The sequence below is a fragment of the Conger conger genome, chromosome 5, assembly GCF_963514075.1.
Source record: "Conger conger chromosome 5, fConCon1.1, whole genome shotgun sequence".
Classification (NCBI taxonomy): Eukaryota; Metazoa; Chordata; class Actinopteri; order Anguilliformes; family Congridae; genus Conger; species Conger conger.
In genome coordinates this window covers 13,276,726-13,518,532 of record NC_083764.1, presented here as the reverse complement: position 1 = coordinate 13,518,532, position 241,807 = coordinate 13,276,726, and the positions used below count along the sequence as shown (strand labels likewise).

The window sequence follows — 241,807 nt, the reverse complement described above, 5'->3', positions numbered from 1 at the left end:
TCTTCAGCAGACTGACATGAGAAGGGTCCAGGGTGGCATGGCTGCTGGTATACTTATCGACTAGAAAAGTCCATTACTAATGCCTGCTGTGTGTGTTTGAACAGTACCCTACCTCCTGCTGTCTTACATGCACTGATTACTGAAACATGACACTTTTTAAAAATTATTCTATTCAAATTTTTTAGTTTATATGTCGTTTCATTTTGTCTTATATTACCATGGGCATCATAAGCAGTGATGAAATGTAGGCTACTTGCTGTAGCATGTTAAAACCAGGCTTACATCTCCAACGTTGTAAGTTTGATCTCCATGTGGAGTATTGCTGTACCCATGGACAGGGTTTTGCGACAGTAAGTATCCAGCTCTGTAAGTGGATGTTATGAACAATAATGTAAGTCTGTGTAAGTCACTCTGGATAATGCCAAAAATGTAAATTATTAACTGTCCGATAGCTCACTATCAATGGAACACATTATAATCAGCTTATTATAAACAAACAAAGTAAGGCCACTTTGAAAATGAGTTTTCACTAAGTTCAATGGATGACATACAAACAGGGCATACAGTAGAGGGCAGTAGAGGACCACATCACTATCTCAATGACAAGTTGAATCAAGCTGTAATGGGGAACTGTGTTGAAGTCGCAATAAAACCCATATTCTGTTCAAACACTGGAGAAATCTATCTTTTGACCCCATGGAGGTGACCAGTATTACTTGGAATAAATCCTGTGTAATGTCTGGAGCACGGCGAAAATATTGCAGTGATAGACTGTTGTTGCTTCTGTGCAGTCACAGAATTGAGGTTATTGACCTTGTGTGGCTTAGGATTACACACTTTATATAAAAGCTGTGTCTTTTGCAGACGTTGCAGACGTTGACTAATACATATATTCATATGAATATGTATTAGTCAACGTCTGCATGTTTGTTGTATAAGTGCCAAAACTGTGTAATGTTGATTCATTTAAACATTTACAAACTGTAAAAAAGGCTTTAAGCATAAAAGCTATAGGCCTATGTACAGATAAATGTATGTGCTTAGTTTTTATATGTATATCACACATCTGTTGACCCTTGCTGCTGGCTGAACCAAATCAAGCTTCCCTTCCCTGGTAACTAAATGAGGAGGTAAACATTCTGCTGAAGTACAGCCACTCTTCATCTGGGTGCTACACATCGGTAGGAGTGCTTGGGGTGAGTCACCTCTTTTCTCCCTATTATTGTATTGTAGTGTTTTGCGACCCATTAAACTAAAATTGTGTTATTTAAATGCAATCATTTATCCTTACAATTATGTATAATTGTGCATTATATTTCTACTGGAAAATGTGTACGCCGTTTAGTTCTGTGAATTACATTATTATGATTTAACACTTGTAGGTCACCCTGAATTTGGTCCAGTCATAGGTAAGTTATTTCTGGCCTGGCCAGCAGCCAATGGATAGAGATGATTTGCATATAGGTCCAGCTATTCTGACAGCTAGACTCCCCTGTTGTATTTGTGGCATTGTTCTGATCAATTAGCATGTAAACATAATATTGTGGAAAATAATAGAAAAGATAGTATTACTATGGGTTTTATGTGTTATCTCTGATTTTGCATGTCTAGTTAAGCTTTTTCTGTTTCATTTTTATGGTCCCTTACAAAGTCAATTGTCTCCAACATAATACACCATTCTTTTGAGATTAGACGTCAGCATTACCTCACTTTAATATTAAAGCTGGCACTTATCTGCCCAGTCAGACTTGTCCTTTAAATTGGCAGCATTTTTGAGGGTGGAAGGGACAATTCCAAAGATTAGCCTTATTTAAATATTTTATTAATTGTAATCTGTGAGGTACCTGGTTTTCTTTTCATAAATGGCTTAAATTAATTTTCTGGTGTACTTTAGGCTACCATATTATCAAATGCAATTCTGTGAGCATGATCTGTTCAGCAAAAAAAATTCAATTTCCCATTATCTTTGGTGTCACTGATGACGGCTAATTTTCCATGCCGATGTGAAGTCTCGATCGGACAGCTCTAATCGGTTATTACATCATGGCGAATTGGATCGTAGCTGCCGAAAGCACTTATGGAACATGATGAAATAAAGAAGCTGCTGAATCAGGGCAATGGTTTGTTTAGGGCAGCGCTGGGTAAATTAGCTTCGTAACAGGCCGCAGAGGGCTAATAGAAGCCTGCTGACTCCGCAATCAACGTATATTTGTTGATTTCTCATCGACTAAGTGGACTCCTGGGGTTCTGGCTATTCAAGTCTTTTGGACAGAAGGAAGGATGCACAGTTCTGCCCAGTGAAATTTCCTCAGGTAACACCGGTAAAAAGATCAAACTGATAACTCGAGCTAACTTATGTTTTGCCCTGGGGAGGTGAGCAGTGTTTCTTTTACCAGTTAACATCTAGTACAGTTTAAAATAAAATATATAGTACTTAAAAAAAACATAAATCATGACATGCCTTGCTAGTGTAAATGTAATATGTTCTTTCGCTTTCTTTATTCCTTATCTATAAAATAACTGCCACAGTTATGAAACATGTAGTTTCACGTATTTAGTTATATGTTTAATAATGTCTTGGAAGACATTATTGGAGAGGCACACTGTAAGTAAATCAAAATGCAGTTCTATCGCAATTTGACTAGGGTTATTTCATTTCTAAAGCAGTGTAAATTTCCAAGTCTGGATACAGTACATGAATTTATATTAGGTGATTCAAGGAGTTGAAGCAAACCATCTTAATATAGCTTTCAGATCTTCTTATAATGGAAAAACAGCACTAACTCATTTGAGGGGTAAATTCATGCTACTGTAAATGATTTTGGCTTTCACATGGTAATTGGCCTGCAGAGATTTTAGCATTAGCATAGAAGTATGTATTCCTTCTTCAGACTTATTTTATACAACCTGGTGTTTTCAATGCAAAGATTCTGATCTTATTTCCCCAAGCAGTAGACCAATAAGATGTGTCACTAGCTGCAGATATGAAATCAAATAAAAATGTATTCTAGGGTAAAAAACTGTTATGACTTGACTTAAAGTACCAGAGAACAACTCATAACAGATTGTAAGTAGTATGGTCCCTTGGTCACAACCTGTCAACATTTCAGGCCTCTATACTCTAGGACAGAGGTCCTCACTCCTTGAGAGCTGCAGGGTGTGCTGGTTTTTACACAGTTCACTCACCTCACCTGTTTTCTTGGGTCTGATTTAGTTTATATTAAGGCAAAAACAAAATGGAACACCCTGCCACTCTCCAGGACTAGGAGTGAGGACCACTGCTGTAGGATGAACAGAAAATGACTGGGCTCAATCCAAACCCTTATTTTTCTCCTCTTTTTCTATTTCTGTTCTCCTTTTCTTGCCCCTAGCTCCACCCATTTGGAGAGGCTCGGAAGAGATTAAAGAAAAAAAGTAAAGACGGGGAAACTGAGAAAATGTGAATTAGGCAAATGGAATGCCCTCGCTCCTTCAAACAACAGTTCGAAGATCAGGTGCGTGGCAGATGGGGAGAGGTGGATCCATAGGTGATGTTTTTTTGCCGAAAGAAAAAATTGGGAGTTCCTAACTTCTACTTTTAGCTCCTAAAAGGAACATTTAAGGGGTTGGAATGTCCTTAAACTCAAACTGTGTCAATTTCCGGATCAGGAAAAAGTGGAGAAAAATAAGCGATTGGAATAAACCTATAGGATAAACGGACAAAAGGAGAGGGGAAGCCATGCATTATACAGAGTGGCTTTCTTGTCCTTCCCATAGCCCTGTACAGACTAGACCAGGCCTCTGAATTTGTAAACAGAGGAGTGCTGGTTATTGTCCCCATTTCTTTGAAACTGGAGCCATTTTATGTTCGAAAGGTCAAGAGAAGGCACGTACAGGCAAGTCAGCACTGTTGCAAACTCAAACTGGCAATTGTTTTGCATGAGTAACTTTGCAAAAAAACAAAAAAAAGGGGGGGGGGGAACTCACAACTGATCATACAGAATATTAGTTTAAAGCTAAATATACCAGCGATGGTGTTCAGCTTGGGCGCAGCGTTCGACTGAAGCTGAAAAGAGACACACACAATGGGTGAGTGCCTTTGTCAGCAAAACGTAGGCTGGAAATGTCCCAGATGTCCGCCGCTCAATTCAGCAATGTTCCCAGCTTTTATTCCGATCAGTCGGTCTGCAGCTCCGGGCCAGAAGCAGGCCTCTCTTGTACCTCAGGTCCCATTGTAAAATATAGCCCACCTAAGCCCTGTGCTCCGGGACCCAAAAAGCTTGGCTGTTACAGTTTCATCCCACCGGGCTTGTTTAAATTAAATTGGGTTCACTTTGAACTGTTTCTGAGGCTGGTTTTCTTTTTGTTTTATAAGGAGGGGGGAGCTGCGAGAATTCAGCCTATTAAGGCACAGCGTATGAGCCTGTTAATCCCTGGATGACGCAAGCCCCTCTCTGGCTGCCGAATTCCTCTTCTCCTTGAGGGGCAAATCGGGGACAGCATTGTAGCTCAGCGGCTGGGGCGCCGGGCCTGTTCCCGAAACATTTGGAGGCGTGATTCACAAAAGTTTCACCCCAAGCAAGCCATACATCTTAAATGACTTCCGTGAATACAAATATGTGCAAAGATAATATGAATAAATGTCTGTTATGTAAGTCCTCTTAAATAAAGTTTATTTTTATTAATGACATTTATTTAGAGTGATTTTTAAATGGCACCGCAAGTTAATTATTATGATATTAAGCTCGGACTCCACTGCCTTCTGGTCATGTTTCTGACACATACATGTGCATTATACAACAACATTTGTTCCCTATGTCTATATCCTGTTTCCATTATGATACTGTACTAAGTTTCTTTTTGTCAAAGGACAGGCTTTGTTTGAGTACAATAGTTGGAAAGGTCTCCTGGTCTACGGTGATGCTGGACATCTTGCTGAGTTGTGGTGGATGTGACAGGCAGACTGGCGTGGTGAATGGCTTACCTGTGAGAAAATAAAATAAAGAAAAGGAAAGAAAATAACGCCTGAACGTACACAGGATTCAGTATGCGTATGCCCACACGACTGTAATCAATACCTTCCCACAAAAGCATTGTGCTCAGCACAGTGGGGTCTGAGTACTTCTGAAGAGTAAATACCACCTAATCCATTTATAAAAAGCAAGGCAAACAAAAATAGATGCACGAGAAGAACTGCAATGGTAGCTTGAAGTTGCGCATAAGCAAAGTGCAGTTAGAGTTTCAATATTATCTTTTGGAAGATGGGATGACTGACTTCATTTCGGAAGGGTGTTGGTTGGTGCCACAAAATGGTTGCTACACTTGTGTCTGTATACAGGTGAATACTGTAGACATTATAGGAGGCACAGCCATAAAAGATTACACAGTAAGAAAAAAGATGTTGGTTTGTTTTTTCCACAGTCTTGAGTTTATTATATTTACAGTTGTTTTAAAAACAGAAATAGAAAACAGCTAAAACTAGTTGAAAGTAGAAGTCAGCACTGAACCCAGGTTAAACAACTGCTGTATTTCTTAACGGATGCTTCTAGAAAGAATGGTGCCTGCAATAGCATATAACAAAGCTGTCAATAATGTTGAAATGATTAATAGTGCACTGTATTCCATTAAAAAAAGCCTAATTGGAAATTTGGATCCAAACAACATCTTGTATATATCACAAAATATCAGAACCTGTTAAGAGTTCATATCGACTTATTTACAACCTGGCATCAGCTTTGAGATTGAAGGTGTCGGAAACACAGTAACAGTGACTTCAAATGTTAATCCAGGAGACCTACCTCTGCAGAAGCCTCATGCAATACTGCCTGGGATTCTACTGAATGATTTTGCTTCAGAACCATTGCCTACGTTATATGACTACTACAATGAAGGGCAGTGATTCAGCCTACAGGCCAAACTGCAGGAACATTATGTTGGCGCTAGCGTACGTGTGACTCAGTGCTTTTTATTGCCTTTGACACGGGGTCGCGTGGCGCGGTATCCATTTTGTGAGTAGCGCAGCATATCTGTGGGTATTTCTCCCTTCTCAGCTGCTAACAAGGACCTTTGAAATTATAGCGTGTGTCTGAGACCCCCAAGGTGCGTTCTAGGACGGAGCGAGAGCGCATTATCGGAGGCAAGGAGCACACATCAGAGAGAAATAGCTTAATAGCAGGCCGAGGACGGGTCAATTACAGCAACAGCATTGTTAAGTTCAGTCACAAATTAAGTCCGTGTAGCTAACTACCAATACAGATATCCCTCGTTTCATTCTTTAATTGCGATCATATAGCTTCTAGTACAACCAAAACATTAATAATTTGAGTGTAGAATCTGAAATTGAGAAAGACATTAGACACTGTTAATTCCAATATAGTAGGTACACTGTTTCAAGCCTGGAATTAGGTGGAATTCACACAGTAGGCCTATGAACCGTGTCTGATATTCTTATCCCAGTTTGAGCTGGCTAAATAGCTATTTTGTCTTAGCCACGTTCAGCGCAGTTATTATGCGGTATGCCCTGGGTTCAATACTGCTTTAAAAGTCCCAGAATGCACTGGTCACTGTTGTCTTTAGGGGTAGAAGCTTTACCCCCTGGTTCACTGTACACAGATTATATCGATTACACAGGTTGACCCCTCTATTACACTTTCTGATTGAGAGTTCAGTCCCACAGCCAGGATAAGCACCTATTTCTCTCAGTTTGGAATGTTAACAACTGTGTGTAAAAGCATTCGGTGTCTTTCAAAAATAGACCTCATTCCTCAAGCCATTAACAATCACACTGTAGAGAATCTCTACTTATCCAGACAAATTTTGCAAGCACACACTTACTGGGCCCACAATTACAAGGCTTAGCAGTCTAGTACATCAAATGAGAGATTTATGCACGGCGAATGTATGCATTTTTAATGAACCATTTAAATTATAGATGGAGAAATTCAGTGGAGGGAGTGATTTTCTGTATTATGCCTTAGACCCTACTCACCATTGTTAATAGCACAAATCGGCTGGAGACACATCTAATCACACGGCAAACTTTCTGTGGGTCGAGAAGATCCTTTTAAGCTTCGATGTATCATTTAAGACTGACTAGAGGAGAGTGGAGAGGTGACGTCAGGAATAAGAACAAAGCTGCAGTTTTACATTATAAAGAGGAGGTTGGCTTGTCCACCCCACTCATTTCCAGAATAGCTAATGTACACCTAATGCTTTATTTCTTTCACACGATGCCAGGAATTAAAGACATTAATGGGAAATCTTCGATTTTTAAAGTCAAAGATGGAATGATGTCGACTTTGAGACCCACTTCTATCGTGAGTATAAGAAACACCCAGTGTCGCTACGTAAGCACAGAATCTGTTTGGGCGGGATTCAGGGTTCTGTGCTGCCCACTACATGAAGCACAATATTCTCAGTCACAGCACAAACTCTACCACATACCCCTGCCCCCTCGCAACGTCACGCTATCCGCGCGTCACCGTTACCCACGTCTTCCTTCCCTTTGTACAGTTAGAAGAACGAAAGGCCCACTTACACAACATAATAAATTATGAACTATAAAAAGAGTAAACACTGTTACACATTAAAAACGGCTTAAATGTAAATAAGTTACATTTCTTTTTGTCGTTTGACGAAACTCTCAGTGCTGTCTTACAAAAGCAGGGAGCGATGGCGGTCTTTTTCCGGGACCGCGGTTGCATCTGCCTTTTTGGAGATCTCTGGTAAACTAATGCTTTCAGTAGTTAAACAGGCCATAGATTTTACACCGCGTGCAAACAGAGTTCATCATCATATCCCATACTGACTCTGAAAGGATGTTAGAGCCCAATCAGTGAAAGAGTAGCCAACTTAAAAATACACAAAGGCTTTCTGTGAAAAACCACTGCTGTACTTCAGAGAAAATAAATAAATAAATATAATCTCTATGGGAAACATCCACTGTTTTCAAAAGACCGTTTTCTGTCATTGTTCTTGGCACTTTCAGGACAAATACAACCTCAGGAAAGGAAAAGCAATTCTCCTCCCTTTTTCAAGTGATCAACCTTTTTTTTCTTTTTACTTCCTGACGGCCCAAGGTTAGACGGCTGCTCTGTTGCAAATGCGAAGGATGGCAGCACATTAGCACGTGGGACACCGTGCTAACAATTTCTCATGGACACTAGACAGTTTTTTTTAAGGGAGCTAGAGCTACTACTGCATTATTATGACTAAAGTTGTATTGAGGAGTTAATGAACATTCCTTTAGCGGAGAGAATTTCTAATCGTGTTAATCGGCGAGAGCTGACAGCCGGCGGCCACCGAGAGCCGTCAGTACATGGCACTATTCCAACGGTTCCTTTTTGTCCAGAATCTCGATCTCTTTGGGAAAAGTCGATCGGGATCGATGTCGCTCGCAGCCTTGATGTCCCGGTCGCTCTGCCTCGGCGAGAGAGAAAGCCAGAGCGGAGGTCTGAGGAGCATCAGGAGTACGTGGCCACAGGGTGGCGGTCTCGCGTCTGCTCACAACCCTCCCCCCGGAAAAGGCCTCTCCCGAGCCTGTGTGGTGTTGCCGGGCAGAGACAAAGGAAAAGGCCGGTGTGATTGTTTCAATCTTTGAGGTTCAACTGTCAAACATTGTTTTCTTCTTTTCAGTCAGTTTGTAAGACACTGTATAATTTTAAGACATTTAAGAAAGAAGAAAAAAAACAAAAGTTGTCTATTGGATGTGTTCTTAAGGCAGGTGTCCTTGTCACTTTGACCTAGAACGTGAAAAGGAAGAGGGAAATGTGTTAACGTATGCATCGATGTTTGGCAAAGTGTCAGGCATGCAGTACGAATAAGAATGTGTTAATGTAGAAATCTTTCAAACAGAAAATTCAGCAAATTAACACATTTTAGAACATATGGATTAAAATAACAGGATAGAAGAAAATAGAGCAATCCAATCCAGAAATATGATAATACTATAAGAAAATGTAATATGAAAATTACAAAGGCTTTATAACATATTAAAAACGAATCAACAAAATTACGAGATAGTATATCATCATTGAGCTTAAAGACTATCTCAATTATTAAAAATCTGTCTATTAGCTGTAGAAATTGACTTGAAGAAACAATGAAATGTTCTCGATATACCAAAAGATAGAGGACAGGTTACAAGTGTATCGACTTCAAAAGACCACAGTTATCAGGCATCTGCCGGCCTGGACTGGACTTCTGTTCATCTTTGTCCCTCAGACTCAATTAATGCTGCATAACCAGATTCACTCTCAGGGCAGGAGACTATGAGCATTTTATAGGCAAAGCACACGAGTCTCGGTCTTTACATTATTCATTCTACTTGAGTAGATTAACTAAGAAACTAAGAAAAACAAGTCAGCCCCCGCCTGAATCACCATAGGAAGTGTTTTATTCTAAAGCCCAGATTTAATCTAAATGCATACTAAGATCAAGGATTCTGAGGGCTTTGTGTTTGAAACTCGGCCAAAAGTTGAGGACTGATGGGAGGGCAGAATGCGAGGGGCTGGGTCCTGTCCAAGGCCTGTCCTTAAGCCCTGCTGTACACAGAGAACAAATGGGCCCCGATCCGCCGGGCCGGATGGAGCATGAATCTCAGCCCCGATCAGATAGACCGCCCGCATCCCGCTGTCACGTTCGCAAATTGATCGCGGCTCTTCGGTCTGCGGACACGCTCGTCGCCAGCTCGACGCTCCCGCCCGAGATCGAGAGGCTGGAGGAGGCAGGTCAGAATGCAGGACGCGACCTCAATCTGCCTTATCCCCCCTTTTTCCAGGACAGGAAACAGCAACTCAGGAGCAGATAGTGGCCTCATTCCAGTCGGTTATTTTTCTCATCTTTTTTTTTTTTTTTTTTTTTGCTATTTTCTTTTTTTTTTATACTCCTAGCACCACCCATCGGGAGAGGTGGATTCACAGGTCGATTGTTTATACATCATGCTTTCTGAAACGATACTTCCGCAAAGGATGCTTTCTTGCTCAAAGGAAATATTGGGAAGTTCTGTTTCTAGCTCCTAGAAGGAACATTTAACGGGTTGGAATTACCTTAAAGATGGCAGACTTCGATCAATTTCCGGGTCAGGAATAAGTAAAAGAAAAAAGAGGGGAAAAATAAGTGATTGGAATGAACCCAGTATGTCATTGAAAGCCTCCCCTCACCCCTACTTTTAGAGGCTGGGGTGGTCCCATCTTATCTGGGAGGGGGTATTTTAGAAGCAGGCATTTTAGTACTAACCCAATCACTTAAACACAATCTTCAGTGAATAGTTCAGTCAAGCATTTTTGTCCACATAAAAAAAAACACAGAGAACCTTCCAGAAGGAACAATTTGTGGCTGAACAGCCCAATCCTGTGCCACTTTGGGAATCCCTGGGAAACCATCAAGAAGTGGGAGGAGGAGGGGGGGGAGGGTGACAGGCAGGGAATATATCCTACCCTGTACCCCACAAAGGGGTGTCAAAGACGGCCAATGAGAGAGCAGGTTTTTTGTTCTATCCCAGCACTAAAACATCCGATTGGACTAATCGCCTAAACGTGTTTTTCAAGCGTGACCTTGATTAGTTGCATCAGTTGTTTCAGGGCTGGGCTGCGAGCCACGGCTTGCTTGTTCTCTGCGGAGGATGGCAGCATGTGTCCGCACAGAGGCTCCTAAGGCTCTGCCAAGGGTCCTCCGAGGACAGGGCCCACCCTCTGCCAAGACCGGTGACTGGCACAGTTTGACCCCGTGCCAGCCTTCGCCCGAACAATGCCGCCTTGTGCGTCGACTAGAGGGCCGCAACCGCGAGGGGACCGCGGAGAACCATGTCCTCCCCCCAGGGCCAATCAATGTTCATGTTTTATGCGCTTTGAGATTACCTTTGGCGGTCCGTTCATAGCCGAAATACACGGATCGCGCTGCTTTTTTGTAATCTTCATCACACAGATTTCATAAACAGGTCTAATCAGAGGCTTGGCGCTGGTCTAAGACCACTGATATTTTTGGCGAAGAAGTAGGCAGCGACCTACCAATCTAGTTCCTAAACACATACTTTGCGCGTGACTTACGATTATGTAATCTCTTTCCACGCTTTTATCATTTAACCCTCAGGCTCACACTCCGTGGCATTGTTCCCGCAACAGTGGATAATCTCCTTTATATTCCCCGGACTGGGATGCTAGTCAAACAATATTTAGAATCCATTTTGCCCATCAATCAGCGTCAACATGACAAATCCTTACAAGTCTTTTTATGGCGGAAAACAGTCGCAGCCCCATAAAAGCACAGTCACTTCTCATATCCTCAATCGCAGGTCATAAACTTTTAAGCTGTCAACATACTTCGAACAAAATTCCTCTCCGCCCGATTCCAACCCACACTGAAAATTATATCCCTTTTTTTCCCCGAGATTTCTCAGAGAATTCCTCTGGGCTCCATTTCACGTTGCCTGCTCTGCCGAGCTCCCAGAACCCCCTGTAAGCCCAATTTAAGCTACTGCAGAAGTATGAGAGCATTACGGGCCTTCCTCGCAGATAGTGAGCTCTGATATCAAACACTGTAGCGGGTGGGAGAGATGATGTCAGGAACACGGGGGCCAAGACGCTTCACTCACATGTACATCGGCTGCAGCTGGAGGTGCGACGTCTTCTGTGGCCCTTGATAACCGTAGGAGTCAAACCCTCCTATAAAATCGACTGAGAGAGGGAGAGAAACAGAAGCGGTTCAGTGGGATGAAAGACAGAGGGGAAGGTTTTCTGCATACATGGCAGTGTGTGTCAGTGTGTGTGGGTGCGTGTGTTTGTACCTGTGTGAGAGTGGGTGAGTGTGCCTGCCTGTGTGTGTGTTTGTACCTGTGTGAGAGTGGGTGAGCGTGCCTGCCTGTGTGTGTGTGTGTGTGCAGGCACAAGGGTGGTTAGGCTTGTATGCGTATTACTGCACCCAGGTAGTTGTGTTTGTCTGATGCATGTTATGGATGCAATGCATAATGCATGTGTGGATACATAGGTATACCCTCGTTCCATTTTTTTAATCACCTTGCACTTTTTCTGATTTTATATTTTATTTTGTCTGTTTGTAATCAAACAATTCACATGTTGTCAAAGCGCAGAGCCAATTGCAGCATCATCAGAGTCTGGATATCTTATTTTCAGGTTAATAATCCATATGAATGGATCTCTATGGGAATTTGGGGGTTGGACTACATTCAGCTGTAAATTATGCTGATACAGTATGGAACACATTTGCTGGCTAAATGGCTTTAAGTCATCAAGGGTCCAAGGTGTCAAATGAGCCTCAAACCACTGTGCTTTTGCTCATTTGCAGCAACGTCCTGTTAATGCCCCACAAGTACCCCCCAAACCTGCATGTCTTTGTATTGCGCGAGTAAACCGGAGTGCCTGGAGGAAACCCACGCAGGCATGTGTGTTTGCGTGTGTGTGTGTGATAACGCTGAACAGACAATCAGCTGCCATGCTGTAGAGAGGTCTGGAGAGGACCGTATATCTACGGAGCCATACAATGGCAGAGTGGCCTGGCAGAGCAGCGGCTCATGTAAAAAACACCTTTAACAGGATTACAGCTGTGCAATCTACAGCTCCAGCCCAGACACCTCCTCTGCCCCGGGTATCTGGATTTTACACACATACACACACACATACACACATACACACGCACACACGTACACACGTACACACGTACACACGTACACACTCACACGTACACAAGTACACACGTACACACACGCACACACGCACACACACACAGGCACAGACACACGCACATAGGCACACGCATACACACAGGCACACCCACGTGCGCAAACACGTGCGCATGCGCACAAACACACGCACACACACAGACGCACACACGCACGCACACACACGCACGCGCGTGCACACAAACACACAAAGCTGAGGTAACAACGCTTCTGACATAGATCCAGCGTTTCTGTATTTCACAGTCTCTTTTTTTCACACCAATTGACAAGTAGATTAGAGACAGAATAAGCTGATGAGTTTTCTGAGGCGTAAACGAAGGGACGCTCTTCAACGATTATTGCGGTGATGACAGAATTCTTTGCAGGTGCCGGGGAGAGAGAGCCCCCCTCCCTCTCCCCTGGCGCTCTCAGTCCCCAAGTCACACACTTGTCATTCTTTCCCTGTTCTCAGATGTCTCTTATCAGGAGACTAGCAGGGTCAGAGGCAACTCTTCCATCAGACGATCGAGGCGGCTGCCGACTAGAGAGTGGGTCGTTAGGCCCGGTTCTCGTGCCTCTAAAACCCTTGTGAAGTTAAGGTGAAAAATAAAGAGTTCACCCAAAATAAAGTATCAAGGGCAATTCCACGATGACTGACGTTACAAATGCTGGATATTTGTGTGGTAAAGCCCAATAGAGCTACATAACAGAGACTGATAAGTGTTATTGACACCTGAGGGTTATAAACGCGTATGTCAGTCTCTTATGTATCTTATGGGCTTTACCACCAAAATATCCAGCAGTTGTAATGTCAGTCACCTTGGAGTGGCCCTCAACATTCTGGGACCTTGCACCCCTCCTGCAAAGGTCCTTATACTCTCATTTTGATGCACTGGTACATTGGAACCTACTGCTACCTATGATGATGTTTGATACAAATGCAGCAATGGATAGTACACTAAGCAGTACACTACGGTTAGTACACTACACTCATCTGTTCTCCACATACTTCAGTTACATTTATCAGGTTAGTTATGAAATGAAGAAAGCAATGCAAGTTCAGGTTCAGCCTTTCATGAATAGAAAAATAAATATGAATATGTGCAATATGTGGAAACATGTAGAGCACTTATGATGCAATAATGTGGTGTGCAATCATGCGTTTTATATTTCCCTTAGTTAATGTTTATTTCATTTAGTATGCATATACTGTACGTATATGATATCCCAGAGACGGAATAATGGGCACAATAAAATGGTACAAAATTGTTTCATTTTCTTGAAATAGCTTCAAAACGGCTTGATATCTAAAGCCCTTGTGGCTACTCGTATGTTCTTATAAACAATTAAATTCATAGCAGAACATCAGTTATAAGAAGTTAGGAGCGAATGAAAGCGCATGTATCCACTCCAGTTGCCCTGAAGGGCACAGCAGAACAATATAAGATGTTTATCGCAGACGCTCAATATCCACCAAGCCCTGTCCACCCACACTGGGCACAATATATGCTCCTTTTGTTAGAGTTTTCAATGTCTGCTTTGTTGCTGTTCAATCACTGCAACCCGTGTGGCTGTGGATTCCTCAATAGAGCGGGCAGATAAAACTTTGATGTAAAAACTCACATCTTGACAGGGCAAGGATTGGAGCTGTAAAGGTGGCAATCACGTCGTCGTGAGAACGGGCTGCCCTCCTCCTCCTCCTGGTAGGCCAAATCTGACCGCGTTTCCCACCAATTAGGAACCTCAATTACTCACGCAAACTTCCTTGTTGTGATGCCGAAAACACCCCAGCGTAGTAACAACCTCGGGCTTTCTCTAATGGAGGCTTTCCTTTTAAATAAGACCTTTCTCTGAGTGGACCTTGGGACATTATCCTAGATATTAAGAGTAATTACAGAGCAAGCTATTTCATTGGCCTGAGCTGTTCGTTTACCTTCGTGTACTGTAATAATTACAGCAGTAATGGGTAATACAACTCTAAGATTAGCGTTAGCTATTGCCTCAGGGCTCATTCCATTAATATTACTTTAATTCACCTGATGGAATAGCAGCTGGAAGGAACGTATTATCCTGCCATGTTTGGGTAGAGTGACTGACATCCAATGAATCCCTAATGCAGATCAAAACAGCTACCACACCAACGTGAATAAGATTTTTTTAAATGTTAATGTTTGAAAAACAGGACCTTTTTGGGTGGGACTAGTAGAAGGGAAATGCATTCTGTCCTTCATATAGACTTGGAAATAAATGTTTTTGTTATTTTAATGGCTGCGGGGATAATTAGCCGGGTTACGCTTTGTGAATTCCAACACTGCGGTTTTCCCTCAGACGTCAGATCTGTTTGTGAAATGGGACCCTCCGGATTTTATGGACAGGAATAAGGGGGACGGCTCAGTCTCCGATTCCGCCTTCTTTACCATCGGGAGCCATTTTGTTTTACCCCCGAGAAATGGGATTTCATGGATGAGTTAAAGGAACTGGAGTGGACAGCAGGTTCTTGTTACATTTCACAAATGTAATAAACAAGCTATTTTCAGTCCAGTTTCAGTTCCAGACACAGAAATGAAAGATTTACACATCACAATAACTAAAAGCCCTCTTAATCTGTAAAAAATATAGCATTTATAAAGGATTCATATTTTGTTCAGGAGAGGCCCTGACATTGAATGAGGGGATGTTCAACTCAACACAAACCTAGTACTAATGGTTGTTATGAGGAAACAGAATACTTTCAGAATTGAAAGTAGATGTGTTTGAAATTTTTGCAAAAATACTTGTAGATATGCAGTGGCTGATCAAATGAATTGCCCCCCCTCTCTCACTCCCTCTCTGTCTCTCTTTCTCACTCTCTTTCTGTCTCTCTCTGTCTCTCAGTCTCTCACTCAGTCTCTCACTCTCTTTCTGTCTCTGTCTCTCTCACTCTCACAGTCTCTCACTCTCTCTGTCTCACACACCTACATGCACATTTGTATACACAATCATATGCACTGTATACACACATACACACACCCTTAGCCCCTGCTTTGAGCTGGAGGAGTAGGAACAATTGGACTATAGGACTATTTACTCGCCATTCTGGTGTTGTTATAAAATGCATCCGCTCCGCTCCCAGGTGCGTTTCAGAGAAATTGTCGGTTAGGAACGAAATAAATTATCTTCAGGCAGTTAGCATGAATTATGAATGAAGATAAGACAAAGCAAAGTTCTGTCACAATTATTTTGCTTACTAATCTTGTGAAAGTAAAACTAGGGCGCAGACCAGAACTTTCCATCCGCCTTAAAGGGATAACATCCCTCACAATTTCAAATTGGCAGTTGAGCTGAAGTGAGCTGATATGGAGCGCTGCTGTCCAGACCTAGCAAATGGGCCAATTCAGCTCTCTTTTTCCCACTGAGGATCCCCAAAGTCCCTACTTACTGATCAATGAAAGCAATCTCTTCAGTCCAACAACATCTAAATGTAAATGTTTGCTGGCTTGGATGAAGCCAAAATCCGCCACTGAAGAAATGCGCGTGCCAATACTTTCATTACATGGACTGTGTACCAATTTTTGAATATGTCAGAGTAGTTTGTGATAGCATAAAAGAATGTAATTATGGTTCACAAATCCTCTGTACAAAGAACAACTGAGCCACATGGCCTAAGACTATACTTGTGGAGGTAGCTATTTTTATTGTTAATGTCGATTAAACTGTTTTTTTTTACATAATGATCAATACTATTGTGAAATATGATGTTCTAATGATGTTATACTGTATATATCTGCAGGAATAACCAAATAATGCTACCGCTGTGATAATTAAAAATCATTAAATTTTAGTCATTAAATTATCGATGATCATTTTAAATTGGGATTTTTGAGGATAATTAGCACAGACGGAGCATCCAGGAGAGTGTGACAGACATGTTCGCGTTTATTCAGCGCTGAAGTGTTTTCGAGTGGATTAATCGTCCAGAAGGAGGCCAAGAAAAGCACGGTGAAAGACAGGAGACAATACTCACAGCTGTCCTCTTCCTCTGAAATGAGCTTCACCACATAACAGGCATAGATGAACCCAGCAAGCTGAAAACAAACACACACAGACACACACAGGGTTTAATGAGAACCACTACCGGCTGCACACAAACAAGTACGAACGTGTCCGTGTACACAGCGATGGAGGGTGTTAGTTTATTCTTCAACCGCTCGCGTACCCCCCAAACAATATTTCAAGTGCAGAGAAGAACCTGAAGTGTGGTCTGCTCTGCACTGTCAAACATGTAGCTAATGGACCATCACAAAACAGAAACACTTCTCTGATGATAAATTGTATGTTTTCTTCATTGTGTGTTTAGGAAATAACTGCTTGTAAAACGCATCTATGAATTCGGAAAAGAAAGCCCACACAAGCCCTCAATTTTTAATGATAAAAATGCGTTATGGTGAACATTTTTAAAAGACGCAGCGGGATAATGGGGGATAAAATGAGAGCCTCCTGCAGAGAGTGGGAAAATCCGGGATCAAAGAGCGTCTCGGTGAGGTATGCACATTCCAGCGCGGGGAGCGGTCTCAAACTGGGATGCTGCTCCAAGAACTGGGTCACACACAGCGCTCCTGGCGGGAAAACCGCGAGGCACACAACTGTTCATTCACCGAGGAAACGCTCCTGACTGGATTTTTTAAGCCACAACACTGTCCCTGCAAAGCTTATGCCGCCAGAAGATGGGAAAAACATAAAAAAGAAGAGTGTGCAAGAGAGAAAGAGAGACAGACATTACATGACATTTTATTTGGTTGACGCTTTTACCCAAAGTGACTTATAGTTGATTAGATTAAGCAGGAGCAATCCTTCCAGGAGCTATGTGGGGTTAAGGGCCTTGCTCACAGCTTGTGCGAATCTTATCGCTACACCGGGCATCGCACCACGGACCTTGGCAGTGCCAGGCTGCCCCTTAAGTGCTTCACTACAGGCTACAGACAGACAGACAATGGGCAAAGCCACAGCAAAGGTGCTCCAGTCAGTATTGCCAGACATGCTTCCTGTTTTGTATCTCTGTGAGACAGCGCTATCAATAGGAGGTGTTAGGAGCGAGAGGCAGAAACCAATAAACAGAGATGTACAGAGCAGATAAACACCAGGCCTGCGTGCTCCGAGCTTGTTGATGAGGAGGCACTGCTCCCGCCTGTCTCAAAGCTGAAATTCCACACTCAGGGATGTGTTTAGAGCTGAGAAATTAAAACCAGCAGTTGTTCTGTCAAGGCCCTCTTGATCAAGCGGACGGGACTGGGCCTCGGTGTATTAGGCTCGCAATTTGTGGCTGGCTGGCGACTGGAGCTCTCTGATTAAATCCGGCGGTGGCAAAGTCAGGGGAGGGCAGACAGAGGTCAGCGCTTCAGCTCGTGAGGAAGCGACACAACAGTCTTCCATGTCATGGAGCAGGATGAAGCCATCGATGTCAATTACGCACGTAGGCCCCACGCTGCGCCACAACGTTTCTGTGCCACAACGTAACTACCTCACCTTGTTTATTCGGCTAAATAAAATGGCAAACAGCTCCTGGCGAAGGGGTCCTGTTTAGAATTATCCCATGCATAAGTCTTTAAAGCGGTCGGTTTAACGAAATGCGTAAACGGCAAAACAGATTAGACTCCAATTGCCACAAAGCCCTGTTGAATAAATAGACAGAGTTGTAAATCCAAGCGGTAGCGGATTTAAGATTCCAAGAATACCTCAAGGTCTCACCCTCATTTACAATGAATAATGTTGTCCCCCAACAACACCCCCCCCCCCTCCCCGTTAGCAACCGAGAGCACGGGCCAGCGCACGCAGATGGGATACTTCTCTGCTCCAGACATTTCCATAATGGCGCACTCCCCCACGTGAAGGACACCGGTTCGAAACGGCCCTCTGCAGATTTGCGGAATGAAAACGACGCTCGGTTAATGCGTTTACCGGGAACGCTGAAACAAAGGAGCCGCTTGAACAACGTTGCGTAAAAAAAGAAACAGTGACAGAAAAGCAGACACGGTTGCCTGCCATGCCTCAGATTACACCACGCCATCGAGCTTCTATAAGGCAACTTCTCAGCCAAATTCGTCTGCGAAAACTGCGATTTTTATTTTGCATGATAAAGGGTCTTTTGGACGATTTGGAGGCTCAGTGTAAAATTCCATTGTGCGGAGGTGATACGAGGCGTGATGGAATGTTAAAATTAGATTCTATACATCTAAATAATAAATGCACAATTTCAAAGGGGATGAGATGAATAATTTACAAGACTCTGGGAACACACTGATCTTAATGCAAGTATTTTAAAGGCTCAGTTCTATAAACACGAGCACTTTCATTTTGTATTGTCTGCTGCGGGAATGACATCTCTTTTAATGCCGATGCACTTCAGTATCTACAGTTCATTGGGAGGAATCGTCAAGTTAAAACTAAGAGTAAATGACATGCATTAAACAGACTTCAGACAAAACAAGCGGTTTGAATTAGGGAACATTTTGACTTCAGTTGACTTCTCTTTGACATCAATACAATATTCTACACTCAGTATGTTTAATAGCTACAGGCAGCTTTGTAATTTCATCATTTCTGTAACCGACATGATCCTCCATATAACAGATCTAACGGAGAGCTCAACAGAGCTCGTTTCCTGTGATCTCCGAACATGGAGGTCTGCTTTGTGCTTTTGTTGACATCAAACCCTTGAATATAAAGTAATAAAGAAAACATGCCAAATGCCTGCAGACATAAAATCACATTTAAATGCGAGGCTATGCCCTCACCACCATGTAAAACACAAAAGTCATGTGACCCATCCTGAGTGTATCTAGACCAGAGCAATCAACCAGTTTACTGCACTATCAAATCTGTTACTTCACAGTAGGGTTATAGATGTGTAGGTGGGCATATCAAAAGCTACCATGCTAACAATGAGTTACTGTACCACATGCTCTACCATTCCAGAGTTGTTTTTCACTGTGTTAGTATTGATCATGACTATGAGCTGCTGGTCATGGTAAAGACGGCTGTTAGTGAGGCCCAAAATGACCATCTCAATGAGGGTCAGGGAAGCCTCTGTGAACGAGGGTCTGGTTCTTCATCTTCTTTTCAATGAACAAAGACCCAGGAGAAATGTACTTATGAAAGAAAAGTCACAATCGATATTGCCAAGCTGCACATACAGTGTAATTCATGTAACAGCATTTTGTTCTATAAAATGCAACTGTTGAAACTGAGAAGACTGACATTTGGGAACTGAGTACAATGACAAAATTCAATAAAAAAAGGTTTTTATTATTTGTGGGTATGGAAGCATCCTGGCCTTTCTTTGAAGTCACTTTATAGATCATTCATAGAGTTTACCTGAATACCACTGTTCCATTTAAACGCAGGATGGCACAAACTGCAGGAAGCAATGAAGAGGGTGGTCTTCTCATTGGCTAACCTCACGCCGAATGACAGACAACCACAGGTTCAGTAACTCAGAAGACTGTAGTCTGGAAGCAATCAACATTTGTCTTTAACTTTAAATAAATGCAAGCATTGTTGTTTCTCTTGACAAATACAGGGGCAAATTGCTTGTTCTCATTTGTAATTCAAAGTTAAGGACAAACGTTTGAATCCGGGCCAGTCTCTCAAAAAGTCACACTGGTCTTTTAAAAAAACTACTTTTCCTTTAGGGGATTAAACAAATGTTCATGGGCAAACTTCCAACATTGCATCAGTCACTACACTCTAAACTGAGATTGATTGTGGGTTTTCTGGTTTAAAAAGTGAAGAAAAAGGACTTGCATCTGAATCCAATTGATGTAACAAGAACCTGTCTACTTTAACAAGGTGCAAATTGGTGTTTCGCAAAAGAAAAGAGAAAAGAAATAAAGAAATGTAAACATATAGTTCATACAATTGTATTAAAGTAAGAGGAGGTGGAATGAGAGCAGAAGCAGTTAGTAATGCAACCCTGATTTTCTGAGCCAGCAAGAAGTTAGTTTCATGAGTTCAACAAGGTAACGCTTTGCTTCACACATGAATTTAGCAGAAGTGGTTATCCGATGCGACTAACAGTGCAAACACAAGTGCAAAGATCAGGGACTGAAGTGCCGTAATTCCCTTGAAGAGGAAAGTACATCCATTAGCATTAAAGTAGCTAATAGAGACAAGAACAGAACTACCCCAATGAGCATTAAACTACATTTTGCCTTCAATGGCAAAACCTTAGGCTTTTTTAGGAAGTTACACACCTAATGAGGTGTTAGGGCTTGGAAAAAGTACTGGAGTAGGTCGAGGGTGATGTTATAAATACAACTATAAAGCTTTACCTGCCTGTAGCTGTCTTAAGCTTGTGTATAGCGCAACATGACTGTACCTAGAACAGCTTTGATTTTACTGTATGCTGTTCATTTACCTCCCCAGGTGAGGTAAATTAACCACATCGGTATGTTGTCCGATGAGATTATGGTCCCGTCTTCATCATTAAGTGCTTTCAGATCCAAAAAGTAAAAATGTTTATTAGTATTATTATTAGTAGTATGGTGTGGAAACAATACCTTTGCAATTATATTATTATGATATCCCCCTCTCTCTCATCACATGTCCAGTAGCGTGTGTCCATTTCATGCAACCGGCATCATTTGGATGTCCTTGACTGGCTCTTCATATGTTCGTCTCGCCTCTCTCCAGATGGTCCGCACCTTGGTGTTTATTGACTGCACTCGAGGTGTTTAACATGCCAACAACCGGTCATTTGCTGCAGCATCGAAGTCCTTCAACTGCGAATAATCTTATGGAGCTTTCTCTTTTTAAACTCCAGCCAGCCTCTTAAGGAAATTCAGCACTTCTTCAGTTAGCTGCTCTTGTCCTTCAAGGGTAAAGGCTTTAATACAGTCACTCAATAAAACCTTTTATAAGAGTAACCATACCAGCTCTTGTAGAATTCCAGACTTCTCAAAGGAGAATTATATATATTTACAGCGTTGACTGGGTTTATGAAGAGGGGTTGTCTGTAGTTTATCACTTACTCATGAAGTCAAAAGACACAAAGGTGTCACAGAGGTGAACATACTTCTGGGCAGGGAGTATAAATGGCAGCTATGCAATACAAGAAATGATTTACCCTGTGGTAGTGGCAAAAGTTTACACAGCAAGTACATAGGGAGAGATTCTGCCACTAATATCCTTGGATTTTACAGATAGCTCCTACTGTATGTTCCTGGCTTTGGGTTGGTAATAGTTTTCTCCTAATTAAGCAATACAATTTTGTGGATGAATACATTTAAACTTTGACTCATGTTTAGTTTAATCGCAATGCCCTTCGCCATTTATTGTGATTAAAGAAATTAACTAAATGTTTAATTATTTATGCACTGTTGCTCAACAATGTCGACAAATGCCAATCTCATAATTGAATATACAGTAAGCCCTCGTAATGAACACAATGCAACAACTGCTTAATTCTGTTTTGGCTAAGTGGAGTGCACTGCCGTTGACCAATGTAGTCTGTACTGACCTTGTACCTTTGATAAAAAATGGCCCACAAAAATTACCAACAAAACCAAGCACCAAGAGTAAAACGATAAATAAACCATAAGCACTATATTTCTTCTATGAGCCTCAATAACAATATACAAACTGGAAAAAATACATTCCTGGATATTCCTCTTCAGGGTAGAGCATGCAGCATTAATTGTTCAGTTGCAATCTTATTTGTGGTCGTGAAAGGCCTATTTTTCATGATAATCTAACTAAACCTTTTTTTTTGTTGGTCGTCTGCCAATGTTAAAGTGGGTAGCTTCGCTGGTCCCTGCCCGCATTGGCTACCTGTGCCGACCTCTTCATCTGAATTAACGTCAGTGCACACTGCAGTAAGAGCACTGTGCTTGTGCATTAGTGCTGGCCGGCTTAAGTCGCATATTGGTGTTGTTCTTAATAAGATGCTAAAGGAACCTACCACATTTCTAACTGTGGCCCAGAGCCAATATCATTGCCTCATTCATTGGATTCCAGCATCTGTTGAGCCAGGATTTACATGAGTGATGTGGCCCTGCACAAATAAATAAAAAAAGCATACACGAGTGAAACAGAAAGCTGTTATCTGCCATTGTCCTTTTCTGAGAATTGCTGGTAATTAAAAAAAAGAGAATTTGGCCAGCACAATTAACATGGACACTGTCTCTATCTTTCTCTATTGTATCCCTCTGGTCAATGAAATAATAGGAATGCGTTTACAGTGGAACAAAGTAGTCTGACCCACACTAAAGTCATGCATGTTCATTTATCGTCACTCCCATACACATTATATACTTTCCTCCCAAACTGTGCCTGTGACTTATTACTGACTTTGGAAAATATTCCAAAAATACTCTTTGGAAACCATTTGGGTCAAAACAGGTATAGCTTTGTCTCAACTTGCTTTTAGGATCAGCAAAAAACCCCTGTGGCAGGATCATACCCTAGAAACATTAAACAGTTTGTTCTGTACAAAACAGACTCATTTGTCACAAATAATTTGCAAAGAATCAATCTTGCATTATATTTTAATGGATGAGTTATTCCGTCAAGTTATGAGCTGTTCACATACCGTAACTGCTGGAGAATTCTGGGACAGGAGTGCCAATGCTTAATTTATTAATGCTTCTCCTTTTAAAAAAGTAATTAGCTAAACTCAAGGGATACATTTCAATTCAAGAGATTTGACACACTGAGCCTTTCGGCGTCTGGGAAAACAGCTGAAAATATACATTTAATAGCGGTATCTACAAAACAGTAAATCTAAATTAAGCCTCCAGGTTACAGCCAGGTGAATAAATATTAAGAAACATATGGTGTTAAGCATTACCTTTTTAAAAGAAATATGAAAAGATGGTTATGAAGCAGGGATATTTGACAGCAGCTTCAATATTAATAGTTTTGCATAATGGATTATGACAAGCTTATTCAAGCATTCGGGAGTGTGTTCGGATGTGTTCAAATTGCTTGATGGAAGAATAAATCTGAATGATCCTAAGTGAACTAAAGCAAAGCCTTTGCACGCCATCGCTTCTCTCCCATATCATTAGGAGAATGCGGAGAGGTAACAAGCGATAAACGATTGCATTATGTCGAGCGCACTTCCCTGGCCAGTGGCCGAATTCACCCACCGGCCCGACGAGCCAGAAAGAGCTTGTGATGCTCTTTATCGTTGCGATTACTTTGATTTCCCAGCAACACGTATCAGACCCAATTTTCCGCTTCCACAAGAGCACAGGCACTTAGCCACCAGGAAAACCCAGCCCCTCCGTGGCAGCGATTGCATCAGTGCACACCAGAGTGCCTCATCCCACCTCTGTTTTAACAACCAATTGCCACGGTCGTGCTCTTAACTTACTTATTTTACATTACTTACTTCATTGGTTTTCCTCAAAAAAAGCTGTCCTTCACACGGTTTTAATGCTCTGCTGCGCTAAATTTGCTCACGTTAGCCTGGGTTCCATCAATCAACGTTTGTCCTGAACTTACGCTTGCAATCAATGCAAGTGGCTTTCTTTTTCTATCAGAACAGAGGTTGGGTGAGTCCAGCAATCAGTAGAATTAACTAGCCAAGCTGTGATTGTGAAGATTAATGCTGCACTTATGGGAAAGTCAAAGTTAAGGGCACATGTTGTTGCAATCAAGGCTATTCTGTTGATCTCACAGTTGGACGTGTCGTATTTATAAGCACAGACAAGAGAAAAGCTCTACAGCAATGGTATACATACATAGTCTAAAGTAACAACTTATCTGTAGGTGTCTTTATAACATGTTAGTCTGTTTTGTATACATGAGATCTGCTTACAGTTAACTTATAGCTAACTCTGAATTTCAAGATCAATATTACACGCTGTCCCTTCGAACTAAACCAAATACAGTGAATCTTGCAAGCCAATTAGAACTAAAAGTTACCATACACATCCGCCTACAATATGTTCCAATCAAAGTCCTTATTGAACATGTAGGAATACTTTCCCCTCGCTTGATAATAATTCATTACACAGCCCTTAACTCCTGAATCCATTGTAGCGGGATTGATCGCTTGCTGTAAAAGCTCTCTCTTGGAGCTAAGAGCATAATTGCACGGTGTTTACTATAATGCTTTCAGACATCTTACCATTGATCCAACCAAAATACAGCTTGAATGCCAAGCCCATATACTCACTTGCTATTGTATTAAAGGCATGCAGAAGGAAGCCAATGTCAGTGTATCGCAATGTTTCAAGGTTTAAGCCGTTTCTAGCCGTGACCTCTATACAGGGCAAATGCACCAAAAACAACTTCAACGTAGTGTGATGCGTTTACTAAGATATACATTACAGTATACACTGAAAGCCTAAAATTCCCTGAGACCTGATGTTCACAGTCTATAAATAATTTACAAAAAACCAAAACCAAAAAAGCTTTCATATTTACCTTTACTAATATATTTTTGGAAGTGACTTCACAAAAATCTCTCAGTGAAATACATTTTGTAAACATGTAGCCTAAAGATTCTATAAAGATATAAATATTGTCTAAAAACAAAGACCCAAGAGATTAACCCATTCTGCCTCGGGCAAGAATATGTGTTTGTCCATGTTTGTGTGACAGAGAAAAGTGGCAGGAAAAAGTCCAGAGTACAGCACAGCATGAACATTTATGAATTCAAAACAATAAGCCCTGGGTTCAATAAACATTCAGCCTTTGGCAAGGTAAGCCACCATGTTTTGTAAAATATGGGCCTAAGTGTGTACCAAGATAAAGATATGTTCATACTGTAAAATGCAGTATTATTCTGACAATCATCAACAGATCATCTTCAATTATACACTTACAAAATCATATGCATAAAGCATCACTTGTTCTCATTTGCGACACACATCCACAAGAGAGTAGTTCCGAACCATCAAGACTTACAAAGCAAATGTCTACTTGCATTATGTTACTGTAATGTCACTGTAAGTGTGGACACCAGCGTAGGTAATTGGAGCACAGGAATAGCAAATTTGACGTAAATATTAGCAGGCACCTCTCTAGTATTACTCCTGGAGGCACTCTTCACCAACATAACTACCCAAACATCTACCCAAAAATGGTTGTGTTCACACACTACCAATGGAAACTTGAAAGCATCTATGATAACAGTAAACTTACTATAATTCTGTGATGTCTCTGTTGTGCCTCTTTCCTTGGTACAGCGTCTTATTGTGAAAGTTTCAGAATAAGATTAATGTAATACATAATACTCTCTGTCACCCCCCACCTCTCTCTCTCTCTCTCTCTCTCTCTCTCTCTCTCACACACAAACCATTACTAAATCCTAGCTCTCCAGATATCACACTGACACTAATGAAATTGCATCTCTACCTGCAGAACTAAACCTCTATCATATATTTCATATAAACAACAGTTGTACAACTGTTGTAGCCCAGCTACAATAAATTGTTCCAACAGCACTGAGCTGTACAAAACAGAAGGCATGGGAAAACATCTACTGCTACATTTTCAATTTTAGAAAAGGTTTTTTTAGGCTGCTTACTTCATGCTATATGCATGAACAGCTTGTCCTTGTCGGTATATTGCGTTCACCTACTGTGTTGGCACACATCCATGCCATATCGTTCTGAGCAGACAATGTTATGTGCAGGACGCAGCCCTGATACAGTAAATGTGATCCATCTTTTATTGCTAAAGGTTTAAAACTAGTATTAATTAGGTTGAGGGCGGCAATTAGGATTTTAATATTTATTCACAGCAGGTAACTGTGGCATTAGAAGAATAAACCACTTAAACCTACGTGTGTGTTCTCTCAGTGGATTTCACTGGGTAATGGTGCTTGACAGCAGCTCAAGCCACAAGTATACTGCAGAAAGAATACAGATTGGTGCGGTTTATTGGTCTTTATCTGTCTCATACCCTCTTTTGCACTCTCTCACACACTCATGCATTCACACACAAATCGACATATACTCAGTCAGTTTATCAATAATAGCTGGCACAGTAAACAGGAAAACAAATAACGTGAGCTAGATCATCTTAATTTACTGTAGCAATCTTCTGTAGACAGCATAGGTAACTATGCTGAGAATGATTAAGCTTTGGGAAGAAATTCTCATAATTTTGCTGAAAAAGCTTGCGAGATGCCAAGTGATTTTCATTTAATGTATTCTTTCCAAAAAAATAAGCACTGTTTATTTTAGTAGCAAATCCTTATTATGTATGAATTCAAATTTTATTGCCAGTTTCCACGGAGTACACAACTTACATCTGTTGTGTATTTAGTTGACAGAAGAAATCTTCCAAACAATCCGCCCTTGGTTACAGCATTTTATGGTTCATCACCACATTTGTCACTATAAAATCTGGCAATATTTTTTACAACGGCAGTTTGTGTACATACTTTCATTTACCAATACCATAATTGGCTGTTTATAACACAGCATTGTTACAAGGACCCATCCGCATGCTTATGAGTCATGATTTTTCAGCTCAAGATCTTTAAAACAGTGTACTGCTGAAGCCAAGACCCCTGCGGCTCATAAAATGGCCGCCTTTTTGTTTTCTTCTTTAGCGGGCTGAACCGGTGATTCATTACAAAGATTGGCCAGTGACTCTGTGTCGTGAGAAATTTCCCCTTGTGCCCCTGTGATAACCGGCAACTGGAGTCGCGCGGCTCCAGATTCATCACCCAAAGCCCCGAGATATCGGGGAGGCACAACGGCGAACTTCTCTTCATTAAAGAAGGGAGGATGTAGCTCTACGCTCTCCGACTCCCGCAGTTTTCGTCGAGCGCCTTTCCCCGTGTTGTTTCTGACATTTTGAAAAACGGGGGACGGCGGGGTGTTGCTTTCTCCGCTCGACGACGGGCTTATCGCGATGAGATTTCCAGACACGTCAAGGATCCCGACAGTATCAGTTTCCCTGTCACTCAGTGGTGGCCCACCTCATTATTCGCCTGCGTCGGAGCAGCGTGGTGGGAAAACGAGCCGAAATGGAGCCGCGCCGCCAAAAGAACTCGCTCACTCTTTGAACTAGACCGTGAGTTTTTCACATTTTTGATAAAAAAATACGACCAAAACACACGGCCAGTCTCTGCAAATGAAGAGGCGTGTTTAAGCGGGACTTCCATGAAAACAAATAATGTTGAATTACTTTACAACTGGTGATTTATTTTTGTTTGACTGACATATAATGAGGCCAACTGATTCCCTTCCCTCTGGGTGTTGGGCACTGTCATAACTGATGCGGGCTGTTTCCGGGCTAAAGCGTGAACTACTCATGGGATGACAGTTTTCAAAAGCAAACTTCACTGACTCACACTTCAGTCTGAATGACAAAGTTAAAAAAGTTCCCAGAATCCACATGTCTATCTTTCCTCCCTCTCTCTCTCTTTCCCCACCTCTTGATATTCCTCTCATTTCCCCCTTCTCTTCCCCTAGTCATTTTTTTGTTGCATTAGCTGAAACTGAAGATGACATCAAAAGTCGTCAAGAAAAAAAAAAACAGCATCAGATTTTACCATGAATACCATTTCCCATTCTTTTGCCAATGAGGCCATGATTTGCCAAGCTAACCTCGGATGATCTTGATGCATGCTGCTTGCGTGTTTGCCTATTCCTTGGAGAATGGCTCCCTTGTCAGCTGAGATCTCGCGGAGAGCATACATATTTCATCAGAATTTATTCATGAACGAATCTGAACTCAACATTCTTACAAAAGCACACAGCTAAAAGATTAAAAGAGTTCAGCATATAACCTTCTCCATGTTTAGGACAGGTACATACAGACTGCCAACAGAAGCATGTACCCATTGTATGCCACATATTGGCCTTACCTTTACAAAGAACAAAATCAATATTCGTCCTTAACAAAAAAAAAATGAATACAAAGGTTGCTGCTTTTATTTCATACAACACAGTGGCAAGATCAGAACTAAAAGCTCTCACGTTTATTTGAAAATATATACGGTTATTAAAAGTTAAGAACAAATGGTAATAGGATGTGAATCTTTTCATGCATATAGCCTCTAAAATTCCTTCAATCAACACACTTCTGTTTAGAACTACAACTAGGATCACATGCAGGCAGAACAAATACGCAGGTGTTTATGGTAACGAAGGCTCCGGAATGAAAATGGGCTTGTCGCCATTCATTTAAATTAATTTAACAATTATGGTCCACTGTATGATTAGCCTATGAAAGTATTGCTCAGATGACTACTGGGTGGATGTACTGAATACTGACTACTTCAAAAACAAATTACCCTCAACCAGAATGGAACGTGACTATGTTTTTAAAAGGTCAAAGTCATGTTACTTTTCAGTAACAAATATTATAATATCTATAATTTATAATCTATATTATTTGCAGCCATCGGCGAAGTGAAATGAATGCAATGTAGTAACAGCCAGCATGACAGCGAATAACAACACAATAAAGGAAATAAAATGACATGCTCGGTCTGCAGTTTCCTTTCTTAATTGAAATTATTCTTAAGTGTGCCCTTCAATTATGCACAGTGAGCGCAGTGATCTGGAAGTCTCCAAGCACCTGGACAACCGCTTTCCCGTGACTGCGGGAGGGGGGTCGAGCCCCATTAGCTCCAGTGATCAAGGGCTACAATTGCCCCTCTCAATCTACCAGCCTTAATGCTGACAACTGTAAATTAAACCCCCACAGACCGATTATTAACCAGGCTAATACTCATCAAAACAAGTTTCGGCAGAAAGCGAGATGACGGGCGTAAAATGTAGACAAAGTAGACCATTGTTTTAATCTCGCGGCTAATGACCGTGTACTAAGCTCTTTTTTTAAACAATTACAGACAGACACTGAGAAGCAGACTAAATACATAACATAAAAAAAATCCATTACCATACAGACACCCATGTGTAATTAAACAAGGTCTGATTGATTGTGAGCGCAATGTAAAATATACCCATAAGCATATCGCTATAGCTGTGCTTAATAGTCTCATTTATTAAAGTTCCTCGCCAGGTCTTCAGTTGCGGATGCCTGTTGTGCTCTGTGCCGGCGTGATAGAGGAGAGAGAGGCTGTGGACGGTAACAGCTGTCTCCCCCCCCAATAAAAGCGCACTCTTCCTCCCATAGCTCAGGACACATCCTGCAGTCTTGAGTGCACCCGGTGTCATCCTACGCAGGGAGACGACGGTTCAAATGTAACAGTAAACGGGGTGTTGGCGGTGCCCGTTCTCCGCGCGGAGCTGAGTGACGCCGTGACGTCCGTCACCGCGAGCGAGACCGGATTCTCCAGCGGCAATCGAGCGCCTCGTCGGCGCCTTCAGCGGGTTGACTGCAAATGCCATCCTATATATAGCATTACAATTCATTTCCCAAAAAGTACTCGATTCAACCCCAGGTGCGCTCAGAACTCGGAGCTCGGAACGACCGGCAGACCTTAAAGACGAGCCGGAAAAACATCGGCAAAACAAGAAAGACCCCGCCATTGTTTCCAGCGCTACAGCCAGCGGAGTATTATTATAATTTCATTTACAAAAGAGCACACCGGCACACCGCGTGCTAAAAATACATTGCATGTGATACAGCATTGGAAGTTGGGGAATGGAATTTGTGGGTTGTGGCTCGCAGGGCTGTTCTGTGCTGCTTGTAAGTGTAATATCAGAAAATGGCTGTGGGCTTGGGGGCGGCGAGTGCTAGGTCCTGCTCGTTTGCCGGTTCGCCCTGGTCATGTGGCGCCAGGCACGCCCTGGCAGGGGTAGCGGGATGTGACCCTTATGGGTTTCGCCGTGCCGACCTCTCTCTTCGAGGGCGAGGGCCGCGTTCGAGCCGCCAGAGCCTCCCAGGAGTCAGCGGAGGTGTTACAGCCGGCCGACAGGAGAGAATACCAATCAGCTAGCCCGGAATCGATGCTAACGATACCGCCAGGGTTTCTGCATCACCCGGCCGTCCTCGCTTTTCTGTCTCGGCTCCAACGTTCCGTTTCCGAGCCGGAGAGCCTTTTTCCGGGAGGGCGGACTGCAGAGGAGGGACCATATGGAGACCGGAGGGAGAGACGTAACGCATCGTGCCCGAACCTTCGAAGCTAACGGGGGCCTTCTGGGCTGCATATAGATGCTCATTGCAGAGCCACCATGTAGAGTAGGAGGGGGAGGATTACTCAGAGTTGAGTAGGGTCACAGCGTGACACAACTTCGTGATTCCTCGGCAGTGCGATGTGAGCGTACGCCAATCCCACAGCGGCGCCCTCCACCTCCAAGCATCTTGATACAGCCACAGCTCCTTCTTTATACTCGCTGAACTTAAGTAAGTTCAGTCTTACTGAAAGACTTTGTACCTGTCTTAACAAGCAATTTAGTCTTATAATAAGACTTTTTATAAATTGAAAATATTAGCTTGTTTTAAGTTACTGTTTGCTTGACAAGTGATATTTTCTAACCCCACTGGCAAATCTTGAAATGAGTCAAACTGCCTTACCTCATTGGCACTATTTTATTTTATTTTTTTAAGTAATTTGAAATATATGAGACTAACTTGTTGAGATTGACTGATTTGGTTTGTTTCTGCAGAGTCCTAATTGCGGATGGGATTAAAAGATTGCCATCGTGATGTCACATGGAATGAAAGCTTTACAACCCACCACAGCCTGTCAGCACAGATTCTACAGAGTACCCAGATGGTCCTATGCTGTCTTCCTTCTGCCGTTGTTACTTCCTAACGACAGGCGGTTCTGACTGGTAGCAGACGTTTTGAGTGCCACTAGCCACTGTCACAGTAATGCACACAGTCATTCTTATGGCTTATTAAATAGGAACATTTGTGCTTCAACTGAAGGGAGACAGAATGTTCAATATTAAGAATATGGAACTGAGTATCTGGTAGGACTAGTGTATTATCGGTGCTAACACCACATAACGCTCCACTGGTACTGTTTTAGCACCACTGTTGCATTCTCTGGTGTTTCTCAATATCTGTTCTTGTGTTCTCGTTGTAAAGCATATTTACAAAGATATTAGATACACATGATGGCGAGTAACAACTTCCAGGAAAGGCTGCTACTGCCTCTTTTGTAGTGGGTAGCGTATGCGTTCCTCAAAAGCACGCATTGCATCTCAAATGCATACAACAGTTCTCTGTTCTTGCAAGACCATTCTCATCAAGAACAACTGACAAGAGCGTTCTTCCCAAGGATGCAAGAACGTTCCAGAGAAAACACCCCTCCTCTGCAATGAGAAGTGCGGACCGAGGTCATGATACAGGCTTTACCTGTTCGCCATCCGAAATCCCCCCAGGGCCCCTCGGAGTCACACTCCGACAACAGAACCAAAACAGAGAGAGTACTGGAATATCACAAAAAGTTCATCCGGATTTATGTCGGATCACAAGTCTGTGGGGGGGGTGGAGAGATTCTCATTATTCCACATCTATATTTAATTACTTTCAAACCAAGCTTTTCCTTCGCAGTGTAATGATGCATACAGCCATAGTAATGCCTGGGCTGGTTGTAAATGAACAAAGCCAGCGTTTTTCGATTTTGAGGGGAACCTCATTAACGACTCGCAGTTGCTCGCTGTGCATTGAAAACAATGGGACGGCATCCATCGACGCCTCGACGCCGTTTAAAAACTCACAGGCTGACAATGCAAGTGACAAGGCTTGTTCAGTTGTACCCTGTGTAATCCCCGTAATTATCTCACCGCCAGAACAAGGAGGGAGGAACAGAACGGGCTGTCATCATTGTAGTTCACATGGTGGGCCTGCATGGAAAGGCACATTTTCAGAGATATTACTGCATCAAATTAACCCCAAGGTTATTTTCATTAATAAATATGAGATAAGAAATTACTACTAGGGTACTTTGCTCCCTGTCTGAGGGCTGAATTCTTTTGGGGCAAGGGGGGGGTGACTAGAGAGCTAAAATTTGCGGATCGATTGTTTGCTTGTCTCATTGGTTTTGGGCGGGTTTGAGAGGGCTTGCTGCCATACTTAAGTCTTCCAAGATGCACTTGCTCGTTTCGTGAAAGACAATGAAGGGGATTTTTTCCGTTCCTAGCGATTCCCTTGTGTGGAAACAAGTGCTTTCATTATCTATCAGCGAGGTGCTGCAGGCACTTTATATTTGCATGTATTCAGAGAGAGGCTGATAGACATAAACAAGACAAAAGTGCCCCAGTCACAGCGACCTGCACTTCACAGCCCAAACGTGAAGGCCCCGCTTCAGCCTGAGGGAGACAGGGCTGCTAACACCGAAGATTTTGTTGCGAATAATCCGAATAATCTTCTCCAGTCGTTTTTGCCGATTGACCACGTTTCCCATGACTAAAGAGTGGCGGAGATTGAAAGAGCAACAGCGACTCCGGGGGGAGTGATGACAGCAGAGCTGGGGCCGCTATGTCAAAGCTCGACACGTCTCCCTTAGCGTGGGGTATCTGGCGGATGTATCGCCGACGCGCTGAAGGCTCGTAAAACAGGCTGCTGTAGACAGAGCCATCAGTCACACTGTCAAAGCCCCTTTCCCTGCCACGGCGGTCTCAATCCCCGGCCGACTCTGCGTCTCCGACAGGCCCTGGTCACCCACGGCGACGGGGCTCCGCCCACCGCGGGAAGAGCGGTCGGTCGCGCTCCTGCCCGGACCCTCGGTACCAATCCCAGCAGCCAGCTGTTTTACCACAGAAGAAGATGCGACAGCAGGCGCATTTAGTTCCTGCTAAGATTACTGTTAAACAGGCACGGTGAGCCCATTTGTCAGATGACTGCACTGATACTTCTTCCCCTTGAAGTTGTAAAATACCGTAGCTCCTGTTGTATGCTGAGAATATTGTGCTTCATAGATATCAGATGTTTAGGTTTAAGAACAGAAATGTCAAAGATGTAAAAATGGTAAAATGTAGGCTTTCCACTGAGAATTAAAAAGTAAGCTCTTACTGTGTCTTCAAATCCATCCGTTCATAAGTCCAACTTCGTATACAATTTATATAACAACTCGACCACAATCAATACAACATACACTTTATTAGGTAGACCTGCACACCAGCTTGTTAATGTAACTATTTAATCAGCCAATCATGTGGCAGCAACTAAAGCCATAAAAGCATGCAGACGTGATCAATAGGTTCAGCTGTTTTTCAGACCAAATGTCAGAATGGGGAAGAAATGTGATCTAAGTTACTATGACCGTGGAATAATTGTTGGTGCCAGACAGGGTGGTTTGAATATCTTAGAAACTGCTGATCTCAGTTCTGATCTCCTGCTGATCTCCATTTCCAATGTTAAAAAAGTTAGGGGGTGCTCGGAAAAGATTTAGAGCTGGAGAGCTTTCATAAAAATTTCAAAAGTGGTAGAGTGCTGCATTTTGGCAGTCTATTTACAAAGTTGTATTTAAAGGACACAGCACAAAAGAGAATTCACTCTCTTGCACAAGCGTGGTGGTGAGCTCTCTAAACCAGACCCAATTCATGCCTGCCTGACAAGTCATAACAACTATCTTCTGATTAGTTGCCATCCGTCATCGAAATAAACCAGTAAATGCCTCTAAACACAATGAATGTGTTATTTTCAGTGTCCATTGGCCCATTTGATTGGCCAAAAAGAAAATACTCTCTCTTTCTCTCTCACACATGCACATACACACTATTGGAACTAGCAGTGCTCTTATTTTGCCAAATAAGTAGGCTAAGTAAAAAAACTCAACTTCAGTTAGTAATCCCTTAGTGTCCTGCACATTAGTTGCATAAACATAATTGCTATTACTTGTCCCCTTGAATTCATCGCTGTCATAAAGGAACACTGAGTATCCAAAGCAATATTTTCAAGACAAGCTCAGCTCAAAGTTTTGCTGACACAAACACATCTTGTCTGTTTGGAGAGGGGCGTAATTCAATCATTGTTCCATTGACCTGGGAGCAGGCTTTTTCCTGATCCCCGTGCTACAGTAACAGCCTCTGTGTTTAGTAAAATTAGCGTTATTGAACTGCCAATAAATGCAGCACTCGGTTACAGAGGACCTGACAGCTTGTGATCATATTTCCTCCTTGTTTTAAAAATTCATTCTGTATTTATTGAAACAAGAACGGTAACTATAGTAGATATAGCAGATACTTCACATAAAAAACCTTGAATATTCAGACTGTATAAACTATGTATAATACTTTTATGCACATCTAACTGACAGCCTTCTTATCATGAAGGTTTCTTCTTCATTTGCATGACTTCATTTAATTTAATTTAAATATTTTACAAACCATCTGATGTGGAACCCATTGTTCTTACGATAAGAGGTGAAACACTGAGGTGAGACACAGAGAAAATAAAACATTAATAGGAAAAAGGTACTGCATTTGATTTTTAGCAATTTAAAGGTACAATAGGCAAGATTTTTGTGTTAAAACATTGTTACAAAACCATTGTAAATCCCTTCCTATTATTGAAAAAGGCTCACTGACATGTGGTCACCCTCGACCCGTGTTTATAGTCCTTAAATTCAGGTTTTAAAATATGCAGTTGACGGGCTGGCACTCTGTACCAAAACATAGTATAGCTGTACAATAATTCAAGCTCATTGGTTCTAATTATCATAGCCAATGGCATTTCAGCGTGTTTGTTGCTGCAATTCCTCTCTTGACCGTTAGAAGTCCGAAATTACCTATTGTACCTTTAATATTAGAAAATCCAGTTGCCTCACAGACCATGAAGTAGCTGCAAAGGCTTGCCATGAATGAGCTCATTCTCAGCCTAGCTTCTTTCTCTGATTTTCATTATGAAAATGGAATATAACAACTGGGACTTTTGATATGCAAAATACAATTGTGTGATTACAAAAATTGGCTCGCCTTTTCATTTTGACATTGAAAAGATGTGTAGGACATTAGACACTGCAAATTTGAATATACATTTTTACAGGAAGATAAGGTCTACAAAGGACCAGTCTCATTCTTTCAAAAAGCTTTGAAATCATCTTAATGCATGCATTCAAACTTACAAAAACCAATAAAATGAATTCTTAACAGTTACAAGTCAATGTACTTGAAATTACTGAAATTTGCATACAGACCATCCTAGTTGCATGTAATCAGCCAGTACATTTAATTTACTGTGAATAAGAAATATCCACAACCGTAAAAAAAACAGTTTGCGTGTAAGAGGACAAGATACCATTACTGCTTTGAGAACAATTCCAATGTTAAAGGATGAACTAAAGGGCCGAACCACAAATGCAACCATAAAAGCCATTTGCGCTAGAATGGCTAATATGATCTCCCCTACTCACCAAAGTTTATCTAACCAATTAAAATCTAGATGAGCCTTGTCACCGTGCACAACCTTTGCTTGGCAGGAGCGCAAACAGGTCAGAGCCGGAGGATGAGTCAGTCATTGAGGAGTTCATCCCAGTTTATACTAAGCGGATGAATGGTGAAAGGCTGGCATGTAACAAAATGGCTTCTGGAGCGGTATATCAAACACAGCAGGAAAGGTAATCTCTAAGGGGATCTGCAAGAGCTCCTACGTTATAATTTACACAGCGAGACGTCGAGATCTGTTTCATAAACACATTCCCGTAATTACACAGCATACATTAAGCCTATATGAAACATTACTGCGCACTCTTAATCAACCCATTTCAGCATGAACCCTTGGTATATAATTACCATGATGGGCTGAAAGTAAAGACAGACAGAGAATGTATTTCTTCTGATGCTCTATAGGTAGAGATATATAAGAAAGGAGAGCAGACTTGGGTGCAACAGTCTCATCACTCTATTGCAAATAGGCAAACACATGTATTATTACTAAGTCGTCACAGGCTTTCCTGAGTAGCAGCCTACAGCGTACTGGCACTGAATTCATCATTGTAAATTTAATATACTGTGGCTGTTTGGACACCTGCACGTGTAATACCATTATATTAGGCAGTTTAGGATATAGAGCAATTTATTTTAACCATTATGATATGAATTATGAAATGATGTACAACTGTATAGTTAGTCACATGGAAATCTTTGAGAGTAAGCGAACTACTTTACCATATAAAAGCATTTGACGTCCAGACATTACAGTTGACGTAAACCTCCAATGACATTGTTTAAATGACAAGCATTACATATAGGGTAGCACAATATATCGTATATTTCTAATTTGATGTTCTGTTAAATTGATTGATTGTGCAATTTGTTCAATAAAAGCATGTTGGAAACAGTTTACTGTTACATTAAAATCATTAGACTATGGTATCTGTACAAAATATTTATGTTTACACCGTTTCCGTCCGATTTCCTGCCAAAAATAGACCAGATTCATTGTGTCGCCACCATGGCATGGTGTTTTTGTGTTACTCTATATCATATTGGACATAATATTGGACACTAATGTGACATTAGAACTGTGCACACTTCAATATTTGTCTATTTATCGCAAGTCATATCGTCATCGCAATATTTAACAACATTATAGCATATGGCATATTTTCCTCATATCGAACAGCCATAATTGCAAGGCACATCGGAAATGTAAGAGCATACCAGGAAGGCTTCAGATAGGCTTCACAGAACCTTAACAAGCGCTTTTTGTCTTGTAATAAGACTTAAGACTCTCAAGCAGAAAATATGAGCCTGTTTTAAGTTACTGCTCACCCCATTTGCAAATAATGAAATGAGTTTCCCACCTCATTTTTTGGTCTCATTTAGCAAAAATGGAATAGAAATAAGACTAAGTGTAAATATAAGACTAAGAAACGTGTTAAGACTGACTTATGTTTTGGGTTTGTTTTGCAGCGTGCAGTTTCTGTCGCAGGGCTTCAGTTTAAGGTGAGCTTACCGCCAGAAGGATCTGCAGGGAGCTGTGAGCGACCTCCACGTACTGGTACTCCAGCAGGCAGCCGGAGATGCTAATGTAGCGGTGGTCCTCAGGGGCCCAGGACGGAGGGGGAGTCACCGGGGTCACCCTGCACCCGGGGCCGTTCTCCATCCACCAGGACCGGTGCATGGAGATGTTGAAGGTCATGATCAGGTCCTGGTCCTGTAGGCCAGGAAGTGGAGACAGAACCACGACGGTCATTCAGGACATCATACAGAAAAACACACAGTGCCCTGTGGCCAAACCCGTTTGCCTTTCCCGGGAGTTAAGAGTTAAGTGTCTGAGCACTTAGACCGAGAACGTGGGGGTACTGCAATTATGCTTTTCAACTTATTACAGCTCTGTTTGGACTGATTTAATGATGTAGGTCAAGCAACAAGCACTTTGGAATATTCTCATCAACCTAAAACAGTTGGCACAGAACAATGGCCGAAAGAGTAAAGATGATCTCATCTCCTATGTCTCTTTTCAAAGATGGCCGCATCAAAGATAGTTTGGGAGGTGTCGAATGTTGAATCTCAGTTATTGTTGTAAACACATTTATGATGTTTGTTTTTATAAATCAGCCATCAGCCTTTGCGAAAATCCATCGCGCCACTTGTGCTGCAGTCACACTTGCTCATTAATCACTTTAAAAGCTTTACTTAACATATTGCCACAATTATTTTTGCCTCATTTTTCCCGTTGTCTGAAACAGCCATTAATTCCAAACAGTACAGAAGCACACGGAACGCGAAACCGTAAACACGCATCTAGCTTTCGCATGCCATTAATTCTGCATTCTCGTGCCATGAGAAATCCCATTTTTCAAATCCCAGAACTGCGTTTTTCATGTTCCGCGTCCAGCTCTAGCACAGCGAAAGCTGGTACACAGAAGCGTTTGTGAAACCCTGGGTCATTTGAGTGAAAGCCAGTCAAACAAGCGGGGGATTATCTGGCCCTGTTTGCAGAGAGCAGAGCGAACGCACTTACACACACTCCAGCAGATTCTAAATAACGCCAGAGAAAGAAGATGGCCGCTTCCAGTAATGAGGGGAGAGCTGGACCTGTAATCAGTACGCTGCAGGTTCACTTCCCTGGTGGGGCTTAATTGCGGTAGTCCTTCATAAGGTACTTGACCCAAATTGCTTCATTGAAATATTCCTCTTTATAAATAACTAATATGGAAATCCAAGTGCTCCTGAGTAATTGCAACACATTTTCTTCTTGAAAACAACGGAAGGCACAATATACTGTGTCTATTATATATACACTGTATATTTGTTTATTTTTAGAATGTCTTGTTTCTTTACTTTACAGTGAATTCGTACAATGTACAGAGAAAGCTATACTTTTCCCAGGGGCATGCAGTACCACTAAACTTTTGTCACTTTTGCATCTGTTAAGCCAGAAATAGCTCTCACATAACCACTGTTGTTGCAAAGGTGAGTCATCTTAAAGTTGCAAGCTGCCAGTGCACTCCCTGTAATTTCTGTGTCACAGATCAATAACATCCCTTCCTACACAACAACTGATACTCAGTACTTAAAATATTATATGAATCAGACATATTATTTTCATGGGGAGCCCACGCAGACCCTATAGCATTTCAGATGAGATAAAATAGTTTGCTACTTGAAGAACAGGTTTTTTAAATGCAAAAAGCAAAGCTTTTTTATATTTTGTAAGTGATATTCAGCAGGAGGCTTCAATGATGTCTGATGGTTGATGTCACACAGAAACACAGTTGTCTCCTTGACTTCACACTTCATAAGGCTATGAGACATCTGGTGCATCAGTCATGTTGCCAGCTTCCAAAATACATGAAATGAAAAAAGAAACTGACAACAAACCAAACATGCATTACCAATTAAATAATATTTAATAATCCACTCATTGGTGTGAAGTCCCACTTTCAGTGAGTCAGGTTTGGTAACAATTATAACCTGCAGACAGTTAGTATTCCTTCCTCTGTTAGAACAATGTGATCTGTGAACAAACTGATGGTCTAATTTGAAGAAATTGCTGTGAAATCACATGTAATTTTAATAGACAAAAACAGATTGAAATGGTTCAACATAGGCATATGAGCCAGAAATGGAAATTTCTCTGACAAAGGGTACGTAACCCAGAGACCCTGGGGGGAAAAAAACACTCATGATCCTCCGATTGGCCAAAATATTTGAATGGCCACTTTCATGACCATAAAAAATATCAAGCCATTTCTGATGCACGCATGTAATTTTGGTTAAATGCATATTCGCAGCATGTCGCCTTTTTCCATTAACAGATCAGATTCAGTTGGCCAAAGTGCAGAGCAGCGTGGCGGTTGGTACAGAAAGACACTTATCGTCCACTCCTGAGGGTGCCGCGATGGCATTGTCTTCCGCGCAGTCTCCGGCTGCTTTTGAAACAGGTGTTTAATGGAAATCGGCCGCGTGGATAAATGCGATCCATCACTCGTTAAATCGCGGGACCGGCCGCTCGCCCCAATGCCGCTCAATCAGAAACGCGGTGGGGAAGCCTGATTGACGGACACCTTTCTAATATCCTTTATCGCAGTGACTCGCCACTCCTCTTAACCAATAAGAGAAGTGTATTAGGTTGTGCATTACATGAATGTTCCTCCTACAATTACAGTGATAACATACAATGTAGTGGTATGACGACTACTTATCCTTTACCATTGAAGTAATGGATGGACAGAATAAAAGCAACAGTTCCAATTACCCAGCACCAACTGACACAAATGAATGCAGACTCTAACTCCAAGTGTGGCCTTGCTCTCGCTATCACAACAAACCCAAGGCAATTGACTCAGCAGGAAGTGAGTAGAGTAATATTCAAAGATACCCCCATTTCAATGTTATTCTTATTTTATTTTATTTTTCGGATGGTTCTTTTGTTTATGCCTTCAGACTTCCTGGATATGAATACAGGGATCAGCCCCATTTGAACAGTGCAGAGAAGACTAAATTAACTTTTAATGCGCCACTTGTGCTGATAAAGTTACGCTGTATTCTGTCATTGCAGCAGCCCAGAAGAGTACCAGCAGAGCGCCAGAAGAGATCCAGAGCCGATTTTGTGGCTTTTAACACTTCAATAGAAACTCGCAGGGGATCTTAGGAAGACAGCTTAAGTGACACTGTGTGATTATGTCCTTTTCTTTCTCTATATTGTTGGATGTGATACTTCTATAATTACAACTGTTACATTGTTCTTTTTTCTTATGATCATCTTCATCATCGTCGTCATCACCATCATTCGGATGGTTGATGAGAACATTAACTGAAGCGCCTGACCCATATCTGCTTGATTTCATGCATTGCACTGCTGCCAGACGATTGGCTGATTATATAATCGCATGAATAAGTAGGTGTTCCTAATAAAGAGCTCAGCGAGTGTAGATCACACATGTTGCCTTCACCCACTTGAATGTAAAATGAAGCCAGCCTTCAGAAAAAGGCAATCAAATGTCCCTTTTGTGCAGAGCCCCCTCTTTAGTTATAAGAAGCATGGCCGCTGGCTCCACCTCATTTACATTACACAGTAGCATTTAGCCACACTCTTCTCCAGAGCAACTCACACAGATTACCGTCTTACATACAAGCCATTTATAGAGCAGAATATATTCACTGAAGCGATTCCGGTCAAGTACCTCGCTCAAGGTTACAGTGGCAGCATTCCAACTGGGAAGTAAACCCAGCACCTTTGAGCTACAGGCCCAGTGCCTTCGCAAATGTGCCACACTTCCACCCTATCCGCAGCAATCTACGTCCGCAGACCCAGCCCAGGCAAGTGGTCACTTCAGAACAACTCTCTGAAGAGTTTGCAACTGCTGTCCTGTCCACCATACACCAGCACATGGGTGCAGCTTGTATAAGCCCACCAATTAAAATGACAAAATGCAGATAGACTGCTCAAGGAAATTCTGTGGAGTCTCAACTTTTAACTGAAGTGGGGAAAAAAAGGATGAGAATGTGCAAATTAAAAGTGATGAAATAGGCCCCAATCTTGTGTGAGTGACAATAGGCATGACACACACTGCACATATTAATTTTCTCTCATTGTGGGATAATGAAATACTCTAATGCTGATGTTGTTCGTTATATTTCTGTAGCAAATCTTGCTCTATAATTAACAGGAGGAAGTATGAGTAGATACAGTACATGCACATAGAGTTATTAGCTATGGCTATGAGTTCACAGTGCTGGGACACAATTGGCTTTGTCTCTTCAGGATTATGATGGTTTTAAGGTCTCCAAGGTTCCTTGAGATATCACTAGCTCCTTCCCACACCATGACAAGTGCCCACAGGCTACCAATTACCATCAGTTGGTGATACAACTGTCTTCTGATTGGCTCCAGCCCTCTAGGAGGACTCTATACTGTGGAGAATAGTCAAAGAATATGTATTTTTTCAATACCTTACTGTTTCAGTAGCCTTCTACTGTATTTACATGTTAATATTTTTGTTAGTACTGCTTGTGACAGTTTTATAAGATATTACAGAAAAGGTGCCTGGATATTATTAACATTTCATGGGATTTTTTTTAGTCTTGGGATAATTGCATTTATATTTCAATTAAAAACATTGTAAAAAATTATTCCTTACCTTTGAGGGAAATTACAGTACTTGCTTTTGTGTTGCAGATGGGGGCCATTATAACTGGAATTGTGTAGTTTGTGATACAAACACAAAATTTCTCATTTTACTAGAATTCCTGTGCTGCCCATTTTTCAAGATGGCTGCCCTACAATTCCATTGAAAGAGTTGACTGGCCGAAAACTTCATTAGATGTTGGTCTAATTGAGTATGTAATGGATTAAAATGTTTCTGGGGGTGTATTTATACCATGTGACACCATGATCTGAGAAGTCAGACTGCCTCGAAATAACTTGTCTTTTCACACTTCAGCTTTAAAAGCAGTTGGTGTAAAACGTCCCTGCTGTAGCCACCAGGGTGCCATTATAGAGCAGAACACATCATTTGCAATGGAAATGCAAGGTATTCTGACTGGGGGATGGGCAGGTTTCCAGTTTGAATCACACTGAATATCTGGGCACAATAATAGGGTTAACCAACCCTGCTTTCCTGCAAGATATTTTTTACCATCTTTGGCAACCACAGGGAACCAAGACCCCGTTTGAACATCTATCAGTAGACTGACCTATAATGTACCTTCACTGCAACAGGGGAAGTGGTCTTTAAATCGTCCATAAGGACAAGAACCGGCGCAATATCCCACTGACGCATTTTTTTCTCCTAGTCCAAGTAACAGTCGCTATATTGCAAAAGCATATTGTTGATGTAAATTACATTCATGACAATGCACAGCAGGGGGGGGCTTATGGCTCGCACACTGTAGCACTCCCTCACCGCCCCCACATTAACCTCTGGTTCCCTGTTATCACAGGGCATCTGCTGCACTTTGACAGGGAGCATCAGGGATCAGGTGACAACTGGGGGACAAAGGGAAACAAAGGTGCTGCAGCGCTTTCTTTGTGAGCAGGATTTAAAACATCCCGTTTTCAAATGAGCAAATTACAATCTTGGCTGTTCGTTTGCGATGCCCCGGGGGAAAGAGGACTGCACACATTCTACCTCTGGGTGCAACAACTTACACTCCACGCCTTATTAAGTGCCCCAGGAATTAAGTGTTTTCCTTGATTTTCAGTACAAAGAGACATAAATTATTTTAAGACCTCCCTACTGTATTTCTGCATACTCGATATAGTGACCGGAATAGCCAGTGTAAAGTGCCAGCCCTCTTGTAAACAAGTCCACTTCGAAGGGTTCCATTGTGTTCATTTTGCAGCTAATGGATGTGAGACAATTCTTCCCAGTTTAAGACTTTTGTCTGCTCACAGGACCATGAAATTAGCTCATTTAGTGAAACTGAATTAATTTGGGGCGATTAAAATAATAATAGCAGACACCACCATACTGCTTCAACAAAACCATAGCTAATCAGAAGACAACTAAAGCCCACTATTTTTCTGTTGAAAGTGTCTATCAAAGAAGACATGGTTATTCAAAATATCCATTCACAAATTAGAACCGGTTTAGATTCACAAATGCTGCAAAAAACAATCACATGAATATGGATAACATATTTCCTTTCCTCAGAATTGACAGGACAAAATTATTTTCTTCTCTAAACTGTTAAAATGTACCTTTTGTTTCTGCAAACATGTCCCCAAACTGACCCTGACTCTCATACATACACATACACATACACACACACACTCAGTGACCACTTTATTAGGTAGACCTGTACACCAGCTTGTTAATGCAAATATTTAATCAGCCGATGATGTGGCAGCAACTAAATGCATGTAGTTTGGAACAAAAAAATAAATCCCTACTGCAAATAAAAACCAAGATATCAGCTCCAATATTGTAATATGCAATTAATGGCCAGTTCATCTCCTCCATGATTACGGTGATAACCTAAAAAAACTCAATTTCCTCTATCCTTCAGGTCTAAAATAACACACACTTTCACAGGGCCAATAACAACACTTAAGGTGTTGGTTTTAATATATCAGAACAAATGGCACACAATTTCTGTCTGAACATCAGTCAGATACAGCCTCTGCTCACCCTACTTTACCAACCAATTTACGGCAGTCCTTCTCAGGAGCACTGCAAAAGCAATTTGCTAAACCCTAAAATTACATTTTATATGAATGAAAGGAGAAATAAAACCCCAAAAAATCAATAATCAACTACTGCTCTCAAAATGATGGATGATGTGGAAATATGTACTCGTCAAAAATTAACAATTGTTTTGTCTTATTGGTGGGAGTGGTGCTCTTCTAGAGTCACTCAGATAGCACATACAGTGAAGAACTGATGATGATAATATGTAAGAATGAAATTGTTTTCCACATTCACCGTGTGAGTTACTGCGGTTTATCGAACATGGAACAGTTTTTCGGTCCACACTGCAGGTTCTCAATCAAGTAATCTAGGATCTGGCCGACTGTCTAGTGGTAAAAAAAAAGTACAAGAAAGATGTGTGAAATGCTCACTGTGGAATCGCATTGTAATCCTAGAAGAGATGTGGAGTGTGGCTGGAAAGAGCCGGAAACAGTGAGACCTTCTTATATTTCATGAGCCCAGCCATCAAAACAATAGAGGAGTGTCACGATCAAGAAGCTCGGAATCAAAGAAGCTCCAGCAGGCTCCTTTCCAGGGGCTCCAGAGAAAATAGCTTCCTCTAAACCCGTGTTTCTCAACCCCCGTCCTCTAGACCCACACACCACTAGGTTTTTGTCGTAGCCAGGAACACCTGATTTAACAAACCAAGGGCAATTTTGGTGGTTAGATTGGTTCATTCATTAAATCAGGTGTGTGAGTTCCCGGTTCAAACAAAAACCTCCTGGCAAGTGGGCCCCCGCAGCCTGAAATGGAGAAACGCTGCTGTAAACCCCTCCATGCCAGTCCTGAGGTGTGACTCACCCACTCCGTTTTGGGAGAGGTGTTGGCCCTCTCCCATGACGCAGTCCCCACGCCACACACGGACTCTCTGTCCAGACAGGGAGACGTGGGGACGAGGCGGGAGTGGGACGATCAAAGCAGGAGATCAGAAGGCTGACATCATTAGCCTAGCATGGGGGCGCCGAGCATTGGGAGTGCGGAGAAAGTGTGGGCTTTGCCTTCTGTGCCGCTGTACTTCACCGCGAGAGCGAGGAACCAAATTAAAATGTTAAGTGCCGTTGAGTGATGCATTATATTTTGTGAACACCCCATATGGTTGTAACAGATATCTGTATATTGTTATAGAGCCGGGACTTTAATATGCTTCTGAATTGTCACAAGCAGTTGTTCTATAGCGCTGGAGCTATATAATCAACTTTGATAGCTACAGGGACAGCTGCTGAGAACAGATGAACAACAACGACAACAAACAAGATGATTACCCTCACATAGACCGAACCTCCAAATGTAAAAAAGAAGAAAACAAAGAAATCCATTCAAATGTTTCTCCTCTTGTCTTTTCCTTACAGAATGTCCTTTTTATTAACTTTCCTGGTCTAAACTCAAATCTCGGCGGAATCGGCTAATTCGAGTGTTCGGGGGGGGAAAAAAAGCAGAGCCAATGAACCATTTAAACGAGTGGAGGAGATCCACAGAGACAAATAACTGAATGGTTTCAGACAGAAGGCAGTGCAATCAAGCAAACAGAGAAAGAAACCAGCGGAGGAGGAGAGCATTTCATTGCAGAAGCAGGTTAAATGGCGGTCCGCTGGGTATTTCTTGGGCTTAGCTTTCCCGCTGCTGTCATTACTGTTTCAGCTTGGTTAAGACTGGGCCTGCTGGCTTTTGTCGTATATAATCAGCTGCTCAGAGTGAGCACCTCAAGGTTAAAAACTCACGCTCAGGACCAATTAGACAAGAATCACTAACAAAAGCTTCACAAAAGCAGCACTAATCCGCGGCTTCGTTCGGAATTACAGTACACAGACAGATGAAACTCTCCGAAAATACACAGGTTTCCTGGTTTTCACCGGTCATATCTACAGGCTTCCCCATGACACCGCATCAACAATCCAGTCCACACAAAAACGCTAAAGGACAACTATAAAAAAAATGCTGGAAGGAACAAAGGTCATATGTGATGATCATTTTGCTTCCCAACATGAGAGAGCACTTATAACAAAGAGGCTTTCTGCTAACTGACTACATGACAATATCATTTTGGAAAAGAAGCCTTATAAGAAGGCTTATTGCTAAAAGATGTTTTTGGTGAGCATTTATAACACGGAGACTCAGGATGCATATTATCCTATATATATATATATATATATATATATATATATATATATAATTATATCCATAATTATCAAGAGCCTTATATGCACATGACAATTAATACCTGCCAGGATCATCTACAGTAAATCAAAGTAGAGTACAAATCTCTGTCAGTTTCCGTGAACTATGTACCTAAAATTCTGTGGGAAATATCAGTACAGTAAATATCCTCTATTGAATAATTTAATATATCCCATTAACAAATGGTGGAATATTGTCACTTTTAAAAAATGTAATTTTACTGTGGAGTGTTCAGTTCACCCAAAATGTGAATTGTTGAATGAAATGTCCTGTTATAATGATGTGAACTCCATTACATTTTGGTAGAATTCACGCACAGTCTATGTTGATAAGAGGCTGCAAATGAAACATTTATCAGGCCCTAGTCATTTTCAAGAGTGATTTTAAAATAGATAAAGATAAATTACTTTCAACTTCACATAATAGGATCAGGATTCATGCAGAAAATACAGTGTCCACAAAACCTTTTAGGAGTGCCTTTTCACTTGATTGCTTTAGCAACTCACAAAAAAGATTCAACTTAAAAGTGTGAAAATGGCTGCCCGCAACCCAGCAGTGAGGTAGAGATAGAAAAGCAAAGTCACATAAATGTTAATTCTCTTCCATTCTTGTTTTCACCCGAAGGTGTCCAGACTACTACTGGACTAGGTGTACTGACCTTTAAAAAGGAGAAATTATAACCGCACACCCGGTAAGATTCCATGAATCATCCCCACAAAATGAACTTGCGTGGATTGTCTGGTTGTTCCAGAACAATCATTTTGGCGACTTTGGACATGACAGGATGCCTTTGTTTACCATCCAAAGTATCCTCTGGATACCTCTCTACAAAAATACCTCTCTTTTTTGATACTGTTAACTGAACAGGCAACAATACTTGTTAACAAGAGGCCACCAGGTATTTCATGCAAAGCTACAGTTAAAAACTACCAGTACACACCAGTGAAATAAACAGCCAGACGATCTTCAATACGCAGGCTGATTACAAGCGACACCACTTATGTCAAGCAAGACTGCACAGTGTGATTATGCTTGCTCACACTAAGGAATAATCAGCATTCTGGAATATAACTGTACACTGTGCTTTGGGCTCAAGTGCAGCAGTCACACAAAGCACAAGCCGACTCCCTTTTCCTTTGTCAAGCCATGCCGTTTTGGCGACAAAGCCCTTTCCTGTTCACTCATTACAATCGCCGATTGTCTTCAGGGCCGCTCGACCACAGAGAGAAATGCGACGTTCGCAGGGTGGCGGGTCGTCTGTAGGACGCCTGATGAGGACCTCAACATCTTCTCATGTCCCACAGCAGATGGGATATGTTGGGCCAGGGTCACAATGCCAGTGTCCCTCCCCCATTCTGATAGCACAAGACCAACAACCAAGGCCCTTGAAACTATTCAGAAACAAGTGGAACTCAAGCCTGGACCGACCGCAAACAGAGCACTCATCAGAACCCACACCTAGACCGTGGGCGGTAGACAGCCGCTTTTAAAGAACGAACATACAGTAAGGAACAGGGTGGACATCGTTCAGCCTCATCAACCTTCAGAACTAAAATGGAGGCACATAAACGCTATCATCTCCCCGGGGGGCCATGGGTGTGTTTATCATCCGCCTTCAGAGGTTCTGGTGAAAGCCGGGAGCCAGTAAATAAATTTGGCCCAGTGATATATACCACATAAATGTCTTTCTATAGGAGGGAGGAAACTGGGTCAGGTGCATATTGCTGCTTTGACGCCGGGAGTTCCATTTTATCAGAAAAAGGATGAGTTTTATACTATTTTATTGATCCCAGGAGAACCTACATCCCTCTGGGCTTCAATGCATCAGCTGCGTGCTCAGGCAGACCACCTGAGGAGACCGGTTTTGCTTCGCTGATTCGAGGGCCCCAGGCCCCAGGTCAGAGAGGCCCTCCGACTCGACAGGCTCACGTTTTACTGGAGTGTGACAGGACATTTTGGCTGGGGACCCGTCTCATAGCCCGATCCACCTGGCATCCGGCGGAGGCCGAAGGCACCCCTCCTTCGGGCTGAGAGAATCCAGGACACGCGCCAGAACAAAAAGCCTCCTCTGGAAGATGAAGATGGAATAAAACCGCAATGGCTTTCGCTAACGCTTGGAGAAGACCCAGAGGACGCATGCTCATTGTTTCATGTTAAATGCATTGGGCCTGCTTCATAGCTCAGAGCTGAGCCAGTCTGTGAGCATGGGATATAAGGGGAGGGGATTGAGGGGGTGGTTACATCAAAGATGGCTCCAGCAGAGATGGAATAAAAGGACAAAAATGAAAGTAGATACACTGAATGGAGTATGTCCACGGAGTCATTCTGAATATGCATAATTACACAATGGTGAACATTGGAAGTGGGTGCTATGACATCAGAAAAAGGATACTTGTGTTGAAAATGATTATATATATATATATATATATATATATATACAGGTAAATATACTGGTTGTTCTTTGATGTTAGGCTGTTTTTCATCCATGGGTCATGGGGCTCTTGATAAGGTCAACAGAATTATTTTTAAATTTCTGCAAAAACCAGGACATTGTATTCCCCCAAAAAAGAAACAATAAATTGTTATTGGCCAGTTCACTCTCCTGACTTGGATTGAAGAGAGCTGTCCATAAGCACAGATTGAAGAATATTTGGCTTGGAAGAATGGTCAAAATTCTCCCAAAGAGTATGTTCATCAAACTCATGAAACAATATAGAAGATGACTTGATAGTTTTAGCATGGCGAAGGGAGGAGAGATGAAGCAGTCTAATTTATTTGATAGAATTATGTAAATTACATAAAGCACAACTGCTTATAGTACATTATATTCAATGTTTATTGAACTAACAGCCTGATATTTACTTTCCCCTTTCGAAAGAGAGCAGGACATACGTTTATGATAGCATGAAAGGGCGTGCTCCAAACATATAAGGGCTGTCCATAGGAAGGTGGCTGTGAATTTAAGTGAAGTCGACTCAAGTCTTAAGCCTCCACGGTGAATAGGCCAGGCGCATACAAGAGCACTCGAATTACGCCACAAACAAGTGTATATTGATTTGTGCTCGGTTGCACTGTTTTCTCTCATAAAGCCGGGTAAAAATAGCACAAAGATTAAAAGCACAAAGCACTCTACCAATGCCTGGAATTATGATAGGAGAGCTAATATAACACTGTTGGGAAAATCTACTGCTCTGTTTAAATAAATAAAGAGTACTCTCTGTGTCACTTACATAATCTACTGTATGCAGCAATACCCATTTCACTTTCTTTGTCGTTGCAGAGAAATGCAACTGCTATTGTGTAAGAGGGTTTGCCTAGCATGGGGTCTGTTTACTGTTACATAAAGCCATCACTCAACTTTAACCACACATGCCCCAGTAACAGAAACAGCCATTCTTAAAAGCTGAAAATGTTTATTGAAAAATTATACAAATGGATTTGAACTCAAAAGACAATCCAAAAATGGACATGAATCTGATGAAATCAGTCAACTCCCACAATCATGATAATACTTGATAATACATATAATCCATTATGCAGACTATATAGTTCACTCAGTCACAGATAATTATTTTAAAATTTATCTAGCTTTTATGGTACTTGGTTTCAATAATTTGGTTTCAATAATGTGTGAGTTTCAATTGGTATTCAGCCCTTAAGTTTCCAGATAAAGTAGTTGGTCTCATGGGTTTAAATGGTTTTTAAGGTAGAAGAAAGCCTGCAGAAACAGGGCTCAGAATCCCTGCTTTATATTACTCCTGCATTGTTGTTTTTTGGAGTTGAAGTTTAAACCACATTATTTGTTGAGTTGTTTGGTTTCCCCAGTGTTCAGAATCAGTGAGAATTCTAATATTTTCACGTCTTACACTATCCTACATGATGATGATCCCACGGTTTAACCGAAAATACTGCATAATAATGAGGTACAAGTAGATACTGTAGAGGAATATCAGATAACATTACACAAGTGTAATACACACCAACAGTCATCTTTCTGCCTTTTAAACACTAGTAGCATGACCACTTTTGATAGGTTGAGTCAAATTATACAGACATAGCCTTGAAGACAGATTAATTAAGATTTTGCTTGGAAGCATTTGAATGCTATTTTGATCCAAATCAAAACACAATTTTAATATTTAATATTTAGATTTAACTCACCAAAGTTTAGTTTGCTACAGTTACAGACCTAAACAACTAAACAACAACTGAAAATAACTTTCAACTGGTTTAAAATCAATACAATCAATGCAGACATAAACAAATAAGCCACGTTCTTCATCGTTGCGTTTTATTTATTATTCTTAAATAGGTTTTCCAATGCCCCACAACACCTCCTCAAACATATCCTTCATTGCATCAATCAATGATCCAAATGAGCTTGCCTCCAAACAACAAAACAGAATGTGTATTTGGACCCTGAATACAGAACTCTAGGGAGAACGAAACTGCTTTCCATGGCAAATATGTTATCCGTCAAACAGCAAAAAGTAATGCAGGACACAAGATTCAATCCTACATATACTCAGTGCCACTGTACAAGTGAAGTGAAATGGCAGTATGTTGATTTCCTATGACTTTTTGTTAAGACACACTCATGCAATGTTTTGGTCCTGAAATCAGGGGCCAGTCACAGGCAACAAAACCAAAGCTTGCAACATGCCCCCGAGCCTTGAATCCTAATAATACGCGCAACCCTAAAACTGCATGCAAGTTTAATATTGATATTGTGTGCTAAATTATTAAATGCCAATTATTTCATTTCACAGAACATGCAAAGCCACTTCCATTATCAAGGGACTTACTAAACCCTGGAGTACTTTCATAAGATTGAAAAAAAAAAATAATTAAATCAATCCGGCCATTCATGAAATGGATCCCAACCATGTATTCTTTAAAATCGAATGCGCCCGCTGTTGTAATATTAACAAAGAATTCACGGTGCTTTCAGAATGACTTCTGCACATTCCCTTTTATTTATTTCCCTTTATAAGGCATCAGAATGGTCCACCGTTTAAGTCAAGCATCCATTTATTTCAGCACATCGAAAATATGCCCACCGTTTATTGTGCTGGTTTATTTATTACTGCATTTACTTATTTATTTATTCGCTTATTGTATTCTTATATTTTAAAGCAGACACTTGTACGCATTTTAACTTGACTAATGCTAGCAAGGATTTCCAGAATATAATGGATTTGCCAGTGCCAGGAGTTAAATAAAAAAGCAGCTTGTTAATTTGTTAACAGACTTTGTGAAAGTGCATTAATAAAAACATGCCTTATTGAATTGCGGTAAAAGCTTTCATTTTTGGCATTTGGTGCTGTGCCCAGCGAGAGAATGGTTTTTCTGAGAAAAAAAGGGATCAATAGTCAGAAACGAAGCAGCTTTGAGCCCACAGACCTGACGCAAGAGGGGAAAGTAGAACTGGCTACCTTTTTAACAGGTACTACGCACAGCCATGAGCTGTGGATAATGCAAGGTATTATTCAACGGGCATTTGCATCATTAAGCCTGCCTCTTAGGTTTCCCCGCATTATCTGAGTTAATGCACACCACACATGTACTGTATACACACACACACACATGCGCGCACTGCTATAAACCGAGTGCACACACATGATTTGATTCATATGCTGTGTGTCTAATTCAAATGGACCATAGACAATAGACTGAGTCACAGATATCCATCACGGCTCCTATGTGCAGGTATGGCACATTCGCCTGCTGTAACACAGCTCATTTCCTACCCAATGAAACAAATTGAAACAGAGCCTCAGTTATCAACTCAGTCACATATGAAGGAAGTTCCACATTATGCCATTTAATGGGAGGGGGTGATTTGGCAGACTGGTGGGTAATGGATTAATCCACTAAAAACATTAAAAAAAGCAAAACTAAAATCAATGGAATTATGGCAATAAATACTTGTGTGTTTCTTTTCGTGCCCTTGCTCCGAAAAGTGTACGGTGTAACTTTGTTCCATCGAACGAAGGACAGATTTGTTAACTGCCCAACTGACCACGGTACCCCTCCACCCCACCCCCTCAAACCTCCCACTCGATATCTTACAATAACATAAGCCCGTTCGGAACATAATGGCGGAATTGGTCTATAATCACTATAATGACACCGCTGACCTAAGAATAATTGGAAAATTAGTTTTGGAGGCCGAGGTTGGTCCTCCACGGTCACGGTAGCTGGGGGCAAGCATTGTTCCTCTCCTTCCCAACAGCCTGAGGAGCAGGTGCAGGAATACTCACCCCCATCAACACCCCTACCCCCCCACCCCTCGCCGACCCCAGGCCCCCCTCTCCCCCTCTCCCCAAAGGCACAAATGAATGAACAACAGCAGATGAAAGGGCCGGATGAATCATTGATGGCTCGACGTTGCGTGGAGAGCGGGGCGGGTGGCGGGGGTATGTCCGCGTCTTCGCCACGCAGCTCTGGCGCTCTGAGAACAGGGGGAGCGGGGGAGGGGCTATTCTCCGCACAAAGTGACAGGCTTCTGCCTCAAGCAAAAGCCACCTGGCTGGAAGTAACACAATGACAAACAATTTGCCTGCTGCCGAGACCGCCATCACCGTCGGCCGGCTGTAGGCCTCACCTTAATGGAGACTGGCTCTGCGTTGGCATCGCTGCCTTTCTGTCTGTGTGCATTGTGCACAGGAAATTAGACGGAAATACACTGGGGCGCTGTGTTTGTAAACAGAAGAACACAACATAAAGAATAAACCAAGAAGGGAATGTATTGATTTACCAGATCCCGGTGTTAATTCTGATGATGATGTAAAAACATCAGAGGAGATGAAGGCCATGAATTGGTTTTATCGATCGTTCGATTCAGTAATTGCGTTTCCGCCGACTGCGCGAATAAAACGGCAAATGTTTACACGTTACATCATCATTCAGCAGACAACAATAAGAAAATATTCTACCAAATTGGGGTATAAGTTACGATAAGTTATTTACATAACCTTGCAAATTTAATTAATGCCTTCATGAATTTATAACAGGATGAACATCTGGGTTTTGAAAAAAAGTAATTTTCGGAGCTAATCGGAAATCTCGGTATCCATCTTCGCGCATTTAGCCGGAGGTCCGCCGTGCCAGGAACCTGTATCATTAGTCGTGGGGTGTCTCGCTTTGCTGTTCCCTGTTAATTTCCCAAGTGTCCTTTCGCTGAGGTTTCGTGTTGCTTAAAGGAGTCCACTTTAAAGTGACAGAGGCGTTTACACAGAGAGAAATAATGACAGTGTGCAACGGACCCCGCGTTTCTTTAAATGCCATGTGAAAGGCCACTTTTACAGAAACGCGTAAAGTTCAACATTCGAGGGGATCAGATGGACGCAGCTACGCACAGCAGGGTTATTTACATTTAATTGGAATACCAAATCCTGCCCAATCCTCCAGTGGTTTTCTAAGAGGACTGCTGAGCGCGCTTAGCAGACTGAATCATGTTCGAGATGTCATTATGCCAGGACCGGCGGTCCGTACGCTGAGTTTAGACAAAGAGCAACCGCAAAAAAAAAACTATTTCAAACACATGGACGCTTCAGTGCAAGATTTAATTGCGGAAACAGTTGGGTTCAAGGTTAACAAGGACACCAGATTCTCTTAGCAGCCTACTGCTATGAGGTGAAAAGGGTTTATGGAAATGTAAGTCTGTGTGCAGAGTACCACTGGCCTTCATTTCAGTGTCTTTCGAGGTCAGTGGTTACAGTGTGTACTCTCCTACAGAACGTGTCTCCATTACGTTTTAAACATAATAAAAATAACCACCGCGTATAGGTATCTTTTGTATTTTTTCTTGGTTCATACCTGATGCGGTAGTAAACAACCAAACAGTTCTTCTGTGAAAAACATCACTGATATCTATTGGGTGTTGATAAGACAGCCAATCAGCAGCGAGGCCTTTCAGCTTCTGTGTGATTGAAAAAAACAATCACATGATCACATACTGCTGATTGGCTCTCTTATCAACACCCAGTACATATCAGCGATGTTTTCCCCTTGAAGCATTTCACATGACCTCCTACATTTCGTTGTTTACATCCGCATCAGATGAAAGATCACCTATACGCCCCATGGCAGCGGCTATTCATATTGCGCTTAACCAATGTGATGTAACAAAACGTGTAGACAGTAGGTGACAGAAAAGACGTGAGGATATGTTCACACACATGCAAACACACACGCATACGCACAGAACGTGCGTGATTACAACCTCAACCAAAACTTGCGGTATGAGCAATTCAATTTAAATTCATTGCCGATGACAGGAGAGAGTGTGTAACCGAGGAGCGTGTTATCTACGGTGACAGAAGGCCTCTCTGTCAGTCACCAGTTCTCACAGTCTTGTAGGAGGACACGATCATCAGTTTCAACACCCACAGTTAGTTCTGTCACATTTCCAATGGGGGGAATGACATCACTGCACCAGACTGCCGCTGAGTAAGATTACATCACCGTGTGCCGCGATCGTGAGCTCATTATTCAATGTCCATATTATTCGGCCTGTTCATGGTCCGACCCCACACACCACCGTTCCAGAGACCGATACACAATCAGAGCTCTAGCCTCTAAAAATCCTGCATCCTGTCATTTCTTTATTTCTTTTCAATCTGTGGTAATGACAGCTCATGTTGAGCGATTTGTGGAGGGCCCATTTGTCGTAGCTGTATAAAAAAAAAATCACACACTATATGTGAGTGCTTTTCTGCAGCATCCTAAGCAGAAAATGACACTTTAAAATGCCCACACCCATGCAGCAGTAATGCAATTTAGGCGGCGGGCTATTGGTGCGAATGCTGTGGGGAAGTGTTAGGTAATGGACAGGTGAAAGAGACGGTTTGAAACACACTGGTGCGGCTCTGATTGGAACAGGAAGAGGAGTGGAGATAACACCTCGGGGAATCTGGGCAGGCTGCATGCCGTGTGGGCTCGGCAGGGGGGCAAGGGAGGCTTCTGATAGGCTGCTGCAGGAGCTTTGTTGCTGCTTGGAGATAACTTGTATAGAGAGAGAGAGAGAGAGAGAGAGAGAGAGAGGGAGAGAGAGAGAGAGAGAGAGAGAGAGAGAGAGCGTTTTGCTCTGCCACACTAATTGTTCTTCGGCGTAATTTTACCACAAAACAGGTGCGGTACTGACAGCAGTACTCAGACCAACAAAAACACATCTAAAATGAAGAGAAAAGTAATAAGGTGCAAGCATACACCTGCTCCATAAAGCACTAAATGGAAAAACTGCTATATTTCATAGGTTTCTACAACATTAAAGTACTTACTGTAAGAGATGTAGCTGCAATTATGGAATTGAACAATATCTATAATGTGAAATGCAAATATATGCAAATGTTCAATGAGGAAAATATTCAGTGAAGAAAATATGAATTTTTTCATATTAATAGTCATATTTTCCATGTATACCATCACCAGAGATTATGCTCACTGAATGTGCAAATGAGAAGACGTTGTTCCTTTGATTAAAAAAAGAGAATCTGGATAATATTACAAGGTTGTACATTTAACTGGCTGCAGCTTGCTAGCAACAGATGCTGGACCTTCTCCCTCGCAAACTCGACGACCATTAAATACAGTTCATTGCTATTTATTATTCAGGGCAATGGCTTATTTCTTTAAAAATGCAATATTCTTTTGACTGATGTGTGGCATGAGGAAGGCAATGAGGGAACACAGGCGTTTTAGTTCATTTTAAATGATATGGCAACTGCCCCAGAATACAGTAACTCTTCATTAGACGCCTCATTTCCAAGACTTTGCTATTAGCCGCCGCGGGAAAGATTATTTTTCCGTCTTTCTATTTTTTTTCTACCGGAGAAGCACAAATAGGACCGGCAGCCAAACTGCACGTGCGAGCACAGCGTGAACCTCGCGGCTCATTTTACGCTAACTCATTTACAGCGTCAACCTCACAACCGCTCTACGAGACTGACAGCTCTGTCAAACGTGACCTTGGCAGGGGTCTTTTTGATCAAATGTTTTTTTATTATTTATACAGGAATGCCCCCCCCCCTCCCACATCTCACCCCACCATGGTGACACCCCCCCCCCCCCCCCCCCCACCGCCCACCCTCTGGGCTATGATCTGGCCTCTGCTTGTGACATCCAGAGCTGGATGGACAACCACCAACTAAAGCTCAACCCAGGTAAGACTGAAATGATCTTCATTACTGCTCTAACCTCTCCCCTTCTCCCTCTCCATTTCCCAAGAGGATACCCCAGTGACGCCCTGTGCAAGGAACCTCGGCGCGGTGATGGACAACACACTGTCACTCTCCGAGAACATTGCGGCAGTCACATGATGTTTCCATGTCAATTGTTTGGAGAAAGCAATTCACCCAATGAGACCAGGACAGAGATTGTGGTTTTGGCATTGGTCTTAAGGGGACCCATGGAGCGGGACGTTGGTGGAGAATCGCTCCCTGCTTGCGTTGGCCACAGCGGCCATCTGTTTGTACGAGCGGAAAGCCCACTGCGGGAACATCGCCGCGGGGAGGCTGACGGGGCTCGGAGGATTCTAAATTAGCGGAGGTGACCCGCGTGGCGGGCGTGCAGGTGGGCCGCGGACAGGCGACCCCGTGTCGGCTCTCGTTCGGCGATCAGAGTGACTGATTCCCCTTATCCTTGACAGCGCGACAATTAGATGTGCAGGCGCCTGCATTCGGGTCGCCGCGGGTGTCAGGAGCTCCTCCACCGAGGTGACCTGCCGGTGCTCAGACGCTGTCATAGCGACGACCTCATCCACTTCCCTCCCCAAGGGCGGGAGGACACGGAGGAACACACGTTTCTCTAAAGTAAGCAACGCCGCCCAAAGAACTTGTGTCTCAATTGGCACAGCAGGCCCTGCGCACATCTTCTACCCTCTCCAATCAAATTCCCTAACGGACACTATAGGCCCCATACGGAGCTTTGCGTGACAAAGGGTGCTGTTAAATCCAGAGAACGCACATCTCCTTGACTTTCATTAGCACAAGCACCTTCAACTGCCACAGAAATAAATGTAGGAACCTTCCGGTTTAACGTTCTTATTATAACCTCATAAATACGCATATGTCAGAGGGAGAGGATCCAGGACATTCTCCTGGTGAGAGTTAAATGCCATTAAGTCTTTATTCTTTCATTAAATCTACAGGGGCAGAAGGCAGGCGAGATGAACAGAGTGCACAATACAACTGGAAATAAATAATAGGGATTAGTAAGAAGCCACTACAGAGGGCAGATTAATAATTCTTGGTATCTTCTTGGAGAAAAAAAGAAATATTGGAATAAGTCACCCTGCAATTTTCTTAAAATGCATGTTTTATTTTCAATTAAACTAATGTTCATTCTTCAGGTACCCCTTATATAATATATACAGCAGAAATGCAGTGAGCTCCATAATGTTTGGGACATGGACATATTGTCTTGATTTGGCTCTGGAGTCCACAATTTTGGAGTCTCAGCTTTTTTAAGGGTTTCACCATGTAGAAATTACAGCAGCTTATATTCATAGTCCCCATACAGTTTGGGACATGTATATAAATGTTTTAGTAGTTTGTTGCAAATACATTGCATGCAATAACTGATTGAAGTCAGTGACCCCACAGACATCAACAGGTGCTGAGATTCTTCTGGTGCTCTGCCAGGCCTGTACTGAAGCCAACTTCAGCTCCTGCTTGTTTTAGGTGCTAGTTGCCTTTAATTTTCTCTTCAGCATATTAAATATATTTAATTGGATTCAGATAGGATGAATGACTTGGCCAGTTTTTCCCTCATTGTTTGCTTGACAGTACTTGCAGCAGCCATTCATGCCCATACCTTAGTACCTCCACCACATTTCATAGTTGCTTTGGATCTTGGGCAGTTCCTTTTGGCCTCAAAACTTCGCATTTACCATCACTCTGAAACAAGTCAATCTTGGTCCTCACTTTTAGGTACATCTTAGCAAGCTGTATCTGGCCATCCAGTTTTTGCAGAAACTAGTAGATTTTATCTTCCTGTATAGCCTCCGTACAAAATGTATAAAAACACCCTTTACTAAACGTGGAGAATCTGAACTTTAACCACATGCAAATTGTTTGATTGCAAATCTAAAACTGTGGCGTACAGAGACAAATCAACAAATAAGTCTGTCCAAAGGCATTTTGAGCTCACTGCATAAACTGTAGAGTGTGAGAGAGTGAGGTAGAGAGAGAGAGAGAGAGAGAGAGAGAGAGAGGGAGAGAGAGAGGTTGATTTGAGTAAAATTAGGGTAAGGCTGATGTGGATACTTTCTTAATGACTATACGAAGACGGGTACCTAGAAGAGCTTTGCAACATAAGTAAAGCAACCATTTTCCCAATGAGAGCTTTTTTGCCTCCTTGTTCTCATAAATCAGATTTCCAGGAACTCGTCTTGTATGAATCGCAAGTGTCACAGTTCAGGCGCCTCAACCAGTCAGAAGACAGCAACATCTATTTATGGGTGACCTACTTTCTAGAAGAATCGATCAAATGACAAGTATAAAAAAATAAAAAAAATCACCGGACGCATTACGAACATAAATGGGAGGCAAGGCTCGTTTCCTGTATGCCTAGAGCAATGACGACCAACTATCTGTGAAGAATGCAGTAGAGGCGAAGTGGACAAACATGGGGAGAATCGCATGAAACTGAATGATCAAAGAAATGGCACAATAGCGCAGGCAGGGAATCATTAGTGAAGACAGGCTCACATGGTGGCTATGCTCCACCAGTGATTGCCACTAAATATGACCTTCCTTTCTAAAGAGGCCCAATCAACACAACACAGCACAAGCAGGATCCCTCTCGGAGGACCAGAGCATGGCTGGAACAGGCAAGTAAGGGCACTATTGAACCCTCTATGCAGGTGGACCTGAGCCAAAATTGTGTTCATTAAAGAAGTCTCCATGAATAATTGGGATACGCTGAATGTGGGGTGTTCCAGGACCAGCACTCTCAAATCAGATATGTTGGCCTATTGTATATCCACTTGTGCAGATGGAAAGCTAAGAGCATCCAGGACTCAGCTGGGAGAAAACGGTCAGTTGGGAGAGGCTATCTATCAGCCTAAAACAGAAACGTTAGTCTACCAACAGAATCAAGCAAACGGATTTAATGTCAAGTTATTACAGCAGTGTCCAGTGCTTTCGGGATACTGACCTGTCTAACAGAGGACGCACAGCACCGCAAGGGACATATAACCCTCAAAGGCAACCTGACAACACTGAAATAATTCTGCCTGACCTACACAGTAGGCTGGGAATTGTGCTTCCTCAAGCGTTCATTACTCTATTTCCTGCGACTAGGAAATTGGTGAAGACATCCGTTCTAAATTCTTACCAAAATGTAAATGTTACATCTGTTTTATTCCCTGCTTCAGGGCAACGAGAAGGATTTTCAAAAAAGGCGCTGGAGGACACCGAGATGGAGATCTTTGTCTTCAGCCTCCAGTTCTTACAGCCATAGAAAATATACCATACTGTAGATTTATCACAAGAAAACACGAAGAACAGTTTTTGTTATTTATCTGGGTGGTTGATTTGTTTGTTCATTTGGTCCAGTGCAAATGGTTTCTGAAACGGAAGCCAAAGGGGGAATCTCCAGAATTCATTGGCGACTTGAGACTGAATTTATTCTGGATAATAATACATTCGGACCAGTGTCATACCAAGCATGATTTTCATCAGCATTTTATCTCATAATGATCTGAGATGTTATATTTTCCGCTGTGCAAATGGCCGTGCTTATACATTCTCACCTCGCAATGCGGGGTAAGATTAATGACTGGAGACGGCATCCCACCCCCAGGGGCCAGTCATCAATACATGCTTCTGTTCTGCAGACAGACATGGCAGTCCAATAGCAGCCACACAACACATCATTACACAACACAGATATTTGTCCGCTTGCAATTGTTATGTGAGTAGAAAGCCAAGGCATCCAAGAATGCGCACATTTTGTGGAATCTTTAGTCGGATGAAAACAAAGAAAAATGGTATTTGATTCATGACTGGTGACATGGAAAAAAAAAAAAAAACCAAACCAAAAAAAAAAACACCTTTTTGAAACTGAAAATGTACCAGGCTTGAAATGTCATCACAGAAGCAACACAATCACTTTAATAATGGGGCGATGGAAATACGTTTTAGTTTTAATTAAGGTGATTTTAATATTTGATGGCGTCTTGAGGGAGGATATCAGCCGTTTTCCTCAAACTCATTAGCAGTAAAGATTGACCTTTAGAGTGAGCCCTGGTGTTTCACTAGAACAGGCTGTGAACTAATTACTCTGCATGTAATGGTGCTAAGCGAATGCAGCAGACTCGGTCCCCTTTAGCTCCATTCAACAACACTGAGGGATACACACTTGAAATCAGAGTTAATCGTCCTTCTGTTTCCTCAATGGATCTGCGTGTTCACCTCGGGGTCTGTCTCTTAAACATAAAGAATATGGCTCATTCTGCCCTTTCCTTGTTTAGCAGATCCCTGCTGGTAAGAAGGGATCTGAGGCAGTGAGACACGCTGGAGGTTCAATGTTGGACTATCAAAACTGCATATAAACTTTAATGGAGTTCAGATAAAGTATATGTATTGATTGAAATACAATAGAGATACCAAAATAATAATCACCACCATTATATTTGTATTAATTATTATTATTATTATTATTATTATTATTATTACAACTATACTATAACTACAGCTAACAAATAATGCATATTAGAGTTGATCACTGTTGATTGGCTGAGAGGGTTAAATAGACCATTAGTATGTGTTAAGTTTTCTCGCTTAAGATTCATGGCAGATATTGATTGAATTTGGTTCTCTGCATTCTCAGTCAATGGGAAGAATACAGCAGACGGGCTGGTTGAGACTACAGTTTGTCCTTTTTGTTCAGTCATATCTGTCAAACAGAAAATTGATGTGAGATTTGAAGATGAATGCTTTGCATTGCGTATTTGAAAAGTTATGCTATGTTGGTGAGAGGTTATTAAAGAGCAGGATCAAATTTTCTCCAAATTGTCAGAAGACATTCTATGCCAGTGGAATGCTTTTATCTGATGACATTAGAGATAGCTCCAGACACAACTGATCTTCAAATATTCCAGCAAAAAAAAAGAGAAAAATTAAAAAGTAAGAAAAACAATCTTGCTCATGTCCATGATACCATTTGTCAAGCTAATGTGAACATTTCTCTTTTACTTCTAGAGATAAAGCACTACTGAGAAATGTATCTTGGGGGGAAGAGAATTTTGCAACTTTCTACTGAAAGAGATCAAGGTTTTGGTAGAAATTTCTAGTATACTAGTATCCTGATTCCCCAAAAACTACGCAGGGATCACCTCTCTACCCACCACCTCTGGGGTCTCAACCTGATGTGCTCTTGCCTTACCAAAGAGGCCCTAGCATCAGGCGCTTCTCCATATCAGACCTGCTGGTCAATGCTTGTCAATCATGCAGCTTTGGACAAAATGGCACCTCCCTTCTTGAGGAAACTGAGCTGTAAACAATACAATTTTTCACATTCCAACATTTGAAATTTTGATTAATTTTGATTTGAATGTTAAAAAATCTTTGCTTTTGAGAGTATCTTTTTGATTTTGATGAATTCATAACAATTCGTAACCATTTTAAGAAGGGCATAGTTACCCATACCTTTATGGGTTGCTCTTATTGTTAAAACAGGAAAATTGAAGTAGGTTGCACAAAATACTGAAAAACTATTTTGAATGAATAAAACAGCTATGACTAATAGGATAATGCAAGCCAATAGCCCACATGCTACTGATACCAATACAATAATAACATTGAAGAATGTGAGCAATATGTACATACCCTATATACAGTTATATATGTTGTATGCGAGTACTGTAAGCATTATTTTTTCTTGTGTATTTTTGGACTGGAGATTGATGCACCTCATGTCAAAAGGCAGACTCCCTCAAAGGCATAGAGCGATGGGACTAAAATTGAGGACTAAGGACATGACATGATTGATTGGAAAAACCAATAAAAGCCCCGGTGAAAGCCATCTATCTGAAATGTACAGACACGGTTATCAAACTCCGGCCATCACAATGCCCCAAAATGACAGAAATGAGGATTTGAAGGCACAACCACACCTAGGAAGTTTGATATTCTCTTCATAGCATTTAGTGCACTGACACTGGCTTCCTTATTTTTGTAAATAGCTTCGGCGAGCTCCAATAAGCAAAATAATGAGAATGTGATAATAAAATCTCACTTCACAGTGAAAACAAAAAACTGAAATATATGATGGAGTGAACAGATTAGAAAATTGCAGTATCGACAGACAGTGGTAAAAAAACCACCATTTCAGCGGCCTAATTATACTGACACACTTCAGAGGAAGCCACGGCTATCCTTCCTGCCATTAAATGAAATGTGTAGCAGTTTAACAAGAATAAAAAAGTTCAGATAAAATCTAAGGGAAGAATCCTTTAAAGTGTTAGTTCACTCAAACGCATATATGTACATTTTATTTTTCTGCCTATCAATACTATGTAAGAAAGATTTTTAGCCAAAGGTTTTTAGCCAATTTTCCTGTCTACCTTCACCTGCACCCACAAACAGCTACCATCATTACCATCAATGTCTGCAAGCAATGGGAGTTGACACGTACATATACTGTTTAGAGGATACTGGGAGGTCTTTTTCTATGTAATTTTGAGCATGCTACTTATAGGTGTAGATTCACACAGCAAATTTGCTGAACACTCTCCTTTGGATGTGTAGCACATTGCATTTGAAGTGAGAAAAGTGCATTTACATTGATTTTTTGGTGAGAAACCTCTTTAAAAGTGACTGCAAACTGTGCCAGCTTTTCCCTAATGAAGTCCCATTGGATTATCAGTCCCTGCCCAGCCATGCATTTAAAGCCATGATACCCTGGCAATATTTTTAGGCAATGTAGAGGGGCGATATAGCTGAAAGAAGGATGGAAATGGGACAAAAATCCATGAGGATGCGATAGTAGGCTCAAAGAAATATAAATAAAAAAATAAATAAAAATACCATTGGCCACATTTATGGGCCAAAATTTCCCCACCTGCATTGCCTCAAAATGTGGCCTGTGTGGCATGGTCTTTTGACAAATTTTATACATTCAGTCAGCATTGGTCTGGGTTGGTCCACGTCTGGGGCATGTCGCTTGGGAACAGATTTCTGTCAATATAACTTTGGCAAAGCATGACCTGACTTCCTTATCATCTCCACTCTAATGCAACGCCAAGGACAACCTATGAAAGTTCAGAATTGTCTGTCGTTTAAGCTACAAAATAAATGACATGCAGTGCGTGCAATAATTTAAGCAGCAACAACAAGAAGAAGAAAACAACATAAACTGATAAAAAGCCCTGCTCTTCCAGTTAATTGGCTGGCTTGTTGTGTGCAGAGCCAATTAAACCCGCCTGACAGAACCATTTTCAACCGTAAATAACTGCATTTGTCTATAAGTCATACAAGCTACCCAGGTGGTTAGGTTTGCTACAAACTGTTTATAGACAGTAAATGCTAAATCCTGTTCAAGAATGATAACCAAAATCCTTCAACAACCACTGCATAAGGACAACACAGCTCAAGGCAATCTTGATGAATCAGATTTTATTCGTAAACTTTTCATTATATTCAGCCCATTTAATTTCTCATTTGGACATTATATAACGGCCTACAGGCCTTAGGTCTCTCAAGTAAGAAAAGTCGGTTGCTTGGCAAAGAGATAGACTGGAGCTGTATAATATGAAACAAACACAGTTATTGAAGATAAACAGCAAATGCTTGTTTTCTACAAGTTGCCGGAAACAAATTGTCATTTTTCATTTGTGGGAACTTTTCTAAATGTGCTGAATGTTGCCGTCGAAACTTGCATTAAAAACACAGAAACTATGCTTTAATACAATACAGTGCATTCATTTCAGTCAGTAAAGTCTAACAGTATTTTTGCTGAAAATCTTTATGCCGCATATCCCGTAGTGTACGAAGGTCTGTTTTAGGGTGAATAATCACAGCCTATATTTGGGAACCTTTACGCTATAGCGACTACAATAATTCATTGGCTTGTAGTTAAAAAGGTCTGTTTAATGGAGGCTGTCAGTATGTTATAGTTGGAAAAGTGTGTTTAAGAGTGAATCAGAAGAGAACACAAGAGTCTGCCCTCACCTTGCCCCAAACAGGCTGACATGACAACGTAAGACTAAGTCTTGTCACATCACGCAGATACACACTCACCTTAAGGTTACAAATGAACAAAACGTCCCTGATTTGCCCTTTCCCCACTCAGGGAAGGAAATTCTTGATGTCAACCAACAAATGGAAAAACATATCATGAATCACTATTAAAAAATGATTTTAGCAGAGAAAGGGTCACAGGGCCAAAACTACACCTTCAGGCTATAAACGGTTCTATAAACACAGGCTTGAGGTATTTTTGTCATAACTTATTCAACACAGGACCACATCGATTCAAATAAGAGGAAATCAGTTATATAGATCACCTCACTGGGAGTAAAACCCTGGCCATTTAGACCGAAATGGGGTCATCCACTTTACAAATCGAGAGCACCGTATAATCTGGCAATCAATGCAGATATGCATCTTTTTCAATTTGCATACCTTCTGCAAATAATATCCGACTCACTGAAAACTCACAATGTCACACAGTTTAAAAAAATAAAAAAATACCTAGGTGATGTTAGATTTCTGTTTATTTCACCAACTGCAGCAGGTTGCCAGTATCACAGATTGGGTTGAATAATATCTCGGGGTTGTTCACAGAGCTCCTCCCCTGTCATCTGCCTGTGCTAAATTGTATGCTGTCAGCAACAGGCGCTGATAGGAAATGATAGCCCTGGTGAGCAGCCCCATGAACTGTAACTCATTTCTTTTGAGCGCCTAGCATTGACAGCCCCGGCTTTCTCCCTCCTTTCCAGTGAAATTGACTATAAATCACTTTATCACTTTTAACTTTGACAGTTTATACGAATCTCAGAGTTTTATATGAAGACTCGCAGTTGGCTGAGGGGGAAAAGGCAAGCTACATTTAGCGCTACTGCTTTTTGTTTGTTGCTGTTGTGAAGAGGGCATGGGTCGATGGATGTCATGACAATTTAAGCGTTGAATGGCTGACATCTCACCTGACAGGGGCCAGGAGGGGGGCGGCCGGCTAATCGTAAGGCAGTTCTTGTTAAGAGTTGTACATGTGCAGAGCGATATTGTCTGAAACTACCTGGACATGGGTAAATTTACTCTGGCATGTAACAGGCACTGGATAGGTCACTGGATTTACTCAGACCCTAAACAGAAGACTTGCAGTCTGTTCTTGCAATAGTACATGCACTCCAGACAGTTCAGGTTTTCTTGGTTATGTTCAAAGCAATTATTGCCATTACATTACATTACATTAATGGCATTTGGCAGACGCTCTTATCCAGAGCGACGTAGAACAAAGTGCATACCCATAACCAGGGATAAGTGCGCTTAAAGACCCTAGAGGGAAGTAAAATTTCAACTGCTACCTGTACAACAAAGATAAGGACCAGGGCCTAATTGAATTTTTTTTTTTTTTTTTTTTTTTTTTTTTACGAACAAATAAACAAAGCAAAAGTGACCAAACTTAACTATCCAAACACTGCTTACCTAGCCAACTAAAAATACTGATACACAAAGTAAATCACAAAGACAACAATTAAGGTTCACAGGGAGGTAGTGAGGGACGGGGAGAGGTGCGTCTTCAGTTTGTGCCTGAAGGTGGGGAGAGATTCTACAGTTCTGACCTCAATATATACTCAGTGATCACTTTATTAGGTAGACCTGTACACCAGCTTGACAATCAGCCAATCATGTGGCAGCAACTAAATTCATAAAGAGGTTCAAGGTTTAAATGCCAGAATGGGGATGAAATGTGAACTGGTTTGAATATCTCAGAAATTGCTGACCTCCAGGAATTTTCACACACAACAGTCTCTAGAGTTTGCAGAGAATTGAGCAAAAAACTAAAAAACATCCAATGAGCAGAATTCTGTGGGTAACCACCTTGTTACTGAGAAATGGTCAGTGGAGAAGGGCCAAACTGGTCGAAGCTGATAGGAAGGTGACAGTAATGCAAATAACCACACATTACAACAGTGGTATGCAGAAGAGCATCTCAGAGCACAGAACGCGTCAAACCTCTTAGGTGGATAGGCTACAGCAGCAGAAGTCTAATAAAAAAGTCTAATAAATACCTAATAAAGTGCTTACTGAGTGTAGACCCAAATCCGGTACTTATACTTGGAAGTTTTTTTGAATTAAAATAAATGGACAAACATTGACCTCTAAAATACCTGAAGCCTGTTGTTTATTGAACTGTTTATAGTGTGAAGGTGTAGTTTTGACCCAGTGACCCTATCTAAGCTAAAATCATTGGTTTATAATAGTGGTCTGCAACATTTGTCCATTTGTTTGGCCCAGGAGGTAAGAGCAGTCGTCTGGCAGTCGGTGGGTTGCCAGTTCGATCCCGCCCTGTGTCGAAGTTTCCCTGAGCAAGACATCCAACCTCCTGATGAGCTGATTGGTGCCTTGCATGGCAGCTAATTGCTGTGGGTGTTGGTGAGTTTATGTGCAAATGTGTGAATGAGAATTGTACAATCACTTGTACAGCAGTTTGGATAAAGGTGCTATATAAATGCAGACCTTAAGCTGAGTGTAGTGTATCTGCATTACATGACAGGACTTAGCCTAACAGGCTGATGTCAGTCCATTTGCGTCAAGGTGAGAAAGAAATTAATGAGGGCACACTCTCAAACAGACACTCCCAAATACAAGCCCTTGATATTCACCTAAAAATACCATCCCAACTGCAAGCTACTGATAACCACCATAAAATAATCCTTCATACTGGATGTGTGTCCATTTTTCTTTATTCAGAAACAGTCCCAAGTATAAATACAGCAAGATACTGTCGTCCAAAGACTGTGTGATGAATAAAACATCCCATAAAACAGAGTACTAAACTGAAGCCTTCCAGATCATCTGAGACAATCCTGAAGAGCAGTTTTCTTTTCCAACAGCTCTGTTTCAAAGAGCTGTTCTTCTATGCCTGGAACTGCCAAACTGAATTGTGACATGCTGTTATTTAGCCTACCTGGACTGTAGCGACTGGTTCTTAAGGCCTAGTTTACCCCACGATTGTCTGTCACTTCGTGTCTGTGCTACCAGCTCCAGAGTACTGGCTTCCAGTTCCAAATCCAATTTCAAACATATCGCTTGGCAGAGATGGAGAGTGAGAGCAAGTGAGGGAGCCATCTGAAAATTAACCAAGTGATTTGATTGCCAGGGAGGGACTTATCATAAAATATTTCTGGATCCGAGTAGAGCAAATGCCATGGACAGATCAAAGATGTTGTTGACCATTATTTGAAATCACACTGCAAATGACTGCCAATTTCTTTACATGCACAATACTGATATGTGCACACCATGTTTATTTTTCCCCTCAATCATGTAGTATATTCACAACAAATTTGTATTAAATTTACCAACCTCCAAAATTCATTATGCAAAAACCCAATGCCTGCTAACACTCATTAATCAAGCATGCAGATGAAGTGCACTACAGTTTGATTTAATATGGAACAATGATGAGGGTTTTGTTTGCCAAAGTGTCACATTGTTTATATGTGCATCAATCAACCCGAGATACTGCCTCTTGACATCGTGTTGGTATCCGTGCAGTGGGGACCTGCAAGCCTCTGCCCCTCCACCGTGAGCTCCGGGGTTCGCGAGTTTCAAAAACAATCACGTCACGCGATGAGAAATAGGCCCGAGGATTCGTCCCATTTATTTATCTTAATTCGTTTCTGTGTGTGATCTAAATCTAATTGCGGCTGCCATCCTGGGTCTCAATGGATCCTCTCCTGGTTAAACACATTACACCTGCATAAATAAATCATGAGCAGCCCAAATGCAGGCGGAAATAAATCACGGTAAGTAATGTGCTATTACGTCTGTAACTAATTAAAGTGCACGGTGAGCATAATGAGGTGGCGGAAAGGGATGGCACTGCAGACAACAGAACTTGGAGGTGCGTCCTTTTCGTACCCGCCAGCCAGAACTGGAGTGAGTGTCTCGGGTCTTTATCCACGTGTGCTTAAAGAAATCCACTGAGCAGACCGCTCCTGGGGCTAGTTCCAATCGCTTATGAATTTCTGCGCTTTGTTCCTTTCCCTGCTCCTGACCCAGGCATCGATCGAGGTCCACCATCTTTGAGGACATTCCAACTCCTTAAGCATAAGTTAGGAACTCCCAATCGTTCCTCTGAGCAAGGAAACATCAGCGCGTCCTTTGCGGAAGTATTTTTTTCAGAAAGCCGGACATATAAATGATCGAACTGTGGATCCAACTCTCCCCATCTGCCACGACATGGCTCAGGCAGTAAGAGCAGTCGTCTGGCAGTCGGAGGGTTGCCGGTTCGACCCCCCGCCCGGGCTGTGTCGAAGTGTCCCTGAGCAAGACACCTAACCCCCAAATGCTCCTGACGAGCTGGTCGGCGCCTTGCATGGCAGCCAATCGCCGTCGGTGTGTGAGTGTGTGTATGAATGGGTGAATGAGAAGCATCAATTGTACAGCGCTTTGGATAAAGGCGCTATATAAATGCTAACCATTTACCATTTTACGTCTGTAACTGACGCAGCTTCGAACTGACGTTTGAAGGAGCAAGGACATTCCATTTGCCTAAATCATATTTTCTCCACTTCCCTGTTTTACTTCCTTTTCTTCTTTGTACCCTCTCCCGATCCCAGAAAATGAAAAAGAGGAGAAAAATAAGGGATTGGACTGAGCCCCAGGGACCTAGGGGCAGCCTGTAGCCGAGTGGCGAAGGTACATAACTGGGACCCGGAAGGTTGGTGGTTCAAGCACTGGTGTAGCAACGATAAGATCCACACAGCTGTTGGGCCCTTGATAAAGGCCCTTAATCCAGGGGGATTGCCCCCTGCTTCATCTAATGAACTAAGTCGCTTTGGATAAAAGTGTCAGCTAAAAATAAATCCAAGCGTGGTAAACTCTGCAGTTAGTGTGAAAGTGGAGTGGGTATAGAGGGCAATGGGTGAAGCGAGCAGGACTGCGGCGAGATACTCCAATCGCGAGGAAGGCTTTTCTTTTTTGGCGGTTGAAGCGGTAATGATCAGACTCTGGAGCCTGAGAGGTAGCGAACGCGGATTCCTGCTGGTCACAGCAGCCTGGCAAACACGTACGAAATCACACACCGTGTGGCTCCGCTTCCCCCGAAACCGTCGAACAGGTGGCGAAGGGAAGGTACGCTATGTTCTTTTTGCAAAATTGCTATAAAGCAAACACCCATGCTAAGTCAATTTAATGGGATCTGTGGGAGAAGATTAGGTGTTAGCGCTCCGCTTTGAGACAAAAGGAAATAGGATAAATATTAGCTGCTTGAATTTAGGAGTTTTGGTCAATTTGTTCAAAGAACTGGAGCCCAGAATATGAAAAAGGCGGTATAATATTGTACCCTGCACATTTATATTTATATAGCCTGTAAATGTAGACATATTTGCATAGGTTTTATTTTCCCTAATACAGAATAGCCAACAGTGCATCTTAAAGGCTTTTTGAGCTCTTCACATCACCCTAGATGTGATTCAATTTGTGTTCCATACTGATCCAAGTAAAACAATTGCTTTTGGTAGAAGTATGCATACTTAATGGTCTAGCTGCTATTTGTAAAACGATTTCCCATGTGGCGTGACATATGTTTTTGCATAATTATTGGATGACGTGGCTAAATGTTAACACAGAGAGCTGACCACAGGAGGAGGAGGAGGAATTGGGCTCTGGGTGGAGGATTAGTGACTTTTCAAAAAACCTACATCACTTTGTGAATGTTTTGTGGCCGTTTTAGATGCTAAAACGGTTTCTGACGCGTATGGGCCTAATTTCTGTGTTATCCACACCTGTCGAAGGATCACTACAGCAGCAGAACATAAATCCCACCAAAGTACTCAACCATAAGCCAAGGACAATTCACACACAGCAGAATTTCAAAATATCTATTATTGCATATTTAGCTGATGCTTTTATCCAAAGCGACTTACAATTGATTAGACTGAGCAGGAGACGATTCCCCCTGGAGCAATGCAGGGTTAAGGGCCCAGCTGCTGGGTGGATCATATAGTGGCTACACTGGGGATCGAACCTCCGCCCTTCCCGTGTACTTTAACCACTACGCTACAGGCTACAAGCGCCCCAGCAATTACAGACTACCCCAGGCTATCACGGTACAGCAGTTGACTGACCGATGACAACTGGTAACCTGTAGGCCCCTGGTGTGTCATGGCCAACTTACACCCAGTCACAAGCCAGATGTGTAATAGCAGCAGACTTATCGTCATAGGCCACAGATGAAAAATTCAAGATTTAAAACTGCCACGTGTGCCGTGTACAATAAGGTCCAGCACATGCTTCTGGTGAGTGCCTTCACTAACTGAGTCAATATAAAAAATGCAGTACATGGGCTGTTTATTTTTCATATTCTGAGCTATAAATGGGGTTATATATAAATGTGAATACAGTGTGGATATAGATCAAAGTAACTGCTTATTTAAGACTCTTTGACTGCACAATGCCACAGAGACGATATTCTGGCTGCGCGCATTGAACCTTCGGGTACCTTTTGCCAAAATAATGTTCCCACTTCAGAATTGGCCTAGAAATATGTGGAAATGTGCTTGTTCAAGAATTATGTTCCTGAAGATAAACACAATACCAACACGAGCACAGAAAATAGTTCATAAAGTGCATGTTGAAAGTGCATGATACATATTGTGCTATTTGACCTCCAACACAAAAGCATAGCTAATGAAAGCTAATTAATGTAAATACATGTGCATTTAACTATATGAAAATGGGCCCATTTATCCTATTCAGTTCAGGATCTTCATTCAAATCAAGTAACACATTTTAAGATGTGTGACCTACCATATTCTCTGGCCATGATGCATTCAAGTAGATACTACAGGTCATGGTAAAAACACCATAAATTAGCTGTATTTTACAAAGCTTGTCATATTGTACATATCTTTGAATAGCAATTTTAATTGCAGCTGTGATTGCAAAGGTTTAGCTTTTTAAAGTCTCGCATGAAACAGCCAGCTGTTCTAACTCGATGAGGTTAAAGTTTCTGAGAAAACATCTTCAAGCTACGTTAATGGCCATGATGTCAGGCACATGAAAGCTTCAAACTAAAAAACTGATATCAAAGTGAAGGGACCATCTGCCAGAAGTTCTTACAAAACTGTAGATAAATACCAGGAAACACTGACCTGAACAAATTACCTTACAACCCAACGCTTTATTTTAGCCTACACATGAAGAAAAAGCAAGGCAGCTCTTATAGATCATTTTAAACAGGGTTTTTTCACTGTTGCAGAACACTGTGCTTACTCTCAAAATTGAAGAATAATAAAAAGTCCTTGATTAATTTGATAATCAGGGACATGGCTGATTTAACATTTAAGTGGATACAGTATTTGACATTTTGACATTGTAATTATATATCCTCATTTTCTCTGCATATATGAGCAGATGATAGATTGTTGAGTAAATTACTGGCAAAATGAAAAATGTCATTTTTTTAAGATTCATATTGAAATGCTTCCATTTCCATCAATTTGACTCCCCATGAGAGGTCCCCAAAATGGGAAGATAATCTTTAGAAGGGACCGGGTGTACAAAAGAGAAAATACATGAAAAAATGGAACCTTAATGAAATATTAAGTTCTAGAGCCAATAACCAAAGCACTCTGAAAACCAAAGCACTCTGAAATAGATAGATATACACTCAGTGAGCACTTGATTAGGTATTTATTAGACTTATTTTTTATACTTCTGTTGCATATCTAGAGATGCTCTTCGGCATACCACTGTTGTAATGCGTGGTCATCTTCCTGTCAGCTTCGACCAGTCTGGCCCTTCTCCTCTGACCTCTCTCATTAACAATGCGATTTTGCTCACTGGTTTTTGCACCATTCTCTGCAAATTCTAGAGACTGTTTTGTGTGAAAATACAGACCTGGTGTCCAGGTCTACCGAATAACTCAAAACAAGCTTTACAGTGATGAGGGGGAAACACGCCACAACCACCACCATGAACACAAAGAAAATGTATATTTTACAGCCACAAGCATTTAAAAATACTTGCTGGAATGTTTTCAATTGGAGTTATAGTTTACAGAAATTTGTCAAATAAAATATAGGGCATTGCATACAGTAAACTGAAAAAAACCCCCCCAAAAAAGCATTGGTTGATTTATTTTTGTTCTAAAGGATTAACTTCCAGAATAAAAACAAAACTACTTACTCAGACACGAAATGTGTAAATACCACAGTACATCACGAAAAGCGCTTCACACATAAATAAATAAATAATCTGCTGTTCTCGTTTGACCTAATGTGCATTTCCCTGCTGAGGGTGGAGGAGAGAAAACCGTGACGCGACTCAAATCAGATATTCTTGGCCGCCTCGTGGGTGAATTTGCCAAAAGCAGATAGCGGCTCTGGAGCAGACGGGGCTCGCAACCCCAGTGTCAGAGTAAACAACAAGTGATTGAATTACTTCAGCTGCATTGTCTTTAAGGCATGTTAACCTCCTCGAAGCGTTCTGTGGCACATTACCTTGGAAAGGTCGCCCACCTCCAGGTAGAAGCAGATGATAAAGACGTTCCAGGTGACCCACAGGACCAACCAAACCGCATACTGTGGGCCAAAAGAAGACCAGATGACACCTCCAATACACGGAAAAAAAACATACAGAACCAGACAGAAACATTTGAACATACAGACATCAGTATTAAATTGAGCTTAAAATGTCTTTAAAGGTCTCTAAAATGAGTAATGAAGTTCAGACACCTAGCGGTCAAGTAAATCAGAAATTACGATCACAAATAGAGTTTTGAATAGACTTCAAAACTCCGGCTGAGTAATTAATTAAGAGTTGCTCTTAAAAAAAAAAAGGTCTGGCTTTGAAAATACGGATGTTGCCAAAATCCTGGGGAGATTGTCCACACTATGTTTTTGCTGAGTGTCTATGTGTGGGTTGAGAGAGTTTGCCGCTCCCCCAAAGGTACGCTGAAGCTGATCACGACCAAAAAACTAAATTCAAAAAAATGTTTAACTTTTCCTGTTGAGACAGTAAGATTGAAGATTGTAAAGCGGCAAAGCATATTTTCTCCTGTAAACACACACACACACACACACACACACACACGCAGACAATGGTCATGGGAACAGCTTCAGCTTCAATGCTGTGAATCATAGTACAGTCAAACACAAAAATAGTTTTCAGGTAAAACAGCACATTTCACAAGACAACTGAGAGCTTAAGCAAACAGGAAGTTAATAAGCATTGCCTGAAGACATGGAGAAGCATTTCTGGATGCATACTGTACATCTCACAAGAACTTGCCTGAAGGTAATGGGTTAGCTGCTACAGTGCCTCCAATGACTAATTAAGAGCAAAATGATAAGGACAGCTATTAGTGGTGATGCAAATAATTAACTGTTGTAATGATACGTTCTTCAACAAGATTCATGGGTGTGAATATTTTGGCCCAGGCAGAGAGATATGTAAAGGCAGTTAACCAGCAGCCATGTTAGAGGGAGATGAAGAAGGAGGGAGATAAAAGGTCCAAGATAATTCTCCAGTGGACAAAGGCCCAGCCTTGTATGTAAGATGTGGACATACTACAGTCTCCACCGACAGGCTTGTGGGGGAACGCAGCTAATGGTCTATCTCATGGTCACCTCAATGACCATTGTGACGAGAGACCATCTGAAGCGGTTTAATAAACCATTCTGCTCCTAATAAGCATATGCGACAAATTTAATTCAGCATATCTGCTAAATGTCTGGAGCTTGGGTCGTAGGCGAACACTTTTCACCCAACACAGGCAGGGCTCACACCTCCGCTGGTCTACACGCAAACCCAGCATAACGAGGACCTTTCAGCCCGTACGAGGGCAGGCCGGGTCATTGACTTCAATTAGACATGTAATCATGTCCGGAATATATATTATATATTATACTGACAGTCTGATACTTCTGAACCCAGGGAGAAGCCTGACAGCAAACAATCCGAGCGCCTGCTCTCTTTAGCTTTCTAAACAAAATGTGATTTCCAGCCGAAATCTACCGAACCGCAGTGAGAGCAGGCACGGTGAAGACAACCTTAGGCCCTCACCAAACCTGACACGTTGTCAGGACATTAGATTCTGGAGATGGGCGTGTGCGCCGAAGCCTCATTTGGCTCCTAGCCAGCGACCGGAAAGCTTCACATTAAGTTAGAATAAAAATTAATCTGTTCTGACAGCTTCTCCAAAACGGATATAAGCAAGAGTAATATTGGGGAAATGAGCCATTTATCTCGCCAGGCTGGTGTTCTCTCCACGTCCGTCTGTAACGAGCTGAAACCCGGCCCAGTGTGCAGACAGGGTGGGGTTATGGGAGGGCGGTGTGTGTAAAGACGATACGCTTTATCTCACAGGCAAGTGACAGGGGATATCTCGCATAATGACCAGGTCTATCATCCAACATCAATATCTTGCCTGGGCCAACAGACAGGCGAAAACGCTGGGGTTTAGATAAATCTCCATAAAATGTAATTTGAGTGAAAGGTTGTCACAACACAAGGATTTATTTCTTGAGGAAGAGTCCTAAATATGGATTCATTTGTGTTCACCTTACCCTCAAACAGAGGATGTAGCCTATTCATTTAACAGGGAATAGTGTGTAACTCCAAGAAATATTTATGTTGTAAGTATATAGTGGAGTATGGGTGGAGCAGGAAAAAGCAACAACAGACAAAAATAAAGCAATACTGCTTATATTTCACACACAAATATACATGGAAATGTACATCCTATTGGTTTTAAGTTGTTCTAAAGGAGAAAATTAATTCCCTGAATATGAAAAATAACAATAAATAAAAAAGGGTATAATTACAGTGAGGGGCCTCATTAAATGATAATGACCAACCATACATTATACAGAAGGCTGAATCGTACTAAAATGGTGAGGAAAATTTCCTTGAATTTCAGTCTCTAAGATCATTTATTTATATGTTCTTTGTGCTAGAGTGCGTGGTTGTAGTTTTCTAGGGAGAACATTTATGTTGTGGCTGTGCTGTAAAGAAAAAGCACTTTAAGTCTGATGAAATAAAAGGCTTCACACTTACCCCTGTAACGTATCTCGGTCTGAACTGCACAGTGCCAAAGAGGCCCAGGATAACCATGATGACATGAACAAAGTTGGTAAGGATTGGAGCCCACTGGTAACCCAGAAAGTCGAAGATCTGTCGCTCCAATATGCTAATCTGGAGTGGGGTAAAAATGGAAAGATTGCCATTAACATTCACCGATAGAAGAACAAAGCGAACACATCTTCTCACAAATTCACCCGAGAGGGTGATTAGAAAACATTTGACACGTGCTTGAAATGTTCTGTATTTGCCATCACTTAAAGTCGTCTCTTTAACCGGAAGTATCACTGCACAGACGAACGTGTGAATTTCACATTTTAACAGTGCCTTCATATCGGCAAGGGGAATCCTCTGAGATATCCGTGTCAGTTATCTCACAGCTTATACTTGGAAAAGGGGGGGGGGGGGGGGGGGGGGGTCTGCATGCTGTTCCAGGAGCAAACAAGGAGAACAGGCTTCAGGCTCTCACCACAGAATGCCTTAATTGGTAAGGAGGTGTGGGGCTTCCCAGAGTGTCCTCCCCACCTCCCCCCCCCCCCCAATGTGATGAGCTTGTGGGGAAATGAAAGCCGGCAAGCTGGATCCTACAGCTCCGACTGCAGAGCCTGATTGGACATGACGCTGGCGTCAATACTACAAGCAATGGCAGTTCAAAGGCCGGAGAGAGGAGGGGATGGTCGTCTCCTCCCAAAGGAGTCAGGCCTGGGTCCAGTGCATCACAACAATAGACTTTAGGAAATTACAGTTGGCTTTCAGAATCCTGGATGTTTTTGTGCCAAATCCTATAGAAAATTGATCTCTCCGAGTTCTTTTTCGTTTAAGTAGACCTCTGACATTCGTAATAAGAAATGTAAAGCAACTACTGTCGTGCCACTTCATGTGTAAAGATATTCTGAGACCTCCATGCAAGCGTTTCTTTTGACAATAAAAACAGTTGTCGCAGCAGCTGACGGCATGTCTCATATTAGCCGCTCAGTTACAGCAGACGCTTGGTAAACATATATGTGCCTCTGCTGGTCACACTCGCTTACATATGTGAAAAATCACACCAGGGAGAAGCTGCAGTCACAGCCACCCCCAATGGAAGACATCGACATTTCCTGGAAATCGAATCCTCGTTTTTACCCATCGGTTCCCAGGTCCCAGGTATCACCCGTTGCACGCACATTTTTCCCTGCCATAGTTGCTGTACGTCTGGAAAATGCTAAATTCAGGGACACAGAAGTTCATCTGATGCATATTTCCCACCCCTGTTGCTAAATTTACACATTGTACTTTATTCATTTATTCACTTATTTAAGTATTTTAAGTTTTTATTACTCATTGCAATTGTTGCACACCACACGATTATATGGTACACATTCTTTTACGGTGTTTTTATATGGTTTTTACCTGGTCTTATTTTTAATACATGTTGACTGTGGTGAATCCGAAGACAATTTTCTACATTGGAGACAATAAAGTTTCTATCATCATCATCATCATCATCATCATCATCATCATCATCATCACAAACGTACTATTCCAGAAGCCATAACAACAGTTTTAGTAGCAACACAGGCCTATCTCTGCTGTCTTTGAAATGGGCATCAAATTGATGTGTGCTTGAATGGGTTGTTATTGAGTTCTTATTATAAATGATTTAAAATCATGCTGTATATTTCAGTCCGAATACCACAGAGTTATTTCTACTTCCCCGCCTGGTTTAATTTCATTCCATGGAGTAAGCCCCTTGTATTGACTTGTTTATGAGAGCTATTACAGATATTTTCCACAGTGAATTTGATTCGTCCGAACACACCTGAGTCCTGCTCTTTGTCTGCTTACTTTGGATGGCTTCCATGTTTCCTATATAATCATTTCAAGTAACAGGAGGTTTAAAAGATGGCCAATGTTTTCCCATCTGTTTCCCTAATAGATTATTTCCATTCTACAAAAAAAAATTGTTCAAAGCACAGATGAGAGGGAGTTACTAAGCAACATGGACGTCACATCCTGTACGTAGCTTGAGTGTTATTATGACAAGGGTTTCCTGACACACGTCAGACCTTTTCTCTGAAGCATTGTTAATGTGTTTTGCTGAAATGTCATGAAAGGAAAGAAAATAAATGACTTTGAATTCGCCGAGCTCAGCACTTCCACGGCACCCGAGCTGTCTTTTAAAAAATCGACACTTCAGATATCCGCTAATAACGCTGCGCGCTAAAGGAGGAGTGTAGTGTGGTCTGCTTTCCTGTTTTAAGACAGCGGGTTCATTGAAGGTGCATACGTTCACCTAGCATTTATACGCCCAAATTAGCGTCATTTGCACAATAATTTTATAATATCGTTCCCGGAGAAACCTTTTTCTGTGGAAAGCCTTTTTTGGGACTTGTGGGTTTATTAACACAGTCCCTATCTTATTGACAAGCCTTCATGGCCCGAGGGAACGGTCTTACTGAAACTGACCTGGGGCTATTGCCGAGGCCAGAGATTGACCTGTGGCTATCGCAGGGACCAGGAGGCTCCCCGCAATTTTTTCTGAGGCCCCCCGGGGGGCTCGTTGTATCCGCTCAAATGGAAAAAAAGGCAGCTGTACGCAAAAACGAGGGGGTTTAGAAGACGACTACCTACACGTTAGTAATTATCTATTTAAAGCAGGGAAAGAACTATGGGAGAAAGAACAGTTGTCTTGCCCACAAGGGAAATAACACTGAGCGAGAAGAAAGGGACATTTCCAAAGAGCGATCGAGGACGGAGCGTGAAGGCCCCAGATTGTGAGGTGGTTCCGTCTCCATCTGTACGTAAACACAGAGCGCAGACACGTCGACAGCCCCCCGCGGTGTGTCCATTACCCACAACCCCTCTCCTAGTTACTTTCAGCATCTGTTTTGGTGATGAGTGACAGCGTGTCAGCAGGGTTACATATTCTCAGAGACTAGACCCCCCCTAGAGAAACTTGTGCCTTTTCCAACAGTGTTCTAGCCTTTCTTGAATCTTATCAATGCGTGGCTTGAGGCTCAATTTGCTCTTGAATATAGATTACTTACTATAGTGAAATGTACAGCTGATGTGTTTAATGAAATATTTGATGCTGTGTTCTCTTTCTTTTGTGCTGCAGATCTATCGTTCCCCCAAAGTGACGCATACCGTAAGCTAAGGCTTTTATGAGTTCTGGTCCCATGTTTAGCTGCCATGTAATGTTAACATTACATATCTGTTTGTATTAACAGTGGACATGTAAACAAGAAAATGAAATAAGGGTACGATTTAACAGCACCACAGACCTTTATACTTTGATTGCGACGCTCAGTATATAGTATACACAATCTTACACAAGTCATTAGTAAGGCTATGGGAGATAAACTACTATTCTCTCTAAAAATATCCAGATGTATTTCATATCTTCATACATCTCTTCCAGAACTCCGGTACAACCCATGAGGTAAATGGAATTATTTCAGCAAAAATGCTGGTTAGGTGGTGATTTTGTCTCTCGAATCAATGTCTATTCCTGTGAGCATTTTATCATTGGAGTGTAAACTCTGAAATCTGCACTGATTATCATAAAGAGGGACCCACTCCAGCCCTTAATTGCTGATTGAAATGGCAGTCGGTGACAATGCTGCGGGATTCTTCTCTATGTGGAGGACTGCACTGCCTCTAATCACTGATGGAAAAGGCAATCAATCAGGTTCGCCCCGGCTGAATGGCGAACATGTTTCCTGCTGCAGTCAAACAAACGTGCTGAAGATGCACGACACTGACCGCTCTTACCAAATCACATTATCTGTAGAATTAGCCCAAGGCAATGGAGGTTTCCCTGGCAGCAAGGGATCATACATTAGTGGAAACATTCAAGCTCAAACATCTTATGATTTCAAACATGCCATGAAGGTTTAACTGGTTATTACACAAATTTCGGCATCTTTCTAGAATAGCCTACCGGCTGATTTATACTTTACGTTGCTATGTGAAACAGAGGTGTCAGTGTGATTATCATAAATGTTTTTGATGAAACCCAGCCTTCTTTACATTCTGAAACGCACAGTATATATCTTTACAAAAATGTAGTAACTGAAACTAATCTATGGATTGAAATGAAAATTGTTGGCAGAAGCAGTTGTTAAATCATTCCTCCTACGGAGCTAGAAAGTTCAACCAGCCAACCATGAAACAAGAAACCATAGTGTTCATGGCTACTAATCCACCCCACCAGAACAAATGCACAAAACCGTCAATATGTGAACATTCTCACCGACTACCTTCTCTATCCCTGCAAATGGATCCTACTGTAATATAATTAACCTCAGCATGACTTCATTAGATGGCTATGGATTCACGCAGCAGGGTTTTTTTTAATGCCATCTTGGGTTTTTTGGCCATTTTCTCTAGATTAATTTAGCAAATACTTCCGTCCCTGGAGTTCAAAGGGGATGACTTACAGTAGGTCCAATCCTATTCAAGTTACTTCCTGGTAACTTTGCTACCCCCTGTTGCCAATCCTGTGAAGCCCTGAGGAGGCTCACCAGTGTCACCACTCTGAATTACTACTGGATTTATATGAGGGAAATAGTCTTCTATAAATCTCTGGCCTGTCCTTTGTCCTCACCTAATGTTGGAAATGTTTAACATTAAAAAAAAAAGCAACAGCAATCTCTGATTAAATACCAGTATAAAATGTTCATGTTTGTACACATAATTGTTTATGAATAAAACATTACCCTGAAAACTAAGCAATAAATTGAGTATGAGAGAGGGTACAGAGTGGGGTTTTTAAATGTATTTTGATCTGAAAGTAAAAAAGCAGCAATTTGCACAAGAAAATAAGCATAAAAATTCTAAAGATCAAAAATAAGCCACTGCTGGTGGAACGACTATGTGTCATAATAAATGAACGGAACTGGGGCTCATTCCACTTAAGAAAGGCGGTTGTAGGAAAGTTCTAGAATGAGATGAATACCATCAGCGCAAAAAATGGTAAATCAATGAAAGTGGAAATAAATAAGGTCCCCAGTTAAGGCCCGTGGGGGATGCCTGCTCTTTACATGCTACACTGACAAATCAACAAATCAAAAGCCAAATAACTAATTTGCTGTATGATAACATTCTCTGGACATCTAATGGAAAAAAAACAAGTCATAGAGGCACACAGCAATAACTTACTCTATTCTTTTTTTGGAATTTCATTTTAATATTGAAACTTCCATAAAATACCAGCATAGTTTAATGTTTTGAGTGTAGTTATTTTTATCAAAAGGATGTTTGATCATCACATAAGTCCTAGTGTAGATGCAGAAAAGGTGATGTGCTATTGCACAGAACCCAACAGTTACCAACTTTTCCATTATGTACTCAACAAAAAAAATATGAGACATATAAAATCCCTGCAGGAGAAAATAAGTGCAACCCTAACTCACGTAACTTCTAAAACCACCTTCAGCAGTTATAGCTTTAAATGTTTCCAGTAAGTATTGATCAGTCCCTCACATTGCTTGGGAGAAATTCAGGGCTATAGAATAGAATAGAATATAGAATGGTTTCAACTTTCTTGCATGTCGAGCTCATACCAAACCCTTTCTACGCACCTCAATAGGTTTCCCCCAGTTCAGAGATTCTGCTCCAGAATATTACAGAATACATGTTGTAGTCTGGTGGTACTGATACTGAGTTACTCAATATCCTGCAACCATCAAAGCCATCACCATCCCAACAATTCCAGTAAAGTACTTTGCTGAAGAGGACAATAACAGTGGCCACAGACTGCGACTCAAGCCTACTATCTTCTCCAACAAAGTTGAAGAAACAAACTCATCCAACCACTGCACCACACTACGACCACACATCATCACTTGGTGAACTCATGGCTCTTAGTTGCCATGTTCACCAACAGTAACAATGACGATATCACTCATTTGAAAATGAACAGTATTATCTGGATATTTTTAGAGAGAATAGTAGTTTATCTCCCATTGCCTTGCTAACGACTTTCCTGAAAAAAACAGCACACTTGAACCAATTCATCTGAAAAGTAGGAATGAATCCCTTCAACTTCACACACCATTAACCTTCTAACATAATCATTAAAAAGATTTACAACAGACATTCTAGGATTTTGTTATTATGGCAGTTGGAGGCAGTGCAGTAAAGCACCGTTTTTATGTTACTTAAGCAAAGGTTTTATCTAATTGGTGAAGATATGAAGTGTTAAGCCTTAATAATTGCTTATTTTATGCTTCACACTTGATTGATTCCTGCAGTATAAATCCATAAAGTATGTGAAATGTTAAAGTATAATGGGTCAACAGAAAGCCAGCACGAAATTGAAATCACCCTTTTCGTTGAAGTTGGGTTTTTCCAATTAGAATTATCAACTAAATATAAAGTAATGGTGTTTTAGTCACATGACTAAAGATGAGTGTAATGCAAAATATTCTATATTCCTATTCTACAGAACATTATCTATTCTGTACTGAATAAATGCAATTATTCCCATGATATTAACCTGTTCTGCATGGGAAATCTTGAAACTGAAATGATGAAAGCTAATTAGTTATTATAACAATGGGCAGGTTGCGCAACTATGTTCCAACTTTTTAAACTAGGCTTTTGTGCACATTCAACAAGGCTAATATGGCCTCTACGTTTTCTACATAAACCACAGTGGTTAAACTTGAAAAAGATTGTTCCAGAATTCCCCTCATAACGGTTCATATGTAAATCGGCCTCTGGGAATGAATAGATATTTACATAATTGCTAGTATAGTTATTTATTTCCTTTAACACTGTATTCAGAAATGTGATGGTTTCATTCAAAATTACAGTTAGTTTTGCTTCACAAAAAATATTCTTTATTCTTTTCCATGCAAAATTCAGTAGGCCAAACATGTAATCAAATCAGGTTTAGCGATTATTGCCTAATTAGGGGAATAATACATATATTAGGACTTACTGTCAATTATTCAAAGGCATAGTTATTAAGGCACTTATTGTGCTGTGAGGGAGCAATAATAAAATAATTTGGATGAAATATTTTCACCACACCAGGTTGAAATTTTCACGGCTGTACTTCAACTGTACTTCAATAAATGTTTTTCCTTTCAAGCTCTGTTTTTGAAGTTTGAAGTATTGGTGATTGCCGAACTTGAAAACTTTGTTGATGAATATAAAAAGGTTTTCTTGCTTTAATTCTTAAAACCAAGATATGGGCAAATGTTAATTTCATTCAGGCTTTAATTTGTAACTTTGTCAATACAGTAATGAACACTATTTCTAAACAAATGAACTGTGGCAAAGAAGTGTGACTATCCATGAGGAGTGGGCACCAGCTACTTACATAATGTTCTGGTGTCAAATGACAATGTACAGTTTTGTTTACAAAATTTTGCCATATAAGCCACTTTTTGTTCTGTAAGAAATAAATGTAATACTGCACATAACAAATTAAGAATAAAAATGTTTCTATTTCAATTCCACAATTTTTCAAATGCTGCGTAAAAAAACAAATTTAAAAGGCCTCAGAATGATGTCTGTAGCATTGACTAACTTGATGTTTTGCACAGTTCCTAACACTGTTGTGGCTTCATGCTGGTAATATAATGAAGTAAAATATCCTTCCCAGGATGCATTGCAATAACTAAGCTCACTTGCAGCTACTGTATTTATCACAGCACGAATATTTGATTGTGTGACACAGACATCAATTTGAGCTTGCTTCAGGGAATGTCTTTGATGTGAACTTTAATCTGGACAAATACATTCAGGAGGGATAATGCCTATGACACAGATCAGAATCTGACCTTTAACATTCACTTTGACATCTGTTCAGCTCTTACATTGATCATTCCCAAATATCATGGCTGTAAAGAAATTTGATTTCTGTCTGCTTACAGCATGATAGATAAAACACAAGCTGCATGGTTTTAGATACCGCTGAAAATAGACACTTCCAGAATTACAATATCTGTCAAGTCAACAAGGTACAGTTTAAGATGAATACATTCATCGCGGTGTTTAGGTCATCTCCCAGTGATTTTGGACTATTTTCAGGGAATTTTGGGAACTCTGAGACACTTAGAGTGCCCTAACTTGGCAGCCAGTCAAGCTGAGAAGTACAGTACACATTCATTTCAAGTTGAGATTGAGAGCCTCATCACTGTCCTACCCTGAGGAGAGCCCCAAGGCCCACTGGCTAGACAAGCCTGATAGCTACTGTCGGACTCAATTCCCACACCACGATTCCTTAAAAGCCGATGGAGGTCATTTATAACATGACTGGGCAGGACCTCAGGGGAATAGGATACACTTGAGTGAAACTCATCACAAAGTATTAAAGTTTTAATGAAAAAGAAACTTAAATTTTCAGATTAATTTGCATTTCAACTGTTTTACTGTCATCAGAATTATATGTTGGGGAAGAGGGGTAGGCCGGACTGGGTTTTGTGGGTGGAGGGTTGGTCAACCGGCCTAATGCATTGATGGGGAGCATGCATTCATATACTGTACAGGATATGGGAGATTTGGATGCTGGTACACGTCCTTCCATGGACCAAAGTCGGAAAGCCCAGGGGTTAGAAAGTCCTTCCTTCCCCCCATAAACTCCAGCCAGCTTATTTCACTAATTAGTTCTACCTCCTGGCTGACGATTTGTGCTAATTAGCAAATCCAGGAGATTGGAACAAAAAGACTTTTACTTTCTGAACCTGGATTTCCACCTCTGCCATGGATTTTAAATTCAGAAAATTAAAGTGATTAATAATGAATCAAAAGGATAATGCTTCACTATTAGATTGCTCAAAATTACATTTCACCACAATTATAAATCTCTATATATTACTGGAGTATTTTCCTTCATTCATTTCTAAAAGTTATCATAACTGATCTTTCCTTCAGCTTCTGACTACCCAATGTTGTTAAGTCTTTAAAAATAGATTTCAATGGAATACTAATGCACAAGGCTGACCTGAAACTGTCATCCTTATTTAAAGCAATACAAATTGCCTGATGTACTGTTAATATGAGATGTATAGTATCTCCCTTTGTCACAAAAAGTACCCTTTGTATATGTATATCTATAGCACCCAGATTTGCAGTTGATATAAGATGTCTCCTGGAAGAAAGCAAGATTGCCGCTAGCAGCGTTTTGAAGCTAAATAATGTTTGGTGTGCATTACTGTATTCTTTGATACACACATCACAAGTGAAATTTGCAATATTGTTTACCTACATATAGCTGAAATAATATAACAACGGCACAAAAATGATAGTTGTTTGTTACATTATATTTAATTTTAGCTCTCTTCAGCACTGCCTTTTTATGGCATGAAGCCAACGTAACCATGTTAACAATGTAACCAAGCACACCGAGGGATAACTTTCCATAGCTGCAATTTTTCCACACCCATAAATGTGCATAAAAATATTATGATTGGAAAAAACGAGAAAGCTAAGTTTAGAATGCACAGTCGTGGGCCAGATTGCTATGCTCTGTCAATTCCAGACTATGAACATCCTCCAAAAAAACACTTCCATTCGACTGTACAACTGCAGGTGATATTCCACTCTGGACTCCAAAAGTATTTTGAAAAGTTACATAATTGACTGTGTGCAGTCAACACTGACTATGAACAATGTTAAATCCGTGGAACACAGATTATCATTCCAGAAAATTAAGCTCTTACATCACTTTTTGAAATGGCTTACTAATACATAATTGATTTTCTCAATCTTATTGGCATGTCTATTAACTTGAAAGAGAAGTTTCGGCACAGATGCTTGAGAGAACATTTAGAACAATAGGAGGCAAAGGTAATTAAACTCGTTACATCACCATGGCAAGGAAGAGTGTGTTTACACAGCGCTTCGCTAAATACACTTAATCTGTTTCAAAGGGCTCGCTGCACAGGAGTTAAATAGCTTTGAAGAGGATTACAATTTGTAACATGAAGTATTAAGTCAGTTTAACATATCATTTGTTCTAACTTTCATGAATAGAACCACTTTGAAGAAAACGGGGCGACATCACATTGTTAGGATGTGTGACTGACAGACTGTGTGGGGAATAGTGCTGTCAATAGACTCTTATTTAGAACACCAGAGAAGAACAACACAAAATCAGCATAGCATCATATTTATCTGTATTTTAATAATTCCGCTATTTGCAATGTAGAGATTGGAAATCAAGACAAACCTTACTGCCAAATGTCAACATAGTGCCTGTCAGGCAAGCCTTTCTAACCTGTAGACGATGGTTTGTTTTCTTTTTCTCATCGCTGTTCTTTCATTCACTCTTATTTATGCGCCCTATAATGTAAGTGGTTGACATGAACAAGCCTTGTACCTTGTACAATGATCGCAACAGAAATAAAGAACTCGTGCCAGACAAAGAAGTGTATTTCCATTAACTTCGGCGCACAATACACCGCTTGTTTTAGGAGAAGAAGATGGGGGCGCAGGGAGGCAAAGGCGTGAATATTCATCGCATTCTGTCCCACTCTTTATGCAAATCTCTCGCAATGTGAGGCATGTCGGCGGGTCCCGGACCCTCCGGGGTCAAACCGCTACAATCCAGCGGGGTCCCCCGTGTCCGCCTCCTCCCGAGAGGAGCAGGCGAACCCACCAGCTCCCCCCCCCCCGCCCGGACACAAAGGGAAGACGTGAGGACAGCCTCCGCAGAGCGGGGCACCTGTTCATTCGTCGGGCCTGCGGGTGCCACGGGGCACCTGCCAGTCATGCCCGCCGGTCGCACACCTGCCGGTGGAGATTACTCCAGGTGGCGACAAACCGTCGCGGATCAAACGGGGGCCCCCGCGGCTTAACCGGGGAAGCGGGCCCTCTGGCTGAGCCAACGGGTGTCGCAGACTCAGAGTCAGTAACCTAACGCTCCGAGGCATAGGCTAATAACAGGCGCGGAATGGCTGAGGCATGCGGGGTGAGACAAACAATGCGGTTACGGATGAGGGGATAATGGAAGTCGTTCTTTCTCTGAGAGGGAGTGTTTGCATCATTCAGAATTAGGGCTGGGCAATATAGCCATCGTGGTATAAAGTTTTTTTTGTAAGCGCAGTACCAACCATCTCCTGCATGCGGTGTTAAGATTTCTTTCAGTCTTTTTTATTTAATCATACCTGATGTGGCAGCACACCTTTTCTGAGCCAAAGTGAAATGCTTCTGGGGGAAAATAACATCACTTGTACCTTTTCAATGTTGATATGACAGCAACAGGGCCGTGCTGTTTCCATGTAGTAGATAAAAACATGACTACAAGGATAAAGATCCAAAACGTAAGCAATGTTTTTAGAAACTAGTAGGTAAGTTAAACAACATGTGTCATGTTTTTTTCTCCCTGAAAACATTTAACTGAAGTTTGGAGATGTGTTACCTTATTAAGTAAGACAGAAAAAAGGAACGAAACCTACCACCACCAGAGATAGTTCTTATTGTGCGGAAAATACTTTTTGATGTACCACGATAGCTATATCGCACAGCCCTATTCAGAAAAATCCTTTGGGAATTACGTGGGAACATATAGCCAAAGAATGGGATTTGAGCCGCCATTATGAGAAATATCTAGGGAGAAGGGCACTGTAGACCAGCCACGTGTTCCTTTGATCCTAAAATGAGATAACTCACTACTGTGAATAACATTAAACCACAAGATTTGACCTTGGCATTTTCCATGTGAGACATGGAAGAACTCCATTCTTGAGTCCAATGTATTCTGATCACAGAGATCAATGCACTCCGACCACAGCAAAATGGCTGGACCCTGAAATGGGAGCATCTACAGGAAATTTGACATTTCATACAAAAATGAAATGTAGGTCTGGATTAATTAGCATCGGTCATTAATTTTGACATGCAATTACACATTCAAAAATCAGATACCAACATTAACTGCTGAATGAATCCAAACTATACTCATACAGCCATAGTGTATGAAAGGACAGTCAATACTACATCTACCACATTCATGAGGTTTCAAAAGACCCCTGCATCCAAATACACAGCTGAGTTGAATTACCTCCACCGCGAGAATGGGAATACTGTGAGGGACAAGCCCAAACAAACCGCGAGCAGTGCTAAGAGGCGATAACGCTAGGACACAAAGGTCAACGCATATCGGATATCTAACCTGAGGATGTCCTCTGTTGTAAAGGAGAAGGGATTACGCTAGCGCAGCTCTGATCTCAGGCAAGCTAAGGGACTTACAACGGTTTCTGGCAATTCTGTGACCTTTTAAGAGCCACCGATCAAATTGCTGTACAATGTCTCAAAAAATGAGAAGAAACATTCATTTTTAATTACCAAAATGCGCCAAATCCTGGCTACTCTCTCTAACACACAACGTACAACGAGCCAGTCCGTAGCTCGTGCCAGTTAATCCTCAGGGCCAGAACTCCGATAAAACAAAGCCTTCGTATCTTGACTTTAGCAAAGTTAACGGCCCATTCTCAGGTCAAATATTTATCTTCTCCCAGGACAGGCGGGGGATCCTGCGGGGAGCGTTATTGAAACTTCCTGGGCCTTAATGATATCTGTCCGATGGGAGCGGAATTGATCGACCGCCGTCCTGCAATCCAAGGAAAGAAGCCACTGATTGCTCGATCCATCAATCAATTATGTGTCCACGTCATTGATCTGATATAGCATTAAACCTGAGCAATGAGACACAGGCAAAGAGACTGAAAGTAAAAACAACATGAATATTAATGGAATTTGGCATATATTGACCCGGACTCAAATAGTATTTGTCACAGACTCAAATACTTTTCTGCATTTGTCTACGCTTGCATGTCATTATGTCATACAGTATACGTATATCGTTGCGAGATGAGCCTATGCTTAAAGACTTCATTTGTTAATTTATTCATTTGTTTGTCTAACAAATTATAGAAAAGCATCCCTCATGTGGAAAGTATTAATCATTCCATTAGTATAATGTAAGACATCTGACACTAATGGAAGCAATCCCGGAGGAACTAGATCTGGCCACCAGAATGCAAATATTTTCCGTTCAGCGACATGATCCCAAAGGCCTAAGCTCTGGTTGCATTTTAATTAAGAGCGAATCAGAATTCTAAGAGTGCAGATCATTGTTTGCGTGCTAATTATCATGTAATCCAAGATGGTCACTTTGGGTGCAAACACGTTCGCTGGGCTCATGCTTGAGGCATTTTGGGTTCTCTGTAATTACTTATCTTGAACCACTGACCTTCATACCACAGAAATATGGTATGTTTCTTAATATCTTGGAAGGTTATTAACATTCATGTATATTTTTCCATTTAACACTTTGTCTTATCTTTTTATAAGACAAAGCCTAACTAGGGATGTGAGTTGGAAACTAGCAATAGCTATAATCTCTGTATGCAGAACAGCAGCGACATGAACCTGGTGTAAACTGGCAGTATGTCTCTTGGCATATTTGGTCTATTCAAATAAACATTAAAATAAAATAAAATATCTCTCCAAGTTGAAAACACAAACCGAATTGTGCAAGACAAATGAGTCTAAACCGTGCATCTGTTCTGAAACAAACAAATGAAAAAATATAGTCATGCAATAATATGCTCCTGATGTCCTCTGGGCAGAATACCAGATATGAGATATAGCGTTCCACCTATATAAATATGAGAATAATGTTAATATGCTCCTCTGTGCGATATGTTGTCTGTCATTTGATTTGTTTTCATGTGGTTAATATCCGCAACCTTTTTATTACCCGAAAAATCTCATGTTTCATCTAATGGATTTTTTTTTTCCACCAAACCAAAATAAAGCAACACACCCGGTATACATTTTCCAATGTATTCATAGCCATAAAAATTCTGTTTTATCTCCTCCCAAAGAAAACAGATACTGTTGCAATTTAATCACAATTACAACATTTACTCAGATTTAACTGCAATTTAATTCTGAGCCTGGTTTTATACAGAGTACTCCGTGACATTACTCTAGCAGAGGTTATACGAGTTCACGAGGGATCGAATGTACGGTCAGGGAAAAATGAACTCTATACTTTGTTTTAATACTGAAGACTTAGAGTGCAGGTACTGCATTATTCCATGTTTGCATTGTAAGCTTGATACACTAGATGCTTTCATCTAAAGACTTTAAGGCACATTGACGCCCTCATAGCGAATGCACACAGAATGCATGTTGAAAATGATCTCTGTAACATACTGTACTGTTATCCCTGTATTATCCAATTCACTAAAAAATCTGGATTACTGCCCAAATACCATTATCATTATAAAATGACAAACGACCTCATACTTCCATTTAGAAAACCTGTTTGCATTTCACTTCTCATTTGAATGAAGTGATTAATATTCCAGGAAACCTTTTCCAAACTTGGCATTTAAATGTCACAAATATAATCTAATCATCTTAAGGACTGGCATTTCACTGATCTCGTCGTTGTTTACTTCGCTCAGATTTTTAGATTTTTTAAAATGTAAATCTACTGAATAATTCAGCAGCTGGTTTAGAGACCAACCGGGTCCTGGAGGAGAGCAGTGGTTGAAAAGGATTGGATGTTTTAATAAAGTCACTCCAGACAAAGGTGACAGTCATTCATCTCCATTAGTAATTATATAGTTCATATTTTTCAAAGCATCTGGAAAATGAGCGTGGAGGCAGACAGAGAATAAGGGCAAAGATAAATTCTGTTCCTGATCAGAGATATGTTGTGCAAGCACACAGTATTAAGAGCCAAAATGGGGAGCAATTCATCTCAATCCCTCCCCAGTTGCATACGTGAATGTACATAATGGCTGACCCCTTTTAAGAGATTCCAACCGAGAGGAGTTCATCATCACTTCTGTGCATTCACTGCGTGAAACTTCCTCAGCTCCAACACTGAGGCCGGGCCCTGTCATGTGCTCAGTCTTCTTATCTGCAGGTCCTCTTGCAGGCTTTGAATAAAGAAATTGGACTCTGTTGTTGCAGTGAAATGAAAAACCAAATGAGACTTGAAATGGAGAGATATGCACTGACATAAAGAGGGGTCTGTAATAAAATCCTGTTTGTTATTGCAGGGATCAAATCGCATCTTAGGGGTCACTCTAAAGGGCTTCTGGCACTGGTTTATAAGGGATGGACTTAAACGACAAGCAAGTTGGCAAGAGAAACGTCTCCATTAGTTTATTATGGTTGTACCCATTCGAGAAAGGAGAGAGCTTCCACCAAAAAGGCCCAAATTAAACCCATGACCACCACCACTCACCCCTGCCCACACTGTACCAAAATATGCGGCTCCAGGCTCGGCCTTTTCACCCACCTGAAGATCCACAAGGACCAAGAAGGAGGACAGTCATACTCGACCCGATTGACCGCCGATGATGACCCATGTATAGCTTCTCAAAATAGTACAAAAAAATTTGCAGAAACTAAGCTGTCTAATGCAAGCTCCTGTTTACAAGAGGCTAAAGCACTGGCACAGAAGCAGGTGAGGTGGAGATAGGTGGCTGATGCCCTTTGACTCAAGGGGGCAAGGGATTAACCACACAGGAATAAAGCATTACTTCAGGGCTTCAGGTACAATACATTACGCTCAGCAAATGTTTACAAAATACATATGGAAAAACAAACAATATAAGTAGGGCAAAAACATGTCTATGATTTCCATACTGAAAAAGAAAAAAGCTGAAGCAAGGTTTTGAACCAGCTGGTAGCAGACAAGTTCAGACCAGCTCCATACTCAACATGGTTTGGCCAGCTCAAGCTACACTATGCTTTGAAACCAGCTGGTAGCTGGTAATTTCAAGCTGGTCATAGCTTGATTTCACACCAGGGTTTGTAGACAATTTTTCAAACCTGTGCACTTTTATGTGGCTCTCATATAGTACAGTAATTACCTGGATGCGCCCACAGCACTGCACCCGCCAGGCATTTAAAGAAAAGCTCATACAATTAAGGCAGCAATTGGATCCTCGAGATATCTCACATTGACCCTGTCCCCAAGCCAAATCTGTCACAACGACAATGCCCTTCCAAATTACATGAAACATAACACTAGTCATCCCTGTGTTCAAGTCCCATGGGCAATCTCTTATAATGATTGTGGGAAACTGAGTACAAGCGACCTGAAAACAACGACAGTCTGTGTACTACTATATACCAAAATAGCCAACTGGGTTATATTTTGTCCTGTATTTTATGGAGAATTGAGACATGGATAAACCTGATACAGTTTTCCAGTACCATTGATTTTCTTTCAGAATTTAATTCCTGATGGGAATATTCGACAGCGTCCACTGTATGTATGTAGAACTGACTACAAAGAAACAAAATGGGGGAAAAAACAGCAACACAAGTAAGTGTGGGCTTGCTATTGTGTGCCAAAGCTTTCAAAACATCAACAGAACCTTGCATGTTAAACACCCCGTAATCAGGTTACAAAAATGACAGTTGATATTCCAGAAAATAAATTCATCTATTTTAAGTGCAGAAAATAAAATCAGATCACTCGAGCTGACATCACGGGAATTAACTTCCCATTTCTCCTCAAACTAAGTGAAAATGAAAAGTCTTTCCTGCTGCAGCTATGCATCTTGGCCAGACAACGACAAGGGACCATACCTATAATTTGATGAAGGAAAAGATGAATTTTACTTAAATGGAGCATTAATTAGAGTCAACAACATGGCTTTTGCCAACATTATAATAGAGAAAAATGCGCAAGACAAATGTGACTGCTCAATTTATTTCAGCAGGGATCTGCCCCCGCTTTTATTAACTTAGCTGGCACGCTAACAGATATGTGGCTTTGTCAATGTCAGACTCACTGTAGAAATCTATATGAACCAGAGCGGGGGGGGGGGGGGGGGGGGGTGGGTGCACGGCAAATTAAGAACAGCACGATTAATTACTGTCAGACGTGACTAAAACAGATTTCGAAGAGGTGACCTTGACCGGGGGGTCACGCCGTGCTTGCCAGCTGGAACCTCCCGAACGCACACGGGCGGGCCTCCCCGCTCTGATCTTCAGGGTGCCCCCGAGCTCGTTACGCCGTCCCCGTTGACGCCCGCACCCGCAGGACTGGCGTCGCGCGCTATTATTAGCGTCCGCGTTGGTCGGCCGTCGTCTGGGGGGGGGGGTTGCTTTTGAACCCTCGTCTGATCGGGGGGTTAGGGGCTCGTTAATCACGCATCAGTAAGTGGCGTGGCCCAGGGGTCTACCTTCTCACCACCTTTGGCTCCGAGCGCCTGGCAACGGGACCGCTCATTACGAGCGCTATCGCCCGGCAGGGCGAGGAGAAATGCACAGGCAATGACAAATACTCTTTTGTGCAGTGCTGTGGGCATATCTTTATTAATAATCAATACGCTGCATGAATGGGGCAATTCACAGTGTGGCGGCATACAAAGGAAGGAATGACATAAACAGGCCATCAATAGACGTGGGTTGTGGCATTATACCTGATATTTAATTAATGGGTAATTATTGTTCAGTCATCACAGTTTTTCAAACTTGCTATGGGTGGTTCTCGCTCCGCTTAAATGACTTGGGTGAACATATGATAATTAAAACCCACTTAAATCATAAGCCAAATAGCAGCACTTTCAAAGTGAGAAAAAAAAAAAAAAAGGAAGACACAGATTCAGCTTCCGGTGAAACATGACTGAAAGTGTGCATTTCTCCATGGCTGTAAATAGGTCTCCATTCTCTCTCCCCTCTCTCTCTTTTTAACCAGTTAATATGTTTCAGTGTTATTTTATCTCAGCCCGCCCATAGGCAAAATTTTCTTTTTTTCCTCCCCATAAATAAATAAAATGCATACAAACGATTCCCCGCTCATGAAAACGGACAACTAAATGGTTGATATATGGATTGGTAACTCTTTTATGAGGAGTACCGTGGGTCTGGAATTGAATTCCTGCATGACAAATAGCCGGTATTATGTTCTCTCTGCCCGAGGAGGCCGTTGCAGCTACTTAAACGGAGTGGTGATGACACTGGAAAAAACGCTCACAGATGGACACCCGGAAGGGGGAAAAACATTAGCTGGGTCCACTCCATCAATAAAGCACTCCCACCCAGGGAAGGAAATTGGCTCCCCTGGCTTATCGGCCCCCTAGAACCTCCATAGAGTGCCGGAATTAAGTGGGCCGTCGCCCCACGCGGACCCGGTTTCGGGGGCCGGAGCAACTCCGATCTATCGGTCATTTGCATCTCCGCCGTTAATAGAGACGAAGGTTTGCGGAAGCGGAGTAGATTGGTTAAACGCGGGCTTCCCGCCCGCAGTTCTTATCCGTGGTTGAGAGGGATAGTGTAGACCATCGCTACTGAACTCCACGTCCTGTGGGCCTCAGTGTCTGCAGGAATTTGCTTCAAACGTGCGCTACACCGCCTGATTTCACTAATTAGCTTGTTATCAGAACCAGGCAGGCAAAATAATTTGCGAAATCAGCCGGTGTAGCGCATGGTCAGAGTGAATACCTGCAGCCTGCAGACGTGGAGTTGAGTAGCGCTGGTGTAGAAATTGCTCTCAGGGAATGCCAAGACTCTGGCCTGCATTTGTGCGTGTGTGTGTGACTGTGTGACTTTGTGTGTGCTAGTATATATTTGTGTGTGGCAGGGGCCAGTGGGCTTAGATAGGTTGACAGTGGAGACATATTGGACGCTTGAGCACAGTGCTGACATTTCTCAAAAATAATTTGAAGACAGAGCAACTGTAAACTTCAAGCCGTTGCAACACAGGTAGTTTAAGTAAATCAAAGGTTGGGAAAAGAAACGTTCCTGGCACTACTAAAGAGTCTAGACAGAGGGTCGGGGGGGGGGGGGGGGGGGGTGCTGGGGGGGTGCAGTGTTTGACATTTCTAAACACAATGAACAGAGAACTATTTTATCGCTCTACAGTACATTTTTGCTTCACAGTGTAGCTTTAAAGATCTCCAAGACATTTGTACACTTCGTATGTAATTACAACTAATTGGGGCTTTTACAGCTGAACAGAGAGCACTCAGAATTGTCTCCTAAATAATGGTCTAGAGACCAGACAACACTGCCAAGAATGGTCCAGACATTAGTGGAACTAAGAAGAATAGCACTTAATGAAGTGTTGTGAAGGCTATGTTTACACAAAGGTCATCAATACCACAAGTCATTTGTCTGTTTGTGTTTTCCTGCTGCTTGTAACTGGTGACCCAAACCAAATGAACATCAAACAGCTTCATAACCCTGCTGGCTTTATGCCTTGTAATCAAGGTAAGACCCGCTTACAAAACCCATAAAACCGCACATGACAAGACCCAAATAAACCTTACATTCTGTTTTCAACATTCAGTCGCCAAGGCATTACAGTTGAATCTGTAATGAATATATTTGGAATGTGTCAATGAGAAAAGTTTGCCCTGTACTGGAATGCCATATGCCTTAACCCTGGTATTGTGTGTTGCTGTGACAGCATTCACACTTTTTGAAAACAGGGAATACAATGTTTAACTTGAAAGAAATGTAAAAAAAAAAAAAAAAAAGAATGTTCTATGAAAATGTGGGCTTTTTGACATGGTAAAAAAACACATCTAAATGAATCTAAATGTTGCTGGCCACCAGGCAAATAGGTTACATTGGATCTAATTTAATCAATGTGGCATGTCCCTGGTCACCGCCAGAGGGGTGCTACACAGTGTGAGCACGAGAACGTGTCCTGACTGCTCGGGTGTATTGCTATAGAAAGCAAAGCTATTAAACTGCTAGAAAGAGAGTGAGTCATTCTCTAGCTACTAGTCAAAATTGCTAGCCAAAGGGTACAGGCCCAATGCTTTCACATCAGGAACTAGCTATTGGAAGTAGTCGATATAGGCACACTGAATATTACACGAAGGAAACAGCATACATCTTGCACACTCTAAATGTTAAAATGTCTGCTGCCAGCCCAAATTCCCAAAATCACTTTACGGTTTCTCCTTTTGTTGTTTTTCTCCTAGAACTTAAAGACAACCATCTGCAATTTTATTGCTAATAATGGCCGTAATTTAAAAAACAGCCGATGATATATGGTGGCAATGAGATAAGCATTTACAAATAAACCCATTAACTGCACCCCAAATTTCGACAAAAATGTACAATTAAAGTTGCCGAGCAGGTCCCAAAATGGATGCTTGGGAATAGGCAGGCCTGAGCATGGGTTATGTTTTCGTACACCCACCCAAATGCTGAAATGCAGGCGGCCTGAGACTGTGACCCTATCTACTCAGATAACATCTGGCACAGTCCCTTCCATCCTTTTTAACTAATGCAATTTATGGGCCACTCTCATCCTTCTCCTGGAGGTCCGGTACATTAAGTGGCACGGTACTTAAGATATTGCCTCAGTGCAAAAGGGAAAAAAGAGAGATCTGCACAGTCTTCTAGAGTGCAACTTAAAATACATAAAATGACTCACATCCACTGGAAAAGAAAAAAGAGGGGAAAAAAACTGAAGAATACGAAAGGCCATTGTTGTAATTTCATTATTTTAATGTCTGGCTGGTTTGCAGCAACAATCCAGCGGCACACTTGCAGGGAATAGCTGAAGCGTTGCGTTAAATTATAGATTTTTTTTTCCAAACCAATTTTGCTTTCCTGCCAGCTGAACTGCAAACCTGTCTTTTACCAGCACTAAAAACCAACGGATTATCAACTATTATCTTAGATCTGCATCAGATGTGATTAACGTGTTACTTAATGCATATCCCTCTGCTGTGGACATACTTGTCATTGCTCAGTAGCTGTAGGGAAAGGACTGATAAAGCCACACCTGGACAGCAAACACAAAATGGAGACATAAATGTACACACACACACCACATACTTACATATGCCTGTATACATGCCCACATACGCATACATGTACACACACACACACACACACACACACACACACACACACACACACACACACACACACACACACACACACACACACACACACACACACACACACACACACACACACACACACACACACACACACACACACACACACACACACACACACACACACTGTAATGACCCTACACTGAAATTAATTGCTAAAAGAGGAATGGGATATATCAGTGGGTGAAGACCTTGCAACCCTTTAGCTGTCAAGCGCAGTCAACGCTTCAACACAGAAACAGCACAATCTTATTCTAAACCCGAAACAGCGATTCCTCCACCCATCTCACTCTCTCACTTTCTCTCTCCTCCCACTTTCTCTCTCTTCCTCCCTCCATCCTTCCATCTCTCTCCCTCTCTCTTTCGTCCCCTCCCTTTTCCCCTCTTTCTCTCTCTCCCCCTCCCTTCTTCCATCAATCCCTCTCCCTCTCTCCCTCCCACTCTCTCTCTTTCCTCCCCCCTCCCTTTTCCCCCTCTCTTTCCATCTCTCTCTCTCAGGCAATTTCATCTGCTGCCTGTCATTGCTCCGACTCTCATTTTCAGGCTTGCAGGGCATCTTGTTTACCTGACACCACCTCCCGGCTGCAGGCGAGCTGTCTGACCAGCGTCAGGCCACAGCCGGAACAACAGGGCGGCCATTTCCACCGCCCGCCCAACGACCACCCAGATCAAAGGCCTCCACATCCAGCCTGTTTGTTTTCACGTCCATGGAAAGATATACACTCAGGCACATTATTCTTTGTTTACTGTACCTGTGCTTTATCTGTCATGTTTGAAAATGAAACAACAGAAGCAGGGCACACACAAGTCACAGTAACACAATTCAAACAATGGGCATCTTAAAGTTAAGACTTCTTAGATTCTTCTAAATCCTTAGACTTAAGAAACCAAGTCTTCATATGATGAATTTGACCAATTGGCTAACTATCTCCACGCTACTACCTCCATCGCGACTACCTCCCACAGACGAAAAGTGACAGAATGCCAATGCTGGCCCTATGTCACTGTCGTGTGCTGATCAAAAAATGATCAAGTGAAAAAGTATCTTCAGACCAATACGGTACAACAATCTCCAACAAAACGATTAGCAGTCCCTGCCATCTCAGCACGGTTTTTGCAACCACTGTACACTAAAGCTGTCACCGTGAATTACTTTTCCATGAGGATTCACAAGTTGCCTCTTTAATCAGGGCAACAAATTAAGCTGAAAGATGTCTCACTTTGTACTCCAAAGCTAATTAATTGGTCTTGAGATAATATTGCTAATATTTTGACCAAGAGATATTCAGCCAGCTGGAATTACAGTTTCATAACTGCTGGCTTCTATCATGTGTAGTAGCAACTGAGAAGAGAACTATTGAACTGAAACAATAATATCATACAATACAGGAGGAATTGATAATTCTCTCACCTAGTCATTACAATAAGTGCATTGGCTGTGATATGTGACATAGGCTAAATGGAAGGAAACCATTAAATAGCACAGGGTCCAATATAAAGCACAACTTTATCATTTCTGTTCATTGCAAATGACAAAGCTGAGATTCCTTTTTCAGATGCCATATGGTAGTTTTCCTCAGAACTGTCACATCACGCCTATGCCGTTTCTTGACATTTAATCCTGAAAATAGTCTTTATTTCTCATCGAATGTCAACTTGCTTACACTCTAAAGATGTTAAAGCCATTTATAATAAGCTTTCCATATGTATGGACCTAAATATAAATATATGTTATCAAAGTAAAATAATAAGTGAATAATGCAATACTACATGACTACAAAGCTTGAATACTATGGGGTATAATTTGTCCTTCAGGCCTTCAAAGATTAATATCAACATTTTGTACAACCAAAAAAATGTTATACTCTCATATTTCACATTAAAAATTAAATATGTCTTGACATATTTTGAAATGATGTAGAGATCCTAGAAGTAAAATCATACAGACATACACACACGTGCACACATACATGTGCACACACACGCACGCACGCACGCACGCACACACGCACACAAGCACACACGCACACACACACACACACATACAAATACACACAGAAACCAAATACTTATTCATTATTCAAATTCAAATGTAACTTTGTTCTTAAACCGAGGTCCCTGTGTGCTGTTCGAAATGCTTAATGACTAATATTGTCCTCCCTTGTGAAGAATAATTCTTATTCAACAAGCATACAGCAGCTTTTGAGTCGTTGGTCTTTAATGCATTTTAAGAAGTGCAATCTTTTTTTCCTCATCCACCATTTTCTGACAGTACGACACTGGTCACAACCTATAAAACGCATCTATTGGTAGCATGCTAGACTTTTCAATAATGAATACATCACATTTTTACGACTTAATTACCTACCACAGAAGACTGGGGGAGCCAGACAAATTCCTATGAAGCTAGATTTTTACGGCGGTGCTGACGTGCATCGATTATTGAAAAGGATGCAGATAATTCACAAGGTGGACGGAATTTTGGTGGGGGGGTGGACTCGGAGGAGCAGTAAGAAAACCATCTCCGTCCGTCGGAAAATCAGTCATTTAAACAAGGGATATCGGTCTGCTCGGAGGCCATTCCCCAGGGAAGATCAAGGGCCCTACTTCTGACCGCTTTCTTTGAAAACACAGGATGAACCGAGGCTATAGAAAAGGAAAAAAAGAGAACAACCGGTGACCTTTGATTTCACAGATCACGCCAGGAGAATAAATTAGACAGTAGCATAATGACTTGCTCTCCTGTAACAGATCATTACAAGTCGTAGCTAGTGTAGCACTTTGGCTCACATGACTACTAAATGTCATTAAGCCAGAATAAACTCAGGGTAAAAGAAAGGTGAAAGTATAAGAATTGATGATCAACCCTTTTCGTTTTTATTACAGGCCTAGCTTGTCAAAGGCAAAGGTATCTAAGGTTGATATAAGCATTTGAAGAAAAATCATGTCATATTGCTAAATGAAAGGTAGAGAATACCACACTATTCCTCCACAAGATTCCTCAAGTAAGTGCAATCAAATTATACTGTATCTTCATGTCTTTAAACATCTTCAGTCAAAAGTATAGAGTAAAAGTATACTTAGGGAGCAGTTTATGCAAAATACAAAAACATTCCATTAATTATTCAATGCTTAATTAAGAAGGTACAGAAAATGAGTGGTTGTTATCTATTAGGATGTGCAAGATCAAAATCATCATCCTTATCAAAACTTCATCCTGATCTCATACAACTGCTTACCCTATCTGTGATCTGTGAAGCCAAGCAAAAAACAGGCCCTTAAACTCATAAGTGAAAAAGTCATATTTATTTTATTGCGTAATTACGTTTCCCCGTTTTTTAATGATGCAATGTACTATGCAGTGTGCTAAGTAAGGGGCACTGTCTGAACCACCCATACATAGCACTGTGGATATTATTATTAAAGCAATCAAAATGACTGTATTGTCACTGGGAAATTCATGCTGCTATGCAACCTAATACAACACTGCACATTGGCATACCATATGGAGAACCTCATACGTCAGCTTCTCTGTCAATAGCGCAGTGCGAACATGTACAACTGTGTGAGTACTGTCATATGATGACAGATTTGTAATTGACTCAGACAGCTGGCTCAGTATTTAAGAGAAAACTGTATGTGTAATCCCCATAGAGAATTAAGACCATTGGAGGATGGCACCTCCTGCCGAACATTGTCCCCATTACTGCACTGAGGCTTTTGATTAAGGTGAGGAGCTCTCAAACGGCACTGTCAATGTTGTCACATTTCACAAGATGGAGTAATGAGGGCTTTGGTAACTAGCCTATTCATTAATATAAGCATATACTGTATGTTTGTGTCTTTGCAATTGGATGCACCTGTATGTAAAATAAACATAACGACATATACAGTGAGGTCCGTAAGTACGTGTAGAGAGGTAAAATCTTTGTTCTTTTGGCCCAGTACTCCAGCACATCGGATTTGAAATGAAACAATGATTATGAGGTTAAAGTGCAGACTGTCGCATTTAATTAGAGGCTATTTACATCCAAACTGGGTGATTTGTGTCGCAATGACTTCACTTTTTATACATAGTTTAATTTTCAATGTGCTGGAATACAGAGCCAATAGGACAGAAATTGTACCACTGTCCAAATACTTATGGACTGCACTGTATAATATGTAAATAAAATTCTTATTTTTTATTTTTAGGATGGTAGAACACAGGAAGTTAAACTACCTGTATGCTCGAAACCAGGACATAACAGTTACAATTACAAGGTGGAGTATTGCCGTCTTAAGTACGGCACTTAAACGATAAGGCTTCTGTAAATATGCAACAGAATACATCAGTAATAGATGTAAAATGATACTTACAATGCATATGTAAAAAGGGTCTCTGTCAAGCAAATACATCATAAAATAAAAAATAAGCAGAATAAAATAATGCAATACCGGGTGTCACACTGCATAATCATAAACAATCCCCGGCGAGATGAATTATTCCGTATATTCACATATCAGAAATGAGATTAAATGATTGCCTGCACAAATATTTTCCCATGTAATGATAGAACAATAAATCTATCAATAAGTGTGAATCAACAGCGCTCTCCTACCCCGCTGCAGGAGAGCTCTGACACTGATGTATGCCCATAATTCATATGGAGCTCAGCAGCTGCCTCTGCCGTTGCGATGTTTAAGTCCTGCCCCTGGGGGCAGCCGGCGATATTGCGGAAACAAAATGAATTATGGTTACCGGCGCGGAGCACCTCCGGGGCAAGGCGACGTGGCGGCCGGGAAGCGTTACCTACAGTTAGGCACGTGTCGCGGGAGACGCCGCCTCTGGACGCGACGATCCCAGCATCCCTAAACAGGTTACCTCGAGCGATCCGAGCATTAGCAGCCATTAGCGCTTTGTTTGCGTTTCACATTAAGGGAAGGGATCCTGGAGGGCAGCAGGCAAGACGTGAGGCTGTATCTCGTTATCCGCCGATTCATTATCTACCTGTACGATGTGACTGCGGGCGGAGGCGTACGCTGTTTCGCATGCAGAGCGGAAGGCTCAGTGCGAAAAAGAGCGCTGATTTGCCCTTCAGACTCCGGGTTTCAGATGAGAAAGACCAACTCTGAAAATTAAAGCTCCCCAGAAAACACAAACACTGGCCCCTCCCTGCAGCCCATAGGAGCTCACGTTTCACTGTGTGCCTGTCTCTGGGGCAAGCCTCTGGTGCTCCCCCTGCATTCAAGCAGCACTAATTAGTCCACCGTACCACTTTTAGTGTAAATATGTCATAAAAATATAAACAAATAAAAACAAAAATACCCTTATCAGACCCAGTAGAACTATCCTACCACTACAGCAAATACTGCTACAATTACAACCACTGATAATACCACTACTACTGCCAATATCACGACTACGACTATTACAAACTACTGCTTCCACAAAAGCAAATGGTAATGCTAATAATAATAATGCATTTACTCGCAGTGACCCCAAGTAATCCCTATTGTAAAATCCAGTTATAGCCTGACCTGCTTGAAAATGTGCTACTAGCTTGTCTGAGTTGGTTAACCGGCTAAACCATGTTTCAAAACATAGCTTGAGCTGGTCAAACCATGTCAAGCTGGGAGCCGGCGTGAACTGGTCAGCCCGCTAAACCATGTTGAGCTGAGAGCTGGTCAAGCTGAATTGGTCAATCAGCTAAACCCTGTTCAGTTGTTCGAAGCTGATCTGAACTGGTCAAGCAGCTAGCAGCAGTTTTTTCAGCAGGGATGCTGTCCCTCGCTTCAGCACTGCCAATCCCACCATTATTTCAGATAACGGATGAGTTCCAGACAAGAGCAGAAGGTTTCTGTCACATTAGCGATTCCCACCCCCCACCCATAACCTGTAAAACCCATCCCAAAAGAGCGGGAGCAAAGCGGGCCCCGCTCCGTTAGCGGCGAAGCCGGAGCGCGCGGCTCGGATAATGATCGGCGCTTCATTGTTCATCATGGCAGGCACTTCAGCAATACTGACAGGAAGCAGAGGGGGAACTTTCAATTGTTCAAATGCCCCTCCTGATGCCAGGACTATTAGCATGTTGAGATCTCTATTTGTCTTGACTGGCAGCGATACTGAGGCGGCGAGGGAAACAATAATGCTAGTCGACATGGCTGACCTTTTCCATTAAAACGACGTGTCTCGCTATACCGGCAGCCCCCACATCTCATTACCCCGCTCAACACCTTGAGCGCCACCACCGCGTCGCCGCTAGCCTCCGTCTTCAGCGGAGAGGCAGTAATTAATTCCTCTCCGTTATTCAGCGCTGGCCCTGGGTTGCGCCGGCCGGGGAGAAAGGGTGGCACGGTTTACAGGTGTTTAGGGAAGTTTAGGAGACCTCCGGCGACATGCTGGAGGAAGGCGACGAACGAACACACACACCGAGTCACACATTATACAGTTACACACACTCTTTATTAGATATTTATGACTTATTGGTCTTCTGCTGCTGTAGCCTATCCACTTAAAGGTTTGACATCTTGTGCGTCACCACTGCATACCACTGTAATATGTGGTTATTTGCTTTGCTGTCGCCTTCCTGACCTTCCTGTCATTAATAAGGCGCTTTTAGCTGCCACACTGCTGCTTACTAGATGTTTTTTGTCTAGAGACTGCTGTGCATGAAAATCCCAGGAGATCAGCATTTTCTGAGATACTCAAACCACCCTGTCTGGCATCAACAATCATTTCACGGCCAAAGTCACTTGGATCACATTTCTTCCCCATTCTGACATTTGGTCTGAAAAACTGCTGAACCTCTTGACCTCTTGACCATGTCTGCATGCTTTTATTCATTTAGTTGCTGCCACCTGATTGGCTGATTAAATATTTGCATTAACAAGCTGCTGTACAGGTCTACGTAATAAAGTGCTCACTGAGTGTACGTACACATACCAACCTTTTTATACACAATTCTAGACACATTTTTATAATTAAGTTTACATAGTACCATTCTGTACAAAGAGGTAGACCTACGTGAAAGGAAACAAGTGAAATTATAACATTAGAGGCTGTTAAGCCTGATTCATGCTTGATCCGGAAGCCTCCGTATGGAGGGGCCGTATAGCACCGCCCAGAGACTCCGTACAGTAGTTGACTTCATAGTTCCAATTGTTTCAGTCCAGTCCGGACAGCAAGGTGTGCTACACAGAAAATACAATAGCTTTGTTTGACAATCCAGAACAATACGGAACACACATAGGTTGAATATTTTTTGGCAACGCACATAGTCTCGTTTTTGCGCCGTATAGACCCTACTCCAGCACTGAAACCTCTGGAACCACTGCCCAGCCCCGCCATACGGAGGCTGCTGGATGAAGCATGAATCAGGCTTAAGAGCAGACAGTAGCATGTCCCATTAAAATGGGAATGTGACATTTCCCTGTGGTCAGGACGCTGGAAAGCTATGATCAGTGATTCACAGCAGCAGAAAAAGCATGCAGTTTCAAAGCCTTCACTGAGATTTGTCTGTTTCTTACCACAGGGCCCTGAAAATGCCATTACTCTAGACCCCTTCTGTGGTTCCCTCACAAGGTCAGGAGAATGAACCAGGTGGTCAGGCGAGGCCCCGAGTGCTCTTTGAATATAATCAGCATTGCCGAACAGCAAATGATAGTCAAAAGGAGAATTTATATCAGGTTTCTGAACGTCCTGGCAAGTATTTTAATCCTAGAAAGTCAGGGAAATGTCATCCAAGTACTCAAATAGCCAACTACTTTTGGAAAGTCAGAGAAAATGAGTCAAACCTAAATCTATCTTTTATTTACAGTGATGTGCATCCTTCTTTTAGAGTTTAGAAAATGTCAGTGTGCCTGCTCTTTGCTTCCAAGTTCAAGAGTGGGGGAAGTTATCTGCCTCGTTCAATTTGTCTCCCTCACAGAACATTTTTGAAAACCTTTCGTTTCTCCAAAAAATGTAATTGAAAGGTCACGAGGAGAAAAAACAAATCTCATTTATGTGAAACAGCCTGTCAAATACATTAATTGCGGACAAGTAAGAGGTCTAGCTATTATCGCTCTCAGCTGGCTTTATTGACATCTTTAAAATTGCTGTCAAAGAGTGCGGTCGCCGCCCCCACAGGGCGGACCCTGCTTGCCGAGTGCACTCATGTGGCCAATCTCAAGCCTGGGTGAAGCTCCTGACCCGTTTACCCAGAGGTGAAAAACACAATGGGGAGGCAGCGGGAAAGGTCCTCCGGGGATTCAATCTGCGGTGAGCTCAGGGCCGCGGCCGGAGAGCCTGCTCCAGACTGCATTACGTGACGGAAATGATGAAGCTTTGCATTCCGGAGGCCGCTTTATCGAATGGCCGCGATGACGCGGCTCAGGAGGGCGCCGTCTCTCTTTCTCCGCACGGTCGGGCGAGGACGAACATAAAGCGACCGCTCAGGATGACAAAGAGCCGCCAGGGAGCAGGTCTCACTCCGATTGGTTGACCTTTCACACCCTTTTCAGTAGAAATTCCCAGCTGACAGGTATTTACTGAGGATCTCTGTAACTCAGATTCCGTTAATGTCACAAAGAATATCAATCCCTTGTAATTTCCACCTATTTCTTGGCCAAAGGCGGATGCTGAGCCGAAATGATTTTTTTTTCCCTCTTGGTTTAGCAAAAGAGTGTATCTAATGCTGCTAATATATTCTGTGAAGGATTTCCATCCCGCACTCTGAAACATAATCACACTTTGCCCCTGTGAGAAGGAGTCCTTCTGGCAATGCCCAGAAGCATATTTAACATACGATCAGTCACAGCGATCTGTGAAATAACATAATCCTTCAATCCCCAGAACTCTCCTACAGAAGCACCCACCTCATGAGAACGTGTCATTGCCGTGGGTTTCATTGGCAGGCTTCAGGCAAAAAAATTTGCTAAATCCCTCAAGTCAAAATGCTCTTTGATGGAATCCTGTTGATTCCTTTGAAAATACTGCAAAAATTATTTGTATTATATATGCACAAATATAACCACATTAGTGAGGATCAGAAACCTTCTGGTTTATGACCTTTTGAAGAAGAATAACTGCAAGGCTGATATGACTATTTCAGGGAAATGCTTGAGGACACTTATTTATAACCATGGACAACACAGAATACATAGACCATAGAATAACAATGGACCACAATAACTGTCTAACTGCAGGGCGGATCAAGGGCATTGCCAGGGGTTGCCGTGGTCACCCCTGTGGCCACCACCCACCCACCAAAATTCTCTATTAAGGGAGAAGTGTGAATAGCGATTACGTGATAGCACAACTTTCACGTCAAAACTACCGTAAAATGTCCAATAATTGTTGTGGCTTTTATTTGACCATTTTAATTTTAATTATCCAATGACCAAATGCAGCAGGCCCTTATTAGATGAGTGGTTATTGTTCAAATAGCGTGACACCGGTATCAAACCTCTGTGTCCCCAAAGTTGCGTTAAAGATGCAGTAACATATACTTAACATTTTGTTAAGTATTTCTCTCATATTCGTGCTTTCTGTAATGCTACATATTAATATTAGTCTAATCACTAGAATCTCGAGAATAATGGGTTAATGGCTCACTCCATAAATAGATACAGTATGAGCAAGCTAGTTTATTCCTAGCTATTTAGCTAGCTAGGTCAGTTGAAATTGATTTTTTGGATTGGATTTTTTGGATTTTTGACCCAGGCTTAGGCTATTTGCAAAAAAAAAACGTCCCTCCTGGTATTCGCTTCCAAACTATGTGAAGTAAGGTGAGGTGGTGTGAAGGAAAAAAAAATTGTTGGCTATTGAACGTTATCAGAGAGGACGATTACCTGTTTGGCATTTTACTCGTGTACATGCCACCCTCAAAAAATCCCTTGTCCCTCTTTGACCACCCGATTTAGAATATCCTGCTGGCACCCCTGTGTAGGCCCTCCAACTGATAATTTGATATCATGATTTTCAAATGAATAAATGCGCTTTGATCTTCAGTATGAAGATAGCAGCAGGAATGAAAAGCATGAATGTGCCATATATCTCGCTTGAAGTCACACACAGAGCATAGCCTATGTGACTAGCAGACGAACGGCAAAGGTCGAAGAATAGTGGATGACACTCAAATTCTACCTCTCACCCAAGAATGAAAACAGAGAATGCAAGCTGCTCCTTATTGATAAATCACACTTTGGAATTGCTTTCACAGATCTGGCACCCTGGAGTAACATCACACTATCAGCTGGTCTGCAGTCTCCCTTCCAATGAAGCCAGGAAAGGTAATGATAGTGTTACCTCAGCAGGTACTGAAAATCATGTTAAAGTCTGCTGGCTGTTTATATCAGGCCTAATCCCTTTGTGAATTACAATACAATTACTAACAATTACAACAACACAACAACAACACACTTAAAATAAATAATTTTGCCGGAAATTCTGAGCACTGAGGTATATTGTAATGTGCGGGATGCACGCAACCTGCATAACTAATGTATCTATTACAAGTATATGGTTATTTTTTTAGAAGCACTGAAGCAGTATTCTGGTTTTATTATTACTATAAAAGAAAATGGAAGAAACTGGAAAATATGGACAGTTGTATAACGAAGTCAGAGTGCACTCGAGTACACTCACCTGCTAAGCACTGTATCAAAAGCACAGTTGAGAGTCTAAAACACAGCTGGGGCAACGGTTCTACCACTACCCTTCAGGCGAAGTTCAAAAATGGCAGTTACAAAAAAAAAAAAAAAACACAAACTAAGCGTGCTGAGGATTTGAGGGTTGGAAATCACACAACTGACAGAGGAGACCACACACTGTACTCTGGCAGCAACCTTGCGCTTGGAGTTCTTCGGTACTGCTGGAGAAATTAGATCTCCTGCCTCACATCGCTATACAGAAATCAGGGGGCAATACCAGAGAGGTTTAAGCACGCCTCGTTCGCAGGCAGCTTTTCTCCATTTTAATCCCTGGGGAGAGAAGATTTCTGAAAAGGCCGTTCCTATTTTCTTCAGCAGCCCGAGCCTATTGTATTTGTGAAGAACATTACTTACTGTAATATCTTATTAAAATATCAAATTCCAAGTCTCTGCTAATACATGCGGGGTGGCTCAGACAGCTCCAGCGTCTGTACCACTGTGGAAGGTAGGGCCAAGGGCAGGATTATTGCTACTTCTGGTTCAGGAATTACTGAGAGATTTGGCGGCATGTAAAGGAATCACATTGACACCGGCATTAAAAAAGGCAGGTGCGGATTTTAATTCACACTCATTTCCACTACTGCGTCCCGTTTCATATAACTGCCTTCGCTTCAGTCCCAATGGAATTGAATTTTCAGCATTTTACATTGCGGTAAGAAGGGGAATCTTCTTCTGCACAGACACTTGGGATTTATCAGACATAAGTAGTCAGCGACATACATGGCTATACATATTTCCTGAGAACAGCACATGGAGATGTACTGTATATCATTAGCTGAAATACCACATAAAAAACTAATTATGCTCTTTTTTAAAAGAAATGTACAACGGAAGCCATGTTCTCAATGCAAGACTGGATAACGTTCCCTGCTGCAGGGATAGCCATGTACAGTATCTCACTGTGAAGAGAATGAATATATCACGTGATAAGGCTAAATTAACTGGGATGACTAGAATGACCCGTATTTTCCACAATATCCATTTATATAGATGGACATTTTGTTGAAGCAATTCAGGCGAAGTACCTTGAGCAAGGGTGATAAAGTAATACCGTATCTGGGTGGTAAATATGCAATCTGAAGGAGCCAAGACCATCTCCTGATCCATTATGACACACTATCATACTTTGCGACAGACATGCCACTATCAAAAAATTGCATTAACAACATTCATTTTTACACACCCGGCTGAGACGTGTTTACAGCCACTTCAAAGGCTTACAAGATGAAGCAAACTACATTAGCTTTTATTTAGATCTGAGAAGTCTGCTAATAGTAACACATTTGGCTGTAAGTACTGCCCTATACTTAATGGATGAGAATGTTAAATCCCCCTTCAATTTCCCACATATCTGACATTTGGTGAAACTAAAATTTTCATTCACTCACTCCCAGTAGAACAAATTGTCCTCACTTCAATAGGAAAAAAGGAGGTGTCACCTCCAATGATAACTGTTGTTCATATTGTCTCGGGCTGCCCTTTATCTAAAATCCACCATACATACCAGCATTGTTTACCCCTCAGGTTATCCTGCTTTTGCCCTTCAGAGTTTCTCAAACGTTCCTTCAGAAAAGTAATGATCCAAGCCGTCACTGCTAAAAACTCTCAAAGCATCAAGCTGCTCCCCGAATGCTTTTATTCAGGGTATCTGTCAAATTGTTCTGGCTTTGTGAACCCTGCAACCCCATGTCCACTCTTCACAGCCCCATCTTCAGCTCTTTCAGAACATTTAATCTGGTACAAATGCCTCAGTGTATGGGACAGCTTTTTACTCTCTCTGCGAACCTCGTCAAACCACAGCTGTAAATTCCTTTAGCATTTCTCTGTACTTAACTACAGTGCAACATTGCTTTACCGTTAGCCGCCGCTGCTAAGACATTCCAGCACCGTAAGACTTGCACCTAACCTTGGACCAAAATTGAATTCAACACACACAGATGTGAGCAAACAGATGTCACCCGCCTGTCCTTGTTTGCACTAAGAGCATCTTCCCTGTCAACAAGACAGGTGAAATATGTTTGTCTAGCGTTATGTTAAAGCGAATACAAATGCTCTTGCATGGGTGATGGTATCTCCCTGTACCTTTGCCTCTCCAGTATTTACTGCTCTTGTTAAGCACTGAGCGATTTACCGCATTTGAAGAACCATTAAATCTTTCTGCCATCTCGGAGATCAGTCGCCGCGGCGACAGGGCGGCTCATTGCATTCTCTGCGCATCAAGGTCCCCTTCTGCTTGACTGACAGGTTTCCGTGGCGCTACCTGTCATCTGCCGAGCCACAAACGCTATTTACCTTCATCTCTTTGACCGACTGTTCCTTTGAGAATTCCCCCAGTCTGTATGGGCTGACAAGAGAATGTGAGATGCAAGTTACTGTCTTATTTTTTTCCATACAGAACCATTTCTGTAATTTGGGGGAAAATCGATGGATGTGTCAAATGAATGAGCATTACGATGACACGACAACAAAAAGCATGACTCACAGACTCTTCAGAAAGGCACTGGTACGTGAACACAAGAACTGAACTGAACTCGGCTCTATTCATGATCATTTCATCTGACTTTCACGGTGAACCGTTTTTTAAATTAAACTGATGCGAAATGCTTCACACTACTCTCTGGTGGCACATGCATTGCTTTTAACATACAGACATAGAAGTAAGGTCATATTCTACAAAAGGAACTGTAGCATAGCATTTAACCATAAATGTAGCTAATGGAAAAAGGAGATAAGTTTGTTTCAATGTCAAGGACTTAATATATTAAACAAAATCTACACAATAAACTTTATGGCATATCAAGGTTAAACGTTTGACACCATCGTGCAAAAGCTGTTATGTCATATGTATGACTGTATTATGTCAGCCTTATGGTGAGTGGTTCAAGTAAAGTGTTATCATAACAACAATAGTAGTTGTAGTAGTAGCTGCAGAGTAGTAGTATACCGTACATAGACATATTGTACAGTCATGATGTGCAATACTGAATTCATGGCAGAAAACCCAAAATCAATAATAGAAAAAGATCAGGTTTGCCAGCTTAAGCCTGCAGCCAAGCCATTCATGCATCAAGACTAGATACACAGGAGCTTCACTGTCCTTTGTTTTCTTGCATGGCAGTGGCCACCAAATCTATACTGGCATTTTAGAAACAAATAAATACATTGCTTGCTTTAATTCATGAGTTCAAGACTAAACACACTCACACATTAGTCCTTGTTTTCTTGGCCTTCGTGAATAAATGGCTTAGCTGCAGGCCATTTGTGCTTCTCTAACTAGCAATTCGGCCAGACACATCTGAGTAAAGAATACTCAATGAATAATTCATTAATAGCAAAAGCAATTAGCTCAAACAGGTATCCCCCTGGTTTCTGTTTCTCACAAAGGACTGATAATAAGTTCTCACATCACCTTGATCAAGCCATGCCGAGAGAACTGATAAGATATTTGAAACAATTTTACACAGCATATTTATTTTCCTCCCAAAATAGAGAGCTCCATCAAAATGTTTCACTTCTCCCATTGCATCAATATCTTCTCTCAATTTGGGTGGGGCAGCCTGTCAGTTCTTTGTTTCCCTGCGTAATCCGCAAGCTACAGTAAACGGGACAAAATAAAAGACTATGCAACTGGCACAGGTGGCACAGGCAGATCGCATTTGCCTTATCAAGCTGGGAAGTCACTACTGCTCCATAAGACAGGGGAGGCTCAGCCAGCGCAGGCCCTGGGCAATGCTGTGGCCGGTCATGCATATCGCGCCTGCAAGACTCACAGACGCTGCTGGCTGGTATCAATACGCTGAGGACAAGCGCCTCAGCTAGATATGCAACCTAGAAACCCCCCCAGGACTGAGATATGAAACATGCCATTCACCTAAATCAACACTGACAATTGACAATTAAACTCCACTCCACCTGCCAGCCGTGTAAATCCTCACGGACGATGCACATCGCACTTGGAATGCACAGATGAGTCACATGAACAGGTTAGACCAATCGAATCATTAGTGAAAATGCACCACATGAGTAGTTCAGGCCAATGAGATAAGAGTGAACTGTGTCTGAAGAGAAACATCGCTTCCCCCATTTAAATGGTTAAATGGGCAGTAAAAATGTTTTGAGATTAGAGAGTCCTACTGATTAGAAAATGGTTGTAGGTCTGAATATATTGCCTCAGATTACAAGCCTTTGTCTTCCATTTTTCTGGAGTGTAAATTTTGGGTCATACAACCATATGACAAAAATAAATGTCATATAATAAAGATCAATAACCATTTTAGGACCATTTTCACCCTAAGACCGTGATCACTCTCCTTGTGAAAAATCAGTAATGTCAAGGGAGATCTGACAAAAGCTGAGACACATTTTAAACGTAACTGTTGCTTCCAAAAGGCAGCAATTTCTACCATGTTAAAGGCATTATGAGAGAAATGTTGAAGAAAAAAAAAAAACTCAATTCACTCAATTTCCATTGTGTGACAGTCTGTAAATGTAGAGTCATGACTTTGAATCCATATAAGAAAACAAAAAAAAAAACGAAACACATTTTCAGCAATAGAGTAAATAGTTTTGCTCTAACATTGCCAAATGTTTGGCAAAATTCCACTTGGCACCTGAAAAACAACACATTACAATTTCAACCCTAATGGAAAATAACAATGGTAACGGTTATCCATTTGTTTTGACATATTTATCGGTTAGCGACCTACATTTCTTATATCGTTCCTCTTTACCATTTATACATTTGCACAAATTAGAGTGAAGTATCTTGCTCAAGGCTTGTGCAGATTTTAACTCACAGCCCACTGGTTGACAAGCATAGGAGTTTTGCTGCTTCCCATCACTGCTACAGCTTTATAAGAAAATTATAATATTCTCAGTTGTTGAGATGCAGTCACACCATATATATGTACAAAAGATGATGGGCCATTTTTGCGAGCGGTTTAAAACCTGAAATTGTCGTTCCTCTCACCTGAACCCCACCCCAAGCAGAGGGTAATCTGAACCCATTCTCGAATTCCAGAGTGTTCCGCCTAAGAATATCAATATGTCACCCTGCATAACATCAATTCAGAGAATCACATGCCACAGGTTATATGGAATAAGAATGAACGGTTACACTATCAAGAAACATATTGAGACAGCAGTTGGAGTAGGAAAGGGGAAATTGGGGCCGTGCCAGAGAAATGTAGACATTTTTCAGTAGCTATGTACACTCACTGAGCACTTTATTAGGTATTTATTAGACATATTATTTAGACTTAGCTATTAAGTCTTCTGCTGCTGTTGCCTATCCACATAGAGGTTTGCTGCATTGTGTGTTCAGAGATGTTCTACTGCATACCATGTTTGTAATGCTTGGTTATTTTCTTTACTGTCACCTTCCTGTCAGCTTTTACCAGTCTGGCCATTCTCCTCTGATGTCTCTCATTAACAAGGCGTTTATGCCCGCAGAACAGCGGCTCACTGGATGTTTTTTGTTTTTCACACCATTCTCTGCAAATTCTCTGCAAATCTAGAGACAAATCCAAGGAGATCAGCACTTTCTGAGATATGCAAACCTGGCACCAACAATCATTCCACGGTCAAAGTCACTTAGATCACATTTCTCCCCCATTCCTACATTTGGTCTGAAAAACAGCTGAACCTCTTGACCACAGCTGCATGCTTTTATGCATTTAGTTGCTGCCAGATGATAAATACAAATATTTGCATTAACAAGCTGGTGTACAGGTCTACCTAATAAAGTGCTCAGAGACTGTATATCAGTGGTCTCAGACCACTTTGAGAATGTGATGAACATTATGGATCCCCTCCCCAGAAAAATATACATAATCATGAGTGGACCCAATTCACAGTCCCCGAAAGATACACAGGTTAAGAAGCCCTGATTTATATGGTTTATTATGAATAATCTTTTTGTAATCCAAAGACGTTTGGTGTTTTCCTTTCACTGAGATCTGAGCAGGAATATGACATTTCATTATCAATTTCAGTGTCATTTTCTGAAAGCCTATTACCTTTGATGTTGGGGAGATATAAGGATCAGAATGTTCTTTTTCGTAATTGCCTTTCCGTGTTAAGCCTAACTGCTACCTAAGTGTTTTCATAAGCATTTATTGGGACAGAACCCTTTCTTAGGGACCTTACACCTTGCTGGCCAGCGGAGGATGGGTTCCTCCTCTGCAGCTGAGATTTCTTCCCATTGGGGAGATATTTCTAAACACTTTTGGACAGTTTTTTTTGCCTAGTGTGCTTGGGGACCCAGCACTGCTTATTATTATCTTACTGTCGAGTGACAATACTATATTATTGTCACTAGACCGGGGCTTGAAACAACAACCTTCTGGGACCTAGTCCAGGTTGCCTCCTTAACATCAGATTGAATGTCTGACAGTGTTTGCCATCTTATGTGTGTCCCTTTTTAAAATGGAACTGAAAAATACTGAGGGATATAGGCTTCATCTACACAAAGTTCCATTATTTTTATTTGACATTTACAAATGAGACTGGTGAATAAATAGTCTGTGTTATCCACATAGTCAATAACAGAGCAATTATTTTCAAAAATCTCATCATCACCTTCAGCGCACAATTCATAAGCCACCAGCTCACCAAAACAGAGACAAATAATCATTGTAAGCATCTTCCTGTGTTTGTAGTTTGAAACATTTCAGTAGAGTCTGGGAATGCAGGTGAGAAATAATGGGTTCCCAAAATAACCAAGCAGCATTACACCACCAGTTGAGCAAGTATTTATGAAGCTGTCACTAATAACTCACTTTTTACAACCAATTAGCATATACTACCAATTTCAGTTGAAGAATTGGATTTGCAATATCAGTGCCATTCTAAAGGGGGGAAACTGAATATAAAATAGTTGATGAATGAGGTAATGCTGCCTATCACAGCTCTACATTATGGGCATTACCTCTGAAAATCAATAACCAGGGCAGATTCAAGCGGAAAAGGTTCAGTGTTCATATATTAAGAGGAGCCCTGCATTCATCATGAGTAATGCCAGCCAGGAAAATGCACTGAATTAACATTGTTTCAATGCTGCCTGCGCATAAAGGCCTGACAGGATTTTCACTCGTCAACCTTACACATTTAGTCGCTTTTACTTTAATGCTTTGTGACTTACTTCATGTTCAGAAATGTAATGGATTGCTTAATGCCTATAAATGAAATGTCATACCATAAATAAGCACACGTGTATGTCCTGGCTTTTGTTCAACTGCTGCAGTACACAGAAAACAGAAAGCATGCACAGTCACATAAAGTAAGTATTTTCATGCCATTTCTAATTTCTGTCTGAGCTTCCATTTAACCACCCATCAACCAATAAAGAATACCCATTTCATATTCTAGATTAAAATTTCATCTTAACTTTAGTTGGCTCTGCATGGGAAATTCCCAATGTAGTCGTTTCAATTCAAATAGATATCATCACATTAGAATCACACAGTGAACAATATATTTGAAATACTTTCTCCATGGAAAACAAGTAGATTTGCAAACCCATGTTGTTTTCACTTTTCCTACAACCTCTGCTTAACCACTGAGCAGCCCCTGTGTTTAATACCCATTAAATCCCATTTTTGATTATCATGAAATTACAGTTAGGCTGATGGGAATAACGCTCTGAGGATAGACAGGTAGAGCCCTCCCGAGATTAAGGTTGTTATGGCAACTTGTCGGTTTTCCATGAAGCAGCATACAATATGCAGAAAGTTTTTAGATGTAATGTTTGTAGAAAAAGCAAGCCAATAACTATTTTTGACTGAACCGCCTGAAATGAACACATTAACATAGTGTTAAGTTGTTTTTGTGGATTCCACAGCACCCAGGTGCAAAAACCATCGACTTAATTTGCAGGTGTGAAGCAGTTCCAATGAATGCCCCCCACAGTGATTAGGATCAATTTTTAATGTTACTGTAGTTGATGTTTGTGGTGAGAGAGCTCAATGAACACTGATAATATTCCTCAGATATTCCTGCATACAATCAGCGTTTTTGTAAATGCTTCACAAACTTGTTTTTGTAAATGCCACGTAAGCAGTAGTTTCTGCATACTGTTGCTATCACGACACCACAAATTATGTCTGGCAAACAGTCAAACAACACCACATGATAAGAAGAAAGTAAAAGATGAAATTATGTTATTTTTGGTATCAGCAAAAAAATAAATACTTCTCCAAAATCGTTCTTCAAATGGGCAACACGCTTTTGAGGTCAGAGCAACAGCAAGAAAATCCAATGATAAAGAAATTAGGGATTACTGGATGGAGGTAGCAGGAACCAATAAATAACTGTGAAAGGTCAGGATGGTCCTGTGTGCAGCACAGACCCAGTGGTCAGTGTTAGGAAGTGAGCACAACTATTCCCTCACAAGTAACTAGGGCAGTTAAAACTGATGTTCAAATATGTCACGCGTTCTATCATAATCAGTCATTAGTTGCGACGCGATGGCTCTCATAATCTGCAGGCCTTAATGCCAAATTCAGAGTAGAAAGATGGGAAAGTAACACCGGAGTTCTGCATTGTTTGGGGACTAGCCAGCTTGTAACCAGACAACAACCACATCTGCTGCGTTCATGGCTAAATGGTTGCTTCCATGGTCTGTATGTCTTGATGTCAAGAGTAACTGTTTAGAGGGGAAAATATTACAAGTTATAGCCCCAGAGTTTCGTTATCCCACTGTCGGTAGTCTCCCAGCCTCATGTAACTCTTGCGACGAAACTTTGAAGCCGCTTTTCTTAAAAACATGGTTTGGTGGCACTCAAAATGAAATGGGACACAACTCCCTTGATATCGGGAGTAGAGCGATCACTTTGGTATAGTTAGAAAGCCTACATTCTCTCCTTGTTTCTAAAACTCAAAATACATTTTGGGGTCCATACGACTGATTTTGATCTAGCAGGTCGCATATAGCCTACCGTCCTCATTTTGAATTCATGTAAAAACTTGACTTTAGAATAGAGTTCTGGCTGTATACATATCCACATCAATTTTAACAGTTCTTAAACTGGAAGAGCAAATAGCCAGTGTGATACACAGCATTTCCTTGTGGAGGATTTTAACATGGCATCCCAGGTTCCTATCAGGCTGGACTAAGCTCGTATTACCTAACTACAGGCCTTATTTCTGACTCTTCAGATTGGGCCCTATCTCATGCATACAAACACAAAATAACCATCTAGAGTTGCTATAGAGAGATCACAAAGTTGGCCTGAGTGAAATTCAAGTGACGTGTCATTCAGGAATGATTAAACATAGCATCTGCTAGGCGTGGTGAGACTGTCAATGCCTACCATCAGTTTAGTGAAATTATGATTCACCGTGATCACAGCACTGAGACATTGGAACAAACACTGGCAGTTTATGTGAAAATATTACTGATCAAAACTTAAATGGTTCAATTCTGATTCACTTACTTGCCTAACAAGATTATTCCCTTACTGCCCACCCCCTCAGACAAAAACAGAATTCCCTTTCAAACTGTGCTATGAAATGTACCACTTTTAATATGTGTAATGGTCAGGTTTTAAACCAGGCTTCATAGCGAACTGTGTTATCTTTTCCAGAGAATGGGCTTTTGAAGTCTTTTTCAAACATGATTGGATAATGTGGAAAATGCTTCAGATGGCATGTTGTATATCATGGGTATAATGCACATGCCATATTTCACTGCCCATTGTTTTTATAATTAAATGAAAAAATTAGTATGCCAAGTTGAATTTGTATCTAGATTGCTAAAGGTAAATTGAAATGTATCAACTACTCTGGAGGTTCTCTGGTGGAGGACAGACCATCTCGTGCATATAATCACTTGGGAAATTTGGCACCACGTAAGAAATTTGTCACTGATCTGTAGTCCACCCAAAATGGTTCAAACAAAGTGAAAGGATTTAATGATTTCATTCAAATCTAAACCTATCATAATCCCTTGGGTCCCCGTAAATATCGTATTTTGCACTATTTCCTGAAGGCGCAGCTTTTAAAATTAGAATTACATGCCTGTGCGACATACTTTCGCCCATTACCTGTACACAAAAGAGAGGCCATAACATCAATCTGTGTGCTCAAAGACAGTGATGGGGAGAGTGCCTCAAAATACAATAAAAAAGAAGCACATATAGATATAGACATAGATATAAGTCAAAAACGAATCAATGGGTTTAAACAAATTAGGCAGTCAAAAGGATATCCCCGTTGAAAACACATTGACAGAAGACGGTAATTCACCCTAACTTCCCTCCGGTGGAAACTAATAATATTTCGAGAGCCTTTTAAACCAATCGGCTTTGTCGAGTCTGAGGTCAAGGAAAGGAATACGATGAGCGTGTAGTAGCTACCCTACTGCGCTGGCTTCAGTCGGTTTGTGAGAACCCCGCACATGTGAAATTAGGCAACTTTCTCGAAAAGAACGCCAGGTACTGATATTTTATATATTCAATAAATATAAAGACACGTTTCCTCTGTTGGTAGATATGGTGTATAATCAAGCTTGTGTGAATAAAATGCATTTGCTTGTGGTATAGGCGAGGTCAGCGCACACCTAGATCTTGGCAGTTTCCCTGCAATCTCGTTTGGCCCCGTTTCCAAGTACATCTGGTGGGAGCTTCTCTCCAGAGTAATACGCGGTAGCAAGAGCAGCTGTACGTGCGTCCCTTTGTGTGTGTCTGTGCCCCAGTCTAGTCTACAGTACAACCGGTATCACATCAGAGCTCGGCGTTTTCGTCAAGTAAGACACATAATCAGTAAGTAACTTGAAAATGAACGAAGGACCGCTGCCCTTACATTTTGACATATTATTGAACACTGCTGGCTTGCATATTGTACCGTGCTTGTTTATGCACGCAGCATAAACATTCAGTTACAACCGTCCCCATTGCAATTGAAGGATGGAATCAATTTTGAATCGCAAGTATTTGACTTTTAATGGTAACTTACCAGCTGCATGCCGCATATAAAGGCCAGTGTACACCGGCCACTGCAACAGCCCATGATTAAGCGTCCACTTAGGATTCCCGTTCCACGTGGATCACTGTAACTCCAAAATCCCCAATCCTTTTGCTGTTGACCAAGCAGTTCCTGTGAGCGACCACACCGTGCAGGTGACGTGCTTTAGGACCGATTCGCTTCCACGCGCTATTCATACATTAGAATTGTCTTATTAGAATACCTTCACTTCATGTCTGTCACTTAAGAAGATACGAAGGAAAAATGATTGTATCCAGTTATAACGGTATAAGCACAACAATTAAAGCTTATAAAACTGTTCATCCAGCAGGTTATCTTCTCAAACAGTTCAGCTTTTCCGATGGTTAAATGTCAAGCAATCCGAGAATAAATTGTGAAAGTCCGTTTTTCCTCGTTAATTGTCAATTTATTTGTAAAAGCAGTATATAGATATCAAAACATGGTTGATGCAAATAAACACAAAACCCGTACGTAGTGACAACGCTCGAAGCTTTACCGATAATTGTTCGTAGGCTAAATTACAAAGCAAGTAAAACTAGGAACCGTAAAATCACTCCGTCCAAATTCCCATCTCATTGTCCTGTGTAGATGAACGATGCCAATCTTTTCAGTGCAGCCCGTGTAATAGACAAAGCATTAGTGTTGTTTACTGCGATGAAGCTGCTCTCTTCGCTCCTCCCTCCACCGATAGGTTGTCCAGGTCTTAAGATACAACAGATTTTACTCAGTTAACGACGGCAAAAGAAAGCAGCTGGTTATCTTTAATAAGGAGACAGGGCAATGTGGTCGACGAACCAAGAACGAAAGCTGACGGGTCTCAGTTATGTGCGTTCCTTTAGCTTTGTCACAAGAAAACAGCTCTGCACGGTAAAGATTGAACGAGAGATATTTCCAGTTCCTGTCCGAGATCGGTAGAGCTGAACATAATGTATCTTCACAGCTGAATATATTCAGTTGCTGGGTTGATTAGACCACATCCCCCGTGCTTCATGATTTTTAGTAGTAACCTAACTATCAGTAGTAATGCAATTATGATCCGTGACATAGACACTACGGCAGTCACAGACAAACGGACAATAGAGAGACGCTGGAGCACCTTGTGCTGCCGCCAGAGCAAACCATCTGACGCTCCAGATTGAATGAACCGCACGCAGTGTCATTCACGGTGGGGAAGCGGCGAGGTTCCTTTCTCACGCTGAGTTTGAGATTGATGCGATACGCCGTACAGCAGAGGATATGGCCATCCGTATACCGGATTAGATTTTTGCGCCGTTTTTTAGTGGGTGTGCGGGGTTATGATTAGATATGTAAGTAATGGTTATTAGCTACTGTGCTTTTATATGTGGAATTACGGAGGCGTGTTAAAAACAGTGTAATGCCTTCTGGACAAAAATCGCCTTCAATGCATATGCAAAGCCCATTTAAGTCTGGAACAATCACAGGTTTTGCATACTTGTATATGGGCTCCGCTTGAGCTTTACGGTATTCACCATACACGTGAATGTTCGTTCTCAAAAAGAAAACAAGAAATAAGCTACACTTATCGGGACTAGAGTTTTACCATCATTTACTCTCTCTCTCTCTCTCTCTCTCTCTCTCTCTCTCTCTTTCTCTTTCTCCTGTCTCACTCACCCTCTGTCTCTCTCTTCCCTTCTTTCTCTTCCCTCTGTCTCTCCCCTCTCTCTACCTCTGTCCCTCCCTCCCTCCCTCCCTCCCTCTCTCTCTCTCCCCCTCTCTCTCTCTCTCTCTCTCTCTCTCTCTCTCTCTCTCTCTCTCTCTCACACACACACACACACACACACACACACACACACACACACACACACAAAGAGCAGTGTGACATAGTGTAATTATCTCCGTAATCTTGAGTGACAGTATCCTGAATACACTTTCTGATTTCCTGGGGTAATGACATGCGAAATCCACCCATTTTTTATTTATTTATTAATTTATCATTCAGTCACAAAACAGAAGACTCAACCACTGTCTGTCCAGTGCAATCTCAGCCTTTTTTCTCTGTGAATAACCCCTGAAACCGATACATAAAAAGATATACAGAGGGAAAGGAATGTGTTTATTACTTATCTGTCTCCGCCAGATGCTTTCCGCTGGTACAGTTTGGCTCTGGGGCTGAATCGCTCTGACATTTTAACTTTCAAGCTGGATGGATGTTACAGCCAATTCAAAAGGAAAACCTCATACATGGTGAAAACAGTACTGTACTATATCTTAAAAATGCTCCTATAAACAGTGATATGAGACAATACCATTGCATATTCTGTCAATTTACTGCAGTGAAACTACCGTAAATATAAAATTGCCTATTTGTTGAATAGACTCCTATACCAAGGGTTAACTTACATCAGTAACATATACAGTATACACAACAACAAGTATTTGCTCAAGTAAAGTACAGCATTGTGTAATGTTACTGTTCATCTGGGATTAAACCATTAGCTTTCATGGCTAGTTCCCTACCACTAGGTAGAGATGAGTCAGGGTAGATGAGGCATTCAAGAAAAGTATAGGATTGAAGGGATGTGTTCAGGGAAACTTAAAGTGTGGTCTGTAAGTATTTGGGCAGTGACACAAATTTAAACAGCAGTAAATTCTTACACCATGCAATCGATACTGTCCATCCATTCCTAAATTAAAAAGTTCTGTTCACAAAAGGTTGTTTTTTGTTCTTATTAGATTAGATTATTCTAAAAAAATTAGATTTATTCTAAAAAGTAGAGGTTTTAGAATAAATTAAGATGCAAACAGATGCATATGAGATTAGATACATTTTAAATGGCCATGTACTCATGATAATTTAAATAGTCAAGTATGAAATAAAGGTTAATAAAATAAAATGGGATGGTTACCAAAATGAGGTTGTGTGTTGTATTGAAATGTCTAATCTTGGCTTTTGGAAACAGAGGAATACGCCATTATGAAGACAAGAAAACGAACTATGACTGAAACTAATCTCCACAACTAATCTGTAAACTGAGAGAAAAGAAGAATTCATTAAAAAGGATGGCACAGAAGTTTGGAACATCTTGAAAAAGAAAGAAACCATTGGGGGACTCTGAGATAAACTCTGACAACTGCAGTTGATGCCCATCAAATCCTAAGAGCTGTGAAGAAAAAATGATGGTCAGTGACATCACCAACAGTCTCCAGAGGGCAGGGGTGAGAATATCACAAGCCACCGTACGCAGAACACTTCCAGAGCAGAATCATAGAGGACTGCAAGATGCAAACCAAAATAAGATTTTGCTAAAGTGTGTGAAAGTGTGGAGAAAGGAAAGAACAGCCTATGATTCAAAGTGTACCACCTCATCTGTGAAATATGGAGGAGGACGTGTCATGGCTTGGGCAGCTATGGCTGCTTCTGGAATAGGCTCACTCATCTTTATTGATGATGTACTGTAACAGCATGTGCAGCAGGAAGACGTCATTTCAAAATGAACAGACCGATTTTGTGTGGCTACGTACAAAGAAATTCCTCTGACCTCATCATCCAACAGCAAAACAATGACCCCAAACACACTGCCTACGCAACTATAGCATTCATCATGGGAAAACGTCAGAAAAAAGCCTCTGAAACAAAGATCAACTGAATCTGGTTGCAGTAAAGGCCTGGAAATGTATTTCTTAAGAAGTGCCAAATGCCAAATGTCTTGTGATGTCAGTGGGCCATATATTTGATGCATTTCCTTGCATTTAAGGGCTACACAACCAAATATGAGACTTTAGTGCTTCATTGCTTTTACTTTTAAGTCTGTCCGTTAACTTAATTTTACACAGCTGAAAATGGGGCGAGGAAAACAGCTGTTTCTGTAAAATGGTAAAACATACACTCTGTTACTACTTTATTAGGTAGATCTGTACACCAGCTTGTTAATCCATCCATCCATTATTCTAACCCGCTTATCCTGAACACTCACACACTCCTATGGGCAATTTAGACTCTCCAATCAGCCTAACCTGCATGTCTTTGGACTGTGGGAGGAAACCGGAGTACCCGGAGGAAACCCACACAGACACGGGGAGAACATGCAAACTTCACACAGAGAGGCCCCGGCCGACAGGGATTTGAACCCAGGGCCTCCTTGCCTCCTTTGACCGTGGAATGATTGTCGGTGGGTGGATTGAGCATCTCAGACAGGGTGGATTGAGTATCTCAGAAACTGCTTATATCCTGGGATTTTCACACACAACAGCAGCACAGCAGCACATCTGCGGGCAAAAATGCTTTTGTTAATGAGAGAGGTCAGAGGAGAAGGGCCAGACTGGTCAAAGCTGACCAGTTTATATACCATGACATAAAAGCTGATTTTCAGTATTACTGTCTCATATTCATCTTTTGATCTCAAATACAGGTATATAGCAAAAATAACAAATGTCACTCCATCCTTGTGTCTACTGGACATACTGTACATGCACATGCATGTTTACTGTAGGGTTCATCGCGGTTAAAAAATTGATTTAACAAGGACAGTTGCCTAGCACAGATGTTACTTTGCAGATTTGCATCTCGACCGGCCGTGATTATTACTTCACATCTTACATATGGTTTATCAGCCATTTCAAGAACGGTCATTACTGCAGCAATTCAAGCGGGAGTACTTTGTGTAATAAGGTTCCTTGGCGTACAGTATAATGAGTGAATTACTGAGAGAGATGTCACATCCCTTGATTGCATGTAAAGATTTGTTACTGTGCTGATGGCTCGGGTCTTTTGGCATTGTGGGCTAAGTGCTCTCACCACTGAACGCCAAGAGGTTGCTTAAACCTACCGTTTACAGGAAACACCTATACATCATCCATGCCTGCCCAGAAAGCTTATTACAGCTTCATGGTTATATGGCCATGAATCCTGTGCCTTAAGTAACTGCAGAAATGTGAGACTGGCCCTTATGTGGCCAGTTGCTATATAAATGACTGCATTTACCAAAGACCAGTGCGGAGCTCAAAAAAGGACTGACTTCACCTTTATATATTGTTCAAGCATTCAACCTAGCCATTAATGTTTGTTTTTTCGGCCAGGCTGAAATGTCAGGCTTGTGACTTGTCTCTCACATACACTTAGCCACCTACTGTTTTTTTGAGGGCTAAATGGAGATTGAAAAGACTGCCTGTTTCAAATACAGCACAGGTCAAACTGTTAAAAAGTAAACAGCATTACATAATGTTATGGTTAATTCGCAGCTAAAACATCAGCTTGGTTTTTTAAAACTCTGTTTAAAAATTGATATACAGGATATCAAATTATGCAGTCTTTGATTGTACAGTATATTATTTATTTCAATTCAGGTTCGGTAAACTAGGGCAAGCCATTTAAGTAGAAGAAATTAACACGGAGCCAGCATCTGTATCTGCTGTAGGGGGGAAATATTGATCCTTTAAAAATTCATGGACTGCTGCAATGCTCTCGACTTCTATCACTTTAAATTGGGCACCAGACAAATGCACTTTCCTCCCCAATGCCTTAATGTGGGCCACTATGTGATCACCTGAGCATTTAATTCAAATGGGAATCTTTTCCTCTTAATATTGATGGAAGTCCCAGCTTAGTGTTCAGAACATTCAGTGTGAAATAAAGTGATCTTTGCTGCAATATTGTATCCTTTTTCATTTTATTTGATCTTATTGTTTGGGTGGGTAATAACACTCTCCAAACGTCTGTACAACAACTCATGCACACTGTGTTTTGTATGACAAAATACCCTATATCTCTCCTGTCGGTCGCTGATTTTGTCGATAACCAGTACTTTTCTGCTTTGCTCCTATATTCCAACTGACAAACCCTTATAAGCACTATGCTTCCACGTCAAGGACAATATTATATCTGACATTGGAGATTTAGTATAGATTGTGAATAATCTATAGATTTACATTCACTTGGTTCTACAGTATTTCAGTGAGGTAAATTTGATGTGACATAGCTGTCTTATTGTTCTTCCAAACCATACAAAATGTATCCATTAAAATGTCCCTATAAACCCCCAGTTTCTAATCTATGTAGACATAAAGGCATTGAAGAGAATGCATTACACTGCATTGCATTCCATACAGTGGAAACGGGAGATAATGGATTGGTAATAAATGGAATCACAATCCATATTGGATCAAGAGCATCCAATGTTTTCAGCTATCCAATATGTGATCCCCAAGTATTTTCAATGGGAAGTATAAAAAGCCATATAAAGAAACATCTTCCATCTTTTTAGGAGTATATTCTTTTACTGACCAAGAGATTACAAACATTAATATAGACAAGACATATTAATGTGAAGCAGTTTATGTATGCCATTACATATCTGCTTTACTTTTGACATGTTTCACTATATTTTTTAAATTCCACAATAAGTTAAGTGCAGCTATAGTTTAACTATATAATTTTACCACATTAAAAGTAAAGGTCGATTGACATTATGCACACTTAATCCAAATGAAGAGGCACAGGTTTGCATTTGCTTTCCAATGGAATCATATGTCTCCAATGAATAGCATTTAAATTTGACAGTAAGAGGATTTTAGATACTCAGGATATTAAGCTAAATGTAACTCTCTAAACCTGACTGAACGTAATGGCAGTCCTTGAGAAGCAGTTATCCTATAATTCTCCATGACCATGTGAGCCGAAAACCAACATAATCATTTTGTGGTGACACTGCAGATATTTTATTGTATTCTTTATTTTATCTTTTATTTTATTCACATAGTGTCATCAAAACATTTTTTATACTTGAAATACTTGAAAGACATACTTGCTGCAAATACATTGCTATAATTCATTCCATCATTTTATATAAACAGATTTAAGATTTAAGAAGCAAAACCCCTTGGGAACATGGAGATATAAAATCTATAAATAACATAATGGACAGAATCAACAAGAATTCCATGTAAATGTTAACTATATTCAAAAACCTTGCTGCACTACTAAATCAATGCAGCAAACATCTGGCTTCCTTAATGCATATTCCAAACCCCTATTTTAAAAATGCAAATGATGGCACACAGCCACTGATATAAATTTTAAATATAAAATTGTTGTGTGGAACTAATGTATGATGATTATTTACCTTTCTATGACATTTATATATAATATGTTTCCATGATTTCATGTCTCCCTAAGTGATTCAGTAAACCGGTATTATGCTCATGGTCGCCCCCTATGAAGAGGGCTGGTATTACTACTGCATGTTCTCTGGTTGTGTAAAACCATTGTTTTCACGGTGGATTATCCTGAGCATTAAAATACGACTTGAGCCACCATTAAACCCACTTGCTGCAAGAGCTCAAAAAAGATAAAATTCGTAATTTAATCTTATCTGCCTCATAAAAATACCAGCATTTTCAAACAACCAAATAGGCCTTGTATTGTCTTGCCGTCCCATTAAATAAGGCCATATTAGTGTCTGATTTGCGAAGATATTCAGTTTTGCAGATTTCAGTCAGTGGGTGCTGTTCCAAGTGAGCATGGGGGCAAATAGCCTGAGAAAAGCACTGATAAAAGCTCACATCATTTATCATATAAGCGGTTAAGAATTCCCCATTAAAGGATTAAAAGAATTCATGTTTTAATGAGTGTGTTGAGGGGGTTGTGGTGGGCACCAAGGGGTATTTTGAACACTAACAACTTTTCATATTGTCAGTGTTCAAACTACTCCACTCTCAAACGCAATAGTCATACCCAAACTGATTTGTCCATCCTATTTCATACCTATGGGCAATTTAAAGTCCAGAAACTGTGTCTGTGGAGAGCAGACATGGGGAGAGCAGTCACTCCTCACAGAAAGGCCCTCATTTCAGGATTCAAACCACCGTGCTGCCCCTGAAACAGGTCACATTATTTCATTAATGCCAGTGAGCAATAACAAAAGAGCACTTTAATTATTTGTCGACGACAGTCTTAGTGCAGTTCAAAAAGAATTAAAAAATAAACCCCCGCATCCCTGTTTCACTGTGACATTGACCAAAGCATTACAGAGCAAACAAGTAAAGATATATCAAAATGTAAATGGAATGATTTTGGGGCAGCCTGTAGCCCAGTGGCCAGGACCCAGCCGGTTGGTGGTTCACGCCCCGGTGTAGCCTTTGAGGACATCCTTTGAGGACTTCACACTTAGTCCGAACACACCCAAATCAATTGCATTAAATGTTGGCACCAATACTAGTTTACCTCAGTGGACATAAATTAATGTCAGCGAACAATAACTGCCAACCGCACTTGACTGTTTTTTTTTAAAACTTGGACTTAAAATGCTTTACTCATCGGCCAGGGGGGTGACAGAGCACTTTTAGCCGAGCGATATGAAACCCTCCTTTACCCATGCACATTAACTATAATGAGTGGCCACTGCATTAATGAAAGCCAAGTGCCTGCACATGACGCCTGTGTGATATTCCACCCTGCTGATCCCAAGGCCTTTGATAGTGTGCTGGGAATGCGATGATAGCAAGTGTTATAAAAAGCCCTGTCTGGTATGCGCCTGATGGTACAAAGTAGAATCCGCCCTCTTCAGAGCCACACAAGCCGCTAGCCAATCACAGCTGCTGCAGCACGACTGAGTTTATGGAAATTAAACATAATAGAGCTTGATTATGAGCCAGCTCTGGGTACACTGCGCATTAGGCAGGTGTGAGTTAATATCACAGGCGGTTGAATATTAAAATCAGTTATGAACATTCAAATATCCCACTACTTTAATTAAATTCTGAAACCAAAAAACAACTTGATTTGTCTTCACACTGATTTGTTGTCAATATTACGGAGTGAAAAAAACAGCAGTGAGATATACGCCAACAAGAGAGGTTTAAACCTCTAGGGAATTTACAGACGTTTTGCAATTAAAGCCCAGTGTTTGTTTCAGGTTACAGTTGTGGTGCGAAGCGTACAGTGTGTTAGCCTTTAAAAAAAACATTCATCTTGTTTAGCCTTTGAATGAATACGCCGTGCGGAAAAATGAGAATTTCGGCGGCATGTCTTTGCCTGGAGGGGAATCTGTTTTATTCCTATTGAAAGCTGCCAAGGAGATGGATGGTGAAGCAGAGTCAGCCGCATTTAAATCCCTGCATCATCTTTGGCTGCTTTGAACTGTTTGCTTTGAAAAATAAATGAAAGGTAGCTGGCTGTGGAATACGACACATTCTTCCAAACGATGCGGGGCCTTAATTAATGGCATACTCTGCAGCTCGTGAAAGAGACATTTGCTATACAAAGCCACGGGTTATCACATATAGTACAGCTTTGTTCGCGTGTCCTTTGGGACTTTGTGTACACATATTCCTCTCGTGAGGTCACCAATTTAAGCTGTTCGAAATGAAAAAATTCTGCATTCATAATTATTCATAATATGCCAATTTGTTTTGGGCTGGATGCAGAAAAGGGGCATATTGTCAAATGGTTTTGAAATGCCAAAGCACTTCATGTTTTGCAATTAACTGCACTTTGTACCCGACTGTGATGACAGGTGGAAATCTGGTAGACCAAAATACTGTTGATTCAAATCCAGAATGAGTCACCGCCGATATTCCTCTGGCTTTGATAATGCTTTAAAAAAAAAAAAAAGGATTAGAGGATTAAAGAGAAATGTAAAAATGGGTTGAAGCCTTTGAAATAGGTGAGAATACAGTACATCAGGCTTGTTACCCGGCTAGTGTTAGTGGCTCTTCTAAGGAAACGAATCAGAGTGCGGGTAATTGCCCATTGGATGTTCGAACTCCATCTCACTTTGTTCACGATTAGGTAAGTAAGCTTATAGTCAGTTATGAAGGTGTGTCTCCTGGCTTCACTGGACTCTTGCAAAAAGTGAAGAGAGAGGTGCGAACAATCGGCTGAGAAAAAAAACGGAGAAATACAGTTTATCTCGGAAAATGCCCTCATTCCACAAACCAGGTGTCCAGCACCGTAATAGAATAGCAATGAGAAAAACATTTAAAGTTCACGTTGTTCGGGCATGATATTTTCATGGGGATATCTGAAATCCGCTGTGGTTATCTTGGAATATATTGGATAATTCACTCTGAATTCATGGCTCCCCTGGTCTGATTTGTACAATACATGTTCACAAAAACTTTGCCACTGGACTTATTTCGCTCTCAGAGTTAAATTAGCCTATTTTTGTTTCCTAATATTAGTCTAGCTTTTGTCTGCTTGTTGCAGCGCACATCCAGATGGCCACTTAAAATTGTAAAGGTGAATCACGGGTTGATCTGACAGAACACAACTCAACAGCACAGTTGGAGCGCAGTTAATGTATCTGGGAGTGCCGGGCACCTGTATAATGGCTTTATGTTTTTTCCTTGTTTTTTTTTTTTTTTTGAGTCACTTATAGTTAAATATACATTTATCGTGTCTTGACCCCTTTCTCCATCATGCCAATTTAATGTGAATGGATATTGCACTGCGGACTGGCTGTCTTTAAGTATTAATGACTACATCAGCAGTTCTTTGAAATTAGAAGTGCAGACACAGTCTTCCTTATCAGTTCAGGGTTTCCACAATTCTGCTGCATCTACAGCAATCCACGTGAAAGCAATGGGTCTTGTAGCACAAACAGTGATTAGAGTCAAAACATCCAAGGAAAAAGGACTGCACGGTCCTTACCAGTATATGATATTGCACAATTTTCCCTGCTCTTGAGGAGGCATTATTGCATAATCAGTGAAGCATCAGAAAAAGCCAGGTCAGTAATTTTAACTTTTACTGTCTCCAGGAATGGTGATACTAATTTCAGTGCTCGATAATTTCAGAACTACAGATAATAGGATCTTTTCTCTTTTAATGAGTAGCCCTTGTCTACTGAGATTGGGGAATTTGAGCCTTGATAAGGGATGTTTGAGTCTACCGTTGCTCTTTGAATGTCCATCTCTAATGCTTTTCAAAGAGAAAGAGTTATTTTTCACTGAAAACTGATGCAATGTGTCATATGAATTTAAAAATAGTAAATCTTTCATTCTCAACTTAAGTTGATTTGAGATGTAAAACATATGATTGTGCACTTTGGTGTTAGTGTTTATTTCAATAATGTGGTTGTTGAAGAGACGACAGTTTGAACCGCTTGTGGGGTTGCTGGAAGGTTCCGGTGTGTGAGGTTGGCAGGGTTATGTGATAATTCAGTTTTGGTTCACTTTGCCTCCAAACAGAGAACATTTGAAAGGTCTCAGACATTTGCCTCATTTATGCTGAATAGAAGATGTAGCATCAATATTAGCTTCCATTTTGCATACCAGCAGTGTCATTGTGAAGCATCGCAGTGCTGGTGTCATAGCATCGTTGTAACAGGTGCTGCTGGCACAGATATCACATTTCTGTCATCCTGCTCCATTCACTCTGTTAGCTGATAGCTGGTTCCAATTTTTTTGCGATTGCTTACAGTTTCATCACCAACTTTTGTTTTGTTTCCACTGGTAAATTTGCCATTGACTGACACTTGCATGGGGAAAGCGACAAAATTACGAGAAGAACGGAAATAATTGCTTTTGAGTAATTTTTTCACTTATTTTTTATTTTTTTTGCAATGCGTATACCTGTCAATTGTAGGCTCAGGTTGCCAAGATGAAGTCAGCCATTTTATTTTCAAATTTACTTATTTATTTTTTCAATTTTATTTTATTTATAAATTTTTTTGGTGCTGGACTGCTCGTCTAAAAGCTTTACTCTTCAACTCTCAGCAGTTCCGCAGAGCAGTAATTTTGAAATGAGCTGTGTTAACGGTCAGGTGACCCCAGAGAGGCTCGTAGGTGACCTCTTATTCCGGTTAAGCTCTGAAGATTAAGAAACGGAGCATTCCGGAAAGGTGCTTCAATCAGCACAGGTCACGGCTCTCGAGCAGAGGTGGGCTCACCTTCCACCGAGCTGACCTTTCCACTCTCATTTAAAGACTGTGCATTTTTTAATTGATCCCTCTGTGAGCATGAAACCAGAAAAAAAAAACTGCCATACAATAGAGGCGTGATTGCTTCTCCTCGTTTTCTCGCAATGTTTACAAGCCTAACCATTAGGCGCAGGGAGGACCCAATCGAGCGGTATCACTGGAACCGTGTGACTCGACTGTACGTGAAAGAGAACCATGTAGCCAATCTCGCCTCACCCCCCCTCCCTCTTCCCCACCCCCCCTCCCTCCCTCCGATGACAGCCGAGGTCCCCCGACGGGTCACACCCCTGGCCAAAAAAGGAGAAGCAGAATGCAGCTGGTGCCGGAGAGCTCTAAGAATAAACGGGGCCGAGCCGTAATGGATAAGGTTACCTTGAAGCCCCACTTCCAAGCTTTCTGACCTATGCCCATGAGAGGCTGAGCTAATACCGGGGCGAAGAATTTCAGGCTGCATCTGCTCTTTCCGCTGCCTACACTGTGGGCTTTCCTCTGTTGCTTTTTCTCTCTCCTTGATGGAATTATAAGCCGGTTTCCCTGTAGGCCACGCCACCCGCCGGCTCCCCGCTCCCAGACCCCCTGCCGCAGGGCTAAGAAAAAGGATGCTGTGAGGTGCACTGCAGCCATTTTAATTCTGGAGGATCTGAACATCCAAGCCCTGGCAACAAGTGACTTCTTTGAGTAAAAATAGGGCCGGCGCATCGCCTTGGAGGGATTGGCAGCCATAGGGCCAAAACAACACTCTGTTCCAGCCAGGATTAGAGAGGAGAAACCGGGCTTTTTTAGATTTTTTCATTTGTAGCACAAGTCTATTTTTGCAAAGGGATTATTCTTGACTAAAGTTCTGCATTCGCTATGACCGAGACGATGACTGAAGGTACTGTATCGGGTTTGGATATTTGCGTTCTTGAATTTTGTGTTTGAAGTCTAAACTCTCCACATGGATATCAGTTAAGCTCAATGCATGGTATGAGGTATGGTTATGGCCGACACAGCACTGCCGTTGTGGCACTGTGCTGTGTATGAGTTTCAAGATTGACAGAGTCTAAAAATACTTAACGTCTTAGAGCTTAGAGCTTGGTTATGATACGAGCACCGCTTTTTAGTTATCGTAAGTACACAAAGAGTGCATTCAAAGATAATAATAAAAGTTTGAATTCATTTTTAGTATTCAAATCTCATGTGTATAAGTGTGGACAAGAAGCCTTACATTTTTGTAAATAACCAAAAGGAGCCCAAGACTAAATACCGCAATTTAAATGCAATCCAATAGTGAATGGAGCAAAATAACAAAACTATACATTTGAAAACATGTACTGTTGGGTGGATGCAACACTGCCTCATAATATAACAGTGTGAATATTTATTCTGCTTGACTAGGGCTCCTAGAATGACTTTAAGCCTTTCATATTAATAATTCATATTTACAACATTTGGGGAACATGTAAAACCAACATGTATGTGATTAAAAATGGTTAAGGGCTTAGGAAAGGATTTGAAAATATTGTGTGGATATTTGTTTTGCTTAATGAATAATTTAAAGGTCTAAATTCATGAAACAATCAATTTGTTGTCATGGATGTCTGGCGTGAATCAAAATGGTGGTTGCCTTTACCAAAATCAGCTGTCGGTGGTTGGTGCCATCATCTTTCCACTGGGCTCTTCTGATAGAAAGAGTGTGCTGGTATCACATTGTGCATTTGTGATGTTTTCCACTTCACACTCTTTCTGGAGAATTCAAGAGCACGCTGCTGCAACACGCTGCTGCTGAAATGTTAAATCAACACTGGACCACTTTTTCAACAGGTACAGGAGTAAAACACACACAGAGACACACACACAGGCATGCACACACACACACACAGACACACATACACATAGGCACACACACGCACTCGGAAACAACACACGCACACACACTCAGGCACACACACATACACACACACAGTCCTTTAAGATGCACAATTAAATAGTCATGCACACACACACATGCACACACACACACACACACACACACACCCCTTCTCACGCACGATTAAAAGGTGAAAAGGCGTACTGTTTACTCTGTACTGATTGTCTGGTGGAGCATTGCAGGAGCAGGCATATGGCGTGTGCAGACAGAGCTTCTTGAGTCAGCAGTTTGGGGGGATCCATAATCCCCAGGATGACACCGGGGGACTGGGTAAAAAGGGGGTAACAGGTGGTCTGGGCTGTCAGCGCTGCTCTCGGCTCACACTCCCCCCCACACTGCCAGAGCAGAGCTATATTTCAGTCTGAGACTAGCTGCTGCCCTGTGTGCCATATGCCAGTTGTTATGGTTGTGTTTTTATGGGGCGGCGGTAAAAACAACCATCATTCTGCACTGAAGTCTCAATGCACTGGTCAGCAGACAAAGCTATCTAGTGGCCTCATCTCAGTGGAAGTTCATCAGTCAGACCTACTGCGAGACGCTCGGTTAAAGGGCCTTTTTGTGAAAAATGTAGGCTGGAGGGTAAAGTTTTGATCAAACGTCTTTGCAAAAGACACATTTCAAACGAATGTCTCCTTTATGAATTGTATGTTCTTCCATCACTGTCTTATTCCTTTAACTGCTATGCAATGATGCAGAGACAATATTACAACGTATCTACGATAATAAACCAGGTTTAATCATCATACGTACATGTACACCATTTGAAGAAGGACTGTGTCACTGCTAATCACTATTTAATAAACAGCATCGAACATAATCACAATGAAAAATTCAAACATAAAAAAGGTACCTACAGCCTTGTGAATTTTGCATTGTTTGAAGGTGTAATTTTTTTTTATTACAAATGCATTTTAATGTGATGATGATTTAATTGCTTCACACAAAATTATTATTATAGCCAAATGCCGCTGTGCTATAACATTTCATATGTTTACAAATGGTTGTTCTAAATGTAATAAATGGTTGTTCTAAATGCAGTAACCTATCAAAAAAGTAGTAGCTACCATCCAGGTAAAAAGTTACATGGTATTTTCAGAGACACAATATCTGGAATATATAAGACCATTAGTGCACAAGCTGCTCTGTGCAGCTCTATTGAAATACGACAATTCTGGTTCAATTCAATTCAATTCTATCTGTATAGTGCGTTTCAAAGAATACTGTCACAAAGACGCTTTACCAAGTAACAGGAGGGAAGAAAAAAGGGAAATACCAGCCCCGAGCCAACAGATAGCACATAGTATTTCCAATAATGTATGCCAAGCAATTAGCATTAACACCACTCTGTATGAACAGTAGCAAAACCATGTTTGCTGCATGAGTGGTATCAACTGGTCATGGAGGATTGCAGAGAGACTTAAAACAGATTGAGCTCCTATATGATATCAGTGATTCCCTGATTTGAATCAATCATAGTGATTTGCTGTTGATTCGTTCAAACAAGTCAATGATTGGACAGCTCACTGTCACTCCCCTCAGTATGGGATTAATCGAAAAACCTTGTTAGTATCAATCTATCATAGCAATGCCGAGATCAGATACCACAACAGCAACACTGGAGATGACAGCCACTGCTCAGATGTGAATGAACAGTCTGGAACATTCCCTCAACCTGGTGGCATGTCTGACTTAATTTGCTGTTGCATCTGCCTACAGTACGATCATCAACGACGACAACCACTGTCATTGACAGCAAGAATGGAGATGTTGGTCATATGGTCAGGATGTCAAAGAAGACCATGACAGATGACCTGTACAGCACATTCAGCTCGCCCATGGCATGGCTCCTGGTCCTTGCCCTCATTATCACATGGTCAGCGGTTGCTATCATTGTGTTCGACCTGATGGACTACAAGGGGCTATCCGGTAGGTCTGGTTACGGTTTTCTTATTTTATCTGAGCTTTTTTTCTGTGCTGTGTTAGAAGTGACTAGAGTGTAAATCTCATAGAACTGAGAAATTATTATAGCTCAAAAGTAATTGATTCAATTTGGGTACTGTCATTTTGGTTCAAAAAGAAACATCTTTTTTTGACAATATTCAGAACATTTTTATTTGGTGTGGTTGTCCAACTGCTGTGGTTTCAAGTTTTACTGGCAGCAGAAGAGCTAAAGTATTTCAAAAACGTATTTATACCAAGTCTGATGACCACAGACGTAAAAAGAAGTGATTCAGGCTGCTGGAGGAATTTCAGGCCTTGTTGATTTCAAGCTGACAGTTTATCTGAAATGTCACCCTCTAACTGTGTGTGGGCCTCTCCCTTATGAGACAGCTGATTGGCTGTGTTAGTGATAGGACCTATAGTGTCAGAGACAGAGGTGCTATTCCTTTTTCTGAGAGCTATCAGCTCCTGCTGCATTCAGTTTCAGTCAGCCATAATCTGAGAATGGACAGGATCCAAAAAAAGTTGAGCGGCCAATTCAGTCTTTTTCTTCAAGGCGTCTACTCACGCCTGATTAGGGCGATGTTAGGAAATGATCTTGTGGTTTGATTGCCATTTCTTCTGCATGAGTAATTTTGGGCAAAAGATTTTAAATATGTCTTTGAGGAAGAACTTCTCCAACACTGTTTTTGTGTGGTTATGTTGATAATTCAAGCCATTTTCACAGAAAATGTGCAGCATGAGAGTATTTAAATGGACTTACAGGGCATACTACTGTATGTGGATCATTACAATTCGTGATCACAACATTTGTGTACCATGTTTCATTTACATTTCATTTCATTTAAAATGTCAATGCATTGAGGCCTATCACATACATTTTAAAAAAATGAAATTTTGATCTGATGGGAGGTTTTAGTCAAGGAATGTTTACCCCCTGTGCCTGAATTTGTGATGCTACAGGGAGAAATATCCCACAGGCCATACGACCCTGTTAGAATGTGCATACACCCACCCCACTTCAGTTAATTATCATGATCCTGAAGGCTGGTTTATACTCCGTCGGGCGACCGTCACTGCAACAAGCGACTTCGCTGGGGGCAGTGACATTTGGTTTATGCTTCGTAAATTAAATATATTCTAAACTAAACAGCGACCGTAGTCAATGCCGGGCGACGTTATAACGTTCATGAACATTCTGTGATTTCAGTCGGGCGACGGAGTATAAACCAGCCTTGATACTACTCATTCTCTCATTTCTAATAAGTTTCCCTCCTTTTTCCACCGTCCATTCCATGTGTCATCCTGTTGCCATCCTATAAAAAGACAATACATTTTACTGTGACGACCCCTGTTTACCACCTGGTAAAGACTTTCTGCCTTTGCTGTATTGCTGATGCCTGCATGTCTGCTGTAACTGAAGATGTCTGTACAGTAAAATGCATGCATACAGACTGGGAGCAATTGTCACATGATGCAGGGTGCCAAGAAGATTTAGCTTTGCACTAATCTTGTTCGTCATGAATTTGTTTTCATCAAGCTCTGCCTTGAGATAATCCTCATTTAGAACTTCAGCCAATATTTAAAACAAATGTAACGCCAAATTATGAAACATTTTAGAATGTATGTCTATCTGCAACCAATATGAGGTCACTCTGTGTATCAAGCAATGCGTTATGAAAACATTGTGCAATTCCACGAACCACGCAGTGACTTTTATGAAATTTCACATGGCTTAAATTGCCTTAGTCTGCCAAATCTTATTCCATTCCCCAGCCCCAACCCTAAACTTTGTTTTTCTTTTATTTTATAGTTACTGCCCGCGCAGTATCATGTAATATTGTGCAGTTTAAATTTTTTATAACTGAACACTTTACACAAGATCCATAGTGTATAGTAATAGATTCAATCATAGTCTCAGTAGTATTTTTAGTTATTTATTTTTTTCAATATGTAATGTAAGTGAATCGACAATGCGTTTTAACAGAAATGCCACGTGCATTGTAGCAAGAAATTCAGTGTTGCTTTATATGATAATTACTACATCTAATTATTTCATTGCATTAATGTAGAGATTCCATTTTTATCCTTTTAAAAGTACACAATTATCCTCTTGTACATTCACATTGTTTTGTAGTCTTATTTAATTAAATCAAAGTATACAATAATTAGCATGTTTATGTTTGTTCCAATTTAGTCTGCTACCTGATGTGAATACTGACTGAATGTTAGCCTTTACTGTTAATATTTGTACCATTTACATTTACATTTTAGTCATTTGGTACCCAAAGGTATACATTAGCATATTTGATTAAGCCATCACAAGCCTTGTAAAAAGTGTTTTTATCTAATGGCATTCAGTTAGGACTTGTTTATGACATAACATTCTCCGCAAAGCATGGCAACAGAAAGATCAGGTTAAAAAGGAAAGCTTAGTTGGAACAAGGTGTAAAGCTGGGTTCACACCATGGACCAATGTCCTGCTTCACTGAATGGCATGGTGGCAACATTACATTGGATATCATTGTTCCCTATGAGACAGGGAAGGCAGATTATCTAACATAGGGGCAAGGTCATCTCGGGTTGTGATAATGCACTAATAGTAAGGTGAATTTCAATTGGAGGACCAAGGGTTTATTGTGGTTATTGAGCATCACCAGGTACTGTATGATCAGAATATGAAACTTCATGGGTATGAGTACTTATGAGTACAGGGAGTTAGGGAAAACGGCTTCGATATGGAGAATCAGTGATGATCTGGGAATGATAGGTAACTGGTGCTAGTGAGTTTAGTTTGTAGTTGGGAGCTATTCTAGTTGCAAATATTGTGCCTATGATACAGCTAGCTAACTTATCTAGCACGTAATGCAGCTAGTAGTTAATGTTGTTGTAAATATTTTGCAGAATTAGTAAATATGCAGTCACAGTTGATGAGATGGATTGCTAACAGACAAAACATGTTGTTGACTCTTTGACCCTTTTCAGCCTGTAGGCTATAGCTTGAAGATATTGTTGTCAGCTGTAACTGTTTTGGTGTAGTATCATAGCTCACCAGTGTAATAATCAAACCTGTTAATATTAACAAAATTTGCATGTGCTGGTAACTTCAAAAATTATTATTACTGAATAAATGGTTGTTCAATTTCTTCATTTAGTTAATGTCAACAAGCTGGAGAGGGGGACAAAATGGATCCCCTCCTTATTGTCTACATTTGTGTTTTCCTAGTCGCAAGATATGACACACAAATTGTGGTATTTTACATCCAGAATAATTATATTTAGTCAACCATACTGTAAACATTTTCGTCACAGCATCGTTTTGTACAGTAAGATGAGCTTTCCTTATATTGTTTCCTCAAAAGTACTGTATTAGATGGACTCAGTTAATCCTGTGACAATTGCTTCCATGTTTCCATCAAACTTCCCTGTGTGGATGACACCACGCTCATGCAGTGATTTCTACACAGCACCTTTTTTGTTTATATCAATATTAACAATATATGGAGGGTGGATTCACAAAGGATGAACTTTGCACATTATGTTTTATGTTGCTAAATCATTTATGCAAGCAATTACTCATTAGTCTACAAAAATAATCTCTATTGATCACAATTAGCAAAGAGTTAATCCTAACAATGCCTGATCAGAACATGACCATGGCTCACAATCTTTGCCTTAAAAAGGACTCTCACAGACACTGTGAGGATGGGAGATGGGAGAGTTCACTGTATGTTCAAGAAAACACAAATTTAGTGTCAGTTCAGGACATATTATTGTTTGAGTCCATGTTAAATTCACCTAACATTACTCACCTTGGGAAAGCAGTCAATTTAGGAAAGCAATCACAAGGAAAATGCATTTTTATTTTTTCAGTCTATTATAAGAGCAAAGCTATTGTTGAAATATCCTTGACAAAGTTAGCTGCAATTGTGTTAATAACTCCACATTGCACACAAAGCCTGCTATTACTTAAATATATTTTTTACATGTTCAAACAACTATTTTCTTTGTTAACACCAATTAGTGCAGGCCTTTGTGAATTTGTCAGAAAACATCACCTCAGTCCGACTGACTGTGTGAACAACCCGCTGTGCATTTGGAGAATGGAGAACATGTCTGACAGACTGCATAAAAAGGAAATACGGCTTCAAAACCAATAGAGCAGGTCCTATCATGGGCGCTATTTAAGGTGTTTCTGCTCTGTCACAAAGGAAAAGTCATCCTTCAGTGAATTCACCCCAGAATGAGATCAAGTTTGCGCTGTTGCTTTATTAACTATTCGGTATGAAGCAGTAGTGTGGAGTGTCTGGTGTGTTCCGTCGAAGAGGAGAGAGTCACTTGAGCAGGTATCCGATAACGATGTCCAATTCAAAAGGTATGACTACAAAATTAAATAATGTTAGTCCTGGCTGTGATTTTCATACTTCAGTGCTAATGGCTACATGGGGAGCAATGACCTTCCAGCCAGTTGTCAAGGAATCATTGGGCTGAGTTGTCACCATGGCTCAGAGTAGCAGATTTTAATGAGCACAGACTTTATGACGGGTGGTAACACTACTGGCATGAAGAACCAACTCGGACAGAAAGCGAGACACAAAAGGGCCTTGGATACTAACGCATCCTGACATGATTTATTCTATGACAGGGGAAATTGTGGTGATGGAATGAAGATAAGTTATTTTATTAAGAAGGAGAACATTTCTCACAAAGAAAACCTGGTATCAGTTGTCCTTTCTTGAAACAAGTAGTCATGGGATACAGCTTGTATAATGATTGAAGTTACATTTGGATATTGCAAAACATTTTTTAAACGATTTAAAATGCTAAATTTTAAACCCCATAAAATAAAAAATAAAAAACTGCAATTCTATTCTGTATCCATTCTAATTGCAACATATTTAAGTTAATTTGGGGAGGCATGAATATTTTCTGGAATGCACAATTAAACCTATTCCTAAAACTTAAAGCTTCACCTAAACTTATTTATGACAGCTTTATTTAACCAGAAAGCAAAAAAAAAAAAAACATTTAAGGTAGATGCATTTAACCAGGCCTAAAGCAACATGTATTTCGTGCACGTGTGACAGATCCACAGTTAAAATGTCTTGATAAGTATGCGTGTTCATCAAGCCCTTAATACTATAAGTTATACCAGAAAATACTCTCTTTTACATCATTATACAGTCTAAACCCAGTCTAGTTTCAACATTTTTGCAATTATGGCCATTTTGCATCCAGTGGAGCTGCCCGTCTTTGAATGAAATTATTTCATTTTTCTTATGGCAGATCGGCGGGGGGGGGGGGGGGGGGGGGGGCGATCAGAAATCAATCTGCGTCCCTCAAAGACTGGAGGATGAGAGGATCCTAAGATTGGAAATAGATATGTACTGTCTATGAGGCATGTGTTATGAATGTACACGCAAGGTACTAGTCCCTCCGGAGAGTTCTTTAACCTCAGCCCATCTTTCTCTCTTTTCCTGAAAGGGATATAGTCAGCAATTATTTTGCATAGGGAGTGTAATTCGACTAGACCCGCTCATGTAAAAATTTCTGTCATTACGGATCAGAGAATCGCAAATAATCATCTTTCCAGTGGTGGCCAAATATAGTTAATCTTATTAAAATTTGCATCTCGTACTGTAATCCCTTTATAATATTTTGCCTTTGACAAATTATTCTGAAATGAACAGTGTCAAGTGTAGTAACATGGACCCTTTCAAAAGCTGATTACGCTACAAACAATAACAATAATGACAGAAGTTTGTTGGAAGCTAACAATTATTAATTAGTGACAATTATCAGAATGGCACCCTTTTCATCATGATCTGACTGGGGTACTCTCACCAATTTTATTCAACCTCAGCTACAGATGGTATGCTGTCAGTTATTTGATGCAGACAGATAGACAGACAGACGGACAGAGCCCAATTCAATGATAATGCAAGGGTAATAAGATGCGTTTTTTTCCTGTGTGGCATTTCAATAAAGGGCACATATTCTGAGCGGCGAGCAGGCTCTGCAGAACAACGGCCAGAGTGTTTTGGCTGTGAGGGATGAATTCCTCTGATGCCGATCCAAACAGTGGCTGTGGCAACCTATTGGACCGCCAGGGCTCGGCCCAGCTCCGCGAGACACACGGCTCTCTCTTTAACTCTTTGGAGTCGGAGGAAGCCGGCGCGTTAGCCACTGTTGATCTGTCAAAGACTTTATGAGGGCAGAGATGCCCTCCCCCCATGACCAAGTTGCCAGGCCACTTCAGCCTTGGGTGCCAGTTGCCCTAACCTAATTCCCAGAGTTCACACATTAGTGTTTTAATAAAACAAAATAAAAAATAAAAAATAAAACCCTGCACAGTAAAATGTTATGTTTTAATTGACTCTTACAGAGTACATATAGTCCCTGCTGGACTCAAATCTACTCTATGAGAGTTTAAGTCACACTGGACATTTTACTGTGCATCTCTATTGTTTTGGACCCCAAATTTTATGTCATTAGGCACTTGCAATTATACCTTTCAATGACTTATTTCCCACTCTTATACAGGTTTCACCTTCCTCTTTCTGTGGCCAAGTGCCAGGGGGTAGCTGGCTGCTGTGGCATTGGGCACTAGGCTGGTTCCAGACAGTGTGCAGAAGAGAAATTGTTAAGGTCTCAAGTGCAGGAAATGTGCTGACTGTATTTCAAACTGTTCAGGGAGTAGGTTAAAATGTTAATCAAACAAATGTCACTGAATTCATCAGGATTTCATTAGCATTCAAATTTTTCCACAGGCCTCTTAAAAACCGGGCTGCTGGCGTCTTGAATGTTGATGCGCTGTGGCACTGTACAAAGCAATATGCAATGTGGCGGGGAAGACGGCTCCCTGGTGGCTATTGGGGCATAGCATTAATCAAAAAATATCAATTATGTTAATATATTTAGAAAAAGGACTTACTGAGACATGTCTAAGCCAGTACATTGTATCATAGGGCACTAGAAAAGGCAAAGAAGGGAAAAAAAGTGATATAATGAGAGCAAAAATAGCATCGCATTTGATGAGGGGTTAGATAGGTGCGATACTCGATGACGCGCTCGCACAATCCGTCTAGTGCCCCCTGAATGGAGTTCTAGGCAGGGCCCTCGTGGTAATTAATTTCAATCTGAGTATCGATCGACACAAAATGGCCGCTCAACCCGTCGTTTCTACTCATAATTTTTCTATTTGCTCATGTTCCGTACAGATACACAGTACAGCGTTTAAACCCACCGTCGTCTGTGTGGATTGTGACGCGTGGCTGACCGGGGTGACTGATTGGCTGCGGTTTTTTGGGGTGTGGGCGCTGCTACTTAACTGGAGCACGCTTTTGGACACTTTTGTTCCTGCCACATTATGCATGCGGTGGAGACTTCTGTCTGTGTTTGTCACCACCCACTCTTCTGCTCATGTGTCTCTCATCCTAACAGGGCCACGCCCAGCTGCTGTCAGCAATGCAATAGAGGAGACAGAGAGTCCTAGAGGCAAGACTCCCATATGATGCATTAACGTTGCCGTGACCGTGACTCTAGCAGCACTAGGCCGTTTTTTGGGGTGTGTGATCAACTAACAAAAGAATCAACCACGTCTGTTTTTACCCTACAACCGAGACTGTCGTGACTGTGACAACCTAAACCAGCTCCTTCAAAGGTCACCTTTAGAGTGGAGTTGTGCATTAACCTATGGTTCATTACATTTCTTCGATTTGATATAATGATTTAAATAACTTTTAATGGATACCTTTTTAACCGATTAACTTAAAAAAATTTTTCAATCAGATGCGGTGTCCCTGCCTTGAATATTTTTTAACATCTTTTTGCGGTTAATATTGACACTTTCTTCAGCATAGGAGGAGAAATAATACTTATATTTATGTACATATTATATAAGTATAAAGTATCCTTGCATAACCAACGTGAAGTGTGTATTGTTATGAGTTTTTGACCTATTTTGGTGTGTGAGGTGTCTGTCAGGAATCTTGGGTCTGCTGCATGCCTTTTGGGTCACGTTTGCATATGTTTATCTTGTGAAAAAATAAACAAATTATTTTGATGTGTCTCGTTCGTGCCATTTGCCTGTCGAGCACTGCAAGCACAAAGGTGGTAAATGCTGTGTCAGAACATTCAACTTTCCCATCCAGATAATATTTTAAAATGTCTTCATCTCCACATACATTATATTTACATGTTTTGTTCAGAACTGTTAAATGTTTTTTTCCCCATCAGATCATGTCATCGCTGCCCATAGCCATCATATTGATTGTCTGCATTTCATCATTTTATTTCTTTAATGGAGTGGTATGGCTAGTAAAACATGCACATTCATTTTCTGTCACTAGGGTATATGTTCTCTTGCATTACTAGGAATGTTCCAACATGTGACAGCATTTGAAAGATGAACTTTCTTTCCTAATGTATGTGTTTGGCCATAATGTTGCTGTTGAATGAAATGTATGAAATGAATCGTTGGTACTGTACTGACATTGAAATTTTGCTGTGTATTCATGTCATAATGACTTGCAACTGATGCTGAGAATTATGTTCAGAATGTTTGGACTGCTGTGCTGAGTCTGTGAAGAGTGTTCTCTGATAAACACTGTGCATTTAAATCATTTAGAAAAGATTGAGGGTCATTATGCGAGCGTGTACAACCCAAGGAAAATGACTGGTTGGCCGTACAGTGAATAGCAGTTATGAATTTGCCTTTCAGGGCAATTTACTCACTTGAGTCCCATTTTCAAATATAAATCTGCTTGTTTCTGAAGAAATCTCAAATGAATACCTAGAAGAACCCAACATAATGGTACAGCAAACTGCGGTTTTGTTAAAATAATTGCTCTGGGTCGGAGCTTGTTAGCTTGTTGCCATAGTCCTGTGAAGCGATGTTTGGGCCAATGAAAGGCTTCCCCTGACTGCCGCGACCCTGTGCTCCCAGGAAGTATACAGGAAATTGGCTCTGATCCCATGAAAGTTGTCAATGAAGCGGTGGAGGAGTCCACGGACTGGATGAACACGGTCTTGACCTTTGTGTCGGACCTGCTCGCTCCGGAGGAGGATGATGACTACGAAGGTATTAACCAAAACCGCACCACACTTTGCACCAGCCCTTCCTGAGAATAATCGCACAAAGAAACAAACAACACCGCTGAACTTGTGTACAAACAACTACACATTTCTCAAAAGCTTTCACCTGGTAGGTTATGGGTATGCACTAACAGTGACACCTCATTAAGACTGGAGCACTTTGAATTTCTCTCCATCGTTCATGAGACCGTACTGAAGAGAAGAATTAGTAGTAGTAGTTTATTGGTACGTGTTCAGAAATAAAGGTATGAAAAGTGCTGAAAAAGGAAGAAATGCATGTTGCTGGGGCGGTACCATATAGGTACATAGAATTGTACCGCTAGCCAGCAATATAAAATTAATTTGTACCTTTTTTACTTGGCAAAAGTAACTAAAAATTACTCTACTTTTGGGAAATATAATCCTTGAAGCATAAAAATGTATCTCCACTGTCACTATTTCTGAGAATGTTACATCACAAACTATACTGTATACAGTCTAACTTACGTACTGAAAAGTAGAAACAATACATCAATACATATATGCACACATACTGTATTAATAGTAAGAACAGAATGTTATATTAGGGAAAGGGGCTGATGCATGAGGAAGCTTATGTACAGGAGACGATCTCAGCAGTCTGTACAAAAGTGTACAGTACTCAAACCACCCTCAGGTCTGTCATAAATCTGTCAGAAATTTAGGGCTCTGTATGATGGGAAACCATGATAAGAATGCATTTAGTATTCATATCATCACACCCAAGTGTTCACAGTCGCAGAGTCACCCCTGCCTACAGAGATCTACACTGCCACTGTAACCTGAATATGGCACACTTTTTTACAGCTTTTCGCAGAGAAGACATTTGAGACTGAAGAAAAAGGCTGTATATCCACAGTGTGAAACCCTAACCTTGTGTAACAGGCACGTGTGATTGTAAAGAAGAACAATAAAGTCAACAGAAAAAAAGCGCAAGCCACCTCATTTTTCATCCGTCTATCTACCCCATCCTATCCCGCATTACATACCCTCACCTCCCCTCCCCCGTCACACCCCCGTGGGTCTTCTCTGTCACCAGACGCTCTGCTCACGGACGTCACCCCACCTCACGGGAGTCACGCTTCGTTGCTTGCTCAGGGCCCGTCGTGAATGCGTGTAGCGCGCTGGCGCGGCCACGCCTCAATGCACAGAACCACATCCTGCACGATCTCCACCACGGGAGCACGTACAGCCTTTTCCCATACCATTTCCCGGGAGGAAATTACCATAGGGAATGTGGGATTTTCCGCACCCCTGTCGTATTCTGTCAAACCATAATGGGTGGCCTGTAGCTTAGTGGTTAAGGTACCTGACTGGGACCTGCTAGGTTGGAGGTTCAATCCCAGGTGTAGCCACGATGAGATCCATACTGTGAGCAAGGCCCTGAACCCCACATTGCTCCGGGGGGGGGTTTGTTCCCTGCTTAGTCAACTGCAAGTCACTTTGGATAACTAACATGTAATGTAAAACCATATCTGATTTATTTTTGGGATATCCGTCAACCCAGTCAACATGCACACTGTCAGCCATGGAGGAGGGGGAATATCCCATATAAATAACAAACGACTCCAGCATGAAACCCATATGGCTTCAACGCATTAACATAAATCCATAGGTCAAAATGGCCTTCTTCCAAGACCTATCTTACGGGAGTGATGTACAGTGCTGTCTGTACAGTAAGTCTTTTGGACAGTGGTGCAATTCTGCTCTTTTGGCTCTGTACTCCAGCACATTGGATTTGAAATGACAGTAATGAATAATGAAGCGAAGGCGGTCACCTTCAATTTGAGGGCATTTACTGTACATCCGTATTAAAGAAGAAATTACATCCTGTTTGTATACATAGTCCCCCCATTTTAGGGGACCAAAAGTAATTGGACAGTTGGCTTCGCATCTGTTTCTGGTTAGTCAGTTTGTTTGGGATCAACAGTTACGTATCAATGAAGCCAAGTGAGCCAGCACCTATATATATGATTTGCAGATGGGGTTCTTGGCTCTTGGGCAGTTCTTTTTAGCCTCCAGACTTTGCTCTTGCCATCACTCTGATACAAGTCAACTATGGTGTCATCTGTCCACAAGACCTTTTCCCAGAGCTGTGTGTGCTCTTTTCAGTACAACTTAACAAACTGTAACCTGACCATCTTTTTATTAGCCAAAGAGTGGTTTGCATCTTGCAGTGTAGCCTCTGCAGATCTGTTTGTGAAGTCTTCTGCGGAGAGAAGTCACTAACACATCCACATCTGCCTCCTGATGAGTGTTTGGAGGTTTTTCTTAATGACGAGAATGGCGAGAATTCTTCGGTCATCAACTGTAGAGGTCATCCTTGGCCTACCAGTCCCGTTGCAATTGGCTGAGCTCACCAGTGCTCTCTTTCATCTCAATGATGTCCCAAACAGTTGATTTTGAAAGGTTATAGTTTGGCCTATGACTCTGCCTGTTTTTCTTATTTCTCAGCCTCATAATTGCTTCCTTGACTTTCAACTGTAGTCCTCATGTTGCCAAAGCCAATAACAGACTTCAAAGGCAATCAAAAGCCTAAAATCAAGACTAGATACTGAAAGGTTTCTTATACCTGCACTAAGGAAGCTACTGCAGACACATGACAAATCAGAAACCCCTGAGAAGCCAATTACTTTTGGTCCCCTAAAATGGATATGTATAAAAATGGATGTAATTCCTGAACAGATCACCAAATATGGATGTAAATACCCTCACATTCAAGTTGATAGTCTGCACCTTAACCTCATTATCCTTGTTTAATTTCACATCCAATGTGCTGATATACAGAGCCAAAAGAACAGAAATACTTACAGACTGCACTGTATGTATACTGTAGAACCTAAGCAATGCATCAGACATGGATTTTAAAAGCATTTGAAACTTTGAAGCGACATCAAAATGCATACATTTTTTTGCATCTGAGATATTAAGGAGCTTGATAAGGCATAATTTTACTTGCTACATCTGTTAAGCAATGATAAATAATGCATTATAATTAAGGCTGTTTGTCCCCAAATATATTGGCTAAAGTCACAAACACAGCAGTTGTTGAAAATCACAGAAAACAGAGTTTGTAAAATTGCTATTTAATTAATAGACTTCTTGCGCAGCAGTAGTTGAAAAAGGTTGAAATAACATGTGTAACTGAAAGTGCTTGAAGTTTCAAGAAAATCAGCAGGAAGTTAAGAAGCTAGGAACAAATATGAGTAAAATGTATTTATTGCTGGTACATTTAATTGCTTCAGTCCATCACAGATAGAAATAACATTCTGTTCAACAACATTACCATAATGGAGAAAGAGTGCTTGGTTTCAACACTGTTGACAGAGGCCGTCAAAACTCTCAGTGCAACAGCTGACAAGGACCGGAATCTTGACCCCAGCACATTCCAGAATCTATATTGGTTGTTGCACTGCGTTTCTCCCTGCATTTGGTACAGTAGTATGGTTTAAATGCTTAGTGTCTATACAAATCACAATGTAGGCTATGTTAAGACGACAGTTACCTTACAAAAGGCAGAAAATCACAGAAAGCACTACAACACCCAGCCATAATTATAACTGCTTCAGTGTTGATACATAATTTATGTTGAATATCATATTCTTAAACTGGAATATAAATGCAAGCACTTCAGTCACACTTTCATTGACTAAAAACTTTAACACCTTAAATGTTTCATTAAAACATCAGCTGTTCTACAAAGGATTACTGTAGATTCAGCCCAAAGCAATTTTTTTGTGTGTGAGTTTTTGCAGGATAACCCTAATTGTGAGGAACATATCATCATTATAGGTTCACAATTATGAGGGATGAATTTGGTGACAATATAGAGCCAATGTACAGTACATTGCAGTGGAATAACACAGCCAGAAACCTTGGCCTTATAGCCTATACCTTTCACCAGCTGACATCGCTGTGACCAGAAGTCTGCAGCAGTAAAATAGTTGGCTTCATTGTACCCAGGGTAGACAGGGCTTAATTCAGCTACAGTTCCTCTTGTTACTGCTACATTAACTTCTCCCAATGACACAGCAGGCATCCACATTCCACCAGTTATCACCGATGAGAGATAATCCTCTCCTCCAATTGGCACTATATCTGCCATCTTAATGTGTGGCCTTAAGTGTAAAAAATAGTGTCTGGCACACAGGAGAGTGCATTGGAGGCATGCGCAGGCTTCTGCCTCCGTAACAGGGTCTCCAGTGGCACAAACAGTGATTCCAAAATGGAGGAAAATATGTATTTTATCACAGCTTTAACAGCATGATTTGAACATGAAATTTTCACCTGCTTGCATACACAAAAAATACATTTTTGACTTTTTGACACAAGGGATATTGTCTCACAAATACCGGGTTTCAGGATTTTAGCGAAGCTAAATGTTTTATTTCAGTTGAAACATATTTAGTTTAGAAAGGACTAAGTTTGCTGTTAATTTAAATACTATATGACTTACATACTGTATAATATATTCAGTAATATCGTATGTGATCTTACTGTAAATATTTAGTTGCTAGGGAAGTTTATAAAACTGAAGGATAGCTGGTGAACCTGGCCCCCAGAGGTAATTTTCTCAGAAGTGGAGTTCCTTGTGACTTTTAAAGTAGAACTACTATGTTCAAAATGTCAAAATTGCCAATATTTTTAAAGCTTGGAACACTTCACTTTAATTAAGTTTAAGTAAATTTGACATTTACCTCGTTTAAACAGATCCTGTCATGCTGTCAAATGTATAATTTCCCCTCTGGTGGTTAGTATGTAATGGACAGCTCGCGGAAAGTTCCAGAAGGTATCGACAAACCTCCTGACATTTCACTGGCTGTACCTGTGAAGAAGATGACTGGCTTTTCTGTCTGTGAGCACACAGTAGGAGCAGCCTGATGGTCAAGAAGGCTGTAAACTTCATCACAATCCATCTGTGTTAACAAGGACAGCGTGACAGTGAGGGAGAGAGAGAGGGAGAGAGAGAGAGATTTTAATGACACACAGGGTGATGAAGGGACATTGGCATCTTCAATCACTTTAGATTCTCAATAGTTCTCCAAAAAAACTGTAGACTGTACCCTGAGCAATCCACCATGGTAGTAGAGTGTTGTGTTATAAAGAATATAAATCCACAGTGAAGAGTGAAATATGTATGTATGAAATCCTTCCTCTGGAGGATATGCTTTTAAGAATGTATTTATACTTAGGAGAAACTATAAGTGTGATTATTTAGTGAAAAAAGAATCCACTCACCAAATACCATCCCAAACATAACACATACTAACACTATTACAGTTTTTTCTCTCACCATTTAACAGGAAAAAAATCTAATTGTTTCCTAACAGAGCGCTAATTTCATAGAAAAAAATGTTGAGAGTTTATTTTTAGAAAGGCAGAGTTGTCAGAACAAATTGTTCCATGGGTGCTTCAGGCTAAATTAGCAATTTGCAATCCATTTATAATTAAAAATCTATTCACCAAGGTTTCATAGCATGATGTATGACTGTTTCACCATGTAGACCGTTTGAGATAGTTGTATAACACCCTGTAATTTCATCTGCACAAATATTTATGCTTTGTCCTATGTTTAACTTTTTGTACAGACAGTCCACTAATAAGTGCATTTTTTAAATTAAATGAGTTATATATCTGCACAGGGCAGATGTTTGAGGTCATTGTTAGTGGTTACATTTGCACCTGACCAAGATAGCTTTTAAACTTTGCTCTCAAGATATTCAGTGGGGTCTGACATCTCTCTGTCCCTCTCTCTGTCCCTCCCTTCTCTCTCTCTCTGCTCTCTCTCTATCCCTCTGTCTCTTTCTCCCTCTCTCTAATCCGCATATATAATTTATTCAGTATTATAAATGTTTCAGCAGACCTGTTTTGCAGGTTTTTTCATCACACTGACTGGTTTTCTCCTGTGATCCAGGTGGCCGGGCGCATGCAGTGAGGAAAAAAGGTTTGTGCTTATTTATTTATTTAAAAATAATAATGATTTGAACACATTTGAAATGGAAACGCAAACTGCCGCAATCTCAGTATTACAGTGCTTTTCATCCCCCCCCCCCCCCCCCCCCGCGCTTTTACCGCTCTTAAACAACAGTAAATCAAAGTACTTTGAAGAGAAGCGGCCGTTAATAGGAAGAAAGCGTCATCGGGGGGGAAAGAACGAACGCATGCCTTCCTTCGTAGTTCAGTTCCTGGGTGTACCTCGGGTAGCATTTTCCGCGTGCTAATGAAGATATGTTGAAGCGGGGCTTCGTCGCCGCTAACAAACTGAAATTGCAGCATGGCCACTCAAACTTCCACAGGAAAGGGAAGGGCGGCTGCATATAAAACAGCTTGTGTTTGCTTCTACTCGACGCATGTCTTTGCCCTCCAGTGTCCTTTGAAGGGTAGCATTATGGGACCCGAGGAGATCTGATGAAGGCCCCTCTGCCTGTCTCGGCGCTCAGGAATATTCATGAGCACTCAAGCCCGCAGCCCGCTTTGATTATGATAGGCAGCTGCTATGATGTCGCTCGTAACCATGGCGATTACCGCTAGAGCCAAGCCGCACCAAACTTTGAAAGGCACGGGCACACATCTGGATCGCTCAGGTTTAGAAAAAAAGCCGAATGCCGAATTAAACGTTTTCTGTTAAATCGGAAGAATGATACATCTTGGATTAAACAAAACATGATAAAATAGAAGATAACAACAACTCTACAGGGGGACTTTAATGAACCTTGTAGTGGAAAGCTATCACTTCTAACATTTTTTAAAAATTATTTACTTTTTCCAGTCATCCTTTCATCTTGATAGACATGCATACTGATTACCGATTCACAATAATATTAGTCTCATATCAGTGAGATTGAAATTAATTTATTGGTATCAGCCTGATACTAAGATTATGGCTGATATGATGACACAATATGCATGTGCCAGATAGGCAGTGCATTACATGTGTTGCTAATGGTGGAAAAAAGTAGCCTGAGTATAGTTATTTGAACCCATTCATATTTTTCATTTATCATATTTACCAGTTGAACTGACAACAAAGCTGTCCAGACTCTTTCCTCTTTACAGCTATCCAGCAATTATTTAGCCACAATGCGCTCTGCTTAATAAGAGTGGGAAATATTTTATTACATAAATACAATGCAGGCGGCACGGATGGTGCAGTGGATAGCACTGCCGCCTCACAGCAAGGAGGTCCTGGGTTCGAATCCCCGTCGGCCGGGGCCTCTCTGTGCAGAGTTTGCATGTTCTCCCGGTGTCTGCGTGGGTTTCCTCTGGGTACTCCGGTTTCCTCCCACAGTCCAAAGACATGCAGGTTAGGCTGATTGGAGAGTCTAAATTGCCCATAGGTGTGAGTGTGTGAGTGTATGAGTGTATGAGTGAATGGTGTGTGTGCCCTGCGATGGACTGGCGAGCTGTCCAGGGTATATTCCTGCCTTTCGCCCAATGTATGCTGGGATAGGCTCCAGCCCCCCTGCGACCCTGTTCAGGATAAGTGGGTTAAGATAATGGATGGATGGATGGATGGATAAATACAATGCTACATTTTTTCTTCAAATTGACATCTGCGCTTAACGTAGACGTTTGGTTGCAATTAGCATTCGTGTTTTTATGTAAAATGTCATTGACATTAGCCGAGGGGTCAGACTAATGTTAAATACTGATCTTATCAAATTCCCATATCATTCGTCTTTAATATCAATCGCGCACAGAAGACAAGAAGAATTAAAATCAATAACTGACCCATTGCCCTTCAGATCATTTTAAGCCCTCCATCAAACCAGTACTGGGGAGCAGTCTGTTTAAATGTTATATTTTTAGTCTGACTTAAAATAATGTAACTCTTGTTTTGGCCTGATTGCTTCCTAAAGCCATTACTTTTAAAGTTCATTAAATTGTAATATTTCTTAAAAGAAAAATAGGTACATGCACCTGTTTCTAAATATGGTATTTTTCCCAAAGCAGAAAGAAACCATTATAAAAAATGAAACAATTTATTAGTGATTGCAGTGTGTGATGCTTCAAAGCATTAAGAGCACTCAAGAACTCAAAAGCTGAACACAACACCACAACAAAAGACTCTACCTGTTCTGAATTTAAAACACTTCCGCGCCCTTTGCACCTAATGCGTCCCCCACAAATGACATTCACTATGAAAAGGAATATTAATGCAAACATGAATCGGGTGAAATCCCATTTAAAATGCAGACTATTTCCTCACCCATAGAACTGTGTATTGTCATTGACAGATACATAAAAAATAAGTAAATGTACAATTTCAGCATTTAGCTGGTGTAGAATAAGAAGAATTTGACAACATAATGCCTTCAATTTAGTCATATTGACACGCGTGAGCTTGAAGGATCTTGATAGAAATTAAACAATGAAACTCTTCCAAAATATAGATGACGAAGATGAAGAAGAGGATGATTATGATGATTATTATTATTATGATGATGATGATGAGGAGGAGGAGGATGAGGAGGAGCAAGACTCAGAAGGTACAATGTTTTTATCCACCATCAATACATTTGCAAAAATGTCTATAAAATATCAAATTAATTATTAGTTATGTTATTATTCATTATAATAATTGATTAATAAAATATGCTAATCTGCATTTGCATAACCATAACCATAACCACAACTACATTATTTCAGTGCTAACAAAATATTTTGAAATGCTTTGCTACAGTATGCTATTGCTAGTCACATTGACCAACTCAATGTACTATTGCTAGTCACATAACCAGCTACTCAACTGAGCTATGCATTTTGAAGTACTCATGTAATAACTTGTAATAACTATCATTAACTATCATTAATAGTTCAAATGTATAAATGAATTAGCATTAATTTATATATTTCAGGAAAGCCTATTTAATAATAATGAGAAATGTCCTCATTTGCATACCATCATATGAAATTACTATTATTATTTTACTTCATAAGATGTGTTTTCCTTCGCTTCTAGGAGAATTTCTACCACCCAGGGAGACAGGTTTGTGGCCACTAATCTTTGATCCTAACTGTAAGGATGAGAGCATGTATGGAAATAAGATTGCATTTAATAACAAATGCATTTGGCCATGTGTGGCATTTTGCATTATGCTTTAATAGTGTGTGGTCATTATCACTACCAGATTGACTGATGAAGAATGGATCTCTTTCTGTCATTGATTGCCTGGTAATGTGGTATTAAGGGCATGCACATGATTAGATGTTCAATTTGTTTCATGACAGCATAATCATGCATACAGTGCTAATCAAGATATATGCATATTTGTCTCATTATCTATTGCTGCATGAAGGCACATTGCACACAATTCAAAAATGCTAATTTTGTGGTTAAAGAATTGTTGTGAATTATTTTACACAGAGTTTGTACATTTGGTATGGCAACGTGATCTAAATGCAGTCACATAGCTGAGTGGTATTGTGACTTCATTTTTTGTTTTTTTGTTTATGTATTGCTGTTATGTAGGCATGTTGTTTTTATCTTTAATTCAGTAACTATAGTGCCAACATAAGGTTAAGGCTAATTCAATGAATGACAAATACACAACTGCTTAGGATATTTAGACAAACAAAGCATAGTTGCTTTATTTATATCAGTTCATATTCAAGTACTTATTACATTTAATTAAAAATAACTAAAGTGTACTGTACAGCATGTGGATAGTGAGTCATTATTAGAATTCATCACTGTCATCTAATGAGTACTGAATGATTTCCTGTATAGCAATATTTAATGAACACTTTTCAGCAATTAAAATATTTTAGAGAGAAGTGCCGCTCAAAGAGTCCGTTTTTTTCAGATTTGATCTTATCAGTTTGTTATAAACAATGTTATCAAATAACTTACATACCAATCACAGTATTTCAGGCTATAACGGCCATACTTGTTTGCTTTATGGTCAGGAATTAACTGCATTTTGTAATATTTTGTTCATTTGGTTTGGTTTATTTGTTTTGGTTCAGTGGTTGTGGTTTGTATCTACTCCAGTGGTGTGTTCCGATGGTTTGTTGTAATTCCCTACCTCTAACCTGTGGTTTTCCAATGTATACCAAGCATGACAGGTGTCCTCACCAGGAAAGTGTCAGCTGTGAGAAATGGACGCCATGCAAAATGGGTCTACCTGCCCCCCTTGTCACTACCACTGTGTTTGGCATTGTCCCTCAGACTGATTGACTGGCCTTGACCACTTTTCCTTTGCAACCATCTAACTGGTCAGCTTGTTCACACTATCGTTGGTTTCTACTTTACCTATGCATCTGCGTGCATATGAATCTGATTTCAAATCTCTGTGGGGTATGTTTTTATATAAATGTCCTGCATGGAAACTCATGTTCGTCACAGTTTTATATTCAACATGTTGCACGCATTCCCAGGAATTACTTTTCACGAATGAGTCCAAGAAAAGTACGTCCAGAAACATGTTCTTACTGAGATACTCACAAAGCAACCCGTGAAGTGCGAGCAGCATGGGTGGGCTGACCTGTTAAAGTTGTGCTGTACCGGGTAACGTATGTGTGTGAACTCTCACACAGCATTTACTCTTGGGGTTAGAGCACCAACGCTCTTAGCTTGCGTGCTCTGCACCTCCCCGGGTGTGTACGCATGATATTAAGACAAACAAAACAACGCTTGATGATGCAGTTGCAGAAATGATGGAGGAGGAGCAGGCAGATGATCAGGCTCCGGTTGGTGAAGAGGGTGATCAGGAGGAGGAAGATGACGTTGTAGAGGAGAAGGAAGAGGAGGAGGAGGAGGAGGAGGTGGTGGGGGTGGAAGAGGAGGAGGAAGATGACCATGACACCGTTGATGAAGATGTTCTTGAGGAGGAGGGGGCGGAGGGTGTGGAAGGAGAAGAGGAGGAGGAGGGTGATTCAGCTGCAATTGAAACTGATGATGAGGAAGCTGATGAACAGGAAGAAGATGATGAAGATGACATTGTAGATGATGGTGAAGGAGAGGAGGTCAGTGTTGAAGAACCTGCTGATGAAGACACAGTGGAGGATGATGATGATATTGATGATGCTGATGCTCTTGAGGGTGGTGAAGCTGCTGATGTTGCTGCCGCTGCTGCTGCTGCTGATGATGATGATGATGATGATGATGACATTGTTATAGATCAGGGTGGTGAAACTGATGATAAAAAAGAGGAGGCAGATGACAAAACAGTTAGCGATGATGAAGTTGATGACAAAGTTGGTGCTGATGCCCCTGAGGAAGAAAAAGATGATGATGATGATGATGATGCAGTAGAGGTAACAGATGCTGCTGCTGTTGCTACTAATGCTGATGACAGCACAGTGATTGAACAAGAAGTTCAAGATGATGTAGATACGGATAAAGTTGACAGTGATGTCATCGCAGAGGAAGAAGCTGATGAGGGTGCAGAAACACCTGATGCCAAAGATGACGCTGTTGTTGAAGAAGCTAAAGATCTTTCTGATGACAAAGACAGCGATCAAGATGATTCAGGTGACGATGTCAGTACACAAGGTGATCAACCTGAAGATGCTAAAGATGAGGTTAGCATTGATGCTACCGGCGATGCTGAGGCGCCTGATGATGATGACAAAGATGGTGACAAACCTGATAGCGATGCTCAGGAGGAAGTTGAGCATGATGTCAGTAAAGATGACAAAGATGATGTCGCTGATGATGATGACAAAGACACAGCTAGCACTGCTGGCGATGACGATGACGATAAACATGATGTCAGTGATGATGACAAAGGTGATGTCACTGATGTTACTGCTGATACAGATGAAGGCAAAGTGGCTGCTCAGGATGAGGATGATGATGATGACACTACTGATGCCACAATAAAAGATGATTCTGATCAAACAGAAGATAAAGCAGATGATATTGACACAAAAGATCATGAAGAGGTTGTGAAAGAGACTGATGACACTGTCAAAGAGGGGAGTGCCATCGAAGAAGTGGATGCTGCTAAAAAAACAGAAGATGATGCTAAGCAGGATGATGGTGAGCAGTTAAAGGCTGATGACAGTAGAGGTGATGATCTTGAAGAAAAAACTGATGATGGAGTTGAGAAGGATCTCGTGGAGAAAATTGACACACAAAAAGTAGTTGATAAAGATGAGGTTGAAGTAGTAGAGGAGGCAGTCGAGGTAGAACAAGATACGACAGCTGGTGATGACATCACTGCTGACATCATAAAAGATAGCATTACTATTACTATGTCTCAGGCTGATGATGTGGAGGAAGGCGATGAGGACAAGGATCAGGAAGGAGAAAAGGAAGCTGAAGATAAAATCCCACTAGTTGAAACTCAGGAGGTAGATGGTGAGGAGAAAGAGAAAGATGAGGATGACCAAGTTGATGCACTTGGTGATGTAAAAACTGCTGACATCACTGAGGGTGAAAAGGAGGAAGCTGATGATGTGCAGAGGGCAGTTGAAGAAAAACCTGTGGACCAGCTGCAGGAACAGAGCCCAGTTCCCCAGGCAGGTGAAAAAGATGATAAAGATCTGGGCAGTAAAGAGGATAACAAGGATAAGGACACAGTAGATGATGATAGCGATGATAGTGATGAAGTCAAAAAGCAGGCTTCGGATGCAAACGCTGATTTAATCAAAGAGGAGTGGATGAAAGCTGAAACCATTCCGGTGTGCACATGCCAAGTTATGGGTCACACCTTGGAGGCAATCGTTCAAGAAAAAGATGACGGTCTACATGAACAGCATATGAAAGGTATTACTATTTTTAGTATTTAAATTCCTTCATTTTGAAATGCACAGTTGCTACTATAATTTATAATTTATTGCATAATTTAAAATAGATTATGCGATATGTCAGGCTGTTATGGTAATAGTGTATAAACATATATTGAAGGTAGTCATGTGCAAATGTCTTTAGAGGAGTGATTGTGCATAGGAGTTCTTCTATTTGAGTAGCTAGTACAAGTCCATCAGTAGAACACACCAGTAACATATTCCTGTAATATGACTATTAACATTAATGATTTAGCATGAAATTACATTAGTCTGGTAAAACAGGCTAATTTAGTGTGTGGCTGATCAACAATTAGGTTTATATTATTGAAATCTAATCGTATAAGACTAATATAAACACTAATCCAGGAACCAGGAAAACCTGGAATTAAATCTTGTATTTTAAATCAAATTAAACTACTTTAATGCACTATATTGGAAAATAATGAAAGCCATGTAACCGTATTGTTGTAATATCTCCATTGCACATCTTTTCATTTGGTAATTTTTTCTAAAATGGAAATTATTATTTTGCTTTGAAGACACTTTTCCTGTAGATTTTAAGGACTGGACTGCATTTGTACACTACACATAAACCTTTCATGTTCATCTTCTTTATAGACATTTCCTTTATACTGTGTATACATAAATCAGTGCATATGATTTTGTTCCAGAATCCAAAGAAATCTAGTGATACAATAAACAAAGTAAATGATGGTTGCCATGATAACAAGATTACATTTTGTTCAGAAGTAGTGTCTCATGAGTTTCTTCATCTAAAAACTGTATTAACAACATGTCACTCTCAAACAGACAAATCATAATCTACTGTGATTTTTGTTACTTTAGTTTTCCAATTAAATGACACCTTTTATCTCGGGTGATATGATGAGACATGGTTATTTGAGCATTAAATCTATTTAGTACTGCAGTGAAGTCTACACTAATCTGTACAATAGAAATCACATTTAGTGATGTTATGGATGACCAACCACATATCCCTGTACCCTCTTACATTTGACAGTGTGCATTAGTCAAAACAAGCAGTGTTATATGCCCACAATTACTTAATGGTTTAACCTTCTTCAATACAAATGAACTGTGAATTACAGTGAACATAGGGGTTATGGATGACAAGTATCTGGAGGTATCTAGGATTCCTGCATGTACAGGGTTTTTTATTGTCGGGGTTGAAATGCAGCAGTCCTGGGAATCGATATTGCCGGAATAAGATGAAGCCTGGTTAACTGCACATGGGTACTTCCCTCTCCAAATGCTTCATTATAGCACTGTCAGACAGCCAGGTCGAGCAAGGTAAGTTGTGGGGGTATCTGTTCTTCAAGGAGGCTGCAGAGTCAGCTGCCATGTGTGCAGTGACTGTGCAAGACTCCACATGGGTCAACCAAGGATAGATATTTGGACTGTATCATAAGAAATAATGCTAATGACTAAACCGTGTCATTTCTGTGTATGGTGTATAATACTCATATCAATCCTATCAATGTCTAATACATTATTTCTGGCTGAAGATGGTTGTAAATTCTCCGAAGAATAAGATACTACTGTGCATATTTTGGTGTATACTTTTAATGTACAGTATGTACATAGATGTTTGGGCATTGCTTAACTGGAGAAACTTGTGTATGGTCTGACAGTCATGAACATATTATACTTGTAAAAACGTGGTTTTACTGGACTACACTGGTATTATGTTGGTTGACAAAGTTATATTGTTCAAGACAGTGGCATTATTTTTATTTGTTATGTGATATTCTTTATGTGCTTTTTTTTCTTTAAGACAAATATACAGTTTGTTGTGTATTCAGTGTATATATCTGTTGTGAAAGTGATTATAGAAATGTGGCGCTGGTGGAAGGTATATTACATTTGTTTTCAAATGTTAATTCTTCTTGTTGCAGTTTCTGTCATTTTGTTAATAGATTTACACGTGTTATTTCTTGGTAGTTGCTTTTACTAATGGTTTTCATAGTACTAATGGGTGATGCTAGTAGTTTGTAGTATAGTAGTTTAATTTGTAGTTAGCGCACTAATATTGCTAAACAACATGGCGAGTGAATTTGATTCCTTGGTCAATATTTACACAAATTTTTTTCACTCAGCAGAAAATAATCAGTATTGTGAAATTATTAAGGTGGTTACTTACTGGATTTTATGGGTATTTTTTTTGTGTCTTGTAGTTTATTATAAATTATTGTTATGAGTTCAATATTTTCTCATATTGCTCATAAAATGGCAAATTAGTGTAGCAATGGATTTCTAAATATTCTAATGCTAGTTTTGATTCATACACTATCATAATTATATTGATATTTTGTATCCGATATCTCACTCTCATTGGTATTTGAAATGTTAATTTTCAGGTTAGTTTAAATGTGTTTATTGTGACCTGCAGGTTGTTTTCTTCTCTCATAGAAGATGTAAGTAAATCATATGAGCTTCAAATACTCAAAAACGATTCTAATTATCATTCTTTCTTTTTTTCCCCCACAGAGCATATAGGTAAGAATCTTAAAAGTTTAATCATGTTTCCAAAGAACAGTGTCTATGTATTGTACAGAGTTCAAAGAATAATTAAACGTTGTCAAGTTCTGAATGTCAAACCCATTTTTGTGTGCACCATGACCACACTATTCATACATAAACATACAATTTACACTGTAAAGAAAGACCAGGCCAGAGACCTACTGAAAACGCTGTGTCTTTAAGAACTGTATGTCTTGCGCTTCATGCCATTCATTTGATAGATGTGTTTAATATGTCATACATGCTGATCCTATACAATACTCCACAATAGGGTTTTCAGTGGCTTTAACTCTCCTCCTTCTATTACAGCCATTGAACCTCTTAAAGTCACTCAGCCTCCTGAAGAAAAACCAGAGGAAAAAGCCATAGAGGAAACACAAGAGCCTGAAAAAGGTCAATGTTGCCAGTTATCAATACAATATAATGTACTATTGTGTCTCACATAATACTTTTTCTGTTCCAATTTTTCCATTTCCCATTCCCATTTTCCCTGTTTACATTCATGAAAATTATCAGATTTGAAACAATATGTAGAATCTTACAGTGTGCTGTAGTAGATAACTGTAGTCCCCAAAATATTGGAAATCAACCATTGCAGTATTTTCATATTTACACTATATGCAGTATATACAGTATGTTTTTCCTGTGGTTTTGACTCTCTTCCATCTATTTCAGCTATTGAACCTCCCACAGAAAAACCAGAGAAAATAGCAAGAGTTGAAAAGAAAGAACCTGAAAAAGGTACAGTACGTGATGGCAGTTATCAATAAATATAAGGTACTATTGTGAATCACCAAATATATTTTATCTGTACAACCTTTTCCCCTTACCTTTACTTATTATATTAATGAAAACCGGCAAATTTGAAATAGTATAAACTATATTCCCTAAAACTGATGGGAAATCAACCGTTACAGTGTTTTAATGTTTATAGTATATGTAGTATATATAATGTTTGCTGGTGGTTTTGACTCTCTTCCCTCTATTTCAGCCATTGAACCCCCCAAAGAAAAACCAGAGAAAAAAGCAAGAGTTGAAAAGAAAGAACCTGAAAAAGGTACATACCACTTATAAATGCAATATATGCTATTCTGAATCACAGAATTCTTTTGTATGTTTGACATTTTCCCTTTCATTTTGTTTTGTATGAATCATGAAGATATTCAAAATAGTATGAACTGTAATGCCTGAAACCTCTTTACATGGGACATCAACCATGACAATGTTTTAATATTTAAAGTATACTGTATATACTGCACAGTATATGTAACATTTTCCAGTGACTTTGGCTCTTGCCCCTTTATTTCAGCCATTGAACCTCCCAAAGAGAAGGCAGAGAAAAAAATAAGGGTTGAAAAGAAAGAACCAGAAAAAGGTAAAGATTGTCATTTATCAACACAAATAAAGTGGGCCTACTATTGTGAATGGCCAAATATATTTAATTTATTCGACTTATTCCCTTTGATGTCGCTTTTTATGCTCATGGAGATCTTCAATATTCAATATAGTATTAACAGTAATGCCTAAAACATCTTTACATGGGAAATCAACCATGACAGTGTTTTAATGTTATAACAGTATACTGTATATACTTTGCTACTTCCCAGGGGTTTTGACTCTCTTCCCTCTATTGCAGCCATTAAACCAGCTAAAGAAAAACCAGAGAAAAAAGCAAGAGTTGAAAAGAAAGAACCCGAAAAGGGTAAGTATTGCCAATTATCAACATAATATAATGTGCTATTCTGAATCACTAAAATATATTTTTATCTGTCTCACTTTTTCCCTTGCAGTTTGTGTGAACTTTAATTCTTAAAACGCCTTTACCTGTGACGTTACAGTGTATTAATGTTAGTTTACAATATACACAGCTTATATAACGTTTTCCAGTGGCATTGACTCTTGTTACTCCATTTCAGCCATAAAACCAGCTAAAGAAAAACCAGAGAAAAAAGCAAGAGAACCAGAAAAGAAAGAACCTGAAAAGGGTAAATGTTGTTATTAACACACATAAAATACACTCAGTGACCACTAAAAGCATGCAGTGGTCAGGAGGTTCACCTGTTTTTCAGACCAAATGTCAGAATTGGGAAGAAATGTGATCAAAGTGACTTTGACTGTGTCTGTTGGTGCCAGACAGGGTGGTTTGCGTATCTCAGAAATTGCTGATCTCCTGGGATTTTCATGCACAACAGTCTCTAGATTTTGCAGAGAATGGTGTGAAAAACAAAAAACATCCAGTGAGCAGCAGTTCTGCAGGCAAAAATGCTTTGTTAATGAGAGAGGTCAGAGGAGAAGGGTCAGACTGGCCAAAGCTGACAGGAAGGCGACAGCAACGCAAATGACCACACATTACAGCAGTGGTATGCAGAAGAGCATCTCTGAACACACAACACGTCAAAACCTCTAAGTGGATAGGCTATAGCAGCAGAAGAGCAATAAAAAAATATGTCTAATAAATACCTAATAAAGTGCTCACTGAGTGTATTTTTGGTTTTTGTGAATAACCAAATATATTTTACATGTGTGACCTTTGACTTTTCCCCTTCCACTTTGGTTTTTATATTGGAAAATATCTTCAAAATTGGTTCTGTGTTACATAAATATAATACAGCAAATACATCACATAAACAGTCAGAGTGTTGACATGTATACGTATATAACAATGTATATCAACTCCAAGACTACGAAACAGTTGGCGCTTGCCATTCATTAGCATTGGCTTGTGTGTATCAACAGCGATAAGGAAGTCAAAACTTGTGAAAGAAGAACCGGAGAAGAAGCTGGCAAAGCCTGAAAGGAAAGTAGAGAAGGCGAAGAAGGCAGCGAAGGCAGAGGAGAAAGCTAAGCCCAGAGCAGAGATGCGGGCAAAGGCAGCAATCAAAGGTAAAGCGCGCGGGAGAGACGACGTCGACTACAGTCCTCGCAGACTCGCGAGAGTGAGACAAAGAGGCGACGCAGAGAGAGATAAGAAACCTCATGAATTCCTGGGAAAACGAGAGAGGAGAGTGCCTCGTGAAACAGATAAAATAAAGAGGCATCAAACGGGGGGCTTAATTTAGATTCTGAGGTGTCCGCGGCTCTCCTGCAGTCACCGCAGTGCTGGCATTTATATGTGTGGAGAATAACACTTGAACTGCGCTTCAGAGTGCCCAAGAACACTTTGGTCTGCAGTATTCTGATGTAATAGGGGAAAACCACCGAACGGTACTGCCCGAGGCCTAACACGCATCGCCTTCAGCATTTGACCTGTTCATTAACATCCTTCTGTCAGTGACAATTCATTTCTTGATATTTCGCAAAATGACATCCCAGAAACACCCGATTTGCTGTATATTAACCGACACTCCTTACCTGGACAACTTCACAAGGAATAGCCCGAAATAAGAGATGGTGGAGCACAGTAGGCTCAGATAAATGCACTCTGTTTAATGTGAGACTGATGTCTCAAAAGACGTATTTATCAGAGTCAAAAACCTGAGGAAGACGTTGTTTGACTCCGGGTAAGGAGTCTTGTGTAATATATCTGTCCTGGTTGTAGAGCACCTATTCGATCCTCCTTACTTTAGCTGGCTTGTAGCATATTGGGTATTTGCCTTTATGCATACTGTATATTAAATTTGGAAAACTTATGCTCCATATAAATGCGGATTCAAACACATGAAATGAAAAGGATATCTGGTGGGTATGCACCGGGATCTGCTGGGCTCTTGAATAGGTCAGTCAGTAAAAGTATTCTGCGCAGGTTGGTTTGCTATGTCAACGGCATTAACTATGACCATGACTCTGATGAGACTGGAGATAACTGGTTTCCTCCCACCAGGAATAGAGTGAGTTGAAGTTGACCAAGGTCCATCCGGTTTCCAACGCATTAGCAACTCCCACCGACGTGCCAAGTGCCCACAAGCTGGCTGTTAGGCTGTCGTCCATGAGAGATACTCATTCGCCCCATTCTCTAGAGACTTGCTTAAGTTGCTCCAGGATGGAGTTGCTCTCATGCCGTACTTTCTTCCCTGTAGCTTTTATCTTGACTTTCCTTGTGGAAACAAACACGCTGCCAGTTAGAAATTCAAGCTATGACCTTTTATCCACTAAGTCAACAGTTTTCAAAAGAAACAAAATAACTAGTTCAAATGCGCATTATTATATTTACTTCACGTCTTGACTGTGTTAACAACCTAACCACTCTCAAGTACAAATGAGAAATTCAGCCGTCGTGTGATTCCGCATTTCCTAACAAAAAGCAATTTGAAACCACTTGTTTTTCGGCAGTGGCTGTTTTGAGCACCAGTAAAATCGATTGTTTTTAGTGCTTCAAGGTAAATTAACTGTGACATCCTAGTGGAAATGTAGAAACTGGCACTCAAATGAGTGCCTCACAAGTGAGTCAGTGCTGCACGTGCTTCAGTCCGCAGTGTGTGGTGACTGCATCTGCTGTCCATTTAAACTGCTGGATATATCCTGAAACAACAATGTTTGTATAGTATACATAATACTAATAATCATCATCATCATAATCATAATCATTATTATATTCATTTGTGAAGGGCTTTTCCCAAACTCAAAGCAGTGTACTGCGCATACATTTAAAAAAGAAAGTACAAAACACAAGACAAACAGCAAGAGTAAAAAACACAAGCAAGCAATAAGGATAGTGGATCATCGGACAGTATCCGGGTGTTATTGCTGCCCTTTGTGTACTTAGAAGATAGAAGATATAGCAGAGCACTCTGTGGTTTGGAATCGAGGTTAAGGAGTGATAGAGAGGAGGAGGAAAGAGTGAGGGGGGGAGAGCGAGGCTTTGGCTTTGATCTCTCGTTCATTTTCCCTTTTCCTGGTTTGCTCCAGCGGGTGAGTTTGAGTTATGCTGCCGTGAGGTTTGACACGCGCTCACATAAAAATGGCTCAAAGCTACCTCAGAATGGCGTGTGCTGTCACGGAGTGGCAGCCGTGTGATGTTTTACTCGTCTGCTTAGCACGGTCTCACACTCATGTTAGCTCTGTGTAAACGAGGTTAGCCGCAAAAAACGGGTATACTTTAATGAATGTAAGATGCTTTTCGGAGGCTGCATACTCAAAATATTATTGCCTACTTCAAATCCATTTGAAGCACTCATATGAAATATATTCTTTTTTTTATTTTGCCTTAGAATGAACTAGATGTGGTTATGTTTGCTACACCCATGATATTTAATTTAATGCGATTTGAACAACATTTTTACCTCACAAGTTTTGACTTTACCTTTGATATTTTACCACACCCATTCTGTCACAGAACAGAATGCTATTTGTGTATATCCATGTACAATAATGCAAATAATGAATGATGTGTTTTAGTTCATCTACAACTGCAAAGGATTTACTATTTGAGTACCATATATTATAGTCATACTATCCCTAACTCATATCTGGTATTGTGGCACAATTGTATTTCCATAAGTTGCAGACTGATTTGTCTCGAATATTGTCTTATACTGTTACGTACTTACTGGTAACTCGATGGTAAATAATAATACATGGCTGAACTCATTGTAATGTTCGCAAGGAACAGGTTTATTATGGTTTGTTTGAAGGTTGGCCTGAGTACTGTGCTGGCCCTAATATGAGATAATGAGAATGGTCTTCTTTTAAGTGTGCCTCATTCAATATTTTTTATGGATGTCAGAAACAAGCACACTGACTAAAATACTTGCCTAAATTAAGTATTAAAATTTAAAGCTAATTATAAATCTGCTTGGTGATTAGGCTGAATATCGACCACAGTTCTGGATCCATATTCTCCCATTTTCTATTATATTCTTGATAAATGAATATTTAATGAGAGAAGTATTTTAATTAGAATTAGTATTATTTTTTGGCTACAAAAAAGGACAGTTTGCACATGCTTGGTGTATGTGTTTGAAAGTTTTGCAGCTGAATTATATGAATTATATTTATCATGGACCTTTCTGTATTCAATTCTTTATTTCTTTGCCTTTGTTTGTTAATGTGATCCATTTTAACAAACATACAGCATTTTAACTATATGTCAGTGGTTCAAAAATAGCTTTATCTCAATCACTTTATTTACAAAAAATCCATTCCTCTTTCACAGAAGTTGAATGTCCTTACAGTAAGTTGCACGTATGTAGTGTGTATGTAGTGTTCTACACATCTAGTGATGAGCAATAGGACAAAATGCCAATTAATTTAAAATTGTGAAACTAATAATACCCCAAAACATGTGATTTGTGGTTGCTGTCCAAGTCCAGCTAGCACTGGGCACTATGAGCATATGAAAAAACATAAGAAAACTTTATTGTAGCTATTTTTAGTGGAACAGTAGGACATAACATTTAATTATTTAATTATTTCTAAATATACGTATCTTTTCCAAGTCTGAGCTAGGTCTTTGGAGCTTAAATATATGGCTTTTTATATTGTTATGTAATTAAAATCAACATTTTTAATGAATTCAAGCTCATAGTGTAGGCCATTGAAATGGATATAATTGCTCAGCACTAATTTATCTGCTTGTGCTCTTGATGTCAGTTTGAATGGTGTTAACAACATAATTGAAAATACCATGTAAGAAAACTCTTATTGGTATCTTATCTTGTAGCTTTCATTGGTTTTCAATGACTATAACAGTGGATTAAATGTGGGACATCTGGTGTTATTATCTTGGTTCTAAGAATAACTGCATAAAAACAAAAGCAGTATTTATACATTTTTTTCATTTCAGCTCAGATCTGTCATTGAAAATTGCATAGAGGGTTTCCAGTGTCATATATGTGCTGTCAGTGTACACATTTTATACATCTAATATGCTTGCAAATAGGTTAGGGACTCTTTCCCCATTGAATTGTTTCTAAAGAACAACAATTCTATATTTCCATTCTGAGAGCCATGCTCAAATTGCAGTCAGGTTTTTTCATACTTGGTAAACAAATTCTGTTTGTCAGATTTGGAAAACAATAGTGTGTTTCATTGAAAGCTGTCCATGGATGTTTCTCTATTGTGAGTTTTATGAGATTTTATAAATTGACTAGATTGTGCTAGTTGGTAAGGGTGAAGCAGTGGATACAATCTGAATTGGTTTTGGGTTGAATCAGCCTAACCCCGGTGTTTATATCAGAAAGCAATACTGACTTAAAGACATTCTGAGCCTTTTGTAGGAATGGCTTCTTCAGCCAGATTGAATTTGTGAGTAGATGGTGGGTCAGGCTCTTGTCATTTCTGCTATTGTCTGCGTGTCAACTGGATACATATCAGTCTCTGATTTGTGGTCTTACCTTTTTGATACAACACATGGCTATACAATGAAGTGTGGAAAATGTGTTCAGTTTATGAAATGCTGCACTGTAGCACACACATTTTCAGAAGATTGGAGAAGTGGTTGTCTGACGGCTTCAGCCTTTCCATTTTGATTTGTTTCTGTATGAAATTCAATTTCCCATTTCTGTTTTTCTGTCACCTGTAATCCACAAATAAAGTTTTGTCATGAACATGATTTGATGTAGTTTGACTTTTTATTTGATTTAAGTGTGGTTGTTGCATTAAATTTGGGGAAGATTCAAATGTTTGTCTTCTATCCTCAAATCATGTTCATGTCTCCACCCTAAAGCACACCATTTGCAGTATGTTCCATTCATAAACACCTCTATTCAGGCTAGCATTCATTTGGCTTACATTTGACATCTTTGCCATCAATAAAGTGGGATATTTTCTAGAAGAAATTCACATTATGAATATTTATGAACAACAGACTTTCAACTGAAGGACTATGCAACTTCTCCCACATGCATACGGTACACACCCTGTACATCAAGCACTGGGAGAATACCGACACTTACATTTTAGTGTAAATTAAGTATTTATGTTACTATAGCTTTTGTGGTAAATAACTTTCATAATAACTATATACAACCTGTTCACAGAATTGGAGGCAAAAGGCAGAACAGATCAGATCAGATAGGTGGTCTTCGATGGTTATTGACAAGTGGTCAGGTATTTGCATCACCTAGTAGTAAAGTGTGTCCTATGCTATGTTGGTCACCACAGTTTTAGATTGTGTGTATCTTACTGCAGAGCTGCAAAGCAAACATACTGTGCCTTCATACCAGCTACACTGTCCCTGCAGCTAGCCATCCAGATCTTTTGGCTCACCTCAGATGTGTTATGTACTTTCACTTCGCATTTTGGCACAGCAAAATTAGTATTAAGTCAACTCTGACAGTGTAAAATCAACACAAGCCCAATAGGGACAATACATACTCTATTACAGCTTGAAGTGCTCAATCAGAGAAAGTATTTTGCCCTGAAAATGTTGCCTTGTGCGAATTGATTTTTATTCATGCACATTATCCCAATGAATTAGGATAGGAAGGATTCATTTTAGGTCACTGCACCCAAGCCTTATATGAGAGAGGCTCTACTGGCCTCTCAGCTGGACTAAAGCACATTACTCAAAGCAGAATAAAAGAGACAGTGGCTCAAGACTCTTGATCAATATCTTATAGACCTGCTCTTTTAGATCTCCTCTCTTTATGAAATGCAGCCATATGCGATAGCATAATATCAAAGGCACAAGTACTGTAAAATGGCAAGTGTAGCGTCTATGAGCATGATATTCTATATTACCCACCTTAGATTTTCTATAGCCTTTCATAGTCTTTATCAAGTATGGGCTGGAAGGATTGCACAGAAGCTGAACTACTGAACTGCCATTTCAAGGTTTTAAAACCGCCTTTTTATATGAATTACTTACTTGTGTTGTGTTCCTTGGACTGGCAGGGAATTTGATCATTTTCCTTTACATTTATATTTGTGAACATATATCCTCTTAAGAATTTATCTTTTTAAGACATTGAGCAAGTCTTGTTGATTTTCCTTTAACTTCTCCATCGTTGCATAAGATTTTTACAGAAACTGAAGAAAATATTCTAAACATGGTCTTGCAGAGTTTCAATAAACCAGCAGGGTTCATTAGTATATCATCAATATTTTCTACTGCTGTGGCACCATTTATGAGATTTTTTCGCATTGTGTGCACTCTGCCCGGCCCGGGAAAACATTTGTCTCTTCATTTATATAGCACTCAAAATGCTTTACAGTGATGAGGGGGAAACTTGCCTCAACCACCCCCAATGTGTAGCACCCACCTGGGTGATGCAACAGCAGCCATTTTGTGTCAGAATGCCAACCACACATCAGCTGAGGTGGAGAGGGAGAGAAAGGCCCCTACTCTTTGTGAAGAGTGTCATGGGTTCTTTAATGACCACAGTGAGTCAGGACTTTAACGTCTCATCTGAAAGACGGCGTCTCCTACAGCACAGTGTCCCCATAAGCAGCTGCCATGTCCATCTTCCATCAATCACTCTGTCATTGAGAAAGTGTGTGTCACCCCAGGCAGTCAATGTTAGTGTCACTCTTTTAGCAGAGTAAAATGGCAGGAAATAATGAAGCAACTGAGCATTCTGTAACTGTTTATGTATATTCTGTACATATATGTACAGCATAGGCTTACATTTACAGGTATAACATTTCATTTGCACGTTCTCTGCCCATTCTAGTTTGAACCACTGCTTATATAGAGCAAATATAGAAGTCCCAACACAGATATACCTGCAAACCCTTTCAGGTATACAGTAATCCCACTTATTTGGGGTTTCTGTACATTGGCCTTGATCCCAGACCTGCCAGGAGCAAGAGGTTCAGAGCCAGGCTTCAGACAGACAATATCTGTCTGTGAGCTTTAACATTACATCATAAAATGTATATGTATTTACTGTCCATCTTGTTTGCCAACCAATTCCTGATGCAGGATAAAACACCAGTTAACTTTAATCTATCAAAGTCTATCTGTGTGATCTCGTTAGCTTCTGTAATGTAATGTTTCTTATGTTCATTTATATATTTTATTTTGAAGCTTAAGTTACCTCCCAAGGCGTGTTGATTTCATATGTTGTTGACTACCTCTGAGATGATTCCTCCCACGCAGAAAAAACAAACAGGCAAAAAACAAACTCTTTTTTTATCACTCCTTTTTATCACTCATCCTTATATCACCTCTTTTTAAATTCTATAAAGGAGTAGTGCAATCTGAATAATTTGTCTGAGAAAAGCGCTCTGCAGTTTTTATACGGTGTTCATGACATACCACATAAGAAAATTAGAAAGATGAATTGGCTGTCCGCTGTGCAAATATATAGGTCAAGTCTCAAGCTTTGATGGCAATCTGTTTTACATAAAAACACACACAAACACACACACACACACACACACACACACACACACAAACGTACAAATACAGGTAGACACAGGCACAAACACACACATATACAAACACAGGTACACGCACACGCACACACATGCACACACACACACACACACACACACAGCTGCTGTGAGGAGCGTGAGACAGTAAAGATAGCAGTATAAGGGCGCGACCGGAGTGAGGAGACAGCTGGCAAAGTCTCTGTCCTTCCTCTGTGACTGATGGGCTCTGCTATGTTAAGAGGCTAGCCTCTGGAGTAAACAGTCTCTGTCCTTCCTCTGTGGCTGATGGGCTCTGCTACGCTAAGAGGCTAGCCTCTGGAGTAAACAGTCTCTGTCCTTCCTCTGTGGCTGATGGGCTCTGCTATGTTAAGAGGCTAGCCACTGGAGTAAACAGTCTCTGTCCTTCCTCTGTGGCTGATGGGTTCTGCTATGTTAAGAGGCTAGCCTCTGGAGTAAACAGTCTCTGTCCTTCCTCTGTGGCTGATGGGTTCTGCTACGCTAAGAGGCTAGCCTCTGGAGTAAACAGTCTCTGTTCTTCCTCTGTGGCTGATGGGTTCTGCTACGCTAAGAGGCTAGCCTCTGGAGTAAACAGTCTCTGTCCTTCCTCTGTGGCTGATGGGTTCTGCTATGTTAAGAGGCTAGCCTCTGGAGTAAACAGTCTCTGTCCTTCCTCTGTGGCTGATGGGCTCTGCTACGCTAAGAGGCTAGCCTCTGGAGTAAACAGTCTCTGTCCTTCCTCTGTGGCTGATGGGCTCTGCTATGTTAAGAGGCTAGCCTCTGGAGTAAACAGTCTCTGTCCTTCCTCTGTGGCTGATGGGTTCTGCTATGTTAAGAGGCTAGCCTCTGGAGTAAACAGTCTCTGTCCTTCCTCTGTGGCTGATGGGTTCTGCTACGCTAAGAGGCTAGCCTCTGGAGTAAACAGTCTCTGTTCTTCCTCTGTGGCTGATGGGTTCTGCTACGCTAAGAGGCTAGCCTCTGGAGTAAACAGTCTCTGTCCTTCCTCTGTGGCTGATGGGTTCTGCTATGTTAAGAGGCTAGCCTCTGGAGTAAACAGTCTCTGTCCTTCCTCTGTGACTGATGGGCTCTGCTACGCTAAGAGGCTAGCCTCTGGAGTAAACAGTCTCTGTTCTTCCTCTGTGGCTGATGGGTTCTGCTACGCTAAGAGGCTAGCCTCTGGAGTAAACAGTCTCTGTCCTTCCTCTGTGGCTGATGGGTTCTGCTATGTTAAGGGGCTAGCCTCTGGAGTAAACAGTCTCTGTCCTTCCTCTGTGCCTGATGGGCTCTGCTATGCTAAGAGGCTAACCTCTTACCTTTCAAATGGAAACGACAGACAACAAAAAGCAAGCCGCTGATTGGCTCTTTCCATTTGAAGAGAGGTGCATATACAGAAAAGGTTTCTGGGCAAAGCTGGAGGAATATTCATAAGCAGAGGAGCACTTCTTCAAATGTCGGTGTTTAATTTTGTTATCTGTATCGCTGGAAGTTCGGGCTCTACATTAATGTGACTAGAGCTGTTTTTAATTACATTTCTCCGGGTATTAAATGGATGATACCGTTGCTTGTCGGCGATAGACCCAAGTGAGATTTAAATTGCATTTGGGGAAGTTAATGTTATCTGTTAAATGTTTTATGTTTTACTGTTTTTGCATACCTCCCACACCTGCATGTGTGCAAACCTCCCATATTTGTTCAAATTATTTCTGAATAATCTTTCCAACATATTTTTATTTTATTTTGTAAATGATTAACTGCAGTTTTTGAACCTATGTACTGTACTTACAAGCCACAAACACATCACAAAATTAAGATATTTCACGGGATTAGTAATGGTTATGATTATGTGGCATAGCAATGAGAAACACCTCTGTAATTTGGAATCTGACATTTCAGCATTTTATGCCATATAGCAATGATATCCCTTAAATAACAGATATCTGAATATCTTAATTCTTGCTCATTGCATTTATCTGACACTGCTGCATGTTTCTTAATATTTAGAAGAAACCAAACAGAGGTCAGCCAAAGAGGTGAAGAGGATGATTGAGCCTGAACCAGCCAAAAAGAAGATTCTAGGTGTGAGAAGTTCAGGTATGAATGGATATGAAGGCACACACATGCACACACACACACACACACACACACACACATACATACATACACACACACACACACACACACATACATACACACATCTGTGGTGACAAAAACACATTTGTTTATGTAATTTGTTTATGTAATTATGTAATTTGCTTATTGTTTAAGTTATTTGTTACCTATTAATAAGCCACATTATTAATTATAAGTTTACTAATTGCTTTTGCACATTTCATAACTGCTACTTTTCACCCAAGCTATTTTTTTAACCCAATGACAAAAAGATTTTTCCATCTGTGATAGATTCTAGCCCTGTTACCTTTCCAGAGATCATGTGACAGCAGTGGTCAAAATATATTGAGCTTCTTGTCACTACAGAACTCCTCTTGTCATGATTGATGGCCGCCTGACAGCACAAACCTACATTAAAATCTTGGGACCTTATTGCCCCTACCGTGGGCTCATCCTGACGTGACAGCATTCCTGAGGAGCAGCACACGTCTTCATGCTGCTCGTAGATGGCTTTCATGAAAGACGGGAATATGACAGTTATGACATACAACAGTTCCTGCACTCGCAATAATGAAGTATAAAGAAAGCCAAATACCCTACTTCTTAACAGTTGGTCATTTTTCATTCGCTTGTTATTAGTTAATCTTGTTGTCTACACCATTTTGTGATCAGGTGGTGGTCATTGTTTTAGTTAGATGGAAATGGCACTCTGTATTTTTTTTCCCCAACTGTATATTAATGAGATGAGCTGGGTGAGGATGGGTAGCCCGGGCACAGAGTCCAATGAACAGACAGGAGGGGAACAGGACAGATTCAATTCAGATGACAGCCCTCTGTGACCTGCTGGAAAAAATGTGTGCTGTAGACATGGTCCTACAGCACGGCAGGTTAGGCTAGCTGTGCCCCGGTCCTTTGTGTGGAGCTTTGGCATGGAAATAATGACTGCACTGTCAACTCCTGACAGGTTAAGGCCTGTTGTTTATGTTTTCACAACCGGGAGCCTGCTACACCAGCTGGGAGTATGCCTGCCTTAGTTTAACTTTCAATGTAGGGACCGAGCTTTGAACTTGACACATTGCGTGTTGCAGCGACTGTATTTTCTGTTATGCCTGGGTATAGGTCCTGTGCCAGAATGTTTGGACATCGTGGTGCCAGGCCACCCGCATTTGGGCCCACTCATTTCAAAAAGGTTCTTACAAATTATACAAAGTGCTGTAAGCTGGGAGCGCAAGTGAATGGTATGGTCTGTCAACTATCACAGTCATCATGTGCTTGTGTTTGCGCATTAGCTAGCCAACTATATTTGCAAATTCTAGCTTTCTTAATTCTATATCCGGTAAGTTAACAAATTGGTTTCATACTTGAACTTGAACATAGAAGACTATATAGAAGACTGCACACATTACAAGGGCCTTAACTATGAGCAGGTTTAGTTTAAAAAACGCAGCTATAAAATGGAACTCATATTAGTTCAAGCCAATTAATTGAACCTTATTGTGAAGTGTTACCTGTTAACTTTTGCCAGGGTGGACTTCACCCCAGATAACCCCACTGTAGGGCAATGTGTTCACTCTGCTCTGTGTCCTACGTATAATTGGCTGTGTTGTCCTCTTTGTATGCATTTCTTGATTTTTATTCTTGATTTTAATCAGGCTTGACAGTCCGTAGGTTGATTCACCTCGTTACTGGCATGAAGCCCCCCCACTGATAAATTGGATGCTATTGCTTATGCAATAGATAAAGTCACTGAAGAATATCATTGTCTGTCACGAATGATCTATTTGTCAGATTGGTGCCAAAAACATTTAATCCACACATTCATAATATAACCACTATTATTCTTAATGCATACATTACATACTGTTTGTTATGTTCTGAATTGAACTAAAAAGCTGTGATTTCAATTCTGTTCAGTTTACATCAAGAAAGGTTTATAAGAACAAAAGATTAAAAAATGATACGGTTGTTTTTATAACTCAGATTATGTTCATAGCTGGAGGGTACAATAAAAACTATTGAAATGCTGCACGGTTTAATAAAATTGTTCACAGTCTCACTGAAAGCAATTGAAGATATGCTCTCGGCTTGATTTTTCAAAGGGAAATGATTTAAACACATCGCAAAAAGAAATATTTAGGTCAAGCTTTTCAGATACCCATATCCAAAGCAACTTGCACAGCAATTTTTCTCTTACAGAAGTAATTCAGGTTAAGTACCTCACACAGGAGTACAACTGCAATATCCAAATAGAAATATGAAATATGAAATACACCTTCTCAGTTAAAGCCCAGTCCCCTTATCCTACTAGGCTACCCTGAAAATGTATACAGAGCTTTTTGTGTGCAGTATTAGATAGATTTCATCTCCTCGAAAGGTTGCCGTTTAATCAAAAAGTGTCACATTAATTCTGACAAATTCAAGCAATCCAACTTTCTAATAAAGCTGTCATATTCATATCCGGTGACTTACAGCCACCACTTTTAAAATGAATTCCAGTAATAACCTTTTGATGTATCAATGTGTAATATGAAAACTTCCTTACCCAACTTGTACAAACACACATTATTAGACAATAGTTTGCAATATATTCTCTGTAAATAATAGAAATACAGACCTTAAAATTCAAGGTTCATTCTTTATTACTAGGCACAATATTTAGCTGATTTATGAAATCTAATGTTGACCTTCATTTTTAATGAGAGGCTATGTCTTAATTCACCTTTAACCCATGAGCTACTCAATATTCTTACAATTTGTATATTCGTATATACGAAGTATTTCCACCAAGAACAATACATTGACTACGTGTAACATAGCTACTGGTTGATGGATCAATACCGATTTGGATTCATAGAGAGTTTGTTTGATTGCTGGTTTATTTATGGATCATTTAGTTGATTTACTGAGTTATTTATTGCATTTGATTCATTTATCAATTTTATGATTGCTTTGCAGGTTCTAAGTTCCTGAGGGATTCAAAGCTTAAGCTCAAGGAAGCAGGTGAATCTTTAACTATCTATGATATATGTATGTTACTGTACGTGAGCAGAAGGGGTGGACATGAACCAAAATGTCTACACAAAATGGTGCCTCAGGCAGTTGAATTCATCTGTTTTGTACCTTATGTACCTTGTATGTGCAAATCAAATTATATCAAACATTTTGAATGAACAAGTTACATTAGATTACATTATAGTCATTTAGCAGACGCTTTAATCCAGAGCGACATACAATAAAGTGTGAGTCATTACCATGGACAAGTGCACTGAAAATGCTAGAGGTTCCAAGTGCCAGCGTGATGACATAGATAAAACTTGAACCCTTGTAGAATAATCAGATAACTGACCAAGTAGCAATACCACAGTTTTGGAAACTAGAATACCACAAATAGTAAAATAATGAAATGCACTGGTGTGTGAGAAGGTTGTGGTGAGAATGTTTGCTGCTATAAGGGGTTAGTGAGGACTAGGGGATCTGTCGTGAGAATGCTTGCTGCTATAAGGGGTTAGTGGGGACTTGGGGATCTGTCGTGAGAATGTTTGCTGTTATAAGCGGTTAGTGGGGACTGGGGGATCTGTGGTGAGAATGTTTGCTGTTATAAGGGGTTAGTGGGGACTGGGGGATCGGTGGTGAGAATGCTTGCTGCTATAAGGGGTTAGTGCGGACCGGGGGATTGGTGGTGAAAATGTTTGCTGCTATAAGGGGTTTGTGGGGACTGGGGGATCTGTGGTGAGAATGCTGTTATAACAGGCCACTGTGGAGCCTGGAATCCATGATGAGAATTGGGCTATAACAGGTTATTGATGTGTGGCAGGTTCATAAAGAGACTGCTTCTGCAACATTTGTCTTATGTAGCAGAAGTTCATGATGAGTTCATTTGATTGATAGCTATCATCAAATCACATTGTGAAATCTGATTAGATTTAAGAGCCGTGCATATCCTTTGCCTGCATACAGAATATAAGAAATTACTTGCATACAATTGAGCATATCAGACCGTTAGACATCTATAAAATATATTCAAATTATCATTTTTCTTTACGGCTTGCAGGAAGTTGGTTTTATTTAGGTTTCATTTTGTTTATATCAGATGGAAATCTTTTTTTGAGGTTGGAAAAACCTGGTTTAAGAAGGATACAGTATTGTTTGAATGTTTATCACAGAATGCATACTGCAGGGGAAAGTAATCAACAATTTTGAAGTGATGGTGGTTATCCTAAGCTGTTGTTATGAAATAACATCTTATTTTTATTGCAGTTAAACCGGAAAAAGCAGAGAAGAAAGAAGGTAACTATACACTTCTAATTGTAATTATCTCAATATGAATTGTACAAACATGAATATTAATTCTGGAACATTTATAAATGTCTGTATGTTCTCGTGATGATTACATAATTTGGATATGAAAAATATTAAACCTTATTCAACATACTCTCAGTGAGCACTTTATTAGGTATTTATTAGACTACTGTTGTAGCCTTTCCACTTAGAGTTATGATGCATTGTGTGTTCAGAGATGCTCTTCTGCGTACGTTCTGTTGTACTGTGTTGTTATTTGTGTTACTGTCACCTTCCTGTCAGCTTTGACCAGTTTGGCCATTCTCCTCTGACATCTCTCATTAACAAGGCATTTCTGTCTGCAGAACTGCTGTGCACTGGTTATTTTGTGTGTTTCACACCATTCTTTGCAAACTCTAGAGACTAGTGTGCATGAAGATCAGCAGTTTATCAGATACTTAAACCACCCTGTCTGCCACCAACAATCATTCCACGGGCAAAGTCACTTACATCACATGTTTTCCCCATTCTGATGTTGATGTGAACATTAACTGAAGCTCCTGACCTGTATCTGCATGATTTTATGCATTGCACTGCTGCCACACAATTGGCTGATTAGATAATCACATGAATAAGTAAAGTAAAAATGTTTATAATAAAGTGCTCGGTGAGTGTGTATGATCATAGATCCAACTGGTACAGTAGATAGTCAGTCATATTTTCAGTCCAGTGTATGGTCATTTCATAATGATAAGAAATAATAATAATAATATGTTTTATAAATAACATAGATATAACATACTGTAATAATAAAATGCAATTAGAATAATCTATGCTAACATGCTAGCCTCTTAATAAACAGTAACCTTTATTAACAGGCTAGCATCATTAGCATATTCATTATTGAATGTAATGCTTAGTTCTTCATCAGAGTATTTCATTAAGCGTATGCTCTTCCTTGCAGGCAAGAAAGTAATAGAAGTTAAGAAGGAAGGCATGATCTTAATCTTAAAGTGCATTTTAATCTATGATAATTGCATTTGAATGTACCTTCTTGAAATTACTGCTAAGGTTTTGATCATCATTCAGTACACTTTCAAGATGTATTTTAAATAAGCCTTGATTAATCTAATTTTCTCTACATTCCAGTTAAAACCAAGGAAAGGGTTTTAAAGAAAGAAAAGGAAGGTATGGCATTCAGACTGCATGGGTTGTTGTGGGATGTTTTGTTTGGATTTGATTATGCTGTAATTATATTCTCAATATTTTTGAGAATATTAAATACATCATTAAGCGCTGGTATTCGGCGCATTGTGTTTGTGTGCTTTGCAGTAAAACCCTTGAGAAAGGCTGCAGTGAAAGAAGGTATGTATGACTCAGCAGTAATAGCACTACTTCATACAGGCACCTTGTCAGTAACTTCCTTCTATTGTTTGAACACAAGGTGCTTTGTCGTTAACTCAGACTAAAGCAAGTGCCACTTTTTTATGTTAAGTATCTACAATTCAGTGTTCACTGAAGTGAACAAAAAGGAATCACAATGATGAAAACACACAGCTCTTTCTTAAATCCACCCCCTCTTCAAATGAAAGGCCATTGTTTTCTATGTTTTCTATCCCAGGGGACACATTCAAAATGTGATTGATTTGCAATTTCAATGGTGTTGTTCAATCTCATTGTTAGCAGCACGCACACCTGAGACCCGAAGCTAATTTCTGTACCGTAGGCCCCATCACCATTCCAGATTAGACCCCTTCAGTGCTGCACAGCTTCAGATAGGACTATGGTACAGAGATATACATTCAGTAATCATCAATGACTGAATCATTTGGCTCAGTTTGATAATTGGGAACAAAATAATTAAGGGAAATAAAATAAATTGAATTTGATTTTGGGAACTTCTGGGAGAATCACGGTCACCATCATTATTTTGCACTTTCATACGATGTAATGTATGTAATGTACTGTAATAACAAAATTACAGGAAAAGTTAACCCAGCACAGTATTAATTTCATAATTATTTACATTATTTAGTTGTTACCTGCACTTAGCGCATTTGTTCTTTGTCTGTGATTCCAATGAGAATCAATACCAAACTGACTCTGCATTGCATGCCTTCATAATTTTGCTGTGTTGTGTTGGAACCTTTAAACACATTGACTGATAAAAAAATAGTTCCTTAGATATTGTCTGTAATGAACACACACTAGTACAAAAGCTAAGATAACTCCAGCAAATGGTTTAACTGAATCTGTGGAAGGTCACGTCTGCGCCATTATTGGCCATCTTGGTAGAACCTGTAATAACTCATTTCTGACAGCTGAAAAGACGAAAGAGTCTCACTATGTACACTTGCACAGTGTGGACATTCATTTTTCTCTAACTTGAAAATAAACACTGATTTGGCCATTATATTTATAGAAGGTGAAATGTTATCTTTAATTATACATTAGAGTTTAATTACAGTCTAATCCTTTGAGAAGTTAATCTATAACCCTGTGAATAGTAGTTTTTTGGATTGTTTTTTTCCCCTCTGAATTCCATGTCAGTGTAGTCTAGATTCCCACTGCTTTAAAATACAAGTAGTGATTAGTACATCAGTATTTACATCTTCAGCAAAAAACACTCTTACACTTTAAAGGGTTAAGGAATATGTTTACTTGAAGCTCAAGTTATTCACAGAGTGATAAGCACAGTAGTGAATGTTTCTTTGTCTCACAGTTTACAAGGGACCGAATAACGAGCTTAATGATTTAATTACAGATAGGAAGGAACAGCACATAGGTAATAGTCCTCCTTCCACAAATATAATCGCTTAGATTCCAAAATTAACATGACAAGATTCAAATATATTTAAATACCTAAAATGTGTTTATTTGAATGCTAATGCCTATTCATACAATAATTTTGCCCAAAGCATTTAAGATACCTTCGGGAAAATTATTCATGCCTTATCATTCTTCAATGCCATTCTCAGTACCATTCAACCATTGCATCCTTTTTCACATTTCTTTCAGACACTGATATGCATAAGAAAGAAATAATGAAATAAAGCTTAAAAATATGAAAGAAAACCGAATATGTCATGGATTCCCATGTGGCATTATCACAGAACAGTTCCTCTGTCATTTAATCAGTCTGATGTGTCCAAGTGCTCAGTTATATTTATTCAGGCTATCACATCAGACACTGCTTTTTGGTAACTTTCTTATGCGAGCAGGTGAATTGATGCATTTCCTGTCCTCAAACGCGTGCCCCAAATTGAGCAATCACGGCCGTAATTACGCAATGGAAAACGGAGCTGAACAAAAGCATCCTGCCTTTCCCGTTGTCTGAGATCAAATAGTGTCTTGCAACACTGCCCCCTGCTGTCGAATTGTTGCATTAGTTCACGTCGGAATTCAATCAAATCGAGTCTTTTTCTTTTCTTTTCTTTTTTTTTAAATGACTACTGGAATTTTTTATCAATAGTAGGAAGCTAATAAATTTTATGATATCAAATGCAGGCCAAATTTTATGTTGCAATTAATGTATTAATGCAAACGCTTTGTAACATATTGCTCAGAACGCAAACCGATCCATCACCCTAAAGCTTTTAAGCTGCTCTGGCTGATGTAACGGGATGAAATATGACGGTCGCAAAATGTTTTATGTTGATGAAATCTTTAGCATTATTGAGTGCATGGAATTAATTTAACTATGGAACTCAAACATGTTTGCATCAATCTCCAAAACACAACATGGTGGCCGCATGCATGAACATATTGCTAAATACACAACTCCTACATTATAGACTTGTAAAAATGTACATGTAAAGGCACATTGATTCTGGCATGTTAGCATGTCAGGAGTTTTCCTATTGAAATCCATACATTGTAAAAACGTGAATAACAACAGTTGAAAGCCTTCTTGAACTGACAGCTTTTGTCTCAATTAATAGCCCAGCCTGCTGCAGTGAAGACCAAGTGTAAGGATAATATACTACGTACCCGTCCAATGAAAGCCACAGTAGTGGAGGTGTTGTTGTGACCTTGAACAAGTTACTTGAGTTCCTTCAGTAAATGTCCCGCTCGATGCCTGGATGCGATTTAAGTCAGCCTTGTAAAAAATGCCTACTGTGCAACTGCATTGCAATGCAAATGGTAAATGGTTGGCATTTATATAGCTCCTTTATCCAAAGCGCTGTACAATTGATGGTTCTCATTCACCCATTCATACACACACTCACGGCGATTGGCTGCCATGCAAGGGCCGACCAGCTCGTCAGGAGCATTTGGGGGTCATGTGTCTTGCTCAGGGACACTTCGACACAGCCCGGGCGGGGGATCGAACCGACAACCCTCCGACTGCCAGACGACTGCTCTTACTGCCTGAGCCATGTCGCCCCACATGCATGTTTTTGGCCTCATACTCATTTACATATAGATTATTTATTTGCCCCCTCACTTCCATAATTGTTAAATATGGACACGGAACCAAAAAATGACAGTTCCTGTTGCTGAAAAAAATAACATTCAAGGAAAGACCGCTTGTTGAGATAACTGTAAATGGTTCACACCATTGCAATGGGTCAGCTATGCCATGGTCAGCCAAGTCATTCATTTAACACAGTGTTTGTGTGAACACTGGACATTTGTTCGGGAGCATTTTGTTTCAACTGTAAATGTTTTCTAATGATTTTTTTCAGGAAAAGCGGTGACTGCAAAAACAAAAGGTACATTTTGTATTTCAAGTTTTTAGTGGCAATTTTACTATTTACTTTTTTGGACAAATTATATTTTTTGTGAACAGACCTTTGCATTTTAAAATGTCATTGACCGCTGCAAAGTTTATTCTGAGATGCAGTTAATCCATTATCTATCACATTTGGACATTCATCTTCTAATGTTGTCTGTCATTCTGATGCGATGTGGAGTATTTTATAACAGCATAGTTTTGCAGTGATGAAGTTTTATATGTAGTCATTCCGTGTTAAATCAACTTTATTCATAATGAGTATATTCTGTGTATATTGAAATTAATAGATGGGCTTCATACAGAGATGAACATTTTTAACAGTCTGTTGTCTCTGATTTGTTTTTTCCTCAAGGAAAAGTTATGTGTCATAAGATTAGATTAGTCTGTGCTCACAACTAAATGCTTCACATTCTTCCAAATTGCTGCTTAGATATAAGTAGGCCTGAAAGATAACATTATTAAAACCAGATATAAATAGTTTGTATTAGGATTATTTTGTAATTCTAGTTCACAATATAGCAGTCAATCAGATGTATACAGTTTATATGATAAGCCCATAACAGTAACTGATATATGGCACATTAATTATATTGTTGTCATGGATTATTTTCCATTTTATCTAGTTTGAAAAATTTGGTGCCCCAAAGTAACAGCTTTCAGAGTTTCTGTGATTTGAGTTTTGTGCATTTTTAAACTTCCTCTAAAGAAATAAAAAAGATAATGAAAAAAGTAATTCTGGAGTAGTCAGCATTGATTTCATGGCTTTGCTAATTGCTAAATGCATTGTTAAATTGTGTAGTGCGTTTGACTTTCACAATGTCAGTGGCCAAACTCATCAACTCGTAAACAATGGGAAAGTTCAGGACTGTAACAGACTGTTATAATGGCTGTGTCTGTAATGGTTAGAATGGCTCTCTTTGACCTACAGCTGACTATCAGCAAATAGCATATACTCTGTAACTTACTGAAACCTTCTGTTTGATAATAATTATATGAGAAAGGCTGTGTATTTTTAAAATTTTATTTGATGAATTTATATTTAGTGGAAGACGTTTCAAAGAAGACACGTGAAGAACTGGCCCGTGTTTTACTGAAAAAGAAAGGTATATATGTTTCCTGTGTGTATAGTTTGTGCATTGAATCTTTAATGTAATTGTTTTATACTATTTCAAGATCCAGCAATTCTGTTTCAGACATCTCCAAAAAGATTTGATTTATGCAGACATGAAAGGAATAGTGTGCAATGTCAAAAATTGATTATGGCAAAATTAATTTTGATCCTAGTGTGCTTTCAGCCACCACTGGAGGCACTGCTGGCAGCAATATTCTCCTAAATCCCAGAATCCCCTGCAGGGCACACCAGCCTCTGCTCTTAAAGAACCATACTGTGTTTTGTACCATGCTGAACTTTTTGTTTGTTATTCAAGACACTTAACTTAAGTATTATGTTAATAATTATATATAAATACTTATAATTTCTTTCTGCTGGCTCTCAGGAGGATAAAGGTATATTGTGTACTTGTGTGTCTGCTTTAAGTACATTTTAAGTGCATTATTAAGATCTGATGCAGCAAGATATCAGACACCTTCTGTTTAATACTATTAGCATAATTTTGCCCAAAGTGCAGCCGAAACCTTGTCTTTTGTATCCAGAGTCCTTCACTCAGGTCCCACTCTGCTCACTTTAAACTACTATGAAGAGATGCATTATAGGAAATGTAGTATACCTTCAACCATGCAGTTTGGTTTTTTGAGGTAACTGTTTTGAACAAGACCCACATGTCAAAGTGCCTCAGTGTGTTTCAGCAAGTAGCCACAGTGTTCCGGAAACAAGCTAAATATTTCTAAAGTATTAAACTGTCGATTAATCGACCAAACATTCTTAAAAAAGAAACATTGATTTGCTTCTGAGACACCTCTCTTAAAGTGTCCTTCAGCTGTGTTTCTCTTGATGATGAATATAAGGCTAATCTATTTTGTACTTTTGGTTTAATTCAATTGCTTTTACTGTCTTAGAACCAGAAGTTCATAAAAAGGTGCCTGTCGAAGCAAAGCTGAAGAAAAAAGGTACTGTGCATTTAAATACATTCCTTTTTCTTTAAACAAAATATTCTCGTAAGGTTTATTGAAGACAGAAGGTCACATATGCATTCCTCTTAAAATAGAATGCATTTCTTATACAAATACATATACCTATAGCACCTCATGAAAATGTTTAGCTCATTTAAATTATGTTGAGACACTGTGATTGTACTGTAAAATTAATCAAAAATATCTATAATCTATAATAACTCAAAGCTAGTCAGATAAGAAGGTTCTGGTAGCTGACCTAATATGCAGTATCCAGCCTTAGATACAATCAGGTCCTAGCTAACTGATCACCACAAAACCACACGTTATTTTCTTTTTTATGAACCAGCTGACAAATTTGCTAGTAAGCAAGGTGTTTTACTTATGAAATAAGTACTTTTTTCAGCGATACAGAAACATATTTTTGCATATCCTTGCATCATTTTCATCATGCACGCAGATCTGGGTAAAATACTTAATGCTTTTGGATTCAAATACGTTTTGACACTTGGCTGTTGGGCCCTCGAGCAAGCCCCTTAACCCCACATTGCTCCATCGGGGTTAGTGTATCCTGCTTAGTCTAATCAACTGTTGGTCACTTTGCATAAAAGTGTCTGCCAGATAACATTTAATGTCAAAATATGTATGCACATACACAACACAAATAGTTTATATTCCCTGCTCAGTAAAGGATAGGACCGCATGATTTCTGTTTCTGCTGTGCTAATTTTCTCATTTCACTCATTTTCTAGAGCCTGAAGTTGCAAAAAAGGAACGTGTAGCACTACCTAAGAAGAAAGGTATCCTTTTGAAAATGATTTAATTAGTTAATTTACTTCAATAATTAAAGTTGATTGTTTTACTTTTTATGAAAAATTCATATTTAATGAAAAAAATCTTTTGAGATTGGATTGATTCTTTTGTTGGAAAATAATTATTTAACCAATCAGCTTGCTGCAATAGATGAATTTCAAAAAATGTTTTGGATGGCATCCAGGCAATGTTTTCAAAAAAATATTTTCTGTGAAGTATAATTATATCTTACATACCAGGGAAATTGTTTTTTTTTCCATGAAAATTTGAAGTCCGCCTCAAAGCACATTTTTATGATTCCTGTGGCGTTCTACTAATCTACTGTTCTACTGGTTAATAAAGCAAAAATACTGTGAATGCCTACCAATCAATCAACATTTAATTCAAACTGTTTCTGTAATGACTATTTTCAGCAGCAGAAGTGGTTAAGAAAGCACCTGTAGAGCCACCTAAAAAGAAAGGTAAATTCATCAGGAAATTGTTCACTAATAGACTTCATTTCCTACATTGAATAATGTTCTATAATGTCAGCGATATACAGAAAATGTTAAAGAAACAAAAAGCCATTGTGGTTAGATTGAGGGAACTTTAGTTTGGTAATGCGTTATGAAAAACTGTTGCGCTTCCCTCAGAAAAGACAATGCATTGTGCTGGTACTACAATAATGAGGAACGGCTCTCACTAATTACTGGTTGTCTCCATCCTTTCACTTACAGTATAGTCTACACAGAAATTTTACTTTAGACATCCATTGACTGAAGCAAAGAAACAGAACAATAACCTTTGTATTATGTTTGGGGTCAATTTGACCCCATTCAGTGTTTGATCTCTTAAAAACCAGTTAAGCGTTTATCATAATTATACTGTCTGATTTGTCTAATTTTCTAATTTGGTGGAATTAAATAGTAAACATGCAATAAACATAATGCTATGATAAGTCTTGTGTACCAACTTGGCCTATAAATGTGTTGTGGGGGGTTTGTTTGACCCTCTGTAGTTGTATACTGTACCTTGGGCTCTAAAATGAGATGTTTTAATATTTATGGATAAAGGGCTAGTAATTTGGGAGACAATACAGAGGCGACACACTCAAAATTATTCTATTACAATAATTTAAACTGTAATAATTTGTTTCACCCCAAATGTAAAACTAAAATAAAAAATCTAAAATCTAAAAATGATAAAATCTTAACATAATACAAGGGTTAAAGCAGACTGTTATGACTGTGTGCATTATTTAATTCTGAAGTATGAATAAATCTTTCTTTAGAAGTTGCCAAAAAAGCAAAGACAGAAACACCAAAAAAAAAAGGTATTTCCATTTCGTCATTCTGTTGCCACAGGAAATCCATCATACACAGCACAAAAATAGGAAATTGCATTACATTATATATTTGCCGAATGTCATTTGAATAAGCTAAATGTTACAAATTTACAAAATGTTATTGTTTATAGAATCCCAAATTAAAATTTAGAGACTGTTGAATTACATAATCAAAGGTATAACTGATGGTGCATGTTAATATTAAACAAGCATACAATTGTAGTTTATTTGGCTGTTCTTTTACTGATGACATTCAGTGTGCCATGGGTACTGTAATACAATCTAGTGCAGGGGTGTCAAACTCCAGTCCTGGAGGGCCACAGTGTCTGCTGGTTTTTGGTGCTTTTCAGCACGAGAGATACATTTCAAAGTCTTTCATTGGCTAAAGAGTACACACACCTTGTTCTCAAGGCCTTAATTGGCTGCTGATTGAAAGGAAAGCACAAACACCTGTAGACACTGCGGCCCTCCAGGACTGGAGTTTGACACCCCTGATCTAGTGCATTACACATAGGCTTCTTTAAAAGTAAGAAAATGTTTCCAAAACTTTGAGTTATGAATTTCAAATGAAAATAGAAAATAATCTAATAAATTAATAGAGCTCTAATACTGGATTATTTTCTCATTTTCTCCTGATATAGCACCTGTTATAAAGGAGCCTGAAGGTAAAAGAGGTTTTTGTTGTTTATTTAACAAGTTTATGTTAAATATTTGATAGACTTATTTGTGCTCAAAAGAATGTCCAAATGTCACGAGTGTTATTTGTGTTACAGTTGCCCCATGTCAACCTATGCCAGTGTACTGCCCAGCACCCCCTGGCTGGTATGGTAAGTACTGCAATATTCTTAAATATGTCTTTTGTCTTAGCTGAGATAACCGTGTTTGATAACACGGCTTTATAGCCTTTAAGAGTCCTCCAGTAGCAATATAGCAATACATTTGAGCAGTCATTATCAACCATTCCATTACCATGCTAGTCAACTTGATTATTTATGTAATCACTGCTAATTATGTCATTGCTTGTTGATTCACAGAGTGGTCTGAGTAATACTGACAATATTGTGCCAATAATATTCACATTTACATTCAGTGAGCATTTTATTAGGTAGACCTGTACACCAGCTTGTTAATGCAACTATTTAATCAGCCAATCATAGTGGCAGCAACTACATGCATAAAATCATGTGGACATAGTCAAGAGGTTCAGCTGTTTTTGAGACCAAGTGTCAGGATTGGGATGAAGTATGATCCAAGTGACTTTGTCCGAGGAATGATTATTGGTGCCAGACTGGGTGGTTTGAGTATATCTGTAGAGTAACTGCTGATCTCCTGCGATTTTCACACACAACAATCTCTAGAGTTTGCAGAGAGTGGTGCGAAAAACTAAAAACATCCAGTGAGCAGCAGTTCTGGGGGGAGAAATGCCTTGTTAATGAGAGAGGTCAGAGGAGAAGGGTCAAACTGGTCAAAGCTGACAGGAAGGTGACAGTCATGCAAATAGCCACACATTACAATAGTGGCATGCAGAAGAGCATCTCTGAACATACAACACATCAAACCTCTAAGTGGATAGGCTACAGCAGCTGAAGACAAATACATCTAAAAAATAAGGCTAATAAATACCTAATAAAGTGCTCAGTGCATATAGGCCTATTTAAAAATTCAACATTTGGTAACACTTAGTTTAGTGTTCACAATTAACAGGGTTAATTGTCTATGTTATGTAATTTGCAATTGATGCCCACTGACACTATGTGAAATTAGATAGATATTGTAATCGAGGTAATTATATGTTAATGCAGTCCACCTTTTCGAATTTGATGCATGTATTTGAGTTGCATCCTACATTAGCTCTACAGTAAATTCCATGAAGGTTAAGCCTCTTCTTCTTAGAAGTCGTTATCAAATGTGTATTCTACTTCTAAAGGGAATTTGTGTTGGAAACTGAAGCCTCCGGTTTCATTTCCCGAATTCTCTTGGCCGTTCACACAGGATAATTTGCATAAAGCTCATTAGTCTCTCATTATCTAATTAGTCAATGCTTAATCACAGCCAATGATCTAGTTGTTTGTTAATTTACTGACCATGCATATGCGTAGGATTTTCAGTGAGCTTCGGGCCCAGTCGTTGAAACGCTGAGCTCTATTTAGAAGTCAATCCTCAGTTTTAAATATATTTTTTGCAGATGAATAGTTTGGCTGTAGTATTCATTGATATATTTTTGAGTATCAACACTTTTTTCTTTCCAGTGCACCACATTATTACAGACAATCCATTGCCACCTCCTGTTGTGACAGGTATTTTATATCATTGTTATGGTCAGGCATTGCAAGCATTTGCTGAATACTATATCAGAATGTGGTTGCAATTTCTGTGCAGTACACTAGAGGGATTTATTTTTTACCTAACCCATAACATTTTATAACTTTGCTGTGGCATTAAAGCAGTGATAAAGTGGAGCTTTAAAACTTGTGAGCATGTTAGCTGGTTTGTTCTATCCTCCTAAAGCTTATGCGTGGCATATAATCAAATGTACCTACTCTACCCCGAGATTCAATAACATGCATTTGGCCATTTCAAGGGCAAATACAATTCAATCAAATAAAACTGCCTTTTTAGTCAGACCATCCTTATACACACAAGGATACGCTACCGCATAAGGAGTGAAAATCCAGTTAACAGGAAAAGGTGTGGCTTGAAATCTGTGCAGCCCATGCTGAAAGCTGGCGACTTTATTTTATTTTATTTTATTTCTCTTAAATTCATTTGCTTCTATCTAAAGCATTAGGTCACCTGTCTAACTTTAGGGCTGACTGAACTCACTGAATGAAAAAAACAAAACAGTATTCAATCCTTAAGCATGGTTTAAGGGCTGGGCTTACAGTAAGCCATATCACAAGTTACAGTAGCCTACTGTAACTGCTTCATGCTTTGCGTGTGTTAGCAGCTGTCATTTGGATATAATGTACAGGTAGTTTTACAAATAAATGATAGAAATTGGTTGCCAGTCATGAATATTTTTTAGCATTCCATGCTTTTTTTTATCACTTGAATTCTGCAATTGTTTTGATGTAAGTGTAAGTACCTGTAATTAAATAGTAGTTTGTGTTGTGCTGTGGCGATAGTTAACTGGCAGTAAATACACGGAACTCTAAACTGTAGTAAACTTCCCTGCATCCCACTGTATACAGTGTACAGTTATCTTTTAGTTTGGAAGAATACAGTCTAGTTTGAGCAGTGAGGCAGTTTTTCTGTACACTGTGCAATCCTCTATAGGCCGCATGAGTCACCACACACCCCAGAGTAAACCTGATAGATACCTGATATCACACACTCACTGAGTTTACTGCTGAAATAAGGCAGGGAAGGAGCTCTTTGGGTTCAAGCCTCAAGATCCTCTTTTAATTCTGCTTATTGCATCAAGATTACTGCTACAATATTATATGCAATAGCGATTTATTTTGGCGGCATGGATGGTGCAGTGGGTAGCACTGCCGCCTCACAGCAAGGAGGTCCTGGGTTCGAATCCCCGTTGGCCGGGGCCTCTCTGTGCAGAGTTTGCATGTTCTCGCCGTGTCTGCGTGGGTTTCCTCCCACAGTCCAAAGACAGGTTAGGCTGATTGGAGAGTCTAAATTGCCCATAGGTATGAGTGTATGAGTGTATGAGTGTGTGAGTGAATGGTGTGTGTGCCCTGCGATTGACTGATGACCTGTCCAGGGTGTATTCCTGCCTTTCGCCCAAAGTATGCTGGGATAGGCTCCAGCCCCCCTGCGACCCTGTTCAGGATAAGCGGGTTAGGATAATGAATGAGATTTATTTCTGGTAATTGGTTCTCTTATGATTGGTCATTGCTAAAACTTTTGAGAATTAGAATGAATACTTTCATCGTTCATAAAATGTGAAAGATTTACTTACATGCATCTACTATGCTGTTGTAAATAATTATGAACTGTTGACAAGTTTAGCTAATTCCATGAAAAAAAAAATTCACATTTAGCACAGTGTGTTCAATGTTTTAACAGCCAGTTCAAATGTTAATCCACACATCCAAGTGAAAAATATGCTGTCTTAATACTAAATGTTGCTTCATTGTGTGACAAGTTTAAAGTGACTAATCATTGGTTTATCTCTTAGCTTTGTGTTTCTGTGCATTAAAAATGTAACTTGTAGCGAAGAAAGATGGGCAAATATCTTCTAGGTAATACAGTATTCATTTGTAATATTACATACCCTCTTGTCTTACCTGTGTAAATTAGTGTGCATTAAAGGTAATACCAATCTGAGTAGAGTATTGTAATTATTATTAGCAGCTGTTGTTTATTGGGTTCAAACAACTGTTCAATGCAGTGTTCAATAGCTTGCATTACGCTTGGCCATCATCAATAATAACCTGCTCTGTCCTTGATGTTGCTACCGTAGTGCTACAGCAAACATAATGCTGAAAAGATTGAATTGCACTGAAGCCTTTACTCAAGACGTAACTTATAATGAAACTTTAATTCCTGCTAAGGGGGGGGGAAGATTGAACTGTCCCTTCTGTGCTTTTCAGGTCCAGGAGTCCCCATAGTAATAACTCAGCCAGGCCCTGCAATGCCAGGTACTGAATATGTTTTTAATGCTGTTTGTGTATCTAAGGTAACTGATCAATAGATTTTGCACAACAGAAGCACTGATCTTCACCCTCACCCAAATGTATTTTCACCATAGTACTAGTGGTATTGATAGAGACACAAGTCACTGTGGTGGTAGTGGTTGCTGTTGTAGTAGTGTTGTAGAAGTGGCAGATGCTGTAGTGGAACGAGTTCATGTTGTGGTAGTGGTTGTTACTGTAGTCATTGTTGAAACAGTAAAGATGTTGTTGTAGTAGAGTGGTGCTAGTAGCATGCCAGGGTCAAAATCATTATTGTTTTGGATTCAAATACTTTTCTGTGTTATACTGCGCTTGTCTGGTGGATTGGAACCTATGAAATTCTGATGATCAATCAAGCGCACGAATTTGACCCAGGCCTGGCTAGTAGTGTTTACTGTAGTGACTGTTGTGTAGTTGTGGCAATAGTATTGGTTGCATGATAGCTGTTGTACTAGTGCCATTGGGGCTCTTGTTAATATTCTGGAATTAGAATTTATTATTCAGCTCATTTGCCATTTTAGTATTGATTCAGAATTATAAATCCAATTTTAGAGCATTAATTTGATTTTCAGTCTAATGAGGTAAAAATGTAAGCATTCATAGGTTAATTGATTTGCTAACCATGATTTGCTTTTGTTTTCAATGCTGGTTGAAACATGATGGTTGACTTAACAGCATTTCAGTTAATTAATTTATTTCTCAGACTGACATTGTGAATATTTGAATATTTTGTGTTTGTTTCAGAGGCTGAAGTTTCCAAAGAGAAAGGTAATAACTGGGTAGTATTTGGCAACACTATACATTACATTCATATGAAATATGTTGCATTGTGTGCTTTTTTGACATCTCATTTCTGATCAGTTCCTGTGCCAGAGGCTCCAAAAGAGGAACTCAAGCCAGCTGCCATAAAGCAAGGTAATGACTTTTTTAGTTCAACTTAAAGAGTTATAATGACTTTCCTCTTTAGGTTTTAAGACTACTCAGTTCATTTAGTAAGATTAGCTTTTAGGCTTTGCCGCATAAAACTGTACTGACCATTAGTTTCTGTCTTAAGGCAATATTGTAACAGTGATAAGAACAATGAATTGATTTGGCTCCAAACCTTATACTGTAGCTATTATTTTTTCCGCTATTTAATCGGACAGTGATCACTGCATACTTACTCCTTACCTTTCAATAGTGGTTCTACAGTAAATGAATGGCTCTATATTATTTTACTATATTAGTGTTTGGGAGTTTTTCCTTGCAAAAGGCACTGTACAAATAAAATTGAATTTAATTGAATTGAATATTATGCCATATTATTTAAACTGTGGTTACAGCAGTACCTTTGATCCAAACAAAGGATGCAGGGTTATACCAATAGCTCAAACAAGTTGGGGAGAAGTCTTTCTGCCCTGGATCTGATAAAATGGATCATTGCTAAGTGTTGTTCTGCATTTGGGCCTTGGGTCCCAAGGATAACGCAGCTTGTTGATTTCCTTTGATTATAACCAATAAGCTGCATTAGCCTTGGCAGCGTATCTCATTTATAAAAAGAAGACGGAGGTAGAATGCTCTGCTTCATTCTTCTGATGGGCAGAACTGATAACACAGGAAAAAGCTGTACACAATGTAATCTTCCTTCAAGGGGAAAAACACGAGGTGGCAAACTGAAATGGAGTCTGTTATTGTGACATTTCGGTGGATTAAACTGACTTTTTCAGTTAATTGCTGTGTTTTATCAGACGGACACGGTTTAATTAGAATATTCGAGTGAGAAAAGAGTGAGTCATGCAGTATTTTCTGTTTTTTCAGAGGCTGAAATTTCCAAAGAGAGTGAGCAAGCACCTGTAAAAGAAGGTAATAACTGGGCAGTACCTGACAGCCACATAATAATTTAATTTACATGAAATACTTGAAATGTGTCCTTTTGTGACATCTTATTTCTGATCAGTTCCTGTGCCAGCGGCTCCAAAAGAGGAACTTGAGCCTGCAGCCGTAAAGCAAGGTGATAAAACTGCCTTCGAGCTCACAAGTAAGTGTAATGAGAGCATTGTAATGTAAAATTTATACATTTTGAATCTGTTTTCTTTTTATTATTCCAGAGCCTGAGGTTGCCAAGGAGGAGGTCAAGACCGCCCCAGTCGAAGAAGGTGTGCTACTGCTGCTTTACTGCTAGCTGGATATTAGCTTTGAAATATGGATGGCAAAGCTTGCTGTATCACGTTGTATACGTTTCTTCCTTATGACGTTTTCAGTGCCTGAGGCGTCCGAAGAGAAACCCGAACCAGCACCCGTAAAGAAAGGTGATAACTGCGCGTATATTGCCTGGATGCATTCAGATTCATATAATGCGAGCATGCGGCATGGCATCGCACCCTACATAAATCTGGCTCTCGTTTAGTAGCCTGTTCTTTACAGAACATAATGTACACTAGAGAAGGCCAAACTCACCTCTACAGCGAATGGAAATAATGAAATGATCACTTTTACGGCTTCAAATTAGCAAAGTTAGCACACAGTGCGTCGTTCCCGTTATATCCAGTACATTGCGTCCTTATTTCTAGATTCATTCAGGGTTTCAAAACAGAAAAACGTTCTCTTTGACGATCCAGTGAAGACAAGCATCGTAAATTGTGCATTCCCATCATGTTGCGTCTTCATCTTAATTGTGTTGGAAGTATATTGTGCGCCATATTGATTGTTTTTTTCAAGAGAGTCAAAAGCGATGAAAGATAAAGCCAAGCCAACCATGGCTCAGAAAAGAACTGGCAGTGAACAGACAGTCCCAGCTGCGCCACTTCAGTTCTTTATTTCATTTCCGTTAAGTCAATCTTTCTCATACATTTCATAAACAATAAACACAAGTTATAGGCCTACTTTCTTTTTGAGTGTATTGGCTATACACAGCTAAAAGTGAGGTAATATCACAGAGATTGAACACTTTGTCCCTCTTAGGAAAGGTATTAATTAAGCAGAAAATTAGCAGCTGTCTTCAGTTCCATTTCAGTGTCCTGTTAAATATTTTGTTAGATTATAATCAAAGAGTTTACTGTGCATGGTTTGGATATACAGTAGCACACAATAGAATAGTGTTTAAAGTAACCTGCCACTGAAATATCAGACGTGCTGTTAAGCACTTCATCTAACAAATAAAATAAAAAATCAAGAAATGCTACTAATCGATGCTAGCAAGAGAGGCTTTGTACAATATGGTTAAACACAATAACAATATATTCTTTATGCTTCATTTTGTTTGAGTAGATTACGCTTGATAGTATTATATAAGATGCATTACTTTATGCTTTATTTGCCAACAGAAGATGTAATTGTGGAGAAAAAAGGTAAGACAATGACTGTGTAATATATAAACAATAATCAATAATCAATAATAATCCTTGCATAATCCTTCAAATAATTTGATGCAAAGATGCAAATGATTGAGATTAGAAAGGAAATTCACAAACACAATTACAGATGATTACATACTGTTTTGGCAACACTATTGTACATTATTGTTTAAAAAAATGTTTGGCCAAGGTAATATATGGCAATAACAGAGATGCTACATACTGTATGACTCTGAATTAGCACTGCTGGAGGGCTCAGTAAAACCACATATGGCTCTCAAGCATTTTGTCTAATTAAATATATTGGCCCATCGTTTTTTTTTTTTTTTTTTTGGTACTGTAAACACATTGAATCCAGGATTAATACTGATGCTCTGGCATGCCAATAATTTTAATAATAATGCAACACCATAATTAATACAGCCAGTATGAGACAACTTAAAATTCAGCTGTCAGGAAGCCTAAAGTGGAGGCTGTAATCTACTACATAGATATCCATCAGTGAAAATTAAGATTCATAGCACACACAACACCCACCATATGGGACATTGTGTTATTTTCCCCAAGGCGATTTCTGATTTACCGTCCGTTAGCCCTGCCAGTTCCCAGCTTATAAGCTTCTAAAATCTATTTTGATATGTATGACCTGTATATTTTTCATGCAACTTGAACAGCATCAGCAGTCAGAGTGAGGTATGTTTGAATGTCCAAAGTTATTCCATTTAATGTCAATAAACAGAATATCAAGAGCCTTCAGTTTTTCTTAACAGTCATAAATCAAAATATATTCTTTGCACTTCTTTGTCCTGGAAGTGTATTCTGCAGGAGGAGACCAGACCTTTGTTCAAGACGGTGAACCTTAGCTAACTTTTTCTGTTGAATGACCGTGAGCTAATGTTAGCTTACAGTTTGAAACGTTTGTGTGCAGCAAACAAAAATGACTGCTGATTGGGAAAATGCAGAGAGAACAAATTTTGACAATTATTTACCCATTATAATACACTTTAATCAATGAAATATTTGTTCTTACCAGTGAAAATAAAACACAGGTAAGCAATGCATCAGCTAGCTGGCATTCTCTGACCGAAGTCACATCCATTTGTATTAAAAAGATGTTGGTGGCGAACTAAATGGAATGTTAAATCATTCAACAGTAACTGTTTGCTGCAAATATAGTTGTCTTCCGTACATATGAGTCCAATTGGGACCATACTGTATGTACTCTGTGTGAGTTGATTTCACAATAAACATTTTACTGTGTATTAGTATAAAAAATCTGATTGTTATGGCGGCCTGTAGCGAAGTGGTTAAGGTAAAGGACTGGGACATGCAAGGTCAGGGGTTCTAATCCCGATGTAGCCACAATAAGATCCGCACAGCCGCTGGGCCCTTGAGCAAGGCCCTTAACCCTGCATTGCTCCAGGGGAGGATTGTCTCCTGCTTGGTCTAATCAACTGTATGTCGCTCTGGATAAGAGCGTCTGCCAAATGCCAATAATGTAATTATTTATTCAAATCTAAAGTGTTAAACGTGCCCAAAGCCCCCCATTAATATATTTCAGTCACACCTCAAAGTGCAGACATGGATGCTTATCTTTTTGAATACATTTTTGAACAAATAGATGGTTTATCATAAAATACGGAAGTATTTTTGCAATTTATTTTTAATAATCATCCTTAGATAATGTGTGCACATTAGTTATATATATGGGTAGGGGGATATTTTTTCATATTGATTTACCATTGAAAAATGCAGTAGATGAACATTCCAAAAAGATTTTAAAAAGTATTGCACCAGTACAGAGCACTGCCCACACTAAACAAATTAAGATTTCTTAAAATTGTGCTTTAACAATGTTGCACGTTTTTGTCCTGTTGCTCATAACTGCTATATGATTCACAGTTTTCAAAAACAGTGTTTCCATAGCAACCTCACAGAAGATCACAGACCTCAGGACAGCTCTCATAATCAGAGGACTCTGCACGTTCTTTTAAAACCTATAAATACTCATTTATGTCTACTCGTATATGCACACAAACATAAATCACTGTCTGACATGTCATAAACGCTTGAGTGATTCACACCATCGCTTGGCCAAGTCAATACTGCGTGTCATAGACAGGTTGTTGAGATAACCATCCTGCCATCTCGTCTCACATCATTCTCTCCGAAAATGAGAGTCTTTGTGTGTGCGCGTGTGTGTGGATGTGTTTGCTTGTGTGTGTGCTCGTGTGTGTGCATGTGCATGTCTGTGTGTCTACACGTATGTGTGTGTATGTTTGTCTGTGTGTGTGTATGTGTGTTTGTACACATGTCTGCCTATGTGTGTACAATTATGTGTTTGTGTGTATGTTTGTGTACGTGTGTATGCGTATGTGTGTATGACTGTATGTGTGTGTCAGCATATGTGCGTGTATGTGTGTGTGTGAGTATGTAGCATAGTGTTTAAGGTACATGACTGGAACCCGCAAGGTCGGTGGCTCGATCCCTGGTATAGCCACATTAAGATCTGCACAGCCATTGGGCCCTTGAGCAAGGCCCTTAACCCTGCATTGCTCTTGTGGAGGATTGTCTCCTGCTTGGTCTAATCAACTGTAAGGTGCTTTGGATTAAAGCGTCAGCAAAATTACATGTAATGTGTGTGAATGTGTTTGTTTGTGTGTGTGCATGTGCATGTCTGTGTGCATACCAAGTATGTGTTTAAGTGTATGTTTGTCTGTGTGAGAGAGGGTGTGTGAGTGTATCTGTGTGTGTATGTTTGTTTGTGCACATGTATGTCTATGTGCGTACATATGTTTTTGTGTGTGCGTGCGTGAGAGAAGGTGTATGCATATGTGCGTATGATCGTATGTGTGCGTGCGTGTGTGTGAGCATATGCGTGTGTGTGTGTGAGTATATGTGTGTGTGTGTGTGCACACACATGAATATGTGTGAGTATGAATGCATGTGTGTGTGTGTTTGTGTGTTTGTGTGTTTGTGTTTTCACTCAGCCAGCCATAGTAGGGGCTCAAAGGTCGGCTCAAACTCATTTGTCTTTTAAATTCAGAACATGTTCTGCTGTGGTCCACAGAACGTCTCATCCCCATCTCAGCGGATAAGAGCAATCACATTTTTTCTCCAGTGACCTCCCTGTGTCGTCCCTTGTGGATTGTCTGCATGGTACATGCAAATACACATTTAAGGAATTAATCAGAGACTCAATTTTCCTCTGTACATACTATGCAAAGTTGCATTGTGCACATATGTATGGCGGACAATTGTTCATCACTTGGCTAAATTGTCCAGGTAAAAAATTAATATATACCCAGTGAACATGTTATTAGGTAGACCTGAACACCAGCTTGTTCATGCAAATATGTCATCAGCCAATCATATGGAAGCAACTAAATGCCTACAAGCATGCAGACATGGTCAAGAGGTTCAGCTGTTTTTCATTGGCTGACGAATTGTGTTAATTAGCAAATCCAGGCAGCTGGAACAAAATATTGGGATGGACCTTTACTTTCTGAACCTGGACTTAAATACCAGACCTGGTTAAAATACTGTACATAATTGTTTTAGATTTAAATACTTTTCTTTGCTCAATTGATCTTGCCTGGTGTGATTGAGCCAATCAAGAGGACCAGAAGGCGGTGTTTGCCCTTTTTGAGAGAATTTAATATGGTCCAATACTCCTGACAAGCTCAGTAAAGCATAGAAAGATATTTGAAATCAAAACTGTATCTGACACAGGTCTGGTAAATACTTTCGGGTAAATAAACATTTTTATACTTTCTTTCTTTCAAACTATTTTAAGAATATTTAGTTTTTAGTTCTACTTGATCAATTATAGTATAATGTTAGAGAAGTGGGCTTGTAACATAAAGGTTGTGGATTCAGTTTCTTGCTGGGAAGCTGCCATTGTGCCTTCAAGATAGGTGCTTAACTTGTACCATTTCAGGATAAATACTATACTGTATGAATGGCTTTTATGTTATAATGTAATCTGTGTTAGTCACTCTGGATAAGAATCACTTAAAATTGCTGAAATGTAAAAAAGAAACTGTCTGGAAAGCCAGAAATAATGTGCATCACTGTCTACAGTTCCAAACTTCAAAACCAAAGCATATTTTTGCAGGTCACTCGATCTAGAGTACTTAAAGGAGGATTGTGTGTGTGTTTTGCCTAACTCCTGATGGGCCGCAGTCGGTCTTCTGTACTGGCTGGTTTCATCATTGTGTACAGGCTGTAGGCACTGTAGGCCAGCCTTGGGAACACACTGCTGCGTGGCTTCAGTCATTAATGTATTCTGTTTGCTGACCCCGCTATTATGAAGGCAAGATGGAAGGTAGAGATGCGGGCTTTGTTTGGGGAGATAGTTGGGTTCTTTCAGAGGGGATTGAGGTACGTGGATGGGAATATTTAATTGTGCTTTCCACCGCTGCTTCGCTGCAGATGTGATGTGAATGCACTTACGCATTCTTCACACAGACAGTGTTAACACATCAATTTTCACACCGAACAGTCCTTTGATTTAGTTACCGACAAAGGAGCTCAATTTATTATGGTCTGCCTGTTTCCCTGCCATGTTCCTCTACAGGGTGCTGCTTTTGTCAATGGGGTGAATTGATGTATAATGCATCCATCAAAGCAAGGTCATTTTCCATCCTCTTCCATGCCTTTATATCAATTTCCTTTTCTTTTTTTTACATGTAAAGAAGTCACAGTAAGTGAGGTTAAACCTTCAGCTGATGGTGAGTATGATCTCTATGCATATTTTATGAATGTAATAACGGGTACTGTGAAATAAAGGAAAAAACATCAGTTTAAAAATGCTTTTTAGATTTATTTTGTATACACCCTCAGGCTTATTCATAACCTTTAACCTTAGATCCCGCTGTCTCTTTAACCTATTTTCACCCTGAACTAAGAACAGCCGCAACTGCTTATGTAATGAATAACAATTCCTTTCTCATAGCTATTCCATAGTAGTTACTGTAACTATGGGTCTAATGCTTTGCTACATACTTTTTTATATGACTTTCTCATATTTCTATAATTCTAACTCTGCATCAATTCCACACACAGATCGTACAAGCATGCATCATATACATTTGTAATAGTTCTATTATATTATTATTATTATATTATATTCTGACCTTGTTGATGACAGTATATATTAAAGGCTAACAGGCATGTTTTTCATGTTTCATATTTCACAGCTTTTCATATCAACCTAGAGGTTTCAATTTGTGTTACATACTGCTTAAAGTCAATTGAAATTTTGGGAGAAGTATGTATATTTTAGGGTCTAACTACAATTTTTATGTGCTGTTTGTATAATTATCAGATGACATTGCTAAATTAACATAGAGCACTGTCCACAGGAGGCAGAGGGGGAGGGTTTAGGGATTTCACTGGTCTTTATGATAGTTTTGTAAGTGTTTTACTAAAACCAGGAAGAGAACACTGATGTGTGTGGGCCTTTAAAGAAAGATAGTTCCGGGTAAACATAAATATTCCAAAGCTCTACTTTAAGGTGGTGGGCCACAGTCACCCACAGCTCAGTCCAAGGTTCAGTAAGTAGCTTTTAGGTAATGAACAATGGGGAAACCGTGCCAATTTTCTATTGACAGCTTGAAGAGGAACCAGAGCGTGAAAGGGGAAAAAAAACTTTTAATCAATATTGCTGAAACAAATGGATCAATTTAATTAATGATCCAAAGCCAACAGTAGTACACAATCGATTGCCTGGCAGCTTCCAGGCTTGTTTTCTGCATTACTCCCATCTCCCATCAAGAGATTAAATTAATGCACAAGCACTAAGGAACGTACCCATTCCCATTATAATCATCATTTCCTGTAACTGCAACTGTATATTACACAATGCTAAGCGTAGGATAGATATTGTATTGAGTACGGCTTATAGTTTAGGTAGCAGAAAATATGTTTCCTTGTTATTGAAAAAAAATATATTGACCAAACGTCTATTGCTTAATCAAAATTCAAGTCAAGTCTAGTAAATTTTATTTACAGTATATTGCGCTTTTTACAGAAAGCTGTTAATAGATGCTTGACAAAGTAACACAAGGGCAAAAAAGGGCAAAACCCAGGCCTGAACCCCAAATAGCAAACGCACTAGGTAGAAAAAATAAAGACATGATTTCACTGTAGAATTGAAGAGTTATTCCTCTTGCTTTATTTCATTTGAGAAAAGCAGGTTTCTCCAGCTAGTCTCTCCCCTTTGACTTGGTGTCTGAATGCAACTGTAATTGGCATTGACGTTACTCTGCTGTTCCAGGGAAAGCGAAAATTACCCAGTCCACAAAGATATTACGCCGTGTTAGATCTCGCGGAGCAAGTAAGTGAAGGGTGTCACATGTGTATTATTGGTAAAAAATCTATTTATACATTATAAATCTCCTGTGTTTTTTTCCCTCTGTACTCAAATTGTGTGGGCGCAGTTCATAGATACACTTTTTACAATATTTATGTAGAGTCATCAAAGGCAGAAAAGGCTACAGATCCACCCTGACTTAAACCTGAAACCAGGAAACAGTATGTCGTTGATTCCTGCCTCGAGTTCTTCTATTCATATACTGTAAATACATTAATTCATAACATAATTCATATTGGCTTTGTCCATATTCAGTCATAACCAGTACAGTGAATGTCTATGAATGCCATGTTCTAAGCCACACACATGCTTTTGGAGGTTTTAGAGCGGTTCATATTTCCTTGCAATTTCTCACACATCAAAGGCTGTATGCACTTCTAACATAGTATGCTGGCTGTTGTGCTTTCAGCTATTAATAGCTAATTCTACAGCAATAGATAACATGTATTATTTATATTATTGGCCCAATAACCTTGTTGTTGTTGCTGTTGAAAGTTGAGTTGTTGTGATCAATTTAGGATCTGGAAATCATGGGTCCAAATTTTAGTGAAGTATTACAGGAAGTATACATGTTTTCAGTCATCGCAAACAGTGTTTGAATGTTACAAATCGTTTTTGATAAAAATAGTGTTTGCATGTTGCCAATCAATTACCCTTCTCTATTTCATGGTATATTCAAGAAAACAAAACGGCTGCAGACACAGGTATTTCATACTTATCTTTCATCTTCTGTCCTAAACAAAAGAAAACTGTGCCAAAAAGTTGAGAAAGGAACTGAATCCAGAATAAGACCTGTGTCATAATAAAGCATTTGGCAAAATGTTCACTTGTAACCTAATTAATATTGGTTTTGTGCATATTCAGTCATGACCAGTACACTGAATGTCAAACTTACAAGGAGTTTAAATGTTTTTTGTCTTTGGTGTTTGGATTTTAGCAATCATTTCTTGGTAATCACAAATAGTGTTTGCGTGTTGCCAATCAATTTCTTTTCTCTATTTCATGCATTTGTCAAGAAACCAAAACGGATGCGGACACAGGTATTTCATACCTTTCATCTTCAGTTCGAAACAAAAGAAAACTAATTACAGAATAAGATCTTGAGCTGTGTCAAATTTTGTAATTACCCATTTGAGAAGATGTTACATCTTTTATTATATTCTCTTTTTAACGTTGCATAAAATGTGCAACATAGTTGTGGTTTGCAGTTTATATCTGGGGCGTATGAAACATGGCATCATTGTAGCTTTTATATTTTGAAAGTTTACTGAATTGTACATAATGGATTCTGCCGTTCAAGGCAAAATGTGTACTGGCGTGGAGGAATTGGAGCTGTCAAGAGATATAGCTTTAAATAAAGGGTCAGAAAAAATTGCTTTTTGTCTGACAGTGCATAATTTGTTTTACACAGGCATTTCAGTGACACCCTGTTTCATCCGAGTGGTTTTATGTACCTCAAACCACTTACTGGCAACACATCAACTATTAAAGCACTCCTTTTTAATTTCATAGGCTGAGGCTTGAACACAAGATAACACCGCAATTACGGTGATGTCAGATCCTGTTAGTTTGAAAGTACACCCGAACAGCCGTTGAGCGTCTTAGCGCGGTTTTAAAAGATGCGTGTTATTTCTTTGTGACTCGCAGGTAAGCCTGTGGAGGCTGAAGAGTCGCCTAACAAGGACAAACAAGGTGAGGCGACGCAGGAGCTTTTAACGTTTTAGACGCTGCAGACCGCGCAACGATTCTTGAGTCATTCTTATCTTTTCTGTTCCTAGAAAACGACCTGAAGCCGCCAACACCAGGAAGTGAGTAATCTCTCGTTATCCGTAGATTACAACAGTAGTTTAGCCTGTCAGGGCTCTGATGAGCAGGCTGTGGTCTGATAATGAACATCTCAAGTCTATAAAACACCACACGGTGGTGCTCTGCCTAGCCAACACGCAGCACTGAGGATACCGCACAAGCCCGTTAGCAATGCGTTTAGCTGAGGGCTAGACAGGCCCACTCCTGAATGATTGCAAGGTCTGTTGGTTCATGTTTCTGCTTCAGCTCTTAATTGTATCATTATTTTTGTGGGGAACTAGCATCAGTTGCTGACTGAGAAGTAACTGAAAGGAGAATTGATTGCCTTGTCACCTATGTTAGTGATCCTTACTTGTAGAAAATGTGAAAGACCTGGATCACAGAAAGGAATGAGACTTCTTTCACACCATTCAGGAATGAGGTACCCTGACTCCTCCACTGCTCAACTCAATTTACGGGGCCCAATTCAGAATGTTTTACAGGCAATGTACAGTAGCACATTACTAAGGCAGTAGGCAACCTGTAGCCTAGTGGCTAAGGTACTTAACTGGGGCCCGGAAAGTTGGTGGTTCAAGCTCTGGTGTTGCCACAATAAGATCTGCACAGCTGTTGGGCCCTTTAGCCAGGCCCTTAACCCAGGGGGGATTGTCCCCTCTAATGAACTGTACGTTACTAAAATAGTCAGCTACGTAAATAACAAATGATTGTACATTATAATAAATATTAGTATTGCGAGCACCTTGGTAATTATTTCGCTTTGATCAAATAGCTTTCCGTCACTGATGTCTCAACCATTTCACCCGCAAAGTTGCAACAGAAGAGAATTGAAAATGAAAGATTTTGGCTGTAAATTTAGTTGAGCAAACCAGTGGAGGCTCAGTACTGCCGCCTAGCCCCCTGCCTGCTTCCTCCCCATCACTCCTCACTTCCTGAGTGGCTTGTATCACAACACATTTTGATTTCTATCCTGAAGGCCTGCCTTCAAAGGTCTATATCATCATTTAGTTGAGCTGTTTGTATTCTGTAAATAAACCATGGGGATTTTCACACTCGAATGCAACATAGAATGCATTTTTGAATGTTGCACTTATTGACAAAATGCTGTTTTTTATAAGACATTCTTTTATTGCTACTGGGCTAATCAACATATTTATAATATACTGTATATCATATGTAAATATACCATGCATTTTTCACAGATTTTCACACTCAAATGAGACATAGAATGTATTTTTGAAAAAGGGTGTTGCTATATAGGGCTAACAGACATATTTATTGTATGTTCTTGTGCACATTTCTTTGTCGGGAATATTTCTCGGTCAATCTCTCATGATTCATCAAATGATATACATTTGTTGATACACACATTTCAGGTGTAGATCATCTTAGATAGGCAGTGTCAGGATTAAGGAGCAAACACTGTGCTTTTTTCCAGAATCTTCATTCTAGTCCGTCTATGTCAACTGTCAAAATACTACATGTCATGCATTGCAGCCTTTCTGGCACAAGGAAATAACCAAAAGCAAGGTCAGGGTTAATCCGAAATACTAGCTCTGAGGTGTTTTGACCTTGATAAGCCTAACACTTTCTGTGAAAATGTATTACATATACACGAGGAAAACTCATGCAGCATTTAAAAATGTTGTTTTATTAAAGCGTATGTTTTATAGAGAGAGCTTGAGTGAGCCTTGAGTGAGGTTGAGCGAGTTCTAAAATACTGTATGTGACAGCACACGGTCAGTGTCAGAACTGCTTTTTGTCTCCCCCTCATCCCCTTGAGCCCAGAGAGATCGGGCACGGATAACCCAGTGACTTAAAGGTCACTCGTGTGTGAAACGCAATCACTTCCTGTGCAAATGTCACCGTGACAGACCAGCGTCTCAGCAGACAGCGGTGGCCGGTAAAGTAAATCGGCGGTAATACGAGCGCTCGGCGATATCGGCCTGGCGGCTCGATGCCACGCAGAGACGTGCCACGAAGCCCCATCGTATCAGACAACGGGGGGGTTTGCAGCTGAAGGGCATTTAAATTAAAACTGTCCGTATGAAGGCCGCACCGCGTTTATAAACAGGAAGTGGAGTTTGAGGGATGGAGTTTACTGAAAAACGTTGTGGCTCATATGTGACTGCCCGGTACCTTGCCACTTTGATGTGTTATTAAAAAGCAGTATCTTTTTCAGAGTTTTAACCCTTTCCAATGCGATTTTTGTTCCCCGCTTGCACTGACTAAACAGTGTGTGGCTGATGGATGATGGCGGTATTTTAAGGGAATGGGTGTAACATCAAGACAAGTATCAAAACCTATGCAATACAAAATGAGAGGAATTATTCATGGTACACAGAATTGACTTAAAAATTTAAAAAACTAAAAATGGCTATTCATTTACTTGTTTTACTGTTTATTTCTCCAAATCCACATCAGGCACGAACAAAATTATGGGTTCCAGGAAATCTCCAACAGCTTTCTCACCACTAGAAAAACATTTTTCTAAACGCTGTCAAAGGGTTTCTTGAGGAAAAACACATTTTCACATTGAAATTTCACTTTTTTAAAGCTAATATGTGGCGTTTCTGTCCGATTTATTATTCTGAATTGAGTCCAAACCCACTAGGGGGCTGAGGGTAAGGGGTTTTAAGCACTATTACTGTAAATATCACAATATTATTTATTGTTCTTTAATGATAAATTATTTCATTATTTAACGGTAAGATCATCCTTGTCGTCCAAGCACGTTAAACAGTTATTTATCTTTTTGCTTTTTTGGTTGTAACTGTAACCTGGAAGATGACTGATCGTGTTCTTTACTTCTCATCCCTTTGTACAGCATGTTCCTTCCTGTCTCACTCATAATTCCAATGAGACCATAATGACCTTCTGTCCGATTGAGGTTCTGTCAGCGCATATTGCTTATTCCCTTCCGCATCCTGTCATTTTCTCAATCTTATTACATTTACAGGCCTCCCTTAGTCAATAACCCTCCTGAAAATGTGTCGCTGGACAGGTGCTGATAGGCTATTTGATTAATGTCTCAATATATTTATCTCATAGGGAAAACACAGTCTGATTCATACAATTTATACGGACTCCAGGTAATTATGTATTGGTTATTTTCTATACAGTGCGTAATCTCAGATAGTTGAGAGACTTTGTTTAAAGTCAGGCCTGTTTAGTTTTCTATAGAAATATCTAGTTTTGGTTACATTGGTTTTTGGAAACTAGTGAGATTGTCATATTTTTATGCGACTCCAGTAATTATGTATCGGTTAGTTTCTCTGCAATGTACAATCTCAGATAGTTGAGAGAGTTTGTCATGTTTAGTATCCTACAGAAATCTCTAGGTTTTGTTAGCTTTGTCTTGGGAAACTAGTGAGATTGTCATATTACTTTTCATGTGTTTTGCTTATTAAAACTTGCGGTCTTGTTGTTCTCTGGAGATGTAGTCTGCACTATTATCGCTGATGTGCAGCCTAACCCAGGAGACTGATTGCTTCCCTCCTGTCAGCCGAACACATATCCTGCTCCCTGCAGGCCAGTTCAGAGGGCCTGCCTGTAAATGAAAGAATGCATTATCTCTGTCACAGCAGGAGCCACTCTGGAGAGATGTTCCAAATGATTTTAAAAAATAGTGAAGACATCATTCAGCTTAAATGAGATCAGGAGAATGAATCCCTGTGCCTTAAAAATCTATCTATATTTTCTCTCTCTCTCTCTCTCTCACTCTCTTTCTCTATCACCACCTTTCTCATCAACAAGACAACGTGACTGGACACATGGATGCAGAAAAGAAAGGTAGGGTTCATCAAATCTTCTCTCGCTGGATCACGCTTTGGACACACGGGAACACTCTGTAGCGGAGACAGCGGTGAACACACTCGCGCAAACAGGCACACTCAAAAAGACACTCGCGCAAACAGGCACACTCAAAAAGACACTCGCGCAAACAGGCACACTCAAAAAGACACTCGCGCAAACAGGCACACTCAAAAAGACACTCGCTAGCACAAATGTCGAATGGATGTATGATATATGTATTGTACTTCACAGGGAAAAAGATGCCGTACATGCAATGCGTGCTTGTGCGTGGGAAGAGGGGCCAGTTCCCCATTAACCCCTTCTCTCCTGCGCCCCCCCACGTGAGCCAGGCAGAAAGACCCCCGGCGATGGAAGAGAAACCCAGACCCCCGGGGAACTAGAACCCCAGGATTTCCCCGCCCTTACCAGGTTGATTTTTGCACTGTAGGCCTCACCAGCTCTGGGTGATCCGTAGCGGTGACCTGGCTGGAACACTCGGATATTACAAGGGCTTCACTGCAAGCGCAGGTCAATCAGGGAATGAAGGAAAGGACTGACAGTTTTTATTTTTTATTTTTATTTATTTTTTACGTTTTCCGAGACAGGTTGAGCTGCCGTGGATTTCAGAGTCTGTAAACCCCATTCCTTTGCACACAGCTTTTGTGTTGTGTTTGGTGTTGTCAAGTTCAGTGCTAAGCTTCAATGTTGTTTTAATAATATAGTCATTTTGGGGAGGGAAAAGATTTCACATACCCAGTGAAGTCCTGCAAATATGCAAAATGCGTAACATATAAAATCCGTTTCATTTAAATTCAGCCTGTTAAATAAAAATGGAAAAATAAACAATCATAGTGCATTAAACTTAACCATTTTTATTTGTACTTTATATGTGCAATATCAGATTTCCTCTATCATGTTAACAGTAAACATTTTTACTAATGTAATATATGTAAAGTTACACATTTATTTATTTGTTACTGTAAATTCTAAAAGATCTATGGAGTGTCCATTATATGCAGTGAATTTAGTGAAAGGCACAACGTATAGATTTATAGATTTGTGTCTTTTTGTTTTGTCTGTTTTTGTGGCTGTATCGGCCAATCTGCTTACTTGCTTCAAAAGGCCCCAGTGCAATGTTTCTCCATTTTTGTTGTTGAATGGATAAAAGTAAAAAAAATCCCATTAGAAAAAGATTAATCTACAAATGACAGCAAGGTTTAGAACATTTTGCCACTTGGGAAACAAATAAATTAGCTATTAACCTACAAATATTTCTTTATGGAACCCAGGTTTATTTCTGGGTCTGATATTAACATATTCGTTTTCTGATTTCAAAGGCACATATGAACTATCTGTTTGAACAGTGATGTGTCTGCATTTCTTGTGCATCTCAGTAATCAGCCTTTCTGGCTGCATTAATGGCAAATCTCCCATCATAACTTGAACAAATAGTACACGGTGTAATGCATTACGAATGAAAATGTATTACCATTTTCCTTTATATCCAGCTAATGGATGTTACTGACCTTTCTGTTGTTGCACTGTGTTAATTCAGCAGTCCACAGTAGGCGCCTTGCTGCTTTGTGTTTCTGTGTGTGTGTGTGTGTGTGTGTGTGTAAAGGAATGAGGGAAAAGACAGTGGAAGTGGGGACACTGCTAATTCGCGAGGTCTCCCTCCAGTGACGAGAGCTAGCTACCTCTTTCAGTGGTGTGAGCAAGCACTGTGAACACAGCTGTGGAAGAGGAGCGGAGCCAAAGTGTGCTTTCACACTTTTTAACGACCAACAGTGATTCTTACGAGACTGTGTGTCCTGTGGATGTTGTGTAACCGGTGGCGGTGATATTTCCACCGCCTTCCGGTAACTTCTGACACATTTTACACACAGCTTTCTTTTTCAATGCGCTCCTCATTTTGATAATGGTGCTGTGCCCATGCTTTTAGCATATGCTACGTATTGAAAATGAGGTTGATGTGGAGAGTTTTGCATTGTAAACTATGTACCTGCTGCACTGAACTTGTTCAGTAATATATGACTTAATGAGACTATGTCAAATGTGGAGGAGTATTGTTTATGTACATCTTTCATAACAATCAGTTAGTCAATTATTAAAACAGGAAAATCCAGCAAATAAGAGATATCCCTGTAAATGTTTTCTAAGCTAATTATGGCTTAATTATGGCCGTAATTATGTGGCATAAATATTTTTTATTTTGTAAGTAAAAAAAAAAAATCCATATCTGTGGGCTGGTTGGTTTGTAGCATTTTTTTTTTTTTGGAGGACACACAAACAGATGTGACAGCTTTACGATCTGATGAAAAGTAGGCCACAGGAATAATCTCACTTTGAAGTTCCAGCACATGCTGTTTCCTGTTCCAGCACAGTGAGAGGATCTAGTGTGTGCGCTGAGATTCTCTGTGTAGAATAACCCTGTTGCTGGAGGAGGAATGACTGACTGACTGACTAATAATAATAATAATGTGCTCCTCATGTACATTATGTTGTTTACAGTTTTTATTCTACTAATAATCATAATGGTAAATTCTACTGCTCAGCTTTGTCTTGAAATTAATAGTGTCTCTATTCAATCTAACGTGTGATTTGTATTTACCTTCATTGAAGCCCATTTTTAGAATAGTGCTTCCTCTATTTAATGGAAATGTTGCAGAATATGAAAAATTCGACAATTGCTGGAGTTCATTATTTACGTCAAAGTGAAATCACACTGCTAATCACACTGTTATTTGTTTGAATAGAGTCTCAAGGCTTATGAACTAACTAAAGTAAGAGTAAAGGCAAATGTATCCAGTGTACATTCATAGTCCACAGAAATGTACCATTACTTTACTTCACCATGAAGAAATGTTGGAAGGAAACATCACTTTTTTTACCCAAGTTGATTGATAGCTGAGATTCAGTCCATTGGCGTTAATCAGCCTGATTTTGAGATAACTTTCACAGCAAGTGCCTTCTTTAATAGAACCAGTAAAGAGAGTCAATGAGTAGAAATTCAAGCAAAATTAATCACAATGAAATTTGTACTTTTTTTGTACTCATACAATTCTGTCCATTTCACATGCATCGTCAAACAATGCATTTCACCCAGTGTGCAGAGCAAGTTGCTTGTTAGCTATATGAACAGACAATGTTCAAATACACCCATTTGTCAATATATACTGTGCTGTATATATACACATTATTGATCTAATTGGACAGTGTTTCTTTTGGACTAGTTTATTCAAAGGTGTTAATAGCAACAATACAATTCATCCTATGCATCGTGGACTACTTATAACATTCACAACCTTGTTACGGACAGATAAATAATCAGTTTGATTAACAAAGGCAGAGCCAGAGAGTGGTGGTTTTTAATAGCTAATAAACCCTCACACTTTCATGGCCATGTTCGTGTATGGAAGACGACTACGCTTGTAACAGCTAGGCTTCATCAATGCATGGGGGCTGAACACACCTTAAGACAGGACCAATGCATTCGCAGTTGGTCCACTGATGGCATGCCGACTAATTACTCACATTTAATACAGGTTTTCTTTTTTCTTTGCAATTCGCAAATTTCATTGATGAACAAATGCAAAAAACCGTTTGCATTGAAAAACGTAACACTTCAACAGTCATGGTCTATCCAAGCGATGTGATACCACAATTACACCAATTAAGAGTGTATCGTGGCTACATTGCTTGGTACTTTCAATGAATGATCCTTCACCCTGTTTATGTAATTAATAAACACATTCATAAACAAGTATGGCGAGAACTGCAAATAGGAAAGTGCTGTGAGTCATGACATCAGCGGTGACTCAATTCACCATATGCCTTTTTTTGTGGTTACTGCCATCAGCATTCACGAATGCTTATGAAATGAATGTGTTATATTCTGCTTATGAAGGGCTTATATAGTGAAGGACCATTCATAGAAGGTGTTTTGTGTTTTCTGCTATACTTACTCTATATTATGCTGTTCCATTCATTAAACAAACGGTTGAATTTTGAAAACAGTCAAATCAGTGCATTGGGTAGGAGGGTGTGGACACAAACTGTGCATCAATACAATTCACATGATTTTATCAATGATCACAAAACGACAATATAAAATCTCAATGGACTGTTACATTGTGCACAGTGAATTGTCTGAAAAGCTTAAGGTCTGCATATTGCCAAACTGTTTACAGTACGTTATGGACCTTGCAAGGTTCATGTTTTAATTTCTTTTGTGAAAAATATGCTTTGAAATGATGCAAGAATTGCAATTTGTGAATAAAACATTAATACAATAATAATGTTTTTTGTTGATTGAAATATAGGCTATGTAGCTTGAATAGATAGATACATCACAATGCAATGCTTACATAATAGCAAAACAATATATTTTGAATATTTGACAGGGGACATTCTCTGAAAGAAATTTTACACTGAACATTTCTGTATAACTTACAAACAAAACTTATGAACAAATGCTTACAAACACATAAAACTTTGATTAGTTTATTTTCATTACATCTGAATGTACTAGACTGGAAAGGGGGGAAAAACCTGAATTTATTTTATCAAATTTAATTGTGTTTAGCCTTTTTTTTCCCATTGTACTTGAATTCTGAATTTCATTAAAGGTGAATACCAGCACTTAATTTATATCAGCAATAGGCCTACATATCAAAGTTTAATCTTTGCCGTTTCAATCAGAAAAGTTCATTCTGACACCTTGTTTTGGCCCTGTTTTGCCTGGCCTGACTGAACGCTCTTGAGAAAGAGATCGTGAATGACCCAGAATTCAGTTACTGCCGGAAGCTGCTGAAATTGGTTAAATGTTCAGGCCAGAGCCAGCAAATGCAGCGCAATCACATTTATCCGCCAGCATTGTATTCCATGACCCCTTTTACGAGCAGCTCGTCTTTCCTTTTTTAATATTCCGAGGCCATACTGTACCGCGACGCACAGCGCATGCGGCAAAAGCGCTGGGTGAGCTCAAATCCGTTCGGACGTTTTTTACAGTCAAAACGTATTTCATGTCAGACTCGCGAGACAAGCAGTGCGAGTGGCAACACTGACGCAGTCACAGAGGGATAATCGCGCCTGGCGTTTTTATTGCTATTGTTGCCCGAGTTACGGCTGGCCAGGTTGCATGCTCTGTGAAAAGCTGGAGACAGGCACTGCCACGTTATTGCTATTGCTGTGACTCATAGTGGCTGTGAAAATAAAAATGAAGAATGGGAATTTGTGGCACTTATGTGAACCAAAACACTCAAAGAAATCAAACAGATTCTGGCAAAAAGTTCTGGCTAGTCCTTACCTCAGCATTCTGATCTCAAATGGAAGTAATATCACTTCTGTACCCCATATTTGATTAGAAATTTACCTTTACCCAGAATATTTTCAATCCCCCCCTTCTGCCTTTAACAACACCTGCTCAATTCCTTTCATTTCTTTACAGCATATCTTGAAGTTGATGATGTTTTTCAGTGTACAAAATACTGTTTTGCTGTTTTCATGGCCATTTCAGTATTTCAGTATTTATTCTGGCAAGCATATCCTTTCCTTTCATAAACTGGAACCTGCTGTGCTGCACAACCTGGCCACCTCTGCCAATTCAGAGCTGAAAGTCAAGGAGAGGGAGGAATCAGGTGAAGGCTGGTTTAATTCTGTCTACCTCTGTTTCCTTTAACCCACATTCATAATCTACAGCACAAAACGACCATGGTATTTTAAGCCCAATTCTCTATGGATCTCAGCAGAAATACATATCACAATTTCCGGGAAAAGAGCTGTGGATCTTCGGTCCTCTGCTTCAGACACTACTGAGCTCCAGTGCATCAGCTGACACGCCCGTATATCTGGGTGCTGTATAACTGGGTCAGCCTGGGAGCTGAATGGCACAATGTGTACTATGCTCTCCATACCATGCTTAAAATGGCTGCCTCACATGCATAATGCAGAGGTGGGAGAGTGGGGGGACAGGGCAGGTGAGGCAGAGTTGAGGTGGGGGCAGAACAGCGATGAGGAAGAATTGGGTCAGGGGCCTAGCAGCACATTAAATGTATATATATATATATATATATATATATATATATATAGTATGTGTGTATGTTTTAACAGTCCATGCACCTGAATTACATCATTCAGCACAAACCTACTATAACCCTTCAGACTGCATAGTGGCGTGCATGGATTGAGTCGTTCTTTGAAGTGCAGAAGTGGACTCCATTTTACAGACTCAGTAGACTTGAGAAGAACCCCTGCAGTTACCCTGCAATTCCGAGGACCAGAAAAAGAGAAGCTGAAAGTTTGAGACTTTGACTTCTCGTCTTTAGTCCTGACTGAACTCGGTCCCAGGATGGAAGGGAAGGCCGGGGGAGAATACACTGCTCCATTTCTCTAAATTTCTTGCAAGAGCGATGAGGTCCCATAATCCCCTGCTCACCAACCAGCCAACCAGCCTTAACCAGGTGAAGGTCACATGCTCCTCTCCAGGCAGTGAAATCATGTGAAAGCGCAGTTTCAAAAAGTCTTAACTGTATCCCCACGGGCTGTAGACACAGCATGCTCTGACTTAAAAAGGCAGCCTGGTTTTCATGCAGAAATACAGTAAAACCCTGGGAAAGTACTTGGCAGGATACATAAGTGAATTTTTTTGAATTCTTAAAAATCAATAACATGCTGGAGTTAAATATAGACATTAAATGTCAAAGCAAGCAGACTTTGAAGTAAAATCCTGCCCGTTTTTCATTGGATACTCAGAGGTGGCCTTTGGCAGACTGCACAGCAGAAGCCTTGCAGGATCCTAGTGTCCCATACCCCCTTCCAATCGACAACTGCAGTCAATGAAGACTCCTCACTCTCGGATCTGAAAGGTATGTGGCTTAGGCTTAGACAAGAGTACTGCAGTAAGTAGAAATGTTGTTCTGATGACTTTTTGCATCACTACATGGCTAGTGGGTTCTTTTATTTTTCCATTTAGTTTTTTGCCTCTCTGACAGTGAGAGCTTAAGGTATTTCCAGGTCAACCACACGACGGTCAGTCAGCAGACCGTGTAACAAGCTTTAGTGACAGTTAGTCTTGTCGCCAGGCACATCTGTCCTGCTCCGCTCTCATCTCTCCCGTGAAGCGTCTGTAACAGAAATGTGCTTTGCACAAGGCCCCTTGTCTGCAGCTAATGTGTTTACTAAACAGCTCAGTGGGCAGTCAATGGAAAATAATTCAGTTCGTCACCTGCAAATCAGAACCTGCCTCTTCCTTACAGAAATACTTTCTTAGTGCAAAAAATGTGTGTGAAAACAAAACACTCAAACAAACACCTGGGTCAAATACATGATCGTTTTGGATTAAAATACTTTTTTGTGCTTGATGGATCTTAGCAGGTGTCAACCATGAAGACCAGAATGTGGGGTTTGCCCTTTTTGAGTGTAATGCATGGGTTCTAATACACCAGAAAAGCTCAGTAAAGCTTAGAAAAGTATTTCGATCCAAAACAATTATGTACTTCACCCAGAAAGGTACACAACCACAAACACAGATACAACAGTCAAATTCTTAAAGGGACTATTTCATTTCCTGTTGTACTACTGTATAATTAAATTGTATATTGATTCAATTCATGTAACTTAATGTCAGTGAAGCCCAGATCGCAGTACCAGTCAAGAAGAGGCCTACATTCTACAAAGGACCAAAATGTTAGAGGTTCGCTTGTCCTGGAAAAAAAATGCAAATACAAATCAAGAAATAAAATGCAAATCAGAAAAGAGACAAATGAAATTTCGAACAAGGGTGTCGATATTTATTGTTGTTTACTTTTTGTCTGCTTGTTTCAGTTACGTAAATTATTTCAACATGTCCCCTGTAATGACATTTACACACATAACACCCACCTACACTCTCACTGAGAATCACAGGCAGTAGCCAAACAGAGGAGTACTTACTGCAAAGCCTCCGCATTACAATGTGTCCCTTCACAAGCACTTCCAGCCCTAATGCAAGGTATCCCTGCTGTAAAATCCAGCTACGACCAGCTTGAAGTACCAGCTATTAGCTGTTTCAAAACATAGCTTGAGCTGGTCCAACCATGTTGAGTACGGAGCTGGTCTAACTGGTCAACCGGTCACCAGCTGTTTCAAAACCTAGCTTGAGCTGTTTTTTTCAGCAGGGATGTTAAATATGGTTTTTGCTGTCTTTCCTTTTTTATATACAGTATGTGACATATAAAGTTTAAACTAAAACATGTATACACATTCAGAAAATTGATTGTAGTTATACCATTCATTTAGCCCAATATTAAAGCAAAACATTCTTTTATTTCTAATAGCTTGTGGGGCTTTGGTTAAGAAAGGAACCCTCTGTAGACCAAATGAAAATTGTACACAGCAGAACAGCATATTAAAGGCTTTGAAATTATTTTAATGTTTTGTTTTATGCTTTTTTTGAGCCTTATTAACTAGTATTATTTGGCTGTTTTTTCTTTTTTACAAACTCCAAAGTTTTATGGTCTGAGAGGAAATACAATGGAATAACAAATCATCGTTGAAGCCTTCAATGCCCTAAAACATTCAATTTCAGAACAAAAGGTTACACAAATACTGTTGAGTTTCTGGATTCATCTCATCTCATCCATGCTAGCTTTTTTTACCATCTTTAATACTTCCCTGGTTCAGCTGTACATAACATCAGCTTCTCTATTGTGACATGTCTGTAAACCCTGTCTTTAAATAATACAGAAAGGCTGTGCACTACTGACACTACAAAATAGCGCTTCCTTTGCCCAAGGGTATGGGGAAGTCGGCACGGTTTTCTCTCAAACTTGCGGCGAGCTGGTCTGAGATTTTCTGCACGGCTTTCTACGTTCATGGGCGGAGGGGCCTATCTGGTCTGCACTGAGACAGCTACGCACACATCAGAGTCAGTGTTTGTGACATAACAGGCATTGCTTTGTCGGTACAGAGATGTCTGCCACCCTGAGCTTTGCCTGGGACTTCAGTAACGTGCAAAAGCAAAAGGTTGTGAGAAATGAAACCTCCCTCATTTCTTATAGGACGCCATGGTATTGAATTAACCCGCCGTATAGACCACCCCAAAACATGTCCATCACATACTGTATGAGTGTACATCAATGTACAAGTTCAACATCATAAAATAGTACATGAGAAAAATAATATTTATATATCTATATATTTAAATTATTTTTCAAGTAACATTCCATACACTTGGTGGCGCACTGCTTAATACCTCTGTTCGTCTGATGCCAGCACGAAACACACAAAGAAGAGAAGGACTGAAATGTCTGTGTGCATTCAGAATCAATTCATACTGGACAGGTCTTCATTCTAAATACTCTGGGACAGGTAACGTGTCACTGTAACACCTGCTAGGCTAATAATAACATGCCCTTCACTGAAAACAATTGCAAACTCAGTTTTTGACTTTCAAATAAATTATGTACTAGAGTATACATTTTTTTGACGTTAGACTGAATTGCATAATTTAACAAACAAGAATACTTCCATAGAATTGAGTTAGCATAAAGTTAAGGTTAGCACTCCTAGAACTGCTGTTAAGTGTCTTTCTGTTGGAAACTCCCTTAATAATTTACAGGAAAGACACTTTTTTTTACAATGTAGACTAGGAAAACTGAGCATTCCATTTAATATCCTTCAGAGAGAATAGCAATATAATTCCTCCAGCATACAATAATTTCCTTGCACGTCCCTGTGTAAAGGACTATTTGCTTTAAAGATGCAAAAAAACCTGAATTTCTCTTTTATTGTGACCAAAGAAAAACAGCTGAGTGCAGCAGAAATTCACCACCATGAAGCACAGCTCGGGAATCGATGTGAATGATGTCCAGATTATGGTCTACTGTCGTGTCTGAGTAACAGAATTCCAGATCATTCTTTTTTTTCCCCAGGTCATCAAGTTCTTCATTTGCCTGCTCTAGAATTCAGACCCTGAGCTGCACCTGTCTTCCTGTCTGTTTGGATACTCCTACAGCACGTAAACCACATCTTCGGCCATTCCGAGTGTCGTTCCCCCAACAACCTATGGATCGTCACAGAACACTTCACAACAAAAACATATGGAATATTCACATCAGTCTGTACACAGTCTGTTGCTGTCGCAATAGCTTCCGAATCCAAAGTGTACTGAGGTGTATTTACAGTTTTGTATTGGCACTTAGCAATAACACGTGGAACATTCCGTCACTTCGAAGCTGTTCCCATTGGCAAAATTCAGGTAAACCGCTGCTTTTGACATTTTCTTCTCATGTTCCCTTTCATCCACCCTGTTTCTTATTTTTATTTTTTGTACTGTACATGAATTAGGGGAACGGTGCACTCTGCCTCCTCGCTGGTAGGGGGCGATGTTTTGTTTAGTCCAGTGAAAGTAGCGGCTGCAGGTTCTCTTCCTCGCTCTTCACTTTTTCTGGTCGTTTGAGCACCCCGGGCTCCACCACCGACTGGGACCTGTTAAATAAAATATGAGCCACATCAGAGGACTCTGTGTTCAGTGCTCTGTTAGCCCAGAGAAAATGCTCCATTCGGGGGAGGATGGAGATAGGTAAGGGAAGGTAAATAAATTAAGATGAATGCTAACATAGCTTGCTCTCCATTCGACCAGTGAAATGGCATTGAAATTTGTTTTCAAACAAATTAGATATTGAGGTTCAAATTTTGATATTTTCAATGGAGGTATTTTCAATGGAGGTAACCAATGCAAACAAGTAGCAAACATACCGCGCTCACTAATAAAGACTCAGGTTTTTCTAAACGCTACAAACAGTTTAATTTGTTATGCAGAAATGCGCACACACACACACACACACTCACACACAGTCATGTACACGCCCACGCACGCACGCATGCAAACAGCCTTCATTAAACCCTGCTCAGTGTTTAACATTCAAAGCAAATGTAACGTTTGGTATTGGGGCCACAATGGTTCACTTCATAACGAAATGTCAAACTCAGACAGTGTATTGGACTATTTTGATTTATTTCTCCATTAGGCGAATAAGCAGCACTGGGAATAAGGAAGCATCATTCATCATGCGTGAGGGCGGGGCTTGCAGCTCTCCGGAGCAGTGTAGATGGATGTATTCAAAGCACTCATTCTGCTGCCTTTCAATGATAAAACAATAGGCAACAAATTGCGCTCTTTTACCAACGGGGAAGCACACTGCATATTGATGCACACTAAATACAAAGAAATGTAGGCAGGGAGAATGCAATAAATAAATAAAAATCACAGCTTTACAAGGACGGGAAAGCACTTTGAAATTGCTCGACGCAATTATCTATGCCCTGGTGAGCTTAACATCCACAATAACAAGTTCATAAAGCCTTGTCAACCAAGGGAAAATCTCTGTAATTACAGGACCTGTGAACATTGATATGGCATAACTGCCAGGAACAAAATCTGCTAATACCTCTTTTGCAGGCAAAATTCTGCAGGGAAGGAGTGGTAACGGCAACCATAATTATGGCAGAATGTCTCCATAAAACCTGTTTTTCTATCATATTCCAGTTTATGAATTACATGATAGATGTGTCAATGTCAGCAATGATTTCCAAAGCAGAACAATGGAGATGTCTGAATGCCTATGGTGTGGTCTGAATTAAACAATATTTACATCACAGATGACATGGCTTATATTTCTGCAAACATAACGTTTCTTGCCAAGATACACAGGAAATACAGTGCGGTAGTGAGGAAATGGCAAAGCCCACTACAGTACAAACAAATCACCGGTAAGCGCTCCTGGTCTAAAATCCAGCTATGGCCAGTCTGGTCTACCAGCTACCAGCTGTTTCATAACCAAGCTTGAGCTGTTTTTTTCAGCAGGGACTACCAGTTCCAATACCTTTCATTCTTATCCAATTAGAGGGTGCATAGAACTCATTAAGTATGTAAACATGTCAGCAACAACCAAGTTTAATGGCATTAACTGGCTGAAACCTATAGGCACCAGTTATTAAAAAATAAACAGAGCAATATGGTAATGGGCTTGATAAATTACAGTAGTCACACAGTAGTATGATTACTGTAATAAAGAGGTACGTCTGGAGTTTGTGCAGATTAATCATCCGGATCTGTCAAAGAAGGAAGTAAAATGATCGCTGCGGTCACGTGATCACCTCTGTTCATGGTTGGGAAGGTGCAGTGGTGTAAATATTCAAGAGAGGTGAGCCAAATTCACTGACAAAATGGCTGCTATATTCATACAGAAAAAAGGCCTGGTCATGGACAGAGCCTTACAATCACACCTTATGTTACAAACTCAAACTCAAAATCCCTCAAATTTCTCATATCTCAAGATAACATTGCTGCTATCATGTACTATATCATGCCATGTTTCTCAAGCATACACCATAAAATCCTATTGATATTGACATCTCTTTTTCAAGGGGGATTGGTCAAGATAATAGCATAAAATAATACACATATTCTGTGCAAGAACACAAATAACAATATTGTAAATGACAAGACGGTTAAACAGTCACAAGGACAATAAATCAGAGCCGATACATTCACTAGTTACCAGCCAACATCTTTGGAACTGAGAATTTAAGCAAGATTAAAATCCCAAACTCCTGTGTGGAAGTGAATGAGACAAGTTCTGTAGGTATTTTTTTAACCTGGTCTTCATTAGCAAACTGAGGGAATAATCATCCCTTTATGTAAACTGAATAGGCTTAGATATGTATTAGCACTCCAAGACTAGATTTATTTAGCTGAAAGATTAAAACAGCCAAGCATCAAGACACAAACAAGGCTGAAACGGTTGAAACACAAGCGCATATGTTTATCTTAACTTAAGGGCAATTGTGTTTTTCCTCAGTTGAGCTACTTAGCATTACTTTAGACCTAAAATTGATCCATTTAGACAAATGAAATCTATTACCTCTAGTGCTCCATTCGTCCCACACAAAAGTCAACAATATTGCAGTAAAACTGTGTTTGACTGAGTTGTATTGAGCCACATTAGCCACAACAGATTTGATCCATGTTCCCAAGATCTATCAGGGAGTTGCTGAAGCCAATACGCATTAGCCTGAACACACATTGCAAATGAAAGGACCTTTATTTGATTTTATTTCATTTGTACTCTCTCAGAAATAAAGGTACGAAAAATGCCTAAAAAAGATACAAATGCTTGTCACTGGGCTGGTACCCTATGAATTCTAAAATGCATTTGCACATTTTCTGCTTGGAAACTACTCATTTGTGCCAAAAGAGGACTAAAATACACTACTATACTTTCAGGGTACATTTGGGAAATGTGATCCTTGAAGAACAGAGTACCTCCACTCTCACTTTATTTGTGAGAGTGGAGTGAGGAGGGGCCCTGTCACTGACCTCTTCATGGTTTTGGGGGACAGGTCCTTCTCCAGGTCCTTGACGGAGAGAGTGTAGGACTCCGGGCTGTACTCGGGCTCCTCGTCGTAGGCGTGGTCCAGCAGGGTCCGAGCCCAGGTGCCCATGTCGTAGGGAGGTAACATCCCTCCCAACTCTGAGGGCAGGATCTCCGGGTGAATTAGCTGATGCAGGCTGTTCAGATTGTTCCCATGCATGAAAATCTGCACATTTAACACGGAGTGAAAATTAACATAAACATAACAAATAAGCAGCATAAAAGCAACTAAGCAATTAATATGTCACAGAAGTGAAAGCCGATATTAATTTCAGCTATTAGCTACTAGCTCTCAGCTATTATATTTACCTACTGTAAACAAAAACACTGTCCCGAAAGACATTAACATAAATCAGTGACTGCCTGGTAGACATAAACAAACACAATAATGTAGCTTATTTATGTCTCCACCTTTATTGTATAAGATGTGGCTTATTTCTGTGTCATGAAATATTTCCTTTTGGTTTGTAAACATAAAAAGCACACATACTTATGGACCTATTACCCCTGCATACAGAAAATAGTGCTGTTACCCGTTTTCTTGTCTTGTCCTTCAGAAAGGGCCGTATGACCGTGTAGAGGGCATGGATGTACCACGGCTGGTTGACAAAATGGATTCCTCCAAACCTGGCTGGGAAGCTATCCTGTCAGGTGAAGAGGCAGAAATCTGAGTCATAATCTGTTATATTCATGGGTCTGAATGTCTGTCACACTTGATTACACTTCTTGCATTGTGTTCTCTGGGCTTATCTCTTTGGTGCCTTTAAATACCTAGACAGGAAACTATGCTTTGTGACCAAAATTTTGGGGCCATTTTGTCTCCATGTTCACCCTAGGTTTTGTAAATACTGACATCAGCAGGTAAAGCGAGTATCAATTAAAACAGCAAACATTTTAACTATTACACAAACCATTGGCCTCAAGAGATACAACACACAGAATTTACAGAACAAATATACTGGAAAACATGAAATGGCTAAAAGAGATAATGAGCTAGACTAAGACTAATTTCAAACAGAGAAACTTAATTTTAATGGATAACTTCCGGTGCCACCACTGGACTTTGTAGTCCATCCCAGTATACACATTAATATCTCTGTATCTGTGACCCATTTAGCCTGTTGTAATAATTGTGCCTTCAGGACAGGTTCTTCAGCAGTTCTGGAGTTGAACCCAGAACTGCAAAGGCAGAGAAATTGCAAGTTTCGGTCACCGCCACTGAATTCGTAGCCTGGCACAAAATTGAGCGGAGAACTGACTGCACCCTGTCTCACACAAGAATTGGGCCTGCTAAGCTCTCCTTTTCCATGTCACCTCCATTCAAATCTGTCAGGATCTTTAATCAATATTCATGGAACCCGTCATCGCAGATTGCAGACTTAGCTGTCAGTACAGGTTCAGGCCTTCCGGAAGGCTCTCGCTGGGATTTCTTCATTATCGTTATCAGCTGTCAAGGCATGCAATGACTCGGTGCCCAGCAGGACTGTATTTTCACACTGTGAAATGCTGTGTTGAAGCAGGCAAGCACTGGCCCCTGCTCCACCTAATTGCGTTATGCCTAATTCTTATCTGCAAGCCGCAAATTCGATCAGAGGCTGAAACAAGATTTTTTTATTCTTTTATCAATGTGTTTTGTTCACAGACATCTGTGCTCACAATATGGTGTAAATGTTAAAAAGGTAAAATCACAATGTGGTTACATTGCATTGCATTCAATTGCTCTGTCAGTTTCAGCAAATTTACACTGGTAGAGCAGATGTGTAATAACAGTGTGCAAAACATCTCACGCAATCGTTAATCTCAACGGGAAAGTATGTAATTTAAATAATTCACGACTGTTCTTGGAAAAATAAGATGATTTGTTGGAATATTTTTTCACCATCCTGGCATAACGAAACTTCATTACAGTCCAGGTCCACTTGCCCAATGACCAGACGGAACCATCCTTTATGGTGGGCTTAATCTGAGATTGGAATAGAAAAGGGATTGTTTGGTCTTTCTGTGGCAATGCTAACTAGCTTCAGACACCAGCTGGTTGAACACACCAGTCTAGCATCTGGGCCCAGTCAAGCCAGCTCGAATGCTATGGCACCTCCAGGCCATCAAACACAGCTGATGCCCAGACTTTGCCCCTTTTCCAGCTAATTCTGGGATTCTGAGCCAGTATCTGAGCCCTCTGTGTGAACTGGTGTCGACTGGTGGCTACGGTGTCTGTCTGGGACATGGAAGGTTGGTGGCTCAAGCCCCAGTTTAGCCACAATAAGATCAGTGAAGCTGTTGCGCCCTTCAGCAAGTATCTTAACCCCACGTTGCTCCAGGCAGGTTTGGCCCCTGCTTAGTCTAATTAACTGAAAGTCGCTTTGGATAAAAGCATCAGCTAAATAACTGTAATGTAATGTAAAGATGCAGAGCCCTGAAATGGACATACATGGAATAACACCACAGTTTCCTCTCCTACACATTATTTGATCTATACTTCTACTGAAGCAATTCAATTTCATTTCGTTTGTATATCTTTCTTTCCACAGAAGACTGTCACAAAAGCGCTTTACAGAGTAACAAAAGGGTAGGAAAAAATGGGAAATACCACCCCTAAGCCCTCTGATAGCACATGCGGTAAAAAAAAAACTCCCTACTCCCTAGTGGGGAGAAAGACCCTCAAACAGTGGCAAGAGAAATCTCAGGAGGAACCCGGCTATACTGTAGGGGGACTCCTAACCTCCACTGGTCGATAGGTTGAGATGGTAACAGTTGAAGTATTAAACCTGCAGTTACAGTAGAAAGTCCACATAGGGGGATGTCAAGTATGATAGTAATAGTTTCTGTATGACAGTTTTCTTTATGAATCATATTTCATAGAGGGGCGGCATGGTGGTGCAGTAAATAGCACTGTCACCTCATAACAAGAAGGCGCTGAGTTTGGATGGTGAGTGAGGGCCTCTCTGTGTGGAGGTTGCATGTTCTCCCTGTGTCTGCGTGGGTTTCCACTGGGTACTCAAGTTTCCTCCCATAGTCCACAGGCACGGAGGAGGCTAATTGGAGACTCTAAATCGCTCTTAGGTATAAATGTTCGAGTGAGAGTGCCGGGTGTATTCCTGCCTCATGCCCACTGCATGCTGGGATAGGCTCCAGCAGCCCCCGGTGTGTCCCTGACCAGGAATAAGTGGTTTGTAAAATGGATGGATGGATATTTCATATTTCAGGAAACAACTCATCACTGGTTGTAAAGGCTCCTGGCTGCTGATGCGTCTGGTGAACGCAAGTTGATTCAGTGGACATCTATAAAGCCCGGTGACATCACAAAATCAATAACAGCCAATTTTTAGGATCCGAACAGATGGAGGTCCGCCGGTGACATTTCGTAAGGCCTCTTTTACTTTCATTGCCAGATGATTAGAAATGATTTATCAGTTTTAATTAGAGCTGCATCATTTAATAAATTAATATCAATCACGGCAGATCTCCAGTGAGGAAAGTGATGTCATCGGCCCTCCCGCTCGCGACACCGGTCGTAAAATAAAAAGGCGGGATGCCGTCACCGTGTCGCCGAGGAGCGGAGGCCAAGGGCGGCCCTGTCAGCGACGCAGGGCGAGGAAGACTTCAAGGGAATTCTTTCACGTCCTGTCATCGCGCATCATAAATCAACGGCTGTAATAACTTTGAATAACCCACAACCGCTGTACATGCCGGGCCCACGAGATCGCTTAAGACCGAGAGCCACTCGGGGGAAATTAACGACAAATCCACACCTGGTGTTTCTAACAAAGACCAAATATAAGCACGACCAGAAATTATTACAGGTTCTTAATTGAGAAGGAATCATCAAAAACATGGCAAAAAGCAGTGGAGCTTGCTTGCTCCAAAAAGAAGTGAAAGCATCTCACACTCATTTGTAATCCAGTGCTAATAAACACACCTGGAGTGCTTTTGGACTCGTTTAGGTCCCGAAAAGCTCAGCCAGAACTCAATCAGACCCCCCAACCCCCAAATGGCTGCAATTTAAAACCTGGAATTGAAAGCTCTTTAAAAATCTTTGCCATTTTGCATCGGATTGGTGGTTTTGCTTCACCGGTTGGTCAAGCTGATGACAATGTCTGGATGCTGATCAGCAAGCGTAACCATAGTCCAAGAGGTCCACAATACCTTAAGACTTTCACCTCAGCTAAGACCTTAACAACCTGATTCACAGAGTCACTGTCTTTATTGAACACAGTTCCTCCTGTCTAGTTCTGAGACCAAATGGCTACAGAGAACACTTGAAGAACCTTGACTTGGCCTTTTGATGGGCAGCAATAGCATGACTTAATCTAAAATAATGACAAGAGCAGACCATTCAGCCAGGGGAAAGGGAAAAGACGGACATCCAGTGCCACCCCCACAACCCAGATAACCAAATTCACTGAGACAAAGGTACTGCAATGTCCTGGGTCAATCACTGCTGTTCCTTAACTCTGACATACTTAAGAGGGTAATTTGCGTTTTTACAATCCGTGGGCTTGTTTTAGTGATTGTTGGACCTTATTGAAGAAAATACATTCACCACACACTCAGACAAAGAGATTACAGCCACTGTTTCAAATTCTGCCTCAATAGTACAACGCAGTGTTGTGCTGAGACTACCCTTTTTAAGTTTGCTTTGAATTGCCGTCAATACAAAGCATTGTCTAGCAGCCCTTCTGCCAGACAGGTCCTCTAATATAAGAGCACAACAGCTCTCGGCTGTTTGGAGGCAGGCCTGTCACCTGAGGTCCATCTGAATACACTTGAAAAGCTCTCTCTGTTTTGTTCATTTCTCGTCAAAGGTCACTGATGGACGGCGAACGAACAAACAAAAATGGAGGGCCCTTTTTTAAAATCATTGCCGACGGGGAATGGAGTACTTTTCCATTGTTCCTCGCATGAATGAAGCATCTCTGTCCTTGGACTGAAACATGACGCTTATCTGCACTCCACGTCCTTCAGAATGAGAAGGAAGGCAGGCCAATTCTCCAGTCCTCTTTCGAGGGCCTTTTGAGGTCAGCGGCTGTGGTTATGCTTCAGTTTCATTTACTTAATTGACTGTTCTACCATAACAAATTGATATATTAAAAAACACACAGAGAAAATACAAATCAATGGAAAGCACTGCTTAGTACAGACCCAGGGACAAACACTGAGAGACCTAAAGAGGGGGAGATATAGAGAGAGAGGGAGAGAGTGAGAGCAATAGAGAAAGAGAATAATGAGCAATTTTAAAATGCAGATTCATTCTCTCAATCTAATTTAAACAGAATGATCCCTTCACAGTGTTTTAAAATCCTATATTTAACATAATGTATCTGACGCCAAGGCAAGGTCATGTCAATGTTGTGGCTACCACAGGAGGGGCTAGGTCTGTGCCTGTTGGATTCGGCCCGGTGGACAGAGTGGCACCACACAGCCAGGCAGGGACTCAGCTCCACGCGCTGCCTACTACAGAACCAGCACGGCTAAATCTGGAGCTAAATCTGCTCTGCCAGATCCTCCAGCGCACAAACAATTAGTCTAATTCTGGCCATGGGACCCAGATACATCTGCTGCAGTCTCCCTGGTTTAACTGGCAGGCTGATCCTTTGTTCCAGGGATGGACATACTCGACCTGAACATGCAGATGTGAGAACTTAGCAGCCAGAGAGAAAATGTCAAACCCTTACACATCCTGTGCATGCAGCAGTGCAGAAAGGCCTGTCACTTCATTCTAAGGTTTTGAGTTCTTTCTGTTGGTCTTGCATTGTAGTCTGTTTCTACAATGGGATAAAAATACAGTGCCTGAACTTTGAGTCTTCACCTTAGCTGTTCCCAAAAAATATTCTTATAGTGCTTAATGTTGACGCTGAAATTCCTAATATACATTACATTACATTAATGGCATTTGGCAGACGCTCTTATCCAGAGCGACATACAGTTGATTAGACTAGGCAGGAAACAATCCTCCCCTGGAGCAATACAGGGTTAAGGGCCTTGCTCAAGGGCCCAACGGCTGTGCGGATCTTACTGTGGCTACACCGGGATTGGAGCCACCGACCTTGCGTGTCCCAGTCCTTTACCTTAACCACTACGCTACAGGCAGCCCCTGTATATATAACGCAGCGTTACAGATCTGTGCTCGTGTGTTCATGTGTGCGTGTGTGTGTGTGCATGATGATGTGTGATCTTTTGTGTTTATTGTAAAATAGTTATCTGGATATTTATTTTAACTTTATAATCAATTAGGAGAAGCAAATCAGTCAGGGCTTCAAAGATGTGCATGTGGGTTTAAGCTTTTGCATGTGTTTGTGCGCATGTGTGTGTGCACTTGCGCGTGTGTGCATGAGTGCATGTCCTGTATCAGAACAACACGCAGGTCTTATATAAAATGGACTGTATGTTCCTTTTTAGCCAATATCTTTTGACCTTCTTTGATTCAGTTTTTCAATCTTCTCAATCAAAATTGCATATGGTAGCCTAAGAATGATTTTAGCTTGAACGTCATATAAACAGAGGAGTAATAGTCATTCAAGCATTAAAAACTGTGGTGTGTATTGCATATTGTAATGGAAAATTGCAAAACCTGGTATTAAAACTTGACGGGATTTACCTTAAGGAGTTTTTACAATGCTGGTTATGCTTGTCAAAATCATAGTTGTGTTATTTTGTGATAATATAAATAAATAATAGCGCTGAGGTTTAAACAATGAATGATCTTTTGTGGTGAAACATTTATTTACAGTATATGGGGGAAATAATTCACCTAAATTGAAGCTGAAGGCACAAATTTAATGCACAGATATGTTACTTAAGCATCTATCCACAAAATGTGTCCTTGATGCAAATAAATCATTTCACCATACTGCTTTCCACTTTGTATTTTTCTCCATTCCTACAGACATTATGAAAAATATACAGGAAATATTTTGAAATATCCATGCCTGCCTAAAAACGGTTACAAATTACAGTTAACGTTTCAACAGGAGGAATATGGTCAATTCTGAAAATTGGGGGGAAATTCCAAATATGACCAAAGAGAGCTCTTCCTTGTACTCATGCGCGATATGGTGGTTCTTTAACAGTAAAGCCAACTCATTAAACCCTGATGAAGTTAGGATCCTTAAGTGAGCCTCTTTCTCATAGTCTGTCAGGTAACAGATTGTACACGGCAAGGAAAATTCATTCAGGTTACTTTCAACACATTTTGTGTCAAAGTTACTACTTTTGTGTTACAAAAATACAATGTATGTGTTACAAAGTGAGACAATTTTACACTGCCTGTGTTGAAAGTAACACAAAAATGTGTTGTCCTTAACTAGACGTGAAGGTGTGTTAAGAAATGGCAGGTCATGTGTTGTATTTAACACATCGGTTTTGAGAGTGAATGCTCTCAGACAATGAGGGAAATGTATTTGTAATGCACTTATACCGTAGCAGATTCAAAACTGGAGACCTAGGATACTACTGAGCAAACCCCTGTGACCCGTAGCCAGAAAAAGTCCTCCGAAAAAGAAATATAAATATTTTACTTTCTTAATATACTTTATGTTTCCATTCTATTTTTTATTTTTTTGTAAATGACAGCAAGTGGAGCTATGGGTCTGCAGAAGTTATCTTCTAGAGTGTCTCACAAGCGTGGGGAACATCAGTGTCAGTCCCATGAATACAAAAATATCGCCAAGAAGGCACAGGAGGGTCACTTATAATCAATACGTGTAGATCAGGTATCCGCTTTCCTCAGGTCTCATAGCTAGCAGCAATATCAAGAAAGTCATGGAACAGAAATGATGATATGACAACCTGGTGTGAGCATCTATGAAAATGTGCTGGGAGCAAAAAAGGGAATATGAGCCTATTCCCCATTGGCTGGGGAATCAGTGTTAATTTATCCAATCAGCAGGGACCAAGCTTCCCTGGTGTAAAATCCAGCTATGACCACTTTGAAATACCAACTACCAGCTATTTGAAGATGTAGCTTGAGCTGTCTAATGCTATTCATCATGCACATATTTTTGACATTTGAACACATCATTTATCAAGCACACAATCATCCTGTTTGAAGACGTAATTCTCAGGAGCAGCTGACGAAATACAGCTAACGCGAAACAAGTCCATTAGCTAAAAACCCTTGCGCCACTCTGCTTCTTCTTTTCGTTTAATTTCTTCTTATAAACAAAGATTTTGTGCGATTTTAGGGACAGAAAAAAACCGTTCCCCATAGATAGGCCTACGTCTTGATGATTTACGTAAGCACAACAGACGGATTCCCGTTTTCAATGAAATTTCTATATGGACAGCTGAACGTCGCGCGGCTTAAGGGATTGAGAAAACAGACAATGACCGTGACGGACACAGCCAGAGATCACAGCCCCGAATCGATACGATCACGCCCAAAGGCACAACGCGTTCCCTAACGTCTTCAAAGCAAAGAAACATATGAAAGGCCAGAAAATACTGCGAGGCCATCTGCAGCATTTAAAGAGTGACCTTCCCACTATTTCGAGTTTGATATCAAAGTCTAATTATTTTATTATTCGAATTAGTCAGTCCAGCTGCGTTATGCAGGATTTATTTTTGAAGGCCACCAGTAGGATACTAACCTACGAATAGGAGATGATACTGAATCATGCCTACATGAGAGCATCTGATAGCGTCACTTACTTGTTTCCATCATATCAATGCTAGAGTATTATTTCCTGTATGAATGCAATTGCACTCAATGAGGGCCAGAGCAATGCAGAGATAAAGACTTACTTTAGCAAGTTATGATTAGAAAATATGCATGTAGAATCAGATATTAGTCAGGTTTATTCTTAATTGCAAGCAGAACTCAAAAGACAGTTCCAAGAATGCACTTATTCTTCTACAATTTCTTCTAATGACATAAAATTGCACACATTATGAATGCTCATGAGGATTTAGTCACATTAATTTTGGCTGCACAAGAGCATTTTAATTATGTATTGAACTTGTATCATTAAAGCCCTGACTGGTTATCTTCTCCTGATGGATTAGAAAGTCAAATGATTAGAATCTATGAAATGTTCCATCTTATATGATGCTTTCAGGAAAACACATGAAGTGAAATAGAATGCAACACCATAGACGCTGCATGCAACAACACACACTCTCAGTTTCTCTCATTCTCTCTCCCTCTCTCACATACACAGGCATACGCATGCCCGCATCCATGCATGCACACACACACACACACACACACACACACACGCCCGCACACACACACACACACATGCACGCACATGCACACACACATATGCCTGCACGCACACACACACACACACACACACACAGACATACATGCACATACACAAATGTCCGCATGCACACACAAACACACACATGCCCGCACACACATATACACTCAGACACACACATGTACACACACACACACACACACACACACGCACACATACAAATGACAGGCTTGTGCTTCTCTTCGCTCATACAGCCCATCTGGAAAACACATAGCATGGCAGTTGAACAGGTTGCTAGGGAAACTCAGCATGGGGTGGGATGGGGAAGATGGGCTCGCTGCGATTGGCTACTGAGCGCAGGGCATTTCTCAAGACTAAATGAGACAAAAGGCATGTCCAGGACAATGCAAGGAAAACACAGAGGTCTGAAAGACGGAGAGCGGCTCCAGAAAGCACTCCCCACTATATCAGATTCTACTGAAGCATTTTATCGACAGACTATCAGCCTGCTATTCTCTACATTTGTATATTCTGTACAATGGCAGTATTCAGCTACCTGACTAAACCACCATGGCTAAAATAGCTTCTGCCCTTATATTCCTCTTGCAGTTTCTGAGTGTGTTTACATCTGGCCTTTTCATTGTGATCAGTGTTCTTCTGGAACATTATTAAAAATCTTTTGTAATAATGTGCTTAATAGTGTACGCAGAGGGACCTCGTACCCACATTATTGGAATCTGCAGAAAATCTTTTCAAAAGGGAAATATCATATTAAAAGCAATGCAGGTAGGTCAGTTCTATTGTGACACTCTCAACAGTTGTGACCCAGGGGAAAAAAAGTATTTAACATTTGTTGACATAATACAAGTGCCTTAGATGACAAAAACATGTTGCAGTGGAAATATTTTACATTTATTTTTTAAATTTATTTTTAATGGAAAGTTCCATGTATTAAGAAAAATACTGTAATGTCCTCATTTGAGTATGCAGGGTCTCGGGAGAACTCTTAAAGAAGAACATTTTAAAATTGCGGAAAGACCAAGGCTCGCTCTTCTTGCAAGACTCCATAGTGACTTGTAAGCATTATCACTAAGAGAAGGCCTCATCCTAGCCAGACAAGAAATATGCCTTCTGAATACTTCTGAATATCCTGGGGCCTGTATATCAAAGCAGGATTACTGAGTTAGCTGGATAACTGCACTGAGTAAAACCCGGACCTCCACCCAAATCTAAAAGTAAAAAGTGCTGTTCCTGGTTTTTACATTGTGCAGTTATCCAGCTAACTCCGTAATCCTGCTTTGTGGAACCGGCCCCTGTTGCACATATTAACACTACTTCTCCTGCAATTCTATAACCACCCTCCCGTCCAGAGCAGTTTGTTTTGCGTTAGCTACCTGGAATTTATCCAGAACCTTTTTTAAACACACTACCTATCATCATATTGGTACACAAATATTTGGTAGGCATCATAAAACATCTGTAAAATGTTATTGGAATGACAGCCTATGCCAAAAGGCCTACATTACACTCTCAACAATGTGGCATTACACCTGCCATAACCAGTCTTGAACCAGCTTATTGCTGTACACATTATCTAGTGATGGATAATGTATGCAATGTAATGCTATTTTTACAGTCATTTTGAAATCTGCTGTAAAATGTGTATCATAGCTTATTATTACAATAGTAATATGATACCATGAGCTTCAATATGTTGCCATGGCTAATCACAGTAAGACAAAAAGTCGGCTGTGCTATTTGTAGCTCATGATACAGGTGCATATACCGGCAGGATCGTTTAAACTCAATATGTACCGGAGTGACAGAAGCCAGAAGCTTTGCCTGGATGGCTGGGGAGGTCAGAGCTAATGGAAGTCATGCCTGGATGACTCATACAGTGTGAGCTTATCGCCGTCTCTGTGGCATGGGACAGCTTGTCATGGAAGCACAGACCAGGAACCAGTCATTCACTGGAGCCATTACCTCAACCCATCCGTTTAATGTGCAGAGCATGGCAAGAGCCATCCTAAGGCATATGGTTGAATCATCAACCATCAGGTGCTATTTCTGCCCATTCCACAGTTTTACACATGTTGGTATCTAATTGCCCGAAGGGGAGTAAATAAGCAGCATTGTGATTTTGACCGTGTTTGTGTGGTAGCTTTGCAAGAGCACAGTCACAACGTTATTGCTGTTTTTGTTGTTTGCCCTAGGATTTCTCATCCGTTCATTAAAAAATCATATTCATTTTGAATACATGGCAAAACATAAGGTTTCAAAAGGTGACTTTCATTATAGTGAAAATGCTACAACCTCATCATTTTAAGAATATTTTGGGTGGGATGTCTGAACACTCCATTTATTGGAGTGTAGACTTAGGACAGCTGGATTATAGATTTAAATTAAAAGAAGGGCAATGGTGTTCTTCAAAAGTGATAAATTAAATAGCACATATAAACCTTAGCTGTCTGAATACATTACAGAGAACTAGTAATGTGCAGATTGAGTAACCAGTAATGTGTGCGTGTGTGTGTGAGTGTGAGTGTGTATGTGTGTGTGCGTGTGTGTGTGTGTGTGTGTGGGTGGGTGTGTGTGTGTGTGTAATTTGTGTGGGTTTTTCCAAAATAAGAATAAATAGAACCTGTCATTTAATCAGGAACAAAATTATCAGCTAATAACATATTAATCATTGTCGTCAATGATTATGAATATGTCAATCATGCACCTGGTCCGGCATTAAGATCACAGTCGCCTTTCATAACAGCTTAATATAATTTAAAATTAAAATCAAATAATTTTCAAAAATATGCAAATACCACGTGCCATGTTAGTTCCCTGTACCTTTTATCAAACATAAACAACGCCAGTGAAAAAATATCCAGCCAAATGGTAAACAATAATGGAGACATGCTACATTTTAGGGAATATCACATGCAAATGTTTAATTGTGGGTTACACATCCATGACAAAACTAACTGTAGGGTATCCATAGTCACTTCTATCTCTCCTGTAGCTTAAACTAGCATATATGAAAGCAAAAGCCTTCCTGCTACAAAGTGCTACTTCTGAAAGAGAATACTAATAAAACAGGGAAAAAGACTTCTGGATCCACCACTTCACACCTGCGGTGCGGTGTGGAATGTTTGATATGTAAATCAACTGCAAGGGCCAGTTATACGCTTGTAGAGATTATGGCGGGTATACACTAAAGTGCAGTCAGTACTTCTGCAAGTTACAGCTACAAGAACAAGTTGCTTAATATGATTAATATGTATTGTACACACATGAGGAGGAGGAGGACGAGAAGAAGAAGAAGAAGAAGAAGAAGAAGAATGTGGGTAAGAAGAAATGTAATAAGCAAAAAACAAATCTCCAAATATAAAAGCAAGATTCAGTATGTTACCTGAAGGCCTTCGATGGCAAGCCGCAGCATGCTTGGCGTTAGTTTTGAAGCTTGCTTAAAGGTGAAGTTGCTCCAGTCAATTATCAACACAAATCCATTCACCTGCAGCTCAGGGTCCTCTATCATGGTCTCCAAAGACAAGAGAATAGCCCGCAATATATCCACAAATGTGTACCTGCAAGCAAGGAAAGCTGTTACCCAATGAGACCTTACTATAATGCTGTAAATGAGGCAACACGGTCTTAGGTCAGGTGTAAAATGATGTTGCTAACTGATATGTTAATGCATCACAACAGACTGTTATATACATACAGTATGATTAAAGTCATATTATAATTACTTTCAGCACCATGCTTTCCTCACCAGGTTATTAGATGTACACACAGGGATTCAACATCTTAAATAAGCCTATTCGTTTTGTATCTACCTCCGTATTTCCCTCTTAAACTCATTTTATTTCGCGAACGAAAACAGTGTATAATTGCATGCACCTATATAAAATGCAAATTACGTAAGATAAATAATTAATTAAATTCAGCAAGCGTGAATTTCCACCCCTTCCTTCCCCGACCTGTGTCACGTGTTGTCTTTGTGTGCCAGAAAAGCACCATCCTTCAAACACTCATGCTTTGACACGTACTTCCCCCTGTCCCCCTGGTTAAATGAACAGCAGCTTTCTAAAGGCCCTCGAGTCTAGCCTAACTACATTGGGCGCTTAAAGACAACGGAATGTGGAGATCCCAGTAAACCGTGCCATGGCAACCATGGGGATTATGGACGCTTTGTTGATTAAACTAAAAAAAAAAAACACTCACTTTCACTGGACTTTCTCTTTTTTTCCAGCATCATAGGTTTCTCCTTCTCTGAGGCCTACTGAATTACCTCAGCGCGGAGCCTACTACAGGATTTAAATGCAATTCAACATGGGGAACATGTCTTCTAGATTAATCAACACGACATAAGTTTTGAGTGCTTGCAGCACGACAGCTGACACACTTTGGTCCATAAAACAATGCAGAATATTGAACAAGAGCGTCCTAAATCTGCCCATGCCTCCCAATGCGTACTGGTTGGTAAAATCGACTTTTAACTGTTTGATGCTTAACGCTAATTTTACCACCACGTGCTTTGTCATAGATATCCAGGCTTGGTTAACAATTACGTTGTAATATAACAAATGGATAAATAAAACACGCAGACCAAATCCCTGTCACAAAAGTGTGTTAGATAGCAAAAAAATCTGTGGTTCTGAAAGAACAGCTCAGTGATGCCCGCTGTTGAAAAGGAAATGCATTACCTGCTCTGATCCCAGTTTGCGGCGAACAGAACCAGAATTTTCCTGCCATATCGGTCCAAGTTGGACAGTACCCCGGGGAACCCGTCTTTCAGAGCCTGCTTGATACCCGGGTCAGTCGCTTTCAAGTTCTTGAACATATCCAGGTTTTGCTGTCGGTATTCGAAATACTGAGCAAGCAACCGGAACGCCTCGAAATGGTTAAATTTCCGCGCTCTGAGGAATCTCAGGATGAAAGCATCGTCTGTCCTGAGAAAGCCAATGTCTGGGCGCGTGATAATCATATCCCTCACCTCCTGTATGTCTTGATGCAAAGTATCAGGGTTTTCTTTCAACTCCACCTTGGCTTTCTCCAGCGTTTCTGGGGATAAGCCCGCTTGCAAATGAGTCATGTTCCTTCTTTATAGCGCTTCCTCCGAGCAGCGAAATAGGTAGGCTGTTTCAGCTGATGGGAAGGATTCCCAACGTTAGATGCGTCACGTATTTAGAGTCTTTTTTAGAGCATATGTTTCGGTGCAAGACCAGCGTTTACGAATTGCTGCTAGAAACACGAGTTTAATGTATGGAAAACGCCATGATCACATTGGCTGCATTTTCCCAGATCGTTTAAATGTTTAATTAATTTGTTTGAAGACATTCAACCACCCTGTGCAATTCAATTGCCTGTAGCTGAAATTGCCAGAATGCGGTATAGGTAGATTTTTCACTATGACATGTAGCTTACCCTGCCAATGGTGGTCACTGACTTAACGCAAACATATCAGATCCGTTCATTAATCCATCCCCACCCCAAAGACCATAATTACCATAAAATCATTAAACTACCTACTATAGAGCACCAAGGCTCTGCGGCACCCTGCAGCAACTCTTATCATAACTGTCCCTTCAGAATACATGTCGTTTCATAGCAGATGTAGCTATCTGATTTCCGCGGATTATGGTGTCAGAATCGTGGGGTTGGAGCCCGCCGACACCCTTTCTTGTTCTTGGCGGTCCATTTCCATCCTTATTGTTTGCTAGTTCGTAATTTTAGGTCTTACTGTTTCGGCTCCAAGTGTCCCGGATCAGAACGCCTTATTCCTCGGAAGCTGTGCTGGATGGTTTACGTCAGTGTACAGCCGTTGCCGCTTTGTTGCTGGTGAAAGTGAGTGAAAACCATTGCTCCAGTGGTACAGTCAGTCAGCCCGTCATCACACGGCGGAGGAGGGGAGAAGCGTTCACTCTGTTCATCACGTCCCGACACCTGCTCAGTGACTGTGACCAGCCAGTGATCCTTGATGCTCATCAATTGCTGTGTAAAACTCAACAATCGCGGAAACGCATCAATAACGCTTGCGTTATTGATTTTAATTGATTTAAAATGGTCCATTTTTTACTACATTTGTTATAGCCCATTGTTGTTGGTGTAATTTTCCCGTTCACTGAAGACAACTACACGCGCGCTTTGTTTCAAAATTATATATCAAGAAAGCAAGAGGAATAACTGGACTACAGTAGGCTACATACCCACTATGATATGCCCTGTTCAAATGGTTTAAACCCTTAATTTATTATAGATAATATATCTAGATCTATAAGAGTCAGCAATTCAGAAAAAATTATAATGCCAACTTCTGAAACAATCCTCTCTGTCAGGGGGCATAGAAAAACTTGATCACATTTAGAAAAATAATGAAATCTACCCAAGTAGCTATAAACACATTTCGGTATCTGCATATTCATTATGTAATATCATGTAGACACTGAAGCAAACCTCCAATTATGGCAATTCACTGCACACATAGTAATAATGTAATATACCATAATGTAATTTTGATTAGTCATTCATGGACTATTTAGAAATCATTACATTGCCTAATATGCAATTTTGTCAAAAAAGAATCACTTGGGATGTTCTGTATATTTCACAGGGGTGTAATCTATACTTTTTGCATTTTTCAACATTTATATTTTGTTGGACCCTTATACTGGACCCATCCCATGACGTTTGAATGAAAGTATGCATACTTTATACATATTTTTTGTTGGTATAACCCAACATGTACTTAAATTGATGACTTCATGCATAAAAACTAATTGCAACAATGCGCTATATCTCAAGTGCTTTTCAAGTCACAGAAAAAGCAGTGTGAGACCACACAGACTGCAAAACACTTTCAGCCAATAAACCCCAAAGCAAAACCTGTTCCTACCATTACCCTTTCATAGGTTATCTATGTTGTCTACACAAAGATTAATCATTAGCATAGCTCAGCTGAACATTAAGATGTGTAGCCAGAGGTTTTATTTTAATTTTATTTTTGATGCACAAAGCAGAAAGGTTTATGTCTGGATTGAAACTGTGCAATACCTACTGGTACACAGAAAAATGTTCAGTGTTAAAACAACAGTGTACATACACACACACACACACACACAGAGCGAACCCTGTGATTCCGTAGGAGAGCCCTATCTAGTTAAAGCGTTCTTTGTCAGGCAAAATGGCTATTTGTCTGGGAACGTTTGTACTTCACACCTATGACAGAGAGTTCCATAAATGACCGCTATGGCAAAAAAAAAACCCTGTTCGAACCAAGTTTATAGTCCCAATTGGACTCATATGTACCTTGTCAGAGATGAATTAACACTGGACATTTCACTGTGTACATGCGACACAAAAGAACATGCACATATGTGTGTGTGCCATTTTAGACCTATATAGAGTTCTTCACACACTTACTATCATCATATGCCATAGGTTCTGTCCTTTAGAAAGCCTCATACAGAATATTGGCCACTGTGGTTTATGCCCACCATGTTTAGATAAATTACATGCCTTTGAGTGCCCCACATACTTCAGAGTCTAGAGGACAGGTATTGCAGGTATGTGCCAAAGCTGGCCATTGCTTTGCACTACATAATGAACATTTGAGATACAATACTATGAAAACTCTCTGATGAAGGCTGTTTAGCTGTAAAGCATTACTTGGCAGAATTTTTTATATGTTCTAATCCATGGAAGAAAGGCTTTTTAACGTCCACGTGAGTGCCTTGGAACATTTTTCTTTTCATACATTTTCGGTTCCTCTGCTTCCAGTGAACACCAGTGGCCACATGCTTTGATACCCTTGAAGTGCTCACAGTACTTTTCCATTACTACAAAAAAAAGTAATTTATTCATTTACGTACATTTGCCTGTATGTATGTATGTGTGTATGTATTTATTGATTTAATACAAAGCAAAACTGCACGTTTCGACAGAAAAAACATTGACCCTGCTTCTTTCAAAATGCCCCTTTTCTGGGCCTCAAGCAGCTGCTATGCTATGCAGACATGCTAACTGCACTCACCAGCAGGATTGCGACTTGCATTAATCAGTCAGATTGAGACTATCTGCGGTTTAAGGTAGGCTGAAGTTATGACAAAAGACGTGCTCCATTATGACATTAAAACATTTCAACCGTGACATGAAATTGCTGCAAAGAGGCGTATGTCTTCATAGGGTAATTGCACAGGCTGTCCCGCAGACTAGACGCAGGGGAGATAAAATGGTGGTTCGGGTGCAGGCGTATGGGGGGCGGTCTGGCGGGTGGGGGCAGGAGACGGCTACAGGAAGCGGAGGAGCCCAGCTGATGAGTGAAAGAGATGAAAGGACTCCCTGGGGAAGGTAGGTCCTGGGGGGCGAGGGAGGCAGAGGGAGGATAATCACACTCTGCTCTTTAGGTTGCGGCGGAGATAGCCCATGAATGGACTTTCTTGCATTAAAAATGTGGCTTTGTCACAGGAAAGCAGCTGTCGTGTTAAATCGGGCTTTTTTCCATTAATGCACTCTGGCGCTTTCTTCTTTGATTGCCACTGGAGAGAGAACACTTCAATTTAGCCATTATAGTGCCGGCATTGTTCTTACATTTCTAATTAAAGGTGATATAAAATTATCAACAGGTCATTAGAAACAATTGTATACAGTGTGGAGCACGACAGAATGTGTTATATGGTGTGTGATAAAATATAGATATTTTTTATTGATAAAAGAGACATAAACAAACTGCAGCAAGCATACTCTTATTCGATTAAAATATATCATGCAGTCTGACAGGCAAATACAGTAAGGTTTCTACAATGTCAACTGTACAGATCAAATGTCAGTGGGACTCAATGAGCTGTGACCAGCTTTGACAGAGAGAATAGCAAGGACACGAGAATAGGAGCCTGGAGAATAATTAATGTTGTCTGAAATGGAAAAAAAAGAAAAAGTCTGATTTTATTGCCAAATAAATGTCATATCATAATGACCCTGACAAACAGATCATGTGAAAATGACAATTATACCTTTATTTACAGTACAATTTAAAGATAAATCCATCATAGCTTGGCAGTCTATCCATGTGCTGCTAGCACTTTAGGGCAAAAAAGGCACTAGATGTATTTTCCAAAGGTTAAACCACAGTGTAGGTTTTAGTATTATTAATAACAGTAATAAACATTACCTTTATTATATACACAACAATCCATCATCACTGGATATATTTTTAAGAATTATTTTGTGTAATTCTCCAAATCAGGCCAGAAAATCACCAATAGCTTCCCTTGCCCCTACACTGAGATCCTAGGACAGTTTAACATAAACACATGCATGAAATGGTCTGTTGTCTTTAAATGAATGCGTGTGGGGGTTTTGAAGTGTTTCAAGCACTGGAGGAAATGGCCTCTATCTAGCACTCTCAAACATCTTTCTTGAATGGGCTTTGAGTGGCGAATGAATGATAATGAGTTAATGGACGCTGATTGGTTTGGCTGGGGCACGGATACAGCTGATGTTGTCATTACAACGCGCACTTCTTACAGGGAGAACGGAACGGGGGGAACGGTGGTCCCTGTGAAGGTTTCAGCACCTGCAGTACGTGGACAGCTCCAGGTCTGCCTGGAGTACTATATAGTATCGGTTTTAACTTTAAAGTACTTATCAAAGGAATGATACGTCATCAGTAATACTTTTTTTTCCTACATTCATAATTCTGCTTTTTTTTATATTACTGTTACCGTGAATTTTTTGTAAATATATTTTAAAAAATTGCATTGTATATTTGGTGAGTATGCAAATAAATGTAAAATTGGTAAAACAGTCTTTACACAGAAGAATGACCTTTTTACTTATGCAGCAAAATATTTCAGTGTTAATTCAGCTCAGTGTATATATAGAGTCCAACAGGGACCATATGTACACTGTAAGAGTTGATTTAACACTGCACATCAGCTTGTAGGTCATTCCAAACATATTGGAGAACTTGCCATAGTTCTGGAGACTTTGGCTGTCTCACTTGAGTAATCCCAGACAGCCTCAATCAATTTTTTATCTGAAAAATGGTCTATTACTTAATATATTACATTATTTAACAAAAGTATACAAAACCTCTGCACTGTTTCATTTTTTCAGATCAGATTCAGATCAGATTTGCTCTTTTCTACTGACATATATGCAGGGAACCATGGACGCTGAATACTTTTGCACAGTACTGTAAATTTAGATATTTATTTTTGAGACCACCTCAACACTCTCAGGCATCACTGAATATTCGGACCGCCTTTTATAAAAGTCATGTCCATAGGGTGCAATGTGTTGGAGGATATTTACTGTGAATATACATAATGGAATTCTGTCTATATAATACATGATAATGATGATTTTACGGATTGTAAAATATTCCGACATATTCGAACATGTAATCGTAGGAATAGAAGTACATTTTGGAGGAAATAAAGCTCATAGACAAGCCTACCATCAGAAGATTTCTCAAGGGCGGAATTTTATTCATCCTAATCAATTATTTGTAAAATACCCTATAAAACAACACGATTGAGTGATCATTAAATGTTTACACACGCGTAGCTGTTGACCTTGGCTGGTCCCCACGTGTGTGCCTGAAACCGCCCGGTCTGTACCGTAAAAAAAACACCACACAAATACCCCAGAGCTTATCGCAGCAGACAGATGGCAGTGGTGGCCTGCTTCTGAGTAAGTTCCAGGGCGACAGTAAACACGGCGAAAATATGCCATAGCGCCTATCACCAATCCAGTTGAACTACGTGTACAATTTCAGACAGCCAATTTCCAGCAATTCCATTTAAACGTACGGGGAAAATGTGATTTTACCTAGGTCTGAAAGCGGTCCCAAGAGGCAGCTATTTAGGGCAGCGACGATCCATTTTCAGCACCGCTCTGGCGTGCTCGTCCAGAGGGCGATTCAAATGGTGCTTAATGAATTACGTGCATCATTGGAATTTGCGCCCAAAGGCCCCACTAATATGGACTCTGCGTGTGCGCTTATGTTCAGACGGAGCAATATGCTTTATTCACTGTATAACTGGAGATAAATTACGCGGCATATGGCGTACCGGTCTGTAGTTCCGTGGAGCAACAGAGCATGTCTCTGGCATCTGGGTAGACGTATTCTGTGTTATTTGTATGGACAAGTTAAATTAACTGCCCACGGAAAAACCATGTTGTCACGTTTGGGCTACAGTCCAAAAACAACTTCATTGGTCACCGAGAATGTATTCGTTCACGGGCTTAACCATTAAACAAGAAGACACTATCATCCAATCCAGGGGGGCCTAGGTATAGCATGACGACAAACCCAGCCCACCACCGGAAAAAATTTAAAATATCCATGCCTAATCGACACTTATGAACATTAAAAGCATTAAAGCCTGCTTATAACCAGGTGTCACATTCATGTTGGGGTCGGTTAGGAAACATTAAATGTATTCATTAACCCATTTGTTTACAGGATACAGTATATACCCTACTCATTTCCTCCCTGAGCCAAATAAATTATTTAAAAGTTTAGAAGATAAAACGATAAGAAGCACTAGATATTGTTTGTAGTTCAGTGCTATAGAAGATTAAAATGATCATTAATCCAAGTACAGTCTTTCTAAATATGTTTGGATTGAAAGCCTTCAGTGTTAAACAAGGGTTTACACTATAGGACTGTCAACTGTAATCTTAATATGATAATATTTTTACTAAGACTGGGAACCTGAATCAGCCTGGGTTACATTCGTAATTGTTCGTAAAACTACTTTTCTGTGCTTGATTGATCTTGCCTGGTGCAATTGAGCCAACCAAGGGGACCAGAAGGCGGAGCTTGCACTTTTTGAGAGTATTTCATAGGTTCTAATACACCAGGCAAGATCCGTAAAGCATATGAATCAAAACCAATGACGTATTTCACCCTGGTCATACCTGAATATGATTAATCAGAAGAGCTGTCCTTAAATTAAGCATTCTTTCATCAGTATTTTCAAATAATTTGACCCGGCACAACAAATATCCAATAATTACGGTATTTCACAAAATTGAATGATTAAATTTAAACCCCAGACATGATTGAACTGATTTAAAAGATATTTCTTGTATTTTTTATTTTTTTGAGCCTGTTTGACTCATTAGTGTAGTCTTGTTCTTGTTTGTATAACTTAATTTAATGTTAAATTGGGATATCAAGTGGGCAGTCGAGTCTACACTCAAGTAAACTAGACTGTAAGTCTCTCTGGAAAGGAGCATCTATAAATGCCATTAAAGAAGACAGGTGGAAGGTAATTTTATTAAGGAGTTTCTGAAGAAGGCCAGGAAACTGGTTCTGGGATTGCCTTGTTGGTTTGCCATTGAAACCGGCCTTGAAATAAGGTATTTTAGATGCTAAATTTAGGAAAATTGCTTTCTTCTCAAAAGAAATGGCATTATCCAATATTTTAAATAGATAGATGACATAAGGTTCCCATTTACAATTTCCTTTCCATTCCAAATGTTTTAATATGTATATCTATGCTGTGTGCTCATCTATCTATCCGTCTGTCTGCTTCTATGAATTAATTAATTAATGAATTGCATCATCTTATGGCTAGATGATACTGGAAGACATATGGACCGCAATGAAGATATACCACATGGTGGCGATGTTGCATCATTTCAATCAAGCTAACGTTTTGCTTTAGTTATTCTTTTTGTTTTGTTCCTCTGAGACACGAATACCATGTTTCGCTTTGCACTACAGACAACAATAGTAATCATGAAGAGTGATAATTAAAATTGAATAGAACGTTTATGAAACATTTATATAGTCAGTGGAGTATGTACATGCCTGTATTGTTACGGTTAGTTAATAGTTAATACTTAATGAATTTGTAATACATTTAAATCGGGGCACGTCAGCATAACCTTGCTTAATTAGCATGGCGTGCATCATGCTATCGATTCAGACCTGTCAAACGAAATTATGGATTGTTCCTAATGTTGACTCTGTTAGTATTTCATTTTGCTGCGCGTGCAGTCAGAGACCCTAATAATGCTGTATGACCGACTGACTAGCAAGTCTGTGTCGCTCATCAGTATCGACTATGTAGCGTAAAGCCAGCACCGCCGCGCCAGACATCTACGATTGTACAGTCTACAGTTAACACGGTCAGCAATACGTCTCGCATACGGATGAACTGAGCTCCACTTACTTACCAACAAATCACACTTCTTTCCGGTTGTCTCGTGATAATTTGCTGACGACGAAGTTCATGTCGTTCCCGTCAGGGAACCGTGTTTATGCTGCATGATTATGAGGAAATAAAAACATTTGGGGAAGAGAAACATAACAGAATCTTGGTCATGAACCCCGACATCACAGCCAGTACCTTAGGGAGAGTTAGAGACAGGTGTATATTTCAATGTGAGAACCTAATCTAATTAAGAACATTAGTGCTTGAAAGTAATTCTATTTATTTAGGCCCACCTCAAATTCCTTGCTTTATCATAATTCTGCTAAAATACAGTATATGTAGCTTTATATGGTGCAGTGACACATTGTATCGTTTTTTTCAAGCTTGGCTCCATATACTTTACCAATTATGCAATGATGAAATGTTAAGATGGAAAATATAGAGTAACAGAATTTAATGAGCCAATCTGTCTTTTTGAAAATGAATAAGAAATGCATCACAACTGTGCATTAACTGAGCTGTGAGGTCAACTGTCCAAATTCTGTCTAAGGTCAGTATGTTTTCTATAATGTGGTGTAGCAGGGGTCATGACCCCTGGCTCTACAGTGATCAAAGAACAGGCTCAACATGTTTCAGCCTGGGTGAACTCTGAACTCACCCCGCTGCTCAATGAGGTCCACCTTAGAGGAGAATGAACAATATATACAATCAGCTTAAAGCTGACAGCAGTATATTGGAAATATTATTTCCCCAAAAATATACCCCTCTGCTGAAATGTAAAACTATGTGGGAGCACCAAAATATGTGAATACAATGAGACGCATAAGTGCATACACTCAATGACCACTTTAATGGATATTTATGAAACTTTTTTACTTATTGGTCTTCTGCTGCTGTAGCCCATTCACTTCAAGGTTCAACATGCTGTGTGTTCAGACATGCTCTTATGCATACCACTGTTGTAAGGCATGGGCTGTTGAGTTACTCAAGCCTTCCTGTAAGATTGATCCTGTCTTGCCATTCTACTCTGACCTCTATCAGTAACAAGGCATTTTTGGATGTTTTTGTTTTTCACACCATTCTCTGTAAACTCTAGAGACTGCTGTGTGTGAAAATCCCAGGAGATCATCAGTTTCTAAGATACTCAAACCAACTGTCTGGCACCAATCATTCCATGGTCAAAGTCACTTTGATAACATTTCTTCCCCATTGTGATGTTTGGTCTGAACAACAACTGAACCTCTTGACCATGAATACATGCATTGAGTTGTTGCCACATGATTGGCTGATTAGATATTTGCATTAACAAGTTGGTGTACAGGTCTATTGAATAATGCAGTCACCGCATTAATTTTTTCTTGATTTGGCTCTGTACTCCACAATTTTGTAATAAAACTTTTCACGTGGTCAAAGTGCAGATTTTTAGCATTTATTAAAGAATGTTTTCATACAGTTTGGTTTCATCATGGAGAAAGTTTTTATACAGAGTCCCCCTATTTCATTTTGTGCTGCGAACACAGACTTAGAGAGCAATCAGTATTTAATCTGGATTCTAGACTTTCGGTTGCCTTTCAAATCTGTTATTGCCGTTAACATGTGCTAATGAAAGTAATTGAAAGTCATTATAAGGCTGAAAATAAATAAATAAATAATAATAATAATAAAAATAGTGAAGTAAAAAAACAGACATAGGCCAAACAATAGGCTTACCAAAATAAACAGTTTGGAACACACACACACACACACACACACAGACAGACACGCACATACTCATACACATATGCACAACATGCAATCATGCACATTTCCCTTATCCGTAATCAAATCTTTGTCACGGAAGACAATGGCTCAACCTTAGCCCAACATAAGAATGTATCTTATTAACCTCACCCTGAAACCCCTATTTTAATTTCTGACGACAATCACTTCTGTACTGTATAGTCCTTGATTCAAAGGCCCACAGTCCTACCCATTTGTATTTAGCACACATGGAATATTCCCTTAAAAGAATTTATCTTTTGTTCCGACAAATTCTGTTGTCTTTTGCCCATTAGCAGTTCTCAGGGAAAGATTGGTGGAGTTCCACACTTTCCCAGAGACCCTGCTTTCCTTTCAAACGGGGGCAACAAGCGGGGTCTCTTTCAGACGCTTGGCAGAGGCCTGGTCTGACAGTGATGTAATGCTCAGAGTCACAGGCGATTGGCTGCCGGATGAATGGGCTACACTCGGCCCACCGTGCGTAGGCGGTGCGGTGGGTTTAGGGCTCAATCAGACCTGGACCCTGGCTGTCTTCACCAGGGCTGATGAAGGCGAGCATTCACGCTGCCTGACAAATTGCCACTGAAG

The 241,807-nt window shown here is 40.2% G+C and overlaps 3 protein-coding genes across 15 annotated transcripts; 1 reads left to right on the top strand and 2 right to left on the bottom strand.

Annotated features, from left to right (window-relative positions):
* Window positions 1-5,384: 5,384 nt before the first annotated feature.
* On the bottom strand, window positions 5,385-118,641 carry nkain2 (sodium/potassium transporting ATPase interacting 2). 3 transcript variants are annotated; one of them, XM_061242329.1, is made up of 7 exons: window positions 118,009-118,641; window positions 75,515-75,652; window positions 72,958-73,038; window positions 37,415-37,615; window positions 16,656-16,716; window positions 11,570-11,651; window positions 5,385-8,720 (listed from the first exon to the last, which is right to left on the bottom strand). In XM_061242329.1, exons 1-7 carry the CDS (start codon window positions 118,060-118,062, stop codon window positions 8,711-8,713), a joined length of 627 nt encoding a protein of 208 aa, XP_061098313.1. In that variant the 5' UTR covers window positions 118,063-118,641; the 3' UTR covers window positions 5,385-8,710. The 3 variants fall into 3 exon arrangements, with proteins under 3 accessions (XP_061098313.1, XP_061098312.1, XP_061098314.1); XM_061242328.1 differs by having other exon boundaries at window positions 5,385-8,517; XM_061242330.1 differs by lacking the exon at window positions 5,385-8,720 and having other exon boundaries at window positions 11,566-11,651.
* An 11,656-nt stretch (window positions 118,642-130,297) lies between these two features.
* Window positions 130,298-207,978, top strand: trdn (triadin). Of its 11 annotated transcripts, none has more exons than XM_061243381.1 (41): window positions 130,298-130,788; window positions 133,540-133,749; window positions 142,712-142,846; window positions 148,793-148,822; window positions 151,841-151,867; window positions 158,467-158,550; window positions 158,833-158,898; window positions 159,149-159,214; window positions 159,467-159,532; window positions 159,794-159,859; window positions 160,074-160,142; window positions 160,894-161,040; window positions 170,413-170,502; window positions 173,476-173,520; window positions 174,778-174,807; window positions 175,948-175,986; window positions 176,131-176,163; window positions 179,487-179,513; window positions 180,580-180,639; window positions 181,553-181,603; window positions 182,359-182,406; window positions 182,833-182,880; window positions 183,690-183,731; window positions 184,385-184,408; window positions 184,517-184,570; window positions 185,993-186,040; window positions 188,294-188,341; window positions 189,119-189,142; window positions 189,236-189,289; window positions 190,172-190,216; window positions 190,311-190,364; window positions 190,462-190,509; window positions 190,615-190,662; window positions 191,680-191,700; window positions 196,404-196,439; window positions 198,763-198,786; window positions 199,099-199,122; window positions 199,730-199,774; window positions 199,861-199,890; window positions 203,642-203,677; window positions 203,933-207,978. In XM_061243381.1, the coding sequence occupies exons 1-41, from the start codon at window positions 130,767-130,769 to the stop codon at window positions 204,079-204,081; spliced, it is 2,313 nt and encodes a 770-aa protein (XP_061099365.1). In that variant the 5' UTR covers window positions 130,298-130,766; the 3' UTR covers window positions 204,082-207,978. The 11 variants fall into 11 exon arrangements, with proteins under 11 accessions (XP_061099365.1, XP_061099364.1, XP_061099367.1 ...); XM_061243380.1 differs by having other exon boundaries at window positions 191,677-191,700; XM_061243383.1 differs by lacking the exon at window positions 176,131-176,163 and having other exon boundaries at window positions 191,677-191,700.
* A 3,470-nt stretch (window positions 207,979-211,448) lies between these two features.
* Window positions 211,449-232,097, bottom strand: clvs2 (clavesin 2). Its single transcript, XM_061243220.1, has 5 exons — window positions 230,996-232,097; window positions 229,699-229,873; window positions 217,629-217,739; window positions 217,041-217,261; window positions 211,449-214,147 (listed from the first exon to the last, which is right to left on the bottom strand). The coding sequence occupies exons 1-5, from the start codon at window positions 231,382-231,384 to the stop codon at window positions 214,054-214,056; spliced, it is 990 nt and encodes a 329-aa protein (XP_061099204.1). The 5' UTR covers window positions 231,385-232,097; the 3' UTR covers window positions 211,449-214,053.
* Between the last annotated feature and the right edge of the window lie 9,710 nt (window positions 232,098-241,807).

Excerpts from the sequence above, each read along its gene's own strand:
- nkain2 (XM_061242328.1), bottom strand. The coding sequence starts at position 118,062 with ATGGGCTGTTGCAGTGGCCGGTGTACACTGGCCTTTATATGCGGCATG. Across the intron at positions 75,653-118,008 it reads TTATATGCGGCATGCAGCTG|ATTAGCATATTGGAGCGACA; the intron begins GTAAGTTACCAT and ends ACCCCACTCCAG. Across the intron at positions 37,616-72,957 it reads AGGTGGGCGACCTTTCCAAG|GACCAGGACCTGATCATGAC; the intron begins GTAATGTGCCAC and ends CCTGGCCTACAG.
- trdn (XM_061243380.1), top strand. The coding sequence starts at position 130,767 with ATGACCGAGACGATGACTGAAG. Across the intron at positions 175,987-176,130 it reads TTTAAAGAAAGAAAAGGAAG|TAAAACCCTTGAGAAAGGCT; the intron begins GTATGGCATTCA and ends TGTGCTTTGCAG. Across the intron at positions 190,663-191,676 it reads ACCAGCACCCGTAAAGAAAG|AAGATGTAATTGTGGAGAAA; the intron begins GTGATAACTGCG and ends ATTTGCCAACAG.
- clvs2 (XM_061243220.1), bottom strand. The coding sequence starts at position 231,384 with ATGACTCATTTGCAAGCGGGCTTATCCCCAGAAACGCTGGAGAAAGCC. Across the intron at positions 217,262-217,628 it reads AGGACAAGACAAGAAAACGG|ATTTTCATGCATGGGAACAA; the intron begins GTAACAGCACTA and ends TTAAATGTGCAG. Across the intron at positions 214,148-217,040 it reads TCCCCCAAAACCATGAAGAG|GTCCCAGTCGGTGGTGGAGC; the intron begins GTCAGTGACAGG and ends TTTATTTAACAG.